This window comes from Streptopelia decaocto (assembly GCF_964273445.1).
Source record: "Streptopelia decaocto genome assembly, chromosome: 5".
NCBI lineage: Eukaryota > Metazoa > Chordata > Aves > Columbiformes > Columbidae > Streptopelia > Streptopelia decaocto.
The window spans coordinates 54800042-55050058 of NC_138659.1; the positions used below are offsets into that span (position 1 = coordinate 54800042).

Genomic DNA, 250017 nt, shown 5'->3' on the forward strand with positions numbered 1-250017 from the left:
AAATCTCAATTGTGAATCTCCCTTTCTGCATATGTATAATGAAGGGCACAACAGTCCTTTTCAGAAAATGCAATTTAGTAATCTAATTTCCACATATGTAGCTTCTCATTTTGATTATACCTCATGGAGTCTTTATTTGTGCAGAACTCTTCTGGTTTTGTTCTCATCTCCAATACTGTGTTATAGACATTCTTATTTTCAACCAGTAGTACAGCCCTAAGAGCACTGAAGTTTGTAATAAACTGTTTTAGTTGCTAATTTGTATGCTATTGGGTTTTACCAAATCCTGCGTTGGACTGTGCTATGGATTACTTACTGTTTACTGTGTAAATTTAGCTAAATGGTTTGATTTTCTGAGGATTAGTCAGTGCTCTGTGGCGCTATGCATCTGTGTAGACAAATGTTTAGCTTTTGTGTATTTGTTCATGTAATTAGATTGTATCATAAAGCATTTACACAACGTAAGTTTAACAATTACTTTTTTTGTGTGCTTCTCTACCTTCCTGTCAAATGTTTTTGTATTACTCTTTTATGCTTGAGGACCTGTGAGGCATAGCCAGGCTATTAGTCTCTTGTTGAATGACCTCTGGGATTCTTGGTGCCAAATTGGTAAGTGCCACAAAGGTGTCAGATCTTGATCTTGAATGAAATATTTCCTTTCTATGAAATCTCTAGAAGGCCATGGTGATAAAAATCTGTCTGCAATCCCCATTACTATTCAGTTTGCAACCCCCCAGGATGTAATTGCACTGGTGCCTTCTGCTAACAGTCTTCAGTTGTAGACAAGTCTGGAATTGTTAATGCTTTATATTACAAAAATGAAGTCTTTCTAGCTTTTTTTACATATCATAAATTAGACACTTAGGTTTCTTTTCAAGTGCTTCCAACTTTCATAATGGGGCACCATCTCCTGGGTGTAAATTGTGTGTTTGGAGTTTGTGTGCAAGGAGTTGCTTCCACCTGCAGCTTTTGTGTTGGGTCATGTTTGTCCAGTTTTTATATATATCAGGTTCATCTTAAAATGCATTTGACACTTTCTCTGTTGTCTATGTAAGCACTGAGCCACAGCTGTTCACGTGAGGACATTCACATAACTAAGAAGCCACATGAAGCTGTGGGACAGTTGCATGAGCCTGCACTGCTTCTGATTACTGCAGTTCTTATCCTGATTTTAATTTGGGGTTTTTTTCAATATTTGCCATGGTTGGAGTGTTGGGTGGAAAACAATGAAAAAAGGCAATTTCCTTCCTGTAGTTATTGTCTTATTTACAGATTATTGTCTAAAATCAGAAGATGTGCTCAATAAGATGAGCTTAGGCTGTTTCTTGTGAAGCAGGTGTGTTTAGAGCCATTGGGATATTGTGGGCTGTAGTGCCTGGGGTTTAATCTGTGGAACAGTAATTATTCACTTTCTCAGTAGAAGTTTGTCAAAACAGTCTCTTGTTCTCTTTAGCTGGTTTCAATTCCTGGCTTATATGGGATGTTTTTAAGGTTGGTTATGTGTACCATTGAATGTTACAACCGTATCTGTGCACAGGTAAAAGGGACATTCCTTTTCACAATATTTTTGTTCTGCTTTTCCCTACACACACTGAGCAAATATACAAATTAAAGGTTTTGCAAGCAAAATGTTTTAACTAATCAGAAATGCTTTTCTACCCTTTTTGCCAGTAATAACAATTGCTTGAAAAGTAAGGAGGTTTCTTTTTCAACCATGACATGTTACACAAGATGATGTCATTGGAGATCCCAGTCTGAGAGCAAATTTGAGATAAATCAATCAAACATACAAAATGGGGGCAGAACTCTGTATTTCTAATGATGCTTAGGCTATTGCTTGTTTTGATCTATTTTATATTCCTAGCCTGTCTTTATTTCTTAATCAGTGTAATGTAGCTTCCTTCATCAGGTAGCCTCTTGGGTAAAGTGTTTCAGCAAGCTGGTCTTTGTACTCCCCCATTGCATTGTTTACAGTAGGGTGGATGCTTGCCGTGTTTTTCCTCTGGAGAGAAATCTACCATTCCTTCTTTTATTAGGGTTTACAGCCGTGGGTTAAAGAAGTCGACCTTTACTTTAGTTCTTGGGACCTCCTGAGATCCTATAGGATTTTTCCTGTTGAATCTTCCCATCTGATAGGAGTTGCGCTAAGATGGTTGTGTGGTTAAAGAACAAGTTGTACTTCAAAGCCTTTCCAGTCTTTCAATTGATGTGCCAGATTTTCTCTGTATTGCTCTCTCAAAAGATGAAACCACATCATCCAAGCACATGTGGAACTGACTCCTTGAGCCAAGTTCTTTCCTGCAGCTAACTAATTCCATGAATAAAATACTGATTTGTAACCAGTTTCTCTCGGGACCCTAGACACATCTTGTTAAAAGGACTCAAAGTTAGTTGTTTCAAAGCCAACAAATACCTCAAAAGGAATGCACTATTTAAGAAAAGTGTGGCATCCAACATGCATCTTACCTTACCAATATATGAATCTCTGTCTACAGCTTAGGCTCTGCTTATTCCAGCTGTTCCTTCTCCCTGTGCACACACATTGAAATCTTTTCTGTGACAGTCTTGGTCTCCTTCATCTTCGTTATCAGTGAGTCCATGAATAAGCTAGTATGCTTGGGTTTTTTGTCAATGCAACCGTGTAATTTTTTGCTCTATGTTCTTTTATGGCCATTGGGTGCATATTTCTTGGAGAATATTTTAGCTCAGGTCATTGTCCTGCCTTTCCCAATAACGGTTATTTAGAAAAAGAAAAATAATCCATGCATAAGCAGCAATTTAAGAGCATATCTACAGAAGCTTGCATAAAAGAAAAAGACAGCTCTTCCCCAGCTTAATGTAATTTTTCAGTACAGTTTGTTGGTACTCTGGCTAATTGGAAGCAATTTCTGGTGGTAGTGTACAGTGTAAGAGATAAGTTTTGTTTGTTCTTCAGTATCTTACTGGAGTGACGCTTGCCTAGTAATTAGATCTTTTTCAGGAAGAATTATAAGCATCAGCCAGCAGAAGAACGGCAGCTAGAAGTGTGGGCCACTAGTTGGTGCCTAAGTTTTCTCTTTGGCGGGGCCTCGGTGATGGGGAACCTGTGGAGGTGTTCGCCGTCCGGGTGACTGCGGAGAGGAGACACCAGGGGGCAGCGGCGGCATTGAAGAACGGCAAAAGTTTGGTTTTGTCCAATCATAAGATTTACAAAGGAAACCACAGATAAGGAAAACTGATCATTTCTGTATGACCCTTACATAGCCCCTTCTGCTGTCCTCTTCAGATCTGTCAGCAGAGTACATTCCTTTCCTTTTCCTAATTCCGAAGTATTTTTTAAAACTTTGAAAATAATAACAGAGTGCCTCAGAACCATATGATTGTATGCTGGTTTTTATGATGTAAACTATTAGATAATCTTCATGTATTGCAGAATAGAGAGCCTTCCTCTATTCCTCCTCAATAACTCTGCAAGTATGAATTTCAGAAGTGTCTGCTAGCTAAGTCATACTGGATGCTACATACACAGTAAAAAATATTACCTGTCCCCATAATTTCATACTGTAGAGTGACAAATATTGCTTTCTTTTTCTTATGGATACAGGGTGAAGATATGAAAGAATAAATCCAGTGGTGTGTGAAGAGTGTAACTACTCAAACAAACTCTGAGCACTCCTTACTACATGTCCTTTCTGACCTTGCAATTTAAGAAGCTTTACAGGTCTTCAGCAACAGAAATTTATTCCTAAACCACACTGTAAGGCTGTTTTCAATCCTTTTTAATCCAATTTTCAGTAGGGCTCATTACTATATATCATAAATATAGTGTGTGTATATATATAGCTACATAAGGATTATGTATTCTAATCACATCTGGATGGTGAATTATTGCTGAAATTAGGTGTTCTGCCCAGCACCAGAAATTCAAAACAATACTTAATCAGGACAAAGGTATGATTTACATGGTAGGTGATTAAGAAGCTTAATGAGTGGGAAATGAAAACACAGAAGTTTTCTAAAAGGATGAATCGGGAGTTTTGAAACACCCTCTTTCTTTCTCTGTGTTTGTTTTTTGGGGTTTGTTTTGTTTTTTTCTGACAAATGAATATGATTTTTAAAAAATTCTATGTTTTTTCTCACCCTTCTCTCCATAAACTTAATGTGCATTCTTTTTATTCTACTGGAGCTGATGTTGTTTGAACATTTGGATTTATTTTGTATGAATCTAATTTGTACTTAATGTCAAGTGCTGGAATTGTTGCCCATAATGGACCATATTTGGCATGTGGTAGTGGTTTGCTAAAAACCTGCACTGGCTGGTGCATAGTTACAACACAAAGATGTATAATCTTTATTTTTAAATATGGTCTTGAGACTGAGTATTGAGTGTCAGGATTTCTTCTTAGCATTGTCAGCCTTGGCAGTGATCATAGGTGGTTTTCTTTAGGGGAAGCATAGGACTCGTCAAAATTAATTGGATTAGCTTGAGATCCACCCAGTCCAGCATTTGTCTCTGAGAACAGGAGGTAACAGACACTTCAAAAGAAGTTGCAAGAATTCTTCTGTAACCAAGTGTGCAGGAACCTGTTTCCAACACTGGATCTTGCCTCCCGTGCCAATGGCTGGTCTGAATTGTGCAGAACTTGCTGTCTCAGTGTACAGAACAATATTAATTTGGAGGCACATAAAGGTCTAAATCTATTTTTGAATCTTGATAGATTCACAGTTTCAATTATTTGTATTTATGTATAATGTGAAAAGCATTTTATTTCACTACAGTTTTGGATTCCCTACCATCTTTTAATTGAAGTTAATTTGGTCTAGTGTTATGAGAAAGGGAGAACAGTGTCTCCTGAATATTCAGTATGTTCTGTGTTTGTATCACATCTCTTCTTACTCATCTTTTTTATGGTAGCAATTCACTGTCTTGGCTATTCCAGAGTCTTAATTATGCTTGCTGTCCTCTGAATATCCTCTGATTTTGCAGTATATTTTCAGAGATCCTTCTGTCTTCTTCAGTTTCCTGGTTCCCCTTTTCCTTTCTTGTATATTTGGCTTTAAGCCGCTCAAGGTACTGTTACAAGGGAGGCCTCTAAAATTGTGATTAAAATAATATCCGGTAAAATATGCCCAGGGTTCTTCTGAGGGTGGTCCTATAGAAATGGTTAGTATTATTAATCTGTCTGTACACTGGACAGATTATGAATAGCATTAGTTAAGAGTATGAGGAGAAAATGTAGGAAAGCTCTGTAAAGGGAACATCTAGCTGAGTTCAGCACAATAGCTGGGCTTCTGAGGAAGATGATGTCTGGGGTTTGTTCCACGGAAACAGGCTGACTATTTTTACGCCTTCACCACAACTGCATGTTGGATGCACGCAATCTTTTTATTGCAGTGGGGAGAGTCAAACCTGAAAATATCAACTGCTGAGAGGTAGGCTCAGAAAATGTCTTTCTTCCTTCGCATATTTGGGGTTGGGGGGAGTAAGTTAATGTAACTTTCTATATGCTCCTCAGTGGTCTGAGTAAAAGCCTTGAAGTGCAGCAGCACTAAGTTCTATTCAGCAGAGAAGGAAACTTTGTTTTTTCTCCTCCAAAGTAGGGAAGAAAAGGGTGAGCTGTAGTTTCAGCTGCGGTATCATCCGACCTCTGGAGATGCATCACTTGTCGCTGAGCTTCATTTTGCTCTAGTAGTGCATATCCTGCCTTGAATAAGCATTAAACGTAATGGGGTACAAAGAAGGGACTGAGGCACAGACTTCTCTTTTCTTTTATCTGGATACTAAATGACTTGCAGTGCTATAATATAAGCCTTAAGTGTGACACCTTAATGTTGTTAATTGGATTTCCCTAGAACCAGTTCACCCATACCTAGACAACTACTTTTATTTAGAGAAATTACCTTAACAGGTCAGTTTGTTGCATTTGCCAACCTTTTCCTTAGTTATGAGGCTCATCAAAGGGAAAAACCCCATAAATGCTTCTACAGAGGACAGCATTTGTGAGGCCTGGGTCAGGCTTTGTGCCTGCAAAAGCTTATCTGCTCTGAGACAGATTCAAAGCTGTATCCAATCTTGTCAGCCTTCAAAGGCACCCTTGCATGACTGTGAAGAGTTGCCGAAGTTGCTGGGGTGTGTAGTCGTACGCCTGTTTGTCACACGCCACGCCAGCTTAGACCTGCTGCGTGCAGGGCTGTGGACAGTCATTATCTGCTGAACCCACAACATACAAGGGTCTTGCATCACTGTACTGGGAGAAATGTCACAGTCTGGTTTGCAGGCAGGAATGTGTTTTTCTCCTATTAGTTTCCAAGGCAGACCTTAATGGCTGATGCCACTCTGTCTCAGGGATGAGTTTCAGATAATCGCATCTTAGTGATTTTCCAAGGCCAGGTTTTAGTAAAATGTATTTGCCACAGTGCTAATGTATATCCTGCATCTGAGACTGAAGAAAGTTTAGTAAATTTCAGGCACTTTGACACTTGTTAAGATGTCTGCAGGTCATCTACTTGGAGCTCTGGTGGTGTCTTTATTAAAGGTGATATAAGCTTTGAAATCTGGTGATTTTCTGATAAAAGCTGTTTCCTTAAACAGAATTTGAACAGTGCATTCTGCTGGGTCACTGCCTGCAAGTCACCAAAAATGGGGCTCACAAAGATAAATTACCTGAGAAGAAAAATGGTTTATTTTACAGTGACTGCAGCTATTGGATATGTTGCATGTTTATATTGGATGAGTAGCCTCACTTCTGACTTTCTTCTCTCTTCTCTCACAAAGGGTCTGTGCTTTGACATGGTACGGTGCTTGTTCAGTGCTGTAACATCACTCAGGTGCCTCCCATGCAAGTCTCATGCATCATCTAATTTTTCTTTCATTCAGTTTTAAGCTGTTGCCATTTACTGCAGCAGAATACAGTTTTCAGAGAGTGAGCATCTTTCAGCCGTCATGTCTGAACATTCCTGGTTATAACATTGATGTTCTGGGCTGGAAAAGAAAGGGAGCAGTCATTGCTCCTATTCTAACTTTCTGTGTTCTTGAAATAATCTGAGCAAATAGTTTTCCTCCAAAAATTGGCAAGAAATGTACATCTAGTTCTCTTGAAGTTCTATAGGAGAGAATGGAAAAAAACACTCCCACCTATCCTGTAGGAATTCCGGCTACTTACAGAGGTAAGTTGTTTTCTTTCCTTTTCCTTTCAGAATCTGAAATTGTCTTTGCATGAATGACAAACAGGAAGGACATAAATTTTATTTGTATTTCCTTCCCTCTTTCTACTTGAATTCTTATCAGTTCTCTTGGCCTTCTCCTAATGCTCCTCTTTTTCCTTCTCTTACCAGAGTCTATTTTATGCAGCTAGCACAGGCAGAAAACAGCAGAGCAACAGTGTGGAGAGGAGTGAACCCCAGGCTCACCTTCAGCAAAACTAGGTGTCATCAGGGAATTTTTGTAGAAACTCCCCTCATTTGTGCCAGTGGTGTGCAAAGAAGAGAGTGAACAGATGGGGGAACACCCAGCTCGGAATATGCAGGTGGAAGGAAGTAAAGGAACTGAGCTGACTTGGGGGAAAACTAGCAAAGAAAAAAGCCTCAGGAGCAATCCTGCCCTGTTTGCATATGTGTCATGTTTGCATGTGAGAGCACATATGTATATGTCTGGATTTAATGCTTCCTAGTCATCAGGCTTAAATTCCTTTCTTTTAGTAGTTGTTATGTAGTTTAATAGATGTGTTTATCTACATTTTAAATTAATAGCCACAGATTCATGTACATGCATGCAAAATGAATGAGCATGTGTGTACTTCAGTGCATGAAAGCGCTTACACCTGTCTGTTCTTTGCAAAGGGTCTTTTGGAGATGTGCTTTGGGGGGATTCACAGTCTCCCATTAGCCCCTCATGTAAGTGTGATCCCCACAAGACTTCTGGGGATGCTTCCAACCCTGAGTCCTTAATGGCTATTCTGACTACAGTGATATAACATTGCATGGTTTTACATAAAAAGCTGCAAGGAAGTGTTGCAGTTTCTTAAGATGATAATGTAGAAGACTGGTATAGGTCATTAAAAATGTGGTAGCAGTAGTTTTAATTTCTATTTGGAAACAGATTTTCCGCAGAAAATCTAAATAACTTTGGAGACCCAAACCACAGTGGAATTCTAAAGTAATCCCCGAAAGTATTGTGGAGTTGCTATGGAAACATGCAGGCGCTCAGACCGATATTGTAGAATAAAAGGATCACTTATAATTATCTGGGAAAAAATGAATTATGCTTTTCCACACAACTACTGTATGTATTGTCATAAGACAAAAAAAGAGGGCACAGTCGTACAATAGTTTTTACTCTACAGAGTTTCTGCCCCACAACACTTCTCAGGTCTTCCTGCTAAAAGGAGTAAAAGTATTTCTGAAAAGCATAGTCTTAATAACAGTATGGTAGAACTGTGCTGCTTCTAGAGAGAATTCGAGTGTCCTGGGCACAGAGGTACTTTTCCTATTGCGATTGAAAACAAATGGAATTTATTGTTGATGGCAAGATGATGGCCACATATGCGAGTTCACAGTCCAGGTCCTCTGTGCAGGGCATCGGGGCAGCTCTTCCTGCAGATCCATCAGTATCTTCAGCTAACCATGATCTACATCTCTAGGCATGTATTCCTCAACTATGTTTTTCCCTTAACTTTGGGCCAGAAGTATTCAATTAGCAAAGTGGAGATGTTCTCTTCCCATAATTTTTTAAAAACCCTATATCTCCTACTCAGATTGTGAACAGCAACACTAGCTGTAAGAATTCAAGATTTCTTTTTGACTGATGGTCTTTAGCTTAAGTGTATTATTTCTTCCCTATTTTTTAAAATTAGCTGCAAATTGGGGCAGGGGAATATTTGCAAAGGCTTAGGTTTGCATTTTCTACTGAGGGCTCTGAGGTGTATAGGGAGGATGTTCCACAGTAGTGCTTGCTCTTCAGCATTGAGGTTTTAGTCCTAGCTTGGCAGTTCTGTGCTCAGGAGGTTGTTGCTGAGACTCCTAACTCAAGAACAAGACATGTTAAAATACTAGACAACCTTTCTGGGGAAATGTAGAGACTGGAGTAATAATTGAGGAACACGGGGAAGGCTTACACCTGCAAAGGAATTCAGGCACTTTGCTCCTTTTGAGAATTAAGGGTGTTGTACAGGTGGCTTATTGTGGCTTCTTCATTTCAGGCCTAATATTTAGTTATTCTACTTTGCCTGGAAACTCTGTCCTCTGTGCAACTGTCTTTCTGCATAATCCCTACTTCTATTCCAGTAATGTCTATGGGCCCCTTTCCTAGCCTGGCACACAGTACTGGGTGGTGAGCGATGCTGTTCCAACAGCGGGATACAATCCTGGCCTGAAAAATAATTTTAAAAACCCACAATGAAACAGAGTATGAAGGAAGAAAACAGCCTCACCTGAGATAGCCCTATGGCCGCAAGGTAAGCCAGCAGTACAGCTTTGGATGGGAACTGATTTTCTTTACAGGCCAGCATTACGATACACTGCCTCCTAAGAGAACACAATTATAATCACATGTGCACGCTACCATACTCTGTCTTAAAAGGGGATACAATTTAAATATCTGTTTTTTTAACTTCAGTCTACATAGGACTAAATAGGAGCTGTAGACACATTCTCGCTGGAAGACACGCTGTGTGGTCTATGGGTGGTGCTTCTCCCACCTTCACTTCATGGGTGTGCTGGGTCCTAACTCTGAAATGTAGTGAAAGAATTTCAGCCCAGCTTCTCTGTGCTCTGGAAAACTATTATGTCATTTTTCTGTAGGGGGTGGTTGTACTCTGCATCAAAAGGGTTTACCTTACTCATTTTATGGTTTTCTCACTGTTTTCTAAGGGTAAATGTAATCTCCCTGGAGTCCTGTAAATTATTGATGTGAAAAAGTGCAGACTTGGGAGATGAAAAACTTGGACTAGGTCTAGTGAATGAACTTGCATGTCAAGTCAGCAGCTTTGCTTGCTTTCTGTCTGTTTTTTCTCTTAATAGCATCTGCTTTTCTATCTGTGCTGTACTGACAAAGAGTTCGGCGAGGCTGCTTGACTTCCGCCTCTTTTTCACTTATTCCCCAGCGGGACAGATACCATGTCTGGACAGAGGAAATCTCTCCTGTTGCATTTGCTCATTAAACTCTCACTTTGCTTTTTTCCCCCGTATAATTCACCTCTTGTCCTGGCTCACCTCTTCCAGTATACCTCAGGACATTCCCAAGGAGATTCCTCTTTGGGAAGAAATGACTGAAGTGTGCGACTTTCACAATGGAAGAGTAAAACAGCAACAGAGAGTATGGCACCCAGATATAGCTACGGGGCAAACTTCATTAGCATCCTTTTAGTACTTTTTGTTTACATAATCTTCTGATGGTAAATCAATACATGCAGGTGAATAACTAATACAAAACACCTTATGAAGGTGGCTATAGGCCATCTTCGGGCTTATAGCATATATACATTTTTTAAAAGTTACGTGGCACCTTGTGATGTTAGTTCACCTATCTCCTTCTGCTAAAGACTAAAGAACAAGCCCCTCGGACATGACATTAGCATCACCGTTTGTAGCAGCAGGAGGTAAGGGTGAGAGTAAAAGCTCACGACGACTGGAAACCGATCGCTTCGCTGTCCATTTTCACCTCGCAGCTCCCGGTAAGTCACCGTCCCTGCCCAGCACCCTTCCCGCAGGGGGAGTCGCGGCCCCGGCGCGGTGCGGCCGCCTCGCTTCCCCGTCCTGCTCCGGGCCATGGCGGCGGGGGCGGGCCGGGGCGGGGCGGCGCGGTGACAGGCAGCCCGGCCGGCCGGGGAGCCGCGGTAAACAGGAGCTGGGCGAGGGAGGCCGGGGGTCCCCGGCCCCGCAGGAGCTTCGCAGCCCCCGGCGCCACGGCCCGCCGCCTCCCGGCCTCGGGCATGGGTAGCAGCAACAGCCGCCGCAGCCGAAGGAGGAGCCGCCGGCCCGGGCCCTGTGCGGGGCACCAAGGTAGGCTCGGCCGCCGCCCTGGCCGCGGGGAGCCGCCGCCGCTTCCTCCGAGGGGGCGAGCCGGGTCCGCCGCCCCTCCGGCGTGGGGAGGCCGGCGCCGGCGTCGCCGCCGCGGGGGTGGCCCGGGGAGGGCTGCCCGCGGTGCCGCTCGGCCGGCGCGGGGTCCGCCTGCCCCGGGGGGCGCTGCCCTGCGGCCGCCGCTGGGTCGGACTCGCGGCACCACCTCGTCCCTCCGGGTCCGGCGGCGGGACCGCCCGCACGCAGGTGCAGCGCCTCCTGGAAGTCGGTCGGTGCCGACGGCGAGCAACAGGCAGCTGTACGCGGGCGGCGTGGCCCGGCCCGCAGCTGCTCCCCGGGGGACCGGCCGCCGTGGCGTGGCGTGGCGTGCCGGCCGGGGCAGCGCGGCGCGGCCGCGGGGGTCGCCTCCAGCAGCCCGCGGGGCGGGGGCTGCGGCGGAGCCTCCCGTCGCTGGCCGGTGCGGAGGCGCCGCTCGGAGGGTTGAGGGCTGTTCCTCTATCGGAGCTGGGGAAGCGACACCTAATTCATGGGTAAGAGGCTTTTCCACCTCCGTCGTCTTTGTCTGCTCAGCCTTAGCTCCTCTGTGTGCGCTGGCGCCGGGAGTATTAGCATTGCTCGGGAGAAACGAGAGCGGATCAGCTGGCTGAGAAAGGCTCTGTGTCTGCACTGGGTCTGCGATTTGGAGGAGGACCTGAATTTGCGTTCAGTTAGTGATGTGGAACAAAGATATACCAGAGGTAAAACTGCATGCAAGATGTGCTGGTCGCAACGTGTTCGTAACGAGTCATGAAGTTTCACGGCAGACTGAGAAATAGTCGGAATTCCTTCATGCTTCCTGGAGATAGCTGGCAAATAGAGTAATGCTCAAGTTGTTCTGAACTGTAACACTTTAACTTTTCTTCTTTTTAGCATGCTGGTAGTGCAAACAAAGCTTGAATTATGATATGCCAATGCAAAAAACATTTGTTTCAAACTGCAGCGCGAGAGAGCAGACAGCTCAGGCTTTGTAGTTGGCAAAGGACCTGTGTACTTCTGAGCGCAGCAAATTTGTGAAATAACCAGGCAGTGTAAACATAGAAGGGGCAACACAGGTAGAGTTTGAGTGGAGGTGGAAAGAGATTTTGGAAGGAAGATGGGGTGGAAGAGGAGAGTTGGTCTGAAGCAGCTGCACTCTTTATGAACTTTTGCTGCTGAATTTTGTTCTAGAGTATTGTCAGATGAGGCTGATGTTAATCCAGTAATAGCCCAAGTCAAAGATTTTCAGAGGAAAAAGGTTTTATTTGAAAAACGCTTGTTTATCAAACCTAGTATGTTTTCTTTGAAACTTGTCACCATTGGTGAATTTCCACTGATGCAGAGTTCCTCTAAGTCTGCCTCTGGACCAGGATTGCTGGAAACATCAAGAATATGTCCTGGGCACCCAGGATCATGCCTACTGAGGGATGTTGGGAGCTGCTCAGCTGCGGCCCGAACAGTTTGGTGCCAGACTGCCTTGAGCAACCCTGTAGCTGCTCAAAGACAGAGACATTCCCCAGGATTTGAATCTGCTACAGCTGCTGAAATCGGTAGGACTACTGAAGCCTGAACAACTGCCCCGATGCTGGGGACTTCATGTAGCTTTGATTACAGCCTGATGTGAACTTAACAAATATTGAGTGAATTGTGAATTTTTTGCTATGGTGTTGGGGTTTTTGTTTGTTTTTTTTTAACTTGGGCTTTCAGCTCATTCTAGTCAGCAGTTTTGCTTGTAGAGTTATACTAATTGAAAATAAGTCATTTTCTGTTTTGAGATGTCAGATCAGAAGCTGCAGCCCTTTTCATGCTTCAGTGTATGGACATGAGGCCAGAATTGGTGAACGTATGCAAATGAGGCAGTTATGATTCCACTGCTAGAAAATCCACCTGTTCCCAGGCTGCTTTTGCCCAGTCTTAAGTGTCATGATGATGGATTAATTCATCACACCAGATGAAGTTTCTGTATTTTCAGGATGAGAGAAAAGAAACAAACAAAAAAACCCACCAAAACCAAACCAGCAAACAAAACAACAACAACAAGAACTGAAACAAAACAAACAAAACCTGTTTTTTTAGGTCTGACTTTTTGGACAAGCAACTCTCCTATGTTCAAGGGTGAAAGGAGTCAGTCTTCCCAGCTGCCAAGGCTGTCACACATACTTTGGGCAATCTACCGAAGTCTCTTCTCTGCCCACCTGATTTCCTTATTGCTCTTCTAGTACAGCGGTATTAGCGGGGGAGGCAAATCACTGCTGGAGTGTGCCAGCTCCTAGTAGTAATGCTGCTCAAGGAAGGAGTGGTAGGTTCTTTTTACAAGTCCTGAATTGATTCTGCTGCCTAAGAAAAAGGAGTATCCTGCGGTGTGTCTTTCCTGCCATATGCCTCAGAAGCAGTCAGCCCTGATGTGACTGACTGACAGCCAGCTTCAGAAGTGGTGAAGAACAGAGTGAGTATGGCCATTTGCCAGGAAAAATGAAAACAGGAATGAAGTGTCCCCTTCTTTTAGTTGTTTATTTTATGTTATTGTTTATTTTGTTTTGCTCTGGTCCTGCCCTTCCTCCCTCCTCCTCAAAACATAAGGAACTCTTGGTCCTGCAGAAGCATCTAACTAGTATTCTATAACAGGCTGTAGCTGAGCTACTGCATCGGCTTTGAAGGAAGGAGTGTGCAGGAACCCTGGATATTGCTGTGCTTGGACTGTGCCTGCATGTGGCAGACAAACAGTGAATAGCAAAGCTGCAGAAGGCTGCAAAAAATGAAAAACTTAAGTCCGGGAAAAACTTCACTTCTAGGGCAAAAGCTATTAGATGGAAAGTCTTCCTGGGGAACAAACTATCCAGTTACTGCCTGATCTGGTTCTTTTTCTGGAGTATCTAGTGCTAGCTGCTTCAGGAACTGAGTGAACCATGTAAACCACACATCTAATTCCCTGTATTAATTCCCACAGTGAAACAGCATTCATGCAGGGTTTACTGTGACTTCTGTTTTGCTGACTTGTGCATAGACTGCAAAGATGTGATGGAAGCTTGCTTTGGTGCAGCAGAGCTGGCGTTAAACTTGCTGGGTGGGCTTTATTAGCAGTGAAGTTTCACAGCTCTGCATCCTTGAATCTCTCTTTATTAAAGTTAGGGCCACTTTTACTGAAAACACTAGTCATCCAAAGAACTCATCACTTGCAAAACATATTCTCTTTTGCTGCTTACCACTATATTTTTGTGGGTCTTTTATCAAGGAATCTAACCACATTCATGTGAAGCATTAAAAAGCCAAATAACAGATGATATTGTGTTTATTGATTCTGGCGTAGGTAAAGGAACAAGAGCCATTGCAAGCACAGTCTTTTTGCAATTAGAGATATGCTTTAAGAGCTGAGTTATTCTTAAGTGTAACTCATCACCAGACAATTCACAAACAGCAAGAGATATCTGAACCATTAGCAGTTTCCAGTGCTTGCAATTTCTTTCCCCAGGGATCAGGAGGGAAGGCTGGCCTTTGTTATGTGCCCAGCTGGTTATTGGGTTTGTGTAGTTTTAAATCAAAGATGTATGTTAGTTATTGTTTAACTTCTCTATCTTTTATGAATAGGTGCCTCTTTGGAGTTAATCTTTTTGATACCTGCAGGCAAGTAGGGGGGCTTGGTAGTACGTCTTGAATTTAAACAGAGACTTGGCAGAAAGTTGTGGTTATTGAACTCAACAGCATTGGAAATTATGATGCCAGGTATATGTCTAATAGGTGGAAAATACTAAAAGATTCTAGAAATTGTGACTGAGATTTTCCATAGTTTGATGAAATCAAGTTAACTAGTAGATGAGCACTTTATCCCTGGAGACTCATTTAAGGATCCCAGTCATAAACCTTGCAGAATATCTGGCCAGAATCAATATAGAATATGAATAATGTGTATTTTAGGGGAGGTAAATCTTATGTATCAGGTGTGCCTTGATATCTGCCCCTTAGAAGTTTCTGTGTGTCCTTCAGAATGCATCAGAAGGACAGAATACAGATCACCAGTCCAGTCTGCAGGTGAAGCTGACCATGAGCAACTGCGCCAGAGTTTCTCCTTGGGAAAACAGGCAATGGATTTAGGAATATCATTTAACAGGTGATTGAAAACCACTAAGGGTGAGTTTGTCCTTCAGTTTGGCGGTGGCTTCAGCAAGATCATGTGTTTACACACCATCAAGGACAAGAGGTTCATTACAAGTAATAAAAATAATCCCGGCTGTTTTTCCCTGAGCAGGTAGCTTGATTTCTGTCATGTCCTGGACACAGGGTGAGCAATGTTTCTTTTGAATCAAAGGCTCAGGTGGATAAAACAGAGGGGAAGGAAAGAAGGATAGAAGGATATAGGGTGACAAACCAAAAAAAGAGGAAAATAATTAAAAAAGGGTGCAATGTTACACACAAAGTTGCTAGTTTTTAAGAAAGTATATGCATCCTTGGTGCCTCTCTTCCTCTCAAATATACTTTATTTTTAAAAAGACTTTTTGTTCCTTTTTGATTGTGTATACTGAGCCTGCAAGGAAGAGTATCTGTAGAAAAAAAATCAGCCACAACAACACAACAATAAAAAACACAATACTTATTAATAAACAGATAGGCTTCCCTTGGGTCTGATCTGCTGATTCTAATGGCCAGAATAATGTGTCACGTAGACTGACTTACTGCTATTAACTCCGTGCCATTGGTGCAGCTTGAGGAGGGGGGATGTGCTTCTGTTCTGTGAACAGAGTGGGGTTTTAAGTTCCACTTTCTTGTTACACAAGAATTTGCACAGGGGCAGCAGTGAGTCCACATAGTGCTGTGACTCCTAGCGCTGAGGTTACTGACTTCTAGACGTGGCTTTTGGGTGAACTTTGCCTGTAGAGGATCATTTGAGTAGTACTAGCTGAACAGGAAGCAGCAGCCTCCCTATGTACAACCTGCCCTATAGCACCAATTAAATATTGAGGAAGTTTTCAGTCAAATCTTTCTACCGTAAGTGCTGCTCTTGGCAGCGGGGCTGAACCTGGCCTTTACCTTCCTGGGAGAGGGAAGGTCATGTCACAGCGATTTTTAGTGGGAGCTCTTCCTCCCCCAGTTACTGCAGGCCCTACAGGAGGGAAGCCTTTGTTTAATTTCATTCCTAGTGATCTCTTAAAGCATCTCTTAGTGGAAGAGACTCCTTCAAAACCAAGGGGGGCTGTAGTGAGACAAAGAGCCTTCTCTGCCTATTTATATTTGCTTTCACTGTCACTGGCTCTTCATGTCATCCAGGACAGAGGATTAATCTCTCTGATCCCTCTATTTCTAGTTGTAAAAGCACAGTGTGCTATTGAGGGTGATTCACTGCTAGGCCAATCCTTCCTATCATCTGTTGTAACTATGAACACATCAGTCAGAAGAGGAAGGCTAATGAAAAAATGTCGCATATTTCTATGTGTATATATATGTTATTTTTTCTGGGTGCATATATATATTTATGGGGAGACTGATGCATTGAAATACAGGGAGTGATACAATACAGGGCTCTGTCATGCTTTCATAACATGGGCCACATTATAGCAAGAAATTCTTGCAAATGCCTCCTCTTGCCCTGAGTGTGTTTTTGTCCCGTTCTCCCCTGTTTCCCATGGCCTCGTTCAGCAAATCACTCTTAAGGGACTTGCACTTAACAGCATGATGAACTCTGCTAAAATAGATAAAGTGAAAGTTGGCAGTGGCTTTTCTATTCTTAATAAGCCTGCTGGAGTCTGACATAGAGCAATGTGAAGAGCACTAGGTAATGGTTTGCTGTAGATGATGACAGAATGTTGCACATGGGAACAGTCTGTCTCTCTCTGGAATTAACAGTAGCCTCTGGTTTTTCCTTCCTTTCTGGTAAATGAAGTGAATTTCCCTTGTAGTTCTGCATCCAAAATGTTGTCTGTTTAAATGTGATTATTGTAATCATAGCTTTCAGGGTCGTTTTCATCTAGAGCCTGCCTGCCAAATATGAATTGGAAGTACCAGGGCTAAAAATGATGGTTGTTGTCAGTGTTTGTCTCCAGCTTGATCTGTAACCAATCATTTACATTGAAATGTCTTCTGTAAAGTGTGTATATACGTGCACGTGTATACATGCGTGCATATAATATATATGAAAAACAAGTAGACTGAAAACTTGCAGAGGAGCTGCTGCTCTTTGACATTGCAAATGCTCTGTAGATGAGAGGGTTTTCTTAAACCAAATAGCATAGATGTGCACTGAACTAAATGCTGTCTTGTTGTAAAGAGGAAAAAATAAATCTGTTTAGCTCTAAAAAGAAGAGGAAGTTCACTTGTAGCTAATGGTTTGTTGTCAGAGACAGGAAATCTGCGTCCTGTACTTGCTTTTGAGCTCTCTTTTATGGTTTAAGCTACTTCATCTGTACACAGTTGAGTTTTCTACAACTCAGTTGTCATCTGTATCATGTTTTTGTGAGGTTCTTGGATATTTTTTTCAATGTTTTGTTAGCTTACTTTCCAAGGGGAAGTGGCTTATGCACTCACACTCCAAGTAACTTCTGAACCTGTTGGCTAAATGCCAAATGCTTCCTGGAACCATAGATGTCACAGGAAAACGGGAATGTAGATTGCAATGCCATGACCTAGAGCTGGCACCCTGTGCCAAGGCCAGTGGAGACAGCACTTTTTTGGACACAAGATAGTTCATGTGGGTGAGTGGCCTTTATGAATCCTGCAGCCACAGGATACCCAACTGTAAGATATCAGACTCTGCTCATCCTTCTGCCTATGGGATGATCTTCTTCCACTGCAAGGCATTCCACGAGCCTAGTGGAAAAGGTTAAGTATTGTTACTAAATTAGAACTGGCACGGTGCGGCAGACTTTTCACAAAATTGATGTTTGATAACATAAGGGGGTGGAGGGAGGAGAGATTCCTTTGTAAAATTATAGGAGTCTTGTCAGGCTAGCTTCATCTTGGGAGTTAACAAAGAAAAGTAGCATGTTTGATTGAAAGGTGGAAGGGGGTTTTAACTTTCCTCTTGGCATAACAAAGCAGAAGCAAATAAAAATGAGACAAAATTTCAGCCTTCTAAATGCATCAGTGTTCTTATGCAGTGTGTTAACACTGTAGCCTTGAAATATCTCATTGCTTTGGGGCATGAAAACACTATATATTGCCTTTTAGCAGTTTTTTTGCATAAGAAGCATATTTTGTTTCTGTGAGTCTCATGACAACAGTGTCGAGCTATTTTGTACCCTTCGTCCTAGGGTCAGACTTGACAGGGGAGGATAACTTCTGACTGAGACCGCTAGAGTTAAGTCTTTCAAATGTGAAAATATTCACCAAGTTGCTTTCATCACAGAATTGCAAGGCTTGTTGTTCTGGACAAGCTGCTACACGCTTGGGCAGGTCTGTGAAAAAGAGTCCTGCTCTGGTACACCTGCAGAGCTCTGCAGCTCCCAAGGCTTTTTAGAGATTACATTCTGTTTATGTGCCTTCCTGGGGGTGCAGGAAAACTGCACTGTGATGTTTTCCAGGCAAATCACTGGGATTCACAACTCTGTTGTATTTTCCAAATGACAAGAGGTTCAAAATTATTCCTCTTTGACCTTTCCTGATCCATCTGATTATTTCCTTAAATGAAGTGTATGGCTTTGTTTCTAGTGAGGCCTTGTGCTAGGCATAGATTAGAACTGCAGCTTCAAAGCCGTGTGTCCAAAGCCTGCCCAAGCCCTGTGCCTTGCACCAGGGTTGTGTAAGTGCTTCTTGCTTTTAAACCCTGCTCAGTAAGGCTGCATCTGAGATGCACATAGTGAAGTGTGGAAGTATCTCCTCTATATACCTGCATGGCAAATGCAGTGGGATAAGTCCGATGTATGCTTTCTAGTCTTTTACTGGTTTTCTTCTTCCAGGATCAGAGCCTCTAATGGTCAGCATTTGGTGTTTTGGGGACTTGTATCTGCACCAGGCCTAGGCTTTTATTCATTAGTGGTGTTGATATCAACTTCTCCAACCACAAGGCAAGGATCCCAGCTCAGCTGCTGTTGAACATGTTTGATTGAGGATAAGATTTCTCACTCACTTTCCATCATTTGTGATACCCTGGCAAGAAGCAAGCATAGCATTGTGTGGTTCAGCTGCCTCAGAGCAAGAAAGCTGAGTCAGGATCAGTTCCTTGTATAGAAAGGGAATTAGATACATCATGCGTCTTATTCTTGGCTGTGATCTTCCATTGTGTCTGTTAGACATTTGTTATGGTTGTTTGCTTTCTCTGTGTACTTGAGCTCCACTTGTCAGCTGGGACACGTGTTCAGTCTGTCTTATCTGTCTTTGACTGCCTACCGGGAAGTTTTTCAGTCGGCGTGTTCTCACTGTGCAGTACAGCAGGCGCTGTGCGCAGACTTGGTAGGGCTGTGATGTCCTGCAGGGATCCTGCTGGTTAGGCTGCTGGTTGGCTGCTTGTCAGCTGCCTTTTTAAGTCCTCCATAGTGGCTGCATTTAGGCTCTCTGATTTGTTAGACCTGCATGGGTTTGGCTTAGTCTGTCTTTACTGGCTGTGCATGGTGCAGGGGTTGTGAGAGGAAGCTGCAGGGATGGTTCTGCTCCAAGTGGATGATCTGCTCAGGCAAGCTATGTTTGCCAGTTGCATCTTAGTGCTTTGGTATTATCTCACTTTCCACGTGACCCCACAAACCATAAACTCACCCCTTGTCACACGTTTGCATTGCTGCTTCTGTGAATGCAGAGAACCTCGGAGCGCTGATGATCCAAACTCTGACTGGCCTCCTTTGAGCTGTATCTTGTGTGGCTCATAGACAGGTCTTCATGGTTGATGTAATCTAACTAATACATGTGAGAGACATCTGAGCCAGGAACAGGGAATTTAATAAGATGACAAAACTGTTGGCTTTCAAGTCTGAAAGTAATTTTTGTCAGCAGGGGATGGGACTGGAAAACAGCTTGACTGTATGCAGCACATCCCACCACGGCCAGTAACATGGACATACTGCAGCACAGCCCTGCTGTTCCAAGATGCTGTTTATCCTCAGTTTCCAGCAACCCCTGTGAGTCAAGGAGAGTTGGCAAGTTTCTGAGCTGAGCCTTTCTTCTGTGTGCCTTTTCTTCTTCCTTTACTGGAATGTGCCAAAAAAAGAAGAAAATCACTGTCAGGCTAAGTGATGCTTTAACCTGGTGAGCAGTGAAGGAGCGCAGTATTGGTGTCGCTGGGCCTTCTGTGACTTTTTCTGTATAAGGTGCCACTCCGGCATGACTGCTGTCAGAAGGATGAGTTACTCAAGTTTGTGTCTTCGCTGCTGCTGTGTTGAGGTGACTATGCCTTTCCAGACCTCTTCATCTCCCCTTGCCATTCTTTCTGGGCTTTGAGTGAGAAATCTGAAGTCTCTTTTTGACTGAATGATAGCTGCTCCTTGTTTTCTCTCTTCCTTGCAAAGATGACTGATAGATTATGGCTTTTGAAGAGATACTGTATGTTGCATTGGAAGTTCGTTTGTAACATGTCTTAGGAAAGTGACTAATTTAAAACTGGCTGTGGCTGCAGCTCAATCAGACAATTGCTAAAAATAATCCACCTTCTAGTTCCACAGCTGATCTCTAATTAGGGAAGTATTCAAATTCATAACCTGCAGATAGGACAAGATCAGAGACTGAAGTGATGTCTCTGTTTTGCCAGTCAGGAAAGTCTGGGCAAATCAGTGTTTGGGAAGGGAATTTCAGGGGGAGACCAGGTGCTGTGAGGGTGATGGTACTGACTTTGCACTGGATTTATGCTGAGTCTTTGCCCTAGCTAAATGCTGTAAGGTGCAGTTTTTCCAGCAGTATCACTATTTTCAGGCAGAGAAGATCCCCTCCATAGTACGGGCATCATCTTCCTAGAGAATATTTTTTCTTTAAAAAAATCACCCTGACCCCAGAAAACCCAACCCATGATCACACAAGCAAACATTTATGTGTTATGTCGTTGTTTCCTGCTTGAAGCTATTATATAGCATTGGCTGAGCATTGTGAGGCAGCTGCCTGGCTTTGCTGCAGAAGCAGCACAATGAGGAGGAGGAAGCCTTTTCAGCTGATGTATTTACCATTTTGTAAATTGGGGTCTGGGCCTCTTTTTAGTTTCATTTTTGAGTTAAATGGTTACTGCCCTCTGTAATGGTGCCGTGAGAGATCACCTGGCCTTACTGAACCATGAAACTTCTGTTAACTCTGCAGGAAATTTTGGTGATGCACGATGGTACCAAATTACTTCTTAGACAGAGGATGGTAATAGGAGCTTTTGCTGTCACCAGGTAAAACCATTCACTGAGTAGCACATGTCCCTGTAAAACAAGAAGAGTAAATCCCTTCAGGACCAAGGCTTTGTGCCTCATTCAGAGCGAGCAGGGCTAATGGAGAAGGACTGTCTCAGGCAGGAAGACACTTGTGACACAGAGGGGACCATGCTGCTCCTAAGCTCAGTGCTGCTTCCTCTGGCAGCCAGAGACTGACAGGAATGATTGGGTCCTCCAAGGAGAAAGCAGTAATGTCACTTGTGGACTCCTGACACTTTAAAAATGAGGAGATTGTCTTGATTTCCTAGTATCTGTTGCATTTGGAATAAGGAGTAGTTTTCTTTTTTTCAGTTAAAAAAAATCTTGTGTTTGCCGTTTAAAAATGGTTAATAAAGAAATAAGTCCTTATCTCTCCATTAGCCTAGTACAGCAGACATCCACATTATTTGCCTGTAGTAATTTTTTAATCTACTCTTTGGAAGAGCAAATGTCCCTGAATATTATTGTAATCATATGTACTTAGAGAGGGAAACCACATGGTCAGCAGGTATAGATCCTGGAAAATATGAAGGAGAGCAGGGTGGGGTAAGGTGGGTTTATTTCGCTACAGCTCTGAATGCAGATGGTGCAAAACTCTGATGTGACCTCAACAGGTTAAATGTTCCCCTCTTTCCAACAATATATTTTCTTCAGGACTGATGAGATTTTAGCTTAAAAAAAAAAAGAAGTGTTGGTTTTTTTCTTTTCTTGCCTTCAGTTTCATCAGATACCTGATATAAACTGCTGTTGCTTCCAGGTTTTGTCTTCATGAATATTTCAGATTTTAAAATAGTGCTTGTGTGCATCAGAATTTCATGGGCCTTACTTAGCACAGTTGGCTCATCTCTCTGGCTCCTATCTAAACTAATTTAAAGCAAAAAGCGTCTATTAGGGGAGAAGACAGAGAAGCCACCTTTGAATGTGATTGAGTTGAAAAATGTAACATGTCAGCTTGTATCAGTGATGTGGCTGTGATCCTGAATTTTATTTTAAGTCTTTCCCTGCTTGGACAACTTTCCCTATCAACTACTTTTACTTGCCCCATGGATATGGAGCAGCAACCCAGAATCCATTCCACCATATTGCCCCAGCTGTCACCAGGTTACTTCTAAACGGTGTTTTGTCTGACGGTCCGTTGCTCTCTAATGTCCAGGGCTGCTTCTTGCCTTACTAGGCACTTGAATATCACTTGAAGCATCTGCTGGAGGCAAAACAAGAAGTCATTTAAGCAGCAGGACAACCAGGCGCTGCAAGTCAGCCTCTTCCCCAACAGCAAGAAACAGACCTGTGCAATTCTTGAGGTTTCTCATGAACAGGCACAATTTCTCTGTACCTGGATGCTTCACTCTGTCGTAGCAGCCTTCTGCACCTGGCTGTGGTTGACTGGCAATGAGCAGCTACTGAATGACAGACAGACTGCAGAAATGCTGCCTTGGTTCTGGTACTTGAAAATTGTGATGGATTTGTTTTAATAGGATTGTATACAGATCTTGCAAGTGCATAGGAATGGATTGGTGGAATTTTGTGGTGTTTCTCTAAGCTTCTCGTAAACTCTCTAAACTTGTAATATTTGTAGAAATGAAGGGACCCATATCAGATGGAACAGAAAGGGTCAACACTTGATTGCCAAATGGAGAATGAGGACAATGGATGAGGAAGCTGGTCCGTGTAAGAAGGCAGTGTTTTAAAGGAATCCACAGTTGTGTATTCATCTCATGATTGCATCCAGTGGCTATTTTAGGTATGGTGGGGATGAATGGCCCTTTATGGACTGTGGTAAGGAATGCCTTGTCTATGGGGTTCAGTAACGCCAGTCCCTCCTTTTTGGGTGGCACAGAGCACCCTTGGTGGGGGGAGGACAGGCAGAGCTGACATACATGTGCCAGCACACTCACATGAAATAACACCCTGATGAATGGAAATTGTTTGTGCTGATGCTTTGCTGCTGTGCACGTTGGTGTAAGTGCTGGCGTGGGGAGCCAGGATGAAGGAAGCCAGGCTGTTTGTCAGCCCTCTGAAATTGGCTGCTTGGCCTTTAAATCACACCAGGAACACTTGTGATAAGAAGAGCACATGAAGCCCTTTTAACCGCACAACATATCCCACTCTCAGGTTGCGTTTGAAAGAGGCTGTCTTGTCCTGACACTGGAAGGGAATTAATTCTGTGAACAAATCTGGACAGTGTCTGTAGGCTTTATGCAGCTTTAGTTTTCAGCAATAATACTGTGACACAGAGGCTCTTAAACTCTTCACAGCATAATTTTTGTGTTGATGAGAAATACCATGTTTGTCTGGCTAGCAGCTGTCTCAAGATCTGGCAATTTTTGGTGAGGATGCAGGTCTGAAACGGAAGGAATGACTCATGTACTGCTCTGATTGCTTGTCTTACTGTAGCACTTCAGCCTATGTTCTTGTTTGTACCAGGTACTGTACATTGCCACGGTAAGGAACAGGCAGAACCCACCTGTGCAGCTGAAACAGCCTGAGTGGGGGAAGTGGAAGTATAGTCATCTTTCCATTACACGAAAGTGACTGAAGTGAAGAACTTAAATGATTTGCCTTCCTGAACTAAGCCTAACAAGCACATCTCTATATTGGTGATATTTGAAATAAAGATGAGCACTTATGTCTGGGACTGTGGACACTCTCAGATGGTGCTTCTGCCTGGAGGGTGGCTTGCAGTCCTGATCCTTCCTGTGTTGCCCTCTGGGGTTTCTTGTTTGACATTGACACATGTATGGAGAAGGTATCAGGATGGAAACAGAAAAACATAAGGGATACATGCTATTCCTGCATATACTTCTCAGTAAGAAACTCTCACCAACAGCTGTTATGCTTTAATAACTCATAGTATTCCCTTGTATTTAAAATGTATTTAAAATTTATGACTCTTCAGGGGATAGTAAATGACTTCTGGGAGCTAGTTTTTCGTCAGAAGTTGAGGTTGCTTTAAAATGTGGGAAATTATGGTTGAAAACATAACTTACTGGTCATGCAAGTTTGTGGAAGAATCAGGTACAGTATGCTTGGTACATTGCCCTTTTTACTCTACACTTGAACTTGCATCATGCAAGTTCTAAATAATGTGGTTTATAGCTATTTCCTCAGAAAGGGTTTAAAGGTTTGTAGTAATGATACAGAAATCTACATTTTATTAAGACTTCCAGAGCAAAGATACGTTGTAACGTAAACCTGTAAATAACGAGTTACCTGGCATTTAACTCATAAATCATTCCAAAGAGATACATTCTTATGTGCACCACTTCAGAAATTTCTTATTCACCTAGAGACAATGAAGGAATTATTTCATACTTTTTCAAAACACTGAATCATTCAGTCAACAGTATTTTCTTCTTACTCTGGCTTAAGAGGAAAGTTTTGCCTGGTAGCAGTTAAACAATAGTGAAAAATGTCCTTAGGCGCCTGTTGTTCATAAATAGCTTTTACAACTGTTAGCCTCTTACATACTGGAAAAGAAGTGATGTAGCACAGAATTTTCCTAAAAATATATCATTGTTATCTGTGTACAATACAGAATGTGAGCAATGTCCTCACTGAACAAGGATGAGATTGTTGTTTCATCGCTATCCTGTGTTGTAAATATTTACAGTGTTTGAGAAACACAGACTTTCATTGTCTTTGATGTAAACTTATGCATTTGTTTTTAACAATCTTTATTAAATATGAAGATAATATACAAAGTAGTTGTTGTTGTTGTTGTTTTTTGTTGTTGTTGTTTTTTTTTGCTGGGTTTCAGAACCATTTAGAATTTTGTGAACCCCAAAAGGAGAGAATGGGAAGTGATGTGGACTTATGTGCTAGACTAGAAATTTGCCTACAAATATATGTTGGTGCAGATTTCTCTCACTGGTCTATACATGTATTAGTATGTCCCTCTTTCCATTTGGTTATAACCATCATTAATATTGTCTTTTGTATCCAGTGGATGTACTGTGGACCCTTCCGTGCTGATTATGCGTGACCTACAATTGCAGGGGATCAACGGCAGCAATCTTAGTGGGTCATTCCCAAACCTGTGTTCACAGTAATCTGACCTTTTTTATTTTCCTTTACTTTAAGGATTTCAAATTGTATGCAACAAGACCACCGCTCTAACCGTGTCTGTGGGTTAGTAAGGAAAAGCTGCATTGACCATTGCATCACCAGTGAGCACACTGTGATGAAATCCATGCAGGTTACTGCTGTGCAATGCTTTTGGACGTGTAATAATGAATGAAAAACAGCTTTATTCAAAAACCATAGCAACAGGTGTGGTACTGTGGCATGTTGTTATCTGACAATGAATAGTATGAAGAAGCAAGTCATCATCCATATCTTTAAAAAAAAATATTCTAATTTAAGCCATGTGGTCAAGCCAGCCTAATTTTTGCTCAGCAAGGTGGCTTCAGGCCAAATCAGAAGGAAGAATGGCTCTTCGGGAGGGGGGCACTCATTCCTCAGAAAGTCAGATGCTACTTCTTGTGGGAGTTGATGGGATCATGGCGAAGACTGATAACAAGGCAAGTCCCGTGCATGCTGTGATATTGCATCCTGCTTGCAGCAACGTTTTAAAGGCTCCCAGCTCGCGGTGTGATTCATGTGCTAGACCTGCTCTGTTCGAAAGCACCTCAGGGCAGGAAGACATGTTTAATGTGAAGGGGTGAGGTGAAATTGTGATTATCTAGGTGAAAGAATGAGTGGTACCCCCTTATGCAAATGGGCTTGGAAAATCAGTGGAGCAGGTAGAGCAACTTGCTGGCTGACAAAGCAGCAGCCCTGGCTGTTCTCCTCTCCCAGGCCCCACTGTTAGGGCTTCCCAGAGTAGAGTATGAAATTTCTGCTTTGCCTCTGTTTCTTTTTGCTTGTTAGAGACTGTCCCAGGGATTATTGTTGGTGTTATTATGGGCTGTTTCATAAACAAATATACAAGGGGAGTACTTAAAAATTTGTATTACCCAGTAGACACTGAGGTAGTTAAAGAAGTTTTGCCTCTGTAGCAGGAGCATCCTGCCCATGTGTGTGGAGAGCACCTGGCACTTTGTTCTTCTCACAGGACATCAGGAATAACCGCTGATGCTTCTCATGCAGGTAAGTTGCTATTAGTAGCGTAAGCGGACAAAAGTAATTTATTTTTTCTCAAGGGACTGTAATGACTATTATTTTGTTATCGGAACAGAAGAAAGTGATATTTGTTTTCTTTTGAATGCTACCAAGCTAGTTAATAATTGCACATGACAGCTGATTTGATTTGAAAGGGACAGATTTTAAGGAATCTGTTTTTCAGAGGTGTAGATCTTGCTCAGCGGCCACTGAAATTAATGGGGGGGAGGGCGGTGCTAAGAGCACTGGGACCATTATTTATTGATGCTGTAGTGTAACACTGTGCTTGTCCAGTTGTATTATGTTTGTAAAAACTATCATATTCTTATTTTGAGAGGAGTCAGCCAGAGCTGGCAGATACCTGTCTTTTTATTTGCAATGTGTGTAGTCTGCAGCTATGTGTTCCTGTATAATGAGAAGCTTTCAAAGGGAACATGGGAAACACATAGAAGGATCTCTTGTCCCCTTTTTAAGTCTTTCTTTTGGTTTCAACTACACAATAACATGATTTAAAAAAATTAGAAGAAAAATATTTTTAAGTCTTGAAGCTGCTTATTTTTAAGACACTAGCAGGTGGAAGAAAGGAGGAACTGAGATAATAAAGTGAGAAGTTACAGCTAAGCTTGTAAATAATGCAAGATATAGGGGCAGGAGTGTAGCTGTAAACAGCAATAATCAGAATTATACCTGCCTGGTCTAAGTACAAGGGTTCTTTTCACTTCTAACGTTGTACTAGCCTTGAAATGTGAAAGGTACTGCAGGGAAAAAAGTGTGAGTTTCTCTCCCTTAAGCTCCCTTGAATTAGATTTGTTTGTCAAGTTAACAAATGCATGTGAAGTGCATGAGGCTTGATAACATCTCCTAAATAATGCTGTTAACAAAGTACTGATTAAGCTGCAGTAAAACAAAATGAAACACAGATACAGGATCCTCTTTTTGAAAATGCACATCTGTCATTGCTAGAAAAGGATTATGTAAGCTGCATTAGTAGAGGAGGAGTCTGGACAGCTCAAAATAAGTAAAAGCTTCAAACTGGAGCCAACACAAGCTTAATAGGGTTGGAAATATTTGCAAATATGGAAGATGCAGTGGACAGGAAGTAGGCATAAGCTATGTCCAGCTGAAATGCCAGGGTAGGTAAGCAAAGTTAAGATGCGTACAGAAATTTGCTAAGGTCACTGGATGAGGACTTCTCTTACTTCTAGAACAACAACAAAAAAAGGCAAACCTGAAAGTTGTTTGGGCTTCGTTGTTGTTTTATTTTACTTTGGTTTAGTTTATTTATTCGTTTGGTTTTTTTAATGAGGCTTTGAGATTTCACATCAAGACCTCCAGCAGAAGACCAATTCCAGAGCTGTGTTGATAGATTATTTAAATTCTCACTAAGAGAAAGTAAGCCAGCTGATGAAGACGTTGCACCATCTAGCAGCACACAGAGGTTTCCTCAGAGGGTTTCCATTCCTGTTTAGCTTGGTCAGGTTTCGTGCTGTACAGAGGGGAAATTTCAGAAGACCAGAGTTCATGGCAGCGATCCACAAAGCCTCACAGCAGCACATGCCAGCCTGCAGCTCCTAAGTCCCCTGAAGTCCATGGGTTGTGTCCACTCCATGGCAGGATTTTCACAGCAATGCACAGTGCAGCAGTGTCTGGATTATCTGGACAGCAGCGACCTGTTGCTTTATTTTTAACCTGCCCACCCCCTCAACAGATTATCAGACCATTGACCTATATGATACAGCTCGCTGCCATTAATGGGGGCTAGGAGAGTTGATGAAAAGTGTAAGAAGCCTTAGAGCAGATAGGAATAAATCAGGTGAAATTCCCTCCAATTCCATGCTGTTAGTGACTGTCCTCTTGCTTATACCACAGGTTCCATGGTTTATCTTTCATGCACATATAGTCCAGAATGCCTGTTGTAATTTAAACAGGAAAACAACTGTGATATTTGGCTGCTGCTTTTTTTTTTCCCCCCTTCTATGAGTAACGCGAAGCCCATGTACACACCTGCAAACATCCTCAGGATGCTTTTCTTTTGGTGAGGCCTGTGTACATCTGCAGCCAGTGCTGCTACAGCTCCAGACCTTCTGCTGAAGTTCTTCAGCATATGCTGTGTAACTAGAGAATATGGTGGACTTTCTGAAGTGTAAATGAACTAATAAAAGCTGCAGTTCATACTACATGTTTTTAGATTCCAGCAGATATCAAACCACGGGCAGGAAAGCATGATTTGTGCTTACTTGCCCCAGTCTGGCTGGTAATCTTTGGCAAAAAGTGATTTAGCCTTTACTTTGAGGTATGTGATGGGCAGAGAAGCTGTGGTAGGTGGCAGGTGAGGGATGACAGGTGATCTTCCTCCACCTGGGTTCTTCCCATGGCACTTCTTATTGTAACAGTCCAGCAATTTACAGACTATTAGGCTCGTCTCATGGCTGATTTATGTTCTTGTTTTGTCAGCTGGGAAACTGAGGCCCTCATGGTGTGGGATAGAAGTGGGGTTTCAAGTAGTCTCCCACCTGCTTCTGCTATGGTGAAGTTACCTGTTGTTTTCAGTTGTTCTTGCTCATGTACTTAATGCTGATAACTGCTGGGAACCTAATTTTCTGCATCTGTTGGTGTCAGGAGACATAACTGCGCAGGGGAATGCCCCAGCCACCAGGCTCAAGTCACATGCATATGTTTCCTTCCTTTTTTCTTCTTAACTACTTAACTGCCTTCGGAGACAGTTTGTGTAGTTTTGTCTAGGTCTGACTGTTCTTGCTGGAGCTTTTTGGTTCTAGCAACATAATGAGGACCCAGCTGATGTGGTTCCAGCTGTCTGCTGGCATTTTTAGTTACTGTTTGCCTGCCCTGTAGAAAGCGAAACTGGACTACCTGCATGGGTGACATCTTAGCTCCATTGAGGACTCAACTGTGGGCTCTGACATCAGGATTTTGACTTCTTTTGTCTTTTGAAATGGCATTGATTTCTGAAGGCTCTCCACAATGGCAGTATTGCTGGAATCTGTTTTGCTGGAACCATTGTGGCTCTAGATAGGGGGAACAGTAGAGCTTCAGACTGTTCTCTGCCCTGGCATTCACATATGCCCCAGCCAGGTCCGCAGGAAACCTCTTGGGCAAGAGCAGTAGTCTGTATTTGTGGTGTAGTGGCCATCGGCAGCATCAATAAAGAAATCTCTAAAGGGCCCAGCTATGAAAATAGACTTAATTTTATTATTATTTGCTGAACACCAAAACTCCTAAAAGGTTTTCTTCAGTGTTTTACTGCAGTGAATAACATATGAATAGCTATGAGGGCAGGAGGAGAACAGGATCCCTCCTCCTTCACAGGCAGATGACTGCCCTTCCTATGGGACCTGTCTCATGTACGTGTCCCGTCTCTCTGTCCAGCCCTCCCATAATTATTTCAGCTTTCCAGGCAAAAAGGAGCTGGAAAGTCCCTTCTCTGTGAACAGAACAGTATCTACACTGCTGGTTATGGGACTTCTCTTGCATGTGTGGTTTATGAACTGAATACCATGCAGGGCAGGAGGAAGCTGAGCCCTTATCTGCCACCTCCTGGGTGAGTGTACTCAGCGGTTTGGCAGAGGGGCTGTAGCAATGAGGATCCCTCACTTTGCATAAGGAGTGGTGGCCTGAACATCTAACTGGAGTCCTGAAGAGAAGGGAGCATCCAGGTGCAGTCCCCTGCCTTAACATTTCTTCCCTGGGAGCCTTCTTGGCACGCCCTTGGTTTGGCATGCTTGAAGCTTGGATCCCTCTTCACAGATGCGCAGCTCCTCACCCCTGGATTGGGGAGCATGTTGTGCTAGTTTAGCTGTGGATAATATCCTGCGGAGTTTGTCATAACTTGCTTTGTGTCAAGTGGCATTGCTTCTCTGGCATCCTTGTCTGTTTGCACTTGGTGCTGCAGATGGTCCGTTGACTCATGTAACTGTATCCTTTAATTAGCACTGTGAAATTCATGTGCTTCAGGTCGATGCAGACAGGCTTTGAGAGTATGCCTTGTTAGGGACCTTCCAGATTGGGGATGCTACAATGTGGCATTTGGGTTAAGTTTAGAGCTTTTTCTAGGCCACTCTTGAACAAAAGCAGGCATTATTAGAGCATCTGCCGGGCTTCTTTACCAGGGGAGGGCAGTTTCACATCATCTTTCAATGTCTAATTGGATTATATCTGCTGGCTGAGCACTTTCAAAGAATTCTAACACGTGCAATCCTAGAAGTACCTGCAGAAAAACTGGTTTTACTTGTTTGTCATAATTAGAGGGTTTTAACCATGTTTTCTAATAATTTCCCTTGGTCTCTGTACAGTAATAACATGTTCTTGCCTGCAAGGCCAGAACTCTTTTTGAAGGGGACACCGAATGAGGTCCATCTCCTTCCCCTTGGCTCAGCTATCACTGGCAAGAGCACAGATCATATTACCTGGCATATTTTCATTGGAGCTTAATGTTCTCCAGATTTCATTTCCTTATGTTTTCTTGGGAAAATACCTTCCCTTCCTGCTTTGTTTATTACAGTCTGATATTCCTGTCTCAGCCCATGTTTATCTCTTCTCTGGCATTTATGCCTTGGCTCCTTTAGAGGATGCAGTTAAGCAGGTGTGTGGAGGAGCCAGGGAGTTTCTGTGTTTTCTCTTTATACTTCACACTGAGATTCAACAGTGCTGGTAATTCCCATGTTTCCCTCTTTCCTCTGTTAAGGACATGTCCTTGTTGTTGCTTGTTTATGCTTATAAATGTGTTTGATTTTTACAGTCAGTGATGCCTAGAAGCTATGGAGGCATTGCCTTCAAAGCTTTCATGCATGCTTTATGATACACCATCTTGGCATCTATGGAAGTGATATAAATCCTGACCATGTGTCAGTAATGCTTCTGAATTTGGCTGAGCAGTCTTATGGGCAGATAGTGTTATCCAGCAAGTGGAGTGTGTGACTGGGAAGCAGCAGGCATTGCCTGCATTTTTGTTTTTCACTCATTGCTTGCTCTGTGACCTTTGATAACTCTTTCCCGCTCAGTGCAAAGAGGATAGTGAACTATCGTGCCCCATAGAAAGTGCCTTGGGCTATGTAATTTTTTTTTTTCCAATTTAATCCAAAGCAGTCAAGAGAGTTGATCCTGTTTTCATTTTACGCAACTGCAGTACTCCTGTGGAGTCCAGTGGAAATAGAACCAGATTGGCATTTTCTGCAGAATCAAAATCCTAGGAATCTTGGCTTATCTTTAAAACTTCCAATTTAAGTAAAAAATGTGTGCTTTATAAGTTAAGGGTATGCACTAAGTAGTAGGCTATACTACTTCTAAATTGCTAAGCAATATAATACATAGCTCATCTACCTATTCTTTCTTTCCTGCTGTCAGAGATTCAAAAACAAACAAACAAAAAGTTGATATGTTATGGAAACAGAAGAACAGTGCATCATCCAGTTGCCCTATTTAGTACAGTCCCTGCTATGTTAATTCCCCTCTAATCCTTTCTTTAAATACAATTGATTGTGTCTCATTTGTGGCAGGTTACATTCTAAATAAACACTCCATGATCCTACATGTTTCACAAAGGTTTTTATTTAATGTAACTTTGCTAATCTAATAAAGGTATGGCTAATTATGTCTGCCTTTCAGATTAGTGTTGCCAATTTTGGCTAATTTATGTGTATTGCTGTCTCTGTGTAATGCTTCCCTGTTGTATTAGTAAAAGAAGGATAAAGTGTGTGTAGTCCAGTGGATTCCCAATTCCTAGCAAGGGATTTTGATTATATTATTCTCTAATAGCCTTAAGAAAGGAACAGCTCACGTGATGCATCTTCCTATTGCCAGCTGTCATTGTATGAATGACAGGAGCCAAATGCAGGCTACTGATTGTTTTTAACCAAATCTATGGTATTCAGCCTGATTGGGGACAATGCCTGAGGCAGTTTGACCCAGTGTGGTGGGGTTGGCCATTCAGGAATCTACCTGCATGAGCTTTGCTCTCTGCCCCTCCAGGTAGCACATTGCTGCTGCTCAGCTGCTCTTCATCCTCTTCCCTTTCTACACAGACTCAAGTGTGGTCACTGCCCTCTGGCTCTGCTCTTGAACCACTTTAAGAACTGGCTGATAATTTGTGTATTCATTCGTTTGTATAAATTGTGCTCTGACCTGTCTAGTTCTAGCTCTTTAAAACTCTAGTGTTGTTTCTCACCCAGCCAAACTTTCTCCTGTTCAGAATCCAGAGAGAAAATAAGAAGTGAGCCTTGGCCCAACTCATGGCTTAGCTCTGATTTAGAAATAATTGCATTCCAAGCTACTCTAACATCATCTGATATTTTTATTTTTTAGGTGCAAGGCCTGACAATGGCACTGAATGAGCGCTGCCTTCAAGCCTCCTTCCTGTAAATGATAGGACCAAACAAGGCGGTGTGATGAACATGCCACTGCATCAAATCTCTGTCATTCCAGCTCAGGATGTTACCTCTTCCAGAGTCTCCAGGAGCAAGACCAAAGAAAAAGAGGAACAGGTACTGTCAGATGTACTTGATATTCACAGGAAGTTACCCAAATATAAAGTGGCAGAAGTTATCAAATCAGACCTGATTCTGTTCCAGAGCCCCAACTCCTTGCATGACAGCTGCTTTTAGTGAAGATGGATGTTAACAGATTATCTCTTCTCATGTTTGCAATTTTAAAGCAACTGGCTGCAAAATTTGAGAAATTGCTGTGGAGTAACCTGCAAAATGCAAGCTATGACCTTCTATTTTGCATAAGAATTCAAGGCAAATAGGGATTTTGGAAGATGGCTCTAGTACTGTTGTCACGGAAGCTGTTACAGGTGCATTTTACCTTTCTAAAAGAAAAATAGTATGGGAAGTGAATCCCTACATGCAGACATGCATCCTGTTTTCCTTTGATCTTGGCATCATCTAGTAGCTGTGTTTTGATTCATAGTGACCGGAACATCACAAGAAAGGAAATATACACCCATATATATATAAATATATACTTATTATGCTGTCTTCTGGGAATATGGTTTGTATTCTTAACTTGGGAGCATATGCGTGAATAGAATAATTTTGAGGTCTTGTTGTGGTGCTAATGAGAAAGGGAATGCAAAACCATCTGAAGTATCTTGTGATTATAGTTGTGATAGAATCTAATTAATACTCTACTTAATAATTTTTAGTAGCATACTATGTCTAGCCTTTATGTGTCAACCTTGTTTACCCCTGGAATGTGTCTCTGTTCAAACCCAAAGACCTTAGTATGCCCCATGCATTCGTGTGCATTGTATTGCATTGAATTTTATGTTATCTGCCAGTTCCACAGAAAATTCTGTCATTTTTTTAGCTTTACTCCAACATAAAATGAGGTCAAAAGGACATTCACATTATGGTACAGCTGCATGGCTTGTTTTGTGGACTGCTCAGCAGTGGTTAATCCTGAGGAGGTCTAGGGTGATTACAGACAGAGTGTAGCATAATTATAAGGGATGGGAAGTGCACTGTCGTGTTACAGAAAGCGGTTCACTAAGCTCAACTTTGAGTAGGGTAAAATAAATGGCTTCTAATGTGTTAGGATCATCTACCCTGACTGTCCAAATTGCACCTGCCAAAGTCAACAGTGAGTCAGTAAACAAGAATTATCATATTCTTATTTTTTGGAGTCTTCTCCTTATTATAATCTTAAAATGGATTCTATCCCTTCAGATTCTTAAATCAGTAATTAATTAGGCTGGTGCACTGCTGGTTTTGGTTGCTAAGACTTGGCAAGAAGTCGTCTTCACAGATGAGGTGCTTTAAATCCATAAAGCACCTTGTTTCAGGAGTCTGCTGGAGTCTCTCACTTCCCACCTGTCACATGTAGTCACTGTCTGGGCAGCTCTCTATGTAAGAGGGCTCTGCTGTTTCTTCCCTTCAGTCCCCTCCCATTTAAAACTGTGTGTGCTTTGAGTGAAACAGCCTCTCTACCCAATGCAGGGCAGTGCTGTGAATTGACTACCATCTCTTGGGGCGATGGGGTTTAGGAGGCCAGTCAGATCAGAACAACTTGTGGCAACTCTGACCATGTGATAAGCCTAGCACTAGGAGTCCCAAGTCTCCTGCTAAACCTGTTCTTAATTTCTAACACAGTGACTTCAGTGTTAACAAACCTTTCCTGTGTTTCCTTCATGGTAACTATTAATAGGTGAAATGTTGATTATTGTTTCCCTTGCCAGGCTGCTGTTGTACTTTATGCCTTGGGACATTTGAAGCAGAACAGAATATTTATTTAAATGTATGTGGCATTGCAAAGGAAATAATGGTGACTGGGACTTTGCAAGCAATAGGTTAGGCTAACCTGGCAACACTTCCTGTTTCCTAGGCCTTTTCCTTTTTGTCTTCATCAACATATTCATTCATTTCCCAAGTGTTCTATATTCTTCCAAAACCACAGCTGGGACAGCTGAAGTGCTCAGTGAACTGCCTGCCATCCTTGATGCACAGCTGTACTGACACTGCAGCTGCTCCTGTGCACGTGAGTCACAGCCTGGCCCTTGTATGCTCTTCGCCGCGCCTGCAAACTGCATCATTTCTGGTGTTAAGCTTTAATGCTGGATCTAAGAATGAGCTGGGGAGCAGTCGAGTTGTTAATGTGCTGACTTTGACCAATCCAGTTAAATTTTTCTATTGCATCCATCTGCTCTGCTGTTCATTCAAGGCTACTTGCTAGTCAGAGTCCCTGTTGACCTTTGGGTATGATTAGGACCCACTGGCCATGAGTGTGAGTTCTGCTCACAGGGGAGAAAGGGTTCAAGAGAAAGAAATAGTAGGTTATTGCTGCCTTATATTTAATCACTTTGAAATGCCCATTTTTCTGTTTGAGTTAGAAACAGTTGCCAGATAAAAGCAGCCTGTGGAGCAAGCATGATCTGGTGCTGAGCAAATCTGCTGAGCAGCTGTAGATTATTTTTGTGCTGTAGGTAACATCTGCTGTCTAAGACAAAGACAGTAGGTAAAGCTGAGAAAGAAGGCATTTGCACTTGAGTTTTGTAACTTCATTACAAAGTCAGCGTAACTTCAGTACTTCCGTATTTCATTTGTGTAACTTTATGTTACACAACAAAGCTCACAGTTATTTCTTCTCATGGATTTCTGCAAACACATATAATAGTTTTGCAGGAGCAAGTGCAACATTTCTCAGTTTAATTCAAGTGCCATGAGTTTCTTGCCTTACCTTTACTATATAATACAATTAGTCCTTACCTTTTCTATGTAGAAGCAACAGTAAGCACCTCAAACAAATAGATACACTGTGGTCTTAAAATGTTTTGTGCTGTACAAAGCTACTTGCTAATCTGAACAAAATCAAACAAACCTCAAACCACAATCAAAATCAATATTGCTGCTTCAAAGATAAATATGTAGGTTTGGTTTATAATAACCAGGCTATGTTCTTAGACCAAGTACATTCCCAGGTATGTACTTGGTAGATTGAGCAGACTCATGTACCAAGCTCTGGTAAAAGCCAAGGTGATTAAAGGTAGAATGTCAGCTAGCAGGTGAAATTTTATCTTGCTTTTGTTCTTGCTGGTTCAGACTAGGCCTTTAGCTTGTCTGTACCTGCATCCTGCATCATGAGAAGTGTTTTAGAGGAAAGGCTCAAGAAGAACAGTGGCAGAAAATGAAGTACCAATGTGCCCAGAGAGCGAACTTTGCCAGTCTGTGGAAAACCAGTGTTTATCCTATTCCCCTGAAAGAAGATGCTTTATATCCTGTTACCTTTTGTGATTATGGATGTGCTTAATTATCCAAATTTGTAGCAGAGGTGCAGAGGAAAAATTCTCAAGCTGAAAAGTTCAGGTCTCGTACTATTTCTTGCCTTTCATGCTTCTGGTCAAGGTGTAGCTCTTGTATTTCAGGTTAAGGCTTGACTGGTTTTAGCAATAGTTTTTCTTGCTACAAGAGCAAGTTTTCTGGGCTAATGATTTGTGACTAACAGTGAAGAACAGCAAGAAATCCTTACTACCTTTAGCATTATAATCCAGTTTCTCAGATTGGGTAATCTGTAGTTCCTAGGCATACCTCATGGCACACTAACATGTAGATTCAATACCTGTGGAAGTCTGAGGCAGAAACACTACTGAATTTGAAGAGGTGGTAAAAGGCAAAGCTCTTGTCTACCATTTCTGTTTCAAGTCCTCAGTTGTATGTATAAATGCCATAGCCTGGTAGATTCTGATTCAGGTTAGTGTAATTTTTGAAATTTAAAATAGTTGAAAACTGGGGTTAACAGCAGCCTTTCACAAAATTTTGTCCATTTCCCCAGTAAAAACTGAGAAGGTCATAAAGGGATTATTACTCTTGTGTTTAACTTAGGTGAACTTTTAGCTTTAAGGGCTATTAATAACCATCGTTAGCTTCTTACTTATCCTTCACTTGGAATGCCTTCACACTTACCTGACTTAAGGGAGAGTCACTCTGTCCTTTGTCAGATGCTTTAGCCCCCCTGCTCCTGTTTGTTGGGTATCGTGCTGTCCTCAGTGTTTCCTAATATATGCAAAAGCCAGCAGCTCTTAGGATTTGGAGTGGAAATGCTGAACCGACACTGTCATGTGGTTGAGGTATTACTCCGGTTTTGTTTTGTGCTTTGCCTGTTTGAGGGCTTTGTGCCTCACTGGCTGAAGCAGACTGATGTGTACCACAAGTTCACAAGTAAACATTACTGCAGTGAGTGAAGTTCCTTGAGCAATAGCTTTTACACAGTGCTCCTCTAAAAATGTGTAACTTCACAGTCGTGGCCTCCTGTGGTACGATCTCTGCAGACCTTATAAGTGGATCAGGGATGGATGGGATCGGTGTCTGAATGAGAGATCATGAGATCTTGGTCATGTAGGTAGTCTTCCTTCTCAATGGCCTGCACCTGGGAAGCAATATCAGGTTGTCATCAAAGATCACATAGCATTTATCACAGAAGCAGATGAATGTTCTAATCAAATTTAAACTTTCTAATTCCACTCGGTCAACAAGTGTTACTGGCTGCTATGTGCTCAGCAGAGATGCTATGATCATCTCAGACATCGCCAGGTCCTTCTCAAAGCTGTCATCTTTGAGATACTATAACTACCTAATTTGTCTGGATGAAATTACAGTGAGAGAAGTACACTGTGCTGCATCTTGCTAAATTTCTTCTGTCGTGTTAAAGATATCTTTCATCTTATAACAGGAAAGGCACCATGTCCTGTTGATTCAAATAAGCCATGTCTTACTGGAAAAGCAGGGCTTCAAAAAAATTTTTAAAAAGCTATAGATGCATTTGCAAGAATTTTTATTTATAGATCAGTAGCACAATATAAAGGTGTATGGTTTACGTTGTTGAATCTACTGTGACACTTTGAGAGCTTTAATATTGATTTTAAGGTACAGAAGCACTCTGTGAACTTTTCGTTCACCTTTTGGACTTTGAGCTGTGAATGTGGGCTCTGATAGGCTGAACTTAATCCAAATACTTAGGCATTTGTAAGGTTCTGTGTGTATGTTTGGTTTTGCTTGCCCATTGAACCAAATCATTCATTAAGCAGCCAGGCTGCAAATCCTTTGAGAATTTCACCTCTTATTATTTTTATACTGCGTTTTGTGTGTTTATGTGTAGCTATGTAGTACATTAACACTGTACCTGGCATTTTTCCTTTATTAAATTAGCTTTGTAGAGAAACTGGTTAACTATTAAAGAATTTTTGTCTGAGTATCCTTTAACTCTTCCGTGGGAAGCAGAATTTGTCTCTTGCTGTACTGCTTATAGGCTTAGCCTCAACGTGAGAATTGCAAAGTCCTTTTCTGACAATTCAAACCTTGCCTTTTACTTAGCATATTTTTTGATGGATCATAAAGCATTTCTCAGAAAAAGTTGATGGTGCACTTCTCACTTTTAAAAAGTAGCAATTAGACAATTTTTTGATGCAGCAGATGACCTGTGACAGACACACACCGAAAGAGCTGCAGCGAAAATGCTTTTGTTTCTGCAGTCTGGGAGCAGATAAGAATATTTCCCAGACCTTGTCATATGAGAATACGCCAGGTGAGTGAGCCGGTTGTAACATACTTCTGAATTGTATCCATGCAGCGATGCTGTCATGTCGAGAGTGTGGTATTTCCATGGCTGATGTCTATGTTAAAGCAGACATTATAGCACATGTCTGTGTAGAAGCAGGTACCCGAGTATACTCTCACTTTGATTAACTTTAGCAGGTAAACAACCTAATGAGGAGCACTAAGTAAATAGGGAAATTGCTTGAGAAACTGTGTCACACCAAATGCATCTCTTTACTCCACAGGTGCATTTGTACAGGCTTGAACCCCACCCTACTTGTGATCCTTCCTTTTGGTTATTAGGAAAGTAATTCTTGTGCTTGTCAAGACAACTTAACTGTTACTTGCATCAAACCCTTCCTGGGCATGGCACTTCGCAGTTGCTGTCAGGTGCCCTTGCAAACATATTCTCACAGGGCATTGCCTATTTCTTTACTGCTATAAACGTCTTGGTGTCTGGCAGTGGTCTGCATGCCTGAGGTGCTCCTTCTGCCCATCTGCCTTCTTCCCAGGGGCAGTTGCCACTGTTCCTACCCCTTGCCAGCTTCAGGGCATTCTTATCTCCCACATGTTCCTGGCAAGGTCACCATTAACCTCCCCTTCTGTGTGCTACCTGGAGAGCTGGCAAGAAGTACACAGAGTGCAGCCAGGCCTGGATTAAAACAGTAGAATCTGGGATTTAATGTGTTTGTATCTTACTGCCCTGCCTAGACAGTGTTGAGCAAGTCCCTTGGGTGCCCACACTGTCCTTCCTCCCATCAATCAAGGAGTGCTAGCGCTGCTGGTTAGCCTTGTACAAGGCTTCAGGTCTACAGATAAACGCTGAGCAGCTGGAAGCATTTGACACTATATCCTTTGAGATGACTGATTTGGCAGAGTCCCGCTCTGCAGCCTGTTCTGCAGAGCTGGCCCATAGCTCTGCTGCAGAATGCGGTGGGCACAGTGGGCATGGAGAGCAGAGGAGTCCTCCTCCTGCAGGTAAGCATTGCTTGATCTCAGTCCTGGTGAATGTGCAAAATGCTGTGACCTTCCTGAATCCATGTGTGTGCTTTCTGCTCTTCTTGTGTTGGAGTGCAGGATGGGACGCTGGTCCTCTCAAGCCCTGTGATTGGAAGCTGGGGCATACTGCTTCCCAGCAAACCCCAGTGAAGGGGGAAGAGAGGAGCCAGGGAGGGAGGGGAGGGAGCTGCTCCTGCTCCAGCAATCCCAACAAAAAAAAGTCAGATCACGCCATTGGATTCTGCATTGTGTTTGTCTTGGAGTGTGTACAGCATGTGTGTCTGAGGAAAGGAGCAGATGGCTTCTGAGTGGAGATGAATTACGAAAAGGCAAACTGCAGGAAGTGGTTTCTGAAAGGGGTTTGAAGAAGAGGAGAAAACCTTTTCTTTTAAAAATTCAGTAAACATAAAACCTAACAACAGTTGATACAGCAGCAGTTTTATCTTATGTAGTGATGCTTCAGAGAAGGAACTTTAAAAGTTTCAGGTTTTGCTGTTTTATTGTAATCAGACTTGGAGAAGATTTCTGTTTTGATTTTTTTGTCTGCTTATGCTTTGGTGTCTCAAGACCAGAAACCAGTTAATCATTATGATCTGTAGCTGTTGCATTAATCTGAATTCTTAAACCACCTCTCTGATATTAATGCAATCACTGTCTAGCTTTCACTAGCGGTTCACTTGAACAAGCTGAGAGTCATTCTTTGAAAAATATGATTTTCTAGAAGAAGTGCTGATGCTATTTAATTGTGTGATAACCAAGTATGTTTTGATGATTGTGTTTTGCAGGTCTATTGGTGTTTCTGGTGTATGTTAATGTGCAACACTTTTCCATAAAGGGGGCCCTGGATCTGAGCTTGTGATCTTAGAGTTGATTTTTTTTTTCTTTCTTCCCTGGTGAAAACATGCCGCTTGATTGCCTTCTAACAAAAAGTGTGTGTCAGCCATGATCCTGCAGTGAGCTGTATGTGTGTATAAATATCTGTGTTGATACGGAGTGCCTCTGGAATCATCACAGCTCCACAAAGACATGGGTCAAGGTGTTACTCATACTTTGCAGTGATTTTTATCATCCAGTGGCTATACTGTAAAGCAATGCTGTCAGGTTCCTGAAAACTGATTTTTTAAGTTCTTTGTTTATTAAAGTTCATTTCTGTAAAAGAGAGACAGCAGAAGTACAGGTTTTTTTCTCCTATAGGGTGTTTTTGCCTCATGCATTGATGCATAGTGAGTGACATTTGTGGCTTGCTCTTTCAGACAGGTGTGTTTCTTTACCTGGTGAAATACTTAAAGTAGGTTGGGTTTTGGGTTGTTTGGGGCTTTTTGGTTTGTTTTGTCTTTCGAAAGAAGAACAAAGACTTAACAGTTCTGCCAGGGAGACATGCTGTGGTGCGGTACCCTAGCTTTCAAGTTGCTGATTTCCCTTTAAAACCTATACCCTAGCAGTTTAAAGACTTGTCTTTGAGAAGTTATATACAGGCTTAAATTTGCACCCTAGAACTTGGGTAATTCTGCTTGGTCTTTTTGCCGTTTATGAAGAATTCTTGCCAGGGGCAGTGGGAAGTTATTCTTTAGAAATTGCTCCACCATGGTTTGTGGAAATCTAAGCTCTTATGAGTACAATCTTCTGAGTCGATAGTCCTCACACCTAGGAACAAAATCCACCTTTGGAAGCCATTCAGCTTCTCTTGGTCCCAGAGGTGATGGTCTCTCCTCTGCTACCAAACATGTGTCTCTTTGGTAGCAGACATTGGTCCTGTTTTAGGAAGTTGCTTATGGAGATTTTCCATGACAGTCACAAGTCAAGGGCATGCTTTTATTACTGAGCAAGCCCACTTGTGTGTTTCCTGAGGTCAGAGGCTGAAATTCAGAATTCAATTTTCTCAGAGTCAGGAACTGAATTTTGACGTATTCAAAGATGAAGGGAAGAGTGGGATCACGTATTTGTGGACGTTTAAGTATATTTACAACCCCATTCTCTCTTCTTGTAAATAAGCACTACTTCGATGTTGATGCAAATGATTAAAAGTGACCCGTTTATAGTTTTTTCATATGCTTGAACATTGTATGTGATTCCATGTGGACCTGACAGCAGGTGGCTGTGTGGGTGAGGGAGAGGATTGTCCTCACATCTGCAGCACTTGGCTTCACCCCTGCGTTACGTGCACACTGTGTGGTCCCACCATGCTCTGTTAGGGTGCAGCACCTATGATGTTTCTGGAAGCGAGAGTCTGGTACCATGTCACTAAATGCTTTGAATGCGCAGTATGCATCTGTCAGTGTAACTGCAAGTGTGTGTGTTTAGCACAGACACTGATATACTCAGATTCTATGAGCATGGAAAGAGGGTTTGGTACAGTTTTATCATGTGAACATTTTCAGTAATAAGTTTATATCTTACAGTTGGGTTTTTCAGGGACCTTATAGTAAAGAAATGTACATCTGAATTTTTTGTGTAACCTACTTAAGTCTATATCAAATCTGGATTTGAAGACAGATTTCCAGTGTGTCTTACTGCCTTGAAGGTTAATTGCATTTCCTACTCTTAAGTACTTACACCTTGGAAAATCACTGCTCTAGATCTCACACACATAGAAGTATTTCTGGCTATTTATCTCTAAAAAGTCAATCAGATTTTTTTCTGACTCTCGAGTCAAATTCATTGTCTGTGTTAACTGCAACTAATGTGTGGTTGTGTTCATTTATTTAAGTATATTGTACTTGATATCTCAATGAACATGTGGGGTTTTTGGAGGAGTTTTTTGCTCCGCTTTTATTTTTAAGGTACACTGGAAATTGAAAAATTACTTGCTGCTTGATGTTCGTGAATTAGCTTATAAGCAGATATTTGTACTTACCTGTTCTTGACTCATGTGTTTCCAATATGAGATGAAAACTTAAGAGTTCTACAATATCTTAATGTAAAAGCTAAAAAACTTGTTTTGCCTTTGCTTTCACCTTCAAGCCCATTCTTCAAGGAAAAAAGAAAAACGAAAAGTCTTATGTTTGCTTCTTTGTTTAATGATTCTGTAGCACATTGTTTGTGCCAAATGTTTTTTCCTGTAGATTCTTGCTGTAATATTGGAGAGTATAGTGTCCAGTCTACAGTACAGAGGACCGAGAGTTATTTTTTGTTGCGATTCTGTTATGGTTTTGTAACCCTCGGCATCATGTTTTATTGCAAACAAACACAGAGATCTTGTCTATGGGGGGCAAAGTAACAGAACCAAGTGTTTCTTACTGGTCTTTCAGGTCGTTCATTCTTCTGATTGCAGGTTTAACTTTTACTGCAGAGGTCATATTCTAGATTTATACATTACTAGCAGCTGTCTTCATGCAGAATTATCTGTGCAAGATATCCACAGCTTTAACAGACATTTTGGTCTTCCTGCAAAGGAAACAGCTTTATGTGGCATGTCAGCTGATTTCAGTCATGGTTACTATATTTATGTAGGGTAGTTTGTAGCAGTACTGTGATTACCCTTCATCCCAATGTTCTCGTATGAGCTTTGATATGCCCAGGAAGTGAGGCAACAGTATATAACTACATAATAAAATACCATCACCCACACATACACAATTTATCCAAGAGATTGTTTACCACTCCAGGATATACCAAATTTCTTTCCCAACCTGGAGGTTAAGACTGCCAGTAGAAATTTGGAGTGAAGAGCCGTGCAATGCCTCCCTGTGAACCCGGATTACCCCATTACTGTGTAAGGCAGTAGTTCCCAGCACCCTTGATGGTGGCATGGAGCGGGGGTCCCTGCATTCCTCCAACACCAGCATCCAGCCTGCATGTGCCACTCAGTGTGCTCTAGCTCTGCCTCTCCAGTTTGCATGCTGGCAGTCCCTGCTTTAACTGCTTCACGCTTCAATTCCTTTGTCCATACTGTTGTATCAGGAGGGTTGGTCACATCAGCTAATAGGTGTAACGGGCTTGAGATTTGCAGACAAAGACATTAGTGGGTGACATTAGTATATAGGAAACTTGCAGAACAGATGAGGTGGAAGAAATCCTTGAGATGCTCTTCTTAACTCAGGTGCACTTTTTAATGTATAGTCTCACAGTTACAGTGGTGAACTAGTAGATGTTGAGTGCCGATTTGTGAATGCTGCGCAGCCATAACAGTAGATCGAAAGAGAGGTGACCTCAACCAGCAAGGCCAGGCTAGGAGCCGTTTCAGCAGCAGATTCAATAACCTTGAGTGTACAGGGAAGTGAGAACCTGGAATAAATGTTGGAAGCACCCCAGCACACCTGAGATCATGGCTTCTGAGGATGCTGATTAGTTGGCCTTAGTTCCTATAACTGTAATTAAAGAGGACCTGATTCATGAGGCTGATGAGGAAATGAGTGCAGAAAGGAGAGGTTGTGTGCAGTAGAATTATGTACACTGATAGTCAAGCACGGATTTTTTACTTGAACTTTTGTTAGTCAGGGAAATCCTTTGCAACAAAGTAGTTGATCTTTCTTCTGCTGGTAGAGCTTTGTATTATCCATCTAATTAATTGATTAGTTCCTATAGAGCTGTGAAAAACGGACATTAAAATGTTGCCCATGTTATACTGCACATCTGTGCAGAGGCAGGTTATTATTTGAACAAGCATTTTTCTGAGCTGGTATACTACCCTTTCTTCTGTACTTTGTCACTAGGAAAACAATAAATGAGTTAGAAGAATGGCATCACATGCTATCCCTTCTTATTTTCGTATAATTTCAGGACAACTTTTCAACCAGTACCATGACTCATTTCAGAGGTGGCTACCAAGTTTGTGCTTCCCTGTGTGGGGGATGTTAACCTCTCTTAAGTAGAAAAAAAGATGCTTCATAGAAACAAGAGACAGATCTCCATGTATCTTCTAGTGTTTGGGGGGTGACTGTATGCAACAGAAAGTTGTAGTTCCATAGTTCAATACTGTCTTTCCAGGGCAGATACGAGAAGCATGTCTGTAAGTCCTCTGAGGCCCTACAGGGACAAATGTCACTCAAGAGAAGTTGTGTCCTATCACCTCTGCAGTGTATGCTGATGCCAGACTTTACTATACAGCCTATGGAAGTGAGTAGTCTACAATATGTTGGGTTTTTTTCTTCTTTAGCTTGCTTTTTATCTTCTATACTATATTTTAAATCCCATGACCACATGACGATTGGAATTATGGATTGGCATCAAATTCTTAAAAGGAGTATGAGATTATCCTTTTCTTAGGATTTAGAGAGATGAGCATAAAAAAGAGGGTTTAAAAGTTGCAGAGGCTGCTTCTGGCTTTTTTGAATACCAACTAATCATTTGATTTTTATTTTTCCTTTAAAGTTGTTGGCTTTTCTTGAATGGAAAGCTTCAGAACAGGAAATGTTTTATTCAGCTCTGACTGGATGCACAAACCCCACGCCAGTTGTAAAGTTTTTTCTGGCAATCATCTGCCTGCTGATTTCTAGTAACTATTCCCAGCACTAGATACCAGAGGAGGTGGTTTCTGGTTTGTTCAGTTTGAAACATCACGATACATTTCCCTCAGCAAGTGGCTTACATTATATTTTTTGGCTTCAGTTTTTATGCATAATGACAGTGAAAACATTTGATTGATCCCAGAGAACAGGAGAGAGTTGTTCGTTGAGATTTTTACCCGTAATCTTCTTTAGTCTACTGTGATGCAGATGGCTGAAACCCTTGTTCAGGTAAAGATTGCAAGGCAGGCTTGTATGCAACCAAGTGAAACATTCACTAATTTTTGCATCTTAATTTCTCTGAGCTGATTAATGTAACAGCAGTTAGACAGTGTCATTCTGCATGAAATGCTGCAGTGTGACTTCCCCTTTGGCTGCCGATAAGCATCGGGTGCTCCAGAGACACTGGAGTTACTGAAACATCCACAGGCAGAAATGTGGAAGTGACCCCTAAATAGATGTGTCTGTTTTCAGACACCAAGGTTGGGACATTTGGGAAGCGGGAAGCACAGCTACTGCATACCTCTAAACTTTAAAGCATAGCTATTTTAAGTTAAGCACTTAAAAGTGAAGCACTAGGGTACTTAATGGAAACATTTGCAAATTAGGGCCGCTGGGTACTGGCAGTGTTAATTTGTGCTTAAACTAATATAAGATAACCTCTTCCCTTACAGCTACAAATAGAACTGAACTGGTTCTGTTCTGTGATTAATATGAAAACCTTGACTATTTGGCTTATTGCTTCAAATTGCCAAGTAAAAAAATCTGTGTCAACATACAATGATAAAGTTAATGTGGAAGAGCGAAAGCCATGTATGTTGGAGTACAGATTCAGTTAAAAAAAGGGGGCATGTGTTTCGCATGTAATTTTTTTGATATGCAAAGCAGAACATAGCTATCTAAAATAAATATCTATTCATGTATTTCTAGGCATTGGTAATGAAGGGCTAATTGTCCTCTTAACTGAAGTGTGCAGCATAAAAGCAGCACCTCCTACCACCAAACCCTTTCTCATCAGTCTGGTTGAAAACGGCTTGTTTTATTGTAGTGACTCCTTTGAAGTTTGTGATGTTGAAGGCCAGCAGGGATGGCCACATCTGACTTGTAATGACTTGTGTTACAGGGGTAACTACATGCAACGTATATTGAGCACATAACTCATGGTATTTGGAAGAGGCATGTTAGCCTCCAGCCTTGATTTGAAGATGAAGGGTAAATCTTCTGTCTTACTCGATAGTTTGTTTCCATGCCAACAACCATCAGAGTTTTCAGAAACCACACCTGACTTTTTATTTCTTAATTCTGATTTTTTCTTGCTTCAGCTCCCAACTGCTGGTTGTTGGCGCCTCTTTCTCCATTAATTGAAACAGACTCTTAAGTTATGCTTTTGGACCAATCAGTGCATTACAGACAAGTTAGGTCATTATCTTTTTAGATAAATTTACATATAAAGTTATTGAATCTCTCCCAGTAGGGTATTTCCTACAGCCTTGAAAATGTTTGGGGGCAGTGAGAGATGGAGAGAGATCCTTTTCAACCCCCTCTCCTTCTGTTTGAATGGAAAGATTGGGACACTGGAATTCAAGTGTCCTAATTACAAGGCAAGTTGTATTGCTCTTATTTTTAGGGTTTTGTTGTTGTTGGAGTTGTTGTCCTCCATTGGTTCTCCAGCACTTTACCTTGGAAGTGCTGGACTTGAGAGGGAAAACTGATCTCTACTTGCTGTAGTGCAGGGGTGAACAGCATCAATTCTGCCTTAAACTCCATTCAGGTTCTCATCTGCAGTCGTCACTTCAATGCAACTTCCTAAATCCTTTACTGTACTCCTGCTTTATAGACTGAAGCCCGTATAACTTGCAGTTACAGTCTGTGTCACTTTGATTTGGTGAAAGTAAAATGCAGTTTGAGTACGGTGTGGGGTTTTTTTCCCCCAAAATCAGTTTCAAATGTTCGTTCAGAATCTGTGAAGTGGATGCAAGCCTCATCGTTTTTACCACCTTGCTAAGCTTTTGGTCACTTGTAAATGTTACTGGCAGCGACTTTACTATTTTTTTTAAATTCATTTTCGATTGATTATTGAAAATATTGACTAACACCTGGCTTAGGACTGAACTTGTGGAACCAGCAGAAACATCTTCATTTAATTCTCTGTTGACAAGGCCAACTTCAGATCTGTCAGGAGTCCGGTGGTCTTTGACATTTAACATGTTTTCTGTCGGTATCACTTGTTCCATTTTTAAATGGAAGCATTTGGGGAAAAAAATAAATAAATAAAAGGAAATGCTCCACCATATCAGACACAGTAAAGGTGGGAGTTTCAGTGAGCTAAAACAGACTACTAGGGAAATGTTAATAGGAGACAATAGGTGGGGGAGGGGGGATGGAACACACACAACCACCAGATGGGATGAGCATGTCTGCGGCAAAGATAGTGGCTTTCTCCCCGTTGCATACTGAGCTCAGCTGGTCTGAGGAACATTTCTTCCACAAGAGTTAGCAAGGAGAATTTTGGGAGGGGGTAGTGCACCCAGGTCTTAGGGCCTTCTTTTACACAGTTTGTTCTGTGTGTTTTGGAGCCTGAATAAAAAAATGCTGTTTTGAAAGGTTCTTTCTGATGGTTACTAGAATGAACTGACTAAAGTATAGGAGCATGCAGTTTCCATGGGGAACTTGGCCTTTCCCGTGAATGCGGCTAGGGAGAAAGAGAGCCAACCTGCCTGGTTGGGCTGTGTTGTCCCCCTCAGAGTTTTAGTTCCCACTGCATCGTGTCCATGCCATGCTGTTTTGTTCTATTTTTTCCCCTTTTCCCTTATCATCTATAAACCTCTGTTTCCTTTTGAATGTAGATACAGCAGGCAGCATGGCCGTTGTTCCTAAGTTTATGAGCATTTTTAACTCCCCCCCAGTCCAACCAGTCTCATGCTGAGTAGGACTGGTGGCAGCTGCTTATCTTCTGAAAGCTTTTCCAGTTTTAGCCTCTGCTTGGCCACACTTCTCTGCCATGGAAGTTCCCGCTGTCCCCGGGAGACATCAAGGAATATGTAGTGAATGTGCTAGATGTCATCTCCAGATCCAGATATTTTCTTTCTGGAGTTGTTATATCTAGGTCTAAAAGTCTTAGCAACTTGGTTGGCTTCAGTCTGACCTCTGCGACACAAGCCCACCTGTAAAGTGTCTAGCAGGTAGCTGCTAATAATTACAAGAGCCTCGTGGTTCCTTACAGACTTCTCTTTGACCTCTCCCTACCTCTGGTGCTACAGCTACTCAGTTGAAGTCCCATTCCCTGGTACCTTATCCAGTAAAACCCAGAAGTGTTTCCTCCAGCCCCCTCTGAAACGCGCTGTCACTGTTTATCCTCCTCCAGCAAATGTCCACTGCGGTTTCTCTGCTGACACACCCACCACCAGCAATTAGGCCACAGGCTCTGGTGCCCCCTCAGCCATCTGTCCCCAAGGATGATATGGGGGTAACCATCTGGAACACAAGAAGTAGATCGTTGATGTCCTTCTTTAAGACTGGCTGCTGTTTGGCTACTTGTAGTAAATCTAGGTGAGGCATACACAGGTCTCAGTGGATTACAGAGTGCAGCAAGGCAGATGAGATCAACCAATTTTTATGGCCCTGGCGTTTTTCAATCCAGTCATTGAGACAACCAACTGCAAAGTCTGAACTTCTGGTTTATAACCATAATTTTTTGGAGGTGTTTAATGCGGAGCCCTGACCCCCATGTCTGTTGCATCCTTTTTGGTGAATTATTCTTATGCAATATTTAGGTGGGTTTTAGTTGTTGCGAGTTTTGAACCGGATTTTTTTTTTTTTTTTTTTGAGGAACTTCTGAGGAAGCTCTTACAGTTCCTCTTTAGAACAAAGTTCTGTTTTTTAATCCTTTTCTTAGATTTCTCAAAAGTTTGTGAACATGTCTTAACTGGTTCCTGCATGTGCAGTTTTGCTGGGGAGAGCTTGCCTGCAATCCACTGTTCTGAGCTTGGCTGTATTTTCTGAGGCCAAAAAGCAGAACAAAAAGCCAAAGCTGTAGTTATGAGGGGAAATAAAACCATTTAGGAAACTCAGTATGCCCCTTAGTTGCTTGACTCTTTTGCTTATGTTCAATCACCCAGTTTTCTCTAGTCTGAAGTGCATTTCTGTGGATTTGGTTTGTTGGATTGTTTTTTTTCCTTCAATCTTTTGATGCTTTTTGGAAAAATTCTTCAGGCCATATTGTTATACTCCACTCCTGTTTTTTAGGTGTATTAGTGACACCCACAGTACTTGGGTAAGCACCTTTATGTTGCTTTCCAGCATTGTGAATTTACTGTTGAAGTGACAAGTATGTCAGTTAGGCACAGACAGCAGCCAAAAGTCAGCTCCTACCTGCACGTACTACTGTCTTTCTGCCTACTGCATGGAGGCAGGGGATCTTACATGGTGTTTGTTAATGCTTGGTAGAGATTTTGCATACTGAAGTTAATTTCATTAAAAATAGATATAAAATTCTCACTTCTTTTTTCCACTGTCAAATTCACATAGGCTCAGAGAAACATCTGCTGGATCAAAGTCTGTTAGCTCCTTCAGTGTGTTCCTGATTGCTGAAACTCCCTCAAGCCTTGTTTGTTTGGAAAAAGTCAGGCATAACATCGGATCTACACAGCCTGCAGTGTTTCACAAGGCAGATAGGAGCAGTGCAGTACTTGCACAAGCATGATCATGCAGATTCACAGGCAGGAAACGCTGCTTGGTACTTAACATCTCCTTGTCCTGTCTGTCCCCCATTATGCTTGTGCCATCCAAATTGGTTCTTCCTTCCCTCCACCCTCCTTTGGGGTTAGACCTGGGAAATGGCCATCAGCTGTTCCCAGGCACTACCAACTGAGATGGTCGCAAATAAGACGCTTGGGCACACAGAAACTTGGGAGAGAATAACAAGCTAAAAATGTGATATAAATTGTCCTTGGATCATGACCGTCCCTTTCTAACGTCTGGCCAGGCAGAACCATAAGTGCTCGTCTCACTGAGGTTGTATCTGCCACTTGAGATGCGCTGCAAATAAATTACCAGCTTTGCTGTAGTTATTTTACTGATCAGGGGATAACTAATCTTTTTTTGTACTGCAGACTTCAGTTTAGAATAGTTGTTGTTTTTTTTTTTTTTTTTTTCACACAGACATCAAAGAAGTTCTGATTGGCAGATCGGAAATTTGCGTAAGGTCTGGAAGGAGGATTTATAGGAAACGAGCAGATGGTCTACTAGAGAATTTCCCCAGGAGGTTGCAGTTCTTTAAAAGGGGAAAAAACTAAATAGACTGTACAAAATTCGACTGTAAAATTAACTGGCCAGCCAGTAGCTAAATACTTAACTAAAATGATTCAGCTTGGCCCCTAGCATAAGCATGTAGTGAAGTGATGTGTGTGTGAGCTGACACCGCACACATTATTTCAAGTTTCACCTAATAAGTGCGCATGAATGAAAAATTATTTTGCTATGCACAGTGGTGCGGCCTCTCCTGCATCTCTTACTTTCACAGTGGCAACATGATTGTTCAGGCATGCAGGAGAACGCTGCAAAATGCAGTTCATTTTAAGTGAAATATATCACCATTCAGCAGAATGTATTTAATTTTTAAACTGCTCTTTTTAGCCTCGTAAGCATAAGAATTAATGTATTGGTTAAATTCTGATATTTGATTATATAATCAAATATTTAATGTTTAAGGGAAAAAAAAATTGCTTTATTTGGAGGATACAAGACTCAATAGTATGTTAACCCTAAGCAGTCCAATATCACGTATCACTTAAAAAATCCATGAATTCAAGTCACTTTGAAGTTGTTTGGTACATAGCTTTGGACTTCTGATATCCATGTTTCCTATGTGGTTTTCTTTTTCTTTTTTTTCCTTTCTTTTTTTTCCCGAAGCTGTGATACATTGAAATTGCAGGATTTGTGTGTGGGTGGGTATTTTTAAATGGACAATCAGATTTTCAGTGCAAATCCCTTCATTTCTGCTGCTGAGGTTTTAAGAAACAAATTTTGTATGCTACATTAAACAAACAGGTGCATTCAGAAACCAGTTGAGTTCATTGTGCCTTTAAAAAGTTAGGAAAGTACCTTTTTCTTTAAATCCCTATGAAAGACCCTTTTTAGAAGGCAGAAAAGTTTTAATTCTCTCATGTTATATTTTAAATTTAATACCCAACAGAGACAACTGTCTGAAATAATAAAAAGCATTTAATTACTCTCATGCTTATCTGTTTGTGTGCTGGTTTGCTTCTCCCAGAAACTTACTCATAACACCTGGTGTCATGGGAGCAGTCCCATGGGCCATGTGCAGACATAGTTCGGCTCAGAGTCCATTGGCGTAACACGGGTGCAGAATGTAATTAAACTGGATTTCTCTTCCAGCTTGCTGTGTTTGCGTAATTTTTCATACAGGTAGTAATACAGCTATTCAATTTAGAAACCAGCCTTGAAAACCTTTGACCTAACTTCTTGAAGTACTAAGAGGAAGAGGGTAAATATCCAAGGGCTATGTGAAATTCTTCATTGAGCCTTGATACATACTTCCTTGTATATAACGCCTTACAAATCTGTGTTTATGGCAGATTTTCCCCCTTCCCTCCAGCAATCCATTTCCATTAGCCTCAGACTTAGAGCCTCTGGAAAAAAAAAAAAAAAATCTCAGAATTTAGCACAATCTTCCATATATTGAAAAAAAAAGGTCAAATTCATGTCAGTGCAGTTGTCCAGGTTCAGCTAAGGCAGAAATTTTGTCTGCAAAGTGCTTGTTCACATTAGTCCCATATGAACCAAAATCAGGCACCTCTCTGAGGGTGTGCAAGAGTCTGCAAGGCTGGCATGGAGAAGGATGAGTTTTCTGTTGTTTAACCAAAGCTCATCTGGTATGAAAATACCAAGTTGTGAACCCCGTCATTGATAGAGTAATCTTGCAGCTTACTATTTACTATTTGCTGGGGTTTCTGAAATTGTCAGTTGTATAGAAAGCTCTGAATGAATTATTTCACATGTTTGATCTGCTGCAGTTTGTTTATAGTGTAGAGTCTGAGTATGCCATATGATGATGTTTCCTCTAACAAGGTGTAGTCTTTTTGGCTTCCTTTGCAGAAACAGAAAATCTCTCTATAATGTGGTCCTGTTGTATCCGTCATGTTCAGCCCGATTGCTTGCCTTGTAGTTCCTAGCATGTGGGGCTGGGTTTATGCAGAGCCCCTGCCTCCTTACTTTCAGCAGACCTGCTAAGTCTCTGGAAGCTTCTTGGCTCTCATTTTTGAAATCATGGAGGAGCTGGAGGAAGGCATTTTAAATCTTAAGATCCTTTTCCTCCTTGAGGTGTATTTTAAAGTGAAGTATTTCCATAACCTTTGTTATGGATCCAATAATGTTTGTGTGGATTTGATTTTTGTAATGGAGGGAGGAAGCAAGTTATGCAGAGTGCTCAGGGTATGGGACCAGCTGTGACAGATGAGACAAAAGGTCCATCTAGCTCAGGGTGTTGTCTTCAGCCATGAGTGAGAGAGTATGAGAAACAAAGTATGTACAGAGTGGTCCTGGCTGCAAGATTTGTACCACGTGATTTTTGTGATAAAACTGAATTTTGGAGGGTGTGTGGTCACCTGAAAACCTCAGTTTAAAAGTGGATGTGGCAGGGAACTGATGAAGGTAAGAGGATGGAGCTGGTCTGAAAAAAGTGCAGTTGAAGGGAAGGGGAATCCTCTCCTTTGCATTGTGGTGTGTAAAGCATTCCCAGGCTCAGAGGGTATCCCAGGGAAAGAATGAAAATAACTGCAACTGTCTGGATAATGTCATCTGGAGAGTCCTAAGGTTAGCTTTGATCCTTGCAGGAGAATCACCCTTAGCAGAGGTGAAAGAGGAGTCCTTCAAAAGTAATAACCAGTCACAGCTCTCGTGCTGAATATCCATCTTGTTGGTGCCCCTCAGTTGTCTTCACTTTTTATCTTTCTTTTTCTTCATGAGTCACCTGGGCTGGGGTAGAAAGTCGGGGCTGTCTCTGAGTTTTAACACTACCCAAGAAATCCAGCCTCAGAGAAGTCTAGAGAGTTATGTTATGCTGAGACTGAAGAGCCATGGTTCAGTATTTAGGAGGCTGCTCTCACTCTGTCACTGTAAATGATACATTAATGTCATGTTTCCTTTACAGGAAACTAAAAGCTGGCAAGAGCCTGGTCAGTTGTGTTTGGATGGCTATGTTATTTGGATTGCAGCAGGTAACTGATAAAGAGATGTCAAATAATTTGTGTTGTATCTAACAATGACATCAAAGCAAAACAGTTCTGAGAAACAGAACAGATTCTGAAAGTGGCATGTATTGACATTTGCCTATTGCAGTAATTGCACTTGTAAATTAGGTACTTGCAAATTAGTCCTGTGTTTGTTCACTTTTTGGAGGACTATCTGAAAGTGATTTTTGTAGTTAGCTTGCAAAGTTGTACTGACATAGTGGAATTTATTGCTCAAGAGAAGCAGCATGTGAATTTATCCCCCATATTCTTCCACCCACTAAGTCCTAAGCAATCTCTTTTCTCTGTAAACAGTCAAGTGAACTTGCCAGCTATAGAAATTTTTTTCTTCCTCTGTCTTCATGCTGTATTATTTTCTGGTCTGTCACATTCATTCTCTGTCTTTAGTGTTCTTCTTTATCCAGCTTCTCTTGCATCACAACCCTAAGGAATAAGAAAAATTAATTACTAAGCAACTGGATTAACTAGTATTGTGTTGTCCAGAGATATGGCTCTGTACTTATCGTGCTTTCTTTGCCTTCTTAGTTGTATAGATTTTTATCTAAAACAAAAACAAAAAAACCCAAACCAAACAAAAAACACAAAACAAAACAAAACAAAAAGCACACACACACACACAAAAAAAAAAAAAGCAACAAACAAACAAAACAAAACAATGAGTAGAGGAAAGAAAATGGATCTAGGAGGGGCATCCTCCTTGCCCTTTGGACATTGGGAGAATTTTTATGCTTCACAGCACAAAAATTACTAAGGATTGCTTTTGGGAAGGGGGAGAGGTGGACATCAGCTGCTGCAAGGAATGGAGCATGTTCGTAGGAGCTCTCATGCATTATTCATCACAAGCTCTTTTCACTGGGATCAGCTGGAGGAAGTAGTTAGTCTAGTTTGAGCTACACTAGTATTATATTTAGGGGGCTTAAACAAGCCCAGGCAAGTACAGCACCAACTCTTTCTCTTCATCTGCAGGCAAATGTAGGGAAGTCAGCAGCTCTGCTTACACAGCTCCATCTCTTTAGCCTGGATAACAGGAATCATGCAACCAGGGGAAGCTACGCTGAGGGTACACACATGCATTCGTGCTGGAAAATGAAGCTGCAGGTAGGAGAATGCCTTGTCAGCAGAGTATCTTGGCTTGCAGTTCATTATAGGGATGCTGCTAAGTCCTGCAAAATAAATATGTACATCAGGGCAGCCTGTCAGGAGAGGCTGCTGTAGAGGCTCCTCGTTAGAGTCCTACACAAACGATCCCTTTTAGTGTGAGACTTTGTTCAGTTCTCATTGTGAAGCTGCTTTATTTTTTAAATACCTTTCCTTCATTCATGCTAATACCCTTCTGAAGGTGCTTGGGATTAAAGGCAGAAGGACAACTTGCTGGTGTTTGGAATTTTTTTTGTTGTTTTTATTTAACCTGGCTTTTTAATTGTATTGGTATTAGCACTTTTATTTGGGGGCAGGTAACCATACGAGATCTGTTAAAACACAGCTGGGTGTGATAAGCGTTAAGCTCCAATTGTGTCCTTTCAGAGTGCGTGCATTTGAATGGCTGCAGTGTTTACGACTTTTTTTTTTTAATTTTCTGTATAAAAATGCTTGTAAATTGAGGCTTTTGCTCTCAAAAGCTTGTCTGTAGTTTCTAATGTTATCAGTTGTTTTAAAATAAACCTATATTCCTTCTCTGTGCAAGCTTTGTATATTTAAATCATCAGGGCTCAAGCAACACTATCAATTCAGTTTTAGACAAAGAAGGGGATTTTGCAAAACCTTATGGAACAAAAACAAAGGGTCTTTGTTCTGTTCTGTGAGCATTATTTGCTCTGCAATGTATGGGTTTGTGCATGTGTGAGAAAGGGAGGAATACAAACCCGTAATCTCATTTGGCAAGACTGTTCAAATGTTATTTGCTTTGTGTGTCTTAAGTCTGTGTGCTGCTTCTGGCGGTGAAGGCGCTGGTGCGGGTGTGTGTCCGCCTGCCCTGGCTGGGGGTTTGTTTCCGTTTGGTGGGGATTCTATTTATTTATTTATTTATTTAAGTGGGCTGCTGAAAACCCCAAACTTCAAAGTGCAAAAATCAAGAGCCCCTGCTAAACAACTAGGATGAAATGGTGCTTTGCTCTGCAGACAAACTGTTTTCTTTTAAAAATGGTAGCTTTGAGTCCAAGCTGGGGTTTAGTAAATAAGCGTTACTGGTGGAAGCAGAAATTGTCAGCTTTATGTGAAATCCCCCAGGAGGAGATTAATGATCACGTGCTGTTGGTGAAGCTTGTATGTACACTGCCTGCCAGTATGTTGCCTTCCAAGATGACTTGATCACTTAAATATAATTTATATGTACACAAGAAGATGATATCTAGTGAGATTTTGTTTTGCCTTTAGTTAACAATTGGGAGTGACAATATTTTGTCACACACACTGTCAGCCTGTGGCTTTGGGTGTTGTAGGGGACTTTGGGAGTCCTAAATAACTTGAAATGTTGACTTTTGAAAAACTTAAAAAGCTCCTTTTAACTTCATATATTAAAGCTCTTGAAAATACATGCTGTACATATGGTGAGAATTGATCTGCTGCTTCAGTTTTGGAGATGCTTCAATTTTGTTGTGAGAGAGGTGACAGTCTAATACTCTTTTACAACAGATTGTCTGACGTTTCAATGCGTAAGATCCTTGTTTCATGGAAGCTTGCGAGCAGGGTTCTTTCTCTGATTTTATTAGACTGGTGAGGTCCCATGTATTCATTTACTTGATTGAAGTCATTGGAATTAAGAGATGGATTTGGGATTACGTGGTTTAAACTTTAAGGTTTGGTTTGTGGTGTGTTTTGTGGGGTGTTTTTGCATTTTGGTTTTTTGTTGTTGTTGTTGTTGTTGTTGGTTTTTAACATTAAAGTGTATTTTACTGCTTCACTACTCATTTACATCTGGAGTCCAGGGTTGTGTTGTCTGTTCATCAGGATATAGGGAAGGAAGAGTTATTTCTGCACTTGCCTGTTTCATGTATTGGACTGACGTATTGATAGTTTAAAATGAAGTTTTCTAAAAGCATTGCTGTGTTGTTCATTTTCAACTAGTAACATTCAGATTTTGTCTGTACTCAGCCCCCTTGCCACTCACTTAGCTGGTTTTTGTTTGTTTGTTTTAATGATGATCAAGTCAGATTGTGCACAAACCAGCAACTACAGCCCTATTGGCACAGGGAGGAATTAAGCATGCTCACCTCTGGTTTAAATCAATTTGGGCCCAGATTAGTGTCATCTTTGTGCCATCTGAAAGTGCTCAGGCTTATACCCATGCTTCAGAAATTGCTCAAAATCCTTGGGCAGCTGAAGCCTTAGGGACCTGGATGGACTATAACACTGTAGATAGTAGTCTTGCTCCTGGGGAAAGGAGTTTTAGTCTGGTGTTTACAATTTTTTTTTAAGTTCAGACATCATTAATAATAAATAAAAAATTAAGGAACTTTCACATCTGGGAAATGTTCTGGAACAAAAGGTCCATAAAATTTCCCAAAGATTTGCTCCATCAGCTGAGAGTGAGGAAAGTATTTGGACTGAACAGAGCACTTCAGGCATTGCTTACAGATCCAGGAAGGTGAGAGTTTGAGCTGAACAAAAAACCACAGCTAATGAATAAGGGGAAAAAAAGGGCACAAATCCAATTTTTGGTTATTTTTCTGTAGATTGCTGTGAAGAGTTGGAATCAGACCAGAACAGGAAACATGATAATCTGTATTCCGACTGAGGCAGGGAACAGGACTGAAACTTATTTGATAAAACTTGTTACCAGTTTTATCTCCATTTCAGTGTCTCTTTGTAATGGAATATGAAGGTTCCTAATAGTAGAATCAGAAATACAATTAAAATATTCAGTATTTGGCAGCAGTAAGAAATGACGCAAACTGAAATGAAGAGTATGCTTGTGTTGATATTAAAGAAGTGAATGGAAGAGGAGTTATTAGCTAGTTCTGAGATATAAAGGCAGCATCATATGGTAACAACATTTAGATGAAATCGTTGCAACTGTGATGTCCTTGGGAAAAGTAGTAAAAACCAGGGAAGGCGAAGCTTATTGGCCCTATCAAGCAGTGCAGAAACTTCATTTAAGATTTTTTTATTTCTCAGCTGACAAGGAATTTTAAAGGGAAGTCTCTGGTGAGAACAGATAGAAGTTTGCATTTGTTTTGTTTTTAATTCAAAAAATACTTGAAGAATAAATTTAGTTTGGTGTTCGAGTTTTTCAGTACTGCAAAATGAACATATTTCAGTTCAGGGCCTTCTCCCTCTAGCCTGTCTCCCAGTATGCTTGTTGGTGGGCAGTATTGTGGGGCTGCGATCCAATTGCTTGTGATGACAAACAATGCAAGACTGATTTGGAGCATGTATTACCATGCATTCATGAGGTCTGTTTTGTAGCCTGCCCTATGACATTCAGCCTTTTCTCAGTGTCAGACAGCTTCGCTATGGTTTCGTCACTGTCCCATCCCCCAGAGCGGGGTGGCCCGCTGCCTCCCTCCTCTGCCAGCGGTGGGGAGGGACAGTGCTTGGCTTCCTCCCCTGACAATGGTGGGGCTGCAGGAGGGAGGATTCTCTGCACCTCCTCGAGGAAGTGCAGCATGCCAGGCTGGAGATACCTGCACCTTAGGCTGGTGGAGAAGGGCAAAGGGGTGCCATTGTCTCCTTATGCTTCAACCTCAGCATCGCGATGGATTTGGCCACTGGTGACAAGCGAGGGTCAGTAAGAGGAGGGACAGAAACAGTTTCTGCCCAATCATACCTCCCCAAACCTCTCAGTCTCATTGTCCAAAAGGCACAGGATGTGCTGATAGCACATGATACCTGAGCAGGAAGGATTAAAACCATGTTGTCCATTCTTTTCTTCCTCCTGGCAATGACTGCAGGGCAGGCAGAAATAAAAAGCTTCCTATAAGGAAGTGTCCCTGTGTAAGAGAGACAGGGAAATGTCAGGCAATGATGTGCACCTTTGTGGCTTGACTGTAAGTCAGGACTTGACTGCTGATACAGGCAAGCCCGATCCAAAGGCTGTGTTGAGCACATCAGTGCAGAGATGTGCTAGCACACACACTGCCTCTCTCTGAGCACGTCTTGGGCACAGGGCTCAGTGATGTGCTACGTTGGCTATATTGCTCTGGTTTGGTCTCTTTATTTGTGCATTCATGTTAAAGTAACAGCAAATTAACAGGTTGGAGATAAAGCACTGTTTTGATGTTGTGGAAGGTTTTGTGTGCAATAAATGGTAGCGTATAATTGCAGTTGTGCTTTGGAGCTCCCCAGTTGTATATTTGCCTTTCAACGGTGTTTAGGGAACAATCTTGAAGTGAGGTGACTGTAGACACGCACAACATCCAAGCTTAAAGCTAACAGAAAGACATTTCAACACAGTTTGTAAATGTTGGCATAGATATGCTTTTGTCCTTGGGCTTAGATACAAAATCATGACTAAGGACAGGCCAGTTAGACCTTTCTGAGTCAGACCACTTGTGTGTTGAACTCTGCAGAGACTTTTAACCCTTGTGCCTTCCCTGTGCTTCTGGAGTAGTTTGTGTGAAGATAGTGAAGGCTGTCAGCTTCAAAGCACTGAGAAAATGGAGGTCAGGAGGGAACTGACAGCAACTACTGCAATCTGGGATTCATGGAATCTGTTTTTGTTTTGTCATCTTGTAGAGGTGAGTACAGTCATCTTTATAGGGTCATTCTAGGCTAGTTTTATCTGACTGGGTCCCTGCACTATAGGTATTTGAGGGGCTGGTGCCATCTTTTTTTCCTCCTGCTCCCTTCCCGTCTTGCATTGTTGTTTTTCTGATTTGCCTATTTTTACTAAGATCTAAATTCAGTTTCTGGAGAGGATCATCTCCTATACGAGGGTATGAAATAATGTTTGCTTGAACCCTTCAGCACTAAGTGCCTATCTCATGAATGATGATTATTCCAGAGAACTGACTCAAAGACCTGAACAGCCCCTTATGCTTGCAGTAACAAGAGTGCTGAAGCTGTCAACAAAGTCAAGATCATAGCTGGAATTAAGAACGCAAGCACTGATGTACTAGGTTGGACCAAAGCACTTTGTGGCAGTGTGCAACAGGAGATGCTTGGGGACTAGTGTAAAAACATGCATGTAATTATATAATATGTCTAAAAGTAGGCATGTCATCAAGCATATAGCAATGCCTCCCCAGAAAGCTCTCTGACTTCACTGATTTACAGCTCAAGGACACTTCTGTATTTGTATTTGATAGTTCTCAGTAGGTTCTTGTTCCACTAAGATCTCCAATAGCTTTTTCTAAACCTAAATAAAACTTTAAGCATCCAGAACTGCCTGAGACAGAGTCCCACCATTCCCACCATTAACTGTGGATTATGCAAGCAACAGTATTCTTTATTTTTTTTTTTTTTTTTTTTTTTTTTTAATTCTGAACTGCTCATTTCATTGGATGTTTCCTGTTTCTTTTACTGGAGAGACAGGAGATTGTTTCCTAGTTATTTTCTCTGTGCCCATCATGATTATGTTATCTCTTCTCCATGTTGAACAGCCCCAGTTCATTCAGTAGTTTATTGCATGGAAACCATTAATATTCAGTCACTCAATTACCCTTTTTGTGTGCTTTTCAGTCTTACTAACTCTTTGGTTTTTATGGGATGAGTACTGAACATAGTATTTAAAATGGCATTTCTGGGTTTCTAGAAGACAACAGTGGTGTCCTGGTTACTTTTCTGTCCTTTTCTTAATAATTACAAACACTTGGGGGGTTTTGGGCCACTACCAAGCACTGAGCTGGTGTTACCATAAAATTGATTTTATAACCTGAAGACTGTATTCCTAAGTACTCAGACCTTCACCTTGAATATGTAAAATTCAAATTGTTACTTGATGTTTATCCAGCCTGCATGTCAGCGGAACTTCCTTTGGAAAAAATCTTATTTTTTGCCCTTGTGGGTTTTTTTGGTATGGTTGGTTGGTTTATTTCTTTTTGTCCCAGACTGGTAGCTTGTCTCAAACCTGATTCAAAGATGAGTTTAAGTAAGAAAAGAATTGAAGTTTTCTTGTTTATTCTTCCATGCTGAAGATAGAAGAATTCAAAGGAAAATGAACATAGAGTGGCAGTTCTTAAAGAACTTCTTTATATTTAGTAATCTCTTTTTTTTAAACTGCATTTGAAATTTATTTCCTCTTTGAAACATCTTTAGTAAAAGTTCTGATCCTCAATCACAAAATGTTTGCCATCTGATTTGGAATATGAATTCAAGCAACTAGTAATACTGCTTGGTTTTGTGGGGTTTTTGTTTGTTTTTTGGGGGGTTTGGTTGGTTGTTTTGGGTTTGTTTTGTATGTAGGTTCAAATACAAGGCTTGGTCTGTCAAATGGCTGTGAAATTATTATAGCCTGGGCTTTGTATGTAAAGATCTCAGGAAAAAAATCAATTTCTAATTGAAAATGAAGTAGCTTCCCTGCTCTGCTGCCCCCAAAACATTAGCCTGACAAACCATTTCAGCAGGAGAGTAACACAGTCTTCAAGTATACCAGAGCAGGAGAGGTTAACGGGAGGAGTCAGGGATGCAGACTTAGGAGAGATTTTGACTTAGTGCAAAACTTACCTTTTCTATATGAGTGTATTTCCCTCTTAAACTAGGGCTGGTTTAGTTGGGGTGTTACTGTGTATAGCTGTTTGACAGTATGCTTCTTTCTAAAGGTTAATCTGTAGCATCAGTCACAGTGAGGTAATTATTACTACTATTGATTTGTCCAGAAATATGTTTTACCTTCTAATTTTTGAACCTTTCCAAATATTCCTTTGGACTTCTTGCAGAGAAGTGAAGCTCTTAGCATGGTCCTTGCCTGCTCCACATCCAGCTTTTGGTGATGCTGAGAATCTCTGTGGGGTTTATATTATAGCAAGGGTTCACTTAAAGTTGCTTTTGAGAACATGTACTTTCACTCTTCAAGCATTGATTTTTTTTGCTGACATGTAACAGTGGCATTGTAGACCCCTCGTGTTATGTCCTGTGTTACTAGCTATTGGGTATTGTGGATATGTAGGAAAATTCCACCTTTCATCTCTCAAAATTTTCAGTCTAAAAAAGTGAGCATGCATGGCAAGAACAAGTTTTGCTTGTTCCAATTTACCCCTAAGAAACTGAAGTATAAATTGAATTACATGAAAACAATGGTGAAAACATAAACACATATCTCCCTGACTCAAAAACTGGTGATGCATCCTTGACCGCTTCCTTCATTAGAACTGGTGTTGGGCTATTCCCTTCTGGGACCTAAATTCTCTTTCAGCAGAGGTACTAGGAGTGCCTGGAAACGCAGGGGAAGGGCTTGTCTCCATGTTGGCCCATTTTGCTCTTGTTTAAGCTTCCTGTTAAATACTCATACGTGATTACTGTAATTATCAAAGCTTTGTGTTTATTTCTGAGTGGTGTCAGTGGATTTTAACTGCACCTGTTAAAGGCAGCCTGGCCCTAACTAGCACTGATGATTCTGATTAGCATAATTTGTCGTCTCTTTGTGAAAATTACTCAACTGTACTGCTGTCTGGACGTGCTTTTTTTTCAAGAGATAAATTTCCCCTCATGGCTTTCAGTAAGGGTGCCTGGTAGTAACATGATAGCTACCAAGCCATACCTTCTGTATTTATTATTGTAATAATGCTTCATGTTCCACATAGAGTCCTTCTCTCTGAGCCACATCAAACGGCTAAAATTTGGAAGAGCAGGAGTCCTGTCAGCTGCAATAGAAATGAGTCAGCCTCAACGGGGAAACCCTGCCAGTGCGTTAATGTTAAAAGAGCATTTGGAGAAGGGCAAAAATAGGCAATTGACAATAGACAATTCAGCCAGAGCTGTAGAGCAGAGCTAAACTTTGCTAAGTTACTGTTACATTGAGTTACTGAGGAAAACAAGACACACAGAAAAAAAAAAAAAGAAAAAGAAAAAAAAAGAAAAAAGGAAAATCTTTTCTGTCTAGATCTTTAATAATCAAAATCTGTAAAGAACAGAGAGAATTTCAGATTATGCTGTTCTTCCCTCCTCCTCTGCTTTTTGATGTCTTTTTGTGGCTTGCTTGCCTTCCCTTTCATGTCTCTTCTTGATGTGTTTTTGACATTGCGATTTAATTTTTGTTAAACATCACTTCTGGGTATGTTGCTTTCACTTACAGATTCTTTCCACTTGTTGCTAAAACTACGCCTTTCTTTCTTATGATTGCATTTGCTAAAAATACTCTTTTGTAATGTCTCTTGGAATCCGTACGTTTCTTTGTTACCAACATCCCTTTCTCATCTGTCTGCTATACGTGGACAAAAGACAAAGACCTTGATTAGGGGCTTTCCTCGTGCTATTTTATTATCTTGACTTCAGGCTCACCAAATAACTAGTGTTGCTAAATGTATTTGCTTGGTGGCTGTTACAGATGTTTTGGAACCTTAACATGGCTTAGACTGAGATGATGAACAGCCAAGCAATGTCTTTGCCCGTCATCTCAGAAACTAAGTTTTAATGAGTCAGATAAGTCTTATGAGAGCTACTTTTTTCAGCTGATGTTGAAAAGCTACTCTGCCTCTATTAGGACCAAAATCTTTGAGGTTCACATCACCTTTTCCTCTCACTGAAGTGATTTAGCTTCTCACAAGAGCAGTTCCACAGTGGTCTTGAAGGAGGTAGCAGTTGTCTCTCCCAGTACAGCCTCACAGGCTCTGCAAAGTCTGATTGGAAGCTGCCTTTGTTGAAATGAGTTAAAATACTCTTGCCCATAACTTTGTCTCCTGCTTGGTAGTAAACAAATTTCCTTTTTTTTTAATTAATTACATTAATGTTTTTTCTTTATGAGGCTAGCCATGAGGAAATAAGAGGGTCCAACTTGAGCCTTTCATCATATGGCTGCACAGAGAATATCCATAGGTGCTGTTTCTTCCAAGTTCTCTTATTTTGTTGTTATCTGTAGACACCAGAAGGATACTGTAAAGCTGTCCAGAAGTGCCTAAAGACATAACAAGTGCTCCAAAAGCTTATTGTCTCGGCATTGCGAGAGGGTGATTTTTCCATTTCTTTAGTTAAGCAGTTCAGGGTTGAAAGACTACACAGATTACTCCCCCCCCAAGCCCTGTATCTCATCCCTTTTTTCTACATTTTGCCTTGTGGCAAAGAACAGAATGACTTCAACCTACTGGCTAGGTGATAACCTCAGACAGCCTTGCCTCTGTAATGTCAGCCTCATTTGGTGAAAAAGAACCCTGAATTTCAGTCCTAGTAAAGAAAAAAAAATAATCACCATCCCCACCCCCCAGGAAAAAAACAACCAAAATAAACCAACACGCAGACTCAACCAATACCAAACCGGAAAAAAACCCCAAAAAACAAAAAAAAAAAAAAAAAAAAAAAAAAAACACCCAAAAAAACAAACAAAAAAACAAAAACAAAAACAAAAAAAAAAAAAACAAAAAACCAAAAACAAAAAAACCCACAAAACAAACAAACAAACAAAACAGCAAAAAACCCAACAAAAACAAGTAAACACCTACAAAACAAAACAAACACACCCTGTTGCTTCTTTCTGAGGTGTTACACTTTCAAAAGCAAAATCTAAACAGTAGTACTGAAATAATGAGATTATAATGTTAAAAAAAATGGTGATTTTACAATCTCTGGACTGAGCATGGAAGCACCACACCCATGCATTTGTCCTGCGTATAACTGCGATAAAGGTTGTGAAGATAAATGTTCTTTTTGTTTTTAACTAGTGCTTGAAACACGTTTTAAAAATTTTCTTCCTTTCTTGTGCAGATACTAGGCAATGTTGCTGAATTATTTTTATCATGTTTATTTTGATGTACTCAGCCTATGTGATTGAGAATGTATGCACTCGTTTTATGAATTTTAAGCTAATTTTGTGATTTTGAAACTTGAGTCATTTTATGTGTGTATCAGAGGTTGAGGAAACTGAATTTTAATTCTTTAAAAAGTGGGGAACAGTTTGATTTCTGAGTACTAGAGCCAGTAGTGCTTCAGTGGCAATTTGGTGACTCGAATTGGTGTTTTCCTAGACAAAGCTTAATCTAGGTCCTAGTGTGGACTGTGGAGACCTGTGAATCTTTCACTTTTTTTTTTTAGTAAAAGTTAATCTGAAGCTCTTCAATGATAGAAATCAGCAGAGAAGATGGCACTGAGGTAGCAGGAGGCAGGAGAGTGTTGGGAAGAGGAAGAAATGTCTTTAAAATGTTTTTCCAGGGCCTAGTTTCTGCACCTTCTGTTGGGCATCTGGGCTATTGTCAACGTGGGGGATTGTGTTTCTTTTGTTTGGGGATCCTTCCCTTCTTCTCCTCCCTTTTTCCTTCCTCTCCTCCCTTTTTCCTTCCTCTCCTCCCTTTTTCCTTCCTCTCCTCCCTTTTTCCTTCCTCTCCTCCCTTTTTCCTTCCTCTCCTCCCTTTTTCCTTCCTCTCCTCCCTTTTTCTTTTCTTTGTTTTTCCCAGCTTAGCCTAGCGTAACAGGAAGCAATCTCAAAACTAAGCAATTTAAGCTCCCTTATGTTGACCTTGATGGTTGGTTGGTCTCCATATTGAGATATTTTGTGGTTACTACACACTGTTATTTCTTTCTCTTGGTATTAAGTTAATAGTTTTCTTTCAATAGTTTCTACCATTCCATCTGGTTTCTGTTAATGGCTAATTTTGTTGTTGTTTCTTGTCATCAGTTTCTCTCTTGCTGTCTGATGGAAAAATACTGTTTTAGGACTCATTGGGGTGCTTGTTTTATCTCGATTGACAGTCAGTGGTTTAACATTAGGACTTTGAAATGTAACAACACTCTTCCCCAAGGAAGTATTTGTCTGTCTCAAAGGGGTCAGATTAGTTTGAAGAACCAGATGTAATACCTGAGGCTATCTGAGGCACCAGCTCTGCTTTCAAATCCAGGCTGGGCCATTGTGGTTAGGGTAATAATTCCTGTGTTTTCTCTCTCTCTGCTTTACTCAGGAACTGTGCTTCTGCTAAAATTAAGTTTTTAATGCTTCCGTCTCCCATAATTGTGGCTCTGCACCTACTCTGGTCTTCATGAGAGCACTGGCAGTGTGTTGTTATGCCTAAAAATATCCCTTGTTTCAAGTCAAATTAGTGTCCTGACTTGTGTTGGCTTCTCATTTCCCAGGTTACAATCAAGGGTTAGAGTAGGAGTTCACTTAGTGATTGTCTGTCCTGTAGTCTGTTGTAGTTATTACAACTGGAAAGAAACTCTTAATTTAAGAAATTATGAGCCTAGCTGCAGTCAACATCCCTGAGATGGCTTTATGTATGGGAAAGCTTGGGAGCTGCAGGTTTTGAAGGGTCAATGGTTTATAACTGTCCCTGTTGTTTTTCATCAACCTTAAGGTAATGAACTTTAGTGCCAAGTTATTGTTACTATATTTCATCATTGCAACACCAGCATTTTAGCTGAATGGCTTGGCCCCACTTGACCAGCTGTTTCAAGCTGCCTGTGTATTTCAACTGGAAGCATTTTCACAATGAAAAGACTTCCTGTGAATTTTTTCTCATGGCTATAAGGATAGGAGAGCTGAAAACTTGAACTGTACTTTGTAAGCTCATGATTTACTGCAATACTTGTACTGAAATGGCAAACACACTGTAGGCAGGCAAAAGAAAAACTAAAACTGTCTTTCCATAAAGCTTATTTTGACTGGAAAGCTAATACTGGTTGTGCAAGGCAGGGAGTTTTGTGTGGGTATAAGTTACTTTTGCACCCTGTTTTTTCGTGGCATACCAGTGGCATTTAAACAGATTACAACCATATCCAAGCTCTTAATTATGCATCGGGCATCTTCTGTCAAAAAATGCTGTGTTAAATGGTAAGGGAGTTGAAGAGCAGTGTCAGGATCAAGCCAATTCCTAGGTAAGGTGGCCTTAACCTGCACAGTGTGGTTTAAAAATAAGAGGACATCAGTCCTCCTAATAAACTGTAAGCACTGGTTTTGCATATGTTACAGGTAATGACAATTCTAGCTGATTACAAGCTGAATTGTGTTCTTTAAACCATTCTTTTCCTTCTCCATTTCCCTGAGTAATAGTGGGGCAAAGCCCTTTTAGAGGTAAGATTAAGGCTGTCTCCAGATTATCTAGCATACAATGTCACTAGCTGTTCTGGGTGGAGAGAAACAGGGATGAAGCAATGTGTGTGCTAATTCAATAAATCAAACAAAGGTAGCCTTAAAAAAAAAATAGAACAAGTGCCAAATTCAAGCTAGGTAAATGCAATGATAATCTGACCAAAAGGCAGATTTTTGTCTCTTATTTTTTAAAAAGAGATGTTAATTTTTTTTAATCAAGAAACTCTGCATATTCTACAAAGTCACTATAATACTATGGCAGATGACCACTGAAGAGACTTAGCAGTGGGAGCTCAGTTTCTTTTGTCAAAGGATTTCTGAGATGCAACAGCTGTAGGATGGATGTTAACAGTCTCATTTCTGCAGTCCATTATCTTGAAAGTGGGCAAGATATTATACAATGAGGACAAGGACATTCCTTGGGTGTGTACAGTTGGAAAGGGAATTCCTCATTCTCTTTTGCCATTAGATATTCTCTGCTAGCCCATGAAGAAGCATGTGAAGCAGGACCTTCAGTCTGCTTTTTCTTGATACTTCAAGCCTTTAATGGTTTCTGCAAATTGTCTGTCAATAGAAGGCCTACATACCAAATTCAACAAAGAAACATAAGAGTCATTTTGCCTTCAAAACAAAACCAGAAACTAGAGAGAGAGGAAATTTGTTTCTGTTGGTTTTTTTCCTCCTCAGTTGTGCTGCACATTATATTTCTTATTACTTTCTCTATCCTCCTTTCCCCTTTTTGCTCTTCTGTTTTTTATTTAAAATAGTTTTCACTTCTGCCATGACGTGCCATGCCATGTAGCAGCTGCTTTTGATTTGTGGAAGCACACGTAGAAGCTTTCTCACGTGTCTTGACTCCAGGGAAGATGTTAACATGCTTTTCACCGAAAGGAAAAGAAAGGTGAACACAGATATACTTGAAATGAAAACAGGACATCTGCAGTATCAAGAAGTGTGAATTTAGCAAGGAGAAAATGTGAACTCCTGAACAGTACTGGAAGAGAATTTAAGTATGCTCAATGTAATGAGAATATTTTTACAAGTTGTCCTCTTCTTTACCATTTATAGATATGAACCAGTTTTACCTGTCAGCACTTTTCAGAGGTGATCTCTGACTTTCTGTCCCATTCTTTTCAACCGAGCTTTTAAAGGTTTAATATCCAAGGCCATAAAGATCTGACTACAGATAGTGAACCTCTGGTTCCCAAGTCCTGGCTCAGTGATCATCTGATTTTTTTTTTTTCTCTTCTGTGATGCTATCTGTGATATAAATGAGATCACAACTACCTTGTCATTAAAATTCAGATGACACTTGCAGGACTTCTCTTTTGTGAGGGTTTCTTTGGCTTATTTTACTGTAGCCCTTGGGATTCGGCCCTGTCTAGAGCCAGTTCTTTCCATTAAATGAAATAAAAATGTAGTTTTTAGTGGAGTTTTTTAATATATATGTATATACATGTGAGTATGTATATATATATATATATATATATATATGTATTTTAATGTATTTGACATAAATATGCCTGGCAGCTTTTATTCAATATGCCTGTATCCATCCATCTCAGTGTCTGCTGTCAGCTTGCTGTAGTTATCTTTAAATTTTCTTCTATTGGGTTACAAGCTTTCTGAAGCAATTCCAGCATTTTGCCATGTATTATGCTTAGCACCACAAAGGTCTGCTCCTGAATTCTCTTGTTGCTTGAAAGCATCAGTTGAATTTAGCATAGTTTTCTGATTTCTAAATTACATCCAGATAGGACGTTCCAGTCATGCTCGGCCCTCTGTCATTTGTAACGCTTGGTAGTGAGTTCAACTCCGTATTGTTCAGGGAATAAAACTGCCATTTCTGTAAGTATTTGTTAGAAGGGCATATTGATCTGGAAGCCAAATCTAACGCTCCACTTTTGAGGAGTGTTAGCCAGCAGAAAAACAAAATCCTCCTGGATTTAAAAATTATTGCAGTCCTGTTTTCTAAAGCTTACAGAAGTTCCCCTTTGTACCCAGGATTAGCTCTTATGAAGGCAGCTATATTTCTATCCATTCTAGTTTCTTGATGTGTAAGTTACCCTCCTTTATATAGTATCCCAGCATCCTTTTCTTGCATTGAATTAAAAACTATTTCCAATTTGTTTTCCAGTGGTGATGTGGAATGATACAGAGAAAGACTATAGATAATAATAGAAAGACATGAGAAAAGGGCTGGTTCATGTGGGAAGAGCAGCAGCTAAGAAGAAACAAGGGTAATAAAAGGCATGAGGAGAGAGAAGATGCAGGTATGATGTGAATTAAGATGGTGCTGAGGACAATGGAGGTGGCTGAAGATGCAGTTGATGTGGTCACTGGTTCATTTGCTGTTCTGCTCGCTGTATCTCTCTGCAGCTGAAGGATATGAAGCAATGCTTACTTATAGGCAATGTTTATGTGTGGCCTTTGCTGTTTTTCACCCTGTCACTCTGATGCAGCTCCTGTCTTTTAATCCCCTTAAGCCTCTAGTCTCTCACCAAAACGTGTCCCTCCTGAAATGTAATCCTCTTACTTCAGTTCCACTGCTGTGCTCCAGTTATGTCTGTGTGTGTGAGAGCATGGCCAGCAGGGTTTCTGCTTGTGCCAAAGTTTGGAAAAATTTAAATATCAAATTACCTAGATGAGGAGTGCCCACACAACTATTGACCAAAGCAGTGTTTCTTAATCTTGAATCTCAAGATCCTAACATCCCAAATATTTGGTAAATGCTGTAGATTCCTTATGCTGTGGTGCCTCACCTGTAATGAAAAAAAAAAAAAAAAAAGAAAAAAAAAAGGCATATTTGAATATTAGTTTAATCTTTGTGTTACCATTAGTTTGCTTGCCTCTATGCACAGGAATGAGGGCGTTGTGCAGCACCTTCTGCATTCTCATGGACCACCGTGCTTAGAGATCTAAAGGCCATTGAACAGCCAGGGAAATGCAAGGAAAATTTGGGATCACATTTACAAGTGGTTTAGACAAATAGAACAGTTTCAGGGAGGGAAGACTGGTGGGATGAATGAGACCATTCTTCTGACTTGGAGGAAGCACTTACAAAGTGTAGTTAGTGCTTTACCAGGTGATGGGCTCTAGGACGCATCTCTTTACGCAGATCCCAGTGTCTGGTACTCCATGTGAAAGTCAGTGCCCTGACAAGACCCATCTTGGAGATGTACATTCTACAACTCAGAAGAATGGAAGGGGGAGATCTCGATCGTGTTCTTGCATGACTTCACTGTACATGAAACTCGTCCCGTGCAAACCACGTGCACTATTCAGCCACGTGTCTGTAGCAGGACACAGCTGCTGAGCAGCACCACGTGTAAGAGTAGGACAAGTAGGGGTGAATTTCACTCAGGGCAGCATAATTTCCATGTGCCTCAGGTTTCTCCTCTACCAAGTGACTGCCACAGTTGCCTGCTTCAGGATGTTGATGTCAAACTCCTGGAGTGTATTTTGGAAAAGGTTGTAAATTGTTGACTGGCCTCATCATGTCCCTCTTACAGTTTGTTTGATATTGTCTTGTTCTTGTTTTGGAGATAAGATAATTTTGTAGTGGATTTGTAATGTCCAGATACGCAATATTACTTATCTGGGGTTTGGCCTTTATGAAAAATGGATTTCCAAAACAGCAGTGTACTTATTTTTTAACCTCCTAGAAAATACTGCAGTAGCAATTTCAAACTGGAAGGCTAGTTGCTTACATTTAGGCATAATTTTATCTTTTGTATTTTCAAAACTAAGTGGAGTCAGAAATAGGTGTTGAGAGCAGGGAGCCCCTATTTATTGCTTCAGCTTCTTGCCCAGTTCCAAATGGAGACTGCAAGAGAAAACAGCCTCCCTAGAGATCTGGCTATATGTGTTTTCAGAAGGTATACAGAAATGCCTTTAGTAATTTAGCAGGCTTTTGTGTTTGTTTGGGGTTTTTTAAGTTACTTTTAAAAAAGACAAAATGTATTTTAATAAAATCTATTATCTTGTAAAACAGCTGCAGATTTCATAGGTGTCTAGATTTTGCAGGTAACGAATGTGTCGACATAGAGAAGATTGAAACTGAATTTTTAAAGTCTAGCTTTGGTGGGAGTAGAGTTAAAAGCAGTTCAACAAAAGCAAATCGTATAAGCTAATACACTTTTTCTGAGAACTTTGATGCAATTTCCTGTGACAAAAAAATGCCCCTGCTCAAAGCTCTAGGGAATGAAGGGCAGGAGATTTACTGAGAATGTGAGACTTATTTATAACCCTTTCCCCTTGGGAAATAAACTTTAGAAAATGCAATGTCAGCATGTGTGCAGGAATGCAGTACAGTCCCCAGTAGGTCAGCCAGCACTCTGACAGCTGCAGTTCATTTTCTGATTCCTAGGAATAAATGCGAGAGGCAGAGGAACTCAGTGAAGTGAATTGTTTAATACTAGTCACATAATATCAGTACTTTTGACCTGATGCATGTGTGTTTCATAAAAAAGTCTGAAACCAAGCAGGATTTTACTGGAACTGGAGCATGAGAGATGTGGAAAGAAAATGAGTAAATGTCTTTAGTTAACTGGAAAAGCTTCTGTTCCAATAGTTTAATGGCCCAGAGATTTTATTTTAGCAGAAAATGGAGGCGTTCCTGGGACTGCAGTGGTAAATTTAGTTCTTGTGCAGCTGCTGCCATTCAGCTCATTCAGACACACAAAAACCTCAGCCCTACTTATGAGACAGTAACTGCGCTGAAGTTTCCCAAAGAGAAACGGGGAAAACTTCTTCTTTTGGAAGGCCTCTCTTCAGCCAGTAGGTTTGGTAGTCACCCATCTCATTGCCTCAGACACTCTTCCACTGTGATCTGCTGATTTTGGGGTTACAGTGATGGGAAATGAGGCTGCTTGCACAGAGCATCCTTTTTCAGCTACAGCCGCCCTGCCCAGGAATGGTAGTTCGAGGTGCTCAGACCACCATGCTCTGGATACACAGCTCCGTTGGCTTTGGCGTTTCTCAGAGTCAGCACTGCACAGCAATCCCTTCCTGCGGTTCACTTAGAAACTTCTGCTTCTCCATGCTGAATGTGCAGCATTTAGATTTCCATGTGCAAAGGCAAACACATGTTTTTCTAGCTGACTCTTGTTGCAATTTTTCTTCTCTGCTTCTCATGTTTTAGGGCAAGTCAATATTTTAAAACTCCTTTATGTCCAGAACTGCTGAAGTGTGCCTACTGCCAGTTGCAGTTACTGAAACACTTTTTTTTTTTAAGATCAGGATCTTGATAGTGACTCAGTCTGAATGTTCCTGAGACCACAGGCATTTCTTGTTGGTTTTGGTGGGACTGCTGTGTCCTCATGGAGTGCTGGTTTATTGCTTCCTCCAGGAAATAATTCAGCCACGTGTGTCTTAGCCTGCAGGAGCTGCCTTGAGTCGCCTGCTTCTTGGTGTCCTTCTGAAGGTGTGGGACACAACTGTGAAGTCTTGTTACTTAGCTACATGTCTTTTCTTCACCTTATTTATTTACTTTCTCTTTTAATAATCTGTTACTTCAGCTGTCTTCATATAAAGACTTGTTTTATTGTTGATCACCCAAGCTGTCTCTTGCTGAACTATTGGCATTTCTGCAGTATCTCTTACTAACAGAGGCTGAACTCCTGATCCAGTTAATATTAGTGGTGGAATTCCCCCTGACTTCCATGGAGCCAGGATTTAATTTCTAGTGACCATATGCAAAAGCTGTTGACCTGCCATTGGTTTTTATACTGTTTCAGTATTCATTTCCATCCGAGTTGTGCTTATCTTCCCTAAAAGTAGGAAAGGTATCAAAAATTTAGAGAATCTAAATCTTCTGAGCACTTGTCTTCCACTAAAAATATTTTTTTAATCAATTTTCATTTGTGGGCATAACCTATTGTGACGAACATAGTGGAGAAGATCAGTATCAGTAAACTTGGACAACATCAGCTGTTAGACATGGATTTAGGTGGTGTTAACTGACTTGCAGATAGATGTGGAATTCTTCCTCTGCTGTTTTGTCAGACACCCACTTAATGAGTGATATACAGGAAAGACTAATGGAGGACATAAAAATTCTGCTTCTGTCCTTTATTTTTCCTGCATTTTAATTGTTCTTCCCTTGATATCTGTGAAGTACTACCCAGTTTCCACTGTATGGTTGCAAGGTAATCAGAATCGGCAGGATTTTCTCCTATGAGTAACAGGTCCTAAACATCCTCTGAGTGAGGGACTGCCAGAGGATCTGCTTGTGACTGAAGAGTGCAGTATTTCTCAGCACACCCTTTGTTTGCCAGTTTCTGAAACTTGTTTATCTGTGACTCTTGAGAACCTGCACCCTCATTTCCTTTTAACATTACTGAATATGTTGGTATTTCAAGTGCAGCACCCCAAATGTGGATATAAAATTAATGACTACAGATTTTTAAGCTAAAAAAGTAGCACATTTAGAGTGTTAAATCTTCTGTGTTTAAGAGAAGAGGCTTTTGCAGTTTTTAGAGCTGTGCGAGTCACAGAATTGCTTTTCCAGTGAGAAATGGCCTCTGGAGTCACTGTTGTTCACACAGGATTTATAGCAAAGGGAATGGTCATGAAAGATAGACCTGTGAAAGCAAGAGACATGCATTGTCTCCTTGAAGTCTGAGTTTTGCAGAAAGCTCTGAAATACGTGATTACAAAAAATACCCTGTGCTGTGGGCAGGGGTGGTTAGTGATGGCATGGGAGGCTGGAAGTGTAGCCAGGTGTTTCAGAGTGCTGCCTTGCCAGGTTCTTGCCATATGTTGACACTCAAATAGTGTGATGGCTTTAAATGTTCACAATGCTAAACAGCAGACAGTGCTGATGATAGCACCAGTGGGTGCTCATGCGTGACAGTGTCCCCAGTACTGGTTTTCTGCCTTGTCCCATGCTTTGGCTGCATCCCAAAGCATTGGGTGAAGCTTCATGTGAGACAAGCTGTGCTTCTCTGGCAAAATGATATAAAATGCTCTTGGGTTACTGGTTGAAGTAACCTGCTACCCCTAGAGAGTCTTTTTGCCTTTGTTTCTGGTATCAGGGATTGTGTTTTGGTGAAAGAGAGGGTAGTTGGCTGTGTGCGTGCTTTCCGTAGGCATTTTGAGTGTTAACCTAAAAAAGGTATGTAAGTGTGTGCATTCACACATGTGTGATCTTAAAATGACTTGGGCTAAATAGTCAGTTGATGCCTGAATTTCCTGCGTAATTGGCTCGGAACTCTGAACAGTTACTTGATTTGTTTGTTTGTTTGTTTGGTGTTGGTTTTGTTGTTGTTGTTGTTGTTTTTTGTTTTGTTTTGTGGGGTTTTTTTGTTTTTTGTTTTTTTATTAGCAGTTTTATGCTCTAAAAGATTCTTGTTCTGCAGTTTAAATGCACTACCCTTTAAATTAAGACTATACCTTTTCTCTTAGCTGTGCATCATCTTTTCTGCAGTGTTTTCGATAAGTAGTTTGGGCTTATTTCTGTAAGGATGGTTGAATGTGTTGTTTTTTCTTAGATATTATTCTTTGTGTTTTCTCTGACCTTAGAAACAATTTTAAGAAAGATAGTGTGCTTAAAGCTCTCCACAACACCACAGGTTGGATTTTTACAAGTGATCTCACTCTAGCCAGTATTTGGCTAAGTAACTTCAATGGGATCTGTAGGGCCCAGTTCCTCATTTACTTAAATTTGTCTGATCATTTAAGATTAGGTGAGTTTGAAATGCTGCAGGTCAGGATACTTTGCAAACTACACTGATAAAAATTGGAAGGCAAAATTTGAGGGAAAACCAAGCTGGTCTGGACTAAATCGGTATTACTAAACAGCTCTGATATTTACAAGAGCTCTTTCGAGAGCTCTTTTGTCATGTGCTTTTGGCCATATCATGTTCAGTGTTACCAAAAATATCCTGAATGCCTTCCCAGCATCATCTGGGAAGTGATTTCTCTTACTGTTGTTGTAAGGAGTGTCATTTGTCCTTATGGTCCATGCAGTCAGAAGTAGGGTAATAAGCAATCTTAATATCTTAAGATGGAAAAAGAGGAAGAAAAAATCCTTGAGAAAATAGAAGCAACTTGAAGTATCAAGTTTGCATTGGCATTGTGTCCAAACCACACATGATGTGCAGACAGGGCAGCTGCCTGCTGCTCTGCCCAAGGAGCACCCACAGCTGGTTCCGCAGCAAGCGACTGAGCCTACAAAGTCATGTAGACACCAAGAAACGCCAGCTCTTTGGAAGGTTCTTCTAGGATGTGTCTGTTGGCAGCTTGAGAAATTTCACATTGGCAGTTGCCTAGAGGGTTTTTTAATCTGTGTATGTTTAAAATAGTCACTTGATTTGGCATATCGACTCATGTAGGGTATCATGAGAATTCCAGTAGTTGCATTAAAAGTGATTACTTCACAAAAGATAGAATGTTATTCCTTTTAATCTGTTTATAATTGCCGGCTTCCTCAGCGTTCCTATCTCTCTTTCTGCTGTTAAATACACAGAATTGTTTGAAATGGCATTTTTCTTTTCACACAGGTAATCTTAGTGCATATTGCTTCCATTATCAGGAGAGGTGTACATTTTTGGATCATGTCTTTTGTACTTCATACAATTCTTTCCTTGAGAAAGGATTCTTTTGTTGTTGTTGTTGCATCACATAAAGGCGTGCATCCATTTTAGGCACGTTGTCTGGCAACAGCAAGATAAGAACAGCCATAAAACATGTTTTATGCCAAACTTTGCAGTTTACTTGCTTTGTTAGGAATTGGGCATGTGGCATGTGAATATTGTAAGTGTGCAAATGAATGTAATTTTAGTGAAATCTACCAGACTGATGGTCTTGTGCAGAAATTAAAATTTGCTCTTCCAGGTGAAGCAGCCTCAGCTCAGCAAGAGAAAGGCTTTTATGTAATCTTCTAGCTCAAACAATTAAAAAGGGAAGATGGAGATCAGATCTCAATTTTGAAGTGGCAGCTGGAAGTGCAGGTTATCCATAATCAAGTGCACTTTGTGGGGCCTTTGGAAGTAAAGCAAAGCAATGCAAAATCTGGAAAAAATTGTATGTTAAAAAAAATCTGGAGAACAAAGCATGGAGAAAAGGGCCTTTTTGAAGAGAACGCTGGCCTCACTTTATCCAGTGTGTGGTTGGACTCAAGAATGGATCCACGTGTTGTATCCCATGTACTCCTAAGACGAAACTGGCAAGACTGAGCACACAGCAATACAAAATGAGCAAAAATTTATACACAAGTGTACCCTATCTGGAAAATGTAGGGATCTACGTGTCTGTCAGGTTCGCATAGTATCAGGCACACCCATGCGAGCTGTTAAGATCTATTCATAAGGCAGACTAGAGGTGAAGCATGTTGTGCATCTGACCACACTGTGGTGCAGGCATAGGCAAGAGATTCTTATTTAGCTTCAACATTCTTCTATGTTTGCCCTGTTCTTTGAATTTCTTCTCATTTATATTTCTTGTTTGTGATCTGTTTGCCTCCTTGACTTCCCTCCCCAAACCCTCAAGGGGCCTGTTCTTTAAACTCCTTGAACTCTGCCATTAAAAGCTATCCGGTCTGTCATCTTTTCCTTTCGTTGCTCTTTCTTTTCTGTTAAAGACGTATGATCTTGTGATTTTATTTCTGTTGTTGATGTTCTCAGATACAGCTCTAAGTTCAGCACCTGGAATAAAGCTTGTTAATTTTCCTATGTTTTACTTCCAGCCTTGTTTTTTGCCTTCAGGTTGTTTTTCCAGGTTTGTCTCCCACTGTGTGAAGTGGCTTGATGTGAACATGAATGAGCAAGTTAGTGAGCTGAGTAATCCACAGTGAACTTGCTATAAATTTTCCACTGTGATGAAAGATCTGAAATCTTTTGTTGGGTTTCTGAACTCACTGTGAATTGTTGGTCCAGGAAAATCAAGTGGGATAATCCAAGAACAGAATATGCTGGGCTAGATGGATGGGACAGATTATTTTAATTCCTTTTTCAATATTTATATTGGCTTTCGAGGAAGGCAGAAAAAGGAAATAGGTGGTGTGATTTCCATCACCGCCTTCAGTTTCCAGTGTTGGGGTGTAAATACTGCACAAGAGCAGAGATGCAAGGCATAGATGCCATTACTGTTCTTTGATTAGATGCTATTATTCTTCTAGCTGCATGCAAAAATCATTTATGAACCTTGATGATATTTCATTGTATTTTATGGACAAAAATTTGAAATGGGTGAAGTTTAAGAAATTTGCCCAGCACTGGCTTTATAAACCATTGATGTGTTTATTGCTCTTCCATGATGACCTGGTGACTGCCAAAGAAATAAAGGGCATATTCAGTTAGTATGATGCAAAATACCATTTCCTACTGAAGTAATTAAATGTTGGGTTATGTCAGTCGTGAGATCTAGTGCTGACAAAGCTTTTGTAATGTAACAATCCATTTATTTTGACAGATGAAGAAAATAATTCCCGAAGCTTTCTCCCATTTCTTTTTTCTCATTCTATCCACAACTTGGATGTCCTTGCCATGACAATCAAGTGCGTGTGCCAGTATTAACAACAACCTCCCTTCTCCCCAAACTAAAAGCATATGTTCTTTTTAATTTCTACTGTTCAGGTGTAGGGTTGCAGTGCAAGATTTGCATAAGATCTGTGAAGAGATTGTTAGGAAATCTGATACAATTATGAAACCTGAAACAATACCTGGGTGTGTACAGCTGCATGTTTGTAGAGCAACTGTGCATTCATGCTCTGGTCATGGGACTTGATAGAACTGAGTTTCACTTGCCATGCAAGGGTCATTCAGCTACTCAGCTCTTGCACCGCACCTTTTCATGCAATGCCATTCTGTTTCCAATTCTGTAATTCTGATAAGATCTAAGAATGAGAATTGCTGTATGAACAGGAGCAATTATTGCTTAGGCATTATTTTCTACAAATTTTTTTTAATAAGGAAAGCAACTGTTCACCCAGAAGACTTTTGAAATGGTATCTGTGCCACTTGTTGATAACAGTAAGTGATTTTAGATATTGACCTTGTACTTAAACTATCACTGTAAAATGCAGTTGTGATACACAAAATTAGTTTAAAATGGCTTTTGGATTCCAGGTATAAAACCACAAGTAGGCAGTGCCCTTGCTGATCTGCCCTGGTTTATTTAACTGTGTCTCTACTGGGCTGAGGCATTAGCACTTACCTTTGTAGGAATCTGCAGCTAGGGCACTGGAGTAAGAACATAATCAAAACAAAGGGTTCTGCCCTCCATTCCTGAGATTTTAGCTGGAGAACTCATCATTGTATGAGGAACTTAACCCATTTTATCATGTAAGATAAAGTAACATAAAAGCTGTATTGCAAAATGGGGAATATAGTGCCCTATGAGGCCACTGGTGTGTTAGAGAATTAAGAATTTGTGAAGCAGGCAGGTGCTAGGTTCGTGCACTGGTGGCTTGAGAAGGAAGACCTTCCTCTGATGACCTCTGCCCTCTTTTCCCAGAGCAAGCGACAATAAAAGTCACCTTCCTAAACCATTGGGATCTGGCTTGCAGTTTCTTCTCCAGGTCTATGAGCAGAAATAAAGATGGGTTTAGTATTGGCCATACTTAGGACTAAATGTGGGTGTGTAGTCAGGGGTGTAGCCAGAAGAAGGCTACACAAGCTATAAGACTGCCTCCTCTGTCGTCTTCTGTTTACCTGCCTTAATGACTGAAAACCAAAATGTTAGAAACGCAAAATCCAAACCATTTTACCAAGGTATTTTTTCCCTTCCATCCTGGCAAGGACATCCAAGTTGTGTTTCTCTAGGGTGCATACTTGCTGAGGCTGCATTAAGTCTACAGCTGAGTTGGGAGAAAGGTCAGTGTGATACACTGGTATCATGCACAGGAGCAGCTGTGGCTGCCTGAATTCTTATCAGTGGGTGGGCACCCTCCTTCTGGCTCAGCTGATAGGAACTGGTGTTCTTGGGTTCACAAGGCTTCTGGATTTGACGAAGTTACATAGCTGTTGTGCTTAGTGGAAACATTGATATGTTATTGTAAGGAAGCAAGGGTAAAATAAATTGAAAGGACTGAATATGGAAGACTGAGGTAAATTGAAGGATGAGAAGGGGGTGGTGGCTTCTACATCTCTGAACTGAAAAGGAAGAGCTATCATGCAAGAGTAACCAAGGAATGGTGGCAGAAGGGAAAATGAGCCAGCAAGGTGGAGAAGGCAAGTTTAAGAGCCCTGCAGGAAAGCAGATGTGAGTTGAAGCCACTGCTGAAGGAAGGAGGCAGCTCTGTCACTTACAGTAGGGAGCAAATTCAAGGGGAAGGTTGGGAAGGGGATTCAGACAGTTGCAAACAAGTGCATCTGTAGTTCAGAGGAATGTGTCACTGTGGGAATGTGTAGCAATTTTTCTTTTGTCAGTCATTTCCCTGCTTCTGCCTTCCTCTTTGTTTCCCTAGAGCCAGGCTCTGATTCAGACCTCAGAGCAGCAGCTGGCAGTGAGTAGCTCAGGAAAAGTTAGGAGTTGCACTTGTAATTTTTTGCTATCTAGATTTTTTTTTCAAGTATGTGTCAGGTGGTTCTAGTTGAGTCAGATGACTTTGAAAAGTGGGATTCCCATTATCCCATACAGGAAGACTGAGCCACTAAAGTAGAGTGACGCTAGCTTTAACTGGTGGTAATTTTATGTTCTGTGCTGGCAGATGTTGCATTTGTCTGGACCTCGAATTCAAGTGCAAAGACTAATGCTTTTGCAAGAGGGAAGGAGAGCTTGTTTGGAGCTGTAATTACCAGAGTAGAGTATCTCCTACTGTGCAGTGGGAACAAACTAGAAAATGTCTCTGAAGACCTTTATTTGGTGGGTAGGGATAGTACCATAATAGAAGCTTAGCCTTTCCACTCCCATGTTAGCGTTAACTTGTGAATAATTGTTAAAAGATCCCAGGATGAATGTTCTGATGATGGATAGAGTGTGAAAAGTGAGCTTTTTTGTTTGCCTTTAAAATAATTTTTATCTATTTAGCATTTCTGTTCCTCAGTAAATGTGACTGCCATTAAAAACTGCATGTTCCAGGAGCTCCTTCCATGGCTTTACATCTCTTTTTCGATCTTAATGACTGGAAAACATGTGGCATGCTTAATGTATTGCAGCATGGGAAACACCAGCAAGCACTGGCTCTATTTAATGGCTTCACAGTGTTTTTTTTCTGAAAGATAGATTATTATTATTATTTTACTTGCAAAAGACAATTAAATGGTACAGATAGACGTAATGAACTGTATTACTTAGAGTTGTTTCTGTTGATGTTAACGATTTTTTAAAAATTTTTTTTTTTCGGTCCTTTGCAGAAGCTGGCAAGAAAGTAGTGTATGTTCCTTCAGTAGGGGTGCTGCTTGGTGGTAATAGTGAACTGGGAATTGCTGTTGCACAACAAAACTCAGTTGTTTATCTGTTTTCAGCCCAAAACATTTTAAAGTCTCTGTGTATGTAGAGTGTGAGACTTGGAGCAGCTGTTTAAAAAAAGTGCCTGATTAGAAGACAGGCTAAGACATGGTCAGTTGGTGTTCAGGGGCTGAAACGATTTTACCTGGGTGATGGGGATGCTTGGTAGTTTACTGGCCAACCAGACTGGAAAATGTGTGTATATTTGCAAGTCTGTGGTGGATCTGGTAGCAGCTATTGGGTCAGTTGTCACTCCTTGAAAATAGGGCTGAGTTGGTGCTTCTCCTGCTGGTCAGTTTAAGCAGCCCATTAGAGTACAGATTTTGGCCAGCATGGGCTGACACTTTTGTGAATTTCCTGTTGACTTTATGGATGTACCAGCTTTAAGTAGTAAAGTGACGGAGATGTGAAAGAGTGCATAGATGTCTAGGAGTCATTTAGAAATATCACTAATACTTAAATAGATGTGCGAATGCACTCTGTAACCCTTAAGGGAATATTTTTCAAGACCGCTTTTTTTTTTTTAATGATGAGTCTTTCATTAACAAAACCAACTGTTTGCAGTCATCTACTGACTGAAACCTCTGATAGGTATGTTTCCAGCAGTAGATCAATAAAGATAGTATAAGCATCTGTCTCTTAGAAGCTGCTGACATCCATCAGATAAAATCAGTTCTGGGAGCAGAGCAGAAAAACTAGTTTCTGTGGCATGGCTAAGAGTACATTTGTCGTGCATCATTTGTCGTGTTGTGCAAATATAGGTCTTGTCCTCCGGCCTGTTCATGCTTACTGAATTTTAGCACATGCATTTCAACACAGGTGTCTGTGTAAGTTCAGTCATGATCCCTTGCAGGCATCTTCTTCAGCTAGACAGTAGTATCTGGGCAGTGTTGAGTTAATGTGAAGAAACCTCTGCTTCATTTTTGTCTTTGACATCTAGGGCTGGATTTGAGACTGTCGCCTTCATGGGTCTGTATGTGTTGCTTCAGGCAGACTTCTTGGCCATGGGTCCTTCTCTTCACTACATTTTCCCTTGTCCCATATAGCCTTGCTTTGTTTACCTCCCCCGCATCCCTAGAAGGCCAAGCATAGCCTGCTTCCCCCCACAACTCGCACATACGCAATGACGAGTCTTTGTGCTTGCCAGCTGGTGTTTCTCTTTTCGTCATAGCTTGAGAACATGTCCCTGCCTCCTCCTTTCTTCTTTCTGTCTTCTATAGCTTCAATGAACTTTTTTTTTTTCTTTTTGCTGTTGCTATAGTTACTCTGCCTTTGATGAAATCAGCTAGATTCTTCACATAACCATTATGTCCATATTTTGGGGGGGTCCTTACATGTTTGTTTCTGTTCTAGGAATACTGTTATCTATGTAACAAAATATCATAGTAAATTCAAAAATCAAACTCAGCCTTGCAGTACACAGATCTGGCATTCAAGTCAATGGTAATTGACTGCTTTTTGGCAGCAGCAGTTTGGTACCCATACAACTATTCCAGAACTGATCCTTGCTGATTTTTAACTTGGCCATCAGTCAAAACTGAAGGGGATTGCCTGGACATTTCTCCTCTCTTCAAGACACTGTATTTGCTTCCTCACATTTTTAAGGGAGGACACACAGTTTCTATCCATCAACTGGGGCAGTACCCAGGACTGTGTTGAGAGGCAGGTGATGTTGCAAGGAAGGGACTGCCTCATTTTGTAAACACATGCTGAAGTTTTTGCCTTGTCTTTTCTCAGCACAAGGCTTTGAAGTTGTTCTGGGGATGTGCTGTAGGAAGAGATGTCTGGTAGCATGGGAATGTGGCACCTGGGTAACGAGCCACCCAGTCTGACTTGACATGGGCTTTAGTCACTGAAGATCACTTGAACTGTAATAAACCACGCATGGGAGGTCTGGAAACCAGTGTGTTATATCCAAGCTGATCCAGGAGTAACTGCAGTGGACTGGGTTTTTCATGTCCCCATTTGTTATCTATGCAGGTCTTCTGATCTCAGTCTCTATCTGATCAGTCAGTGCCAATGAGAACTCAAAGAGGGGACTATTGAAGTGTCTCTGTTAGGTTAAATTATGTTCAGGAATAAATGTGAGAGAGTTTGGTTCCTAAAATCCCACATGAAAGGATGCACTTCCAGAAACTCTAATCCAGCATAGAGTCCATAGACAGTAGTAAATTCGCACTGTTTTTCAGAGGGGTTAAGTCTCAAACCAATTTATATTCCAGCTTCCCAGACTTAGAGGAACATAGATACTGTTCTCCCACCAACCATTATGACTTGATCTGGTTTTAATATTTGTTTAGAATAAAGTATTTCTTGCCGGATTTTGTTCAGAAAAGCTTTTGCATAACAATTTCTAGGCTCTTACCAGTGGAGTAATTATGTCACCTTATGGTAAGCTGATGTTCAGAAATCAGAATGAAATATCTTGGTGAAAGCTACAGTTTATTTTGGTATAAGAAGATTGTTATAATTATCAGCCAGGATCTGTGCACTGAACAGTAACAGAAACATTCATCACTGATTTCAGTTTTGAAAATTGCAGCTTCTGCATTTCCATTTTGTATGTTATTTCCAGCTTAATTCTGAGTTCTGTGGTAAATAGGAAGTTCCTCAGTACTGTTTTGTCTCCTGAAATGACATGCATGTGGTTATTCACTATTGTTTCCAAACATCACTGTGATACTTACGTTTTTCTTTAAGCAAGAGCTTTCAGGTTTAGTGATTGGATGTTTACCTTTGGATGTAGATAAGGCAGGGCTGAGAAATATTCTTTCCAAATTAGATGCCACCAGAGGAGAGGGCTTTGCAGTATGCGTTGAGAGAAGGAGTCGTTGTTCCAGTATTTCTACGTTTGTACTTGTCTTGCCTATGTGATTTTCTGCCAGGTAGTGCCTTGTTAAGCAAACAAAGCAATTTTGTGATTGCAATAGATCAGGCTGATGTCAATAGAAACAGCATCCTTAAAAGCCACAGCTGCAAGACTTTCTCCATGGAATTTGGTTTCTAATACCAGCTTTAAAATATCCTCATAACTGTGATTTGCTGCTGCAGTGATCCTGTTCTTCCTCTTTCAGAATGAGAAGGCTTTGGGGCATTCCATGAGCCGCTCTAGTAACATCTCAAAGGTACGTTCCTTGGTATAACTCAGTCTTTGATAAACTTGGGGATGCTGGATTTTCTTTCATTTCAAATCTGGGGTTTTATACTGTAACAATGTGACCAGTAGAAAATGCTTCTTATACCTGTCTGGCATTGATAGTCACTCCTGAAACATTAGAACTCTCCAGTGTTTTACAGACTATCTTTACAGGTCAAATGAAATGGAAGCTACAGTAGGTTTTCTCTTTCACACTGTCAGCCTCCTTAGCTTGGTAGGAGCAAAATCAATGACAGATGCCTGAGATCTTATCTTGGGGGGAAAATTGCTCCAAAAACATCACTCAAGTATGTTCTTTTATACCCTAAGCTATCTGATGTAATGTTCTCTGTAAGATATGTAGAGTCACGCATCCTGTAATATGTATTGGATATGTGCTTAAATATTATTTTATTGTTACTTCAACACTGAATTATTGTTAATGCCATGAAATGCATTGTTATCAGGACATGACTATGTAAGTATTTTAGAGTATTTGCTGTTAGAGGCCTTGACCTTATGAAGGAAGTGTGATTCTCTACCCATTCTAGTCACACTTCTATGTAGCCAATGGACACATCAAAAGCACAGTTACTTTGTTGTGCCATTAGGAAAAAAGTATCTTCTGCCAAAGATTACTTATTTCAATACATACCCTCCTGCAATACAAATGATTTTTTTATTAGCTAGAGGCCTGATGCCTTTTTGCTTCCACAACTATAATTACTTAGAGCCTTCATGCAAACAAGGCTGTGCTGGTTGACCAGTGTTTTTCATGGGGTGCATAAGCCTCAACCCTTTGTTGCCACAGTTGATGTGGCTGGTAATAGTGACCTTTAATGACAGACTGAGTCATTATGGCTGTGACAAACTCAAGTCCCTTTTTGCTATTCTGAGTACTTCGGCATATAGGAAGCTATTCATGCCTATCTGCGGCAGAGGAAACTGTGGCTGCACTTAATTTATGGTTTATATGAACACAGACAACTTTGACTTTGGAGCAGAAAGACAAGATTACCAGGTGTCATAAATAATGAGCAGGGCAACTGGCCAAACTGGCCAGTGCACAAGGTACTGAGGAAGGTGAAAGAGGTGTTGTCATGGAGTGATGCAGGATTGTGTTTTGCATTCAGCGTCAGAAAATCTGCATTCGCAGAAAGAGTTTTGAAAGAAACACCATGTGAGCGTAAATTCTCATCTGTGCTTTTCTGTAGTGGGACTGTGCCTGTTCCTTCTTACCCTGGTTCTTCTTTTCTTAGGGATCCTTAATTGGATTTTCAGGTGTTGTTCAGCAGAGATGGTGCTTTTGTCATTCTCATCGTACTTTTCCCAGAGTGTCTGATATTCAGCATAACGAGCCTTTTGGCAGCAGCAGTTTGGTACCCATACAAAGCTGCATAGCATTCTTAATTTATCAAAAACTGGTAGCGTGGCAGTGCAGTGGGAAGGACCTTGCACTCTGGCAAAGCTCTCCCTGGGGGTGCTGGCAAGTGAGACATCAATATTTGCATTCACCTTGAAACACTGAAACATTCTACATGATGGCTGTGGGTTGCAAAAGCTAAAGTTCTAAGGGGAACAGAAGTCAGCTTTGCTGGTTCAACAGGTGAGACTTCTTGGTTGCAAACATGAGCTTCCCAGAGGTGCTATTGTTCTTACTGCTTCTCTGTCACCTCTGTCTGATCCTTTCTGTGCACTTGCTCCACTCTGGAGATAGCTTCTAACAAGAGCAAGAAGTGGCAGTCCCATTGCTGAAATCAGTTCCCTGATTGGCCTCATGCATCCAAACACTGCCTTGCACATCCAGGAAGTTCACTGCTAAGCTGCAACAATTTGTTTTGCAGTCTACATGTGGATTGGCTGTTGCAAGCAATTTGTAGGACGAACCAGGAAAGATTATAGTAGTGGGAAGCTGAATAGAAGCATAAATACATGGAAAATTTTTCATTAGTTCTGAGGTTTAGTAGGAAAGTACCTTTTATTTCTGTTTAGGATAGTATAACAACCTGGGCAATGAGGCAGAGTGAATGCATGTAAAGGAAAAAGTATGGAAATTCTTGGCTGCCCATATATCCCTTTCTGAAATCCTCAGAACTTGTTGATGCTACACCATTTTAGGAGGAGCTATTTAACCAAAGTCGAGTTTAATCAATTGCATGCTGCATTTCCAAATATGTTGATGTGTGCATGTACAGAAATAATGATCACGCTTCCTGCAAATGAGTGTTTCAGCTATTATTTTTCCACCCAACTCTAGCTTACAGCATAGCAATGTGGCAAATCTGCTACAAATGCTTGGCATTGACACTTGATTCAAAGCCTTTCTGGTGCTGATATGTCATTATGAACCTGCTGTGATTATTACTGTGTATCTTTCCACTGCTCTCAGTTGCACAGTGCAATATGGGTGGAAAGGATTGAGTCAGAATTCAGCCTCTAGCCAAGAGAGGATGCTGTGTTACTCAGTGTGATCAAGAAAAGCAATGCCCTGGAACTAAAAGTGATCAAGGAGGGAGGCAGACAGATGGTGCCACTGAAAATTGTATCAGCTGGTAGAGGTAGCAGAACCTCTCCAAACATAGACCCAAGTGTTGGGGCCAGGTGGATCCATCCCTTGGGAGGAAGGGGCAAAAAGGCAGTACTCCAAGAGGCAGGTGCTAAGAGAGGCCAAAGAGTTGCTAGTACATGTGGCCAAGCCAAGAATAAGCAATCACCTGAATACTTGGCTAGGGATGGAGGCCAGAAGTAGCAGAAAAAGGAGCAGGGAATAAGATGTAGGAGGATCTTCATGTGGTGCCATTAGATTTTTTGCAGTCTGTTGCACACTGGGGGATGTGGCATTCCTCCAGGCCCTTCTTTGCTTTTTTTGTGTGTATATTTCAAACACTCCTTTTAAATCTGCTCCACATGAAACGGTTGAATTTCTGTAATCTTTTCTATGTTTGTTTTGAAATTTAAAAAAAAAAAAAAAAAAAAAAGAATGGTTTAGGCAGGTTGAATTGATTTAGTCATGGGACTTGGACACAGCCTGATTCCCAGCTTCCCCTGTTCAAGCCCAGTGATGCTGATTGCAACACCCCCAATTGGCACAGGGTGTGCAGCTCAGATCCACAACTCAGCTGTTTACCCTAAGCCAGCATATTTGCCAAGAAGCCACTGTTCACTGGTAAATGCCTTAATCATACAAGTCACACAGAGAAATAAGTAAGCTTTATAGAAGTTTCATGCTCTAAATATAGATGAAACCACAGCTAGTCACTGAGAGCAGCTAAAAAGGGGATTTTCAGTGGTGGTAATTTGTGCCCTCTGCTCTTAGATAAAGGAAGTGTGCTTACAAGCAGATTAAACAAGGTCACTAACAAAGCTGATCTGTAAACAGTTATCCTCAAATTAGTGATATTGTTTAGCTTTAAGATGTCTGATATATCCTGAAACTGATGATGTGACATATGGAAATATCTTCAGGTCATATGTGGGCTGTTCCTGTCATCTGATTGCTTTGGAGGGCTGAATTTAGCGTGGTGGGGAAGCACTTTGTAGTCTTATTTCTGTGGACCTCTAAGGGGTAAACTTTGAAAATGCTAATACTGGGATCAAAGCAAAGGAATCAAAAGTGCACTCCTTAAAAAATGTTAATGCTTTGTCTTTTCTGAAGGCCTGTACAGTTTTATCTTTTGAGCAGAAGCACACTGCAAAGTATTAAATTATTCTTGGGCTGAATGGCAGCCAGTGCAGATGCAAAGTGGTAGCCTAAGCTTACTATGAAATTTAAAATCCATTTAGGCTGTTCATCAGCTTGGAACAGATTTAGAAAAGCATATGAATACACACGTCCACTGTTGCCTGAAGCTTTGATGGATTCAGTGAGCATTCGTCCATACAAAAGCAGTCCAGGTTTTTCAGTCACAGAGCTTAGCTCCCCTGTAGTCTATCAGATGACCAAGGCTTACTGAAAGGAACTGCTTCCCAGAGGTGTTCTGTTCAGGTACAGGAGCCTGGGGGTAGGGAAATAAAAGTTGTTTAGAAAAAAATTAAAAATGGTTTTACTGAGCAACTGGGGAAAGAAAAAGACAGGCAAAACTGTATAGTGTGAAGGTTAAGGTGTGCTCTTTTGCCACCCACAAGAGCAAGCAATCTCATGCTGGGGCTCGGTGCAGTCGTGTTCATAAGGAGTGCAATAGTCTCCCTGTGCTGTGATAAACCCCCTCTCCTGGGCATGGATTCTTACGTCATATAGGTATGAGGGAACTCTGTGAAGGAGGAACCTGCAGGAGTTCCCTCTTTTGTTTCCTCAGCCCACTCAACATATTTTTAAGAAGATTTTAAAGTCAAAAGGCTATTTTTCTGTTGTTCTTCTCCCTGCAGAACCTGCGTAATTGTTACTGGGTTTAGTCAACATTAAGCCTGTGCTATAGGCAGGTTGAATTATGCTCCGCGAGATTTTTGAAAGGACAGATAACCTCCTTTCTCTAGTGCCTTTGGCTTTGATATCTCTAATGTTCCTGCCAGAATCCTGACTTCAGCTTCACTCCTAGTTTCTAGACATAATTTTTATTATAGTTATATACACTATGGAAAGTAAGGAACAAAGTTCTTCCAGCAGCTGACTGCTGTTTCCTATCAAATTGTTACCAAACTTGCATGGTGGAGTTCATAATCCTGAAAATTTCAGATGCCTCTTTCCCACAACTTTTTTCTTTCCCGCCCCAGCTCCCCCCATTTTTTTCAAGCACTTTCCATTCTAACAATGCATCTTATTCCAGCTAAAGACACTTGATTTTAATATGCACTGGAAGTCAAAATGGTACAAGTCTGGTAGGGAGAACTTAACAGAGAAGACCAGAAGTGACTGATGTTTGATCCTGCCATGTTGGTATTTAGGAAAAGCTTTCAAAACCAGCCTGTCAGCAGGGCTGTCTGACCTTCACAATGTCCATTCTGTCCCTAGGTGGCCTGTTCTGGCTACATCAAGTGTCAGGTTAGTACAATGGGCACAGCTGGTAGCCTCATTGCACTGCTGCTTGGGTGTGCTAGTTCAGCTGGATGCCTCCTTTGGCAAGCATGGAGTGAAAGGACCATGTCTGTTCCACAGATGAGCATTGGAGACTTCACAGCTGTAGTGCACTTCAGTGAGAGCCCTCAGCCAGCATGTACATGAAATACAGCACTTGCTGAAACCATAAAAACACAAATGTCTTGCATCCTGGTAGATGGCTGGAGCGAGGCAGTTATATTTTTTCTGCAGTGGCTTGAGAGAAGTTATGGATGTTTGCTTGGGTTTGATCGAGACCTCCCTGCCAGCCTTCAGCCCAGCCTCAGGACTTCTCAGCACAGCAGACAGAACTCAGTTTTGTCACTGTGGATGAGACAAGGCTGGGGCTGCCCCTGTCAAAGGGAGAGGAGGTGAATGGGGCAGGGATGGCAGAGAATTGGATTCCCTGGGTCTTTTTGTAGTTGTCCTTTCCCTATCTGAAGCCCAGTTAGCTATGGAGCACTTTGCAGTGGCATTTGGTGCTTTTTATCACAGGGCCCACATCACTGTTTTTTCTTTCTTAAATCACTGTCTGTTCCTAGATCCTGCCAGAGGAACAGGTATGGGGTGGTTGGTCTTGTTTTCTGTGGTATAAACTAAGAAGGGAGCAGAGCCTGTGACTTTTGTTGCTTCTGGAGATGTGCCATGCAAGATAAGTGCCTGCCATGTCCATGTCTAGCAGCAGCCTTGTTGTCTTAATATGCATTTAAATAGGATCTGTGTGAGAGAGATAAAATAGCTCTTTGGCAATGAGTTCTTCTAAAACACAGGGTGTGATAACCATTCCTCTGATTCTCTCTTTCCTGTGTGCTTCTGCCACATTTGTCGTTGTGATGTGTTAATACCAAGAGAGATGAATCTGATTCAAACAAAATTCCCAGTGGCCCATTGCAGATCACAGGACTGTGATCTCGTGCTGAAAAAGCATCACAGTGCAGTGGGATTGCTTGGGGTTGGGATGCGGATTAAAGGTAGTGGGCCTTGATTAGTGATAGTGCTTGGGACAGAACACCTCTGGGGCAGGGGTGGGAGATGTCTCCATTTAGCCAACATGTGCTGTGGTTAGCTGTATCTCTTTAATCCCCAGAGGGACTGGTGGTAGTTGGAGTTGGCTCAGTAGAGAAGATCATCACTATGCTCCCATTGTTTTTATAGGGAGCGGGGGCAGATGGAAACTGCTGCAGTGGTCTAGTGGTGCTTGAGGCATCTTTCAGCATGTCTTTTTGACAGCAGGTGCAGCTACCTTTTGGGATTTTATTGCTCTCTTGTTTTATATATGTTTTTAGCCCAGCAGAAGAGCATAGTTTTGAAATGGGTTCATTACAGTGTAAAGGCAAACCCATAATCAAAATGTGAGGTAGAAATTTGGGTTGTGGAGTGTTTGGCCCCGTGCTCTATTGCTAAATTTGTATTTGGCTGAAGCTCCTTGTGCTGCAGTTCCTCCTGAGTAAAAGATTTCAAAGTGTGCTTCTTTAACTCTTTGCTCAAAGGAGAGGTGTGCTCTGTTATTAAATGTGTATAGTGCTTAGTATGTTAGTTCCAGGTCCTTAGCTGAGACTTCTAGGTGGTTTTGTAGCACAAACAGTAGGGCCACCGTATTGCTCCTGTTCATGTGGCACCTAGAAATGATAAAGTTTGCAGGTGTGGAGGAAAACCTTTATTTGCTTCCTTCAGATTTCCAGTCAGTGGAGGAATTCTTCTGTAGCTAAGTTGTTTCTAACTTTTTACCTTCCATGAATAATTTAATAAGGTTTTTAGAATGTGGCAGGCTCTATTCTTTAGAATCAGATATAATTGCTAGTATTGAAGTGCAGCCCAGAGTGAGACAACAGCAACTGTACCCAGAAGTGCCATCTCAGGTAAGGAGGTTATCCTGGAATATATACTCAAGCCATTGACATGTTCATTATGGCTCACTTCAAAGATGACTTTATTTTCTGAGGCAGGGTGGGGGTTTTGGTGTGCAGCATGTAATTGGAAAAGGCTGAGTCCTTTCAGCAACAGATCACACTGTTCATGGAGTGGGGTCATAATGAGAACAACAAGCTATGGCAGCAGATATATATAGATATATATATATACATATACATATATATATGCACACACACACATATATCTATATAAAGATATATCTTCCTGGTGGCAACCCTCCAGAGAGCTGTAGGCTTCCAGGCATTGCTGCCTTCAGAGTCACTGTGATTATCTAAAACCAGTGTGGAAGGCTACACTGTGACCTCACTGAATTGCATTAGATGGGAGTGTCAATATACACAGTCAACTAACTAGTGACCTTTAGTGCTGGGCTATTTTAGGCAACCAGTCTGGCTGTAAAGGGTAATTCACTAGTACATAGCTCCAAGGCTTGTCAGTGGAGGTGATACTCCTCCATGCAAAGGACATGAAAGTCCACAGAGATTCAGCAAGTGATCCTGGGGTTAGAAGGGTCAAATTCAGGCTTTCAGGGCTTAGTCTACCCATCACATAATGAGCATGGCAGAAACCTATGATGAGTACTTTAAAACTTACCATTGCTGTCACCATCATGAGCAGCCAGTTTAACCAAAGGTGCTGCTGCTGGAACATTAAGGGTGGTGTGTGTGCCAGAAGCTACAAAGTGGTGAAGGCTTTGATTGCTTATTTTCTCAGCTGTGCCTTGTGTAGAAGCAACATCAGAGCTCCAAGTTACCTGGAACCACCTCTCTCTGTTGCATTTACCCATCACATTGCCGCCTCTTTGCCCTCTTCTTGCCCAAGGCTGCCAGTGTTTCTTCTTTTCTGTGGCACCTCTCTGCCTGATAGCTGCTGTATCTGAGTCAGTAAACCCAGGCAAGCTGTGTGCACCTCTGCTTCTAGGACTGGCAGGACTTTCTCCTTGGGCTTGTGGCAGCAGCTTGCATTTTACTATGGGCTTCTCGTGTCAGTGAGTTGTGCCTCACCATTAGAGGCTTGTTGCTGTAACTGACTGATGTTCCTCCTTTCTGAAGGTAGCAAAGTGACTGGCATTAAACAAGCTCAGTAAAATAAGTGGTTAGTTTTACCTCACCTCACTATCCTAATGTGATTTGCAATGCAGCTGTGTAAATAGTTTCAATAGCAAAAAGCATGGGAGGAAAGGAGGATGGACGGAGAGACCGGAGGCTCATTGAACTATGGCTTTTGGTGGTAGCCACAGGTTACGTTAGCTTAAACTGATGGTGGGGCATAACTTCCTCCAATGTTTTGTTGTTCCACTTTGTGGTGCCTTTCCAAGTGTGTTAACTTCTGCTCATATTTTGGTTGCATTTGTATTATGTATGAAGATGGAGCAAAGGACCTCCCTGATTTGAAGCAGGAAGATAGGAGGAAAAGGAAATGTGCCTCAGATGGTGGGTTTTTACAAGCTGTCGTGAATGGTGCTGGCATCTAGAAACAAAATAGTAAGTTTGAAATGCAAATGAAATTCCACAATTTCTTGTTTGTCCCAGCCTTTTGATTTCCCGAGTGGCAAGACTTTGACTCTGTCTTGGTGCCAGGCAATTGGATGAAGAAACCAGTAACATGGTTTCGGAAGGGAAATTTTGGGGCATTTAGTCTCGTCATCTGCTCTTGGACTGCCACATCATAAATACCACTGTCTTGTTTTGGAAAGCCTCATTGCTAAAATGAAGGACTAGAGAGGTTGGATTAATTCTAAGCAGGTTATCTTCTGTGATATTCTCATGACATAAAACTTGAGACAGATTTATTCATTGATTTGTGACTTGAGTTCCAACAGTAAAAGGCACTGTTTCCATGGCAGAACGCAACATGCTGTTTTACTGATTCAATGTTTTGTTTTTACGAGATTGTTAAGTATGTATTTTTAAATAATTCATTATTTAAGTCTTATTAATTCTCATTTGCATAATTATACCAGCAGATTATAGTGTGTCAGGTCTTTCACTAACTTGTCAGTCTTTCACAAAAGAAAGAAAAAAAAAAGTAATTACCACACAAACTCTTTTTAAAAGCTAGAATTGGATGTCAGAGATGTCCCTGCTTTTAGGAGAGGTTAAGCATCAAATAGAGAGCAAATTTCCAAATAATACCTGAACTCACCTCACTGTATGATCAGCATCCTATATCATTAGCATGTGCATGTGATATAAAATGTGAAGAACCATAGTTTCCAGGATAAAACAAATAATTGATCTTTAAGTCTTTGTTTCATCACAGTCATAACATAGTTCAGTTTGCTTTCTGACTCTGTGTTATTCTCTTGGGTTTTATTCTTTACGTGTACCTAGCTGGGTAGGATAGGGAATAAGTTACAGTGCCTCACTGTGTATCAAGAGGTGCGTATCAAGAGGGTATCACAGTACTGCGATACTGTGACTGTGTGTTTGAGCCTTGGCCTCAACTCTTGGAGACCCAGCTGTAAATGGATACCTGTTTTTTTCAGATTCAGTGTGGCTGAGACATCCCAGTGCGAGGTCAGACACATTGTTCTTTGTAGTGCCATTGGCTAGAGAAACAAAACCTTAACAGTCCTGTAACATGGAAGATGATGGTTGTAGCTGTGTTTATTAATATGAAGTAGCATGTGTGTCCTAGTATACCTATCTTTTCCCAGAAAGAAAGAAGAGTATATTGTGTGGTGAGGAACCTTGCTTTTACTATGAGAGTGTAAAAGCCTGCAGTGGCCTTGTTTAAATTTACTGTAGCAGCTTTTAATAAATTAATTATAGAATTAGAGAGACCTGAGACAGATGGTGTGTGTGTGTGTTGCACCATGACCAGAGATCATCAAAACAGTGATGACTGAGCTTGCTCTGGCATGTCAAGTACAGAGCACTGAGTGCTTTTGTGGCAACACACGTTTTGTGACCTGAGGTCTCTCCTAGTCTGTCTTTGTGCACCTACCTGGCTCAGGTCTGGCTGGCTGTGCTGGTTTTTGTGCAGCCCAGCCTGGTGTTGATACTTCTGTTGTTCTGCTGTTTGCATTGTTCCTTCCTCGGTTTCAGGCTTTGCTTTGCAGATGAAAAGAGCTGTAAACTTTGTTTGAATTTTGAAATGCAAGCAGCGTTTTGCAGCAGTGGGTGAGTGGCACAGCCTATCCGACACCTGTGGAACATGGGAGAACCAGGTTTAAAGATTCTCTACTATGAAGTTATCAATGCAGGTCTCCTCCTTGCCAAAACCTCTAGGAGAAGTTGAGTAGTTTTTGTTAATGGCCCACAGAATATAGTGGCAGAAAATGCCTATAACAGTAGCCCATTGAGTTCCAGCTATGAGACTGATGGTTCTTACCGTATTGATTTTAGAGGCTTGTCTATTAAATGTTAAATACGCCAAGAGCTTAGCTTTCTCTTTTTGAGTGCAGCTGAATTCTTCAGTTATTTTATTTCTCACTGTGCTCTTATTGGGTCTCACAAATGTGACTGCTGCCACACATCTTCTCCAAGTAGGTGGAATAGCCTGTCTGAGAATGAGCAGGATGAAAGGCTTCACAAAGTACAAAGAGTACTTCAGGAAATGGTCTAGTTTGGCAGATGGTGCTCATGTGCCTATGCTAGTATGGAAAATAAGTCTCCAAATAGTGTCTGAGTTTCTGAATTACTGGTGGTTCTGTCTTGTGGGGAAAAAAATACACAACAGGCCTCTAATGTCTTGTAATCATTATAAGTGGAAGGATTAGCTATTATGTGGTAGCTAAATTCCAACTAGTCTATACACACACCTCCATCTAATTCTGATTACTGTAGCATTGTTCATTTCCTGAGCTATTGTTCTGTGCAATGTTTGACAGCTGGCAGGTTCCGCTCCAGAGATGGCTGCATTTGACCTTGGGGTAAAATGTTTCTGTTCAACTTATTACTTTTCCAAGGATGAGACTGCATGACCTCCCTTTTTTGCATTTGACAGTAAAGCCACTTTCTTGCAACTAGCCCTTGACTATCTGATACAGAACGATATCTGACTCCATATGCTGTGTTTAACCCTGAGGGCAATTGCTGTGTGTACCAAACTCTTCTGACTTGTGACTTGCTGTTTGTTTTAATTTCACTGCAGGCTGGAAGTCCAACCTCTGTCTCTGCCCCTCATAGCTTCTCTCGGACTTCTGTTACCCCATCCAACCAGGACATCTGCAGGTAAAGTCTGTTGTTTGCATGGCTACAGTGAGGGCCGTGTGAGGGTTAAATTAAGCAAAAAAACCTGAAAAAACTGAAACTGAAAAAGCACATGTATGGGGAAGTAAGCAATGTGGGGTTGCCATTTGAAGCATCTCATTTGTTTGACCTGACTGCTAACACTGTTCGGTTGAATCCCACTGACTGTTGGGCCCTGCTATGTTTGCTGTTCCCACACTAGCCGTAATTCTCATTTCTTCACTTTTAATTATGTGTTCTCTTATGTAATTGTTTTTTACTTTCTGTGCTTTTATTCCACTGTTCTGCATGCAGTTCCAGTGCAGTGTTTTCTGAGTGTTGTCATCAAAGTCCAGTGCAGTCTGCTGTTGTCTTGAAAAATCCTCACTGCCAGAGCCCTCTGACACAAGGGGTCACTGTGACAGTAATCTGTCAGGACACGTTACATGCAGCAAAGAGAAAGTCCCGTGGGCAGGATCGGGGCCAGGCACTCAGGTCTGCTAAGAATGTAAAGCCCACCCGCACTCTGAAATTCTCCAAGTCCCTCAATGACGTGGACCAGAAGGCGCAGAGCACCAGTGAGTGCTTTGACTATGTGGAGCGAACACGCTCAGAAGGCAAACTGATCCCGACTCAAGAGCAGTGTTTAAGGATTAACAAATTTCATCTTAAAGAGAGGAAACCGCTAAATCTCAGGCCTCTTTCTTTTAGCAATTCTAAGCACTCCTACATCCCTTCCCTTTCCAACTACTCAAGTGCATCGGGAGGAGCAGAGAACCACAGCGCTGTGCATATCCCCTTGCTGGAGGACAAAGTGGACCATGACACCTCAAGGAGCAAAAAACTGTTGCGCTACCTTTTTTCCTTCTCCCACACCTCCAGCACCAGCAGCCTGCATAAGTTCCATGAACTGGAGAGCTATTCCAGTCACTTCCAAGCTGAGAAATCCTCCAGTGTGCTGGTGGAAAGCACGGACTTCTGCTCTGATGAAATGGGAGATGATGACGTCTTTGAGGACAGCACCTCAGTGAAATTGAAAACAAAAGAGCAGCGCGCACCGCTCTGTTCAGTTGAGAAGGACAGTGACCTTGACTGCCCTTCCCCCCTCTCAGAAAATTTCCCCCCCCTCTCCCCTGTGTCCACATCGGGGGATACATGCAGGTTGGTTTACCAGAGAACCACCTACCTTCAAGCCCTCCCATGTGTGATGGTGACCGTTCTGCTTTCCCCCCTGCCTTTGTGTTCCTTCTGTCTTTCACCCTGTCACCTTGCTTTAATATGCGTGATTTGAAGCATGCAGTCCTCTCGCTGCTGTCCTGCACCCCTCTGAGGCACTTAACAAGGCTACTAAGCAAAATCATTTCCTGTGGATTTAAATAAATTCTCTTGCAATTTGTTTTAGGGTTGGGGTTCTGGAATGGTATTTTTCTCTCTATCAGTGCCCAAACTGAGAATCAGCTATGTATATTAAAGGCCAAGCTGAACATGTCTTAGCTTTTGATGAGCAATGTGTTGTCCTGCCGGTCACTGCTGGTTTGGTCAGAGGGTGGGGAATAGGAGGAAAACAGACACTGTTTGAAAATTGCTTCTGAGATCAGACCGATATAGCTTAAGATTTTTTTTAATCTTTTCATCACACTTTGTATCCCACCACACTCTTTTATTTGTAAAGGGCTTTCCGGATGCCTTAGTTGAAAGGGGCATCTGAACGCTGGGTGTCGGTGTTGGGCATGTGTGATATCCATAGTGTGAGGTCCAAAAAAGGTTGGATGTCTTTGTTCCAACTACAGAGGATTAATCATGTGCTGTCTCCATGGTGGCTTGTCTGCAGATCTGCCCTGTTCCAGCTCTAAAATGTGGCTGAGGAGCAGGAGTCACTAAGTACAGGAGCAAATGTCCTATCCTCGTACCTCACATTTTACTATCCTAATCTTTCTCCTCCCTGACAGCACTTTCTGAAGCTGGCTTTGTTCCTGCTTGCCAATATTATTTGATTTCCCCTCATTACCAGCAAAATCTAGTTCCATATTGTCTTGTCATCATCAAGACGCTGTTGTAATCTACTCGCTTCTTCATTTCCACTTGTCAGCTATCAGCAAGGTTGCAAGAGGCAAGATGCTACACATCAGTAAGAGATTTCAGAAATAGACAGGGACAGCAGCATGCCAGGGTGTACTTCACATACGCTTGGTAACATATTCATTCCCTGAGCTCCTTACCATCCCTCTTTCAATGCATGACCTCGTCCACATGGTTAGAAGGACTTAGGGATGTTTGGTGCAACCCAAGGGTTGTGTATAAATTAAAAGGGTTCTGTATAAATTAAACCTGGAAATCAAATGCTAGCACCCGGTAGTAACACTATATCGGGTGTCCTTGCTGTCTGCACAGTTATGCTGTGAGGGAAATGGGGAATTTTGCAGACCTGATGCTTTCTTAGCAGCTCTTGCAAAGTAAGAATTGGAGAGCAAAACCATTAGTCCATTTAGAGTAGGTGTATTTTGGGGAGATTTAGTGCTGTAGCTTTGCACTGTGAATCTGTCTCCTAGAAATTGGCACTAGAAATAATTACTCCTTTTGTGCAAAATTCAGGCTATCTAAATTAACTCTTCAAGATGTTGGGGTGGGCTGTTTCACTATTGGTTTGGGAATTTTGTTTTATCTTCTGTTTTGGATTGTAATCCATGGGTAGCTGTACCTCTCTGTGCATATTTTGTCTTGGGAAGTGCTGTCCAATCTGTTTATATGCTATTTTCAGTTAAGTGCTATTGTTCTAGATGAAGCATTGTCATTTCTTACCCTGTTTTTTCCTTTTGGATACTGCATTTCTGTCAGGCTCTGTGTGTCCACCTATCTGTTAGAAGGCAGCTATCTAGTTAGCAGTGTCTGTGCTCAATTGTTTTGTGCCTGTGTATGTGCCTGCGCAGCAATGGAGTTCTTTAGTTTTAGCTCTTTTATGGAATACGTTCCTTTGATATGTATGTCTCAGGATCCTTAATGGACAACTGTGTGTGATCACAGATATTACATGCCTCTTCCACATCCTTTCTGCTTCCGCTTCTCCTAATGAGCGGCTTTGCTTCTGATTCAGGATATGTCACTGTGAAGGAGATGACGAGAGCCCTTTGATTACCCCCTGTCACTGCACGGGAAGTCTTCATTTCGTGCACCAAGCCTGCCTACAGCAATGGATCAAGAGCTCGGACACACGATGCTGTGAACTGTGCAAGTATGAGTTCATCATGGAGACAAAACTGAAGCCTTTGAGAAAGGTAGGCACAAGACCTGCTTCCCCACGGAAATGCTTTGTTAACACAGATCCACCCGGAAAAGAGGCAGTCCTTGCCAACAAGCCTGCAGCACCCCCATGTCTTTATCACGATCCTGTGGCTCTTTACTAAGTCTGGTCAGTTTGGTTTAGTTGCAAAAAGATTTAAATTAACACTCAACCTTGCAAATTCAACATCAGTGGTATCCAGCTCTGAGAGTTAGCTGTGTAGCCTGGCAGCTCTCTGTATGTAAATGTACACAGGCATACATAACTGCATGAAGCGACCTGATATTTTTTTCTTAACAGTTACATTTTAGAATTGATGCAAAAAGGTATTTGCTCTGCAGTCATCACATTTTTTTAAAAATATGGAGTTTTGCTTTACCGTTATCTGCTTTAGTTTGCTGCTTCACGATCCACATGGCTTTTAAGTCCTCTTGAAAATATGGGAATTTCAGGTTAAACTTACTTTAAATCACACTTTCTGAATGTAATTTGGTTAAGATTTGTAGCTTTTTTTTTCTTTTTAAAAGAGCAAAGCTATTTTAGTGAAAATATTATAATGTAAGTAGCAGAAGGTTCAACAAAAAGTGTGTTTTCATTTTTACCTTTTTCTAAGACTGCGAATTGACTAGGTTTTAGTAGTTCTGATTGCTAGAACCCGTGTTTTTGTTTTATAGAAAAGTACCTTTCATAAATCTGATGACTTAAAGTATAGGTACTTAAATGCTACTTGTATTGTAAGGCCGGTTTTGCAATTGTCACCTTCCTGTTCTCCCACATCCTCTGGGATTTCAATTTCAATTGGTCCTTACCATCAGGATTTTGAGATGGAAGTCACTGTGTTCTTAGCACAGACAAACCTTGCCACATCTACCACAGTGGAAGAGGTTAATAACAATAACCTCAGTCTGGAACTAGAATAAATGAGAGATATTAAATTCAGTTATTATGGGCCTAAATCATATCGTGTGGGAAGTCTGGACTGCAACCTTTTGAAAGCTGTAATGGGAACTTGTCCATTTCCTAAAAGTGGCTCCTAGCAAAAAATAGCTCAGACTTCAAACATCTCTAACTGTTTTACAGAGATGTACAGTCTGCAAAGAATATAGCTTACCTCGTCCAGCTGATAGGATGACCTGTGCTTATGACTGCAGTGAATCGTTGCCTTTGAAGAACTACAGATTTTCCTTGGTGTAGCCTCTTGGCACAGAGTGTAGGACCTCTGAGCTCCAGTATTGACCATCATAGGCTCTGTTATCTCCACAGGCAATGCTTTGCACAGCCCAGCCATAGGACATGAAAGAAATTACTCTAGAGAATCCCGAGTAAAAGGAATTGCTTTAGCTGGCAATTGGCTACTGTTTTTTCTGTGTTTTCTCTGCCTGTAGCAGGTGGGAAACACTTTCTGAATATTTGTGCCCTGCGAGAAAAACTTCAGAAATGAGCAAAAGTTCTTGGGCACCTTCAGAAATGAGTCACTCAGCATCATCAGTTACATGTGAACAGGTCGTCTGTGGGAAAGAGACCAGATGCCAGAAGGTAGGGACAGAGCCATAAACAGAAGGAGAACGAGACATCCGCCACAAATGTATCTAAAGAGTCTTTTTAGAGGTTCAGCTGCAGCCAGAAGATAAGCTGGCTCTGTATCTTCAGCTCAGCCTGTATGGTATCCTGTCAGTCAGGAGAAAACAGTCTGGAACTGGTGATTATGAACAGGATGGAACAAATAATAGGGCTAGTGCTTGTCTGTAGGGTAGAAATGGAATTAAACTTTTTCAGCATCTTAAGGTTGTATTGCCACATTGGGCTTTCAAACACTAAGTTACTAAGGGAAAAGGGTGAGAAAAAAAGTGTCACAGTTCGAGCGAAGATGAGGGGAGACAAGAGAAGGGTGCTATATTTTAAAATTTCCATTAAAAAATGAGACAGTAAATCTAAATTTTCAGATGGATTTTTTGTTTTAACACTTCAAAACCCCAGAACTGCTGATGGTTGTAGCTGGGAAATGCCACATGCTGAGTCATCAGAATAATGCAGTAGGGACCTTCAGATTCTAGTTTGCTCTCTCTGGGCTAGTGCATAGTTTGCAGAATATCTCCTCCTTTGCTGTGCAGTCATATCTCTTGAAGAGATGAGCTGGTGCGGGTTGGTTTGGTGGCTGTGGAGCCAGCAGGTCACAGGAGGTATTGGTCAGTGCAATAGCTGTGGAACAGAAAAGAGAAATAGAAATTAGTCAAAACACGAGTCCTCATGGCTCTGTAAAAGCAGTCAGAAATGTATTTCACCCGCTTACATTTTGACAGATTAATTAATTAAATTATACTTTTAATCAAAAATGAACAGCTTTATTTAGATGCAAAAGCAATTTTCTGTTTAAAATACATCTAAAGGGAATGTTTTGTCCAGTCTTTTTATAAGAAGATTAAATGAATATAGCTTTCTAGCATGACGTGAGTCTAGCCTGTCATTGCTGAAAGTCTTTAATTCTTGTGCCGTGATGAGATTTTGATGCCCATAGAACTGGAGATGTGGCTTGGATTGGACTTGCCAAAGAGATTGGTTGATGGCAAGACAGAGAGGATCACAAAGTCTCTGTTTCAGGGTTCATCCATTTCTGTATTTGTAGCAGTGGAAACAACAATTCAACATAATGGATGATCTCAATCATACCAGTCAGGTCATCCTCACTTTCTTCCACATTATTCTTCCTTTTTGAAGTCCTCTTTTTCTACAAATTATTGTAGGAGACATCAAGTGCACCTCTCTAGAAACACATAGGTACGTATGAGAAGCGTATGTGCCCCAGCACGTATTTTGTAAAAGTGTGAGAAAAGCCCATCTTAACTCTCTCTTCCAATGCTGAGGGGTGTGTATCCCAAATACAAAAATTTTCATCATATACATATGGGAAATGGCCAAGAAATATTTTTAAAATAAGCTTCTGGGTGTCTCAGGTGGTTAAAAAAAAAAAAAAAAGCTGGTTTTGAACAATTCCTTGCATATTAGAAGCATTTATAATAATTGTCTAGTTTCTTTGTATCTTTCCTAAATGAGAGCGACCTGACTTTGTCATTGCTCTTTGGGCTGCATAAACATTATTCATAGATGCAGGTCTGGGGATTTAGTTGGCTGTGTCCTCTCACTTACAAAAGCTGTCATCCCAGTTCTACTATATATTCTTAGGACAGATGTATTTGAGTGCACTTGAAACACTGAAAATAAAACATGGGTGTTGCTGCTGTAAGTACTGTTAAATATACGTGAAGGTTGAATGAAACCCCCAGAAGTGAGAGGTGAGAACTAAGCAACATTGAGCTGAGAGCTAAACAGCCTTGACTGTGCACCGAGGGACTCTAACAGAGCTCAGCGTGAGGTGCCTTGCACACAGTGGTCGGCTGGATCATGTACCACTTTCATTGCAGTTTTACTGAATGCCTGCCACAGCAGGGACACCCTTTGCCACTCACGGTGCTCAGCTGTGGCTGTGGATACCCGCTGTTGAGCAGGGAACGCAGGAGGGAGCAGCTTTGCTTGCACTGCACAAGGCCTCGTGTTAAGGTCCCTCTGTGCTGGAGCTGCCCCTCCGTGGGTAAGCGGGGTGCCGTGACATGGTGCTGAGGCTCCGGGTCGGAGCTGAGCGTTGGAGGTCCCCACTGGTGCCAGAATGGCTCCTGTCACAGCAGAGTGAGCTGCCAGCCATTGCACACGTGCTGGGGTCAGAGCAATAATGATGTCTGATTTTTAAAATTCGTGTTAGAAAAAAACTCCTGCCTGGTCTTTCTTCATATCAATGTTATCGTAGGTACTAGAGACTATAAAAAGAAAAACACCTAATCTCTTGCTTTGCTTCTGGGTTTCTTGCCAGTGGGAGAAGCTGCAGATGACGGCCAGCGAGAGGAGGAAGATCATGTGCTCTGTAACATTCCATATCATTGCCATCACCTGCGTTGTGTGGTCTCTCTATGTCCTGATAGACAGGACCGCTGAAGAGATTAAACAGGGACAGACTACTGGTATGTTACTTGGTTATCTTGCCACTTATTCTCATGGAATAATTATTTATCCCAAATACAGAGAGGACGCAGAGCATGAGTGTGCAGGTAATGCTCATACTTAAACTAGTCAGCTTTAGCCTGTGGTTGGATTAGTTTAAAAGCACAGTTCTAAAATGATTTAGTTAAATCAGTGGGTTTAGTTAAATTCATCTGTGGGTGCTTTTTAAGTCTATTTCAAGTCAATTTAGTTTGCACTTATGAAATGCACAGATAGGAGAGCTAATGCACTGTAGTCAGACACAAAATTGCATTGCCTTAGCTAATTTCGTTTTGAATTGGAACACTTACTGAGCAGATAAGGACATAAGCATTTGTTTCCTGCTATGGTTACCTGAGCAAAACAAGAACAGTTATTAAAAAAAAGAAGAGGAACCTAAATCCAAATCTTTGAGGTAAATCATCAGGGTTTTCTTTCTATTCGGTCACCTGTGAGGTGGGTTAGCACAAGTTTCCTGTGAGAACCTTGTTAGACTGGAGAAATATTTATAAGTGGTTGACCCTGAAGCAGAAGAAATTCAGGTTGACTCTTAGGACTCCAGCTCACACAACTGAGATGAGGTGTGCTGCAGTTTGTGCAGTGGCTGACACCCCACTGCAGGAATATCTTAACTTCTTGAATAGTACGTTTTCTTGAGTATGCCAGCTCTAAACTTAGCAAACTGAACTCTGTTTACCTAGGTATGCTGGGCTGCAAATTTGCAGCTGTCACAGAACGGTTTCTCAGGCAGCTGAGCTGCCCCTGGAGGGGGGGATAAAAAGGGATGGGGTATCTACCAAGGCTGGAAGCCATTAGAAGACAAGCTGTCCTTGCTCACAGCGCATTGCATGTCAACTAGACATGCAAGTGGAAGATGTTTTGCTGATGATTGAAGAGTGTCTTCTGGGCGTATACCTGAGCATTGGCAAACCTGCAAATCCACAGAGCTGTTACAATCTCTTCAGAGCAAAATCACACTTAAAACTGAACAATTTTGCTATCCTTTTTCATTTGGGCTGTAGTTTGATTTTCATGACCTTAGTCAGGAAGCTGCTTGGAATTAAATGTTAGTTTCTATTCCATCCAACCCCATCTTTTCCACATATGGTGAAAATTGTAGGCCTTTCAGTGTAAGGTTTCCTTATGATAATGAAAAGCAATATGCTTTCAAAGCTTTATTGTCTCCAGGTTGTTTTAGCCAATAAATATATTAGATGAACAAGAATAGAAGGAATAGTGTCAATATTTAGTACACGTTATAGTGCCGCCTTTGCTCCCTTTGTTTGAATTCTAAATCTGGGGAGTACTGTAATGAGCTGGGGGTGTGACGAATATGTGTGGGTATATATTCATGTCTGCACAGGGGCAAGTATATACTGTCACTGTCTACAGATGGCACCAGATAGTTCACCTGTGAATCAAAGGTTCAGATATTGATCACAGGTGGGATTATATCAGTAGTCATGCTGCAGCACCTTTTGTATTGTGGGACTAAAATATTTTCATTCCTCCCCCACTACCATGCGTTTCCAAAAGAACAGTGGGTTGTATCTTGGTAAAAATTTGAAAACTGAAAGGCCATGATTTTATTCTCTGAGTAATCTGACAGTGTGTGATTCAGCATGGTTTCATATCCATCTTGGGATGTCACTTATCTTTAAAGAAGAGGGAGGCTGGGAGGATACAGGACCTATGTAAGCAGAAGATGTGTAAAATGAATAGTCTCTCATTTAAAAGTAGTCAATAGAGATGTAAAAACATCTCTATTGCAGTTTTGCATCAGAAGAGATGCTCTAGCTCACACACAGGTTACTGGGCCTGATGCAGACAAAATTGTCTGATCTGCATAACGATTGTGTTGAGCTAGATGGTAACAGTGGTCCCCTTTTGAGTTTAAAGACTTATGAGTCCATGTACTGTGTGATCACAGGGTAGTATAGACTTCTTGCGTCACTGGGTTGAGCCTCCTGCTATAAAGAGGAAACCATACCATAGAATCCCTGTCATAATCTGATCCAATCCCTGTTTAAAAACAGGGTGTAAAAGGACCTAAATCTATTAGTGACTGTTGCCTTGAGTCTGTTTGTGATTGTGTTGCACGAAGGCTCAGCCACAGAGAATCAATTGGTTTTTTTCTCATGGGTGTGAATAAATGTGATATGTGAAGCAGAAGCCTGCCTGTGTTTGACTCTACGGTGCGGGGGAGAGGGAAGACAAACAAGAAAAATAGCAAAGTACGAATAGTTTGCATGGCCCAAACTCTGTGACAGCTTCCTTACAGGATGCTTTTGAGAGAGCCACTGTAGTCCAGCCATTGACCAGGTCCTTCTTTTTTCTTCCAGGGATTCTAGAGTGGCCATTTTGGACTAAGCTGGTGGTTGTGGCTATTGGTTTCACTGGAGGACTTCTGTTCATGTATGTGCAATGCAAAGTGTACGTACAGCTGTGGAAGAGACTTAAAGCTTATAACCGAGTAATATATGTACAAAACTGTCCAGAAACTAGCAAAAAGAATATTTTTGAAAAACCTGCACTAATGGAGCCAAACTTCGAAAGTAAAGAGATGCTTGGGGTTCACCATTCAGACACAAACTCTTCACATTACACGGAGCCAGAAGACTGTGCTGCAGAAATCCTTCACGTCTGATTGCTGGGTGGGAGGGATGTTTCTGTATGTCCTTGAAGATTTAAAATATCATTGTTTACTGCAAACTGCTCTACCTTTTTAAAATCAGCTAACAGCTGAGGGCTGGTGGATGAAATTTTTTACATTTGTTTTTTGTTGGAGTTTTTTAAAATCCCTTTGGCATATCTGTCAATGTCATCGTGGTTGCATACCTCTCAACATTTTGTCTCTCATACTGGCTGATCAAAGAGTCATAGGATACTGGGTAGAGTGAGCCTTGGGTTTGGTATCAAGCAAACCGCTAGTGAACTGTCATCAAGTTCATGGAGTCTGTTACTTTAGAAGATGACTCTAAATTATTCTGGAATATGTGTAGAATGGTGTTTGTTCTTTAAGTGTGATGAAGGAGGTTGTCCCAGACATTGAGAGAAATGAGAGATTTAGAGTCTAATCTACTGCTAACACTGCCACTAACATTTTGTCTTAGGCAGCAGGTGTAAAATTTTGCTTTACATATGTGATGAGACTTACAAAGCATATAGCACTTTTAAAAATCTTTATTTTGTAATACATATGTCAAACGAGAATGAAACTTGAAAGAATGTGTTATTTTCTAAACATTTCTTCATTCTTTACCCCATCTATTCTTCTGGAACGTAAACCTCTTGCCTTATTAAAAAAAAAAATTCCAACCTGTGATTTCCAACACATGCCCACATTATCTTACTAAACATAACACTACAAAACTCTGCCTCTTCGGATTTACTTTGAGGAGCAATTTTTTCCAAAGGATGTTGCACTTGTGACTTGTGTACAAAAAGTAGTGGATGTGTACAGTGCTTGTTTCAATGCATAATGGTTTCAGTGCTCTGTTTTGGGGATTGGTTTGGGGTTTTTTTTTCAACAGGTCAAACCATCAACACACCTGCACATAAATATCTAATTTAACTTTAATTCCAAATCATTGGCAAAGGGTTTGTTTCTATATTGGTAAAAATGTGAGCTGTCATGAAAAAAAAAAAAAAAAGATACTTAGTCAATACAGCTGAAAATGGTTTCCCTTTTGTGCTGTGTCATGTGTGAATTACCCAAGAATTTGACATTGTCAGAGGAGATGCTGAGATCAAAGTCTGGGAAGTAAATATTGCATTAAGTGAATGAGTTTAAAAATACCTGCCTGGTTTTAGTCCTGATGTGATGCATTATGTGGTCAGATAATGGTTTTGTCTGTGCTTTTGAATTTGGGACTGTCTTTTTAATCAAACAGCCTTAGTGAGAAGAGAGAGACAGCTTTAAAATCTGTTTGCCGGGCTTTAGACAGAGTTGCCCAAAGCCTGAGGTGTCTGCTGTTAATTTGCTTGACCAATCTGCTTCACCAAACCACTGTCCAGCTTCAAACCATCATTTAACTAAAATCTTGGTGTGACTGGAGCAGAAACAAAGCCCCACCAAAAGTCAGTACATGGGGCCTCTGCATTTGAAAGCTGACTTTCCCTACCTAAGCCCTATCTAAATCTCTGTAAAGTCAATGATAATCTTCTGGTTAGTCTTAGCAGGAGTTGCCTGGACTTCTCAGTGAGGTAAAAATTTTTATTTGCCTGTTGAGATGCTGAACTAAATCCCCAGCTCTGGTTCAGGTATTACTTAGTCTTTTTCAAGTACAACTTTAATTGGACAGGTTCTTGTAATAATAAAAGTAGTTGCTGTAAGACTTCCCAAAGAATAACAGTAAGAGATTGGTGATTTTTTTTTCCTTAAAATGTAATATTAATTTATTTCTAACTTAATATTTTAAAAGAAGGCAGAGCAGGGACTATGTTAAGAGAACACACACCTGTGGTTTCTAAGAGCTGTTAGAGGAAAAGCGTATGTGTGTGTACATGCATCTGCATGATCTCATGCTGGAAGCTCGCTGGCTGTGATCTTCATGAATAACACGGTACCTTGTTCTTGAGATGTTTTTGAATACCCAGACCCATAGGCAGTCCTAGCAAAGCTGCACTGGCACAGGTTTGCATGCTGTGCTAGGTTGTCAGGATGTCCTATGCTTATGTGATACAGGCAGACAAACCCTGCATACCCTGCTAATATCGGGGCAGCAGTCTTCGTGACCATATGCATGTAGCGTTTGTTGCCTATGCCTGCCATAATTTTAAGTGCAATTACTCGGGCTGTTTCCTGAACTCTGCCATGGGTGGTCCTCTTCTATTACGAGAACCGAGATAATACACTGTCTTGTTTTGTTTTCTATTTTGTTCTGTGAAAAGATTTACTAGTTAAACTCAGGTGGTTTAAATATCAGGTCTTGCACACCTTCATCATGTTCTTCTGAAATGCCCAAGTGCACAAGGCTTACATGTCTGTGGGATGCTCACGTTACAGCTACAAGATGCACTGATTCAGCTGCCAACTGATGCTGCGTGCATTCTCATCCAACCTGTGGCCAGTAGGTGAAATCAAAATGGAAAAGTTCAGATATGAAACCTGCTTGTTCTCCAGCTCACACCTGAGAAGCACTGGTGTCTGATCAATGCTCTGACAAGTGCCGATATGGCATACTGTAACATGCTGGTCCTGTTTCAGTCACTGTCATATGTGATTTTCAGTGAAATATTGTTAAATCTTATTTACGGTTTTGGAAGCTCCATGTGGCACGTGTCAGTGTGTCCAGTGTATTCAGGATACTGAAGGCTTTTGCTGTGCCCATGTGTATCTTGGGAAGTAAAACCATCTCAAGAAAAATCATCTGGGGAAAAATATTTGTGTATGAGACTGTTTTAGCCAGTGTTGCTGCTAACCGTTCCCTCTCCCAGCAGGTCTTTTGTGAGTGAAAATTAAGACCTAATATTTGAACTCTTTTTACTGCTTAGGAATGTTCATACCAAGAAAGGCTGCAGAAGAGATCTGTCTGTCAGGGGTTTTCATTTATTCTGGTCACACTTCTCATGCTGATTCTTGCTGGTGTTAGCAGTGGGCTTCTGGAGCTGCAATTCTCTGCTTCTGCATGGTGCCGTCAAATGGTGTGAGAAGGCTTAATGGTGCTTTTTCCTTCTTTCTCCTCAAGGAGATACCATTGACTTTTTTTCAGCGTCCAGCTGCAAGGCACTGATGCTCACTCACGTGAGCTTTGTCCTTCCTGCCCAGGTGTCTGTAAGAGGAACAATCATCTCTTGTCAGGTCAGGCTTTCCAGCGCTTCCTTCTGGCAGCTTTTGAAATGGCTGAAATAGATGTCTGACTTTTTTTGGTCCTTGTTCCTTGGCCAAAGTTAGTTTGGGTTACCTGGGGCTTTTCTGAGACCAGAACTTAAGTAGGAGGGATTATAGGTCTAATACTATTTACCACCATTCCTTTCCTAGATTGACAGAGCCTTTGCTGATATGCCCCATGCCCTAGACATATGACCAGCTGCCCCTTCTATTGACTTAAATCCTGTCGAGTGCTGACTGTGCCAAGGAAAGTTCCCCACCATGTCATTTTTTGTATATCTGCCAGGTCATGAACATGCATTATGTTAGAAATACAGGTGTGTGGTGCAGAGGGTTGATCCCATTTAAGAGATCATGAGAAGTTAAATTCCTATGCATTCTCAGGACTTTCTTCAACTATAACCCTGTATTTTAGGAGCTGGGGTGATGTTTAAAATGTTGCCCTGTGTTCTGAAGAGATGGCCAGACCTGGGGACAGATCTCTCTGGTTGAATGTCATTGAGATTGGCTTTCCTTCTGCAGGAGGGATTCAACAAACATTACACCGAGCCTACCAGGGATTATCGAAGTGCTGGGCCTGTGCTGTACCTGGGAAATCCTGGGAAGCAACAGTAACTCCTTGTCCCAGCCCATTTCTGCCCACCCCTGTACTGATCAGGGCATCCATTCCACTTGCGGCGGTGCTGTAAGGAAGGGGTCTGGTTGGTGTGCTGCTCTTCAGAAGCCTTTGAAGTGATGCGTGGATATGGCCAAGCATGAGAGCTGGTTGCTGCTGCCCTGTGTTTGACTGGGTGTCTATTACAAAGTGGGACCCAGGTTCAAATTTCTCCTAAAGCTGAGTGTGTTAAGCTACAGATTTCTGGTGTACTCCACTGTGGAGATTGCGGCCAGCAACGAAAGGGAGGTTGATGACTCTGGGTTGGGTCCTTCTCAAATATGGCTGAAATGGGAAATAGAAAAGCAAGGGTATTGCTAGCTGGGTTTTCACAGCATTATATCAGATATGCAAAGAAAACTTCTAAGTGGGACCTTCTATTTTGTGATTACTTTTTAGTTCTGAGATATCACAGTGTCTGTATATCCCAATGAAGTACTGAAAGCACTTGTGTAGAAGGTAACTGTTTAAAAATTGCAGCTGATCTTGTATTTAGGTAAAACATTTGTAGATAGGTAATTGTATAATGTTGAAAAAACTTTACACTGGCATGTGTTGTATAGTTTATACAAGACACTTCACACTTCTGCGGAGTTTTTTAGTTAGTAAATTTCTAGTAACTTAAATGTATAGTTTTGTATCCCTTTCATGTATGTTCATTTTCTCAGTATTACCACTTGCAGAATTATTTTTAGTTTCTTGAACTGTAATTGGTTATTTGTGTGTGATACACAGGGTTATTAACTGCAGCAATAAAGTGTTTCTATTAAAAAAAAATAACAAAATTAAGCCATTATAGTATCAATTTTGTTTGAAAAAACATTAGAGGCACATGCAAGAGAAAAGTTGAGCTCTCCTGCTCGAAGTAAGTTACTTTCACTGGAGTAAACATGGAACTTGTTGGCTCTTCAGTGTAGCAGACCAATGCAGAGCAGCATCCCATGACAATTTGATGTTAAAATTATTCATTATGATAAAGGGATAATTAATAATCAGAATATGTGGGCAACTCATTCGATGCAGTGAGAAGATATGACTCTGCAGGTACTTTGGGCTCAGATGTGGAAATTGTGGGGAGAATTTTCTGGGTTATGCTGTGCAGGAGGTGTGGAGAGGGGATTTCTGTGGGCCTTAAAATCTGGAACTTCTGGAATTGACACTCAGTGTTGCTATGAATGCTTTGTGTCTGAAATCAGTGTTCTCACATGCATTAGTTTCTATGCCGGGGTGCGAAGCAGAAGATTCTCATTTCTGTGATTCTTCTCTAAGAAGAAAAATAATTTTATGTAAGCATGGTGTGATGGATGGCTGCATTTATGCTTCATTGCTGATGACATGAGCATGATTGCAGTCCTACGTGTGTTTTCATGCCAGGATTGAGCCTCAGAGTGGGAAGTCTTCAGCAGTTTATCTTGAATGCCAACCAGAGGGACCTTGACAGGCTTGAGAGGTGGGCCCATGCAAGCCACATGAAGTGCAACAAGTCCAAGTGCAAGAGTCCTGCACATGGGTCTGGGCAATCTCAAGCACAAATACAGGCTGGGTGATGAAGGGATTGAGAGCTGCCCTGACAAGAAGGACTTGGAGGTCTTGGTCGATGAGAAGTTCACCATGACTCAGGAATGTACACTTGCAGCAGAGAAAGCCAACTTTGTCCTGAACTTCAAAAGAAGCATGACCAGCCAGTCGAAGTTGATTCTACTCCTCTGCTCTCGTGAGACCCCACCTGGAGTATTGCATCCAGCTGTGGGGCCCCCACCATAAGAAGGACATGGCCCTGTTGGAGCAAGTCTGGATGAGGGCCACAAAGATTATCAGAGGGCTGGAGCACCTTTCCTATGAAGACAGGCTGAGAGAGTTGGGGTTTTTCAGCCTGGAGAAGAGAAGGCTCTGAGCACATCTTATAGCAGCCTTTGAGTACCTAAAGAGGACCTTCAGGAAAGCTGGAGATGGACTTTTTACAAGGGCATGTAGTGACAGGACAAAGGGTGATGGCTTTAAACTGAAAGAGAGTAGATTTAGGTTAGATATAAGGATGAAATTCTTCACTATGAGGGTGGTGAGGCACTGGAACAGGCTGCCCACAGAAGCTGTGGATGCCCCATCCCTGGAGGTGTTCAAGGCCAGATTGCAGGGGGCTTTGAGCAACCTGGTCTAGTGGAAGGTGTCCCTGCCCATGGCAGGGGGCTTGGAACCAGGTGATCTTTAAGGTCCCTTCCAACCCAAACCATTCTATGAGTCTATGAATAGGTTTCTAGCATCAGTAGGTCAAGGAAAAGAGCTATCTACGTTGCTGAGAGCTTGTAACAAAAGCATAAATGTCAAAGAGCAAATAAGATCTAGAAAATTGTGTCTGTGACACAAGGGGGCTCAAACAAAATCTTATGATTTGTATTTCTTTTTAAGGAGTGATTAGTTTGTGATTTTGTTTTAGGTAAGAAAAGGGAGGAAATCTTAATACTGCAACCCTAGAGAGGTGCCTCCCCATGCAAAGCAGAAGGCTCTGTCCTGTATTCCTTTAGTGAAGCAAGTCTGGTTGTAGTAAATGAAGCTACTTACATAAAGTTTGCAAACTCACTAGCAAGACCTCCATACGAAAATGCGCTGCTGGGGAGATTGCCAGGGCCTGCTGTTTGACTGACAGTCTCTGGGATGAAAAGCTGATAGACAGTTTAGGGAACAGAGCCTGCAGAGTCAGCTGACTGCTGGTTGAGACATGCTCCTCATCTTGGGTTCAGGCACCTGGAGTTAATGATAAAATAGCCTTTTCCCTCTTGCTATCCTCTTCATCTGAAAGAGTGTTACCGTCACTGTGTGAAGTGTGTCCATCTCCAAGAGCAGTGACTCAGCGGCACGTGGCACAGCTGTGACTCCAGAACAGGACTTTTCAGCTGGTCCCCAGGAACTGGAGCTGTCTGGTGAGTAGCTACTGACTTCAGATTAGAGTTGATATTGTACAAACCTCTGTCAATACTCAACCCTTGCTGCTGTGGCCTGGGACTTTTGCACCAGTCTTCAGTCTTCCACTGCAATTCTAGCTTTGCAGTTCTCAAATTTCTGTAGTACCAAATGATACCAACAGAGTAGCCAATAATGCAACTGTATTCCTTGTGTGTGACTTACCTGTCCCATTCCTCTGCTCTCCCCTCCTCTTTAGCAGCGCTACCTGTACAGCCTCCCAGCACCAACTGGGGGTGGGGAAGGCTGAAAGCAGGCTGCCTTCTCTCTGTCTCCCTCCTTTTTCCCCTTTTCTTGCGAAGTGCCAGAGTAGTACATTCACAGAGGCAGAGACTCACAGCCCCGTGCAAGCTGGATGATCCCTTGCACTACACATATAAAGATGTTGTAATAAGGGTTGATATAATAACTCCATTTGGGGTTTGTGAGCTATTCAGCTGGTGTCAGAATTGCCATTGCCTGGATGGCAAAGACAGACTGCGTGAGCTTTGCAATCCTGGAGTTAATTTCTGGACCCTTTGAGCTGGGACAGAGGCAGGTCTATGAACAAGGACCTTTTTCTTTCCATTCTGATGGAGCAACACACAATTAGCACCCATATGTTCTCAGCTATTAAACTCATGCCCCTTAGATTACTTATGTAGCTTGGAAATTTCTATAGGCTCTACTGATACCTTCTGTCATTTGTTAATTGCCATGTTGTCTCATTCCTCCCCATTCCAAGTCCTTTATTAGCATATTTCAAAAGAACCATCTGCCCACCCAAATTGCCTGTAGCCTCAGTAGGGCTATAAGATGTTACATCATCACAGATCAACCTTGTTTTTCACTGGTATTGCAAGGAGATGGAGAGGGACAACAGCTGACTTCTGCTGTGAGTTTCCATGTAGTAAATCTGAGTGATGCTTAGGACAATGACAGTTGTGAATAATAAGCTGTAAAATCCATGGCAGAGTAGATGTGCTCCTTGAAGGGGCCTATCCTAGCCCCCCACTAACACTCAGCTCAGAAATAGCTGTCGCTCCTGTTTTTAAGGACCTGGTTTCCCAGCTCCTTGCTTCTGAGTGCACAGATTCCATCACTGCCTTGTGAAACCATCTTCAAGTGAGGAGAGTGAGATGCAGAAGGGCTTGAGTGTGGAGGTGATGCAGGGAATGGTTCCTTACTCTCCAGGTAAGTAGCGTGGGGAGAAATAAGCGCAGGCTCACTGCCTTCATGGGGTCTGTGACTGGATGGGACTGCCTAGTCTTGCAAGCAAGCGTCAGAAACCAGCACTGGGTCTCAGCAGCTGCACACAAAAGGACTGCCAGGCACGAAGGCAGTTAGTGATGGCAATCAGAGATCAATTATTCTGACACCTTTTGCATTTTTCACACTGGCAAAGGAGGTGATATTTCACACCACATAACAGCAGACCTGTCTTAAAATAGAATACAAAATAGGAAAAAAAAAAAAAAAAGTTGTGGGGTGTGTTTGTTTTATTCTGTTTTTCACACCGGCAAAAGAGGGAACATTGCGCTCATGACCGCAGCCCCGCGTTCCCCGCGGCTGCCCCCGCTCAGACCCACCCGCGCTCGCTGCCGCCGGGCCCAGCAGGCGGCGCCCTCACTTCTCGCATGTCCCGTTTCTGGTTCAATCCCAGGAGGAGAGATCAGACCTCGGGGCCGGTGTTCTGCAGCTGCTGCGGGTGTGCCAGGCGACAGCTGGCAATCTTGCACTTATGGGTGTTATTTGAAAAGTAGTAGCACACTTAGAAATTCATGCTGAGCAGTTCAGTAGAGCCAAATGATTCTTTTTTTATGCTTATATGTAAATACCTACACCACATGCGGGAGAACCTTTAAACTGCAGTCACAATATAGGAAATGGTTGAGTCTCTATTTGTACAGTAGAGATGTAGGAGACCTTCCCTGACTTGTCTGGGTGAGCATAGCCCAGTAGCATGGCACTTCTGTGAAAGAAGAACAGGACTGTTGCAGAGCACTGCAGGCTGTCGCCATTGCTGTGTGGCCACCACTGGCCACAGTGTGCAAGTAAGACAGGCCACAGCGCATCTTGGGTAGCTGCAATTTTAGAAGCTGAAGGAGAGACTCGGTAGGCATATCTTGTGGTGTTGCCCAGCAGCCCAAAATGCAGCAACCATGCTGGAGAAACACATGAGGCACTTTGCAACTGAATTTACCAGAACAGAAACAGGCAGAGCCAGTGGTAACTTCCGACTGTTGACTTCAATCAGTCTTATTCTGTATTTGAAGGCCAGTGATTGATAATGCTCACCCAGCTTCACATGTGAGGAGACAAACTATGTGTAGTGAGTGCCTTGTACAGGAAGCGCTACCACAGTACAACTGGACTGGTTACTATATAAGGTGACGTGAGCTCAGCACCTGAAGTGCAAGTGTACCATGAGTAAAGCACTTCTGAAGTGGTTTTCTTTTACCTTGCCCTGTGTACCTGTCACTAGAAATTCACAGGAGCACAGAGACCAGCCAGGCAAACCACCCAACAGCAAGGAAACCTGCAGCTTGCTCTGATCACAGAGCAATGGTGGAAGGACACTGGGATCTGCAAAAGCCCCACCTGGCTCCTTTCAGCACAGTATCATTCAGCTGCTGCTGGCAGCAGCATGAAGGAAGATCAGTGAGGTAACAGGGTTGATAGCACGTTGTGTTTGTTTACCTGGTGATAATGTAGGAGAACAGCATTAGTGGTCTTGATGCTTAAGTGCCAAATGTGCAGTGTCACTGCTATGGGGTTATTTTCTCCAAGGTGGGTTGGACTGTGGAAGAAGCGCAGCCAACTCTTCTGTTGTTTTAATAATAGCATCTTAATTATGTCAAATATTTGGTGCTTGGTATTCTCAGGGTGAGGACTGTGAAATTGTGGGATTTTTAGAGTACTTAGTGGAAGTGGAGGGTTGGTTGTCTGTGTACAGCTCCAATGTGTAGATATGCTGGAAGGTAGTGTTACACACGGTTGTGCAAAGACAACAAGGTGTTTGAGAGGCTTAGAGGAATGCAGGGAATAAAGCATGCCAGCAACAGTGGAGGTCTAGACATGAGAAAAGAGTGAGTTGTACATGGATTTGCAGATTCGGTGTATATAATGAGGGTAGCGTGGTGTGAGTATAGAGTGAGTAACAGGACAATAAAAAGAATGGGATATGAGGTGTACATGTGGGGTAGATCATGATAGTGTGTGGAGTCAATGCAGTACACATGTAAGGTTTGGGCACAGAAGAGAGTGTGCAAGCCTGCAAACTGGAGTGATTAGGAGGTGGGGTTACACAGTGCCGAGCAGTTTAAGGGTGCGCATCTGAAATCCTGAAAGTGTAGAGATGGTGAGGCACTTGGAGCTGTGCGAGGGTGAGCTGTTCAAGGCTGTGCACAGCTGTGTCTGGCAGGAGCAGGATTGCTCTGCAGAGCAGTGTGGTCTGAGAGCTGTGTTGGACTGTGCAACAACAGTGGAAGGATATCAAGAGGAAAGTGCTGTGTGCAGACATGTGCAAAGAGTGCTGGTGAGGAGCTGGGGCAGAGTGGGACGGCAGGTGCGCTGTGGGGGCTGTGTGCAGAGTGTGAGACACGGGTGCAGTGTAAGGTGGCTGTGCCAGGACAGGGGTGCAGTGCAGGACAGTTGTGCCAGTACAAGGGTGCAGTGCAGGGTAGCTGTGCCGGGACAGGGGTGCAGTGTGGGGCACGGGCAGCTGTGCAGCACAGGCTGCCTGGGGCTGCCGGGAGGGCTGTGCAGGGTACCGGCGTAGGAGTGCCGACGGCTGGGAAGGGGTGGGCAGGGCCGAGCCGTGCTGTGCAGTGGCGGAGGAGGAGGAGGCGGCGGCGCTGACAAGGATCCGGGCTGGGGCAGGAGCGCGGTTCAGCAGTGGCCAGTAGGGTCGGTGGGGCCGTGCAGAGCTGAGCTAAGCCGCGCTGGTGGGACCATGCCATCCTACACGGTCACGGTGGCCACGGGCAGCCAGTGGTTCGCAGGCACCGATGACTACGTATACCTGAGCCTGGAGGGCACTGCGGGCTGCAGCGAGAGGCATCTCCTGGATAAACCTTTCTACAACGACTTCGAGCGCGGCGCGGTGAGTCCAGCCGGGCGGGGGGAGCCCGGTCCCCACCCCGGCAGTGCCCGAGCGACTCCAGCGCCGTCCCTTAACTCCCTTCGCGGTGCCTCGGGCCGGACCCGCACGGCCGGGGATGGTGGAGCCGTCTGGGGCACCTCCCCGGCCCGGCGCCCCGCGGTACCGCGGCAGGGCTGTCGTTTTCTAAACTCTCGTCCCCGTGTGCCGGTGCCCCGGAGCGGGACACCGGGACCGAAGTGCCTGCTGTCATCCCCGGCCGCCTGCCATTCACATCCCTGTCCCAGGGGTTAGCCCAGGCTGGGGTCAGTCAATCGTGGGGGAATACGGGGCCCTTTGATTCTGACTTACGATGGGATGGGATTTCAGATTTCCTCGTATTTTCCTTAAAAATACAAAAAAAAAAAAAAAAGTGTGCTTCTTGTTGATAAGAGATGTTTAGGGTCAGTATTCACTACTAGTTACTAGTCAGTATTCACTACTAGTCGGAGCCCCAATACCTCCAAGGAATTAAACAAAAAGGTAAGAGCTTCCAGTGCAAATTATGATGCCTGCCCAGGGAAATGTGTAGGGTGACTCCAATGAAAGTTGGAAAACAGCATGAACATGCAAGTGTGAGAATGAAGTTGGGACTCGGCTTTCAACTATGCTATTCTTTCTAACCTCAATTTCTGCTGTGTATTGTGCCCTGTCCTTTCTGTGGTCTTATCACAGTATCCTGGCTATCCATCTATAATCGCTTATACTCTGAGCACTGTTTTAGAATTACATTTATTTATCTGCTTATTGTCTACTGTGAAAATACTAGATTCGGGTCATTTTTTCTCCTCCCAAAATATGTATTTTATTTGGAAACCTAACTCACAGTTTCCAAAAGGTCTGGTGAGATTTAAGCAACTTTGAAAGTTTTAATGAAGTCCTCATAAGTCACTTTGGAAATGAGACCTACCACTGTATATACAAGTGAGACTTCACTGTCATGGTGCTGCTTTCCCTTTAGGTGTGGTTCTTTAATCATGGGGTTCGCAGTCTAAGTTAGGTATCTGGTCTTTTATGCATTAGACATCCCAGACATGGTTAACAGAAGTCAGCATTTTGAGTAAGTGTCGATGGCATGTGTAGATATGGTCCCCAGATACTTATAGCTGACGTGCTGAAGAGATGCTCTAGCAAATTCAGGTGTGAGGACTTACCAGCCACTGCTGTCAGTTACTTTCTTTCATGATTAAATATTCATTAGCTTAGAACCTTGTTATCTGAATCTCCCAAATGGACATCCACTTATTCTTTCTTATTTGGTGAGTCGTCATATATTTTAAGCGAAGCTTCACAACATTTGCAAGAAAGGTTGACGAAGACTTCAGACTGTCCTGCAAACTTAGGGCTAGGGTGCTCTCTCAGCAGGGCTGAGCCCTGCACAGCTGAGGAGAGAAGCACCAGGAGGGTCTCCAGTGACCAGGCAGTTTGCTCTTATTCCTGGGCTACAAAAGAGTGTTTCACTGTCTTTGAGGGATGGCTGTGATGAAGAGCCGAAATGCCATGATGTGAGCATTAAGTATATGCTCAGCTACAACTCTTGAACTGCTGTGGTACAGGGTCCAGCAGGAGCAGAGGTACCTGTGAACATTGGACCCCGCTGGGTGAGGTAGTAATGATGGGTGTTAGTAGCAGCACAGGAGAGGATGCATGCATCCCAAAGGAGTACTTGCATCTCCTCGGGAAGGCAGCTTTTAGGCATATTTTAAAGTCTTCACCTGGGTCTTAGCATTTTATGTAAAACGCATTGTTAGCTACGTAAGCTTTCTGAAGCAGCAACTGTCCTTTTTTGTCAAACTAGTTTCCAAGTGCAAAGTTTCCTGACTAAATCTAGATAAAGACTTTTTATCCTATCTGAATGAATTATTTCTGTTAGTTGTTATGTGTTTGTTATTACAAATATGCAGTCAGTTTTTTCAGCATGTATTTATTGTGGTGAATGAAAAGAACTCTGAGGTCCATGAAGTATCTGACTCATTGGACACTTGCAGTATGATGTACTAAGTTTTGTTTTTAAGGATGTTTTCTTGGGAAGTGCAGTGTGTTTCTCCAGGCACCTGTTCAGGTAACATGCACAAAATACTGTGAGTCTTACTAATATGTTGTGCAAAAAAAAAAGAAGGAAAGAAAAATACCAACATGGAAACAAAACAAAACAAAAAAACTAAGCAGGCCAAAAGACTTTCAGGTTGTCAGGTTTGTAAAATGTAGTAACTTGTTTCACAGTTCTGCCTTTAGTGTTTCTTTCAATAGTATCTCTTTAATTTTCTACAAAGCAATTCAACTGTGAACACATTTGCAAAAAATTTGCACTTTTTTCAGTGGATGACAAGAATTTTACAGTATTATCTTGTAAGGCTTTGTCTAATTTCCAGTTTCTTTTCTAATGTTGAGCCGGGCTCTGTAGTTCCATTATCCTGGTAATGTCTTCATTTGAATTAATGCAAATTGTGCATTTTACTAGATATGATGAATGAGGACTTGGACCAGTTCTGAGTAGGAGATTTGCATGCCAAATGTTGATTGAGGGAAAGAGACATGGAAAAACCTGAAGGGATTTGCACAACGGTTGCTCAGACATAGTTTTTGTCTGACTTATTCCAAGTACTGGACACAGGCGATGTAGAAAGCCATAGTTGCTTTTCTTTACTCAGCATCTTTTGAGTAAGTTCCTGTTGGTGCTGAGTGATTTCAAAGCAAGTGTTACGGTGTCACTCAGTTCTCTCTGTTCTTCCTGTTAGTCCTTCATTTGCTTTTTGCTTTTATTGAAATAAATGCCCTCACAAGTATTTCCAGAAGGAAAATACAGTTCTTTCCACTTGTAGCGTTGTGCTTATAGAAAGAGAGGTTGTCTATATTGCCTTTTTAGCAATATTGGGCTAGTCAGTAGGAGTCTTTCCTAAAAGCAAAAGAGCTTATGTTTTGCGTGAGATTAATTTGCTTGAATAGGATGCTACGGGAATTTGGACCATCCAGTAGTCTTCATTAATTCTGTTCTCTCACTCTGAACCCAAACTGTGTAAAAACTCTTAGCATGTCTGGCTCACCGTGCAGTCAGCAGGAACGCCTTGTGTTTACTAGGAGACCTTGTTTGACAAATGTCATAGAAACCTTGAGCAACCCACTGTCAGTTCTCACCTGGTCCTTCTACCATCTTTGTAACCTGACACACCTCTACTGCAATAGCAAAATTGTCATCTCAGGTGAGCCCATGGCATTGCTGGCTTGGAGGCAGCAAAAGCTGGGTGAGACATCAGAAGGGAACCCTTACTTTCAGAAGTGCCATGGTGTCGGAGACTGAAAGGGTAATGTCTCAAACGTTGTGGCAAAGCCAGTTCTGCAACATCCAGCTGTAGGAGATGGGACATCCCTAGCAGCAGGAGATGGGACAATTTGTGATAAGGTGAATTGTGATTTACATATCAACAACAAGCTAATGAGCCACAGGCGAAGGCCAGCTGGCTGGCTGATACAGGAGGTGGGGGGCATGTTGAATGGCACGTAGCTCCATCTTCTGATATGCCCAGCATGGCACTAAGGGAGAAGGCCTCAGACTGCCGAAAATGTTCAAGGTGGCCCGAGACCCTTCAGGACTTTCCCATCTTTCGTAGTCACCCCCCAGTAACCCATGCACAAAAGACCAAAAATTATGCAAACAGGTGATCCAGGGGACTATAAAAAGCCCACCTGTACAAGCACTGGTGGTGCACACCCACCATCCTGAGGACCACTCCACCTACCAACCTCACTGCATGAATTGAACAAGACACAGGAGGACACTGCACATTGCTGGATCCAAGACTATGAACCCCATCATACACAATGCAGAGCAAAAAGGATGGTGAAATCTTTCTCTTTTCTTTCTTTCTTTCTTTCTTTCTTTCTTTCTTTCTTTCTTTCTTTCTTTCTTTCTTTCTTTCTTTCTTTCTTTCTTTCTTTCTTTCTTTCTTTCTTTCTTATACTTCTATTATTTTGCTTTCTTTTTTAATAACTAATATAGTAACACAAGATTTATAGACCCACATGTGCCGCAAACTTTTTATGTTTACCAACTGAGTCTAAATATCGTAATTCCTTCTGCCACCAAAACATTTGCCAGTTGTGCTAACCTGCAAAACAAAAGCCTTTTATTTACGGACTGTAAGTAGCTCATATACGGTTTTCCAGTCAAGGGGATCAACAAATCTGAGTCACCTCTCCCCCCACCCATACCTCTGGGTGGGATATGACAGATGGTCATCAAAAGATTAAAAACCTTCAGGAATTTTAAGGCTAATTGAGTGTCCTTTTTGCATTACATTGACAGTGACTTGTGCAACTGTTTTAGGGCTCTTGTAATATTATCAAAGAGATTGTTCTTAGAAGAATGAGTTTCTTCCAAAAATTGGGTGTCGATGTGACATTTCTATTGACTCTTTGGATCTGATTGACACTAGTTAATTTAAATCTCAGTTGTATGTATATATAGGTGTGGCATTATAAGAACTATAGAAATGCATACATCTAAATGAGTTTGGTTTTTTTTTTAAATGAAGTTATTAGCTGAACCTTTTAAAGGAGATTATTTAAATATATATATATATAGTCAAGTATCTTGGATGACAAGGAGTTGATGAGAAAATAAGACTAATTTCAGAATTTCTTTGCTGTACTGATCACTTGACAGCAACGGGTTTTCGTCAGAACTTGAGCTTAAAATAACTCAGTACATTTCCCCTATCTAGAGAGTATCTTGGGTCATCTTGTTCTTTCTCTGAATATGACTAGCCCTGGAACAGAAAATGAGTGAGATGGAGCATAAAAATCCCAAATAGCTGAATACGAAGTGAATCTGATCCAGGTGCAGTTCATTATTTGCCTCTGTAGGTTATTGCATTAGTCCTTACATGTTTAAAATGCCTTTAGAGTGATGAATGCAAATGGGTAGTAATTCACATAGGTTTGTGTTTTAATTTGGACTGTGTCTCTGCAAGGTGGCTACTTCCAGCTCCTGACTGCCAAATGCAAAAAGATCATGCTAAAATCGAACGAAGCAATTAATTTTGTGTTGTAATTGCATGAAGAGGTGCACGAGCAGGAAGTCGCTGAGTTTGAGATAAATGGTATGACAGTCTGTGATGAGGGACTCTTCTGCAAAGTGGCAGCTGGTCCTGGAAAGACATACAAAATTGCAGAAGTACTGACTCAGTGTGAAACCTGAACCTGGTAAAAAGTTTTTTGACATTGTTTTTGTTGAGGAAATACAGGAGTTGCAGGGATAGAAATGGTTCAAGCACTGTCTGTCTCTGGAAAGAAGATTTGGAGAACGGGAAACAATCTGAGAATGTAATCTACATTTTCTAGCTATCACCCAGAATTCTTTGTACCAATTGACAAGAGTGAAGCTGAGAATATTGGACATGGGGCAATAGGCAAGGATCAGGGTGGTCTTGGAAACCTGCATTGTGGGAGGGAGGAATCTCCATTCATTTAACCAGGAACACAGGGGTATGTCCTACAGGCACTGACTGTCATAATTGTTGCTCAAGGGGCTATTAATGTGATTTCTGAGAAAACCACTCAGCATTTTTCAGTCTCCATGGCTGGTTCGAAATCATCATTCATCAAGGGAATTAATTTACCTTAACACATTATCCTTTTAGCTCTTCTGCAATAGTGTAGATGGGTGGAGGTGTTGAAGAGTCAGCAACATAAACTTAAAAAAAATATTTAGAATTAGTATATTTATTGGCTCTACAGAAAGTGCTATTTCTTTTCTGCTATGGAGATGCAAGGAAAAGTGACAAGCATCATTTTAATATGTTGGTTGAAATCTCAGCTCTGTGATTTTCACCTCTCAGCTCACATCCTAACAGACAGATGCTGTAATCCCAACCTTGCCAGGGACTGCCATGCTATTTTTGAAGCAGTTTGTTACCGCTTGGTGTGTATGGGTGTGCTATTGACATAAGCATTGCAAATTTATATTTAAGATGTGATGGACTTCCTTTTTAAAAGAAACAGTCCACTGTTTTTTGCTTTAATAAGTGTGGGGACAATATAGCTCAGACTAAGAGGACTCTGTTAAGTCTCAGCAAATCAAAATAAGCACTATCCATGCCCATTTTAAATATTTGAGCCTAAAATTAAATTAGGCCCTAAGTTAGAAGAAATTTCTATATCCTCATTAGTATGAAACAGCCTCATATAAGTTACAGTGTAGCAATCATGGCCTGACAGTTTCAAAGTTGATTGAAGAATATCTTTGGGGAAGGACAGGCAAGGACAATATTTCATTGTCTGCAGGATAGACTTCAAAGCCTAAAGGGTTTTTTATTTTTCTCTGGCTTCTTTGAGTCAATGAGATGTGACAAACTTTATGAAAGCTGGTCTTTTTATGTAATGGGTTATGAGAGAACTGAGGTCTGTCATCCCACACTTTAGTGGACAGACAGATATCTTCATCCCAAAATGACCATCACAGCTGGTGATTCATGGATAGCTCATAGAAAAATGTACTTTGCATCTAATACTGTAGGAAACTTGGGTTAAAATGGGAGAGGAAGGGATGCCAAGGGATCCTTCTTATGTGTGTTTTTCCTGTCGTATGGGTGCAGGTTGCTATGAATCCTTCTTTTGTAACAGTTTAAATAATGAAAACCATCTGGAGGAATTTAAAAATTACTTTGTTTTTTTTTCCTCCTTTCTCCTGTCTGGAGTTTAATCTTTCTTAATTTTTCAGTTTTTGTCCTTATGTGAATTAGCCTTTCAGTAGCAAGTAAGACAGTAACAGTGTGCATATATCAAATGCCTGGGGAAGGCTAAGAAAGTGCTCCTAAAACGAACAAGCAGTGTGTGGTGTCTAGGTCAGAAGGCAAATGACAAGGCTCACACAGGCAGGTGAAGCTCTACAGGCACTGCAGCTTGTTGATGCAGTGCCTCATCGCTTTGATATCAGCAGCTGGTTGGTGATTGTTGGCTGTGATGGCAAAAACCACAAGAGAATTAAGTCTCTCCTTGTAACCAGATGAAGCTCAGCAGGATCATCTGAGCAGAGTAGGCTTTGGCTGCTGCTCCCATGGTTGCCATAGCCAATTCAGATTTGTTATGATGAGCACTTGGCACTTCCATTTACCCTGAGCTGTTTACACTCTTGGGAAGTGAGAGTCAATTCCTGTTCTCCTGCATTGCCTAGCACCACGTAGTATCTTACTGGTTATATTTGAAATGATTACTCATTTCTTCATATGCTGGTATTGCCTAATAGTGTAAGAGCCACCAGAACTGTCATTTGCTGGATGCTGTCCCCACATGCAGTAAGAGACTGCATGCATTCCTGAGAAGTTAGCTGCATGAAGGCACTGAAGTACCCATCTCTGGGATAGCTGTTTACTGTCCTAAATCTGTTAGGCAATTCAGCAAGGCTCTGAGGTCAGCATTCCTACCAGCCTTGGTGCTGAGTGGAGGGTGCTTAGCATGGACAAGAAGTGCTAAGGGGTGCACCGCATCCACAATTGTCCTTCTCCCAGGTCTGGCCATGTACCTGCAGCACTGAAAACTGTGTTGTGGGAGAAGTGATTTACACAGTGAACAGATGCCTGACCTTGGTGGCCAAAGTCATCTTGTTGTGTCTAGGTGACCAGTTCTCTGTGGCCTTCATGTAGCCACTTGTCACACCTGAGCAGCTAGAGCGCTTAGCAGCTAAGGTTTGTTATTATGTGTGCTCACAGATACACTCATCAGGGTGAGCCAAGTGGCTATACATCTATTTCAAGCCATCTGATGATGAGGCTCTGAGAAGCCAAATCATATATGTGGGCTGAAAATAGACATACCCCATGGAAGAAATGCTGAGCTTGGTAGTCAAAGCCATTGTAATTCAAACAGAAGGAGAAGAAAATATTCACTGCTACTTCTTTTGTAGCCCTGCTGGTGCAGTCATCAAGAAAGGGAAAGTGTGGTATTCAGTCACTTCCTCAGCCTGACCAGGTTCAGAGCTGCAGCCCTTGCACCTCAGGTCCTCACCTGGATCATTGCACGGCAAATAACTCAAGGTTTCAGGGACCTGTCCCTGTAAGCCACTGTGACAACAATCTTGCAGGAGCAAGTATGAGTGGGCTTAGCCTGCAGTACCAGCTCAGTGGAAAGACCCTGTGACCACTCCCTTAGCATAGGAAAGGACTGAACAGACCTGCTACTATGCAATTCTGGGCTGAGGTCCCATGTTGCAGGAGTCAGGCTTTTGAATTAACTGAATTAACTGAATTAGTGAGGAAGGAGCTAATCCACATTTCTACCTTCTGTCTTGTTTTCTGTGGAGGAATGAAGTCCCTCCAGTGCTAGATGAGGTTCTTGTGAACCTTGTTGTTAGTTTGCTACTTAAATTCCTATGTAGGTCTGAGCTGTAGAAACATAAAATGTGTCATTGTCCTCCTTTTAAAAATGGAGAACTGAAGAAGACCAGCCGCAGGAAGCAGAGGACAAAGGGCATTTAGGTGATCTGGGCACTGTTCCTAGTCTGAAGCATATATCACTAATGAACACAGGTCTTTAGATTCCTAGTCCAATGTGTTAATCACATGATCATCTTTCCACTCCAGCTGCATTAATAGATGTGCCCCGACCATATCTCTTTCAGCTGTTGCTAGGAGAGCACTAAGTGGTTTCACGGTCTGCATGTTTTTCTCAGACTTGCAAACATTTCAGGGAGTAAAAACATTTTTAGGTTGCATACAAAAACATGTTTCTCAATTTCTGGAGTGGTTTGCATATTCTTGTTTGTTCCTTTATTAGTCTTTCTGTTGCATTGCAGTTCAATAATAGGTCTTCCTTTTCTCACCCGCCAGAAGCTGGAAAGTTCTGTTGTACCCATGCCATATCACTAAAGACCAGGTACTCTTGTGAAGTGCTGGTTGTGCTTCCTGCATGTGCAGTGGATGATTGACTGTTTGCTGCTCTGCAGGTTGACTCCTATGATGTGACTGTGGAAGAAGACCTTGGAGAAATTCAGCTAATAAAAATTGAGAAACGAAAATATTGGTACCAAGATGACTGGTACCTGAAGTACATCACTGTGAAAACGCCAATGGGTGACTATTTGGAATTCCCATGTTACCGTTGGATTACAGATGAAAAAGAGATTGTCCTTCGAGATGGAAGAGGTGAGAGCCATAAGAAACCTGATTTCCTGCAGAATATCCGGAATTCTTCCACATCTCCTTTCCCTTTCCCCATGTACCTCCCAATCTTCTCTCTTACATGGAGAGCCACTGTCAGTCCCCTTCTGCATCCTATGGAATGGGCTGTTCCTGCTGACTAGGACTGCTTTCTGAGCTGTTTGTTGGGCTGGAGCTGTCAGTTCAGTTGGATATTTTGGGAAGCGCATGCAAGGAAGAGTCCTTACGCTGGCTTGTTACACTGGTCTTGAATTCGAAGGCTGACCTTAATGCCAAATTTTTGTCTGCTCCATATCTCCTTTGCTGGAAGCCCTGTTGATCTAATTAGAATTAATGTCCCATCTTTGTTTCATACTGAGCCCCTAAGTGTCCCATGATTTATCGCCTGTAAATTGTCTTGTTTTATTGAGAGTGAAATAAAATCCCAAAGTAGGCTGCTCAGCAGATACAAGAAGTGACTTGAAACAGCAGCTTCACTCTTCACACCTTCTCTTTGCATGCTGTCAAGTCCAGGAGAAGGTATGGTGAGATGGATATGACTGCTGCAAGTTGCATGGCTCTCCTCCTCAAGACCTGGGCAGTGATAGGTAGAGGAACCTCACAACCACGTCTCTTTCTTCTGTTTTACAGCAAAGCTCCCCCGGGATGACAAGACCCAGATTCTCAAGCAGCACAGACGTAAAGAGCTCGAGACTCGTCAAAAAATGTACCGGTGAGTTTCCCATAGGAGGTCCAGGGCCTGTTGTCATCAGGTCAGAGTTTGGCAGGGTATGTTCAGATTATCATGTTGCTCTAATTACTGGACTACTGGATAAGAGAAAGCATAAGTAACCATGTTAGCCACATACGTTTTTTACTTAGATGGAATTCACTTAAGTGATGATCATCATGGCATAACTAGCATTTTGAGATACCTGAATCCTAGATAAGCCTATCTGGAAGACTTAAGTGGGAATTCAGTGGTACAGTCTTTTTGTGGGCCCTCTTCATTTACAAACAGTACACCAGTTTTGGAACATGATCTAAAAATGTCAGCTCTTACTGGAGCTTTTTAGCTGCTGCAGCAGGCTAGTTTCAGCTGTTTCCTGCACTGGAGTGCAGTGGAAGATTTGGCCCTGTTTGAGTGGACTGGAATATGCTATCAGAACAGAGTGGTCATACCCACCTTTATACTGTCATAGACATTTTTTCCTAACTAAGGTCACAATGGGAAAATGCTGTCTTTTATCAATGAGTAACTCTAGAAAGCATTAGACATTTCCTTTTCCTAGAGACATACTCTCTGTTAAAGTAACAAAAGTTTATTGTACTTTCATCTCTTTATCATGAGAGTGAGGATCAGAAGGACAGAGGGTCCATTCAGAATTGAAGGACTGAGGCTTGGTGTATGTGTTGTTGATATCATTTGACTAAGAAAGGATCTTGCTTACAAATTGTGGGAAATAGAGCAGAGGAAAATATAATTCAAAAAGAGATGTGGCACAAAATTTTATTTACATATGCAAAAAGGAAGGTGAAACCATTTCCAGGGAAATAGCTGTTTACAATTCAGATGCATAACTGATAACACACAACACAATCTGTGTGAGGTAGGCGATCTGGAAATACCATTGAAATAGTATTCTTTATGAATCACCTTCTTTTGTTTTGAAGTCAAAATGTGGCACAGTGCAGGAACGCTCAGAGCAGAGAATGTGTGCCATGACCATTAGGAGGTAAGGCTCTTCTGAGGAGCTGAATCAAGACTTATCTGCATCTCTCAGAGTTGCCTTTTGGGGGAACCTAAGTACGTCTGAGTACTGTTATCTGCTGTATCTCAGTTCTGCAAAAATGTAGCCTGAAGAATAAGTGTGTATTGGGTGCCAGTCTGTCTCTCTGTTCCCTCCTCTCCCAATACATTTGAAGCTACTGCCAATTTCAACCAAATGTGACAAGTGTTTGGAAATATCACAGGTATTAAGTTACTTCAAGTTTTGTGTAGCTGGGTGGCCAAGTAGTTGTGTTCCATCATACTTCAGGATTCTGTAGGGTACTGGTAGGTGTTGATGTGGTATAAGTCTCTACTTTTGCCCCAAATTAGTCTGCCACAAATTTAGAGTTGAGTCACAGAAAGAGTGTAGGTAAAGGAATGACACAGCTCTTGTGCTGGTAATGTTATATGATTAATCCAACCTCTCTTGTTTCCTCAGTTGGAAGGAGTGGCATCCAGGCTTTCCCCTGAGCATTGATGCCCATTCTCACAGTGATCTGCCTCGCGACATCCAGTTTGACAATGAGAAAGGAATTGACTTCATTCTGAACTACTCTAAAGCGTAAGTGTTTGTGGAACTTCAGGAGTTTTGCAAAATCTCTTTTGGGGTAGGGCAAGGATCTGATCACCTTTTAGGTTTCACCGAAAATTGAATTCTTTTCTCCCAGCTGGATCTGCAGTCAATCAAAGTTGGGAAGAACTGAAGGAATATTTTTTTTTAATATCAATATTTTAAGCATTTTGTGGTGGGAACTGAGCCTTTGCATTCTCATTGGACACTGTTTTGACTGTAGATGGAGGAGGCACTGGTGAAGGACTATTGGCGTCTGATACCTTGGGCTTTTGGCTTAGTTCTTAGAGTCCCCAGTAGAGATACTTCTGCCCCTGTGATAGTTAAGCCTTTCAGTCATATACCAAAAGAAGATGGTATCAATGTAACTTTGAGACCCTGCTGAAGAAAATCTGTTCTGAGCAGCTCATCAGTTAACCACACCTGGGTATAATCTGCTTGGGGCAACAAAGTCACTGTCAACCCATCTGCATGTGTCATGTCATTGAAAAAAACTGAAGTCCTGGTCATAGGATGAGCCTGAATAATTAATTCTGCAGAGTTCTTTGAAGCAGTACAGGGTTAATGAGGTAAATGGGACCTCTGGCCTGTGAGTCCTCTACTGAGCTGTCTCACATGCCCAGCTCATATCACACTATCTCAGACATCCCACCATACTACCAGATGGTCAGGCAAGACTGGTCCAAGATGACCCACGAGTTCTACATCTGCCATTCTGTTAATATGCTGCTCTCTTCATATTTTGGAAAGCTGTTCCTCTTGTTAGTTGGGTGATCAGACAGAGATTGTCTTGTCAAACATAGGGTGGTAAGAACTAGGAAATTTAATAGCCCTACTGAGAAACTTGCCACTTCTAATAAGATTGAATACTTGCTTATCTGAGTCCATCTGTGATGGTGACAGAAAACTTACATGTCAGAGCATTCTTGGTGTTACCTTTATGCAGCTGAATTTCACTACCAACAGAGTCAAATCCCTTGGCTTGTTCCAAGACAATCTACTTGCTTGTTTTCTAATTTGGAAAATTGGAAGCTGCAAAGAACGCGTGGTTTTTTTCTGGCTATATTAGCTCTGCTATAGATTTCTCTGTCCCTCCCTCCTCCACACTAGGATCTGTTTTGAAAATGTAATGAAGCTTTGTAACATTTCCCTTTTTTTTTTTCTTAGCAGAATAAATCTCCAGCAGGTGTGAACAGGGTGATAAGTGTGTTTCTGGAGCACATATGGGCAGGTGGACCTAGATCTTTCAGAGCTAATTGAAATAGCTTTGAAGACCTGGGCTCTCTAGCTTTCTATCTTGTGCAAACTAGGATGTTAGCAGAGTGATGGAATAGGCTACAGACTTCATGCTCTTCTGGCGTTTTAAGGCAATACTAGCTGTTATACCAGAGAAGTGTCTGTGGGGTCACATGAGGAGTTGTGGTACAAAAGACAGACAGATGCTTCCTGCCTCCAAGCTTACCCAATGTCACAACTTTATATCTATGTTTAGACTTACAAACAACCAAATCTCTCATCTTTAATATGAGCTAGAAGTTGAGGTCCCTTTTTACCTCATGAAATACCTTATTCGTCAAGCTGTCCTTTAATATTCAGTAGATTCTTAAAGCTTTAAGAAGTTTTAGAGAATCAGGAGCCTTGACCATGGATCCTTGGAAAACCCTAGACTCTTATGTTCTTCTTCCACAGACAGATATTAGAACACAGACCTGCAGGGTGCTTTTAATGAGCAGATAATGAACTTGGTAATGGCTGTCAGAAATAGTTCTTTGGGAAAATAAATAAATCCATTTTAAAAATCAAGAAAACTAAGCCAAGAAAACTGTGGAAATTTACATATCGTTGTCTGAAAGGCAAGTCAAATTTTTATAAGGCCAGAAAAGATCATTCTAGATCTATAGCCAGGACTTTACTAAAATGCAGGCCAGATTACCAGAGCCTGTCCCTAATTCTTAGTTTATCTTCCATCTGTGTGCAAATTGAAAAGTTAAATTATCAATTTGAATTCATCAAATTTCATCATTTAACTTTACCTCTCAGAAAGTGCTGGGAGTAGAGTCCATGCACATCTGTGAAGTGCTCTGAGATTCAAACAGGTGAGACAACAGAACACCCTGTTCACCATGAAACAGCCAGGGGTGAGGCCATCCCCCCCAAAAAAGTAAGAAACCGTCGTGGTTGTTGTGTTCTGCTGTTGTGAATAAACCTGTGGAAAAAACGAAGAAGCGATTCTAAGCAAGGGAAGAAAGCAAACACTGTGCAGCTCTTCTCTTGGCCCAGTTTCAGGATCAGTCTAGCTCAGAAAAGGCAAGAAACAACTCTTTTAAGGGAAGAGGAGAGGTGTGAAAATATACAAACCCCACGCAAGGCCAGTGGGATCTTCTCTTGTTACCCTAGCAATGGTACAGTGTTCCAAACTTTTACAAATCCTCTGTTTTCCAAGAGATGTTGCTTCTAGCAAAACAGATGTTTCCCAGCTCATTTAGGTGTAATGCAGGAGCAACAGCATCTGAAAGCCAGAGATGACCAATTTGCCACTAGTAGACACAACCAATTTACAGGCTACATTCCTCTTCTAGCAACCCCATCCTGCCAGTCTGCAGCATATTGTCAGAGATACTGTGTCACAGCCAGGTGAAACTTGCAAACAATTCAACAGAGTGCAGTGACACCTGTTTTTGCCATTGGCTGTAAGGGTACCTTCCCCTGAAGAAGAACCTAAAACTTCATTGCAGATAACCAGCCATTCTGGAGAACTGGTGTGACACAAAATATATTTTTTCAAGGTACAAAAATGCTTCTTGCCTGGCACATTTGGCTGAAAATCTAGACCTATGCTTTTGGTTGGGTGAACAGTGAAAAACTTCAGGGAACGAGTTTGATAGCCTTTCTCTAGCTACCTTGTGTTTTTGGAGCTTGGGACAACTATTGGCATGAATGGAGATATAATGGAGTAAGCATGGGGTCATCTTTCAGCTTGAGTGCAGTAGAAGGGAAGGGTGTTTGCAAATCCAAAGGCAAGTGTAGAGTTGCAAGGTGGGCAGGGAGCACATTTAAGGAAAAATGTGAGAGCAGTGGGAGTTATATGAGACTTGTGGAGTAGTGGAAGAGGGATGGGAAAGCCCTTTTGCTTGGGACATGCAAAACTGAGCTTAGAAAGAAAGAGATAATGTCTCAGAGATTTGTTCCACTTTTGCAAGTCTGGACATTTATATGCTGTTGGTAGTGATTAAATCTGTACATTTGCAGGATTAATCGTGTGTAGGTGGGCATAATCCTGAAGGTTTCTGATGCTGACGTGACCTACACTATCTAGCAAACAGAAACCCTCACCCTGAATTCCGTGCCAGAAATGCAGGCTTGCATAGCTATTTTGGACCAGTGTTGCATTTGGTCAGATTAAGTTCTACGAGCAATGTTTTGCCATTTTTTTCTTGTTCTGGTTTCTAGTATGTGCCAGAGACACCTGAGAAGTACTTGATTTCTTGGGGAAAACAAGTTTTTATTTCCTAAGTGCACTGAGCCCAAGTGGGTGCATGTAGAATGGGCTGTTTCTGCTGCTCCAGATGGCTTAAGAGGTGCCTGGAGGCATATTAGGAAGTAAAACTGTCTGAGTTATGGTCAGACTGGTCTAGAGCCCTTCCCTGGATTACCACTTGCTGTTTGTCCAGACTTTTGGTCCTCTTCAACCACTTCTAATACAATTCTTTTTACAGTTCTTCAGTCCAAGCTTACTGATTATAAATCCACCATTCTGGGATTCTTCCTCCCTCAGAGTCTGTTTGGGAGGATTTCCTGCAACACTGTGACCTTTCTTTACTTCATTATCTGCCCTGCTTATCTTTGTGTGATGTGTGTACTTTCCTTTGTGCATTTGAAGTGTTAGCAGAAAGCCAACTTTCTTTTTCAAATTCATTATTTGCTTTCTAGTCAAAATAAATTATATCTATTTAATAACAACAGTTTAGCATTTATGTAACAATTTAGGACTTGTCATATCGTATGAGATGAGCTTGCTTGACTGTGTTGTAGACAGAATACTTTGCTGAATTAGATGTTTTAAGCTCCCAGCCCCCCATATTCATGTGTTGTCTGCAACCAAATGACTTGGTTCCTGAGGTCAGAGGTGAGTGTCAAGTTTAACCAGCAGCACAAGTAAACAGAAAGCTCTCAAAAACTCAGGCTCACACTGTAGGGTTCCATTCTGGTATTGGTCACATAGATACTTTACAGTAGCTGTTCTCTGTTTAGGAATACTGACCGGACTGATCCTGGTTTGTGTTTGTTCTGACTGTGCAAATCACTCAAACTTTTTGTGTCACCATACCCCTTTCTGAACTGGTTCTAATACTGACCTTAGCACTCTCAGCTGATGCTAACTACTGATGATGTGTGAAGCACTCATTTTTCTGACTATAGTTTTTATATGACATAGGTCTTAATTCACTGCCATTGTAGGCTGCCAAGAACAACCCTGGAATAGAATTCAGTTAATGCAATAGCAGAGATGGGGCCCTTGAGATGCTTTTCAAACTTGTGTGTAAAGGTATAGGCAGCACATTTAATTCTGTAAGGTGAACAATCTCACATTCCACCACTGAAAAATGTATTGTGTGTAGGTAAATAAGAGGGTGGAAGAGAATGCGGAAGGGTATTGAGGAAGCTGGAGATTATTTTTTCAGAGACGTTTGCTTTTATTTTTAGGATGGAGAATCTTTATATCAACCGTTTCATGCACATGTTCCAGTCCTCCTGGAGTGACTTTGCAGATTTTGAGAAGATCTTTGTCAGAATCAGCAACACAATCTCTGGTGGGTTTATCAGCATTGGCTTATGTTTGCATTGTAGGATGACTAATCGGTTGTCTTGTACATATCTGATTAAGATGGAAGTGGCTGACCCGCACTTCTGCTCTCGCATGGTTTTCCGTAAATAAACTGTAATCTCAGGCTGCTCATCGTACCAGCAGCCCACAAGACCAAAAAACGAAGCTATGATCTTACACAAACTAGAATTACTGGAAATTGCTCAGTGACCTTCTCTGTCCTGAGCTATACGGAGGTCAGGCCAGTTGGGCATCATAGTCTCTTCTGGCTTTTAGAAATGTATTTTCAGATATGTGCAAGTGCCATAGGACAAATTTTCATAAGTGTTTCACATCTAAGCTTAGAGATAGCTTAGTGGAGGCGCTTTTCAGAGCATATTAGCTGTTAGGGTATTTTTGCAAGTTTGATTGTGTGTGTTCCACTTCAACCATTTAAATACATGGAAATTCTCCAGGGAGGCATGTTTGGAAATGTCCTCTGCTAAAGGTAAGTACAAAGGTGACCACTCTTGCCTTTTACACAGACCAGATTAAGGGCTGTTGCCTAACATCCCAGCCATGTGCTTAGTCCTGGTTGTACTGCTGCTAACAGTCCTGACTTCTCAACCCTGTCCCAACACAGGGAGGGTACCACTGCCTCAGTGCTGCTGTCATGACCTCACCCTCAGTCACTTCTCATGGGCCACTTGTGTCAATGACATGGGGCAGCTCAAATGCTTTTCAGTGGTAAATTTTTCCCAATGGGTCATTTTCACAGAACTTGTTTCGGGCAGGTAAGCCTGTGCTTTTGGACCAACAGATCTGGGGATGGGTTGCAAAGAACTGGGAATGACCTGGGAACTGTAACTTCTTCACCCGGTCCTGCTGCAGCCAGGATGGGCTGTCAGACCACAATACAAGGAACCATGGTTCTTACTGGAAATTAGTGCGAGCTAGGCCTGAAAAGGCTTGTGGCATTTATCCAGAATGTCATCTCTTTTCAAAAATGTGTCAGAATTAGTTGTGTATACCACATTAAATATCCTGCTGTGCTTGCCATTTCGTACTCGCATCTTCTTACCAGAGGACAAAAACACCTCTCTAAGCATATGAGTTTCACTTTTGTATTCAGGGCCATTCAGTTTCTGGCAGTATCTTTCATATAGTTAAAAACTCCATTGATGTAGTATTATCCTATCAAAGACAAATCACTTTCTTTAACCCTTTTCAATGTGGGGATCTTAGCAGTTACTTAAAAAACAGTAAAAAGAATTGCAGACAGACATGGATTTTGAAGGTCATTGTGTCATTTCTGTAAAGCAGGGCTGTGAAGCCTTTGATTTGTGAGCCAGACACAACCTGCTACTATCTCCCATGGTTACATTATTTTACTTTATTTTATTGTATTGCTGGATATAATAGATACACACGTACTATAAATTGGTTAGCATGTGTCTTCTCAAACGTGTGTGAATAGCCTGTTCAGACTTTGGAAAGGAAAATACTTTTTCCGCCTACTCTGAAGTTTTGCTCCTCTCCAGTCTGCCTAAGGACCCGTTAACAGAAATAAGAGTAATTTCTGTGGTCTTGGGTATAAAATAGAGCACACAAAGTGACCAGAGCTATTAAAAACTAGTTACAGCAATTAGTTATATATAATAAGATTGCTTCCTAAGGTACTTTTATCACAAGAATAAAATACAATCTATAATTAATTTCATTGATAATATTTCTACACCCTTGAGGAAAGTTCCAATTCTGTGAGTTTTAAACATTAAGTACCAGTCTCAGTGATGCTAATGCCACCCTGAAGCTGCTTGTTTGCACAACTTGGCAGAAACAGGGCTAATGGAGAAAGTGGTTCAAGGCATTTTTCAGTCATGCAGTTTCTATCCAAGGTGATGAGTCATTTTTTGCTTGGTATAGAATTCAGATAGAGCTCCAGACTCATTATTCAATTGACAGAGATGATGTAAACATCAACTTTAAGCAAACTTAACTTTTTTCTGCCCTGTTAGAAAGCACTGTGTGTTTTGAGACTCCTTTTTTAATTATCAGTGCATTCTTTCAAGACTGTCTTTTTTATCCTTTCACCCTTTGTAGAAAAAATTAATTGCTTTCAGAAAAAGTTCTGCCTTGTCTAAAAATAGACAATAATCTAAAACCTTACTTGCTTCATTTTTCCCATAAAGACACCAATGAGATTTTTCACATTAATCATGTTTTTTCTGATTCTGAATGGTTAGGCTGAAGTGGCGACATGACATTATGAAACAGAACACTGCAATTGCGGAAAGCATCCAGTAGTACTACGTATGTAAGGGTAAAGAAGTGGAGTTCCTAAAACTAGTGTTTTATTAAGAAGAGATGTTAATCTGAGTAATTAATATTAGCAACAGAGGGGAAAAAAATATTAAACAAGCAAAATTATGGATGAAGAGTTTTACTGAGTCAAGGTCAAAATCCTTCCCCAGGTGTCCCTTACCCAGCTCCAGCTAAGAGAACTGCTCCAGCCAATGCTGTTCCTCACCTACACATGTTGCTCTGTATTTCTCTTCTTCTGCCTGTGTCATCTTTTTTTGGACTCATCCCTCTGTACTGCATACCCTGGGAATTTGAAGAGTGAGATTTAAAAATATAGTGGAAGACCTGAGAAGGTGGTCTGCAGATTGAGAGAGTACTTTTCATAGGACTGGAATATTCTACCTTTCATTGCTTCTGTACATGGAGAAACATGGAGTACATGGAGTGATCTTTCTCAAAATTCTATGGCACTTCATGAATCCTTTTCTTGCTGCTTTTTTTAATCAAAGTTGCAGTGCAGTATAACAAAAGGTGGGGAGGAAAGGAGTAGTCCTACAATGCAGTGGGATATTGATGCAGTGCAGATACCGATGCTTCAGGCTTATTTTTCCCTTTAGAATATGTGATGCAGCACTGGAAGGAAGATTTCATGTTTGGCTACCAGTTCCTGAATGGGTGCAATCCCGTGCTGATCCGGAGATGCACAGAGATACCCAAGAAGTTGCCCGTGACTATGGATATGGTAGAATGCAGCCTGGAGAGGAACCTGACGCTGGAGGAGGAAGTGAAGGTACGGCTCTGAGTCAGGTTGGACTCCATCTTTTCCTTCTCACATTCTCTAACCTTCAAACCCTGATCTAACTGCCTTCAGCCACATCTCCTCTCTTCACACGGTATGGTTGGTCATGGCAAAGCTGGTTGTCTCTGCAGACTGGCAACACTTCTGTTGACTGTTTTCTCCTGCTATCCCGGAACCACAGGCCATGCCTTTCTCCAAGTCCAATTAAAGAGCCGTCACAAGGAGGTAAAGTGTCCTTTTTCAGTGGTTTCCTCTGAAAGGTTAGGGACTAACTGACTGTCTCAGAGAGGAGAAGTGCCTCTCCCTTTTCTGGTAGGGTCTTACCCTCTTGTCATCTGCAGAGTTGAACTAACATGCTGAAGAAGCATTGGTGAGGATGGTGACTTGCTCTTGTTTGTATAACAAGCACATGGGTCTCTTCAGCTGGCAGTGTGGAACTTGCTTGCATCTTAGTGTCACTGCACGAATGCCAAACATACAGTTGTTCTTTGCTGGAAGGCTGACTATCAAACTCAGCAGACATAAGTCAGGTAGTTTGTGTAAAGGTGTTTTCTGTCTCAATGGCAACATCCCTGAGCCACCACGAGCAAGGGTGAGTCAGTGGCCGCTCATAACCACAGAGCACAAGCCAGCCTCTGGCCAAGACTCCCCGACCTTTGTTCTGATCCTTGCTGCTTGCACTCCATTAAAACACATCATGAACTTCTTTTTTTTTTTTTTTTTCCTCCAGCAAGGAAACATTTTCATTGTTGACTACGAGCTGCTAGATGGTGTGGATGCCAATAAAACAGACCCGTGCACAATACAGTACTTGACTGCACCCATCTGTCTGCTGTATAAGAATCTGGAGAGTAAAATTGTACCCATTGCAATCCAGGTGGGCTTACTGTCAGGGTCTTTAAAGGGACATACTGCTTGTTCTCTTATCTCAAACGTGACTGACTTGGGGTTTTGTGTTCTTTTTATATCTTTCAGCTTGGTCAACAGCCTGGGCCAGACAATCCCATATTCCTTCCTTCAGATGCCACATATGACTGGCTGCTAGCTAAAATTTGGGTTCGCTCATCTGATTTCCACATCCACCAGACAGTGACCCATCTCTTACGGACACACTTGGTCTCAGAGGTGTTCAGCATAGCTATGTTCCGGCAGTTGCCTGCTGTACATCCCCTCTTCAAGGTTAGTTCTTGCATAAAAGGGTGTATATGGGTCACGGAGGTTATCACTTTAGTTTGACAAACCACAAGGAAGTCCTGGTGATAGCTCAGCTGAGATAGTCTGGCTGGCTGCCCTGCAAGGCAGCGTACAGCTAATCCATCAGGACCTCCAAACTTTCTCCAAACCTTCAAACTTTACACCTGATTACTGTTGAATTCAATCAGCGAATTTACCTTCTTTCATTTTGTCCCATTTCAAAGCTCTTGGTGCCACACATGAGGTTCACAATAGCCATCAATACCAAAGCCCGAGAACAGCTTATCTGTGAATGTGGCCTTTTTGACAAGGTAAGTAATCCCACATATCCCAATAACAAATCTTCCTTATTCTTCATAGTTCTGTATGTGTTTTTATCCTTTAACCACCACATATTCCATTGTTTCTTGACCTTTCTGCTGAAGGGCAAACATAACTAATATCACCTGAGTAACTATCACATAGAACTGATGTCTTGTGCTAAAGATGTTGTCTTTTACCTCTAAGGAGCCAATTCAGAACTGGCCAGTGTCAGCAGTGAGTCAGTATCTCACTTATTCATAGCTGATGTGGCTTAGGGGTATGACTATAGGAGTGCAAAGTAACATAATATGCATATACATCCCTGCACATGTATGTACACAGTTAAATCCCTAATTTCTTTTAAGTACTCAGTTATTCATCTTGGGTCAGGGTGGTGAGCAAAAGGATTTGTGTCTGAGAAAGATGTGTAGATAAGATAGATTTCTAAGCCCACAAATACTGGGTGTAGATTCCAACATGTCTCCTTGAATTGCCATAAACATAAAGATCTGCAGATCTACTAGGATTAAAACTCAGCCTCCTCCAAGTCAGTGAAACACAGCCACATGTCATGTACTGTGGTGCAACTCTTAGGTCAAATCTGAACATCTAAATCTGCTTGCACTGGTATTTAACGTGTACCTGGCTCTGCCTCCCTTGGCCCTCCCAGAAATGGCATGCTGCATCTGGGAACCACAAAAGGTTGGCATGCAGCAGTCTCTGGGACAACATGCCAGCAGGAAATACGAAGTTCTGTGTCGTTTCAGAAATCTTTCCAAAGAGAGAGCCTGTGATTCAGACAACCCTGTCCCTGTTATACTTCCAGCACCAGACTGAAAATAGTTTCCATGCTCTAGAGATTTTCCACCCAGGGGGAAAAGAGAAGTTAAAGCCAGGCACCTTCCTTGTCTTCTGTACTGCATTGCTGACTGTGGAGATCTGTCAGGCACACCCATTCCTTTGAACAGAAGCGTAATCTCCGTACACCCATGCATATGGGCTAAGCGTGTGCCTAAAACCTGCCAATGTGGATCCTGGAATCCAGAATTCGTTGGTTCCAGTGAACAACCAGATGGAGGACAATAAGTGTAAGCTGACTACTGCTATTATACAACACTTAGTATCATACGCTAGAAAAGCAACATTTGGAAGCTTTTGTGCATTGGTTATGTAAAGAGTTTTGCAGTGCTGCTTGTTGTGGACACACTGTGTGTTCCAAACACAAGGTATACTGAAACCTGGCCAGTCCTCACCAGTAGCCACCTAGCGGGACTGAGCTCCTGGCTTAAATTCCAGTGTGGCTAACAGTAGCCTGCATCCTTAAGTACTTTCTCCTAAACCACTCTGTAGCAGGAGTGGGTGATTTAGCCAAAGCCCTGTTCTAACACAGTTCAGACTGCCTTGTTCACACACACGGTTCGGAGCACAGGGCTGGCAGAGTGTGCTTTGGGTTTGATACTTCGATGTTGGTGTACTTTATTACTGTATTCCATTATAAGCAGCTGCTGTACCTATGGAGAAAATGTGGATATGACCAGCAATGCATGGGAAAGGTGTGAAATCTATGAAGTCAAAAGGCACAGTTCCAGTAGACCTCTGCAGTTCAGTACTTGTTTGTGTGGAGATGTGGTTTTCCCCTTAAAAACCAGCTTCACCAGCACTTTGAATACAGTCTCCTGTGAATTTGAAAAGCCAGTCTCAGCACAAAAATGAATGTAAGCTCCTACTGTTCTGTCTTGCCATTCTTCCTGCAGGCGAATGCTACAGGTGGAGGAGGACATGTACAAATGGTGCAGAAAGCAATGAAGGATCTGACTTACAGCTCCCTCTGCTTCCCTGAGGAGATCAAAGCTAGAGGGATGGACAGCAAAGAGGATATCCCCTACTACTATTATCGTGATGATGGCATTAAAGTCTGGGAGGCTATAAAGAAGTAAGAGACTCTAGTTCTGTAAATGGGTAATAAAGTCACTGTCGCAGAGACAGCTTCATTTTCTCTTTGCTCTGTTTACTCTTCATGACAGCGTTGTGACCATCTTCTGGACTGTTTAGTCATGTGGAGCCTTTTCCATCCAGCATATCTCATCTGAGGAAAAATGTATAGTCAAGCAAGCACTCACCCTTGAATGACTGTTAATTGCTGCTCTTCTCAGCCTTGTTTTCTTGCAGTCTGTATTTCAGAGGCCCCTTTATGTACTCTTCTATGGGATTTCACAGAGTTTGGTGAATTGGAATTTAGATCTGCAAAGGGAATTCCATTACTTCTTTTTTAGCTATGCACCAACCAAGAAAGAACCCAGCTCTCTGGGCCAGCCACGTGAACTCATCAAGGTTCTTGTGGAGTGGAAATACAAGCTTGGCTTGCATGAGAGAGTTGTGTTAAGAAGCCAAATGGATTAGGCATTAACTGATTTGAGCAAAACCTTTTTAAAAATGCTTTACAATTGCAAGGCCCAAGTTTTGTCAGGAGGGGCAGCAGTTCTGAATCAGGAGAGGTATTGCAAGGCTGCTCTTCCAGGCAAACATGTCTTCTTTTCAGATATGGAGCACTGCCTCAGAATGAAATTATTCATATGTTTTTTTATTCTACAGTGGCATTTCATTTAACAAAAACATATTTTTGTACAGAATAAGTTGCTTGCTAAATATGCAGCTGGTTTGGGTCACTTGATTCTGAAAACTATGCTTGTTAAAAATCAGATCTTTTATGTACACAAAGTAGGGGCTTTATAATGCAAGCATAGTATTTAAAGTGTTGGGTACATCTTTATCTCCTGTGTTTTCTCTGTGTTTTGGTTATCTTGCAATATTTCCTGCAATTGTTAGTGCCCATTTGAGAGAAAAGGAAGTTATAATTTTTCTGTGGTTGGTTTTGGTTTTTCGTTTTGTTTTGGGAGGTTTTTTTGTCCCTTTTCTCTTTCCTGTGTTTTATTTGCTGATTGAGGTATGCCTTTTCAAATACCAGTTAATACTTAGTCAACTCAATTTAGTTTGACTATTTTTGGTTGTTAACCTATCTGGAGGAAAATATTGCACAATGTTACACTGCCTCCAACTTGGCTGAGAGATTCTTCATAAGTGAATAATTTGGTTTATAAATGGGGTGGGGAGGTACACTTTTGAATGTGTGATATCCTGACCCATGAACCTGTGATCATGTGTGTGTCTAGTACACATGAATTTCCCTCACTCTGCAGGGGTGTCAGTCTCCACTGGGCCCCTCAGTTCCAGAAGGACAAGGAACTGCTGGAGAGAGTCCAGCGCAGGGCAACAAAGATGATTAAGGGAGTGGAGCATCTCCCTTATGAAGAAAGGCTGAGGGAGCTGGGTCTGTTTAGTTTGGAGAAGAGGAGGCTAAGGGGGGACCTTATTAATGTCTATAAGTATATAAAAGGTGACTGCCATGAGGATGCAGCCAGGCTCTTCTCGGCGGCAAACAATGATAGGACAAGGGGTAATAGGATCAAGCTGGAACACAAGAGGTTTCACTTAAATTTGAGAAGAAACTTCTTCTCAGTGAGGGTGACGGAGCACTGGAACAGGCTGCCCAGGGAGGTTGTGGAGTCTTCTTCCCTGGAGACATTGAAAACCCGCCTGGACATGTTCCTGTGTGACCTCACCTAGGCGTTCCTCCTCTGGCAGGGGGATTGGACTAGATGATCTTTTGGGGTCCCTTCCAATCCCAAACATACTGTGATACTGTCATTGCTTCACATGTGGCAGATGGTCTAGTCTTAAGAAAGCTGATAGGGTTGTCCCTGTAGAAAAAATGAAGCTTACATGTCAAAATTTTAAGCCCCTTCTCTAATACTCAGTTTCTTACTTCTGATCTAACTGCTGATAGATATTCCAATCCAAAAGGCCTCATCCGCAATTCATATACTAATTTATATTTGCACAGCAGGGGTTCTAAAATACTGCCATTGTGTAAAAGAAGGATTACCTTCTGTATGCATTTGGTACAGGTGCAAGGTGGTGCAGGCAGAGCTCATGCAGGGTAGCTTTATCTCTGCATGTTGCAGGATTTCTCTTTTCCTTCGGCTTCCTCTGGAAGCCAAAATTACTTAAACTCTTAGTGTTTACGCAGTTGTTTGTCTGCCTAAATAACAACTCATTTGGCTAATAGAAACAACATTGACAGATTTGTAAATGTCTCCAAGTTGCAATCAGTTTGTAGCTTATTAGAGGAGAAATCTGTATTGGTTAACAATTCTTAATCCTATAAGTCAGCTTCGGCAGTCAAATGTTTCACCCTATGGGTTGTTGTCAAAATATTTAGAAAGAGATTAGAGGCACCTGCAGAGCTAACAGAATATCAGAGCATAACTCAGTTAAGCAGTCATTCAGTCATGAAATGTAAATAATCAGGAAATCAGGCTTTCCTATCTTGACTGCTTTCAGAACTATATTTCTGTTATCTTGTGTTTCAAGAGCCTTTCTTTCTTAGGTGAGTTAGCCAGGGAAACTTTTATAGAAAGAAGGATTTTGAGAAGAGGAACTGGAAGATAACATGTCTACTGTATGCAGTGGGTGTTGGAAAAAGCTCTAGACCTCTTATCCCCAAGAGAAGTGTCCTGGCTCACCCACACTTTGTAGTGTGCCAGTTGGGTTTTGTGAAAAAGATGAGTGGTAGGAGGGGGTCAACTATTTGAACGGTATTCAGGAGCAGCTTTGGAGTATCCCACATAAAGGGGATGGTGGTATCACAGTTTGGAAACCCCTGTTCCCTGTGTGAGATCCATGTGGATATGCCAGAGCAGTCTGTATTAAGTGAAAAAAGGATGTAGGTGTGATGACAGAGGTTTGGGCAGCAGCAAAGCCTCAAATAAGAGAATAAAGTTCACAGGATTGCTCAGGGAATGCAGTGTGGTCCAGCATCTTTTTGTTGGGGGAGGAAGTGATGCTGCAGTCATAAATGGATCAAAGCTGTTCCTGTGCATCCCCACTTCTTGTGGGAAGGAGGTAGGAGGGCGTTGAGATATGCTTTTGCCCTTCTCTCTTTCTCCATGCAGCATCTGCCTCCTCTGCAAGGTCAGTAAAAGGACTTCAGGGAATGGCAGGTTTGCTTTCTCCTTTTCATTTTGGCTTGTTCATTTGTTCCTGTGTCTGAAGTTTTGCAGAGGATGTGATTCATATCTACTATGAGAGTGACGAGGTGGTGTGTGAAGATGTGGAGCTCCAGGCCTTTGTCAAAGACATTTACGTCTATGGGATGAGAGGTGTGAAGGCCTCAGGTAAGGTATTATGGCCCAGCCAGGTGTGTAGCTTGTTTAGTCCCTGCTGATAGCAATGCTGCATGCACAGCATGCCTTGAACTGCTGGAGACTCTCTCCCTTCCTGGCCCAAAGGTGCTTGGTTTTGTGTGTGAAACCCTGGATCAGGCTCCCCCTCCCTCAGCAGACAGCTGCTTCCTTTGCCACACATTCTCACTATGAGCTTGGGCAACTTGTGTAATGTCTCTGTGCACTGGGGATTGGTCCTTTGATCTTGTCTGCTCATGCACTGGGGGGAAGAGGGGCTGTCTGTATGTGCTGTTGAAACCACCAGGCAAACTGATAGAATGATAAGGAGCAGTGAGACCCCCTTCAATCCTCTCCTCCAAACCTTGCACCAAGTAAGAACATTCCCAGGAGTATCTTGCTCTACTTCGCATTTTTTCAGTATCTGTCTTTCTGCTGTCTTCAAGAGAAGATACCCGTAGTTCTTTCTAAGAAATATTTTCCTTTGCTCTGTCTTCTCTCACTGTCTCTCACTTCCTGAAAACCATTAAATAGCTGTGTGAGTTCTTGTCCATAACATGGCTTTATTATTCCACCTGAGTTAACACTCTCCTGCCTTTCCCTAAACAGGTTTCTTTCCTTCCACTCACATTTTTTCCAAGCAGGTTTTCAGGATTTTATACAGGTGGGTGGGTGGGGTTTCTTCATACTGTCCTGACTGATTTACATCTGGAAATACCTGTTGGCCAGTGATCTGGGGCAGATGGCTTTTACACTGCATGCACACGTTTGTGTGTGAGACCTCCAGGCAAAACTGTGATGTTTGCACTCATTACCAGTATACAGTGGTGTATAACACCATCCTGGGCTCTGCCTGCCTGGGTAAGCAAAGGACTCTGGGCCAACTAGTTGCTGTCATTTTTGTTTGTTTAGTTGTCTCTCAGGAAAAGCTTAGAAATGGCCTGCTAGTAGGAACTTCAGGCTTGATCTAAGCATCTTGATATGACACAAGTACGGAGCCTTTCCAGGGCTAGAACTGGGGTGGGACGCTACAAGCACCACCAATGGCAGGACTGCCACTAGAGGTGGGGAACCTGCCAGGCCTGCAGTATCCCTGTCTACCTTGCTGCCTCTCCAAGGGCTGGGACAGAGAGCAGGGGGACTTGGCTGGGTCTGTAAAGAATGGAAGGAGGATAAATGAGGGAGGTTGTTGCACCTGGGATTTCCTTTCCAGTCTCTGTTCCTACCCTGTGAGGGCTGCTCTGACTGGGAGCATGCCAAGCCCCTTTAAAGATAAGCACAGTGTGCTTAGAATAGCAGGACACAGGAAGGGATGGTGCATCCTTTTCTCTTTGGGCTTGGTGGCTGGCCAGAGCTACCACATGCCTCTTCCCCCTCTCAGGCTGATTTCACATCTGCATCATGTTGCTGGTGGAGATGTGAAGCAGCTGGCACAGGCAGCTGAGGAAGTGGCAGCTTGCCCCAAGGTGCTGACAGGTCCCTACGTATCCTGGGACCTGTGGTCACATTGGGATGGGACAGGGAGTACAGCACTGGACTGTGATGTTGGGGGTGCTTTGGCTGCCAAATATTTCCCTAGTCCCTGACTATTCCCTTCTTTCTTTATATAGCTCTGTTTGATCATTCCGTTTCAAAGACAGCTTGATGCAACTATTTCTGTTCCTCATTCCGCTGCTTCTCTTTCTAAAGTTCTCATTTCCTCACTTCCTGTTTCAGCAAATGAGCTCTCCCTGCTTTCTTTCTCGCAGTGACTTGATTGCTGAGCCTTGGACCTTTGTAAGCATACGCACATGGTCATTTGCTCCCTCGCATGAACCTTCCCTGCTTACACTGCAGACTGAAGAAAAGGAGAATATCTGGTGCCCCTGCCCTGTGGACTCTCTTGAGTTCCTTGCTGCAGGGTAGGTAGTGTGAGAGGACAGGGATACAGTATTTTTTAAAGATTTAATGATACTTTGCCCTTAAGGAATGCCACGTACTTTGCAAACAGTGGTGATGCCTCACAAGCCTGTTTGAGGTAAGGCAGGATCACTGTTTTTACGGCTGGACAGCCAAGACACAGGGAGCTTGAGCAGCTCCTGTTAGACCACACAGTAAGATTCAGAGAGAGAATGCCTTGCTGATAAGTGACTGCTGCACAGTCCTCTAACTCATGCCTTTTGAGGAGCTGATTACTAGTGGGTAACTGGGTTACTTCATAGCTGGGTTACTTAAGTTTTTCTTCTCCCTTGTTTAGGATTTCCCAAAATTATCAGGACACGAGAGAAGCTAGCAGAATATCTCACGGTGATAATATTCACCACATCAGCCCAGCATGCAGCTGTGAATTTTGGTCAGGTAGGAATTTCTGAGAAGGATGTTCTTTTTTTCTGGTCTGGGAGTTGCATCTACCATGACGAGATATGAGAAATATTTTTTTAGCAGATGTACAGACATTATATTACTCTTTCTGGTCAAAATAACTGCAAAGCCATCTGCAAATGCCCATGAAGCCTGCGGAAACTGAAATATTTTGGAAACCGAGAAAGGCATTTTGAGTTTTAACTATGTACCCACGCTCAAATTTAGGGGTTCTAACTTGTATATTTTAGCTTTAATGATTTTATTATAGATAACTTTTTAAAAAACTATTTAATAGGTTGCTAAGATCCCTTTCAGAAATGCTGAATGGTTCAGGTACACAGTCTAGCTACCGTGTTTTGCAGACATCACTTCAATTGCCTGGATATGATGTATGCTGGCAGTCTGTGGCACATTCTGCAATGAAATGCAATGAGTTATGCTAAGTGGCTTTACTTTGCATTTGCTGTGAGTGCGTGCACGGGTGACTACCATGGCTTTCTGTTGTAAGCTGCTCTAATTTGGCAGTGTGCCTGTCCCAAAGCAGCATACATTTTCAGATGCGTCTTAAGAAACACGTGCAGTGCAGCTCAGTGCTATGACTGCAGTTCATGTAGCTGTGTACGCCATCTGCCTTTGAGCTGGTGCAGCTGGCTATTTCTAACAGCTCAGTCCCAGAACAGGCATCTAGCTGGACTAATGGTGTATTTACCAAGGGTCCTGAGTTAACTAGTTGAAAGCTACCATGCACGTCTGCACGACCTCCAGTTTTCCTTTCTGCAGCAGGAGAGACAACCCTCTACAAGGTAATGTCTCACTGAAGTGAGGGAGTCCAGACCTTCAGTGATATCTAGATACTTAATTCCTACTGATACGCATAGAAATTTGAAGCAGTATATCTGTAAGGATCTAGGCTTTGGTCATATATAGTGAAGTTTTCAAAAGCACCAATGTGAATAATATTCCCACTGCATGGAAAGGGCACTTCCGTGCATTTCTTGAGTTTGTGAGCCAACTGCAACTGTGAGCTTCCTTTCTGATGCTTGATGTCTCACATACTGATAGCCTGTGTTATCTCTGCCTGCCTTTACTGACATATATTTACTCTGAGACTATAGTAGCAGTCTGCATTTCAAATGCTGTTTCTTCCAACATCAAGGCATTTTGGAAAGCAGACTTCACAGCCAGAAGCAAATCTCTTTGTCAGGCTGTATTGCACAGAGCTGCTTCACTGAATGGATGGTTGGTCACTGGAACAGGCTCCCCAGGGAAGTGGTCACAGTGCCAAGCCTGTCAAAATTCAAGGAGTGTCTGGATGGTGCTCTCAGTCATATGGTTTAGTTTTAGATAGACCTGCAAGGTGCAGGGAGTTGGACTCGATGATCCTTATGGGTATCTTCCAACTTGAGATATTCTGTGATTCTATGAGCTTTTTTTTTTGGCACATGTTCTGGCTTTGGGCATGGATAATCTCACAGATAAGCAGAGACATCATTTTCCCTGTGGGGAAATATTATTCCCAAACACATCCCACATCACTCTCCATATTGGCTCTTCTGTCTATTCCTGCAGCTCAGAAGCCCTGGAACAGGTCTGGAGCCAGGTGTCAAATGAACCCTCACTATTCCTGTGCCACATCCATGACCAGGGACCTCTGTGACTATTCACTTCTAACCTGTCACTACAAGTGAAAGAGACATCTCCCAGCCTTCCTCTCAGGAAATCCTGTCAATTCAAGTGCCACTAAGATACCATCTCTTAATATTGCCCAGGCTATTAGGACTTATCAGAGAGCTTTCAGAGAATGAAAAGGGGAATTTGGCATGCAGAAGATATTCAGCCCATCAGCAAAAGGGTCTTCAGCTATGGGAAAAAATGGCAGAGAGAGCAGGCTGAAAGTAGGAGGAGATGGCTGTGCATTCAAGAGAGTAGACTGAGCATGATGTAAGCATGGCACACAGCTGACATGGGACTTTCCCTAAGGCAGGGCAGGGGATATGTATGAATGTAATGAAAAAGTGCTTGGGAAAGAAAGAGTTATGGTAAATGCAAACTCTCAGAGGGTGGCAAAAATTGGGGTCATATCTTAGGCAAAATGGGACATCGTAATCCCACAATACTGAAGCAGGCCAGAAGTGATTCTGAGTTCCCAGTCTGGTGCTCACCATGGCCACATCCACGAAGCACAAGGGTCCTTTGCCTCTCTTACTGCCTTACCCCACAGTACTGTGGGGGTGTTCTTAGAGCAAACTCTGCAGAAAAGAACAAGTGGAGAAAAGCATATTTTTATCGAGTATAGCTTCTAATAAGAAGCTGTCTCCAATTATCGAAGAGATCTTTATTTAGTTAAATAGCCAAGTCCTTAGCCTAGCTGGTGAATCTGGGCTGTGTAGGCATATACCTGTGGTTAGCAGAATAACTACTCCCATTTAGACAACCCAGCTCTCTCTCCTGTGAGATTCTGAGAAAGATAGTAGAGACTTCCTTGTCTCATTCGGTCCTTCTCTATAGCATCTCTCTGTCCTTTGGTTAGTAGCTTCTGTTTCTGATAGGCTCATATTACAGAAGCAGACTCCCTGGTGTCAAGATTCCTGATTTTCTTTGCAGTCTTCCTAAATACAGTCCCCTGTAGCTTTTCAGTGTGTTCTCTTGATTTGTTGTGCAGTATGACTGGTGTTCCTGGATTCCCAACGCCCCACCAACAATGCGCTGCCCTCCTCCAACAGAAAAGGGGACAGTCACCATCGAGCAAATTGTGGAGAGTCTGCCAGACAGGGGACGTTCTTGTTGGCATCTTGGAGCTGTCTGGGCCTTAAGCCAATTCCAGGACACTGAAGTAAGTTGACCTTCTCTAGGTGGTGGAGATGTAAGTGAGACCATGGAGGGTCATGGCAAGACCACACAGACTCATGAGATTGTAGTACTGCTCTGTGCTTGACTGGACCTTTCTGTAAAAGTGTATCAATGGTGTGGGTTTTCCCTTGCTCTGCCAGATGTAAACCAGCTTTGAGTGAGAAGTTTTATTTTTAATCTGAGGCTGTGTTTCAGACAAAATGAAAGTTTTTAAACTGAAGCATGGCATTGCTGAGTAAGGATGCTGGTGTGGGAGGAAGAGGGCTGCAGAGGCACAAGGGATACCCCAGTTCCACCAGTGCTGATGGAGAAGTTACAGCACCATGTGTCACCCTGTCCTGTCCCTTTGGAAAATATGCCCCAGTGCCACCTGCACTACGGCTGTGGCTTGTGCCTGGCTGGTATGGAATGCAAACAAAACAAGCCTACAGGAGGCTTTGCAAACATGGTCTATAGCTGTTTTCCTCATGTAAAATGAGGTTGTAGGTCGTTGGTTTTCTCACCCAAGAGCTGAATCTGGAAGATGTGTTTTGAAATCCTTAAATGGAAGATGATGAACAGAGGGTACTTCAAATGAAGTCTCTCTTTAAGAAGAAAGCAGATTTCAGCTGAGCAACTAATAGTGTGGGTAGTATAATGGGAAATAGTTACCTAAAGCAGGTAATTTGCCAGTATGCATATTGGCAATGCAGTATTCAGGGCACCCTTATAGAGTCCAAGCAGACTAAACAAACTGTCAGGTTGAACTTTGAAGGACAGTTTTAAGTTAGCAGAAACTTCCACTGTCACTGAAAGAAGCAGTTGTTTTCCTTTTTCACCCCTGGTTGTTCATTCCCATCCCATGATGTCCTTGTCTTTAGCAGCATAAATGTGTGAGTGGCTACACAGAGGTCTGGCTTGGGAAGCTGATCTGACTGATCACTAACCTGAATAATACTGCTTGGTTTTCAGTGAATCAGCTCCTTGCAAGTGGAAGAGGTGCCACACAGACATCTGAACCAGCACTACAGAAAGGCGCAGGGATGAAAAGAAGCAGCTAGTGGTGGAGGGAGGGCGGAACAGTGTATTTCGTTGGCAGTGCCAGTGTAGTCTATCTCAAATATTTATGGTACTACTTTAATAGTAGCCTTTGTGAAGCTCTGCATGTTGTTCTGCTGGATGGCATAATGCTGAAATAGAATAGCCATTGCTTTCTCAATTCATGATTTCTTGGTGTTTTTCAATTAGCTCTTTCTGGGCATGTACCCAGATGAACACTTCGTGGAGAAGCCAGTGAAAGAGGCTATGACAAAATTTCGCAAGAATCTGGATGAGATCGTCAGCGCCATCACCGAGCGCAACAAGAACAAAAAACTTCCTTACTACTACCTTTCACCAGATCGCATTCCTAACAGTGTTGCTGTTTGAAGCAGATACCCAGGAGAGTTTAGAGGCATGTAAAGCTCATGATGCTTTCCTGTAACATATGCTTCTTTTCAATGAACTTTCAGAAATGGATAAAATAAACCCACCCTCTCCATCAGACCTGACCCATAGTCTATTTGATTGTGACTGATCTGGTGGACAATGTCTAGTTTACAACCGTCTAGGCCAACTTTGTTACGAGTTTGTTTTTCTAAGATTTTTTTGATTCAATCTTAGAATCAATATCCATGTTTCTGTTAGCTTTCCCTCTCCTGGTCAAAACAATATAACCACAGATACACTTATCTTATTCAATGAAAATGGTATCATGAGCAATATGCAAGTCACGTGTTTAAAATCTTTCCTGTTTTTAATAAGTGACACTGATCCTGTTTTTAATAGATGACACTGGTGACATAAAAATATAACATTTCACGTTTATACATTGTTTTTTATCTGATTAAAACAAATGTTAAATATTTTCACTGCAACTGTGAATGTCTTAATCAGGATGAAGGTAGAAGCAGGATATTTTCTTAATATAGCTGATGGGTTTTTAATACTTTCTTACCAAGTTCATGTGAAATGAGATAGACTGATTCATAGGAGATGAAAATTTTTTACCTACATAAACCTGTATATTTTCTAAATAAAACTAGCAAGGTTTGTTTTATCCTCTGTCAGCAGAGTTTCATGTAATTCACATATGTACGGACAAATGGTTTGCTTAGCACAATGACAATGAGTACAGACCTAGCAGTCCTTGTCCCTGATTTCTGTTTCATTGCTGAGGCTGCTGGTTTTTTTGTGTACAGTTTCTTCTGTTTTGTGGGAGATGAAGAGGCTACTTGTATAATGATAAAAATTGTGGAGAACTGACAGCTTCTAAGGGGAATCTTCAGATCTGGCCAATTAAGCATAACTGGCATGTTCCACCTTAGTTAGAAACAACTGAGTTTTGTCTGTTTTGTTTAGAGGTGATTAGGTTCCAGTACTTGGGCTTTGGTTGAAGTTGAGAGTCATTGAGATAACGAAAAGCAAAAATGAGGTTTGGGAAATCTAAGAGTAATAGCTTTGTTAATAACAATTTTGGTTCATTTTTCCCGGGATTTGTTCGCTGTGCTAGTTTTGCCAGCTTGCGGTCTGTTTTGACAACAGATAAGAAAGCTTCTTGTGCTAATAAAACAAAACTGAACAAGAACATATAGCTTTTATTTCTTAACTCAATATCTAATGCTGTTCGTTTCAAAAACTTTGTAGGAATAAGTACAATGTGTTGTGTAGAGAAATGAATCACCTGCACTTTGAGAAATATAGTTATTTCTATAATTCATGTGTGATTTGGAAAAGTGTGCTACTAAAATATATGTCCTTTTTGTTTCATATAAAACACAAGCATGGAAACACAACACATTTTAGACCCTTTACAGCGGACTGATTCCCTTTCTCTCCCTCCAGCTAAAGAGTTTCAGTGAAAATGTGGCAGGTAAGACCACTTCCTGCTGTTGAGGAAGTACATTTGAGACTTGTGCACCTTCCTTTTACTGCAACCCATGAGAAGTGATGACTGTAGAACCCAAGTCATGCAATTTTGTAGCGAGACTGGAACAGGACCAGGGGATTGGGAACATAACATGCGAACTGCAAAAAAAAAAAAAAGCTCCGTTGCATGTAGGTCAGAACACGGAACAGAACCCAGATTTCTTTCTAAGTACCAAGTTTTAATTGGCAACTGGTCTTTCTTGCCACACTAGTAGTTACATGGTATATAGGAAGTAATTGCACACACTGATATAGTGGCACAAAGTGCCTAGTTTGCTTTTTTGTACTATAAACAGGAATATATATATATATTGCAAAATCAGACCTGGCTGGTGAGTTTAGAGGTTAACTGAGTCATGGAAGTTTTGTGTCCAGAAGACATGGCTATGATTGCTTAGACGGATCTCAGCATAACACAGGTCTTTGGACTTCACTGAGGCGTTTGCCTCCTCAAGTTCAATACAAGGGTGCTTCATTTTGGAAACTATTTTCTGTGAAAACATGCACTCACGATTTACTGAAATGCACAGTTCACACTGGTGCTTAAGTCACTTGTCTCTCTGGTGAACCACTCTTGCTGTGAAAGATATGTGCTGTGTTTCTAGTTCTGTTTCAGTTTTTGCTTCTTGCAACGGACAGTTTCTTGCAGTACCTTTGTGTGACTGAAGAACCTCTGACCAGTTCTCTACTACATCCTTCCCCTTTCTTCTGGTAAACTAAGTTAACTTCCTGGACCTTTTTGCTCTAAGACTTTCTTGAAATCTCTTATCTGCTCCCACTGCATCTTTATTAACCCTGTGTGGTCAGCATGTGGGCAGTTGACACTGACAGTGATTCAATGGCTATTTCAGCCATTATTTCATAGGCTGCATTTCCTCCTGCCTGTAACCACATCTGCAGTTTGTCCATAGATTAAGGTCTCTGACATGTAAAAACAAAGCAAAAGGTCGTTTGCTTGCAACCAGCAGCTCAAGAGATCCAGATCGGATGCAGATCTCAGTGGCCCAGCCTTACTAATTCCAGTTACTGGAGGACAGTGGTGTGTATTCTTGTTGTTTATTGGCAGCCTCTTTGTTGCACCAGCTTTGACATTCAAATTCAGCTGTGTTGCCTGCCCAAGCTTATGATCTCTGCTAAACAGACAGGTGGTAGGAACAAAGTTTGAGCATTGCAGCTGACACAAGCAGTGAGTGGCCTTGGCAGAGGGCCTGGGGAAGAGGGTGGATGCATCAAAGAAGCCTTGTCTCCAGCATCCTGGCAGGGGCAGAGACACACACACACACAGGTGCTGCCATCACTGGTGCAGCCAGAGTAGAGGGAGAAGGAGGGAGTAGCTGCTTACCAGCTTGTCTTAATTCACATACACACAGGTACATGCATACAGTCGTATAATATCATAAGGACGCATGCAGGTGACATGACTGAAGTGCAGCGTAAGGTGGTAAACCATCACAGACACAGGAGGAATTTCAAGTGTGGAGAAAGTTGTCGCCTTCATTTGGATTTTGGCTGAAGAGCAGAGTCTAAAAGGCTTAATAAAAGGTTAGCCAGACCATGCCACGACTGTGAGACATTATTGCCTTCTTGAAAGGAGGGGTCTAACGTGCTAGTAGACATGGCAGAATATATGTCAACTATACAGATGGGGAAAAATATAATCCATAGAGATTTGTCCATAGACACTCAGAAAATTAGAAGCAAAACTCAGAAAAAAAAGGGTATCAGTTCTGTGACCTCACCACAAGGCCTGCATTTCCTTCCCTTACTGCTGGAGTGTTCTTGCAAAGCAAAAGCTGATGTTGCAGTTGTCCAGATAAATTGACAAAATAATGGACAAGATGCTGATTATCTTCAGCAGTGGCAGGACAGAAGGCTTTACCAGTTGAAGAATTAAATTTCAGTCTAAATATGCCTTTATCTAGTGAACACCGGGAAGGTTATTTGCCCTATATTGTGAGGTGGGGTTGCTGAAGAATGTGTTGCTGCTTTTGACACGTCTTCCCAGAGACTGGAGATGTACAGTTTTTGTGAGGTGAGTTCTAACACAAAAGGTTTGTTTGTTTATTTTTATTGAAAGGATATACAATAAATTGCTTTGGAAGGGCAGGGGTAAATGGAGCTGAAGTAGTAGTTTTCAGCTGCTTATCACAGATGTGTGCTATTGCTTTTAAAATCAAAAGCAACAGAGTAGTTACACTATTTGCTCATTTGGTTTGTTTTTGTTTGGATTTTTTGGTTTTGTTTTTGCTGTTGTTGTTTGGGGTTGGTTTTTATTTGGTTTTTTTTTGTTGTTGCTGTTGTTGGGTTTTTTTGTTTTCTTTTGTTTTTTAAGCAGATGTGAGTAGAGCTTATTTTGCACATCGTTTATTTTAATGAGCCTTCTTTAGCCACAGAACAGCACAGCAAAGGCAGAGGTATGTGGAGCCTATTTTGGAGACCCTGGAGGATGTTCTGACTGCTGACCTGAAGTTCCTATTGAGGTTAGAAGATAATTTAATATTTAGTATATTAGAGTGTCCCTTTACCATCTGTCAGTTTTAATGTCAAGAGCAGTTTAAGGTGTTGTGGTTTATTGGCCATTGCCACCTTATCTTTAGCATCTACCAGTCTATTATTGAAAGCCTTTGCCTCAGGATACAGTAAAGGGAAGGTAGAAGATCTATTTGTTGATAGTCTGTTGATACTGGAAACAAAATTGGGCCAGGTTCTAGGAGTGTTCTAAACTGATATAGCTAATTTGAAATAGATGACGGCTATATGGATCTATACCCATGCAGAGCTGTCTTTAATTTTTGCCTTTATATATATTGCTGACTGTTTTGATCCTTTCCTGTTCATTTCTGGAAATGGCATGCTTCCCTTACCTACCATCTGTTTATGGCTAGTAATTGTAGGCAGATTCTTTTCCAAAGCACTAGAGGGCAGCAATATTATAGTAAAAAAAATCTCTTTCCAGCCTTGGACAATACTGGTACTAGCAAGATCAGCCCTGGTTTCTCCTATTAGTCCCCTTCTCCAACAGAGCTGGTAATCTTGTTCCATCACAGTTCTGATTTTCAGAGCAAACACCTTATCACTGAGTTGTTTTTTTGTTGTTTGTTTGTTTGTTTTGTTTTGTTTTGAGGGGTTTTTGTTTGGTTGGTTGGTTTTTGGTTTTGTTTGTTTATTTGTTTTTTAATGAGTTTTCATTCATCTTTGCTGCATTAAAGCAGACTTCAAACATGCAAAGTCTGCCACTTGAGTATGGTGTGCTGGCTTGTACTCAGTATCTCTGCCATTGCATTAGGCCACCTGTTAGTTTAAATACACACTGAGGTGGAAGGGCATGAAGAAGATCCTTTTGTGTTCAAGTTGCTGTACAGGAGATCTGCATGTCTGAGGCTTTCTCACTGTTCCTGCTGGCCACCTCCTGGCGCATGGGCTCTCCTAGCAGCACTGTTGAGGACAGCCCTTACTGATACTGTGCAAGAATGTCATAACTGGTTTGTTGCCATCTATTTGGCAATATCAGACATGGCTGGTGCCTTGATATACTCAGTAATGGTGGTTTTGCATGCCAGGTTCACATATACTTGAGGTAGGTGGGCAATTCTGAACAGGGTGTTCACATGCCAGCTCTTGGTCTGGAGAAGTTATCATCCTATCCAATGCTTCTCCTGCTCTTGAGATTTTCCAGGAGGAGACTAGATCCTTTTCAGGTTATCTGGCATTACTCTCTGGAAAGCAGACCTTTGAGTGCTGCAGCTTTTTGTATTTCATATGGAACAAAGACAGATCTCTTTGAGGCAGGCAAGGCCAAAACAGTAAGAGTTCAGCATTTTAGGTGACAGAGAGAAGTGTATGGGATTAGAGCTCCTAAACACTGCATGAGTCTGAGGATAATTGCAGTAGATTTCATTAAGCCTGCACTTACACCATAGTCAGTGAACATAGAAGAAATCAAGTTGGATTAAGTCCTTTCAGCTTCAACAGACAACACCTCTACCATCATAACTAGCAATAGCCTTTGGTTCAGTGGGTCAGGGCCAAGCCCTCACTTTTTTCGTTTAAGGGAGATATGTTTTCTTGCCTTGCAGAGAATAGTGCAGGTAGGTATTGTCAAGGCAAAAGCCTTGATAAGATTAACTTAATTTAACTGAATAACAAACAAAGCAGAAATACGAAGACCCTAGATCTGAACTGTCATGGGCTTTGGGTAATTCTGTCTCTAAATCTAGAAAGAGTCAGGTTTTCTAGCTCAGGTCCATCTCTAACTGTCTGCTTCACTTATTTCCAAGATTCAGGGCATGAGACAGACACTACCCAGGTGAAAGGAAATTGTCAGATTAGTAGGACAGCAATATATCACATCACGGGGTTTTAGTGCCTCCTTTGGAGCTGTCCTCTACTCTCCACCTCGGGGATTGCATCTTGTGCTAGAAAGTTGGGTTTGCTTCACAACCCACACCGCAATTTTCTGCATTACTGAACAAATTTCCTGTTTGTGCATATGCAAGTAGTGGACAATGCTTGAATACCTTTAGTCCAGTAAAAGAAATATTAAGTGAACTGTTGTTGAAATGTTTCCTTGTAAGAACTGAGTTAGAATCTAATATCCTAGTTTTAACATCTCTGTCTCAGTCTCTATCCAGCTTCAAATTCAGCTTCTCTGGTGAGCACAACTAAAACTGTACATCCAGCAGCCTTTCAACTTTAGTTTTGCAGTGGTTAAAATCCAGTTCTTGGCAATAAGATTCAATCTCTAATGACATAACTGAGTTATGATCTTGTTAAAAAAAAATGTGGGAAGTCAGTAAACTCAGTTGCTTATAGGCTTCCTTCTTGGAAGACCTCTGCTGAAACCCAGGGAACTAGCACCTGCCATGATTTGTTTTCCTATTGCAGGACGAAACAAGGCACTGAGCTTCTTCATGTGTGAAAGCAAAGTTCATATCTCCACCTCTTCCAATAATTAGCTGGACTGATACCAAAACTAGGTGAAAAATCTTGAAATAAGAGCAAAGCCATCCCTCAAAATAGAGGTATGCCCTGAATACTTTACCACACATCTCATGTCCAAGCCTTTGCTAGCAGGCACCAGCATTTTCCCCTGATTTCCCAGGCAGCTGTTAACATAAGAGGGATTCAGCTTTGTACAGGGAAGAAGGAAAGAAAAGGAACTGGCAATGTGAGAAACCAGAACGGATGTATTGTTCTGTCTATAAAATCCATAATGAAGACATAAGAAAGGGAAGGAGCAGACTTCCTGGTGGGACTTGGAAGAACCATGTGGTAAGTAGTGTCACTTCTATTTCTTGTGGAGGCAGTAGAGCATGTATATCTGTCCTAACAACTGAACTCCCCGGTGATTTATTGAAAAGATTAATTTGTGTCTGGTTTTGCTGTTTTTTCCCGTCTCCTTCCTGACATGCTCCCTGTGGGATGAACTACACTGTTTGGCTCAGCTCCCCAAATCCAAGCTGTTGTTGTATGCGTTTGTAACTGCAAGACAAAAGTACTTGGGAGGACTGTCACCAGGCAAGACTCAATGGCAGGTTCAGCCAGAGGCCCCATTGTAATTAAATAGGTACTTGTTGGTACAGGCTACACTTTTCTTTTTTTAAAACATCCTAGCTGCAGACAGGTTATTAGTTAATGCTAATAGTATATTTATCTCCCTAAACTTTTCCTTTCTATAAAGGGCAAACCTTGTGTCTGCAGACTTCTTCTTTCTTTTTTGCTTACTTGACTGTAAGCTACATTCAGAAACAGAAAACCATGATAAAAAGTACGTAGTGCTCCCTCATGTTACTGGATTTCCAGGTTAATAATGAAAGTGAGAAAGTGAGCAGTGGGATTTGACATGGTAAGAGATGCTCTGGAACTCTTGGAGTCTTCTTGATGCTCTCAGGGTCTTCACCCTTACTAGTATTTTCTCATCTTAGAATGAGCTCAATGAGACAAAACACAGGAAACCACCAAGGTTTGAGTTTGTAGTCTTTATTCTTGGAAGTGATGTGTGTATCTGCTCTCACATACCATGGTTATCTTTCACATATGCCTAAACAAGCACACTTACAGAAACTAGCATGTCATCTATAAAGTTCTTGGTTTGTCTGTGACAGAATAAGATCTCTGCCTGATCTTGTTCTACTGCCAAGCCAGAGCCATTGTATAAGGACTGAAACTAAAGATTGACTGCTTAGGTCAGTGGTGGTTACTTTACCACTCACTGAGTGAGGTGGGATGCTGCATTACACCATCACTCTTTAGCAAAGGTGGTACATACACAGATGCTGCTGAGCTGGGAAACAAATCGATTTGAGCCACGTGGAGGCAGCTCTCCAAGAACATCGGAAGCCCACCTTCCCTGATCTTACCCTCAAGGGACGATGAAGACAAACACCAGTAGCATTGCTGTGCAAGATATCACAGCTGTAGGCAACATAAAGGTCTACGTAGCCAAACAACAGACCCTGCATGACATCTTGCAGATGAATGCCACTGACATTGACTCTGAAAGGTTTCAAGATGTGATTAAAATAGTGGCTGTGCATCAAGATAGGGAGTCCTTTGCCAAGCTGCAAATGTCGAGTGCCTGTAGAGTGCCACCGTTGTACAGGATGGAAGTTGGGAACCTGCAATCAGGCTCAGCTGCAGTCACCATGCTTGTTTTCCCCTCTTAGATCTGTAGCGGGCACAGGGCACAAAGACCAGATTCAACTCCTTTGGGTATGGGTGAAGTTCTCCACCAATCCTGCTCCATTATCGTACCCCATTTTGTTCTGTGTGTCTCTCCTTTAAGTGAAGGCTCAGGTTTACCTCTGTTTTTATAATGTCTTCCCCAGTGGGACCTTGGCTTTTAGATAGTGGAACATGATTCCATTCATCCCATTTACCTAGTGCATTGTGCAGTCATAGGGATAGAAGTCTGTCTCAGAAACATTACTCACCTAGATCTTAAAGATTTAAAGTTGAACTAACAACAATTTTGGCTCCCTGGTTGAATTTTATTTCATTACAGAATCTATTACATAAGAGATTCTTCAGATGATGACAATGAATTTTGGTAGCATGCTGTCACCAACCTGATACTTAAAATAGCTTGGAACAGCCTTACAGAGATGGAGGCAAGAGGTCTTTTCCCAGCCAGTCCAGTTCCCTGGTTACAGACCTCACTGATGGATCCATCTGTTCCCACATCTGGGAGTGTTTTTGAGTCTCTTCTTCACAGGGGAAATTGTCAGTCTTTCGAGGGGCCTAGACATTTCCTGTAATTATCCACAGTGCTCACTCAGAGCATAGGAACATGCCCATGGTGGTTTCTGCTGCCTGGTGGTCACTGCTGCAGCCCCTTGATTCAGCAGTTTTTAAGACATTTTAATCAATGGAGGCTAGCCTGTGAAGCTAGAAGTATTTAACCTGTATCTGAGTTAATCAGGCTTCACCCTAAAGTTAATTCAGGCTTTTGGCTGCCTGCAGACACCAGTATACAGCAGAGGTTTCTGGTAAGTCTGGCCAGCCAGTTCAACAGAAGTGCACAGACACCGCAGAGGAACGCCTTACACGCAGTGTAAGTACCACAGTTTGTGTCGGGGTGGGAGCTAGACTGAGATCAGCCTTTTGTACGGGTCAATGAAAAGTCATTTCTTTCCCAACTTAATGCTTGTCTGTGGAGCACTTTATTCACTTTTCAGTACCTTGTTTGAGCACCTTCCTCACATACATGATGTGACTAACACCACCTGCAGACTGACAGCTGTCACAATTCCTCCCTCCCCGCTCTGCCTCCTCAGGGTCCATTTCAGGAGAACTCTCTTTGGGCAAATGCTACATTTCTCTTCCTGAAGACTGGGCAGTAGAGTCTCCAAGTCCCTTTGTCTGTGCTGGAAGCACAGCAATTTAAAAGCCACTGTCTCTGAGGGAGCTGAAGCGCGTGGGTGTCTCTCATTTCACTTAAATGACTGTTAGATACTTATAATTCTTACGGTTCTTTGGATGCAGCCACAGCTCTTAGCCAGATTTTTTTGTTTCAGTTCAGCAAAAGCTGAGCCATACCAATTATCTCAAAGATACTGCAGCCATGACAGCGAAGAGAGTTCTATCCTTGTCCTCAGGGTCTGGGGAATATGAAATGTGAACTCCAGCCTTTGTTTTCTTTTTCTAGGGTCAGATCTGGACAACCTACATGAGATGATGGCCAGTTCTCTCCCATCTACAAGGAAGATATTATAAGGTTCTTGTCAAAGCTGCTAAGCAACTTTTCCAGATCTGCTAACTTTGTAAATACCTTTTTTTGCATGTTCTAGAACATGGTGTTTGTGGCACTGGCTGCTGCCCCTTATATCTAATAACAGTTAGTAGCAATCAGTGTTAATCAGTAATGAATAATCAGCATGAATCAGTATCCTAATAACTGCAGAGTAATCTGTCTGGAGGGCATGTTTGTTGAAAACCAGATATGCACGTGGAGCAAGCCAGCCTGATGCTCTGATTATCAGGTCTCACAAAGTGTTTGTGTAAAGCTTTGAACAGTGTGGATTTGTCCAGTGTTTGCCTGGTCACTGCTGAACTTCAAATTGCAGGAAAGCACTGTTTGGTCAGCCCTAAAACAAGCAGATTTCTGGTTTCTCTGGTCCGGGGGGCGAGTGGGGGGACGGGGAAGGCGGACTTGCCGATCCCATGTGTTAATAGGAAGTGTGTATGTGTTGCCTTATTTTCACTCGGCCACTGCTTTTGACCCCAGGTGAAAACACCCATTTAATAGACTTGACGGAGGACTTCAGAAAAATCAGCTTGGTTTCAGATATGAAGAAAACTGTTTTTAAAATTTTATCCTAAAATCAATGGATTTACATCATTAGGATCCTACTTAAGCCTTCATTGTTTCAGTGTGTTCAAGCTGTTCTAGCAGCAGCATTTCACAGCAGGCTTTTCTTGTTTGGGGAACTGAAGGCCATCTGGAAGCCTTCTTCCCAGGATCTGTGCTGCTGAAGCCTGAGTTTTCTGGCATCATTAGATCTCAAAGGCTAATGAGTGCTACATGATTTAAAAGTGGGAGTACTAGTATTCCTGTCTGCATAAGTGAAATCAAGCAGAATTAATAACTTAAGAATGGTCAAGATTTAGTTGTTTCTTCTCCCTTTTGTTTTACAGGGCTACCTTGAAAGCAAAGGTATGAACTATTGTTCTCAACATGTGCATGACAAATGTTTCTGGCAAGAAAACTTTCTTAACAGTGCTTGTGTCTCAAGAGGAAATCAACAGATGTAATAACAGGAGGATGCAGGAGGCTTTGCAAAATGCATGTACTGGAATCAGGAGGGTCTGAAGAGAACAGTGGCACAACAGTTTGAGCTGCGTTTGACTTACCTGCAGAAAGGTCAGGGGCTTTGCTGAAGTACCTGATCAAATCACAATCATATTCAGATGTATGAATTGATCCAAGCATCTAACAAGAAAAGGTCTTTCCATAAAATTTTTCATATTCTACAGATGGGGATGCAAGTTTGGGGGTAAATTTGCAGCTGACCCACAGTCTGGATGAGTTCTGGATGAAGGTTCTGCTTGGCTCTAACAGTTTATTTGAAAAGCTGAGCAGCCAGAGAAGGGCAGCAGCCTTGCAGATATGCAAAGAGTATTCCTAGAGAACGGCCAGAGCCTCCAGGGGATGGTGCAGGGGTCTGCCCCGGCCCAGGGGACTCCGGGCTCTGAGGATGTGACAGTTGTGACTGGTGCCCTCTGCTGCTGCTATATCAGGTTAATCACCTTAAGCACTTTTTTAGGAATACTTCTTGTCCTTTGCCAACGTTGTGAATATTTACCACCTGGTAAAGGGAATGGCATCTCATTACGGTATTTCTAAGAGGGTGTGTGTAAGCACATGGATAGGATTTTTTTCCTTGATAGAGTTTTATTGCTGACAGCACTGTGGTCTCCCTTCTTTACATCTCAGCAAGTTGTGGAGTGGTTCCTAGTGATCCCCACTCATCTGATTTCCCTCAGAATCAGCTCTAAGCTCAGATTCAGAATTTCCGGGAGCTTATTTTTTTGCCTAGAGATGTCTGACTTTCCCCTGCTACAGTGATTTTTCCAGTTGTAACCACACAGACATGGCTTTATGTGACCGACTGCTACTGACTTAATCTCTCATTCAGTGGTAATCAGTATAAAAACACTGAGTCATTTTGTGCAGACAAGATTTCTATGCCCTGGGTGGATACAGCATTTTTTTTTTCTGATGAAACCTGTTGTTTCCACATCACCTGAGTTATAAAATATGTTGTTGACATTTACTGAAGTTGACCCCAGCACTTCCTCCAGGTACAACCACACAGAAGACTCTTTTCCTTTCTCAGCCACAGCAGAAACACTAGAGCAGTCATTTCTGGAGTGAGCTGGTGCAAGAAGACCTCCACAGGTGATGATAAAAGCAGTCCCACAGCAGCAGTGATGTGGCTGTGAGGTACAGGAATCACTCACTACAGGGCCTTCAGGTCTATCCCAAGCTCTCTGACTACAGGAGCGCTCTCCAGGCACATCATGTCACCAACCAGTTGGTCCCTGAGCTTTTTCTCTATGTACATCTCTAACATTTTGCAATTCCAAGCTTCTGCTACTCTCTTTGTGTGGCTTTTGACAGTGGCAAGTGTGCATTCATTTGTGTGTGTGGTGGCAGAAATAAGAGGCTCAAGGAAGCATGAAGTGTAAATTTGCTCCTGTTAAAAAGGCTACGTTTGTGCAAAGCCCTTGTGAAATGCCTGGTCAGAGCCAAGCAGGCAAGAGAAAGGTCATTTTTTTCTTCTCTCTGAAAGACAAGATGGAGACCTCAGAGAGGCATATTCACTGTGGTAATAAGGAGCTACTAGCTATCTGTGTGCTTTTTACATTTCCTGTAAGCAAGGGACATGGAGGTGAAACTCCATAGCAAAATTATTTTCAGCCTGTTATCAATGTGTTTATTTCTCTGCAATTAACTGACTTTCATAATCACATCAGAACTGTATCACAGATTGTACCTTCTCAGGGGCCCGCCAGGCCAAGGTTGAAAGTCAGTTATCATACGATGGAGAGGTCTGTTTGCAGATGATGAAGGCATTACCAGATAATTCTGCTCTTATTCGTTCCCATGTTAATCAGGAGCGATTCTTCTGAATTCAAGAGAGGTTCTGTGTATTTATACCAGTGTGGTGGAGGAAAGAGTAATGTCTCTGTACAGAGATTTTTCTTTGACATATTATGTGGTATCCAGGTTTATTATGTCTTGAACTAGGATCCTGGGCAATGTACAAGAGGAACCTTCTAGATACATAGAGGAATGAGATTGTTATTTTTGCAGTCCTTCTGAGCTCTTCCTCAAGTAGGGAAATGGCCATGTAGCTGTAACTGTTTGCATGAAGTGTTTTGTGGTAATGGCTGTTGGCTGCTCTGCTGTTCATGCATTTCAAGGAGCTGAACGGCAGTGGAGAGACCTGCCAGCTTCCACTGAGAGATTGTGAAGTGTTTTATGAGGCATTTAGCCACAGCAGGGACTGAAGGAGCTGCACAGGAGTGAGTGATGAATTAAAGAAAGGGGCTGCTTATCAGTCAATGGACTGTAAACTCTGTGAGTCAGAGACCTCATCCCAGTTTGTTTCTTCCTAGTCTTTTGCAAGTTGGTGCCCTTATCAAGCACTGTTACAACATAAAGCTGTTATTGCTGTACCACTGCTCACAGTGTCTAGGGAGTGCATTGTTCTGAAATTCCATCAGGTAAGGAAATATTATCACCACTACACCACACTAAACACATTTTTCTGAATGCAGATGAGTTAATTCTGTGCTGACTTGGGCGTGTTCCCCCAGCTTGCAGAGCTTCAGTCTCTGCCCACTGCTCTCTCAGACTTGGCACAGGAACCTCTGCTCATCTCACCTGTGCACAAAGTAGGCAAATCTTATAAATCCAGAGCAATATCCAGTATCTTTCTATTCACTTCTGGCAGATTGGAAGCTGCTGTGGGGAGCATATATAGAAGAAGAGCTCTGCTTTGTTTGTGATAACTTGCTAGCAAGAAAGCATTTGCCATCTGACTCCCTGATTTTCTCATGTATCCCTTTTGCAGACCATCAAGCCTCTTGATGGCAACCCAAAGTCCCTAATGGACATTGCTGCAAGTCCTAACATGGTTGATGTCAAACTTCCTACTTGCCTGGAGTGGGTTGCTTCTGCCATGGCATATCTTCATTCCAGGCGGATCCTACAGTGCAGTTACATTTACATTAACTCTGGTCACAGTTGCCCAGAGGTATTTGTTCTTGATGCTCATTCAGTCTTGTTTCAGATTATTCCTTAACTCCACTTGGACTGCTGCTGCCTGTACCCACAATCCATTTCTACCCACGTAGACCTGGCAAATGGGCAGGAAGGCACACACAGAAGGACATTAAGGAGCATAGTGCTACAGTCACAGATCGTTTGTCACATCTTGAAGGATGTATTTTTAGTTACATTAGAACAGGGAGATTTGCAAAAACTTTAGTTGTGTTTTTCTTAATCAGGTAGTAATGCAATCAGGTGATAATGAAATCACCTCAGACAGAAATTCATTGTATGCCAAGGCAAGTTTCTGGGAAAGGCATGTCTAATTATTTTCTGGAGGTGCTCAGTTCTGTTCTGTGATGAAGGCTGTATTAAAAGGTTAGCTTAGATGAGTGTCAAGGCAGGTCAATCCATCATTAGTAATCCCTGAACTGGGAAGCAGTGATGTTGGTCACTGTTGACAGAACACAGAATCACCATCCAGAAAACTCTGCACTGTTTTAAGTACTGAATTCTTGCTGCTTTTGCTGAAGAGCGGATAGATGCTGTGCATTTAAATCCCCCCTCTCTTTTCCTTGTCCTCTGAAAGGTGATGGTAAAGGTTAGTGACTAGAGAAGAGCAGTCTGTCTGCTCACATCCAGGGACAGATGACAACCTTTTTGAGCCTTATATGTGCAAAGTTATTGTAGCTGATGCAGCCAGGTGATGAGTGCATAGTTATGTTTTATTTCCCCTCTTTCTTTCTGTCAGTTTTCATACCGCAAACTCTATGTTATCCATCCACAGCTTTAGCCACATCTTGTTTCACAATATCCGTGTGCTTCTTATGGCTCTGATGAAAAGAAGAAAAAAGCTGAGATGCTTGTTTCTTTGCTTCAGAGAAACTGCCTTATAGCTTTTTATCCCTCAGATAACTTGGACATTCCGAGAAAAGTTGAATTCTTCCATAACTCTGAACATTGGAAAAAATGCTGCTGTGCCTTGTGCCCCCATTCTCTTTAACAGCTCAGGTATATGGCCCACAATGCACCATTGTTACCCCAGTTCTCTTACTTAGACACTTAGCTGTAGCCACTAATGCAAATTGTGAACTCAAGTCTCCGGATCCACTGTGAAAAGCATGGACCACTCTGCTTTACCTTGCCCCCCAGTTCTATAGTATACAGAAACATGTTAGACCAATAACCTTTTCATTTCTTCAATAGGCCTGCCCCAAAACTGAGAAATGATGGGCTCTATTCCAGAGCATCAGATGTCTTTAGTTTGGGGATTATGATATAGGAAGCTTTAATGGCACAGTTGACCAACCTGCTCGTGTACAAGCCACTGAAAATTTTCCACTCACTAAACAGCAAGAAGGTAAGGTTGGTAATGGTGTTTTGGGGGGAAACTCAGTATCAATCCTCTCTATAACTCTGAGATTGCTAGGGATGGGAAGATCCGTTTTCCAGTTTTACTCTTTAATGTGTGGAAAGAAACCTCCACCCCAGGTGTAAGTGTTGCTGTTTCTTAGGAGGTAATTATTTTCTCCTTAATTCAGTCAATATTTGGACTGAGATATATTCCACCACATTCCAAGTGTAGCAGCTGCAGTGCTGGTCACAGGACTCCCTCTTGGACAGGAAAGTGTGTTTTACCCATAATCTTTACTCTTTATCTACATATTCCCATATGAAAGGTGTGTTGAGGCTTCATGGAATTCTCCCTTATTTCCTGCTTATGCATTTACCCTGGTCCTGAGGGCAGGAAACATGTTTGATTGTGCTATGCTATCTGTCTGCCCATCAGTTTGTCAGCATTGTGTCAGCATTCCACCACACTGAGTTTTGAACCTGTTGACTGGGTATGATGGCTGAGTACCAGCCTCAATTCTGTTAGCCTCCTGCAACTTTGTTGGTGATAGATTCCCTCTGAAGAGGTAAGAAACACAGTCTGTTGTCTTCAGTAATAAAAGGCTACAGTGTGAACCTAAACTTGCTAAAGTATTTATACAATAGCCATACATAACCTCTTTTTGAGGAACTATTTATTCCTACTAACTTCAATTAACGCATAAATATACTGTTTATTATGTAATTCAGTGCAAGACTGACCATTTTTGTTGCTAACAAGTTTGTTGTGGGGCAAAGTTACACATCCAGAAAGCTAATGCGACAATTTTTTTTTAATCTGGATAAATAAAAACAGGTTCTAAAATTCACAAAGTATTCCTGGTGGTTTTGGATTTCCAAACCTTGGCAGACTGATTGGATGCATGAAAGCCCATTAGAATCACAACTCCACGAGGAGACCTGCATTTTCTGCTGTATTGGAGATGATCAAACAGGAAATACAAGCAGTCAGGTAATAATACTCACTTGCACTCCTCTTTTTTTTTTGTACATCTTTGGAACTGGACATTCAGTACCACTGGTGGGTGATTGGTAATAACCGTAGGGGTAGCTCTTAACCCAGGGAAGTCTCCCAGGCTTCAGTCACAGCCTCAGTCAAGGCCAACAGTGATTTCAACCATGATTTTTTTTCTTTTAATCTGTGTAGGAGGAACAGGTGAGGAGGAAAGAGAGGACAATTTTATATAAGTGCCCTTTTGTGCTTTCACTGGCATTTTTGATCAGGCTCTGTCATCTCACGAAGACTCAGCATTAGAGCAGGCAAGCAGCACGCAGGAAGCCTGGCTGGTCTAGGCCATCATGTTGGTCTTGATGGAGTGGGCTCAGTGTGGTGGGAGCTCTGTGCATCCCTGCATGCATATCCCCAGTGCAATCTGCATCTTCATAAATTTAGGAAAAACACTCAAATGAAGGTTTCTCACATTATTTGCCTGAAGTTTGTTACAAATTCCCAGTCGGAGGTGGAAGAGCAGAAGGGGAGTTGTTCTGGTACAAACAATATAATAATGGAGTTAATACTCTGCTGTCAAATAAGTTGTCCTGGAACGGCTCCGTTTGCTGCATTTGCTTTCACCAAATTCCCTAATGCACAGAGACATGGTGTCTATTTCCTAGGAAAATTTTGTTGTTTCCTATTAGTCTATATAAAATAATGTAAAGTAGTAGAAAAATGGGTGCCATCCTCCTCTACTTACTAGCTCAGAGAATTACTGCAGAACACAGAGCTTCAAAGGAAAAATCACTTCCCTCCATAGGACAAACCCCAGGCTCAGCAGCATCATGGGGAATTCACTTCAACAGGAGAGAAATCTGGGTTCTATGTAGATATGCTACAAGTGTCTTCATTAAAAATTTTATATGCTAAAATATGGCAAATTTCAGCACACATTTTCTAAGGCATGGTCATGAAACACAGTCTTGCAGACCTGCCTGCTTGAGGAAGTCCTTAATCTAATACACAGGAATAAAGATTTTTGCTTGTCTCTATCTATGCTTTTCAGGGAAAATACCTCATAAAATCTGAGTGCAGAGTGTGGAAAGCAGACATAGAGACATGTCTACAGCAGAACACTTGATCTTAAAAAATAAGTCCTGAGCAAAAGACAGCACTTAAGGCTGCTGCAGAAAGGGTAGCACAGCTCTGCATTACTTACCCTGTGCTGTGTGTGACACCCACTGTCAGCCCAGCAGTGGCTGCTGCTGGAACAACGCTGAGGTAGCATGTGGCATTCCACAGCTTTCCAAACCAAGGGCAAATCACCTGGTGCTTCATGCTAAGAGCAGGTAGATGATAGTTTCTGATCCTGAATGCTTCTGAGTAACGATGGGAGCCAGCCATGAGTCCAGCAGAATGGGTCAGTACCTGGCGTAATCACACCCCAGCAGCAGGATGTCAGTAAGCATCACTCTATCTCTCCTCTCTCCAAGGAGAAACAGAGGCTGACAGGCTTGCAGCAGTGTCTTCTCGCATTGACATGCAGGACTATGAATCCGTTTACTCTGAGAGCAAAACCCCAGAGGAGGATTCCTTCAGCCATAGTTATGACATGGTAGAGAGTATACCAAGACTATAGATTCATAACAACAGTAGGTGACAAATTTCTATATCAATAAAATTCAATGAAAAAGACAATGTCTGAGGCAAGTAGTTTAAAATCCTTTTCAAAGTAGTGTACCATAGTTAGAAATTATCCACATAGTTGTATTTGTTTTCATAAATATGTGGTTTACCTCATCTAAGTTTGTTCATTACTTTCAACTGCTATTAATATCAGCCAAGATTTATTTCCCTTCATAGCAGAAGGGGAAATGCCTCAGAAATGCCTCCATGACCTTTGTAAATTCCTCACTTTTCAGCAGCAGAGTGTGGTTGGGTCTAAGGGATGAAGTGGCACCTCTTGACTGGACATGTACCAGTATCTCTCCCCACTTCTTCCTCCTCTGCAGCCCACAGTCCCCTGCAGGCTCCCAGAAGTGGAGCTACTGCCCTTCTCCCCAGAGACCTGCTGCTCACAGGCTGCACCCTCATCCTGCCTTTATTCTGACACATATTGTCTTTTCACGCTGCCTACTCACTACCCCCAGGCAGTTCTTCCTTACTGACCGGGTTTTTGTGCTGAGCTTTCCTGCTGGCAGCAACCCGAGACCTCTGGCCTCTGACACGTCTCCTTCAAGGAATGACAATGACAGACCCGTGCTGCTTGGAGCTGCTTTCCTGGGGTCACAATTTACCTATAGCCCACCCTCAATATGGCCTGCAAGTACGTAGCCTGTGATCCATTCAAAATTCTGGATCTGCACTCACTGGTTGAGCTGATGATTTTCTGTCTTAATGCCTCATTTTCCCAAAGGCAGCAGTATGCAGTCTGCAAAATATATTCAGATGGACCCATGGAAAGCTGAACCAATTATTCTGCCTCTGATAGTGGCACAGACCACAATGTTGTAAGGATGAATCCAGTACCGAGACTAGGGCACGGGGAAACTTGATTCCAACTTAGGAAAAACACATTGTTATTTAAAAAAAGGGTGGTGATGTTCCCTTTTAATTTTTTGTTTTTCTATTGGCGTTTTGTGTTTGTTTGTTTGCTTGTTTGTTTTGGGGGTTTTTTTAATGTCCTTATTAAGGCTGAACTACTTTTAGGCAGGACTTCACCCTGACTTGATCTAGGGGACCCCTCAAGTGCACCTGGATCAAATAATAAATCATAGTCCTTCCCTGTTATCCTGTATTCTGAAGAGTCAATGTACATCAAAAGGTACAATGAAAAAGGTCATGGTATGTTGAAGGGTACAATGAAAGAGGTCATGGAAGTTCACTATTCATTTGCACGGAGAGCTATTTAGAAAGTCTGATATTGAACCCTTCCAGCTGATGCCTGGATTAACTGAGTTCGTTAAGAAATATTTAACCAATACATTTGTACTGGTAACTCAGACATCCTTTTCTGCCAGGTCCTTGTGTAATATCAGATGGGTTTTGCAATGTGTCAGGTTAGTTCTTATTTCTACTTTGTTTTTATTCCAGAGGCTGAATCATCTGAGCTATTGAACACTAACAGAATGGATTGTACTGTACCACATGTGTATCACTGTGTATCTTTGGCCTGGGCACTGCTGGGGGATTTCCTTCAATGTGAGCGACAGTCACATAGGAAGAAGGCAAGAGTATGGGCCCGCAGGTTGTTTTGGTTTTTTTTTTAATTTTCAAATTTTCTTTGAAATGTCATGTATTTCACACGACTCAGGAGAGGACAGCAAATCATGGCTGGTGTTCTCCTCTTCCACTATTCCAAACCAATTTAAGCCAAAGGGTAGAGGTCACCCTATTGTATCACTCTAGGGCTTTCTTGCCTGATATACAGGAAGTAGCTGTAGCCTGTCTTTCTACACAATGAACAGGGATGCGGCATCACCATAGTGAAAAATCCTCCACCACCATCTTCTTACTAAAACAGTCCAGTGCTGGTTGTGCCACTGTGGTGGGATCATTTCATAGGGCTGTTCTATTTCCTTGTTTTTCTCCTTGAACTTCCCAAATCACTCTGCTAATTTTGTGCTACTTCCTCTGGCAGGACTGAAATCATAGTGAAGCCGTACATTATATCAGTTGACATTAGCATCAGGTATTGTTTTCTTCAGCTTTTAAAACATGATTTCTCATCTGTCTTTCTTATCACTGTAGTTACTTGAAAGCACAAAGTGTAGCCAAAGATTTTGTTCCTTGATGACCGCTGAATTTCTTGTGAATATTAAATTGACAGGGTTTTTTTTTTTCAGCATCCTTTTTCATCATGTTATGCAGTGTTTTCAGTACATGCAAAGTACAACCCAATTATGTTATCGTTATTATTTCTGATGATCAGCAACTTTCCAAAGTTGCTGAATGCCTCTAGTTAAGGCCCTACCCAAGTTTCAATAGGTCTGCCCTGTGGTGATGACATCTCTGTTGGGCACATCTGATAAAGTTGCCCCTTCACTTCTCCACCTCGCAGGGCATGGACCTTTGGGATGACCTGCTGTGCACCATGGTGGTTCTGCAGCTGGTTCCAGAGGAGCTCCACTGCCTGTGCAGCCACCTGGGACCCGCGGCTCAGGAGCCCCGCTAAGCTCAGCCACCTTCTTGGCAATTGGACAGACTTCACTTCTGTGCCTCTCTTTTACCATGGGACACTGGGACAGACTTTTCCCTTTTCCTGATTTTTTTTTTCTGCCTGGAATGAGGAAGGGTCTCTTCTTTCCTAATGCTGATCATAGTCTAGAGCTAATCATCTTGGCTTTATTTAAAGATGATGGGTTAGAGCAGCAACAGAGTGATTTACTGTGGGTGGAGTCACAGTACAGGTCACAGGAACGCTGTTAGCAGCTTAATTTCTTCACCCTTTTGGAGACTAAAGTGTTGATTTGCTGAGTATTGCAAACATCTGATGAACTTCATTGACTTCATCCTCTTCGGCTCAGTTATGTTCATGTGAGTTCATGTACTAATATTTAACCAAGCTTTTTGAGCTAGCTGGTCAAATGTCATTTCTGTGATCTGAAAACTAATGATGTGGTTTGCATCTTATCTCTAGTAATAGTGTCTCATGTTTCTAATATGGTTGTTACACAAATTGTTGAATGTTGAAGTAATCACTGAACCTTAATACATGCTGCTCATGGTAGATCCTTTGTCAAATTGCTGCCAGAAACGACGCAGCGGTTGATATTAGGATTTTCTACAAGGCACTAAGGAAAGTCCAGTCTGAAAGTAGGAAGAGTTTAGCAGAGGAGATGATGTTATTCACAGCAGAACAGGCAAGATGATTGCCACTGGCTACTCTGTTATTCTGTTTAATGAAAGTGTTTGAGTGAAATGTGACATGCTAATGTAAGGACATTGGCGTCTGAGGCTGGATGTGCTGGATCATGACTGCAGTCAAGCCAGCCCAGAATCCTGTCCCAACAGTAGCTTAAAAATGAGTAGCCAAGGAGCTGAATCAAAGCATTGCAACCACAGAGGAAAATGCTTTCAGACTGCTCCAGCCTCCAGTGATTCCTAAACATCTGGTGATATCTTTCTGTTTGAGTACTCTCAACTCATTTTTCTCCCATTAATTTGTCCAATTACTTTTTTCACATGTACATCTTTCAAAATGCTGTTCCACAGCTCAAGAGCATGGCGTGCGAAGAACCACCTTCTTCTGCCTGTTTAAAACCTGCCAATTGCTATTTTTGCATTCCATAGCTCTATACAGGAGGAGAAGATGAGCATTCATTCAGCTCATACCATGGCATCCCACCCTGACAATTTGACCTCAAATTCACGAGTGGAGCCAGAGAATGGTGACATAACAAGACCTGAGGAGGCAGCATCTGCTGTCATACCCCACTGGGAAGAAAACAGACTCTTTCAGGTACTTCTTCTGAATGTGAACTGTATCAGGATCTGTCTTTTCTACTCAATTAACTCTTTCATACTCAGATAATTCTTGTCTTTCTGTCGTCAGAAGTGATCCAAGACCTTGGACAGTTAAATCTCTTGCCAGGGAAACTCACGGATCCCACCCAGCAGTTCTGGCTTTATCCCAACACCATCTCAAAACTCTTCATGGCTTATGCAAGTAATGAGATCAAGAATAAAAAAGCCATGTCTGGATGTAGGAGTGACAGTGCAAGCAAAGACCTGCTTTTCCAGTGCATTGGGTTTCACAGCCGTTGTTCACCCTCAGGGCTGCTGATAGAGGAAGGCAACGCACCTCATCTGCAAAAGTAAAGGAAAATGCAAACAGCTTGAGTTTTTCCTTGATGACAATAAAAATGATGGTTCTCAACAATATGACCATCCCTCCCGACATGGCCCAGAAGGCCCCTCTCAACTTCACCCATCTGACCACTTCTGGTTTTAAATACCCTTGGTCCACAGTATTCAGAGCAGTGCCGTTGGACCAGGATTTGTTGCTGATAAAGGACATCATTAGGACCACGGGAGAATGTGGCCTCAAGTTGTTAACCAATGGGTTCGTGCAGGAAAGAAAATGTCTTTCACAGCCCATTACCATTAGCTGAGAGAAATAAGAGATATGTATAGAGAGAAAAGAATGCATTTTTGAGATATAAGGATATGTGTCTGGGTACTAGAAGGGCTGGCAGACATCAATCTATGCATGAGAGCAAACAGCAAGACTTTAAGCACATACATAGCAGCTAGACCTTAAATATTTCTGCATTTTGAGTTTGTTTAACAGCATTAGAACATTATTTCTTTAGTCCTACAGGAAAAAAAGTCCTAGCAAAACACAAGCTGGGGAGCTCATCCCTAGTTCATTCATTCTTATCTTGAACAGATTAATAAGTAATCTCATTTCTCATCAGGAATAAGGAGGGACTATTGTCTGATTTCAGTCATGTGCTTTGATATGACAGCATATAAATAAGCAGGGATCTACAGATCCAACATCAGGCTCTTCTGACACTTGACTTCTCACCCTCAACCCACCATGGAGCTTCTGGGAATGACCACTATTTTCTTGCTGGTCTGCATCTCATGCCTTCTTCTCTTTACCACATGGAGAAGCACATCGCATAAACAGAAGCAGCCTCCTGGTCCCACCACGCTCCCCATTGTTGGAAACATCCTCCAGCTGAACCTGTCGAACTTGCCTGAAAGCTTGAAGAAGGTAAGGGGCTGTCTGCTTCTTTCTTCGTAGTCTCCACTGCATATGAATCAAAGATTTACAAGAGAGTATCAGCTTAATTCACAAGCTTAAATTCCATTGGCCAAATGCCAGACTGAAATAGAAACAAAAGATTTCCCAGAAACACATGCTTTTCAAGTCTATATATTGCAATAATCTATAAATCTAAGTCTACATCTAAGCATACATATTGCAAGTCCATGTCTAGATATTTGCAGTAATCATGCTCAAAATGAGTCCTGTGCTGACCTCACAGCAGTCCTGCAATTTGCCGTGGATTTGCAATCAAGGCTCTGATGTTATTGCAATATTCACTATCCTCCTCCTCTACCCAACTCCTCACTAAGCTGGCAACATGGCCTGGACCTTCTTTGGGTAGGACCCTGCTCCATTGTGCTGCCTCTGCTCCCCAGCAAATAGGGAGGATCTCCTGGCACTAGAAGAAGCGAGTGAAGGGTTTGAAGCAGAACAGGTTGGAGGTGAATTGTGCTGTCCATTCCCACCCCTCCCCTGGCTGATGTCACCCATCTGTCAAACAAAACCTGTGTGCTGCAAGGCCTGGGAGGGGATAGGTGGAGGGAGCTCAGCTGGTGTGTCTGTTCCTAGGGGGATTGTGAGGGGATTGGGACAGATGGGTGGGTATGGCAGGTGTCACTGGGTTCTGTACAGCAAACTTGTGGTGATGGCTGACATCACTGTGTGTGTCATCAGCCGCACACGTACCCATACAAGCTCCTTTTCTCCCTGGTGCTTGTGAACATTGAGAATCATCAGCACCCTCTGCTTTGTTTCAGTCGTCTGGGTGATTCAGTTTCCCACAATAAAACACCTGGGACTGTAGCTAGTTTGCTCTTCCAGAGTGAGCAGGAGAAGAAGTGTTCCAGGTCACACCAAGACCCTTTCTGCAGTTGTAGCCAAAAGCAGATGCCTGGGAAATGAGACAACATGATTAGTCCAAGGATGCAGGGACTCTCTGCTCATGTACTGGCCCCATTGCCAGAGGTCTGTGGCCCAGGAGATTTTGGGGACAGCTGTGGTGTCTTTGTGCTCAAAATCCCTTTAGGCACTTGCTTTTGAGCCTCTGTTATCTGTTATCCACAAAAGGCATTCTCAGCCCTCTGAAGAACTATATCCTTCTCTGGGATCTGGACTTAACACCTCACCTTTCCATTCATGTCCCCTAATTCTTGCACTCTTTACTCTACCCCTGGCTGTAATTCACAGTTGAAAGATCTCTGTGCTGCTGCTAATTGGTGTCACATGTCAGTGGTGTTGGGAAAGTGGCGTCACCCCTCCAACCCCTTCCCTTCAAACTTCTTTTCATGTGATTAACATTCAGACATGTTGTTCTCTGTGTTCCTCTTTCCTACAGCTCAGCAAGGAGTATGGTTCTGTTTTCACCATATATTTAGGCCCACTAAAGGTTGTGGTGCTCTATGGCTACGATGTGGTGAAGGAAGCTCTGATTGATCAGGGAGATGACTTTAGTGGAAGAGGCAATCTACCACTGATTAAAAGAGTCTTAAACGAAAAAGGTATGGCCCTGGCAATGTGAGCATACAAAGCATAGAAAGTTCATCCTTCAGTGTTTCAGGAACAAAGCTGAGAGGGCAGTGGAGCAGGGAATGGTGAATTTTATAAACCACATTAATTCATACAAATGCAGTAAAAGACTAAATGCCCAACTCTTTACTTGGATCCTTGAGTAAATGAGACCCCTGGAAAAAAACCCAAGGCCCCAGGTTGGCTTCACTGAGGGAATTTCTATTTTCAGCACGCTCCGAATTCTGGCTAAAACTTAGTTCATTAAATGTGACTCTAAGATCTTACGTTTATTCTCCCATTTTAAAAATATTGACAATAAATGTATAGCTAAGGAACCAGCAGAATGAAAGTCCACAGCACTACAAAGATGCAATAACATAAGCTGTGCCAGGAAGGGCCACATTCAAGATTAGTGTAACTTCACAAAGAGGTGTCTTTGCATGTTGAGTACTTCCTGTGTAGCATCCCATTCAGGGAAAACAAAAACACAAACACTGTTTCCTCATGGAGGTCTATTTTTCCTTCCTGTGTCAGGTGTTGCGACCAGCAATGGAGAGACCTGGAAGCAGCTCCGACGATTTACACTCACCACCCTGCGTGATTTTGGGATGGGGAAGAAGAGCATCGAGGAGCGAATCCAGGAGGAAGCTCATTTTCTGGTGGAGCGGATCAGGAACACACGTGGTAGGACATGGAGTTTGTACGTGCTGGGAAACCCTGCATGTCTGCAATGAGACAATGAGGGGTTTAGTGCTCTGTCACAGTCTATTCAGTGATGGACTTGTGATGGTTCATTTACCTTGATCTCAAAGCACAAAGTTAAGGCAACCAAAATGCCAAGGTGTTATAATTCAATCAAACAGTGTTGCTTTATTATTTTGCCTGTAAAGTGGCACGCAATAGCAAGAGTGTAGAGAAAAGGGAAAGAAAAAGAAAAGGGCAAAGAAAAAAGAAAAAGGTGGAAATGAGGATTTTGATTACCACCACTGAATCCCAAAGGCGTCCCTCTGGTCTCCGGTCCTGTAGAGTCCTGTCGGTCTTGCATTGTGATCTGGGTTCCTCTGGTGGGAAGATCTTAACAATGTCCAGTCGGGAGTCATCTTTTATGTTTCTTCACCCCACCTTGCTCCCATTGTTTGAGGCCAATCTCTGCCTTTGTTTCGCAATCCAGGCTTAACTGCACAGGCCCAAAAAGTCCCCGCTTTGCTTGCCAGGGCCCATCTGCGCCTGCGTTGCCTCTCATTCAGGGGTCTCTTCCTGGCCTGTTGGGTGACCTCAGGACCCTTGGCAAGCTTCTGGGCATACTCTTCTTCACTGGCCTTTGTTTCAGGGAGGAGGTGGCAGTTAGTTTGGCTGAGGCAGCAGGTGAAGCCCATAGAGCAGCCATTGTTACTTGTAGCCACCCCGGGTCGGAGAGACCTGTGATGCATTTTCTCATAGTATATAAGACAATGTTACCTCCAAGCATTTCCCCTGAGAGTGGCACAGTACCGGCCTGGCCCACAGGCTTCCTTTCCACAGCCAGTGTTCAGTGTGAGTTTATTCTGCCAACGGGAAAAAGCAGATGGATGTCAAAGGATGCTGAAGGGTCACTGGCTCCTATGAGCCACTAGAAGATTTAGTCTGGTTTCAGATAAACATTCCTGCTACAAAGCAGGGAAAACACTCTCACCTCCATTGCTCGTATCTTTTCACTAGCACAGGAACACTGTCTTTCCTAAGTCCTACTGAAAGCCTTCATCTCTGCCTCACCTTGTTACAGCATCTTTTACTGTGTACTAAAAAGCTTTGCAAGCACGACACATACAACCGAAAAGTATAAAGCCCTTATTTACTCTTAATGCAAGTGAGAAACATTAGTAGCTAGGACTAGTTATCTATGAGACTCAGCATGAACATACCAGCTCTGATGAGACATCTGCTGAGTCCTCAATGGCCAGGGAGGCATCAGTGCTGACAAGCTGCCATTTTCTGACTCCTTCTTTTTCTTTTAGGATTTTAACCCTTTTCATGTTGTTGTTTCTCCTCTTGAAACCTTGAGATGAACTCTGTCATTGCCTGCAATTAAACCTTTCCTCTCTCTCTTTTTGGGTCCAATCTCTTTCTTTTCTTTTTTTCTTATACCGTAGTTCTCTTTTTAGAAGCTTATGTAGCTGTGCTATCAAAACTAGACTTTGATCACAGGCATTGGAATCCCTAGGATAGGGTTACACAGCTGAGGTTACGGTATGAGAGTTCACAAACAAGTTGTGATAACCTAAAGCCAGGGCCCAGGCAAAGTCCTTATGGTTTCACTGGGGTTTGGTGGGAATCCTTAGGCCATTTCTAATAGGCAGGCAGTCTATAAGGGGGACAGGCATGTGTCAGTTGGAGAGGAACCAAGCCACTCAGACCAGTGACCTGAGAACAGGACAAAAGAGACACTGAAACCATTCAAACAGGAAAGTTAGGTCACTACAAGCAAAAAAGAAGAAATTAGATAAGACTTCACCATCCTTTCAAAGGACTCTCAAACTCTGCATCTCAGGAGGATGCAAAACTTCCCTGCAGTGTCAGAGAAGGGGATGATGCCTGAAATACTGAAAGCAAGATACCCTTTGTTGTTGTTGTTCCAGAGCAACCCTTCAACCCTGCCAACTTCCTAGTCCACGCTGTTGCCAACATCATCTGCTCCATCATCTTTGGGGATCGGTTTGACTATGAGGATAAAAAGTTTTTAGATTTAATTGACTTGCTGGATGAAAACAATGAGCTCCTGTCCTCTGTACAAGCACAGGTGTGTATAGTTTCATTCAAATAATAAATGTGTAAATGATTATAATAATGTCTTGATAAATATTTATCCATGTGATTTATCTTAAATTGGAATGGATTTACCTAAACTTTTTTGAAAGCAAAAAAGGCGGTTAAATAACCTGTTCCTGTTGTTTCTTCTTAACTTATGGAATTGCTCTTTTATGTCCAAAGATTGATATCATTGCAAAAGTTGCTCCAGTGAAGCCTATCTTTGAACAGAGTGAAACCAGAAAGTAAAAGGCATTAAAATCCAGTTCAATAATACAGACCTACTCTTCCAAAGTGTTCACTTGCCCCATTTTCATAGTTACAGTTAGGGGAATATTGTATTGTATCCACATTAATCAGAATGTGCTTTTCCATCATTTTATTCTTACAGCTATACAATTTCTTCCCAACTCTCATGGACTATTTACCTGGGCCCCATCAAAAACTGATGGAAAATATTGCGAAACTTGATCAATTTGTTCTAAGAATCATAGCAGAACACCAGAAAACCCTGGATCCCACTTGTCCTCGTGATTTTATTGATGCTTTTCTTAACAAAATGGATCAGGTAATGTAAGAGCAAGAGATTTCTTGGATTATAACAAAACCAGAGCTTGAATCCCAGCTTCTTTTCAGTTGTGGCAGGGCACAGGGCTTTTGCAAATACAGAGGGGAACTTGCTTTTCTTGGCACATCAGCTTCATTCTAGCCTCTCTATTTTCTTACCAAGACATTTTCAAGGCAGAATTAACAGAATAAGCTGAAGTTAGAAAAGGTGAAGATCTGGTTGATCTAATTCAATGCACCTCCCACACACAAAATAGTTCATAATATTGTTTAGTAAAAGTACCATACATGCTGGAATGTGAGTGTCATATCTTTGGAAGGACACTCAATGGGTTTAAAAACACACATTATGGGACATAAGTTTCCAGTTTAAACAAACTGCTTAGCTGAGCCATTCTAAACATTCTTCCAAATCTTCCTCCAGGAGAAAGGGAACGATCACTCAGAATTCACCACTGAGACCTTGAGCAGAACCACACTTGACTTGTTCCTTGCAGGAACAGGGACCACCAGCATCACACTGAGACATGGACTTCTGATCCTCCAGAAATACCCAGAGATGGCAGGTAACATAAAAGGAAAAGAAGAATTTAAACTTTTTAATAGGTCCTGGGATTCATTTGGACAATTCCTGTCACCACCATATGTGGCAATGTTCCCTATCCCAAGGAAAAATATATTTACAGTGTGAAAATATCTATTAGTCTTGGTTATACTCACAGGAAAGAGGTATCAGTAGTAAGTACAGTCATATATTCCTGCTGCTCTAAAAGCAAGTTTTGCTGTAGCTATGGGGAGAGATTTAGGCAAAGAGATGGAGAACTTGTCCATTTAACACTTACTTCTCTCCTAACAGAGAGAATGCAAAAGGAGATTGACTGTGTGATTGGCCGAGACCGAAGCCCCTGCATGGCAGATCGGAGCCGGATGCCCTACACAAATGCTGTGGTCCATGAAATCCAGAGATACACGGATTTGGTTCCATTTAATGTCCCACGAAGTGTGACCAAAGACACCAAGTTCAGAGACTATTTTATCCCCAAGGTCTGTTCCACTGTGTCCAAGAAATGTCATAATCTCCTGCAAACAATAATATGTTCTATTCATTGTATGGTGTCTGATTTTCAAAAACAATGAGAGGAGATAAAGAGTTTTGTTTGGAAAGGTATTCTGGAATTTATTGAGGCCCTCCCATTGTACTTACAAAAAAGAAAAAAGAAAAAGAAAAAAAAAGTTATTGAGCCTTTTCATCCTCTATGTGAAGAGAAGATACAGCTTTCTATTTTTTTCACATACATGTATTCATTAAATATTCATTTGAAGCTGGTTCAACTCTGACTACCCTTCTCTTCAGCTCTCAGAATTTCTCAATGCTGCTTTGCTTTAGCATGTCTCCATTTTCTTCTCTTTCTTAACTCAGGACACAATGATATTCCCAATGCTGAGTTCTGTCTTACATAACAGCAAGGAATTTCCAAATCCAGAAAAATTTGACCCAGGACATTTTCTGAATGCGAATGGTACCTTTAAAAAGAGTGACTACTTCATGCCATTTTCTGCAGGTAAGACCTCTCTCCATTTCAGACCTTGGACTATCCTCTCCTAGAATCTCTCTGAAGATTTTAGTGCCTCCCTCACCACAGTCAGTGCAGTGATGTCTGGTGATCTGTTATACTCGTCATTTCTGGGCAGCTTGAGGCCCTGACACCTTCAAACTGCCTTTGCCCACTAAGCACTTTCATTGTTCTGGGCGTTTAGCCCCTAGTTTCATTCATTTCCCTCCCCAAAATGCGGCAGTGCTGCCTCTCCATTCCGAGATGTATGAACTTTCATGGAGCGGTGGTTAAAAATAAGTTACCAGCAAAATATTCCACTGTCACCTCACTTTTTATTATTATTGCTTGCAGGAAAACGCGTCTGTGCAGGAGAAGGTCTGGCCCGGATGGAGATATTCATATTTTTAACAGCCATCCTGCAGAACTTTACCTTGAAGCCCACTGTGAATCACAAGGACATTGATATTTCCCCTATAGCCCGTGCTCTGGCAAATGTGCCCCAGCCGTATGAGGTCTCTTTCCTTCCACGTTAGCCAAGTGAAGACAGTTGACAGCTCCCAAACTCACAAAATCTCTGCTTGAATGATAGTGATTTCCCAATCTGCTGAGATTGTAACATGCAAATCATTTGCTAGATACTTTCTGGAGGGAAAGGTGTTTAGGAAAGAAAATTGTGTGTTGCTTTTACAGTCACCACAGCCAGCTCTAGGCAGAGACAGAGTAGGCAATAGCATCCCGAAGGAGACAGCTCCCTGTGCAAAATCATACAGGCTCTCCTCTGCACTGACTCACCTACCTCAGGTTCCTGGCTGGCTCCTGACATCCCGACCTCTCAGGGAGTGTGGACCGGTGCTCGGAGAGCCCTGCTGCTGCTGGCCCTCTCACTTGATCCTCTCAGCACAGCAGGAACAGAGGCTTGTCCTTCAGGGTTTCCACAGACTTTGCTTGAGCTGGGTCTGTCCTCTCTGTTTTCAGATTGTTTGTGATCAATTTATAAAGGTAAGCACTAGAAGTGGGGTTTTTTTCTGTTAGAGGATGATCACCTACTGTATTCTTGCCCTAACACATATTGTCTCCTCTGGTGGGGATGGAGTTTATTAATGACTGGGCAGATGGGTCCTCTCCTGTAAATTATAATTAATATTTGAGGAATCACTATTTATATTGCAAAATAAAGAAGTAGCACACAGATTGGTTGCTTTTTCTGAGATCCCAGAAGAACACCTGTTAGTCAAAAACCTGCCTCTACAAAGCTTATTCTCCCATATGCCTTCCAGGTCTTGTATCTTTCAGACTGTTTCATTTCACTCATTTATGTGACATGTATTATGGCTTGAAGACTGAGCTGGCCAATGACCTATAAAATTTCCATTCTCAGTAAGAGTCATTGGTTGTCCTGAATTGGAACAAAGGACCCACAAGGATCATCGAGTCCAAGTCCTGTATTGAGCCGCTCGTCATATGGCTTCCTCTCCAAACCCTTCACCAACTTCATAGCCCTCTTCTGGGCACTCTCTAGTAGCTTAATAATTTTTTTATCCTATGTTGCCCAGAACTGCACCCAGTGCTCCAGGTGAGGCCACACCAGTGCAGAGTAGAACGGGACAGCCACCTCCCTCACCCAGCTGGCAATGCTGTGCTGGATGCACCCCAGGACACGGTTGGCCCTCTTGGCTGCTAGGACACACTGATGGCTCATGTTCAACTTGCTGTCGACCAGAACCCCCAGATCCTTCTCCACGGAGCTGCTTTCCTGCATCTCATCCCTGAGTCTGTATGTACAGCCAGGGTTGCCGTTTCCCAGGAGCAAAATACGGCACTTGCCCTTGCTGAACTTCATGTGGTTGGTGATTGCCCAGTTCTCCTATTTGTCCAGATCCCTCTGCAGGGCCTCTCTGCCCTCAAGAGTGTCAACAGCTCCCCCCAATTTTGGGTCATCAGCAAACTTACTAAGCAGTCCCTCAAGTCCTGTGTCTAAGTCATTTATGAAGACATTGAAGAGTGCTGGCCCTAAGATGGATCCCTGCGGAACCCCGCTAGTGACTGGTCATCAGCCCGACATAACCCCATTTACTAGAACCCTTTGAGCCCAGCAGTATCAAAGGCTTTACTGAAATCTAAAAAGATCAGACTGATAGGCTTCCCTTGGTTGACTAGGTGGGTAACCTTGTAGTAGAATGAAATTAAGTTGGTCAGGCAAGACCATTCCCTCATGAACCTGTGCGGGCTGGGACCAAGGATCGCATCGTCTTTCAGAGGTTTTTTCCAATATCTCCCAGAACAATCTTCTTCATGATTTTGCCAGGAACAGAAGTGAGGCTGACAGTCCTATAGTTGCTGGGGTCATCCCTGTTAACCTTCTTGTAGACTGGGACAATGTTTGCCAGTTTCCAGTCTTCTGGGACCTCTCCAGATTCCCAACAGCGTAGAAAAATCACAGAAACAGGTCTCGCTATGACATTACGCAGCTCTTTAAGCACCCTTGGATGGATCCCATTAGATCCCATAAATTTGTAGGGATCTAGCTGGAGTAGCAGATCCCATACAAGTTCCAGATCGATTGGGAGTTTGTTGTTCTCACAGCCTCGGTTTTCTGAGGGTCCATACGACATCCCTGCATGTACTGAGCCCAATCCAACTCTGAACATAGGGCCATATTTCTTACTGAGCTGAAACAATTTCACAAAAAAAGAACATCACTTTTAAGTTACATCCGCTTGCCTGGGCAAGTTGCTCTTCAGCTGCAACATGTTTCCTATGAGGGGCAAAGGAAATGGGCCAAGAGGCAGCTGTCCCGATTCAGACATCTCCCCCCACACTGAGCACACAAGGAGGCAGACAATGCACACCAGCAAGAACATTACTGTGTCTCCCAGGGCTTCCATGGCAACATGGAACAGGGCTGTGGGATCAAGAAGGGCTGAAGCTGCATCTTGGAAGACTCACTTTCTGAAGCCTACAGCAAAAATAACAGTGCAAATGTAAACAATGGCTGCTCACCTTTCCTCTGGGTTAAACATACTAATTAGAAAATCATCACTTGCTGTGAACAAACTTGCATGAACTGCTTCTTCAACGTCAACCTTATAGCACTGTAACATTAGAAACTAGAGACAAACATTAATCATTAACAAACCTTGTATTAACCTATCTTGTCATACTTTCATAGCACGCTTGCCTTCTGCCTATTATTGTTGGTTATATGTTTGTCCTCTGCTGCAGTACTGCAAATACAACAATGTATGTATATGTGTGAAGACTGAATAGCCCATTCTGAGGACTATGGACATATCCACATAGTATTATGCTGAAACTTGGATGACTTCAGAATCACCTGTTAGAGCAGCTGGGCAGAAATATCTGGAGGCACCAGGGAAAAAAATCCTCCTCTGGAGCTGAACTCTTCTGTTCCTCTTGAAGAGCAGGAGTTGCCAGGCTGATTTGCATCCCCTGGTTTGCAGGTGCAGTCCAAGTCCTCAAGAACTGCGTTGGCTCCAAAGCACTTGTACAGACCACTTGGATGAGACACTTTGCACCTTGACTCTCCTCTGTCAGACCTCCCTTTCCTCTGTTTTCTTCTGTGTTATCCTCAAGCACCTGCTACTATCTTCTCTTTTCCGCCAGGAAATACTGCAAAAGACAGAGATTTCATCTCTCCCTGTACCTCTCTACTTCCTCTGGAACTTCTCATGGACTCTCCAGGTGAAATGTTTGAGCAGCAACCAAGCGGTGCCTCTGCTTTTGGACTATACGTTTCCCCAGTAACGCGCTGTTCACAGACACCCTGTGATGTCTCTTCTGTGCTACTGCCCTCCAAGGACCTGCCATCCTTGCCATGATTTGGATTCTACCAGTCACACAAGGGCCTGCAGGCAGAGAGAGGAATAGTTACTGAGAGACAGAACTGGGAACACAGCTGTCAGCACTCAGCCTATTTGCAATGCCACTGTCACACCATCTTCCAGCCAGCCAGGGAGTCAGTCACTAAAATTCCCTCCCAGTCAAGAGTCACTTGTGGGACAAGCTCCTCTGCCCAGTGCTGCTCCCTGGAGGTGGGATACTCAAGGTTTGGGAAGGGATTTGCTATTTCTTAGCTCTCTTACCTGAAAACACTAGGTACTTACTGGCAATGCACAGTTCGATGGATTTCCATCTTCAGAGCTCCTGGAGGTTTCATCTTTGTACTTTAAAAGTACCATGCTATTTTCTACACATATAAAAGCAACTTTTTCAACAGGAACAAGATTGGGTCTTTACTTGGCGTTTACTGCTTGATGTTGTAGAAGTTTCTTCTGCTGACACATCGCCGTCTGCTGTCCCTGTTGCAATCCTGTCAAGGAAACGTCATGAGCAGGCAATACCACATTACTTTTCTTGGAAATTCTCTGTCAATAGAAGTAATGTGACAGCAAGATATTTCTTAGACTATAACAAGACCACTGCTTGAATCCCATCTTCTTTTCAGTTGTGGCAGGGCACAGGGCTTTTGCAAATACAGAAGGGAACTTGCTTTTCTTGGTACATCAGCTTCATTCTATCCTATTTTCTTATTAAGAATTTTTAAAGGCAGTATTAAGAACATTAAAAACAATTAAAAACATACATTGTGGGTACAGAAGATTCCTTTTTAAACAACAGCTTAACTTTGTCATTCTAAACATTCTTCCAAATCTTCCTCCAGGAGAAAGGGAACAGTCACTCAGAATTCACCACTGAGACCTTGAGCAGAACCACATTCGACTTGTTCCTTGCAGGAACAGAGACCACCAGCATCACACTGAGATATGGACTTCTGATTCTCCAGAAATACCCAGAGATAGTAGGTAATAGAAAAGGAAACAAAGAATTTAAACTTTTTAATAGGTCCTGGGGTTCATTTGGACAGTTCCAGTCACTGCCCTACGTGGCAATTTTCCCCATCCCAAGGAAAAATATATTTGCAGTGTAGAAATGTCTATTAGTCTTGGTTACACTCATAGGGGAGAGATATCAATAGTAAGTACTGCTCTAAAAGCAAGTTTTGCGGTAGATATGGGGAGAGATATAGGCAAAGAGGTGGAGAACTTGTCCATTTAACACTTACTTCTCTCCTAACAGAGAGAATGCAAAAGGAGATTGACTGTGTGATTGGCCGAGACCGAAGCCCCTGCATGGCAGATCGGAGCCGGATGCCCTACACAGATGCTGTGGCCCATGAAATCCAGAGATTTATTGATTTCCTTCCATTTAATGTCCCACGTAGCGTGATCAAAGACATCAAATTCAGAGATTATTTTATCCCCAAGGTCTGTTCCTTTGTGTCTGAGAATCGTCATAATCTCTTGCAAACAATAATGCGCACTATTCATTGTATGGTGTTTGATTTTCAAAAACAATGAAATGAGAAAAAGAGTTTTGTTTGGAAAGGTATTCTGGAATTTATTGAGGCCCTCCCATTGTACTTACAAAAAAAAAAAAAAAAAAGAAAAGAAAAAAAAAAGATATTGAGCCTTTTCATCCTCAGCTTTCTATTTTTTTCACATACATGTATTCATTAAATATTAATTTGAAGCTGATTCAACTCTGACTACCCTTCTCTTCAGCTCTCGGAATTTCTCAATGCTGCTTTGCTTACGCATGTCTCCATTTTCTTCTCTTTCTTAACTCAGGACACAATGATATTCCCAGTGCTGAGTTCTGTCTTACATAACAGCAAGGAATTTCCAAATCCAGAAAAATTTGACCCAGGACATTTTCTGAATGCAAATGGTACCTTTAAAAAGAGTGACTACTTCATGCCATTTTCTGCAGGTAAGACCTCTCTCCATTTCAGACCTTGGACTGTCCTCTCCTAGAATCTCTCTGAAGATTTTAGTGCCTCCCTCACCACAGTCAGTGCAGTGATGTCTGGTGATCTGTTATACTCGTCATTTCTGGGCAGCTTGAAGCCCTGACACCTTCAAACTGCCTTTGCCCACTAAGCACTCTCATTGTTCTGGACACTTAGCCCCTAGTTTCATTCATTTCCCTCCCCAAAATGCGGCAGCGCTACCTCTCCATTCCGAGATGTATGAACTTTCATGGAGCGGTGGTTAAAAATAAGTTACCAGCAAAATATTCCACTGTCACCTCACTTTTTATTATTATTGCTTGCAGGAAAACGCGTCTGTGCAGGAGAAGGTCTGGCCCGGATGGAGATATTCATATTTTTAACAGCCATCCTGCAGAACTTTACCTTGAAGCCTACTGTGGGTCACAAGGACATTGATATTTCCCCTATAGCCGGTGCTCTGTCAAATATGCCCCAACCGTATGAGGTCTCTTTTCTTCCACGTTAGCCAAGTGAAGACAGTTGACAGCTCCCAAACTCACAAAATCTCTGCTTGAATGATAGTGATTTCCCAATCTGCTGAGACTGTAACACGCAAATCATTTGCTAGATACTTTCTGGAGGGAAAGGTGTTTAGGAAAGAAAATTGTGTGTTGCTTTTCAGTCACCACAGCCAGCTCTAGGCAGAGACAGAGTAGGCAATAGCATCCCAAAGGAGACAGCTCCCTGTGCAAAATCATACAGGCTCTCCTCTGCACTGACTCACCTACCTCAGGTTCCTGGCTGGCTCCTGACAACCCGACCTGTCAGGGAGTGTGGACCGGTGCTCGGAGAGCCCTGCTGCTGCTGGCCCTCTCACTTGACCCTCTCAGCACAGCAGGAACAGAGGCTTGTCCTTCAGGGTTTCCACAAATTTTGCTCTGTCCTCTCTATTTTCAGCTTGTTTCTGACCAATTTGTAAAGGCTTTGTTGGGTTTTTTTGTTTTTTGTTTTTTTGTTGGTTTTGTTTTTTTGTTTTTTTGGTTGTTTTTTTTTTTTTTCCTGTTAGAGGATGATAATCTACTGTATTCTTGCCCCAACACATATTGTGTCCTCTGGTGGGGATGGAGTTTATCAATGACAGAGCAGATGGGTCCTCTCCTATTAGATTATAATGAATATTTGTGGAATCACAATTTATATTGCAAAATAAAGAAGTAGCACACAGATTGGTTGCTTTTTCTGAGATCCCAGAAGAACACCTGTTAGTCAAAAACCTGCCTCCACAAAGCTTATTCTCCCAGATGTCTTCCAGGTCTTGTATATATTGGACAGTTCCATTCCACTAATTTATATCATATGTATTAGGGCTTGCAGACTGAGCTGGCCAATGACATATACAATTTCCATTCTCAGTAAGAAGGTGAGAGAAGATTGGACTGACCCCATGAGTCCTACCAGAATCCCAACTGTGGTTACAGAGCTGTCCATCGTGGCAAAATAGGACGAACACAATAACACTTGACCCCCACCCCCAGCCAAACCCACAGCAATTTGGTCCAGGCTCCAGAGAAAGTAGGGACCTGAGCCACAGCCAGGCCAAGAACTCCTTCCAGGAGACCCATAAGGAAGTAGAACAGCACACGGAATGCTGGTATCTTGTGGGCACAGGGAGTCTCATGCATACTTTTCCTACTGGGTGCAACTGACTACGAGTTAACCACTTTATTCTATAAAGACAACAGCCTGGATGAGCTCACTTTGAGCTCTCCCTGTTAAATAGGTGAGCTATATGGCAATGGTTTTACTACTCACAGGTCAGTGGATGAGCCCAATTCAAGTTCAATATTAACCATTTAGCATAAGTAAATGCATACTAAATGTCATGAATTATTTAGAGATATAAGGTTGTATGATTTTTAATATACTCTTTGCTTCAAGTTACTTGGTAAACTGGATTTGCTAAAATTCTAAGCTGTAAAGTTCCACTCATATTTACCAAAAGCACCTACAAACTACACCGAACACTTACAAGATAAGGTCTAGTTTGCACTTTGCTGGGAAAAACAGAACCGACTGGGAAAAAATAATGATCCAAGGCTAACGCGGAGACATTATAAACATCTGCAAAACTGGGCCTATTTTGCACTTTGTTGAGAAGAAAGGATTTATTCAGACAAAACAGTACCTGCAAGGCTATGGACCATAAACAATGTCTATGGCTGAACAAAACAAAGGCCCATGTGGAATCAGAGAAGAACATCCAACGAGAAGCAAGAAGACCCCAGAGTGAAATATTGCCATTTGACTGAATCATGGTATGAATGATTTGTAAAGATATAAAAGTCTATGGTTTCCTACGCTCAGGTTGGACCTCTGCGCAGGTACTGAGCTTGAGCCAGCCCTTCTGCTATTCTACTCCATTAAAATTTCTTTTTTTTCTGAGAATTTTGTTTCCTGAAAGTCTGTTCTGCATACAGATATCAGGCCTTGCCTGAAAGTTTTCCGCTGGAGCTTTAAACATAGACTGCAGAGCAAATGTTTGTCAGGGAGGGAATGCCTGAAAGTTTGCTTTTGCGAACAGGTACAGACCTCCCCTGAAAGTTTGCCTTCAGAGCTCTAAATACAGACTCCGGAGTGAACTGTTACCAGGGAGAGAAGAATCCTGACAGTTTGCACCACGACGGATACAGGCCTTGCCTGAAAGTTTGTCTCTGGAGCTTCAAGACGCAGACTCCAGAGTGAACGGTTATCAGGGAGGGAAGATGCCTGAAAGTTTATTTTGTGAATGGGTACAGGGACTGAGAGAGAAGGTAAGCAGTATTTGGCTTGGCATATCTCCCTATGCAGTAAATGACAGAGTGAACCTGCCACCGAACTCTTTTAAGTCACACTTCTCTTTAAGAAATCTAAACATTGTTCTGTAGCAAGCAGAACCCTAAATTACTCCCCTGAGACAATGGGCCAATGTTATTTCTAGCTTGCCTTTTGTCATTAATATATTTTTAAAATATTTTTTATTGTCCTTCACAGTATTGGCCAGCTTCAATTCTAATTGAGCTTTGGCAGTATTAATTTCCTCCCTACAACAGCAAGCAGCATGTCTGTAGTCCTTCCATATTGCCTGACCTTGATTCCACTGACCATGTAATTTCTTTTTTCGCTGTATTTCAAGAAGAAGAAGGTGGGAGAAGGTTGGACTGACCCCATGAGTCCTATCAGAAGCCCAGCTGTGGTTACAGAGCAAAATAGGAGAAACTAAATAACACTGGGATCCCCCCAGTCTCATTTACTAGTTGAAAGGCAGTTTGCATCTTGCCATTGTTTTATGAAGAGCATAAAGATCACTGTAGCAATGTTACAATCATGCAACAAAAGGACAGAAAGAGTTTGTATGAGTTGCCAAGCATACATGTACAGATGTAAGACTTGTATTTCCTGACCTGGTCACATTCTCTGCAATGTATAATCTATAGTGATTACAAGGAAGACAGAGAGGTGAATCTGTGCTATGTGGAAAAAGACACCAACTGTAGTATTATCACAACAGCATTAGCTGTTCATGTGAAACAGGCACAACTTAGTTCCTTTCAAAGTATTAGTAAGCTGGACATGCCATGAGTAGGTAGAATGGCATTGCAAAGCCAAAAGCCACAAATGTGCAGAAACACAGAAATATGAAAGATATATGACAGCTGTGGTGGAACTCAACTACTGCCGACAAGACGCTGCAGATGCTGTTGACTGAAATAGCTGGATGTTTACACAACAAAACCCATCTTGAGTCTAAGGAAATAAATCTTTAGTAAAGTTACCCTTCTTTTTCTGAACAAAAGAAAGATTTCCCCTCTAACAAACCAAAATAATGACTTCAAATATAAAATTTGAGTATTACCTGGTTTCGACCCAACGGTATTGTTAGACCTTCTAAATTTTTTAATTTACAGTTCTGAAGTTAATGTTTGAGTTTTTCAATTATCTACTTCAGGTTAATGATTCTCTTCAAAGCCCAAAGCATCATTAAAATAAAATCTTGGTATTTATTCTAGGAAGTGATCTTTTTCTTCCATTTTTCTTCATTAGCTGACAATCAACAACATAAATGTGGATTATTTTCTGACATCCAGTCATGTAGGAAGCTCACTATCATTTCTATTTTTCATTAGGACCAGTGCTGCTGTAAATAATTAAAGAAGCAGTGGCTTTTTCTTCTCAACATATAGGAAAAAACAGTAGGTTTAGGAAATAGTCTCTTCCTGGGAGTGAGAGAAGAGGGATAGTTGGTGTGATACTAGCTTTTAAATAGAAGACGGATCAAAGGTGCCAAGCACACAATAAAGCTGCATCTTCAAAAAGCCCTCTTGCTGAGATCGTAACAGAAAAGCATCTGTAGTGGGTCAGAACAAAGATCCATGGAGTCCTACTGTTCCATATTGGAGAATGGTGAGTACTACGTGCTCTGCCCTAGTGAGATCACATCTGCAGTATTGTGTCCAGTTCTGGGCTCCCCAGTTCAAAAAAGACAAGGAATTATTGGAGAGAGGCTAGCAGTGGGTTACAGAGATGATGAGGGGTGTGGAGCATCTTCCTTGTGAGGAAAAGCTGGGAGACCTGGGTCTGTTTAGCCTGGAAAGGAGAAGGCTGAGAGGGAATCTTATCAATAAGTATCTTAAAGGTGAGTATCAAGAGGATGGGGCCAGAATCTTTTCAGCAGTGCCCAACAACAGGATAAGGGGTGATGGGCACAGAATGAAATATGGGAGGTTCCATCTGAATAGGAGGAGAAACTTATTTACTTTGAGGGTGCCAGAGAACTGGAACAGGCTACCCAGAGAATTTGTGGAGTCTCCTTCTCCGGAGACATTCAAAACCCACCTGGAAGCATTTCTGTGTGATCTACTCTAGGTGAACCTGCCTTAGCAGGTGCGTTGGACTAGATGATCTCCAGAGGTCACTTCCAAGCCAAACCATTCTGTGGTTCTGTGAAAATACCATTGAGTTTCTCACCATATACCAAAGAGGATTAACTATTACAAGTCTTCTCACCAGATAAAAACAAGAAAGCACTCCATGCTTCCTCTTCAATTGTGCCATGACTAAAATAGGAAAAGCAAAAGACCCAGAGGCCACTTCCCTATATCAGACATCTCCCTCCATGCTGAAAACAAGACAAAGCAGCCCATGCAAATCAGTAACAAAACAGCTTTAGTTCCCAGAGATCTCACCATAGCACGTAGTGGGCTTTGAGATAAGATGAGGGCTGAAGTTGTGGTAGAGTTTCCCTAAAAATGATGACCTTGAGACCCACCTGTTCTGTGCTCACACACTGCAAAAAAGAACAAGCTCTGAGAGCCATAACAGGCTAATCTGAATTCTCTTCATAGGCTAAAATGTGGACTCTTTTATAGCAAACACTATATGCTAACCGTAAGAGAGAATAAAAGGACGGTGCATGGTGCATACTGTAGGTGAGAAGCATGAGCAACCAGTACGGGTGGTTAAGCGTTAGCAAGGCTTTAGGTTGAACAGTCCAGGCAACATTAGTGGTAAGAAACCACAGAAGGCACAAATGAACTGGTCTTACTATTGGCTTTTGCCCTTCAGACGAAATGTGGTCCCTGTACTTAGGTATGGTAGAAAATATTTCCTTCTGCTGTTTCTTCTGCTGACACATCGCCCTCTGCTGTCCCTGTTGCGATCCTGTCAAGGAAAGACAATGAACACAGAAATACTGCATTACTTTCCTTGGAAATTCTCTGTGTCCCAACCACACCGATTCCTTGACCTTCCAACAGCATGCAGGGTTGCATGTGGTGAGTGGATCTCTTCATCACAGCAACTATCAAATGAACCTGTTGATTGGAACAAGACATGGCTAAGCCAGCAGTTGTACAAAACCAAAAGAAAATACAGGTGTCACTGGAGTCTATTTAAACCTGTCCTTGAGCCAACTCTTTACCTTCCTGTAAACACAGAAACCAGACACGGGACCTTTGTCTGTGAAGAAGAGGGATGGGGCAGGCCAGGAAACTCCAAGCAGACTGACCATTCTCCAGATGAGGTAAGTACAGAAGGAACAAGGCACAATGGTTTAACTTTCATGTGATCTTCTTTTCCTATCCAGTGTCACTCAGTGCTCTTGGCCCCCACAACCTTGAGGGGTGAGGAGTTGTTAACAACAGCTGCATGGATGCTGTCTTAGAGAGCACAGTTCCCATTTCAGGCATGACTCTGATAGCAACCTCTGCTATCAGACATGTCTTTGGAGACCTGATTAGGGCTTACAGCTAATATATGTACTCTGAAGTGACATTGTGTACAGTCACAATCTGCTTATTCACAAATTCCCAGTACTCTGCTGAGCAGAGGACCAACTCTGGCCCTCGTGCCCCTGAGAATGCGTTCTTGCTTACCTAGTACTAGCCTATCCTTGAGTCCATCCCTTTCTGCCCAAATGCTCTGACAATCCTTACATCTAACTCCTGTCTTAGGAAAACTTCTACTGGGCTGCTGTCATGTTCATAGATGCCTTTGGCAACACAGCATGCTCCAGGCACACGTTGTGGAAGGAAATGTCTTGCTGCTGCAGCATGAGCTTGATACATTAAACCACACTTAAGAAGCTTAAGGCAACTGCCTCCTTCTCTGTATGAAGAAAGACTAGCAGCCCTGAAACATGTTCACCATCATGTGCCTCCCAACCGTCTCAAGGTGAAAAGGTGCCCTACTGGGCTCAAGGCAGTTGGATGTGCTAGAGGATGAAAACAGAAAACAGATGCCAAACGTGCCATTCTTCTCGGTCACTTCCTGAATTTACACAGCAAGTCTGCTCGTATGATCCCAGGGACAGGGAATCCTTCTTACTATGGAACTATGGCGTTTGGCATCCCAACTGGAATGTGAGCTTTGTGTGTGTGTGTGTGTGTGTGTGTGTGTGTGTGTGTGTGTGTGTGTGTGTGTGTGTGTGTGTGTTAAGGAAAATGGAAGGTGACTGAGACTCACCTTAACACAGAGCAGGGTGCCACACATTCCTTGCCATACCGAGCTTCTATCTGCGGAGTCTGTTTCCCATTGAGAGTCTGCACACATGGTCCACATCTGATAAATGAGTGGACCTGGAACTACATGACAGTGAACTACCATTAGAGCATGGATTATGTCCGGGCCATGTTCCATTCTGTGTTCAGTACTTGATTTGCAGGTTATCTGCCATGAGCAGAAATTATTTGGCTTTCTGTCATGTGATAGAACAAGGCACTGGCACTTAAGGCTTGATATTATTCTTATCTCATAGATCTCATGGTCACATCTCTCTAGACCACAGATGGCCAGCTCCCCACTGTAATCCCTTGGGATACAATGCTCTCACCCCTTTATCCTGGCTTCTGCACTGAGCCAGAGTACAGGGCCAGCTGCAGCCCTGCAGAGGAGAACAATCCCTTCATGTGCCAGCATCTGCTCTGTGCCTCTGGCACCATCTTCCCAGAAACTGCTGGGAATTGAAGAGATCACTCAGCTGGAGGATTCGTGCTCTTGTTTCAATCCTAGAACAACCTGCCCTGGAAAGCATTTCAGTGGCTGGTCAGCTCTAGATGATGTCCTACCAGTATCTCTCCCCACTTCTTCCTCCTCTGCAGCCCACAGTCCCCTGCAGGCTCCCAGAAGTGGAGCTACTGCCCTTCTCCCCAGAGACCTGCTGCTCACAGGCTGCACCCTCATCCTGCCTTTATTCTGACACATATTGTCTTTTCACGCTGTCTACTCACTACCCCCAGGCAGTTCTTCCTTACTGACCGGGTTTTTGTGCTGAGCTTTCCTGCTGGCAGCAACCCGAGACCTCTGGCCTCTGACACGTCTCCTTCGAGGAATGACAATGACAGACCCGTGCTGCTTGGAGCTGCTTTCCTGGGGTCACATTTTACCTATAGCCCACCCTCAATTTGGCCGGCAAGTACGTAGCCTGTGATCCATTCAAAATTCTGGATCTGCACTCACTGGTTGAGCTGATGATTTTCTGTCTTAATGCCTCATTTTCCCAAAGGCAGCAGTATGCAGTCTGCAAAATATATTCAGATGGACCCATGGAAAGCTGAACCAATTATTCTGCCTCTGATAGTGGCACAGACCACAATGTTGTAAGGATGAATCCAGTACCGAGACTAGGGCATGGAGAAACTTGATTCTGACTTAGGAAAAACACTTTGTTATTTAAAAAGAGGGTGGTGATGTTCTCTTTTAATTGTTTGTTTTTGTATGGGGGTTTTGTATTTGTTTTTAGTTTGTTTGTTTGTTTGTTTGTTTTTTAATGTCCTTATTAAGGCTGAACTACTTTTAGGCAGGACTTCACCCTCATTTGATCTAGATGTCCCCCCTCAAGTGCACCTGGATCAAATAATAAATCATAGTCCTTCCCTGTTATCCTGTATTCCGAAGAGTCAATGTACATCAAAAGGTACAATGAAAAAGGTCATGGTATGTTGAAGGGTACAATGAAAGAGGTCATGGAAGTTCACTATTCATTTGCACGGAGAGCTATTTAGAAAGTCTGATATTGAACCCTTCCAGCTGATGCCTGGATTAACTGAGTTCGTTAAGAAACATTTAACCAATACATTTGTACTGGTAACTCAGACATCCTTTTCTGCCAGGTCCTTGTGAAATATCAGATGGGCTTTGCAGTGTGTCAGGTTAGTTCTTATTTCTACTTTGTTTTTATTCCAGAGGCTGGATCATCTGAGCTATAGAACACTAACAGAATGTATTGTACTGTACCACATGTGTGTCACTTTGGCCTGGGCACTGCTGGGGGATTTCCTTTTCTTTGTGATGTATTTCACACCACACAGGACAGGACAGCAAATCATGGCTGGTGTTCTCCTCTTCCACTATTCCAAACCAATTTAAGCCTAAGGGTAGAGGTCATCCTATTGTATCACACTAGGGGTTTCTTGCCTGATACACAGGAAATTGCTGTAGCCTGTCTTTCTACACAATGAACAGGAACGCGGCATCACCATAGTGAAGAATCTTCCCCCACCACCATCTTCTTGCTAAAACAGTCCAGTGCTGGTTGTGCCACTGTGGTGGGATCATTTCATAGGGCTGTTCGGTTTCCCTGCTTTTCTCCTTGAACTTCCCAAATCACTCTGCTAATTTTGTGCTACTTCCTCTGGCAGGACTGAAATCATAGTGAAGCCGTACATTATATCAGTCGACGTTAGCATCAGGTGTTGTTTTCTTCAGCTTTTAAAACATGATTTCTCATCTGTCTTTCTTATCACTGTAGTTACTTGAAAGCACTAAGTGTAGCCAAAGATTTTGTTCCTTGATGACTGCTGAATTTCTTGTGAATATTAAATTGACAGGTTAGGTTTTTTTCAGCATAATTTTTCATCATTATCTGCAGTGTTTTAAGTACATGCAAAGTACAACCCAATTATGTTATCGTTATTATTTGTGATGATCAGCAACTTTCCAAAGTTGCTGAATGCCTCTGGTTAAGGCCCTACCCAAGTTTCAATAGGTCTGCCCTGTAGTGATGACATCTCTGTTGGGCACATCTGATAAAGTTGACCCTTCACTTCTCCACCTCGCAGGCATGGACCTTTGGGATGACCTGCTGTGCACCATGGTGGTTCTGCAGCTGGTTCCGGAGGAGCTCCACTGCCTGTGCAGCCACCTGGGACCCGCGGCTCAGGAGCCCCGCTAAGCTCAGCCACCTTCTTGGCAATTGGACAGACTTCACTTCTGTGCCTCTCTTTTACCATGGGACACTGGGACAGACTTTTCCCTTTTCCTGACCTTTTTTCTGCCTGGAATGAGGAAGGGTCTCTTCTTTCCTAATGCTGATCATAGTCTAGAGCTAATCATCTTGGCTTTATTCAAAGATGATGGGTTAGAGCAGCAATAGAGTGATTTACTGTTGGTGGAGTCACAGTACAGGTCACAGGAACGCTGTTAGCAGCTTAATTTCCTCACCCTTTTGGAGACTAAAGTGTTGATTTGTTGAGTATTGCAAACATCTGACGAACTTCATTGACTTCATCCTTATCAGCTCAGTTATGTCCATGTGAGTTCATGTACAAATATTTAACCAAGCTTTTTGAGCTAGCTGGTCAAATGTCATTTCTGTGATCTGAAACCTACTGATGTGGTTTGTATCTTATCTCTAGTACCAGTGTAGTATGTTGCAAATATGGGTGTAACACATATTGTGGAGTGTTGAAGTAATCACTGAACCTTAATACATGCTGCTCATGGCAGATCCTTTGTCAAATTGCTGCCAGAAATGAGGCAGAGGTTGATATTGGGATTTTCTACAAGGCACTAAGGAGAGTCCAGTCTGAAAGTAGGAAGAGTTTAGCAGATGAGATGATGTTATTCGCTGTAGAACAGGCAAGATGATTTCCACTGGCTACTCTGTTATTCTGTTCAATGAAAGTATTTGAGTGAAATGTCACATTCTAATGTACGGACATTGAGGCTGGATGTGCTGGATCATGACTGTAGTCAAGCCAGCCCAGAATCCTGTCCCAACAGTAGCTTAAAAATGAGTAGCCAAGGAGCTGAATCAAAGCATTACAACCACAGAAGAAAATGCTTTCAGACTGCTCCAGCCTCCAGTGATTCCTAAACATTTGGTGATGTCTTTTGGTTTGAGTACTCTCAAGACATTGTTCTCCCATCAATTTGTCCAGTTACCTTTCGAACACATACATCTTTCAAAATGCTGTTCCACAGCTCAAGAGTATGGCGTGTGAAGAACCACCTTCTTCTGCCTGTTTAAAACCTGTCAATTGCTATTCTTGTGTTCTGGAACCCTATACAGGAGGAGAATATGAGCAGTCATTCAGTTCATACCATGGCATCCCACCCTGGCAATTTGACCTCAAATTCACGAGTGGAGCCAGAGAATGGTGACATAACAAGACCTGAGGAGGCAGCATCTGCTGTCATACCCCACTGGGAAGAAAACAGACTCTTTCAAGTACTTCTTCTGAATGTGAACTGTATCAGGATCTGTCTTTTCTACTCAATTAACTCTTTCATACTCAGATAATTCTTGTCTTTCTGTCGTCAGAGGTGATCCAAGACCTTGGACAGTTAAATCTCTTGCCAGGGAAACTCACGGATCCCACCCAGCAGTTCTGGCTTTATCCCAACACCATCTCAAAACTCTTCATGGCTTATGCAAGTAATGAGATCAAGAAAAAAAAAGCCTTGTCTGGATGTAGGAGTGATGGTGCAAGCAAAGACCTGCTTTTCCAGTGCATTGGGTTTCACAGCCGTTGTTCACCCTCAGGGCTGCTGATAGAGGAAGGCAACGCACCTCATCTGCAAAAGTAAAGGAAAATGCAAACAGCTTGAGTTTTTCCTTGATGACAATAAAAATGATGGTTCTCAACAATATGACCATCCCTCCCGACATGGCCCAGAAGGCCCCTCTCAGCTTCACCCATCTGACCACTTCTGGTTTTAAATACCCTTGGTCCACAGTATTCAGAGCAGTGCCGTTGGACCAGATTTTGTTGCTGATAAAGGACATCATTAGGACCACGAGAGAATGTGGCCTCAAGTTCTTAACCAGTGGGTTCATGCAGGAAAGAAAATGTCTTTCACAGCCCATTACCATTAGCTGAGAGACAAATAAGAGATATATATAGAGAGAAAAGAATGCATTTTTGAGATACAAGGATATGTGGCTGGGTACTAGAAGGGCTGGCAGACATCAATCTATGCATGAGGGCAAACAGCAATAGTTTAAGCACATACATAGCAGCTAGACCTTAAATATTTCTGCATTTTGAGTTTGTTTAACAGCATTAGAACATTATTTCTTTAGTCCTACTGGGATGATTACCCAACAAACACAAGCTGGAGAGGTAAAATAATCAGTGTGCAAACAAGGCGTTCATCCCTAGTCTATTCATTCTTATCTTGAACAGATTAATAAGTAATCTCATTTCTCAGCAGGAATAAGGAGGGACTATTGGCTGCTTTCAGTCGTGCTTTGATATGACAGCATATAAATAAGCAGGGATCTACGGATCCAACATCAGGCTCTTCTGACACTTGACTTCTCACCCTCAACCCACCATGGAGCTTCTGGGAACGACCACTATTTTCTTGCTGGTCTGCATCTCATGCTTTCTTCTCTTTACCACATGGAGAAGCAAATCGCAAAAACAGAAGCAGCCTCCTGGTCCCACCACTCTCCCCATTGTTGGAAACATCCTCCAGCTGAACCTGTGGAACTTGCCTGAAAGCTTGAAGAAGGTAAGGGGCTGTCTCCTTCTTTCTGTGTTGTCTCCACTGCATATGAATCAAAGATTTACAAGAGAGTATCGGCTTAATTCACAAGCTTAAATTCCATTGGCCAAATGCCAGACTGAAATTGAAACAAAAGATTTCCCAGAAACACATGCTTTTCAAGTCTCTATATTACAATAATCTATAAATCTAAGTCTACATCTAAGCATATATATTTCAAGTCCATGTCTAATTATTTGCAGTAATCATGCTCAAAATGAGTCCTGTGCTGACCTCACAGCAGTCCTGCAATTTGCCGTGGATTTGCAATCAAGGCACTGATGCTATTGCAATATTCACTATCCTCCTCCTCTACCCAACCCCTCACCATGCTGGTAAGATGGCCTGGACCTTTTTTGGGTAGGACCCTGCTCCATTGTGCTGCCTCTGCTCCCCAGCAGGTAGGGAGGATCTCCTGGCACTAGAAGAAGCGAGTGAAGGGTTTGAAGCAGAACAGGTTGGAGGTGAATTGTGCTGTCCATTCCCTCCCCTCCCCTGGCTGATGTCACCCATCTGTCAGACAAAACCTGTGTGCTGCAAGGCCTGGGAGGGGATAGGTGGAGCGAGCTCAGCTGGTGTGTCTGTTCCTAGGGGGATTGTGAGGGGATTGGGACAGATGGGTGGGTATGGCAGGTGTCACTGGGTTCTGTACAGCAAACTTGTGGTGATGGCTGACATCACTGTGTGTGTCATCAGCCGCACACGTACCCATACAAGCTCCTTTTTGCCCTGGTGTTTGTGAACATTGAGAACCTTGAGCACCCTCTGCTTTGTTTCAGTCGTCTGGGTGATTCAGTTTCCCACAATAAAACACCTGGGACTGTAGCTAGTTTGCTCTTCCAGAGTGAGCAGGAGAAGAAGTGTTCCAGGTCACACCAAGACCCTTTCTGCAGTTGTAGCCAAAAGCAGATGCCTGGGAAATGAGACAACATGATTAGTCCAAGGATGCAGGGACTCTCTGCTCATGTACTGGCCCCATTGCCAGAGGTCTGTGGCCCCGGAGATTTTAGGGACAGCTGTGGTGTCTTTGTGCTCAAAATCCCTTTAGGCACTTGCTTTTGAGCCTCTGTTATCTGTTATCCACAAAAGGCATTCTCAGCCCTCTGAAGAACTATATCCTTCTCTGGGATTTGGACTTAACACCTCACCTTTCCATTCATGTCCCCTAATTCTTGCACTCTTCACTCTACCCCTGGCTGTAATTCACAGTTGAAAGATCTCTGCGCTGCTGCTAATTGGTGTCACATGTCAGTGATGTTGGGACAGTGGCGTCACCCCTCCAACCCCTTCCCTTCAAACTTCTTTTCATGTGATTAACATTCAGACATGTTGTTCTCTGTGTTCCTCTTTCCTACAGCTCAGCAAGGAGTATGGTTCTGTTTTCACCATATATTTAGGCCCACTAAAGGTTGTGGTGCTCTATGGCTACGATGTGGTGAAGGAAGCTCTGATTGATCAGGGAGATGACTTTAGTGGAAGAGGCAATTTACCACTGATTAAAAGAGCCTTAAAAGAAAAAGGTATGGCCCTGGCAATGTGAGCATACAAAGCATAGAAAGCTCATCCTTCAGTGTTTCAGGAACAAAGCTGAGAGGGCAGTGGAGCAGGGAATGGTGAATTTTATAAACCACATTAATTCATACAAATGCAGTAAAAGACTAAGTGCCCAACTCTTGACTTGGATCCTTGAGGAAATGGGACCCCTGGAGAAAAACCCAAGGTCCCAGGTTGGCTTCACTGAGTAAATTTCTATTTTCAGCATGCTCCAAATTCTGGCTAAAACTTAGTTCATTAAATGTGCCTCTAAGATCTTATGTTTATTCTCACATTTTAAAAATATTGACAATAAATGTACAGCTAAGAAACCAGCAGAATGAAAGTCCACAGCACTGCAAAGATGCAATTAGATAGGCTGTGCCAGCAAGGGCACATTCAAGATTAGGCCCTGAGGTTATTCACCCTGGTGGTTCCCAGGATGGCATTTATCTGGGTAAACGGTACTTATTCCATATGCTTGTGGTCAAGATCAATTCAGTACCAGTGTTACCTTCTTGTTTACATCCTAACCTAGTTTTTCTTATTCTGGGAATAAATTGATCCATATGCTGTGACATATGGATCAGATTTGACACCACCAGAATTGCAGAGAAGTTACATTTCTGGGCATATAGCAGTTGTAGTGTAACTTCACAAAGAGGTGTCTTTGCATGTTGAGTACTTCCTGTGTAGCATCCCATTCAGGGAAAACAAAAACACAAACACTGTTTCTTCATAGAAGTCTATTTTTCCTTCCTGTGTCAGGTGTTCTGACCAGCAATGGAGAGACCTGGAAGCAGCTCCGACGATTTACACTCACCACCCTGCGCGATTTTGGGATGGGGAAGAAGAGCATCGAGGAGCGAATCCAGGAGGAAGCTCATTTTCTGGTGGAGCGGATCAGGAACACACGTGGTAGGACATGGAGTTTGTACGTGCTGGGAAACCCTGCATGTCTGCAATGAGACAATGAGGGGTTTAGTGCTCTGTCACAGTCTATTCAGTGATGGACTTGTGATGGTTCATTTACCTTGATCTCAAAGCACAAAGTTAAGGCAACCAAAATGCCAAGGTGTTATAATTCAATCAAACAGTGTTGCTTTATTATTTTGCCTGTAAAGTGGCACGCAATAGCAAGAGTGTAGAGAAAAGGGAAAGAAAAAGAAAAAGCGAAAGAAAAAAGAAAAAGGTGGAAATGAGGATTTTGATTACCCCCACTGAATCCCAAAGGCGTCCCTCTGGTCTCCGGTCCTGTAGAGTCCTGTCGGTCTTGCATTGTGATCTGGGTTCCTCTGGTGGGAAGATCTTAACAATGTCCAGTCGGGAGTCATCTTTTATGTTTCTTCACCCCACCTTGCTCCCATTGTTTGAGGCCAATCTCTGCCTTTGTTTCGCAATCCAGGCTTAACTGCACAGGCCCAAAAAGTCCCCCCTTTGCTTGCCAGGGCCCATCTGCGCCTGCGTTGCCTCTCATTCAGGAGTCTCTTCCTGGCCCGCTGGGTGACCTCAGGACCCTTGGCAAGCTTCTGGGCATACTCTTCTTCATTGGCCTTTGTTTCAGGGAGGAGGCGGCAGTTAGTTTGGCTGAGGCAGCAGGTGAAGTCCATACAGCAGCCATTGTTACTTGTAGCCTCCCAGGTCGGAGAGACCTGTGCAATACAATTCTTCTCCTCAGGCCTCTCTCCAAGTCATTATCCGTCTGTTCTTTCTGTCAGGGCTTTGGTTCTCTTAGTCCCTGAGGGTGAATGTTTCAGGCAAATACTCTTCCATCTTCAGACTGACTCTTAGAGGCTATTTGACCAAATCTATGACCCAAGAAGTGGACATGTGGCTGCTCTTCTGCTCCCTGCTCCAATAGGCAAAGTTATCACTGCTGGATGTGAGTCAGTCAAAGGCTCTGGGACATTAAGGAGGGATAAATACGGATGTTGGGAAGCAGCCCTTATCCTGTTCTACTTGAGGAACAAGACAGGAAGTGGTAAAGGGAATGGCTTGGCCCCAAAGCTGAGGGTTTAGTGCAATTCAGCCATGGAGATGGAGCTGGCCACTGCCACATAACCTCCCAGTATTGGTGGAGGGTGTGCAATGGGAACAGGGACTATAAGCTGATTTTCAAGGCAGGGTGTGATGCTTTTTCTCATCATATATAAGACAATGTTACTTCCAAGCATTTCCCCTGAGAGTGGCACAGTACCGGCCTGGCCCACAGGCTTCCTTTCCACAGCCAGTGTTCAGTGTGAGCTTATTCTGCCAACGGGAAAAAGCAGATGGATGTTAAAGGATGCTGAAGGGTCACTGGCTCCTATGAGCCACTAGAAAATTTAGTCTGGTTTCAGATAAACATTCCTGCTACAAAGCAGGGAAAACACTCTCACCTCCATTGCTCGTATCTTTTCACTAGCACAGGAACACTGTCTTTCCTAAGGCCTACTGAAAGCCTTCATCTCTGCCTCACCTTGTTACAACATCTTTTACTGTGTACTAAAAAGCTTTGCAAGCACGATACATACAACCGAAAAGTATAAAGCCCTTATTTACTCTTAATGCAAGTGAGAAACATTAGTAGCTAGGACTAGTTATCTATGAGACTCAGCATGAACATACCAGCTCTGATGAGACATCTGCTGAGTCCTCAATGGCCAGGGAGGCATCAGTGCTGACAAGCTGCCATTTTCTGACTCCTTCTTTTTCTTTTAGGATTTTAACCCTTTTCATGTTGTTGTTTCTCCTCTTGAAACCTTGAGATGAACTCTGTCATTGCCTGCAATTAAACCTTTCCTCTCTTTCTTTTTGGGTCCAATCTCTTTCTTTTCTTTTTTTCTCATACCGTAGTTCTCTTTTTAGAAGCTTATGTAGCTGTGCTATCAAAACTAGACTTCAATCACAGGCATTGGAATCCCTAGGATAGGGTTACACAGCTGACATTACGGTATTAGAGTTCACAAACAAGTTGTGATAACCTAAAGCCAGGGCCCAGGCAAGGTCCTTATGGTTTCACTGGGGTTTGGTGGGAATCCTTAGGCCATTTCTAATAGGCAGGCAGTCTATAAGGGGGACAGGCATGTGTCAGTTGAAGAGGAACCAAGCCACTCAGACCAATGACCTGAGAACAGGACAAAAGAGACACTGAAACCATTCAAACAGGAAGGTTAGGTCACTTCAAGCAAAAAAGAAGAAATTAGATAAGCCTTCACCATCCTTTCAAAGGACTCTCAAACTCTGGGTTTCAGGAGGATGCAAAACTTCCCTGCAGTGTCAGAGAAGGGGATGATGCCTGAAACACTGAAAGCCAGATACCCTTTGTTGTTGTTTTTCCAGAGCAACCCTTCAACCCTGCCAACTTCCTAGTCCACGCTGTTGCCAACATCATCTGCTCCATCATCTTTGGGGATCGGTTTGACTATAAGGATGAAAAGTTTATAACTTTAATTGACTTGCTAATTGAAATCAGCGAGCTCCTGTCCTCTGTACAAGCACAGGTGTGTATAGTTTCATTCAAATAATAAACATGTAAATGATTATAATAATGTCTTGATAAATATTTATCCATGCTATTTATCTTAAATTGGAATGGATTTACCTAAACTGGGAGAAATTTTTTGAAAGCAAATAGGCGGTTAAATAACCTGTTCCTGTTGTTTCTTCTTAACTTATGGAATTGCTATTTTATGTCCAAAGATCTATATCATTGCAAAAGTTGCTCCAGTGAAGCCTATCCTTGAACAGAGTGAAACCAGAAAGTAAAAGGCATTAAAATCCAGTTGAATAATACAGACCTACTCTTCCAAAAGTCTTCACTTGCCCCATTTTCATAGTTACAGTTAGGGGAATATTGTATTGTATCCACATTAATCAGAATGTGCTTTTCCATCATTTTATTCTTACAGCTATACAATTTCTTCCCAACTGTCATGGACTATTTACCTGGGCCTCATCAAAAAATGTTTGAAAATACTGAAAAACTTGATCAATTTGTACTAAGAATCATAGCAGAACACCAGAAAACCCTGGATCCCACTTGTCCTCGTGATTTTATTGATGCTTTTCTTAACAAAATGGATCAGGTAATGTAAGAGCAAGAGATTTCTAGGATTATAACAAAACCACTGCTTGAATCCAAGCTTCTTTTCAGTGGTGGCAGGGCACAGGGCTTTTGCAAATACAGAGGGGAACTTGCTTTTCTTGGCACATCAGCTTCATTCTAGACTCTCTATTTTCTTACCAAGGCATTTTCAAGGCAGAATTAACAGCATTAGCTGAAGTTAGGAAAGCTGAAGGTCTGGTTGATCTAATTCAATGCACCTCCCACACACAAAATAGTTCATAATATTGTTTAGTAAAAGTACCATACATGCTGGAATGTGAGTGTCATATCTTTGGAAGGACACTCAATGGGTTTAAAAACACACATTATGGGACATAAGTTTCCAGTTTAAACAAACTGCTTAGCTGTGCCATTCTAAACATTCTTCCAAATCTTCCTCCAGGAGAAAGGGAACGATCACTCAGAATTCACCACTGAGACCTTGAGCAGAACCACACTTGACTTGTTCCTTGCAGGAATACAGACCACCAGCATGACACTGAGACATGGACTTCTGATCCTCCAGAAATACCCAGAGATGGCAGGTAACATAAAAGGAAAAGAAGAATTTAAACTTTTTAATAGGTCCTGGGATTCATTTGGACAATTCCTGTCACCACCATATGTTTCAATGTTTCCTATCCCAAGCAAAAATATATTTGCAGTGTGAAAATATCTATTAGTCTTGGTTATACTCACAGGAAAGAGATATCAGTAGTAAGTACAGTCATATATTCCTGCTGCTCTAAAAGCAAGTTTTGCTGTAGCTATGGGGAGAGATTTAGGCAAAGAGATGGAGAACTTGTCCATTTAACACTTACTTCTCTCCTAACAGAGAGAATGCAAAAGGAGATTGACTGTGTGATTGGCCGAGACCGAAGCCCCTGCATGGCAGATCGGAGCCGGATGCCCTACACAGATGCTGTGGCCCATGAAATCCAGAGATTCATAGATTTGGTTCCATTTAATGTCCCACGAAGTGTGACCAAAGACACCAAGTTCAGAGACTATTTTATCCCCAAGGTCTGTTCCACTGTGTCTGAGAAATATCATAATCTCCTGCAAACAATAACATGTTCTATTCATTGTATGGTGTTTGATTTTCAAAAACAATGAAAGGAGATAAAGAGTTTTGTTTGGAAAGGTATTCTGGAATTTATTGAGGCCCTCCCATTGAACTTAGAAAAAAAAAAAAAAAAGAAAAGGAAAAAAAAAAAGTTATTGAGCCTTTTCATCCTCTATGTGAAGAGAAGATAGAGCTTTCTATTTTTTTCACATACATGTATTCATTAAATATTCATTTGAAGCTGGTTCAACTCTGACTACCCTTCTCTTCAGCTCTCGGAATTTCTCAATGCTGCTTTGCTTTAGCATGTCTCCATTTTCTTCTCTTTCTTAACTCAGGACACAATGATATTCCCAGTGCTGAGTTCTGTCTTACATAACAGCAAGGAATTTCCAAATCCAGAAAAATTTGACCCAGGACATTTTCTGAATGCGAATGGTACCTTTAGAAAGAGTGACTACTTCATGCCATTTTCTGCAGGTAAGACCTCTCTCTATTTCAGACCTTGGACTGTCCTCTCCTAGAATCTCTCTGAAGATTTTAGTGCCTCCCTCACCACAGTCAGTGCAGTGATGTCTGGTGATCTGTTATACTCGTCATTTCTGGGCAGCTTGAAGCCCTGACACCTTCAAACTGCCTTTGCCCACTAAGCACTCTCATTGTTCTGGACAGTTAGCCCCTAGTTTCATTCATTTCCCTCACCAAAATGCGGCAGCGCTGCCTCTCCATTCTGAGATGTATGAACTTCCATGGAGCAGTAGTTAAAAATAAGTTACCAGCAAAATACTCCACTGTCACCTCACTTTTTATTATTTTTGGCTTGCAGGAAAACGCATCTGTGCAGGAGAAGGTCTGGCCCGGATGGAGATATTCATATTTTTAACGGCCATCCTGCAGAACTTTACCTTGAAGCCCACTGTGGGTCACAAGGACATTGATATTTCCCCCATAGTCAGTGCTCTGGTACATGTGCCCCGACCTTATGAGGTCTCTTTTCTTCCACGTTAGCCAAGTGAAGACAGTTGACAGCTCCCAAACTCACAAAATCTCTGCTTGAATGATAGTGATTTCCCAATCTGCTGAGACTGTAACACGCAAATCATTTGCTAGATACTTTCTGGAAGGAAAGGTGTTTAGGAAAGAAAATTGTGTGTTGCTTTTACAATCACCACAGCCAGCTCTAGGCAGAGACAGAGTAGGCAATAGCATCCCGGAGGAGACAGCTCCCTGTGCAAAATCATACAGGCTCTCCTCTGCACTGACTCACCTACCTCAGGTTCCTGGCTGGCTCCTGACATCCCGACCTCTCAGGGAGTGTGGACCGGTGCTCGGAGAGCCCTGCTGCTGCTGGCCCTCTCACTTGATCCTCTCAGCACAGCAGGAACAGAGGCTTGTACTTCAGGGTTTCCATAGACGTTGCTTGAGCTGCGTCTATCCTCGCTGTTTTCAGATTGTTTGTGATCAATTTATAAAGGTAAGCACTAGAAGTGGGTTTTTTTCTGTTAGAGGATGATCATCTACTGTATTCTTGCCCCAACACATAGTGTCTCCTCTGGTTCAGATGGAGATTATTAATGACTGGGAAGATGGGTCCTCTCCTGTAAATTATAATTAATATTTGTGGAATCACAATTTATATTGCAAAATAAAGAAGTAGTACACCAACTGGTTGCTTTTTCTGAGATCCCAGAAGAACACCTGTTAGTCAAAAACCTGCCTCTACAAAGCTTATTCTCCCAAATGCCTTCCAGGTCTTGTATCTTTCATATTGTTTCATTTCACTCATTTATGTGACATGTGTTATGGCTTGAAGACTGAGCTGGCCAATGACCTATAAAATTTCCATTCTCATTAAGAGTCATTGGTTGTCCTGAATTGGAACAAAGGACCCACAAGGATCATCGAGTCCAAGTCCTGTACTGAGCCGCTCCTCATACGGCTTCCTCTCCAAACCCTTCACCAACTTCATAGCCCTCTTCTGGACCCTCTCTAGTAGCTTAATAACTTTTTTATCCTATGTTGCCCAGAACTGCACCCAGTGCTCCAGGTGAGGCCGCACCAGTGCAGGGCAGAACAGGACAGTCACCTCCCTCGCCCAGCTGGCAATGCTGTGCTGGATGCACCCCAGGACACGGTTGGCCCTCTTGGCTACTAGGACACACTGATGGCTCATGTTCAACTTGCTGTCAACCAGAACCCCCAGATCCTTCTCCACGGAGCTGCTTTCCTGCATCTCATCCCTGAGTCTGTATGTACAGCCAGGGTTGCCATTTCCCAGGAGCAAAATACGGCACTTGCCCTTGCTGAACTTCATGCGGTTGGTGATTGCCCAGTTCTCCTATTTGTCCAGATCCCTCTGCAGGGCCTCTCTGCCCTCAAGAGTGTCAACAGCTCCCCCCAATTTTGGGTCATCAGTAAACTTACTAAGCAATCCCTCAAGTCCTGTGTCTAAGTCATTTATGAAGACATTGAAGAGTGCTGGCCCTAAGATGGATCCCTGCGGAACCCCGCTAGTGACTGGTCGTCAGCCCGACATAACCCCATTTACTAGAACCCTTTGAGCCCGGCCCGTCAGACGATTGCTCACCCACTGCATTGCGTGTTTACCCAGCTGTGTGCTGAACATCTTGCCTGTAGATCCTAGGGTCATCCCTGTTAACTTTCTTGCAGATTGGGACAATGTTTGCAGCTTCCAGTCTTCTGGGACCTCTCCAGATTCCCAACAGCATAGAAAAATCACAGAGACAGGTCTCACTATGACATTACGCAGCTCTTTAAGCACCCTTGGATGAATCCCATTAGGTCCCATCAACTTGTAGGGATCTAGCTGGAGTAGCAGATCCCATACAAGTTCCAGATCGATTGGGAGTTTATTGTTCTCACAGCCTCGGTTTTCCGAGGGTCCATACGACATCCCTGCATGTACTGAGCCCAAACCAACTCTGAACATAGGACCATATTTCTTCCTGAGCAGAAACAATTTTACAAAAAAAGAACATCACTTTTAAGTTACATCCGCTTGCCTGGGCAAGTTGCTCTTCAGCTGCAACATGTGTCCTATGAGGGGCAAAGGAAATGGGCCAAGAGGCAGCTGCCCCGATTCAGACATCTCCCCCCACACTGAGCACACAAGGAGGCAGACAATGCACACCAGCAAGAACATTACTGTGTCTCCCAGGGCTTCCATGGCAACATGGAACAGGGCTGTGGGATCAAGAAGGGCTGAAGCTGCATCTTGGAAGACTCACTTTATGAAGCCTACAGCAAAAATAACAGTGCAAATGTAAACAATGGCTCCTCACCTTTCCTCTGGGTTAAACATACGAATTAGAAAATCATCACTTGCTGTGAACAAACTTGCATGAACTGCTTCTTCAAGGTCAACCTTATAGCACTGTAACATCAGAAAGTAGAGATAAACGTTAAATCATTAACAAACCTTGTATTAACCAATCTTGTCATACTTTCATAGCATGTTTGCCTTCTGCCTCTTACTGTTGTTATATGTTTGTCATCTGCTGCAGTACTGCAAATACAACAATGTATGTATCTGTGTAAAGACTGAAGAGACCATTCTGAGGACTATGGACATATCCACATAGTACTACGCTGGAACTTGGATGACTTCAGAATCACTTGTTAGAGCAGCTGGGCAGAAATATCTGGAGGCACCAGGGAAAAAAAATCCTCCTCTGGAGCTGAACTCTTCTGTTCCTCTTGAAGAGCTGGAGTTGCCAGGCTGATTTGCATCCCCTGGTTTGCAGGTGCAGTCCAAGTCCTCAAGAACTGCGTTGGCTCCAAAGCACTTGTACAGACCACTTGGATGAGACACTTTGCACCTTGACTCTCCTCTGTCAGACCTCCCTTTCCTCTGTTCTCTTCTGTATTCTTATCTTCAAGCACCTGCTACTGTCTTCTCTTTTCCACCAGGAAATACTGCAGAAGACAGAGATTTCGTCTCTCCCTGTACCTCTCTACTTCCTCTGGAACTTCTCATGGACTCTCCAGGTAAAATGTTTGAGCAGCAACCAAGCGGTGCCTCTGCTTTTGGACTATACGTTTCCCCAGTACAGCGCTGTTCACAGACACCCTGTGATGTCTCTTCTGTGGTGCTGCCCTCCAAGGACCTGCCAATCTTGCCATGATTTGGATTCTGCCAGTCACACAAGGGCCTGCAGGCAGAGAGAGGAATAGTTACTGAGAGACAGAACTGGGAACACAGCTGTCAGCACTCAGCCTATTTGCAATGCCACTGTCACACCATCTTCCAGCCAGCCAGGGAGTCAGTCACTAAAATTCCCTCCCAGTCAAGAGTCACTTGTGGGACAAGCTCCTCTGCCCAGTGCTGCTCCCTGGAGGTGGGATACTCAAAGGTTTGGGAAGGGATTTGCTATTTCTTAGCTCTCTCACCTGAAAACACTAGGTACTTACTGGCAATGCACAGTTAGATGGATTTCCATCTTCAGAGCTCCTGGAGGTTTCATCTTTGTACTTTAAAAATACCATGCTATTTTCTATACATAAAAAAGCTACTTTTTCAACAGGAACAAGATGGGTCTTTACTTGGCTTTTACTGCTTGATCCTGTAGAAGTTTCTTCTGCTGACACATCGCCGTCTGCTGTCCCTGTTGCAATCCTGTCAAGGAAACGTCGTGAGCAGGAAATACCACATTACTTTTCTTGGAAATTCTCTGTGCCTCGAACACACCGATTCCTTGACCTTCCAACAGCATGCAGGGCTGCATGTGGTGAGTGGATCTCTTCATCACAGCAACTATCAATTGGACCTGTTGATTGGAACAAGACATGGCTAAGCCAGCAGTTGTACAAAACAAAAGAAAATACAGGTGTCCCTGGAGTATATTTGAACCTGTCCTTGAGCCAACTCTCCTGTAAACATAGAAACCAGACACGGGGCTTCTGTCTGTGAAGAAGAGGGATGGGGCAGGCCAGGAAACTCCAAGCAGACTGAGCATTCTCCAGATGAGGTAAGTACAGAAGGAAAAAGGCACAATGGTTTAACTTTCATGTGATCTTCTTTTCCTATCCAGTGTCACTCAGTGCTCTTGGCCCCCACAACCTTGAGGGCTGAGGAGCTGTTAACAACAGCTGCATGGATGCTGTCTTAGAGAGCACAGTTCCCATTTCAGGCATGACTCTGATAGCAACCTCTGCTATCAGACATGTCTTTGGAGACCTGATTAGGGCTTACAGCTAATATATGTACTCTGAAGTGACATTGTGTACAGTCACAATCTGCTTATTCACAAATTCCCAGTACTCTGCTGAGCAGAGGACCAACTCTGGCCCTCGTGCCCCTGAGAATGCGTTCTTGCTTACCTAGTACTAGCCTATCCTTGAGTCCATCCCTTTCTGCCCAAACACTCTGACAATCCTTACATCTAACTCCTGTCTTAGGAAAACTTCTACTGGGCTGCTGTCATGTTCATAGCCGCCTTTGGCAACACAGCATGCTCCAGGCACACATTGTGGAAGGAAAGGTCTTGCTGCTGCAGGATGAGCTCAATACAATAAGCCACGCTAAAGAAGCGTAAGGCAACTGCCTCCTTCTTTCTATGAAGAAAGACTAGCAGCCCTGAAACACGTTCACCATCATGTGACTCCCAACGGTCGCAAGATGAAAAGGTTCCCTACTGGGCCCAAGGCAGTTGGACGTGCTAGAGGATGAAAACAGAAAACAGAGAGGCCAGCCATTCCGTTCTTCTTGGACACTTCTGGAATTTACACAGCAAGCCTGCTCTTATGATCCCAGGGACAGTGAAACCTTCTTATTATGGAACTATGGGGTTTGGCGTCCTAACTGGAATCTGAGCAGTGTGTGGTAAGAAAATAATGTTGACCGGGACTCACCATAACACAGAGCAGGGCTGCCACACATCCACTGCCATACCTGGCTTATGTCTGTGAAGTTTGTCTCCCATTTTGAGTCTGAGCACACGCTTTACACCTGAAAACAGTGGACTTGCAACTACATTGGCAGTGAGCATGTAATTCCTTGGGATACAACACTGTCACCCCTACATCTTGGCTTCAGGGCCAGCTGCAGCCCTGCAGTGGAGAACAATCCCTTCACGTGCCAGCATCTGCTCTGTGCCTCTGGCACCATCTTCCCAGAAACTGCTGGGAATTGAAGAGATCACTCAGCTGGAGGATTCGTGCTCTTGTTTCAATCCTAGAACAACCTGCCCTGGAAAGCATTCCAGTGGCTGGTCAGCTCTAGATGATGTCCTACCAGTATCTCTCCCCACTTCTTCCTCGTCTGCAGCCCACAGTCCCCTGCAGGCTCCCAGATGTGGAGCTACTGCCCTTCTGACACGTCTCCTTCAAGGAATGACGATGACAGACCCATGCTGCTTGGAGCTGCTTTCCTGGGGTCACATTTTACCTATAGCCCACCCTCAATATGGCCTGCAAGTATGTAGCCTGTGATCCATTCAAAATTCTGGATCTGCACTGGCTGGTTGAGCTGATGATTTTCTGTCTTAATGCCTCATTTTCCCAAAGGCAGCAGTATGCAGTCTGCAAAAGATATTCAGATGAACCCATGGAAAGCTAAACCAATTATTCTGTCTCTGATAGTGGCACAGACCACAATGTTGTAAGGATGAATCCAGTACTGAGGCTAGGGCATGGAGAAACTTGATTCCGACTTAGGAAAAACACATTGTTATTTAAAAAGAGGGTGGTGGTGTTCCCTTTTTATTTTTTGTTTTTGTACTGGGGTTTTGTGTTTGTTTGTTAGTTTTATTTGGTTGTTTTTTTTTTTTAATGTCCTAATTAAGGCTGAACTACTTTTAGGCAGGACTTCACCCTCATTTGATCTAGAGGTCCCCTCAAGTGCACTTGGATCAAATGATACATCATAGTCCTTCCCTGTTATCCTGTATTCTGAAGAGTCAATGTACATCAAAAAGTACAATAAAAAAGGTCATGGTATGTTGAAGGGTACAATGAAAGAGGTCATGGAAGTTCACTATTCATTTGCACGGAGAGCTATTTAGAAAGTCTGATATTGAACCCTTCCAGCTGATGCCTGGATTAACTGAGTTCGTTAAGAAACATTTAACCAATACATTTGTACTGGTAACTCAGACATCCTTTCCTGACATGTCCTTCTGAAATATCAGATGGGTTTTTCAATGTCTCAGGTTAGTTCTTATTTCCACTTTGTTTTTATTCCAGAGGCTAACTCATCTGAGCTATTGAACACTAACAGAATGGATTGTACTGTACCACTTGTGTGTCACTGTGTATCTTTGGCCTGGGCACTGCTGGGGGATTTCCTTCAATGTCAGCGACAGTCACATAGGGAGAAGGCAAGAGTATGGGCCCACAGGTTGTTCTGGGATTTTTTTATTAATTTTCGATTTTTCTTTGAAATGTCATGTATTTCACACGACTCAGGAGAGGACAGCAAATCATGGCTGGTGTTCTCCTCTTCCACTATTCCAAACCAGTTTATGCCAAAGGATAGAGGTCATCCTATTGTATCACACTAGGGCTTTCTTGCCTGATACACAGGAAATTGCATAGGGCTGTTCTGTTTCCTTGCTTTTCTCCTTGAACTTCCCAAATCACTCTGCTAATTTTGTGCTACTTCCTCTGGCAGGACTGAAATCATAGTGAAGCCGTACATTATATCAGTTGACATTAGCATCAGGTATTGTTTTCTTCAGCTTTTAAAACATGATTTCTCATCTGTCTTTCTTATCACTGTAGTTACTTAATAACACTAAGTGTAGCCAAATATTTTGTTCCTTGATGATTGCTGAATTCCTCTTCAATATTAAATTGACAGCTGGGGTATGTTTTCATCATCATATTTCACAGAATCACAGAATCACAGAATCGACTGGGTTGGAAAAGACCTCAGAGATCATCGAGTCCAACCCTTGGTCCAACTCTAGTCCGTTTATTAGATCATGGCACTAAGTGCCACATCCAATCTCAGTTTAAAAACCTCCAGGGACGGCGAGTCCACCACCTCCCTGGGCAGGCCATTCCAATGCCTGACCACTCTCTCTGTAAAGAATTTCTTTCTAATATCCAGCCTAAATTTCTCCTGGCAGAGTTTAAGCCCATGCCCCCTTGTCCTATTGCTAACTGCCTGGGAGAAGAGACCAATCCCCACCTGGCTATAACTTCCCTTCAGGTAATTATAGAGAGTGATGAGGTCACCTCTAAGCCTCCTCTTCTCTAGACTAAACAACCCCAGCTCCCTCAGCCTCTCCCCATAGGTCTTATGCTCAAGTCCCTTCACCAGTCTTGTTGCTCTTCTCTGGACTCGCTTCAGCACTTCAATGTCTTTCCTGAACTGAGGGGCCCAGAACTGAACACAATACTCCAGGTGTGGCCTCACCAATGCAGAGTACAGGGGAAGGATCACTTCCCTTGTCCTGCTGACCACGCTATTTTTGATACAGGACAGGATACCATTGGCCTTCTTGGCCACCTGGGCACACTGATGGCTCATGTTGAGCTTCCTGTCAATTAGTACCCCCAGGTCCCTTTCTGTCTGACTGCTCTCCAGCCACTCTGCGCCCAGCCTGTAGCGCTGCAGGGGGTTGTTGTGACCAAAGTGCAGCACCCGGCACTTGGCCTTATTGAACTTCATCCCATTGGAATCGGCCCATTTTTCCAGTCTATCCAGATCCCTCTGCAGAGCCCTCCTGCCTTCCAACAGGTCGACACTCCCTCCCAACTTGGTGTCATCAGCAAATTTGCTGATGATGGTCTCAATCCCTTCATCTAAATCGTCAATAAAGATGTTAAATAGGACTGGACCCAACACTGACCCCTGGGGAACACCACTAGTGACTGGCCGCGAGCTAGATGCAGCCCCATTCACCAGCACTCTCTGGGCCCGGCCCTCCAGCCAGCTGTTCCCAGTAAATATACTCTATCTCCATTTACGTTTTCTTTATATTTTCTTTATCTTTTGTAATTATGACAATTTTGCCTCTGGTTAAGGCCCTAGCCCAAGTTTCAATAGGTCTGCCCTGTAGTGATGACATCTCTGTTGGGCACATCTGATAAAGTTGCCCCTTCACTTCTCCACCTCGCAGGGCATGGACCTTTGGGATGACCTGCTGTGCACCATGGTGGTTCTGCAGCTGGTTCCAGAGGAGCTCCACTGCCTGTGCAGCCACCTGGGACCCGCGGCTCAGGAGCCCCGCTAAGCTCAGCCACCTTCTTGGCAATTGGACAGACTTCACTTCTGTGCCTCTCTTTTACCATGGGACACTGGGACAGATGTTTCCCTTTTCCTGACATTTTTTTCTGCCTTGAATGAGGAAGGGTCTCTTCTTTCTTAATGCTGATCATAGTCTAGAGCTAATCATCTTGGCTTTATTCAAAGATGATGGGTTAGAGCAGCAATAGAGTGATTTACTGTTGGTGGAGTCACAGTACAGGTCACAGGAACGCTGTTAGCAGCTTAATTTCCTCACCCTTTTGGAGACTAAAGTGTTGATTTGCTGAGTATTGCAAACATCTGATGAACTTCATTGACTTCATCCTTTTCAGCTCAGTTATGTCCATGTGAGTTCATGTACAAATATTTAACCAAGCTTTTTGAGCTAGCTTGTCAAATGTCATTTCTGTGATCTGAAAACTAATGATGTGGTTTGTATCTTATCTCTAGTACCAGTGTAGTACGTTGCAAATATGGGTGTAACACATATTGTGGAGTGTTGAAGGAATCACTGAACCTTAATACATGCTGCTCATGGCAGATGCTTTGTCAAATTGCTGCCAGAAATGAGGCAGAGGTTGATATTGGGATTTTCTACAAGGCACTAAGGAGAGTCCAGTCTGACAGTAGGAAGAGTTTATCAGATGAGATGATGTTATTTGCTGTAGAACAGGCAAGATGATTGCCACTGGCTACTCTGTTATTCTGTTTAATGAAAGTGTTTGAGTGAAATGTCACATTCTAATGTAAGGACATTGGCGTCTGAGGCTGGATGTGCTGGATCATGACTGTAGTCAAGCCAGCCCAGAATCCTGTCCCAACAGTAGCTGAAAAATGAGTTGCCAAGGAGCTGAATCAAAGCATTACAACCACAGAGGAAAATGCTTTCAAAATGCTGTTCCACAGCTCAAGAGTATGGCGTGTGAAGAACCACCTTCTTCTGCCTGTTTAAAACCTGCCAATTGCTATTCTTGTGTTCCGGAACCCTATACAGGAGGAGAATATGAGCAGTCATTCAGTTCATACCATGGCATCCCACCCTGACAATTTGACCTCAAATTCATGAGTGGAGCCAGAGAATGGTGACATAACAAGACCTGAGGAGGCAGTATCTGCTGTCATACCCCACTGGGAAGAAAACAGACTCTTTCAGGTACTTCTTCTGAATGTGAACTGTATCAGGATCTGTCTTTTCTACTCAATTAACTCTTTCATACTCAGATAATTCTTGTCTTTCTGTCGTCAGAAGTGATCCAAGACCTTGGACAGTTAAATCTCTTGCCAGGGAAACTCACGGATCCCACCCAGCAGTTCTGGCTTTATCCCAACACCATCTCAAAACTCTTCATGGCTTATGCAAGTAATGAGATCAAGAATAAAAAAGCCATGTCTGGATGTAGGAGTGACAGTGCAAGCAAAGACCTGCTTTTCCAGTGCATTGGGTTTCACAGCCGTTGTTCACCCTCAGGGCTGCTGATAGAGGAAGGCAACGCACCTCATCTGCAAAAGTAAAGGAAAATGCAAACAACTGGAGTTTTTCCTTGATGACAATAAAAATGATGGTTCTCAACAATATGACCATCCCTCCAAACATGGCCCAGAAGGCCCCTCTCAGCTTCACCCGCCTGACCACTTCTGGTTTTAAATACCCTTGGTCCACAGTATTCAGAGCAGTGCCGTTGGACCAGATTTTGTTGCTGATAAAGGACATCATTAGGACCACGAGAGAATGTGGCCTCAAGTTCTTAACCAATGGGTTCATGCAGGAAAGAAAATGTCTTTCACAGCCCATTACCATTAGCTGAGAGACAAATAAGAGATATATATAGAGATAAAAGAATGCATTTTTGAGATATAAGGATATGTGGCTGGGTACTAGAAGGGCTGGCAGACAACAATCTATGCATGAGGGTAAACAGCAAGAGTTTAAGCATATACATAGCAGCTAGACTGTTGGAGAATGGCCAAGAGAGAAAGGGCATGAGACCCTCTCTACGGAGAGGATCTCTTCTAGTTAACATGAGTAGGCCTCAGTTAGCATGAGCTGAGCAAGGGTGGGTGAGAAGGTATTGCCTGGGAAAGGCCTGCATAAACAAGTCTCACAGTCTCAGGAGGCAGCTCCTGAGAAAGGCCTGGATAAACAAGTACCAGGAGGCAGCTCCGAGATAACGAGGGAACTCACATACCAGGGGGGCCACAGAAGGGGATGGACTCAAGGGGATGGATTCATTATGTATGTTGGGATGGGCTCATTACGTATGCTATCAAATCGGTGTTTGACAAGTAGGCATAATTAATAGAATTGTTATAAAAGCCAGTGGCTCGTGTCAATAAACGAAGCATGTTTATCATCCGCAACGGATGGCCGTATTTCTTCCTCCGTCGCCGTAGGCCCGAAACCATGCCAGGGTCTTGACCCCCAACACTAGACCCTAAATATTTCTGCATTTTGAGTTTGTTTAACAGCATTAGAACATTACTTCTTTAGTCCTACTGGGATGATTACCCAACAAACACAAGCTGGAGAGGTAAAATAATCAGTGTGCAAACAAGGCGTTCATCCCTAGTTTATTCATTCTTATCTTGAACAGATTAATAAGTAATCTCATTTCTCAGCAGGAATAAGGAGGGACTATTGGCTGATTTCAGTCATGTGCTTTGATATGACAGCATATAAATAAGCAGGGATCTACAGATCCAACATCAGGCTCTTCTGACACTTGACTTCTCACCCAAACCCACCATGGAGCTTCTGGGAACGACCACTATTTTCTTGCTGGTCTGCATTTCATGCCTTCTTCTCTTTACCACATGGAGAAGCACATCGCAAAAACAGAAGCAGCCTCCTGGTCCCACCACGCTCCCCATTGTTGGAAACATCCTCCAGCTGAACCTGTGGAACTTGCCTGAAAGCTTGAAGAAGGTAAGGGGCTGTCTCCTTCTTTCAGTGTTGTCTCCACTGCATATGAATCAAAGTCTAGTGAAGACTGTCTCAGCTTAATTCACAAGCTCAAATTCCATTCACCAAATGTCTGATCAAACAGAAACAAAAGGTTTCCTAGAAATACATGCTTTTGAAGTCTATATATTGCAATAAATCTATAAATCTAAGTCTACATCTAAGCATATATATATTGCAAGTCCAAGCAGAGATATTTGCAGTATTCATCCTAGTGATGTGTTCTGTGCTGACCTCACAGCAGTACTGCAATTTGCCGTGGATTTGCAATCAAGGCACTGATGTTATTGCGGTATTCACTATCCTCCTCCTCTACCCAACTCCTCACTAAGGTGGCAACATGGCCTGGACCTTTTTTGGGTAGGACCCTGCTCCATTGTGCTGCCTCTGCTCCCCAGCAGGTAGGGAGGATCTCCTGGCACTAGAAGAAGCGAGTGAAGGGTTTGAAGCAGAACAGGTTGGAGGTGAATTGTGCTGTCCATTCCCTCCCCTCCCCTGGCTGATGTCACCCATCTGTCAGACAAAACCTGTGTGCTGCAAGGCCTGGGAGGTGATAGGTGGAGCGAGCTCAGCTGGTGTGTCTGTTCCTAGGGGGATTGTGAGGGGATTGGGACAGATGGGTGGGTATGGCAGGTGTCACTGGGTTCTATAGAACAAACTTGTGGTGATGGCTGACATCACTGTGTGTGTCATCAGCCGCACACGTACCCATACAAGCTCCTTTTTGCCCTGGTGCTTGTGAACACTGAGAATCATGAGCACCCTCTGCTTTGTTTCAGTCGTCTGGGTGATTCAGTTTCCCACAATAAAACACCTGGGACTGTAGCTAGTTTGCTCTTCCAGACTGAGCAGGAGAAGAAGTGTTCCAGGTCACACCAAGACCCTTTCTGCAGTTGTAGCCAAAAGCAGATGCAAGGAGGCACTGAGTCTCTGCTCATATACTCACCCAACTGCCAGAGGTCTGTGGCCCAGAAGATTTTAGGGACAGCTGTGGTGTCTTTGTGCTCAAAATCCCTTTAGGCACTTGCCTGTGGATATAATTGCTTTTGAGCCTCTGTAAACTGTGCTCTGTCGAAAGCCATTCCAAACTCTTTTTCCAGCCCTCTGAAGAACTATGTTCCTTTCTGGGACTTGGACTTAACACCTCACCTTTCCATTCATGTCCCCTAATTCTTGCACTATTTACTCTACCCTGGCTGTAATTCAGAGTTGAAAGATCTCTGCACTGCTGCTAATTTATGTCACATCTCAGCGGTGTTAGGACAGTGGCATCACCCCTCAGACTTCTTCCCTTCAAACTTCTTTTCATCTGATTAACATTCAGACATGTTGTTCTCTGTGTTCCTCTTTCCTACAGCTCAGCAAGGAGTATGGTTCTGTCTTCACCGTATATTTAGGCCCACAAAAGGTTGTGGTGCTGTATGGCTACGATGTGGTGAAAGAAGCTCTGATTGATCAGGGAGATGACTTTAGTGGAAGAGGCAATATACCACTATTTAAAAAACTCTTAAAAGAAAAAGGTATGGCCCTGGTAGTGTGACTGTACAAAGCATACAAAGCAGTGGAAGAGGTGGATTTCTTATACTACATTAATGCATTCAAATTAGCAATAGAATGCTAAATGCCTAACTTATTACTTACTGGAGAACAGTTTGTGGTCCCAGGTTGGTTTCACTGAGCAATTTCTATTTTCAGCATGCTCCAAATTACAGCTAACACTTTGTTCATTAAATGTGCCTCTAACAACTTACGTGTTTTTCTCCCAGATAATACAGGCTGTCCCAGAAAGGGTCACATTCAAGATTAGGCCCTGAGGTTATTCACCAGGGCAGTTCCAGGATGGCACATATCCTATTCCATGGTACTATGGTACAGCATCAATGATACTGTCAATAATTATATGCTGTTTGAGAGTGCATAGCAGAACATTTAAGCAGTTATGTCAGTGCAAAGACCATGGGCTTGTGGCCGAGATCAATTCAGTAATAACTTCTCATTTACGTCCTATTGTAGTTTTTCTTGTTCTGAGAAGAAACTCGTTTTTACTCAAAGTGCTGTGACATATGGATCAGACCTAACACCAGCAGAGTTGCAGAGAAGTTGCATTTCTGGGCATATAGCAATTGCAGTGTAACTTCACAAAGAGGTGGTTTTGTATCTTGAGCACTTACTGTGTAGCATCCCATTCAGGGGGAAAAAAAAAAAGCTTTCTTCATAGAGGTCTATTTTTCCTTCCTCTGTCAGGTGTTCTGACCAGCAATGGGGAGACCTGGAAGCAGCTCCGACGATTTACACTCACCACCCTGCGCGATTTTGGGATGGGGAGGAAGAGCATCGAGGAGCGAATCCAGGAGGAAGCTCATTTTCTGGTGGAGCGGATCAGGAACACACGTGGTAGGACATGGAGTTTGTGCGTGCTGGGAGGCCCTGCATGTCTGCAATGAGACAATGAGGGGTGTAGGGCTCTTTCACCCAAACTATGACCCAAGAAATGGACATCTGGCTGCTGTTTCTGCTCCATGCTCCAGTAGGCAAAGCTGTCACTGGGTGTGAGTCAGTCAAAGGCTCTGGGACATTAAGGAGGGATAAATATGGAAGATTGGTGTTGGAAAGCATCCTTTATCCTGTTCTGCTTGAGGAACAAGACAGGAAGTGGTAAAGGGAATGGCTTGGCCCCAAAGCCAAGGGTTTAGTGCAATTCAGCCATGGAGATGGAGCTGGCCACTGCCACATAACCTCCCAGTGTCAGTGGGGGCGTGCAATGGGAACAGGGACTATAAGCTGAGTTTGAAGGCAGAGCATGATGCATTTTCTCCTAGTATATAAGACAATGTTACTTCCAAGCATTTCCCCTGAGAGTGGCACAGTACCGGCCCGGACCACAGGCTTCCTTTCCACAGCCAGTGTCCAGTGTGATCTTATTCTGCCAAGGGGAAAAAGCAGGTGGATGTCAAAGGATGCTGAAGGGTCACTGGCTCCTATGAGCCACTAGAAGATTTAGTCTGGTTTCACAGATAAACATTCCTGCTACAAAGCAGGGAAAACACTCTCACCTCCATTGCTCGTATCTTTTCACTAGCACAATAACACTGACTTTCCTAAGTTCTGCTGCAAACCTTTATCTCTGCCTCACCTTGTTACAACATCTTTTACTGTGTACTAAAAAGCTTTGCAAGCACAATACGTACAACTGCAAAGTATAAAGTCCTTCTTTACTCTTAATGCAAGTGAGAAACATTAATAGCTAGGACTAGTTATCTGCTAGGCTCAGCATGAACATACCAGCTCTGATGAGACATCTGCTGAGTCCTCAATGGCCAGGGAGGCATCAGTGCTGACAAGCTGCCATTTTCTGACTCCTTTTTCTTTTAGGATTTTAATCGTTTTTATGTTGTTGTTTCTCCTCTTGAAACCTTGAGATGAACTCTGTCATTGCCTGTAATTAAACCTTTCCTCTCTTTCTTTTTGGGTCCGATCTCATTTTTTTTTTTCTCCCACTGTAGTCCTCTTCTTAGAAGCTTATGTAGCTGTGCTATCAAAAGTAGACTTCAATCACAAGCATTGGAATCCCTAGGATAGGGTTACACAGCTGACGTTACGGTATTAGAGTTCACAAACAACTTGTGATAACCTAAAGACAGGGTTCAGGCAAAGTCCTTTGGTTTCATTGGGGTTTGGTGGGAATCGTTAGGCCATTTCTAATAGGCAGGCAGTCTATAAGGGGGACAGGCATGTGTCAGTTGGAGAGGAACCAAGCCACTCAGACCAATGACCTGAGAACAGGACAAAAGAGACACTGAAACCATTCAAACAGGGAAGTTAGGTCACTTCACGCACAGAACAACAAATCAGACAAGCCCTTCACCATCCTTTCAAAGGACTCTCAAACTCTGGATCTCAGGAGGATGCAAAACTTCCCTGCAGTGTCAGAGAAGGGGATGATGCCTGAAATACTGAAAGCAAGATACCCTTTGTTGCTTTTGTTCCAGCACAGCCCTTCAACCCTGCCAACTTCCTGGTCCACTCTGTTTCCAACATCATCTGCTCCATCATCTTTGGGGATCGGTTTGACTATGAGGATGAAAAATTTATAACTTTAATTGACTTGCTGGATGAAAACATTGAGCTCCAGTGCACTGTACAAGCACAGGTGTGTACAGTCTTATATAAATAATAAATATGTTAAGGATTATAATATTGTCTTGATGAATACTTATCCATCTTCAAGTGCAGAGGATTTTAATAAATTGTTGAAAGCCAAAAAGGCAGTTAAATAACCTATTCCTGTTAGGTTTTTTCCTTGTCTTATGGAATTGTCATTTTATGTCCAAAGAACAATATCATTTCAAAAGTTTCTGAAGTGGAGTCCATCCTTGAATAGAGTGAAACCAGAAAGTAAAAGGCATTAAAATCCAGTTGAATAATAAAGACCTACTCTTCCAAAAGTGTTCAGTTGCCCCATTTTAATAGATACAGTTATGGGAACATTGTATTCTATCCACATTGATCAGAATGTGCTTTTCCATCATCTTATTCTTACAGCTATACAATTTCTTCCCAACTCTCATGGACTATTTACCTGGGCCCCATCAAAAAATGTTTGAAAATACTGAAAAATTTGATCAATTTGTACTAAGAATCATAGCAGAACACCAGAAAACCCTGGATTCCACTTGTCCTCGTGATTTTATTGATGCTTTTCTTAACAAAATGGATCAGGTAATGTAAGAGCAAGAGATTTCTTCGATTATAACAAAAACACTGCCTGAATCCCAGCTTCTTTTCAGTTGTGGCAGGGCACAGGGCTTTTGCAAATTCAGAAGGGAACTTGCTTTTCTTGGCACATCAGCTTCATTCTATCCTATTTTCTTATTAAGAATTTTTAAAGGCAGAATCAAGAGTACTAGCTAAGTTAGGAATGTTGAATCTGACTGATGTAATTCAATGCTCCACCCAGATTAAAAAAGGTTCATAATATTATGTAGTAAAAGAACCATAAATGCTGCTGTTCTGGAGAGTGAGTGTCATATTTTTGAAAATATATTAGATGTGTTTAAAAACATACATTGTGGGTACAGAAGATTCCTTTTTAAACAACAGCTTAACTTTGTCATTCTAAACATTCTTCCAAATCTTCCTCCAGGAGAAAGGGAACGATCACTCAGAATTCACCACTGAGACCTTGAGCAGAACCACACTCGACTTGTTCCTTGCAGGAACAGGGACCACCAGCATCACACTGAGACATGGACTTCTGATCCTCCAGAAATACCCAGAGATAGTAGGTAATAGAAAAGGAAAAAGAAGAATTTAAACTTTTTAATAGGTCCTGGGATTCATTTGGACAATTCCAGTCACTGCCCTACGTGGTAATTTTCCCCATCCCAAGGAAAAATATATTTGCAGTGTAGAAATGTCTATTAGTCTTGGTTACACTCACAGGGGAGAGATATCAGTAGTAAGTACTGCTCTAAAAGCAAGTTTTGCGGTAGATATGGGGAGAGATTTAGGCAAAGAGATGGAGAACTTGTCCATTTAACACTTACTTCTCTCCTAACAGAGAGAATGCAAAAGGAGATTGACTGTGTGATTGGCCGAGACCGAAGCCCCTGCATGGCAGATCGGAGCCGGATGCCCTACACAGATGCTGTGGCCCATGAAATCCAGAGATTTATTGATTTCCTTCCATTTAATGTCCCACGTAGCGTGATCAAAGACACCAAGTTCAGAGATTATTTTTTCCCCAAGGTTTGTTCCACTGAGTCTGAGAAACCTCATAATCTCTTGCGAACAATAATGTGCACTATTCATTGTGTGGTGTTTGATTTTCAAAAACAATGAAATGAGAAAAAGAGTTGGAATAATTTTGTTTGGAAAGGGATTCTGGAAGCTATTGAGCCTTTTCATCCTCTGCGTGAAGAGAAGATAGAGCTTTCTATTTTTTTCACATACATGTATTCATTAAATATTCATTTGAAGCTGGTTCAACTCTGACTACCCTTCTATTCAGCTCTGGGAATTTCTCAATGCTGCTTTGCTTTAGCATGTCTCCGTTTTAATTTTCTTCTCCTTCTTAACTCAGGACACCATGATATTCCCAACACTGAGTTCTGTCTTATATGATAGCAAGGAATTTCCAAATCCAGAAAAATTTGACCCAGGACATTTCCTGAATGCGAATGGTACCTTTAGAAAGAGTGACTACTTCATGCCATTTTCTGCAGGTAAGACCTCTCTCTATTTCAGACCTTGGACTATCCTCTCCTAGAATCTCTCTGAAGATTTTAGTGCCTCCCTCACCACAGTCAGTACAGTGATGTCTGGTGACCTGTTATACTCGTCATTTCTGGGCAGCTCGAAGCCCTGTACTAGAGTCCCCATTGACTTCCTTGTTTAGCAATCACAGAAGTTACTCCAATGCGCTCTTCAGGAAGAGATGTGGGAAGTGGGACTCAGCCAGGCAACTTATCCCTCTGCAAAATTAGCACCAAACAGCAGAACATGAGAAAACGAAGCCTTCAGATTGGCTTTGCCCACTAAGCACTCTCATTGTTCTGGACAGTTAGCCCCTAGTTTCATTCATTTCCCTCCCCAAAATGCGGCAGCGCTGCCTCTCCATTCCGAGATGTATGAACTTTCATGGAGCAGTGGTTAAATATAAGTTACCAGCAAAATACTCCACTGTCACCTCACTTTTTATTATTTTTGCCTTGCAGGAAAACGCATCTGTGCAGGAGAAGGTCTGGCCCGGATGGAGATATTCATATTTTTAACGGCCATCCTGCAGAACTTTACCTTGAAGCCCACTGTGGATCACAAGGACATTGATATTTCCCCTATATTCAGTGCTCTGGCAAATATGCCCCGACCCTATGAGGTCTCTTTTCTTCCACGTTAGCCAAGTGAAGACAATTGACAGCTCCCAAACTCACAAAATCTCTGCTTGAATGATAGTGATTTCCCAATCTGCTGAGACTGTAACATGCAAATCATTTGCTAGATACTTTCTGGAAGGAAAGGTGTTTAGGAAAGAAAATTGTGTGTTGATTTTACAGTCACCACAGCCAGCTCTAGGCAGAGACAGAGTAGGCAATAGCATCCCGAAGGAGACAGCTCCCTGTGCAAAATCATACAGGCTCTCCTCTGCACTGACTCACCTACCTCAGGTTCCTGGCTGGCTCCTGACAACCCGACCTCTCAGGGAGTGTGGACCGGTGCTCGGAGAGCCCTGCTGCTGCTGGCCCTCTCACTTGATCCTCTCAGCACAGCAGGAACAGAGGCTTGTCCTTCAGGTTTTCCACAAATTTTGCTTGAGCTGCGTCTATCCTCTCTATTTTCAGCTTGTTTGTGACCAATTTGTAAATGTAAGCATTAAACAGCAGGGATTTTTTCTGTTAGAGGATGATCATCTACTGTATTCGTGCCCCAATACATATTGTCTCCTCTGGTGGGGATGGAGTTTATTAATGACTGGGCAGATGGGTCCTCTCCTGTAAATTATAATGAATACTTGTGAAATCACAATTTATATTGCAAAATAAAGAAGTAGCACACAGATTGGTTGCTTTTTCTGAGATCCCAGAACACCTGTTAGTCAAAAACCTGCCTCCACAAAGTTTATTCTCCCAAATGCTTTCCAGGTCTTGTATCTTTCAGACTGTTTCATTTCACTCATTTATGTGACATATATTATGGCTTGAAGACTGAGCTGGCCAATGACCTATAAAATTTCTATTCTCACTAAGAATCATAGATTGTCCTGAATTGGAAAGAAGGACCCACAAGGATCATTGAGTCCAACTCCTGTCCCTGCATATGACAACCCCACAGATCACACCATGTGTCTGAGGGCATTGTCCAGTCTCTTCTCGAATACCGTCAGGATTGGAGCTGTGACACTTCCCTGGGGAGCCTGTTCCAGTGCTCCACCACCCTCTGGGTGAAGAACCTTTTTCTCATGTCCAAACTAAACCTCCTGTCGAGGGTTAAGATTGCGGGGTGACAATAAAACCCTGTTAACCCCCTCTCCCCCCACTTCCCCCTTTTGCCCCTCCCTCTCCTCCCTTCCCACTCAGGTCAGGCCATCGGGAGGAAAAGAAGGACAGAGAGAAGAGAGTTGTAAAAATTAACAATGTTTTACTAATGCTACTAATAAGAATAGAGAAAATAATACAAAATATGCAAAACCAATCTTGAAAGTCCCAGCAACTGCAGAGCCGGCACCCAAAGTCCTGGATTAGACTCTGCAGCCAAGTGGAGCTGGATTCAGTCTCTCACTAGGCCTGAGTTCGCAGGGACGACTAGCAAGGTCCTCTCCTAATGTCGGCCATAAGCAGAAGGGAAAAAGCAAAGGCAAAAGGGAAAAGGGAAAAAAAGGGACGAGATCCTCGTGATCTCCCACTTTTATATGAAGTATTCACGTGAATGGAATGTTATACACAGTGGTCAGTTTCTTGGTCAGTTTCTCGTTGCCCCTCTCGCGAGATGTCCATCCATGCTTATCAATAAGTTTGCATTCCATTGCTAGGTTTACCAAAACATGTGTCTGGTTCTCCAGGAAAATGCAGTTAATATGAAGGCTTTACCTGACAGGCAAAATCACTAAAAGAGAAACTTGTTTTTAACAAAACCAGGACATTCCACCCCTTATAATATGCCATTCCCTGAATACTTAAATCTTATCAATACAATCTATCAATACAATTTAATTAATCACTACTACTATATATGGCAGATCTTCCTGCCATTCCCTCAGGTTCTCTCATTGGTCACTAAAGAGAAGAATTTGTGCCTACCCTTCCTCCTCCCCTTATGCGGAAGCTGTAGACTGCAATGAGGTCTCCTCTAAGCTGAGCAAACCAAGTGACATGAGCCGCTCCTCATACGGCTTCCTCTGCAAACCCTTCACCAACTTCATAGCCCTCTTCTGGACACTCTCTAGTAGCTTAATAACTTTTTTATCCGATGTTGCCCAGAACTGCACCCAGTGCTCCAGGTGAGGAGAACGGGACAATCACCTCCAGAACCAGTGCAGGGCAGAACAGGACAGTCACCTCCCTCGCCCAGCTGGCAATGCTGTGCTGGATGCACCCCAGGACACGGTTGGCCCTCTTGGCTGCTAGGACACACTGATGGCTCATGTTCAACTTGCTGTCAACCAGAACCCCCAGATCCTTCTCCACAGAGCTGCTTTCCTGCATCTCATCCCTGAGTCTGTATGTACAGCCAGGGTTGCCATTTCCCAGGAGCAAAATACGGCACTTGCCCTTGCTGAACTTCATGCGGTTGGTGATTGCCCAGTTCTCCTATTTGTCCAGATCCCTCTGCAGGGCCTCTCTGCCCTCAAGAGTGTCAACAGCTCCCCCCAATTTTGGGTCATCAGTAAACTTACTAAGCAATCCCTCAAGTCCTGTGTCTAAGTCGTTTATGAAGACATTGAAGAGTGCTGGCCCTAAGATGGATCCCTGCGGAACCCCGCTAGTGACTGGTCGTCAGCCCGACATAACCCCATTTACTAGAACCCTTTGAGCCCGGCCCGTCAGACGATTGCTCACCCATTGCATTGCGTGTTTACCCAGCTGTGTGCTGAACATCTTGCCTGTAGTTGCTGGGGTCATCCCTGTTAACCTTCTTGCAGATTGGGACAATGTTTGCCAGCTTCCAGTCTTTCGGGATCTCTCCAGATTCCCAACAGTGTAGAAAAATCACAGAGACAGGTCTCACTATGACATTACGCAGCTCTTTAAGCACCCTTGGATGAATCCCATTAGGTCCCATCAACTTGTAGGGATCTAGCTGGAGTAGCAAGTCCCATACAAGTTTCAGATCGATTGGGAGTTTATTGTTCTCACAGCCTCGGTTTTCCGAGGGTCCATACGACATCCCTGCATGTACTGAGCCCAAACCAACTCTGAACATAGGACCATATTTCTTCCTGAGCAGAAACAATTTTACAAAAAAAGAACATCACTTTTAAGTTACATCCGCTTGCCTGGGCAAGTTGCTCTTCAGCTGCAACATGTTTCCTATGAGGGGCAAAGGAAATGGGCCAAGAGGCAGCTGTGCCGATTCAGACATCTCCCCCCACACTGAGCACACAAGGAGGCAGACAATGCACACCAGCAAGAACATTACTGTGTCTCCCAAAGCTTCCATGGCAACATGGAACAGGGCTGTGGGATCAGGAAGGGCTGAAGCTGCATCTTGGAAGACTCACTTTATGAAGCCTACAACAAAAATAACAGTGCAAATGTAAACAATGGCTGTTCTCCTTTCCTCTGGCTTAAACATACTAACTAGAAAATCATCACTTGCTGCCAAAAAACTTGCATGAACTGCTTCTTCAACGTCAACCTTATAGCACTGTAACATCAGAAAGTAGAGACAAACATTAATCATTAACAAGCCCTGTATTAAACAACCTTGTCATACTTTCATAGCACGCTTCCCTTCTGCCTATTATTGTTGGTTATATGTTTGTCCTCTGCTGCAGTACTGCAAATACAACAATGTATGTATCTGTGTAAAGACTGAAGAGCCCATTCTGAGGACTATGGACATATCCACATAGTACTATGCTGAAACTTGGATGACTTCAGAATCACCTGTTAGAGCAGCTGGGCAGAAATATCTGGAGGCACCAGGAAAAAAAATCCTCCTCTGGAGCTGAACTCTTCTGTTCCTCTTGAAGAGCTGGAGTCGCCAGGCTGATTTGCATCCCCTGGTTTGCAGGTGCAGTCCAAGTCCTCAAGAACTGCGTTGGCTCCAAAGCACTTGTACAGACCACTTGGATGAGACACTTTGCACCTTGACTCTCCTCTGTCAGACCTCCCTTTCCTCTGTTCTCTTCTGTGTTCTTATCTTCAAGCACCTGCTACTATCTTCTCTTTTCCACCAGGAAATACTGCAGAAGACAGAGATTTCGGTTCCCCCTGTACCTCTCTATTCCTCTGGAACTTCTCATGGACTCTCCAGGTGAAATGTTTGAGCAGCAACCAAGCGGTGCCTCTGCTTTTGGACTATACGTTTCCCCAGTACAGCGCTGTTCACAGACACCCTGTGATGTCTCTTCTGTGGTGCTGCCCTCCAAGGACCTGCCAATCTTGCCATGATTTGGATTCTACCAGTCACACAAGGGCCTGCAGGCAGAGAAAGGAATAGTTACTGAGAGACAGAACTGGGAACACAGCTGTCAGCACTCAGCCTATTTGCAATGCCACTGTCACACCATCTTCCAGCCAGCCAGGGAGTCAGTCACTAAAATTCCCTCCCAGTCAAGAGTCACTTGTGGGACAAGCTCCTCTGCCCAGTTCTGCTTCCTGGAGGTGGGATACTCAAGGTTTGGGAAGGGATTTGCTATTTCTTAGCTCTCCTACCTGAAAACACTAGGTACTTACTGGCAATGCACAGTTAGATGGATTTCCATCTTCAGAGCTCCTGGAGGTTTCATCTTTGTACTTTAAAAATACCATGCTATTTTCTATACATACAAAAGCTACTTTTTCAACATGAACAACATTGGGTCTTTACTTGGCTTTTACTGCTTGTTGTTGTAGAAGTTTCTTCTCCTGACACATCACCCTCTGCTGTCCCTGTTGCAATCCTGTCAAGGAAACGTCATGAGCAGGAAATACCACATTACTACTCTTGGAAATTCTCTGTGCCTCGATCACACCGATTCCTTGACCTTCCAACAGCATGCAGGGTTGCATGTGGTGAGTGGATCTCTTCATCACAGCAACTATCAAATGGACCTGTTGATTGGAACAAGACATGGCTAAGCCAGCAGTTGTACAAAACCTAAAGAAAATACAGGTGTCACTGGACTATATTTTAACCTGTCCTTGAGCCAACTCTTTACCTTCCTGTAAACACAGAAACCAGACATGGGGCCTCTGTCTGTAAAGAAGAGGGATGGGGCAGGCCAGGAAACTCCAAGCAGACTGAGCATTCTCCAGATGAGGTAAGTACAGAAGGAACAAGGTACAATGGTTTAACTTTCATGTGATCTTCTTTTCCTATTCAGTGTCACTCAGTGCTCTTGGCCCCCACAACCTTGAGGGGTGAGGAGCTGTTAACAACAGCTGCATGGATGCTGTCTTAGAGAGCACAGTTCCCGTTTCAGGCATGACTCTGATAGCAACCTCTGCTATCAGACATGTCTTTGGAGACCTGATTAGGGCTTACAGCTAATATATGTACTCTGAAGTGACATTGCGTACAGTCACAATCTGCTTATTCACAAATTCCCAGTACTCTGCTGAGCAGAGGACCAACTCTGGCCCTCGTGCCCCTGAGAATGCGTTCTTGCTTACCTAGTACTAGCCTATCCTTGAGTCCATCCCTTTCTGCCCAAACACTCTGACAATCCTTACATCTAACTCCTGTCTTAGGAAAACTTCTACTGGGCTGCTGTCATGTTCATAGCCGCCTTTGGCAACACAGCATGCTCCAGGCACACATTGTGGAAGGAAAGGTCTTGCTGCTGCAGGATGAGCTCAATACAATAAGCCACGCTAAAGAAGCGTAAGGCAACTGCCTCCTTCTTTCTATGAAGAAAGACTAGCAGCCCTGAAACATGTTCACCATCATGTGCCTCCCAACGGTCGCAAGATGAAAAGGTTCCCTACTGGGCCCAAGGCAGCTGGAAGTGCTAGAGGATGAAAACAGAAAACAGAGAGGCCAGCCATTCCGTTCTTCTTGGACACTTCCTGAATTTACACAGCAAGCCTGCTCTTATGATCCCAGGGACAGTGAAACCTTCTTATTATGGAACTATGGGGTTTGGCATCCTAACTGGAATCTGAGCAGTGTGTGTTAAGAAAATAATGTTGACCAGGACTCACCATAACACAGAGCAGGGCTGCCACACATCCACCACCATACCTGGCTTATGTCTGTGGAGTTTGTTTCCCAATTTGAGTCTGAGCACACGCTTTACACCTGAAAACAGTGGACTTGCAACTACATTGGCAGTGAGCATGTAATTCCTTGGGATACAACACTGTCACCCCTACATCTTGGCTTCAGGGCCAGCTGCAGCCCTGCAGTGGAGAACAATCCCTTCACGTGCCAGCATCCGCTCTGTGCCTCTGGCACCATCTTCCCAGAAACTGCTGGGAATTGAAGAGATCACTCAGCTGGAGGATTCGTGCTCTTGTTTCAATCCTAGAACAACCTGCCCTGGAAAGCATTTCAGTGGCTGGTCAGCTCTAGATGATGTCCTACCAGTATCTCTCCCCACTTCTTCCTCCTCTGCAGCCCACAGTCCCCTGCAGGCTCCCAGAAGTGGAGCTACTGCCCTTCTCCCCAGAGACCTGCTGCTCACAGGCTGAACCCTCATCCTGCCTTTATTCTGACACATATTGTCTTTTCACGCTGGCTACTCACTACCCCCAGGCAGTTCTTCCTTACTGACCGGGTTTTTGTGCTGAGCTTTCCTGCTGGCAGCAACCCGAGACCTCTGGCCTCTGACACGTCTCCTTCGAGGAATGACAATGACAGACCCGTGCTGCTTGGAGCTGCTTTCCTGGGGTCACATTTTACCTATAGCCCACCCTCAATTTGGCCTGCAGGTATGTAGCCTGTGATCCATTCAAAATTCTGGATCTGCACTGGCTGGTTGAGCTGATGATTTTCTGTCTTAATGCCTCATTTTCCCAAAGGCAGCAGTATGCAGTCTGCAAAATATATTCAGATGGACCCATGGAAAGCTAAACCAATTATTCTGCCTCTGATAGTGGCACAGACCACAATGTTGTAAGGATGAATCCAGTACCGAGACTAGGGCGTGGAGAAACTTGATTCCGACTTAGGAAAAACACTTTGTTATTTAAAAAGAGGGTGGTGGTGTTTCCTTTTTATTTTTTGTTTTTGTATTGGGGTTTTGTGTTTGTTTGTTAGTTTGTTTGGTTTTTTTTTTTTAATGTCCTTATTAAGGCTGAACTACTTTTAGGCAGGACTTCACCCTCATTTGATCTAGAGGTCCCCTCAAGTGCACCTGGATCAAATAATAAATCATAGTCCTTCCCTGTTATCCTGTATTCTGAAGAGTCAATGTACATCAAAAGGTACAATGAAAAAGGTCATGGTACGTTGAAGGGTACAGTAAAAGACGTCATGGAAGTTCACTATTCATTTGCACGGAGAGCTATTTAGAAAGTCTGATATTGAACCCTTCCAGCTGATGCCTGGATTAACTGAGTTCGTTAAGAAACATTTAACCAATACATTTGTAGTGGTAACTCAGACATCCTTTTCTGCCAGGTCCTTGTGAAATATCAGATGGGTTTTGCAATGTGTCAGGTTAGTTCTTATTTACACTTTGTTTTTATTCCAGAGGCTGGATCATCTGAGCTATTGAACACTAACAGAATTTATTGTACTGTACTACATGTGTGTCACTGTGTATCTTTGGCCTGGGCACTGCTGGGGGATTTCCTTCAATGTGAGTGACAGTCACATAGGAAGAAGGCAAGAGTATGGGCCCGCAGGTTGTTTTGGGGTTTTTTTATTAATTTTCAATTTTTCTTTGAAATGTCATGTATTTCACACGACTCAGGAGAGGACAGCAAATCATGGCTGGTGTTCTCCTCTTCCACTATTCCAAACCAGTTTATGCCAAAGGATAGAGGTCATCCTATTGTATCACACTAGGGCTTTCTTGCCTGATACACAGGAAATTGCTGTAGCCTGTCTTTCTACACAATGAACAGGGCCGCGACATCACCATAGTGAAGAATCCTCCTCCACCACCATCTTCTTGCTAAAACAGTCCAGTGCTGGTTGTGCCACTGTGGTGGGATCACTTCATATGGCTGTTCTGTTTCCTTGCTTTTCTCCTTGAACTTCCCAAATCACGCTGCTAATTTTGTGCTACTTCCTCTGGCAGGACTGAAATCATAGTGAAGCCGTACATTATATCAGTTGACATTAGCATCAGGTATTGTTTCCTTCAGCTTTTAAAACATGATTTCTCATCTGTCTTTCTTATCACTGTAGTTACTTGAAAGCACTAAGTGTAACCAAAGATTTTGTTCCTTGATGATTGCTGAATTTCTTGTGAATTTTAAATTCACGTTTGTTTTTTTTTTTCAGCATCATTTTTCATCATGATCTGCAGTGTTTTCAGTACATGCAAAGTACAATCCAATTATGTTATACTTATTTTTGTGATGATCAGCAACTTTCCAAAGTTGCTGAATGCCTCTGGTTAAGGCCCTACCCAAGTTTCAATAGGTCTGCCCTGTGGTGATGACATCTCTGTTGGGCACATCTCATGAAGTTGCCCCTTCACTTCTTCACCTCGCAGGGCGTGGACCTTTGGGATGACCTGCTGTGCACCATGGTGGTTCTGCAGCTGGTTCCGGAGGAGCTCCACTGCCTGTGCAGCCACCTGGGACCCGCGGCTCAGGAGCCCCGCTAAGCTCAGCCACCTTCTTGGCAATTGGACAGACTTCACTTCTGTGCCTCTCTTTTACCATGGGACACTGGGACAGATGTTTCCCTTTTCCTGACATTTTTTTCTGCCTTGAATGAGGAAGGGTCTCTTCTTTCTTAATGCTGATCATAGTCTAGAGCTAATCATTTTGGCTTTATTCAAAGATGGTGGGTTAGAGCAGCAATAGAGTGATTTACTGTTGGTGGAGTCACAGTACAGGTCACAGGAACGCTGTTAGCAGCTTAATTTCCTCACCCTTTTGGAGACTAAAGTGTTGATTTGCTGAGTATTGCAAACAACTGATGAACTTCATTGACTTCATCCTTTTCAGCTCAGTTATGTCCATATGAGTTCACGTACCAGTATTTAACCAAGATTTTTGAGCTAGCTGGTCAAATGTCATTTCTGTGATCTGAAAACTAATGATGTGGTTTGTATCTTATCTCTAGTACCAGTGTAGTACGTTGCAAATATGGGTGTAACACATATTGTGGAGTGTTGAAGGAATCACTGAACCTTAATACATGCTGCTCATGGCAGATGCTTTGTCAAATTGCTGCCAGAAATGAGGCAGAGGTTGACATTGGGATTTTCTACAAGGCACTAAGGAGAGTCCAGTCTGAAAGTAGGAAGAGTTTAGCAGATGAGCTGATGTTATTCGCTATAGAACAGACAAGATGATTTCCACTGGCTACTCTGTTATTCTGTTTAATGAAAGTGTTTGAGTGAAATGTCACATTCTAATGTAAGGACATTGGCGTCTGAGGCTGGATGTGCTGGATCATGACTGTAGTCAAGCCAGCCCAGAATCCTGTCCCAACAGTAGCTGAAAAATGAGTTGCCAAGGAGCTGAATCAAAGCATTGCAACCACAGAGGAAAATGCTTTCAGACTGCTCAAGCCTCCAGTGATTCCTAAACATTTGGTGATATCTTTCTGTTTGAGTACTCTCAACACATTATTCTCCCATTAATTTGTCCAGTTACCTTTTGGACACATACATCTTTCAAAATGCTGTTCCACAGCTCAAGAGCATGGCGTTTGAAGAACCACCTTCTTCTGCCTGTTTAAAACCTGCCAATTGTTATTCTTGTGTTCCGTATCCCTATACGGGAGGAGAATATGAGCAGTCATTCAGTTCATACCATGGCATCCCACCCTGACAATTTGACCTCAAATTCACGAGTGGAGCCAGAGAATGGTGACATAACAAGACCTGAGGAGGCAGTATCTGCTGTCATACCCCACTGGGAAGAAAACAGACTCTTTCAGGTACTTCTTCTGAATGTGAACTGTATCAGGATCTGTCTTTTCTACTCAATTAACTCTTTCATACTCAGATAATTCTTGTCTTTCTGTCGTCAGAGGTGATCCAAGACCTTGGACAGTTAAATCTCTTGCCAGGGAAACTCACGGATCCCACCCAGCAGTTCTGGCTTTATCCCAACACCATCTCAAAACATTTCATGGCTTATGCATGTAATGAGATCAAGAATAAAAAAGCCATGTCTGGATGTAGGAGTGACAGTGCAAGCAAAGACCTGCTTTTCCAGTGCATTGGGTTTCACAGCCGTTGTTCACGGCTGTGAGGAAGGCAACGCACCTCATCTGCAAAAGTAAAGGAAAATGCAAACAGCTTGAGTTTTTCCTTGATGACAATAAAAATGATGGTTCTCAACAATATGACCATCCCTCCCGACATGGCCCAGAAGGCCCCTCTCAGCTTCACCCGCCTGACCACTTCTGTTTTTAAATACCCTTGGTCCACAGTATTCAGAGCAGTGCCGTTGGACCAGGGTTTGTTGCTGATAAAGGACATCATTAGGACCACGAGAGAATGTGGCCTCAAGTTCTTAACCAGTGGGTTCATGCAGGAAAGAAAATGTCTTTCGCAGCCCATTACCATTAGTTGAGAGACAAATAAGAGATATATATAGAGAGAAAATAATGCATTTTTGAGATACAAGGATATGTGGCTGGGTACTAGAAGGGCTGGCAGACAACAATCTATGCATGAGGGCAAACAGCAATAGTTTAAGCACATACATAGCAGCTAGACCTTAAATATTTCTGCATTTTGAGTTTGTTTAACAACATTAGAACATTACTTCTTTAGTCCTACTGGAATGATTACCCAACAAAACACAAGCTGGAGAGGTAAAATAATCAGTGTGCAAACAAGGCGTTCATCCCTAGTTTATTCATTCTTATCTTGAACAGATTAATAAGTAATCTCATTTCTCAGCAGGAATAAGGAGGGACTATTGGCTGATTTCAGTCATGTGCTTTGATATGACAGCATATAAATAAGCAGGGATCTACAGATCCAACATCAGGCTCTTCTGACACTTGACTTCTCACCCAAACCCACCATGGAGCTTCTGGGAACAACCACTATTTTCTTGCTGGTCTGCATTTCATGCCTTCTTCTCTTTACCACATGGAGAAGCACATCGCAAAAACAGAAGCAGCCTCCTGGTCCCACCACGCTCCCCATTGTTGGAAACATCCTCCAGCTGAACCTGTGGAACTTGCCTGAAAGCCTGAAGAAGGTAAGGGGCTGTCTCCTTCTTTCAGTGTTGTCTCCACTGCATATGAATCAAAGTCCAGTGAAGACTGTCTCAGCTTAATTCACAAGCTCAAATTCCATTCACCAAATGTTTGATCAAACAGAAACAAAAGGTTTCCTAGAAATACATGCTTTTGAAGTCATTGCAATAATCTATAAATCTAAGTCTACATCTAAGCATATATATATTGCAAGTCCAAGTCGAGATATTTGCAGTATTCATCCTAGTGATGTGTTCTGTGCTGACCTCACAGCAGTACTGCAATTTGCCATGGATTTGCAATCAAGGCACTGATGCTATTGCAATATTCACTATCCTCCTCCTCTACCCAACTCCTCACTAAGCTGGCAACATGACCTGGACCTTTTTTGGGTAGGACCCTGCTCCATTGTGCTGCCTCTGCTCCCCAGCAAATAGGGAGGATCTCCTGGCACTAGAAGAAGCGAGTGAAGGGTTTGAAGCAGAACAGGTTGGAGGTGAATTGTGCTGTCCATTCCCTCCCCTCCCCTGGCTGATGTCACCCATCTGTCAGACAAAACCTGTGTGCTGCAAGGCCTGGGAGGTGATAGGTGGAGCGAGCTCAGCTGGTGTGTCTGTTCCTAGGGGGATTGTGAGGGGATTAGGACAGATGGATGGGTATGGCAGGTGTCACTGGGTTCTGTAGAACAAACTTGTGGTGATGGCTGACATCACTGTGTGTGTCATCAGCCGCACACGTACCCATACAAGCTCCTTTTTGCCCTGGTGCTTGTGAACACTGAGAATCATGAGCACCCTCTGCTTTGTTTCAGTCGTCTGGGTGATTCAGTTTCCCACAATAAAACACCTGGGACTGTAGCTAGTTTGCTCTTCCAGACTGAGCAGGAGAAGAAGTGTTCCAGGTCACACCAAGACCCTTTCTGCAGTTGTAGCCAAAAGCAGATGCAAGGATGCACTGAGTCTCTGCTCATATACTCGCCCAACTGCCAGAGGTCTGTGGCCCAGGAGATTTTAGGGACAGCTGTGGTGTCTTTGTGCTCAAAATCCCTTTAGGCACTTGCCTGTGGATATAATTGCTTTTGAGCCTCTGTAAACTGTTACCCGCTGTGCTCTGTCGAAAGCCATTCCAGACTCTTTTTCCAGCCCTCCGAAGAACTATGTTCTTTTCTGGGACTTGGACTTAACACCTCACCTTTCCATTCATGTCCCCTAATTCTTGCACTATTTACTCTACCCCTGGCTGTAATTCAGAGTTGAAAGATCTCTGCACTGCTGCTAATTTATGTCACATCTCAGCGATGTTGGGACAATGGCATCACCCCTCAGACTTCTTCCCTTCAAACTTCTTTTCATCTGATTAACATTCAGACATGTTGTTCTTTGTGTTCCTCTTTCCTACAGCTCAGCAAGGAGTATGGTTCTGTCTTCACCGTATATTTAGGCCCACTAAAGGTTGTGGTGCTGTATGGCTACGACGTGGTGAAAGAAGCTCTGATTGATCAGGGAGATGACTTTAGTGGAAGAGGCAATCTACCACTGATTAAAAAACTCTTAAAAGAAACAGGTATGGCCCTGGTAGTGTGAGTGTACAAAGCATACAAAGCAGTGGAAGAGGTGGATTTCATATACTACATTAATGCATTCAAATGAGCAGTAAAAAACTAAATGCCTAACTTATTATTTACTGGAGAACAGTTTGTGGTCTCAGGTTGGTATCACTGAGTAATTTTCTATTTTCAGCATGCTCCAAATTACAGCTAACACTTTGTTCATTAAATGTGCCTCTAAGAACTTACGTGTTTTTCTCCCAGATCACAGAATCACAGAATCGACTGGGTTGGAAAAGACTTCAGAGATCATCGAGTCCAACCCTTGGTCCAACTCTAGTCCATTTATTAGATCATGGCACTAAGTGCCATGTCCAATCTGAGTTTAAAAATCTCCAGGGACGGCGAGTCCACCACCTCCCTGGGCAGCCATTCCAATGCCTGACCACTCTTTCTGTAAAGAATTTCTTTCTAATATCCAGCCTAAATTTCCCCTGGCAGAGTTTAAGCCCATGCCCCCTTGTCCTATTGCTAACTGCCTGGGAGAAGAGACCAATCCCCATCTGGCTATAACTTCCCTTCAGGTAGTTATAGAGAGTGATGAGGTCACCTCTAAGCCTCCTCTTCTCTAGACTAAACAGCCCCAGGTCTCAGCCTCTCCCCATAGGTCTTATGTTCAAGTCCCTTCACCAGTCTTGTTGCTCTTCTCTGGACTCGCTTCAGCACTTCAATGTCTTTCCTGAACTGAGGGGCCCAGAACTGAACACAATACTCCAGGTGTGGCCTCACCAATGCAGAGTACAGGGGAAGGATCACTTCCCTTGTCCTGCTGACCATGCTATTTTTGATACAGGACAGGATACCATTGGCCTTCTTGGCCACCTGGGCACACTGATGGCTCATGTTGAGCTTCCTGTCAATTAGTCCCCCCAGGTCCCTTTCTGTCTGACTGCTCTCCAGCCACTCTGCGCCCAGCCTGTAGCTCTGCAGGGGGCTGTTGTGACCAAAGTGCAGCACCCAGCACTTGGCCTTATTGAACTTCATCCCATACAGGCTGCCCCAGAAAGGGTCACATTCAAGATTAGGCCCTGAGGTTATTCACCAGGGCAGTTCCAGGATGGCACATATCCTATTCCATGGTACTATGGTACAGCATCAATGATACTGTCAATAATTATATGCTGTTTGAGAGTGCATAGCAGAACATTTAAGCAGTTAGGTCAGTGCAAAGACCATGGGCTTGTGGCCGAGGTCAATTCAGTACTAGTGTTAACTTCTCATTTACATCCTATTGTAGTTTTTCTTGTTCTGAGAAGAAACTCAGTTTTACTCAAAGTGCTGTGACATGTGGATCAGACTTAACACCAGCAGAGTTGCAGAGAAGTTGCATTTCTGGGCATATAGCAATTGCAGTGTAACTTCACAAAGAGGTGGTTTTGTATCTTGAGCACTTACTGTGTAGCATCCCATTCAGGGGAAAAAAAAAAAAAGGTTTCTCAATAGAGGTCTATTTTTCCTTCCTGTGTCAGGCATTGTGACCAGCAATGGGGAGACCTGGAAGCAGCTCCGACGATTTACACTCACCACCCTGCGCGATTTTGGGATGGGGAGGAAGAGCATCGAGGAGCGAATCCAAGAGGAAGCTCATTTTCTGGTGGAGAGGATCAGGAACACACATGGTAGGACACGGAGTTTGTGCGTGCTGGGAGGCCCTGCATGTCTGCAATGAGACAATGAGGGGTGTAGGGCTCTTTCACCCAAACTATGACCCAAGAAATGGACATCTGGCTGCTGTTTCTGCTCCCTGCTCCAGTAGGCAAAGCTGTCACTGGGTGTGAGTCAGTCAAAGGCTCTGGGACATTAAGGAGGGATAAATATGGAAGATTGGTGTTGGAAAGCATCCTTTATCTTGTTCTGCTTGAGGAACAAGACAGGAAGTGGTAAAGGGAATGGCCTGGCCCCAAAGCCGAGGATTTAGTGCAATTCAGCCATGGAGATGGAGCTGGCCACTGCCACATAACCTCCCAGTATTGGTGGAGGCTGTGCAATGGGAACAGGGACTATAAGCTGCTTTTCAAGGCAGGGTGTGATGCTTTTTCTCATCGTATATAAGACAATGTTACTTCCAAGCATTTCCCCTGAGAGTGGCACAGTACCGGCCTGGCCCACAGGCTTCCTTTCCACAGCCAGTGTTCAGTGTGAGCTTATTCTGCCAAGGGGAAAAAGCAGGTAAATGTCAAAGGATGCTGAAGGGTCACTGGCTCCTATGAGCCACTAGAAGATTTAGTCTGGTTTCACAGATAAACATTCCTGCTACAAAGCAGGGAAAACACTCTCACCTCCATTGCTCGTACCTTTTCACTAGCGCGATAACACTGACTTTCCTAAGTTCTGCTGCAAACCTTTATCTCTGCCTCACCTTGTTACAGCATCTTTTACTGTGTACTAAAAAGCTTTGCAAGCACAATACGTACAACCGAAAAGTATGCAGTCCTTATTTACTCTTAATGTAAGTGAGAAACATTAATAGCTAGGACTAGTTATCTATGAGACTCAGCATGAACATACCAGCTCTGATGAGACATCTGCTGAGTCCTCAATGGCCAGGGAGACATCAGTGCTGACAAGCTGCCATTTTCTGACTCCTTCTTTTTCTTTTAGGATTTTAACCGTTTTTATGTTGTTGTTTCTCCTCTTGAAACCTTGAGATGAACTCTATCATTGCCTGTAATTAAACCTTTCCTCTCTTTCTTTTTGGGTCCGATCTCATTTTTTTTTTTCTCCCACTGTAGTCCTCTTCTTAGAAGCTTATGTAGCTGTGCTATCAAAACTAGACTTTGATCACAGGCATTGGAATCCCTAGGATAGGGTTACACAGCTGACGTTACGGTATTAGAGTTCACAAACAAGTTGTGATAACCTAAAGACAGGGCTCAGGCAAAGTCCTTATGGTTTCACTGGGGTTTGGTGGGAATCGTTAGGCCATTTCCAATAGGCAGGCAGTCTATAAGGGGGACAGGCATGTGTCAGTTGAAGAGGAATCAAGCCACTCAGACCAATGACCTGAGAACAGGACAAAAGAGACACTGAAACCATTCAAACAGGAAGGTTAGGTCACTTCACGCACAGAACAACAAATCAGACAAGCCCTTCACCATCCTTTCAAAGGACTCTCAAACTCTGGATCTCAGGAGGATGCAAAACTTCCCTGCAGTGTCAGAGAAGGGGATGATGCCTGAAATACTGAAAGCAAGATACCCTTTGTTGCTTTTGTTCCAGCACAGCCCTTCAACCCTGCCAACTTCCTAGTCCACGCTGTTGCCAACATCATCTGCTCCATCATCTTTGGGGATCGGTTTGACTATGAGGATGAAAAGTTTATAACTTTAATTGACTTGCTGGATGAAAACAATGAGCTCCAGTGCACTGTACAAGCACAGGTGTGTACAGTCTTATATAAATAATAAATATGTTAAGGATTATAATATTGTCTTGATGAATACTTATCCATCTTCAAGTGCAGAGGATTTTAATAAATTGTTGAAAGCCAAAAAGGCAGTTAAATAACCTATTCCTGTTAGGTTTTTTCCTTGTCTTATGGAATTGTCATTTTATGTCCAAAGAACAATATCATTTCAAAAGCTTCTGAAGTGGAGTCCATCCTTGAATAGAGTGAAACCAGAAAGTAAAATGCATTAAAATCCAGTTGAATAATACAGACCTACTCTTCCAAAAGTCTTCAGTTGCCCCATTTTAATAGATACAGTTAGGGGAACATTGTATTGTATCCACATTAATCAGAATGTGCTTTTCCATCATTTTATTCTTACAGATATACAATTTCTTCCCAACTCTCATGGACTATTTACCTGGGCCCCATCAAAAACTGATTAAAAATACTGAAAAATTTTACGAATTTACTTTAGGAATCATAGCAGAACACCAGAAAACCCTGGATCCTACTTGTCCTCGTGATTTTACTGATGCTTTTCTTAACAAAATGGATCAGGTAATGTAAGAGCAAGAGATTTCTTAGATTATAACAAAAACACTGCTTGAATCCCAGCTTCTTTTCAGTTGTGGCAGGGCACAGGGCTTTTGCAAATTCAGAAGGGAACTTGCTTTTCTTGGCACATCAGCTTCATTCTCTCCTAATTTCTTATTAAGAATTTTTAAAGGCAGAATTAAGAGTACTAGCTAAAGTTAGGAATGTTGAAGACGAATCTGGTTGATGTAATTCAATGCTCCTCCCAGATTAAAAAAGGTTCATAATATTATGTAGTAAAAGTGCCATAAATGCTGCTGTTCTGGAGAGTGAGTGTCATATTTTTGAAAATATATTAGATGTGTTTAAAAACATACATTGTGGGTACAGAAGATTCCTTTTTAAACACCTTATCTTTGTCATTCTAAACATTTTTCCAAATCTTCCTCCAGGAGAAAGGGAACGATCACTCAGAATTCACCACTGAGACCTTGAGCAGAACCACATTCGACTTGTTCCTTGCAGGAACAGGGACCACCAGCATCACACTGAGACATGGACTTCTGATCCTCCAGAAATACCCAGAGATAGTAGGTAATAGAAAAGGAAATAACGAATTTAAACTTTTTAATAGGTCCTGGGATTCATTTGGACAGTTCCAGTCACTGCCCTACGTGGCAATTTTCCCCATCCCAAGGAAAAATATATTTGCAGTGTAGAAATGTCTATTAGTCTTGGTTACACTCACAGGGGAGAGGAATCAGTACTAAGTACATTCATATATTCCTGTGCTCTAAAAGCAAGTTTTGCGGTACATATGGGGAGAGATTTAGGCAAAGAGATGGAGAACCTGTCCGTTTAACACTTACTTCTCTCCTAACAGAGAGAATGCAAAAGGAGATTGACTGTGTGATTGGCCGAGACCGAAGCCCCTGCATGGCAGATCGGAGCCGGATGCCCTACACAGATGCTGTGGCCCATGAAATCCAGAGATTTATTGATTTCCTTCCATTTAACGTCCCACATAGCGTGATCAAAGACATCAAGTTCAGAGATTATTTTATCCCCAAGGTCTGTTCCACCATGTCTGAGAAACGTCATAATCTCTCGCGAACAAGAACGCACACTATTCATTGTATGGTGTTTGATTTTCAAAAACAATTAAATGAGAAAAAGAGTTGGAATAATTTTGTTTGGCAAGGGATTCTGGAAGTTATTGAGCCTTTTCATCCTCTGTGTGAAGAGAAGATAGAGCTTTCTATTTTTTTCACATACATGTATTCATTAAATATTCATTTGAAGCTGGTTCAACTCTGACTACCCTTCTATTCAGCTCTGGGAATTTCTCAATGCTGCTTTGCTTTAGCATGTCTCCATTTTAATTTTCTTCTCTTCTCCTTCTTAACTCAGGACACGATGATATTCCCAATGCTGAGCTCTGTCTTATATGATAGCAAGGAATTTCCAAATCCGGAAAAATTTGACCCAGGACATTTCCTGAATGCAAACGGTACCTTTAGAAAGAGTGACTACTTCATGCCATTTTCTGCAGGTAAGACCTCTCTCTATTTCAGACCTTGGACTATCCTCTCCTAGAATCTCTCTGAAGACTTTAGTGCCTCCCTCACCACAGTCAGTACAGTGATGTCTGGTGATCTGTTATACTCGTCATTTCTGGGCAGCTCGAAGCCCTGTACTAGAGTCCCCATTGACTTCCTTGTTTAGCAATCACAGAAGCTACTCCAATGCGCTCTTCAGGAAGAGATGTGGGAAGTGGGACTCAGCCAGGCAACTTGTCCCTCTGCAAAATTAGCACCAAACAGCAGAACGTGAGAAAATGAAGCCTTCAGATTGGCTTTGCCCACTAAGCACTCTCATTCTTCTGGACACTTAGCCCCTAGTTTCATTCATTTCCCTCCCCAAAATGCGGCAGCGCTGCCTCTCCATTCCGAGATGTATGAACTTTCATGGAGCAGTGGTTAAAAACAAGTTACCAGCAAAATACTCCACTGTCACCTCACTTTTTATTATTTTTGGCTTGCAGGAAAACGCGTCTGTGCAGGAGAAGGTCTGGCCCGGATGGAAATATTCATATTTTTAACGGCCATCCTGCAGAACTTTACCTTGAAGCCCACTGTGGATCACAAGGACATTGATATTTCCCCTATCGTCAGTGCTCTGGCAAATATGCCCCGACCTTATGAGGTCTCTTTTCTTCCACGTTAGCCAAGTGAAGACAGTTGACAGCTCCCAAACTCACAAAATCTCTGCTTGAATGATAGTGATTTCCCAATCTGCTGAGACTGTAACATGCAGATCATTTGCTAGATACTTTCTGGAGGGAAAAGTGTTTAGGAAAGAAAATTATGTGTTGCTTTTACAATCACGACAGCCAGCTCTAGGCAGAGACAGAGTAGGCAATAGCATCCCGAAGGAGACAGCTCCCTGTGCAAAATCATACAGGCTCTCCTCTGCACTGACTCACCTACCTCAGGTTCCTGGCTGGCTCCTGACAACCCGACCTCTCAGGGAGTGTGGACCGGTGCTCGGAGAGCCCTGCTGCTGCTGGCCCTCTCACTTGATCCTCTCAGCACAGCAGGAACAGAGGCTTGTCCTTCAGGGTTTCCACAAATTTTGCTTGAGCTGCGTCTATCCTCTCTATTTTCAGCTTGTTTGTGACCAATTTGTAAATGTAAGCATTTAACAGTGGGGGTTTTGTCCTGTTAGAAGATGATCATCTACTGTATTCTTGCCCCAATACATATTGTCTCCTCTGGTGGGGATGGAGTTTATTAATGACAGAGCAGATGGGTCCTCTCCTGTACATTATAATGAATACTTGTGAAATCACAATTTATATTGCAAAATAAAGAAGTAGCACACAGATTGGTTGCTTTTTCTGAGATCCCAGAAGAACACCTGTTAGTCAAAAACCTGCCTCCACAAAGCTTATTCTCCCAAATGCCTTCCAGGTCTTGTATCTTTGAGACTGTTTCATTTCACTCATTTATGTGACATGTATTATGGCCTGAAGACTGAGCTGGCCAATGACCTATAAAATTTCCATTCTCACTAAGAATCATAGATTGTCCTGAATTGGAAAGAAGGACCCACAAGGATCATTGAGTCCAACTCATATGACAACCCCACAGATCACACCATGTGTCTGAGGGCATTGTCCAGTCTCTTCTCGAATACCGTCAGGATTGGAGCTGTGACACCTCCCTGGGGAGCCTGTTCCAGTGCTCCACCACCCTCTGGGTGAAGAACCTTTTTCTCATGTCCAAACTAAACCTCCCCTGGCACATCTTCCTGCCATTCCCTCAGGTTCTCTCATTGGTCACTAAAGAGAAGAATTTGGTGCCTACCCTTCCTCCTCCCCTTATGCGGAAGCTGTAGACTGCAATGAGGTCTCCTCTAAGCTGAGCAAACCAAGTGACATGAGCCGCTCCTCATACGGCTTCCTCTGCAAACCCTTCACCAACTTCATAGCCCTCTTCTGGACACTCTCTAGTAGCGTAATAACTTTTTTATCCTATGTTGCCCAGAACTGCACCCAGTGCTCCAGGTGAGGCCGCACCAGTGCAGGGCAGAACGGGACAATCACCTCCCTCGCCCAGCTGGCAATGCTGTGCTGGATGCACCCCAGGACACGGTTGGCCCTCTTGGCTGCTAGGACACACTGATGGCTCATGTTCAACTTGCTGTCGACCAGAACACCCAGATTCTTCTCCACGGAGCTGCTTTCCTGCATCTCATCCCTGATTTTGTATGTACAGCCAGGGTTGCCATTTCCCAGGAGCAAAATACAGCACTTGCCCTTGCTGAACTTCATGCGGTTGGTGATTGCCCAGTTCTCCTATTTGTCCAGATCCCTCTGCAGGGCCTCTCTGCCCTCAAGAGTGTCAACAGCTCCCCCCAGTTTTGGGTCATCAGCAAACTTACTAAGCAGTCCCTCAAGTCCTGTGTCTAAGTCATTTATGAAGACATTGAAGAGTGCTGGCCCTAAGATGGATCCCTGCGGAACCCCGCTAGTGACTGGTCGTCAGCCCGACATAACCCCATTTACTAGAACCCTTTGAGCCCGGCCCGTCAGACGATTGCTCACCCACTGCATTGCGTGTTTACCCAGCTGTGTGCTGAACATCTTGCCTGTAGTTCCTGGGGTCATCCCTGTTAATCTTCTTGAAGATTGGGACAATGTTTGCAGCTTCCAGTCTTCTGGGACCTCTCCAGATTCCCAACAGTGTAGAAAAATCACAGAAACAGGTCTCGCTATGACATTACGCAGCTCTTTAAGCACCCTTGGATGAATCCCATTAGGTCCCATCAACTTGTAGGGATCTAGCTGGAGTAGCAGATCCCATACAAGTTCCAGATCGATTGGGAGCTTATTGTTCTCACAGCCTCGGTTTTCTGAGGGTCCATACGACATCACTGCATGTACTGAGCCCAAACCAACTCTGAACATAGGACCATATTTCTTCCTGAGCAGAAACAATTTTACAAAAAAAGAACATCGCTTTTAAGTTACATCCGCTTGCCTGGGCAAGTTGCTCTTCAGCTGCAACATGTGTCCTATGAGGGGCAAAGGAAATGGGCCAAGAGGCAGCTGCCCCGATTCAGACATCTCCCCCCACACTGAGCACACAAGGAGGCAGACAATGCACACCAGCAAGAACATTACTGTGTCTCCCAGGGCTTCCATGGCAACATGGAACAGGGCTGTGGGATCAGGAAGGGCTGAAGCTGCATCTTGGAAGACTCACTTTCTGAAGCCTACAGCAAAAATAACAGTGCAAATGTAACCAATGGCTGCTCACCTTTCCTCTGGGTTAAACATACGAATTAGAAAATCATCACTTGCTGCCAACAAACTTGCATGAACTGCTTCTTCAACGTCACCCTTATAGCACTGTAACATCAGAAAGTAGAGACAAACATTAATCATTAATAAGCCCTGTATTAACCAAACTTGTCATACTTTCATAGCACACTTGTCTTCTGCATATTACTGTTGGTTATATATTTGTCATCGGCTGCAGTACTGCAAATACAACAATGTATGTATCTGTGTAAAGACTGAATAGCCCATTCTGAGGACTATGGACATATCCACATAGTACTACGCTGAAACTTGGATGACTTCAGAATCACCTGTTAGAGCAGCTGGGCAGAAATATCTGGAGGCACCAGGGGAAAAAATCCTCCTCTGGAGCTGAACTCTTCTGTTCCTCTTGAAGAGCTGGAGTCGCCAGGCTGATTTGCATCCCCTGGTTTGCAGGTGCAGTCCAAGTCCTCAAGAACTGCGTTGGCTCCAAAGCACTTGTACAGACCACTTGGATGAGACACTTTGCACCTTGACTCGCCTCTGTCAGACCTTCCTTTCCTCTGTCAGACCTCCCTTTCCTCTGTTCTCTTCTGTGTTCTTATCTTCAAGCACCTGCTACTGTCTTCTCTTTTCCACCAGAAAATACTGCAGAAGACAGAGATTTCGTCTCTCCCTGTACCTCTCTACTTCTTCTGGAACTTCTCATAGACTCTCCAGGTGAAATGTTTGAGCAGCAACCAAGCAGTGCCTCTGCTTTTGGACTATACGTTTCCCCAGTACAGCGCTGTTCACAGACACCCTGTGATGTCTCTTCTGTGGTGCTGCCCTCCAAGGACCTGCCAATCTTGCCATGATTTGGATTCTGCCAGTCACACAAGGGCCTGCAGGCAGAGAGAGGAATAGTTACTGAGAGACAGAACTGGGAACACAGCTGTCAGCACTCAGCCTATTTGCAATGCCACTGTCACACCATCTTCCAGCCAGCCAGGGAGTCAGTCACTAAAATTCCCTCCCAGTCAAGAGTCACTTGTGGGACAAGCTCCTCTGCTCAGTTCTGCTTCCTGGAGGTGGGATACTCAAGGTTTGGGAAGGGATTTGCTATTTCTTAGCTCTCCTACCTGAAAACACTAGGTACTTACTGGCAATGCACAGTTAGATGGATTTCCATCTTCAGAGCTCCTGGAGTTTCATCTTTGTACTTTAAACATACGATGCTATTTTCTACACATAAAAAAGCTACTTTTTCAATAGGAACAAGACTGGGTCTTTACTTGGCTTTTACTGCTTGATCTTGTAGAAGTTTCTTCTGCTGACACATCGCCCTCTTGTATCTCTGTTGCAATCCTGTCAAGGAAAGACAATGAACACAGAAATACTGCATTACTTTCCTTGGAAATTCTCTGTGTCCCAACCACACCGATTCCTTGACCTTCCAACAGCATGCAGGGTTGCATGTGGTGAGTGGATCTCTTCATCACAGCAACTATCAAATGGACCTGTTGATTGGAACAAGACATGGCTAAGCCAGCAGTTGTACAAAACCAAAAGAAAATACAGGTTTCACTGGACTATATTTTAACCTGTCCTTGAGCCAACTCTTTACCTTCCTGTAAACACAGAAACCAGACACGGGGCTTCTGTCTGTAAAGAAGAGGGATGGGGCAGGCCAGGAAACTCCAAGCAGACTGAGCATTCTCCAGATGAGGTAAGTACAGAAGGAACAAGGTACAATGGTTTAACTTTCATGTGATCTTCTTTTCCTATTCAGTGTCACTCAGTGCTCTTGGCCCCCACAACCTTGAGGGGTGAGGAGCTGTTAACAACAGCTGCATGGATGCTGTCTTAGAGAGCACAGTTCCCGTTTCAGGCATGACTCTGATAGCAACCTCTGCTATCAGACATGTCTTTGGAGACCTGATTAGGGCTTACAGCTAATATATGTACTCTGAAGTGACATTGCGTACAGTCACAATCTGCTTATTCACAAATTCCCAGTACTCTGCTGAGCAGAGGACCAACTCTGGCCCTCGTGCCCCTGAGAATGCGTTCTTGCTTACCTAGTACTAGCCTATCCTTGAGTCCATCCCTTTCTGCCCAAATGCTCTGACAATCCTTACATCTAACTCCTGTCTTAGGAAAACTTCTACTGGGCTGCTGTCATGTTCATAGATGCCTTTGGCAACACAGCATGCTCCAGGCACACGTTGTGGAAGGAAATGTCTTGCTGCTGCAGCATGAGCTTGATACATTAAACCACACTTAAGAAGCGTAAGGCAACTGCCTCCTTCTCTGTATGAAGAAAGACTAGCAGCCCTGAAACATGTTCACCATCATGTGCCTCCCAACCGTCTCAAGGTGAAAAGGTGCCCTACTGGGCTCAAGGCAGTTGGATGTGCTAGAGGATGAAAACAGAAAACAGAGATGCCAGACGTGCCATTCTTCTCGGTCACTTCCTGAATTTACACAGCAAGTCTGCTCTTATGATCCCAGGGACAGGGAATCCTTCTTACTATGGAACTATGGCGTTTGGCATCCCAACTGGAATGTGAGCTTTGTGTGTGTGTGTGTGTGTGTGTGTGTGTGTGTGTGTGTGTGTGTGTGTGTGTGCGTGTGTTAAGGAAAATGGAAGGTGGCTGAGACTCACCTTAACACAGAGCAGGGCTGCCACACATTGCTTGCCATACCGAGCTTCTGTCTGTGCAGTCTGTTTACCATTGAGAGTCTGCACACATGGTCCACATCTGATAAATGAGTGGACTTGCAACTACATTAGCAGTCAACTACCATTAGAGCATGGATTATGTCCGGGCCACGTTCCATTCTGTGTTCAGTACTTGATTTGCAGGTTATCTGCCATGAGCAGAAATTATTTGGCTTTCTGTCATGTGATAGAACAAGGCACTGGCACTTAAGGCTTGATATTATTCTTATCTCATAGATCTCATGGTCACATCTCTCTAGACCACAGATGGCCAGCTCCCCACTGTAATCCCTTGGGATACAACGCTCTCACCCCTTTATCCTGGCTTCTGCACTGAGCCAGAGTACAGGGCCAGCTGCAGCCCTGCAGAGGAGAACAATCCCTTCATGTGCCAGCATCTGCTCTGTGCCTCTGGCACCATCTTCCCAGAAACTGCTGGGAATTGAAGAGATCACTCAGCTGGAGGATTCGTGCTCTTGTTTCAATCCTAGAACAACCTGCCCTGGAAAGCATTTCAGTGGCTGGTCAGCTCTAGATGATGTCCTACCAGTATCTCTCCCCACTTCTTCCTCCTCTGCAGCCCACAGTCCCCTGCAGGCTCCCAGAAGTGGAGCTACTGCCCTTCTCCCCAGAGACCTGCTGCTCACAGGCTGAACCCTCATCCTGCCTTTATTCTGACACATATTGTCTTTTCACGCTGGCTACTCACTACCCCCAGGCAGTTCTTCCTTACTGACCGGGTTTTTGTGCTGAGCTTTCCTGCTGGCAGCAACCCGAGACCTCTGGCCTCTGACACGTCTCCTTCGAGGAATGACAATGACAGACCCGTGCTGCTTGGAGCTGCTTTCCTGGGGTCACAATTTACCTATAGCCCACCCTCAATATGGCCTGCAAGTACGTAGCCTGTGATCCATTCAAAATTCTGGATCTGCACTCGCTGGTTGAGCTGATGATTTCCTGTCTTAATGCCTCATTTTCCCAAAGGCAGCAGTCGACAAAATGTATTCAGATGGAACCATGGAAAGCTGAACCAGTTACTCTGCCTCCAGTAGTGGCACAAACCACAATGTCGTAAGGGTAAATCTAGTACTGAGGCTGGGGCGTGGAGAAACTCAATTCTGACTTCGGAAAAACACTTTGCTATTAAAAGAGAGTGTGGTGATGTTCCCTCTTCTTCTTTTTTTCTTTTAGTTTTCTTTATTTAGGCTGAAGTACTTTTAGGCAGGACTTCAACATTACTTGATCTATAGTTCCCCTCAAGTTCACTTGGATCAAATAATAAATCATAGTCTTTCCTTGATTGCCTGTGGTCTGAAGAGTCCATGTGCATTGAAAGGTTCAATGAAAAGGGTCATGGTACATAGAAGGGATTAAATGAGTTCATTACTTAAAATTTAACCAACCGATTTGTACTGGTAACTCAGACATACTTCTTCGCCAAGTCCTTGTGAAATATCAGCTAGGCATTGCAGTGTGTCAGGTTAGTTCTTATTTACACTTTGTTTTTATTCCAGAGGCTGGATCATCTGAGCTATTGAACACTAACAGAATTTATTGTACTGTACTACATGTGTGTCACTGTGTATCTTTGGCCTGGGCACTGCTGGGGGATTTCCTTCAATGTGAGTGACAGTCACATAGGAAGAAGGCAAGAGTATGGGCCCGCAGGTTGTTTTATATTTAATTTTCAATTTCTCTTTGAAATGTCATGTATTTCATACCTCGAGAGAGAGGAAAACAAATCATAGCTGGTGGTCTCCTCTTTCACTATTCTGAACAGATTTAAGCCAAAGGATACGGGACATCTTATTGTATCACTCTAGGGGTTTCTTGCCTGATACACAGGAAATTGCTGTAGCCTGTCTTTCTACACAATGAACAGGGCCGCGGCATCACCATAGTGAAGAATCCTCCTCCACCACCATCTTCTTGCTGAAACAGTCCAGTGCTGGTTGTGCCACTGTGGTGGGATCATTTCATAGGGCTGTTCTGTTTCCTTGCTTTTCTCCTTGAACTTCCCAAATCACTCTGCTAATTTTGTGCTACTTCCTCTGGCAGGACTGAAATCATAGTGAAGCCGTACATTATATCAGTCGACGTTAGCATCAGGTGTTGTTTTCTTCAGCTTTTAAAACATGATTTCTCATCTGCCTTTCTTATCACTGTAGTTACTTGAAAGCACTAAGTGTAGCCAAAGATTTTGTTCCTTGATGATTGATGAATTTCTCTTCAATATTAAATTGACAGCTGGGGTATTTTTTTCATCATTATATTTCCTCATTATGTGCACTGTTTTCAGTAAATATACTCTATCTCCAGTTATGTTTTCTTTATCTTTTTCTTTATCTTTTGTAATGATGACAATTTTGCCTCTGGTTAAGGCCCTAGCCCAAGTTTCAATAGGTCTGCCCTGTGGTGATGACATCTCTGTTGGGCACATCTCATGAAGTTGCCCCTTCACTTCTCCACTTCGCAGGGCATGGACCTTTGGGATGACCTGCTGTGCACCATGGTGGTTCTGCAGCTGGTTCCAGAGGAGCTCCACTGCCTGTGCAGCCACCTGGGACCAGCAGCCCTGCTAAGCTCAGCCACCTTCTTGGTAATTGGACAGACTTCACTCCTGTGCCTCTCTTTTACCATGGGACACTGGGACAGACCTTTCCCTTTTCCTGACATTTTTTTCTGCCTGGAATGAGGAAGGGTCTCTTCTTTCTTAATGCTGATCATAGTCTAGAGCTAATCATCTTGGCTTTATTCAAAGACGATGGGTTAGAGCAGCAATGGAGTGATTTACTGTTGGTGGAGTCACAGTACAGGTCACAGGAACGCTGTTAGCAGCTTAATTTCCTCACCCTTTTGGAGACTAAAGTGTTGATTTGCTGAGTCTTGCAAACATCTGATGAACTTCATTGACTTAATCCTTTTCAGCTCAGTTATGTTCATGTGAGTTCACACGCAGTGACGACAGCACCGCTCCTGCAGCCTGGGTTGAGGATAGACCAGCTTTTGTTTACTTCCGTTCTGTCTTTGGTATCTCCAGACAACCCTCCATGCAGGTCCTGGCCTACACCTCAGCCACATCAAGCTCTGGCTTGTTCACAGCACACAGCCCATGTTCTCTTTCTTCCAAAAACTCTCCACAACTCCCCCTTTTTCTTTTTGGACAAGTCAGGCTTGATTAACTTTGTGTTCTAATCCCTCTTTGATACGTGATAAAGAACAACTTATACATAACATATCAATTACGACAACGATCTGTTAGGGAATGGCTTAAGGACAAAGGACATGGGTCTACAGAGCAGTTGTACGAGCAGAGCCTGTTCTGAAAACCTTAGTATAAGTAGCAAAACTAGGCCGCAGTGGAGACTACTGACTCATCAGCAGAGTTGGCAAGGGCACTGCGACCTTGGCAGAGTTTCATAGATAATTTTAAGAAAACATGCATAGCTAGTGAGCCGCAAGTAGGAGGACCATGCAAATGTAATCGTTAGAGCTTAAGCCAATTAGTGAGTGACAAGTAGGCATAATTATTGTAGACTCTATAAGTATGCGCTGTTTGAACTAATAAAGGGAACTATGCTTTATCACTCACATTGAGTCATCTCAGCTTGTTCCTCCGCCGCTCAAAACGATCAACATAAACAATGCACTTTGCAATAAACCCTTAATCCACCCCCCTAGGCCAGCCAATTCGTTAAACTTTCTAAACCAAAAATCAATCGGTTTGATTTCCTGTGGCTCTGGCCCTACGGGAAGGCGATCATCCCAATTATCATAGTCTTCAAACCATGCGCTAATATTTTTTCCTCTTAGCAAACTTGAGGTATTCCATTGCTGTTTGAATATCGCAACGGATTGATTAAACAAATTCCAAGAACTTTGATTTAACAAACGGTGTGCTGGGCGTTCAGAAGGTAGTGGTGTTTAAAGACCTTCCTAACACTACCCATACATTTTGACAAGGATCAAAAGCAGTTCTTAACAAAAACCCAGGAACTAGATCGCCTTTTGAGAGAATGAAAAGGATACAAATTTTCCTCACGCTTAACACTTTATCATCAAGACGTACTTATATAACTATATCACACATACATGTCTCCGCTAAATTAATGCAAGGGTTACGCTTCACTCTGTGTCCTCCGAAGGTTCTGTTGCAGGAAGTCGATTCGGTTGAACGTGCTTCAACTCCAGCTTTACTGCTCGGCTTGGAACTCACAAAGGACCTTGATCTGTGGAGAGACACATATACCCTCTACCATTAACAATAACAGGTACCGGTCCCTTCCACATTCCAGTGGTGGGATCGCTGAACTGCTGCCACTGCTGGTTGGATTGTAGATGAGTCTTGCTGGCTAACTTGTTGAAGAGATCTCTGCATGACCCCTTCGAAAGCGGCAGCCATCACTTCCGCATTTTGCTGTTCTTCTGTCCTGGCTACTTGCGTCAGCGTTTGTTCTACTGAAGATCCTGGTGGCAGAGTTGCTAATATTTGTTTGGTCTTTGAATGTGCATTATCGAAGGCTAGCAACTGAAACATTTGGTTTTTCATTTCTTCTGATAAATCTGGGTTTTGCATTATTCCTTCATGTAGCCGGTCAATAAAATGCGTGAAATTTTCTGTAGTACCTCAGCGTATTCCACTGAATGAGGGAGCTAAGGGTCCTGGTAAAGTTAAGAAAGCATCTAGAGCAAGCTGTGCAGCTTTCTGGTGAACTTCAGCAATAAATCGCAGCTGAACTTCTATTGTAGCGTACTGTCCGCAACCTGTATAGGCATCGGGTACCACGTTGGTTAATGGGTCATTTGGACTGGCGTGCTTGGCTGTTTCTTGCTGCGCTCGTTGATACCAGGCCAATTCCCGCAGGAGGAATTGCGCTGGAGTTAGTAACTAGCGCATTAAATTTTGGCAGTCCATGGGACACAATAAGTCGGCGGTAAAAATCCAATGCAGTATGTGTCTGGTAGCTTCTGAACGTATCCCATAGTTGGTGATTGTTTGTTTGGCTTGCTGTAAATTTTTCCATTCATGTGGTTCCCATGCCGCTGTCTGGGTGTTCGTATTTTGAATTACCGGTAGGGCTAATTTTGCTGGAGACCAATCCCCTTCTAGTATGGCATCTTTAGTGATCCCTGACCATCTGCCTGGTCGGGGCT

The 250017-nt window shown here is 42.6% G+C and overlaps 7 protein-coding genes across 10 annotated transcripts; all 7 read left to right on the top strand.

Moving 5' to 3' along the window:
* The first annotated feature begins 9871 nt into the window (after window positions 1–9871).
* MARCHF8 (membrane associated ring-CH-type finger 8) lies at window positions 9872–108502 on the top strand. Of its 2 annotated transcripts, XM_082052748.1 has the most exons (8): window positions 9872–10977; window positions 32724–32902; window positions 82731–82781; window positions 93855–93934; window positions 94247–95092; window positions 97023–97203; window positions 101071–101218; window positions 103580–108502. In XM_082052748.1, exons 2-8 carry the CDS (start codon window positions 32807–32809, stop codon window positions 103882–103884), a joined length of 1707 nt encoding a protein of 568 aa, XP_081908874.1. In that variant the 5' UTR covers window positions 9872–10977; window positions 32724–32806; the 3' UTR covers window positions 103885–108502. The 2 variants fall into 2 exon arrangements, with proteins under 2 accessions (XP_081908874.1, XP_081908873.1); XM_082052747.1 differs by lacking the exon at window positions 94247–95092 and having other exon boundaries at window positions 10777–10977.
* A 617-nt stretch (window positions 108503–109119) lies between these two features.
* On the top strand, window positions 109120–148190 carry ALOX5 (arachidonate 5-lipoxygenase). Of its 3 annotated transcripts, none has more exons than XM_082052431.1 (14): window positions 109120–110643; window positions 123742–123940; window positions 124586–124667; window positions 126145–126267; window positions 130981–131087; window positions 134002–134174; window positions 134914–135060; window positions 135159–135362; window positions 135602–135688; window positions 137435–137613; window positions 140793–140914; window positions 143157–143257; window positions 145926–146096; window positions 147341–148190. In XM_082052431.1, exons 2-14 carry the CDS (start codon window positions 123865–123867, stop codon window positions 147518–147520), a joined length of 1752 nt encoding a protein of 583 aa, XP_081908557.1. In that variant the 5' UTR covers window positions 109120–110643; window positions 123742–123864; the 3' UTR covers window positions 147521–148190. The 3 variants fall into 3 exon arrangements, with proteins under 3 accessions (XP_081908557.1, XP_081908555.1, XP_081908556.1); XM_082052429.1 differs by lacking the exon at window positions 109120–110643 and adding an exon at window positions 114484–114767; XM_082052430.1 differs by lacking the exons at window positions 109120–110643; window positions 147341–148190 and adding exons at window positions 114484–114767; window positions 147065–147323.
* Window positions 148191–169971: 21781 nt separating this feature from the next.
* LOC309440443 (cytochrome P450 2H2-like) lies at window positions 169972–178044 on the top strand. Its single transcript, XM_082054117.1, has 9 exons — window positions 169972–170386; window positions 171777–171939; window positions 172484–172633; window positions 174565–174725; window positions 175125–175301; window positions 175725–175866; window positions 176157–176344; window positions 176721–176862; window positions 177208–178044. The coding sequence occupies exons 1-9, from the start codon at window positions 170207–170209 to the stop codon at window positions 177387–177389; spliced, it is 1485 nt and encodes a 494-aa protein (XP_081910243.1). The 5' UTR covers window positions 169972–170206; the 3' UTR covers window positions 177390–178044.
* Window positions 178045–180545: 2501 nt separating this feature from the next.
* On the top strand, window positions 180546–183421 carry LOC309440503 (cytochrome P450 2H1-like; the record flags this gene model as incomplete). The annotated part of the gene is made up of 5 exons (XM_082054191.1): window positions 180546–180617; window positions 181538–181679; window positions 181954–182141; window positions 182505–182646; window positions 182992–183421. The coding sequence occupies 5 exons, from the start codon at window positions 180546–180548 to the stop codon at window positions 183171–183173; spliced, it is 726 nt and encodes a 241-aa protein (XP_081910317.1). The 3' UTR covers window positions 183174–183421.
* Window positions 183422–194740: 11319 nt separating this feature from the next.
* Window positions 194741–203043, top strand: LOC309440444 (cytochrome P450 2H1-like; the record flags this gene model as incomplete). The annotated part of the gene is made up of 9 exons (XM_082054118.1): window positions 194741–194920; window positions 196311–196473; window positions 197255–197404; window positions 199808–199968; window positions 200377–200553; window positions 200977–201118; window positions 201409–201596; window positions 201978–202119; window positions 202466–203043. 9 exons carry the CDS (start codon window positions 194741–194743, stop codon window positions 202645–202647), a joined length of 1485 nt encoding a protein of 494 aa, XP_081910244.1. The 3' UTR covers window positions 202648–203043.
* Window positions 203044–213390: 10347 nt separating this feature from the next.
* Window positions 213391–221369, top strand: LOC309440442 (cytochrome P450 2H2-like). The gene is made up of 9 exons (XM_082054116.1): window positions 213391–213776; window positions 215170–215332; window positions 216057–216206; window positions 217802–217962; window positions 218355–218531; window positions 218956–219097; window positions 219373–219560; window positions 219895–220036; window positions 220529–221369. Exons 1-9 carry the CDS (start codon window positions 213597–213599, stop codon window positions 220708–220710), a joined length of 1485 nt encoding a protein of 494 aa, XP_081910242.1. The 5' UTR covers window positions 213391–213596; the 3' UTR covers window positions 220711–221369.
* A 10253-nt stretch (window positions 221370–231622) lies between these two features.
* LOC309440393 (cytochrome P450 2H1-like) lies at window positions 231623–240370 on the top strand (the record flags this gene model as incomplete). The annotated part of the gene is made up of 9 exons (XM_082053995.1): window positions 231623–231802; window positions 233201–233363; window positions 234876–235025; window positions 236626–236786; window positions 237179–237355; window positions 237784–237925; window positions 238215–238402; window positions 238742–238883; window positions 239376–240370. 9 exons carry the CDS (start codon window positions 231623–231625, stop codon window positions 239555–239557), a joined length of 1485 nt encoding a protein of 494 aa, XP_081910121.1. The 3' UTR covers window positions 239558–240370.
* Between the last annotated feature and the right edge of the window lie 9647 nt (window positions 240371–250017).

Coding starts and splice junctions, on each gene's coding strand:
- MARCHF8 (XM_082052748.1), top strand. CDS start 32,807: ATGAACATGCCACTGCATCAAATCTCTGTCATTCCAGCTCAGGATGTT. Junction 32,903..82,730: donor CCAAAGAAAAAGAGGAACAG/GTACTGTCAGAT, acceptor TTCCTCTTTCAG/AATGAGAAGGCTTTGGGGCA. Junction 101,219..103,579: donor TAAACAGGGACAGACTACTG/GTATGTTACTTG, acceptor TTTTTCTTCCAG/GGATTCTAGAGTGGCCATTT.
- ALOX5 (XM_082052429.1), top strand. CDS start 114,618: ATGCCATCCTACACGGTCACGGTGGCCACGGGCAGCCAGTGGTTCGCA. Junction 137,614..140,792: donor GTCTGGGAGGCTATAAAGAA/GTAAGAGACTCT, acceptor CTGTGTCTGAAG/TTTTGCAGAGGATGTGATTC. Junction 143,258..145,925: donor CAGCTGTGAATTTTGGTCAG/GTAGGAATTTCT, acceptor TTTGTTGTGCAG/TATGACTGGTGTTCCTGGAT.
- LOC309440443 (XM_082054117.1), top strand. CDS start 170,207: ATGGAGCTTCTGGGAATGACCACTATTTTCTTGCTGGTCTGCATCTCA. Junction 175,867..176,156: donor GAAATACCCAGAGATGGCAG/GTAACATAAAAG, acceptor CTCTCCTAACAG/AGAGAATGCAAAAGGAGATT. Junction 176,345..176,720: donor GAGACTATTTTATCCCCAAG/GTCTGTTCCACT, acceptor TTCTTAACTCAG/GACACAATGATATTCCCAAT.
- LOC309440442 (XM_082054116.1), top strand. CDS start 213,597: ATGGAGCTTCTGGGAACGACCACTATTTTCTTGCTGGTCTGCATTTCA. Junction 213,777..215,169: donor TGCCTGAAAGCTTGAAGAAG/GTAAGGGGCTGT, acceptor TCTTTCCTACAG/CTCAGCAAGGAGTATGGTTC. Junction 216,207..217,801: donor GCGGATCAGGAACACACGTG/GTAGGACATGGA, acceptor CTTTTGTTCCAG/CACAGCCCTTCAACCCTGCC.